The 243793-nt window shown below is 40.0% G+C and overlaps 2 protein-coding genes, 1 long non-coding RNA gene and 1 other non-coding gene across 12 annotated transcripts; 1 reads left to right on the forward strand and 3 right to left on the reverse strand.

The window, feature by feature from the left end:
- Positions 1-38764: 38764 nt before the first annotated feature.
- Positions 38765-132094, reverse strand: CDK15 (cyclin dependent kinase 15). Its single transcript, XM_022567429.3, has 14 exons — positions 131972-132094; positions 131103-131252; positions 130803-130897; positions 124489-124568; positions 108516-108610; positions 107700-107762; positions 99821-99944; positions 98100-98220; positions 84705-84798; positions 78070-78133; positions 63537-63585; positions 56388-56527; positions 45674-45815; positions 38765-43256 (listed from the first exon to the last, which is right to left on the reverse strand). Exons 1-13 carry the CDS (start codon positions 131990-131992, stop codon positions 45706-45708), a joined length of 1206 nt encoding a protein of 401 aa, XP_022423137.2. The 5' UTR covers positions 131993-132094; the 3' UTR covers positions 38765-43256; positions 45674-45705.
- Positions 132095-138086: 5992 nt separating this feature from the next.
- Positions 138087-156812, reverse strand: LOC149748535 (uncharacterized). Its single transcript, XR_016394045.1, has 4 exons — positions 155910-156812; positions 154401-154507; positions 148654-148764; positions 138087-146417 (listed from the first exon to the last, which is right to left on the reverse strand). It is a non-coding gene; the product is annotated as an uncharacterized LOC149748535 (long non-coding RNA).
- ALS2 (alsin Rho guanine nucleotide exchange factor ALS2) lies at positions 156271-243445 on the forward strand. 9 transcript variants are annotated; one of them, XM_022567422.3, is made up of 34 exons: positions 156273-156760; positions 173698-173777; positions 175020-175174; positions 177984-178921; positions 181834-182191; positions 184571-184739; positions 185658-185754; positions 194326-194403; positions 197056-197238; positions 198915-199086; positions 201073-201253; positions 203354-203419; positions 207607-207769; positions 211662-211793; positions 212198-212326; positions 212696-212766; positions 213165-213231; positions 219294-219496; positions 219616-219681; positions 220715-220813; positions 223058-223222; positions 224354-224465; positions 224678-224755; positions 228497-228630; positions 229532-229699; positions 233211-233328; positions 234272-234429; positions 236281-236403; positions 237284-237460; positions 238165-238210; positions 238425-238486; positions 239055-239204; positions 239445-239541; positions 242083-243140. In XM_022567422.3, the coding sequence occupies exons 2-34, from the start codon at positions 173758-173760 to the stop codon at positions 242191-242193; spliced, it is 5046 nt and encodes a 1681-aa protein (XP_022423130.1). In that variant the 5' UTR covers positions 156273-156760; positions 173698-173757; the 3' UTR covers positions 242194-243140. The 9 variants fall into 9 exon arrangements, with proteins under 9 accessions (XP_089772627.1, XP_022423130.1, XP_089772621.1 ...); XM_089916495.1 differs by having other exon boundaries at positions 156273-173777; positions 229535-229699; positions 242083-243445; XM_089916494.1 differs by having other exon boundaries at positions 156273-173777; positions 242083-243139.
- Positions 210372-210477, reverse strand: LOC115802185 (U6 spliceosomal RNA). Its single transcript, XR_004022585.1, has one exon. It is a non-coding gene; the product is annotated as a U6 spliceosomal RNA (small nuclear RNA).
- Positions 243446-243793: the final 348 nt, after the last annotated feature.

Genomic DNA, 243793 nt, shown 5'->3' on the forward strand with positions numbered 1-243793 from the left:
CAGGCCTCATATTGCCTTGTCCTCTTCTGTAGTCACATCTCCCTCTGCCTCCCTCTCATAAGGACACTTGTGATTACATTTAGGTCCCACCCAGATAATCCAGGATGATCTCCCCATCTCAAGAGACTTAATCACATCTGCAAATTCCCTTTTGCCTGTGTAAGGTGATGTTCTCAGGTTCCAAGGATTAAGACCTGGATACCTTTGGGGGCCATTCTTCAGCCTCCCACAGGAACCAAGCCATGGGGAAACCTGGTTGGCCCAGGCCACACTCAGGGGCCTGCTTCTCTCTGCCTTGGTGATGGCCATGTCACTAGGGGAGAAAAAATGCACTTCTTAAAGGGCTCCGTGGCTGCCCTGTGAGTTGTGTTTTCTTTGCTGGTGAGCTCATTCTGCTAGCCATTGTCATTTGTCAAAGGCAGCGGGCAATAAATGTCCCAGGCCACATCCATCTTAGCCCTCCCCTCCCCCAGGATGCCGGTCCATGACCGATGCCCCTGCTGGCCCTGTGGCTCCTCCACTGCCCCACTCGAAGCCTCCGAGTATGTCCAGGTGTTGGCCCGGCTCTGTTTCAGCAGGTCTGAGCTCTCTCCAAGGCCTGCAAAACATTTTTCTACTCGTTGGATGAGACTGGCGGTCTTTTGAGCCTGTGATAGGTGTCCGAACTCCAGGAAAGTCTTTCTGTCACAGGCCTGGGCTGAGCTTCACGGAGGAAGGGCATTTATGTCAGTGAAAACACAGAACCCTGCTTAGTGGGGATTTGTTCTGCGAAGTCCTTCAGGCCACACAGCTCTGCGCCCAGTCCCCTCCTCACGGTGCTGGGACATCCTGACAGACCCAGCAAGAGCAGTGCGGCTGGTTCACAGGCAGAACGAGAAACGGCTTCAGAGGACCATCCTCGCTAGAGGATGGGGGAAAGAGAAAGGGAGAGAAAATTCTCCTCAAACTCTGAAGGAGGGAGATTGGTTCTTGTCAGGACCAGGATTAAATTGAGATGCTGCTCCGGCTGTTATTTCTGAGCGATGATTTGGGCTAAAATATTAATTTTTAATAGCAAGAAGGATGTACATGTTATAACCACCTCTAAAAAAACAGAGCTAGGAAAGAACAACCCCAGGTGCTGGGAAATCTCGTTTTATATGTATTTTTTATGGATGAATACAGGTCTGCATATATTTATCCAATGTCCTCATCTGGACAGAAATGAACACATTTTACTAATTCAGACTAATTGGGTAGGAGGCCTAAGTGAGATGTCTGAGTTACTATTTTTAAAAAGAAATTCAGTTTTATTATTTTTAAGAGCTTTGAGCAATGAAGCTAACAAGATGTTACCTAGGAGACATATTTACAGATTTATTCTTGAGGTAAAAAAGGCTCCAATTGAGACTTCGGCTATTGGGAGGGCAGCAGTGGCAAGCTGAAGGTATGTTCTCACGGCAGGTGGGGATGTGTTGGGTATTTTGATTCAGAGAAAATGTTAACTCATTTTGTGTTAATCTTCCTGGACATAAGTGATGTAGATTTAGACGCCAGCCACCATGCACACACACCTCATACTCTAGTTCTGTACCACAAAACAGCCATGACATCTTAGAGCAGAAAGAGACCTCTGCAGTCATGTGGTCAACTGCCATTTCCCAATCCATGAGGAGTCTGAGGGCCAGAAAGGTGAGGTGATTTATCCAGCAGGAGCCCACGCGTGGGTGGAAGAACCAGGACCAGAATGCGAATTTCCTGCTCCCAGGTCAATTCTCTTTCCTCTTTTACTGCTGCCTCTTAGGCACCCATGGCCACTTTAGAGAAGGGGAGAAGGAGGGGGGGTGAGAGAGAAGAGAAGAGACACACATTCTGAGAAAGAGATGAACCATCTGAATGCAATTTCTAACTGGATTTGGAGCATGTTACTGTTTATGTTCACTCTCCTGGGCTGGGAAGCAGACCCTGGGACTCTGGAGCGAATACAGCAGAACAGCAGCAGATACCATTTATCCAGTGCTTGCTCGGTGCCAGACGCTTTTCTAAGCACTTTACATGGATTAATTTAATCCGTCATTTAATCCTTAGAATAGCCCCGTGAAGTACCTACTATTATTAATCCCTTTACACCTGTGAGGAAACTGAGGCAAGGAGAGATTAAATAAATCACCTAAGGCCATTAGTGACTGAGCCAGGACTCAAATCCAACCCACGTCAGAAAACCAAATATAGAATTACCATATAATCCAAGAATCCCACTCCTGGGCCTATATCCAGACAAAACTATAATTCAAAAAGATACATGCACACTTATGTCCATAGCAGCACTATTCACAATAGCCAAGACATGGAAATGACATAAATGCACATCAACAGATGAATGGATAAAGATGACTTGGTAATATATACAATGGAATACTACTCAGCCATAAAAAAGAACGAAACAATGCCATTTGCAGCAACATGGATGCAACTAGAGATTATCATGCTAAGTGAAGTCAGAAAGAGAAAGACAAATACCATAAAATATCACTTATATGTGGAATCTAAAATATGAAATGAACCTATCTATGAAACAGAAACAGACTCACAGACATAGAGAACAGACTTGTGGTTGCCAAGGGGGAGACGGGTGGGAGAGGGTTGGATTGGGAGTTTGGGGTTAGCAGATGTAAACTGGTATATATAGGATGGATAAACAACAAGGTCCTACTGTACAGCACAGGGAACTATATTCAATATCCTGTGATAAACCATAATGGAAAAGAATATAAAAAAGAATGTATGTATGTATATATATATATATATATATTACAACATTGTAAATCAACTATACTTAAATAAAAAAAAAACACAGCCCATCTAACTGTACAGCCCTCTCCCACCTGGCGCCACTCTGCCCTAACCATTTTGCTCTCTCCAGAGCTTCCCAATAGGTGGCACAAAATACTGGCCCTTCAGCCACTGGGTGTCCAGGCAAGGCCTGAAGTGGCGGGAGCCACCGGGTTGCTTGCAAAGAACCTCGTCTGCTTACTCTGGATTATTATTATTGTGTTATCGTTATGTTGTATTATTGTCACTGTGTGCCTCCTTGTGAGAAAGGTTGGGAAACACTGCTCTATTCTGTGACATAGTTTTGATGGATGGTTCAGTTCGTTTCTGTATTGTTCATGCTGTCTGGTTAACTCAGGATGAAATAAGGCCACAGGTCCAGCCCTGCAGGCTGGTGATTTAGTCCCCCACTCGCTCCTCTGGGAGCCGTCTGACATACACAAGGGAGAGAGGGCAAGGTGCGTCCAGATCTGTGTAAACCCATCACCTCCCAGAAAGGCTGTGGAGCACATGCCCTCTGGGTACAGATAAGCACCCTCAACCTCATATATCAAGGGCAGGAACTTCCAATCCGTGGAGAACAAAGCATGGCATCAGGGTCACAGAGCATCTTTTATCTATTTCTTGGGTGTCATTTCCATTTTGTAAAAACTTCTCTACCTGTCGTGCAGGGGCACCTGAATTTTGTACTGCTGTTGCAATGATATATTCTTTGAAGGAGAACTACCTGTTCTGGAGATGTCAAGGTCATAGAGTCAGCAATTATGAGCTTATGAGATAATGACATGTGTGTTTAGTGTGATGGTAAATTACACCATAGGAAAAAATTTTAAGATTCAGAGTAAACTATTTCCCCATATAAACTTACTGCCTCAGGAAAACTGTGGTTAAAATTATAAATTACCAGGAAACTTCAAATTTCCCCTAGAGAGCCAAAATAGAAAAACAAGAAGCAGCATTGTTGAAATCATCCCAAATTAGAAGCAATGTTTATTCAATTAAAAATAAGTGTATTTGCACTATCTGTTTATATGGTGTCTTCTACCAGTGTTTAGCCATGAGGCTCAAAGGGAAATCTAGTAATCCTAGATTTCAGTTTCCTCATCTCCATGATGGGTATGCTATTCTACCCAGCAGCTAACCGACTTCCTACAAATCTCCAAAGAAGTAGCTTCCTCTCCTCTCTCATATGAATCTGCTTCAGTGGCCTTCATGTTCGGAAAGATCTTTCTAATGTTTACCCTGACTCTTTGTGCCATGATATAAATCCACAACTTCTTGCCTTGTCCGAGGAAAATGACAGACACAGTTAACTCTTCACATTCTTAGAGAGTAGAACGGGGTCAACTCCTAACCTCCCCTTCCAGCTACCAAGACAGCAAGGGCTTACTTCCCATGGCTTCCATTTGGGCTGGGAGTTGTCTGTGCTCTCTCCATAAACACCTCACAGCGGAGTTCCAGGGTCTGTGCCCAGATACGATGCGGTGGTGGATAGGGTGGTCTCCATGGGTTCTGCCCGTCTTCATGATTGTTCCATCTGCAGAGACAAGGGTTGGCCAGTGCCTAGTGTCGTGGAAGGATAAACTTGTGGTTGCTTCACTCCATAAACACCCAGGAAACACAGCGTCTGTAGGAAGGAGTAGAAGAGGCACCCTTCTGAAAAGGCAGGACTGGTCTGGATACCACTGCATGCTGGCCTTGGATCTTGGGCACCTTAGCTAAGCCTTTGGAACCTCTCTGTATCCTTATCTATGTAAAGGAAAATGGCATCTACCTCACACAACCTCACAGGGTGTTGTTAAGATCAGAGATGTGGATGTCATTAAAAAGCTCATGGTTCCTTCAGCTCAGCCCAGAAAGGTTAAACTGGCACTCTTTGGCCAGAGCCCAGTGGCTGGGCCTAGTTGGGTGAGAAGATGGAGTTACGTCTAGGATATAGTGGCCCAATCATCGGGCTATGCTCTACTGAGTTAAAGATTGCTGACAACTTTTTTTTTTTTTTTTGGCTGCACCCCTTGTGGTTCCCCGACCAGGGATTGAACCCAGGAAGCTCTAACCACTGGACCGCCAGGGAATTCCTGCTGACAACTTTACAATTGTGTGCTATCTCCCTTTCATTTCATGTGGTCATAGCCTCAATATGTATGACAAGTCTTGCACACAGAAGGAAAAGGCATAATTCACTGCATAAGATCAGAAAGTAAGTCCTCTGGGTCAAGGCCTAGTCAATAAAAGACCCCCATCCAAATACAAATACTTGACTTGGGAGGGGTAACCTACTGACAGCTGTTTCTGCATTGTTACAGGTAAATTAGTTAATTCCCTAGCAGATAGCCCTGGGGAGATGGTAAGTGTTGTTTGGGGGGAATGAGGGTGTTTGCCTCCTTGCATGGCAAGGTGCTGGGAAACAGGCAGTTTGCAGTGGGAGAAAGAGCACTGAACTTCAGTCTTGGATCTGCCATTTGTACAATGTGTGACCTTGGGCACCTTGCTTAACCCCTCTGAGCCTTTGCTTTCTCTTCTGAAAAAAGTGAGGATGCACAAATACCCCACAAGGCAGTTCCGAGGATTGAGTAGTAGGGTGTGGGTGTTTGTGCTTTATAAACCAGGAAGGGAAATGCAAATGTTGGTTGTTGTCATTACTGTGATCTCCATCTGGTTTGGATACAGGGTCAGCATGGAGAGAAGTATAAATCATAAGCCAGTTACTTTGCTAGGGACACTGGATGTGTCAGGCATGGTGTGTGTGTGTGTGTGTGTGTGTGTGTGTGGAAGGGGGGTGGGGTCTGTGAAAGACAGCACACACCAAGATCAACATAACTATAATGGCTTTCATTATGGAGTGCCTACTGTGTGCCAGGCACTTGCTCACCACCTATCTACATTCCTTTGAGCCCTCGTAACAACCCCAATATTACTAGTATTTGGTTTTTTGATGAAGCAACTAGCTCAGAGAGGGCAAGTAATGGTCCAAGGTCACACAGCTAGTGAGGGCTGAAGCTAAGACTCAGAGCCAGGCTGGGTGAACTCCAAGGCTCATGCCCTTTGCACTCACTCCTTCCTGTGTTTTTTTTCAAATTCTGCACCCCCAAAACCTTCATCAGGGAAGCCTTGGTTTAAACAAGATACAGGCAGATCCCAGCACCATTCCAACCCGCAACAGAGGCAGCAACACGGCCCTGAAATCAAATGGGTTTCCCGGAAGTTCACTGGGAGGGCTGGGAGATCCCAAATGAGAAGTGACCATCCGTGTTTGATGTTACCCCAAAGTGCCTGTTCCTCATTTGGGGAATTAGTGGTTGTAATAGAAGTAGTAGTATTTCACCAACAGTGGTGATTAGTTACAGAAGGAGCCAAGTGGCAGCTCATCTCCATGTAAAAAGTGCTGCGGGCCCTTGGGGCCCCCTGGCCTGTGTGGTCTCATGTCAACAGGGTGCATATTCCCTGCCTGGTGTCCAGCTGGCGGTGCAGAGCTCTGTGACACAAACCCCTTCTAACTCAAGGAGTTTTTAATGAGCCTTCAAGAGAGAAGAAAATGGAAAAAATGCAACAGGAACACAACAGCAAGCAAACCAGTGGGGGTGTAGAATCCCTCCAAGAAGGGATTAACCCTTTCTGCACACAGGGGCTGGTCCCAACCCACTATCTCCCTACAGAGAAGATACCAGCAGGGAAGGAGTGTGGAGATGGAGCCAGAAGGAGACAAACAAACCTCTGGAAGTCCAAACACCTATTTTTAAATTCTGGGGTCTCAGCTCAGCCTTAATTTGATGTCATTTGCGTGTTAACTCAGACGCTGGGCTGGGTGTGTGTCACTTGGGATGATCTGTTTCAATCACATAATCCTTCATCCACAGGAAGTGGAGGGACTGCTGGCTTCCCCTGAAGCCTCTTGGACCAGAAGGCCGACTTTGTAGGTGTGCACTTTCACACCCTGGGCGTCTACCATCAGGGGACCATGGGGCAGACGGAAAGGAAAACAACCCACCATCGGCTGGGATTGCCTCCTGCTCCGTGGGAGGGGTGGGGACCAGCCAGTGGGGAGGCCTGGGCCAGGACAGAGAGGGGTGTTATTGTGTGGCAGTAGCAGGAACAAATGTGGGTGAAGTGGACGTGGTTTAATTTAGCAAAGGAAATGTCATAACTGTCTCTTTAGTAACCACAAGGTACAAACTCTGGGAAAGATGACTGCATGCCTTATTTAAAGATCTATATATATACCCATGAGTATTAATAATGCAAACAGGACTCTTTTTTTTGCTTCGTGTTAAGATTTTTGACCTACAAATCACTGTTCATATTAAAGATTCTCTTGAAGCCACCCAGTTAAACTCAAGATTAAAACAATATTCGGCCTTTATTTTCCCAATTTCAAAGCTCCCTTTCTCTTCTCTTAAACCTCGATCAGGCAGAGTAGAAGACGTGCGCTCACTCCCTCTTGTGAGAGCACCGGAATCACAACTAACTGCTGAACAATCATCCACAGGAAGACACTGGAACTCACCAAAAAAGATACCCCACATCCAAAGACAAAGGAGAAGCCACAGTGAGATGGTAGGAGGGGCGCAATCACAATAAAATCAAATCCCATAACTGCTGGGTGGGTGACTCACAAACTGGAGAACAATTATACCACAGAAGTCCACCCACTGGACTGAGGGTTCTGAGCCCCACGTCAGGCTTCCCAACCTGGGGTTGGGCAAAGGACCTGGGAGGAGGAATTCTAGAGAATCAGACTTTGAAAACTAATGGAATTTGACTGCAGGACTTTGACAGGACTGGGGGAAACAGAGACTCCACTCTTGGAGGGCACACACAAAGTGTGTGCATCAGGACCCAGGGGGAAGGATCAGTGACCCCCTAGGAGACTGAACCAGACCTACCTACTAGTGTTGGAGGGTCTCCTGCAGAGGCGGGGGGTGGCTGTGGCTCACCACAGGGACAAGGACACTGGAAACAGAAGTTCTGGGAAGTACTCCTTGGCGTGAGCCCTCCCAGAGTCTGCCATTAGCCCCACCAAGGAGCTTGTAGCCTCCAGTGCTGGGTTGCCTCAGGCAACAACCAACAGGGAGGGAACCCAGCCCCACGGATCAGCAGACAAGCAGATCAAAGTTTTACTGAGCTCTGCCCACTAGAGCAACACCCAGCTCTACCCATCACCAGTCCCTCCCATCAGGAAGCTTGCACAAGCCTCTTAGATAGCCTCATCCACCAGAGGGCAGACAGCAGAAGCAAGAACTACAATCCTGCAGCCTGTGGAACGAAAACCACATTCACAGAAAGATAGACAAAATGAAAAAGCAGAGGACTATGTACCAGATGAAGGAATAAGATAAAACCCCAGAAAAACAACTAAATGAAGTGGACATAGGCACCTTCTAGGAAAAGAATTCAGAATAATGGTAGTGAAGATGATCCAGGACCTCGGTAAAAGAATGGAGGCAAAGATTGAGAAGATGCAAGAAATGTTTAACAAAGACCTAGAAGAATTAAAAAACAAACACCTAGAATTAAAGAACAAACAAACAGAGGCAAACAATAAAATAACTGAAATGAAAAATACACTAGAAGGAATCAACAGCAGAATAACTGAGGCAGAAGAATGGATAAGTGACCTGGACAGAATGGTGGAATTTACTGCTACAGAACAGAATAAAGAAAAAAGAATGAAAAGAAATGAGGACAGCCTAAGAGACCTCTGGGATAACATTAAATGCACCAACATTCATATTATAGGGGTCCCAGAAGGAGAAGAGAGAGAGGAAGGACCCGAGAAAATATTTGAAGAGATTATAGTTGAAAATTTCCCTAACATGAGAAAGGAAATAGCCACCCAAGTCCAGGAAATGCAGAGAGTCCCAGGCAAGATAAACCCAAGGAGAAATATGCCAAGACACATAGCAATCAAATTGAAAAAAGTTAAAGACATAGAAAAATTATTTAAAAGCCACAAGGGAAAAACAAGTAACATATAACGGAACTCCCATAAGGTTAACAGCTGATTTCTCAGCAGAAACTCTACAAGCCAGAAGGAAGTGGCATGATATATTCAAAGTGCTCAAAGGGACGAACCTACAACCAAGATTATTCTACCTGGCAAGGATCTCATTCAGACTCAATGGAGAAATCAAAAGGTTTACAGACAAGCAAAAGCTAAGAGAATTCAGCACCACCAAACCAGCTCTTCAGCAAATGCTAAAGGAACTTCTCTAAGTGGGAAACACAAGAGAAGAAAAGGACCTGCAAAGACAAACCCAAAACAATTAAGAAAATGGTAATAGGAACATACATATCGTTAATTACCTTAAACGTGAATGGATTAAATGCTCCAACCAAAAGACACAGGCTTGCTGAATGGATACAAAAACAAGACCCATATATATGCTGTCTAGAAGAGACCCATTTTAGACCTGGGGACACATACAGACTGAAGGTGAGAGGATGGAAAAAGATATTCCATGCAAATGGAAATCAAAAGAAAGCTGGAATAGCAATACTCATATCAGATAAAATAGATTTTAAAATAAAGAATGTTACAAGAGACAAGAAAGGACACTACATAATGATCAAGGGATCAATCCAAAAAGAAGATGTAACAATTATAAAAATATATGCACCCAACATAGGAGCACCTCAATACATAAGGCAAATGCTAACAGCTATAAAAGAGGAAATCGACAGTAACACAATAATAGTGGGGGACTTTAACACCTCACTTACACCAATGGACAGTTCATCCAGACAGAAAATTAATAAGGAAACACAAGCTTTAAATGACACAATAGACTTGATAGATTTAATTGATATTTATAGGACATTCCAACCGAAATCAGCAGATTACATGTTCTTCTCAAGTGCACACGGAACATTCTCCAGGATAGATCACATCTTGGGTCACAAATCAAGTCTCGGTAAATTTAAGAAAATTGAAATCATATCAAGCATCTTTTCCGACCACAACACTATGGGCTTAGAAATCAATTACAGTGAAAAAAAGTAAAAAACACAAACACATGGAGGTTAAACCATACGTTACTAAATAACCTAGAGATCACTGAAGAAATCAAAGAGGAAATCAGAAAATACCTAGAGACAAATGACAATGAAAACACAACGATCCAAAACCTATGGGATGCAGCAAAAGCAGTTCTAAGAGGGAAGTTTATAGCAATACAATCCTACCTCAAGAAACAAGAAAAATCTCAAATAAACAATCTAAACTTACACCTAAAGGAACTAGAGAAAGAAGAACAAACAAAACCCAAAGTTAGTAGAAGGAAAGAAATCACAAAGATGAGAGCAGAAATAAATGAAATAGAAACAAAGGAAACAATAGCAAAGGTCAATAAAACTAAAAACTGGTTCTTTGAGAAGATAAACAAAATTGATAAACCTTTAGCCAGACTCATCAAGAGAAAGAGGACTCAAATCAATAAAATTAGAAATGAAAAAGGAGAAGTTACAACAGATACCGCAGAAATACAAAGCATCCTAAGAGACTACTACAAGCAACTCTATGCCAATAAAATGGACAACCTGGAAGAAATGGACAAATTCTTAGAAAGGTTTAACCTTCCAAGACTGAACCAGGAAGAAATAGAAAATATGAACAGAACAATCACAAGTAATGAAATTGAAACTGTGATTAAAAATCTGCCAACCAAAAAAAGTCCATGGACCAGATGGCTTCACAGGTGAATTCTATCAAACATTTAGAGAAGAGCTAACACCCAACCTTCTCAAACTCTTCCAAAAATTTGCGGAGGAAGGAACACTCCCAAACTCATTCTATGAGGCCATCATCACCCCGATACCAAAACCAGACAAAGATACTACAAAAAAAGAAAATTATAGACCAATATCACTGAGGAATATAGATGCAAAAATGCTCAACAAAATACTAGCAAACAGAATCCGACAACACATTAAAAGGATTATACACCATGATCAAGTGGGATTCATTCCAGGGATGCAAGGATTCTTCAGTATATGCAAATCAGTCAGTGTGAAACACCATATTAACAAATTGAAGAATAAAAACCATATGATCATGTCAACAGACGCAGAAAAAGCTTTTCACAAAATTCAAGACTCATTTATGATTAAAAACTCTCCAGAAAGTGGGCATAGACAAAACCTACCTCAACATAATAGAGGCCATATACGACAAACCCACAGCAAACATTATTCTCAATGGTGAAAAACTGCAAGCATTTCCTCTAAGATCAGGAACAAGACAAGATGTCCGCTCTTTTTTTTTTTTTTAATTTATTTTTGGCTGTGTTGGGTCTTCATTGCTGGGCGCAGGCTTTCTCTAGTTGTGGCGAGCAGGGGCTACTCTTTGTTGTGGTGTGCGGGCTTCTCATTGTGGTGGCTTCTATTGTTGTGGAACACAGGCTCTAGGCATGCGGGTTTCAGTAGTTGCAGTATGCAGGCTCAGTAGTTGTGGCTTGCAGGCTTTAGAGTGCAGGCTCAGTAGTTGAGGCGCACAGGCTTAGTTGCTCTGCAGCATGTGGGATCTTCCCGGACCAGGGCTCGAACCCGTGTCCCCTGCATTGGCAGGCATATTCTTAACCACTGCACCACCAGGGAAGTCCAGGATGTCCACTCTTGCCACTATTATTCAACATAGTTTTGGAAGTCCTAGCCAAGGCAATCAGAGAAGAAAAAGAAATAAAAGGAATCCAAGTTGGAAAAGAAGAAGTAAAACTGTCACTGTTTGCAGATGACATGATACTATACACAGGGAATCCTAAAGATGCCACCAGAAAGCTACTAGAGCTAATCAGTGAATTTGGTAAAGTTGCAGGACACAAAATTAATGCACAGAAATCTCTTGCATTCCTATACACTAACAATGAAAGAGCATAAAGAGAAATTAAGGAAAGAAACCCATTCACCTTTGCAAGAAAAAGAATAAAATACCTAGTAATAAACCTACCTAAGGAGATAAAAGACCTGTACTCAGAAAACTATAAGACACTGATGATAGAAATCAAAGATGATACAAACAGATGGAGAGATATACCATGGTCTTGGATTGGAAGAATCAATATTGTGAAAATGACTATACTGCCCAAAGCAATCTACAGATTCAGTGTAATCCCTATCAAATTACCAATGGCATTTTTTACAGAAGCGGAGCAAAAAATCTTAAAATTTGTATGGAGACACAAAAGACCCCGAATAGCCAAAGCAATCTTGAGAAAGAAAAACGGAGCTGGAGGAATCAGGCTCCCCGACTTCAAATTATACTACAAACCTACAGTAATCAAGACAATATGGTACTGGCACAAAAACAGAAATACAGATCAATGGAACAGGATAGAAAGTCCAGACATAAACCCACGCACCGATGGTCAACTAATCTATGACAAAGGAGACAAGGATATACAATGGAGAAAAGACAGTCTCTTCAACATCTCTTCAGTAAGCTGGGAAAACTGGACAGCTACATGTAAAAGAATGAAATTAGAACACTCCCTAACACCATACACAAAAATAAACTCAAGATGGATTAAAGACCTAAATTTAACACCGGACAGTATAAAATTCTTAGAGGAAAACATAGGAAGAACACTCTTTGACATAAATCACAGCAAAATCTTTTTTGACCCACCTCCTAGGGTAATGGAAATAAAAACAAAACAAAAATAAACAAATGGGACTTAATGAAACTTAAAAGATTTTGCACAGCAAAGGAAACTGTAAACAAGATGAAAAGACAACCCTCAGAATGGGAGAAAATACTTGCAAACAAATCAATGGACAAAGGATTAATCTCCAAAATATATAAACAGCTCAAGCAGTTCAATATTAAAAAAAACAAACAATCCAATCAAAAAATGGGCAGAAGTTCTAAATAGACATTTCTCCAAAGACATACAAATGGCCAAGAGGCACATGAAAAGCTGCTCAACATCACTAATTATTAGAGAAATGCAAATCAAAACTACAATGAGGTATCACTTCACACCAGTTAGAATGAGCATCATCAGAAAATCTACAAACAAAAAATGCTGGAGAGGGTGTGGAGAGAAGGGAACCCTCTTGCACTCGTGGTGGGAATGTAAATTGATACAGCCACTATGGAGACCAGTATGGAGGTTCCTTACAAAACTAAAAATAGAATTACCATATGACCCAGCAATCCCACTACTGGCCATATACCTAGAGAAAACCATAATTCAAAAAGCACATGCACCCCAATGTTCACTGCAGCACTATTTACAATAGCCAGGTCATGGAAGCAACCTAAACGCCCATCCACAGAGGATTGGATAAAGAAGATGTGGTACATCTATACAATGGAATATTACTCAGCCATAAAAGGGAACGAAATTGGGTCATTTGTAGAGACGTGTATGGATCTAGAGACTGTAATACAGAGTGAAGTAAGTCGGAAAGAGAGAGACAAATATCGTATATTAAGGCATATATGTGGAATCTAGAAAAATGGTACAGATGAACTGGTTTGCAAGGCAGAAATAGATACACAAATGTAGAGAACAAACGTATGGACACCAAGGGGGGAAAGCGGGGGCGGGGTGGTGGTGGTGTTGGTCTGAATTGGGAGATTGGGATTGACATGTATACACTAATATGTATAAAATGGATAACTAATAAGAACCTGCTGCATTAAAAAAAAAATGAAATAAAACAAAACAAAACAAAACCTCGATCATGGCCAGGCTACAGTTTCTGTAGTTTTTCTCTGTGGAGAAAGGTCTCAAATCAATCAAGTGACTTTATTTATCTAATAGTCACTACCAAGTCTACTGCATATCAAAGCAGAAGTGTGCCTGCATTAAAACCAGGTGGTCCTTGTAGTCCAAGTGAAAAGATAAAAACAAAGTACCAGAGGTCAATGTTGAGTTGTCCAGAAGCCTGGGAAGATCTGAGCTCCCTTCTCTCTTCCCAGTGTGCTTTCTCCCCACATTTCACCTCATTTCTGTTCTTATACTTTATATCATTAACATCATTGAGTGTTTTCCTGTGCTAGACACTGTGACAAATCGATTACTTACATTTCCCCTTTATGTCTTCATGTTAAGCTGGTATTATTCGCCCATTTTTCAGACGAGGAAATAGGGGCTCAGAGGCACCGCCTGGCTTGAAGGTACACAGCTTATAGTTGGTGAGGCCTGTGCTTGAGCCTCCATGGCTCTTGCCTCCAAATCCTATGCACTTTTTACTGCACAAATACTCCTCTACAGCAACCTGTAAAACAGATATTGTTCGTTCTGTTGCCAATAGAGAAACAGGCTGAAAGAGTGCAAGCAATTGATTGCCCAAAGTTTTACCACTAGGAAATGGCGAAGCTGGAGCTGGAACTTGGGTTTTTTGACTCCAAATTCAGTGCTATTCCTCTTACCCCTGCATCAGCCCTGGGTCATTGGCAAATTCAGAAAGGAGAGAGAGCTGAGCTCATGGTTTCTCCAGGGCCCCTTGCCTTGGTCTGTCACTACCTAAGCCCTGAACTCAGGTGCCTGGGCTTTCTTAGGCCTTGGGCTGAGCAAGCCGAGCCAAGCTGCCCTCCAAGGCCCCTTTCATCAAAAACCACTTTCCAGTGCAATTTACCACAAGCATCCTCACCTGGGTTTGGCTAGATAATTTCTCAGGGTCCCTCTTAGGTTCTTTTCCATTAAGATCCCCCTTCAAAGTCCCACTTCTGCAGGAGCCCTTCCTTCTCTCTTTGGCTCAGTTTACTCTATTTAAAACCTTCTCTCTATCAAGCTGACTGTTTTCTCCTTCACTTTTCTGCCCTGGGTCTATGAGAGTCTCTGCTAGATCCCAGATGTGGCCTCCCTAGAATATGGAAACGCCCAGCACACCCTTGGGGACCCCTCACGTCTGTGAGGAGGTAGATCACCTAACAGCGCCCTCCCCTGCACAGGCTCCAGGCCCATACCCCACGCCTGTTGCTCCCACCTTGGGTTTACTGTCCTGGAAAAGGTTCGAGGTGGCGATAGAGTTAATGCAATCCAATCCTAGCCTGTGAGGAAGAGCTTGGCACTAGTTATAAACCTGCTCATTGCCAGGGCGGCCCTGTTCTCCATCATTCTCTGCTCCCTCTCCCCAATAAAATGACTCATTTAAACCAGATTTTTCTTATTAACAAGCTTCCTACTAAATGGCTTCAGCTGTGCTTGTTGATTTATAGGACTTAGAAAGCACTGCTCAGCTGTGCCCCTCCCTGCTAGTCCAAGGGCCTGACTGAAACATCTTGTCCTGGTGACATGGTGGGAGGGCAGAAGCCGCCTTCCAAGTGGCAGCTCCAGAAGGGGCTTCTTCTTTTCTTCTTAATATTTTAATTTTAGAAATGTTCAAACCCACAAACTTAGAGAAAATAATGTAATGGAGCCCTTTGAACTGTCACCTTGCCAATCTTGTTTTATCTGCTTCTGCCTGTTTCCTAAACTAACCCCACCAGCTAGATTATTTTAAATTAAATCCCATTTTATCACTTCACCCATTTCAGTATATTTTCTAAGAGATAAAGGACTGTGTGGCCTTTTCACATAACCACAATATCATGAATATATCTAAAAATATTAACAATAATTCTTTAATATTATCTAATATCCATCCAGTGTTCAGATTTTCTTGACTGTCTCATAACTTTTAAATACTTGATTCATTTAAATCAGCATCTAATCAATGTTCCCAACTGCATTTGATTTAATATGACCCAAGTTTCTTTTCAATCTATAACAGTTCCTCTCCTCTTTTTTTTTTTTTCAGGGACATCTTGATGTAGACAAGTTCCCCAAACATATGTACACTGTGCCATCACCAAGAAGGAAATCCTGAAAGCACCCTTGTCAGCACAGACCCTCCTTATACTGTGGGTTAAGTTATTTATGTCCTTGGGTATGGCCCTAACCCACAGGCCTCTGCCTACTGTCCCTCAGAGCACCTTAAGACGGTTAAATCACACATAAAAATGCTCAACATCGCTAATCATTAGGGAAATGCAAATCAAGACCACAATGAGATATCATCTCACACCTGTCAGAATGGCTATTATCAAAAAGAACACAAATAACAAATGCTGGTGAGCATGTGGAGGAAAGGGAACCCTTGTACACTGTTGGTGGGGATGTAAATTGGTGCAGCCACTGTGGAAAACAGTATGAACGTTTCTCAAAAAGCTGAAAATAGAACTGCCATATAATCCACCAATTCCACTGCTGGGAATATATCCGAAAAAAACAGAAACACTAATTCAAAAGACACGTGCACCCCAATGTTCATAGCAGCATTATTTACAATTGCAACCTAAGTGTCCATCAACAGATGAATGAATAAAGAAGATGTGGTATATACAATGGAAAATTACTCAGTTTATGAAAACTACTCATAAAAAGGAACAACATTTGCAGCAACATGGATGGCCTTGGAGGGCATGATGCTAAGTGAAATGTCAGACAGAGAAAGACAAATACTGTATGATATCACTTATATGTGTAGTCTAAAAAATACAAAAAACTAGTGAATATAACAAAAAAGAAGCAGACTCACAGATATAGAGAACAAACTAGTGGTTACCAGTCGGGAAAGGGAAGGGAGAGGGGCAAAATAGGGGTACGCGTAAAAAAAGCGGTTATGGGATTATATGAAATTACGTGTGTGAAACTTTTGAAAATTGCAAAGCACTATAGAATTTAAAGAATCTTTCATTCAATAAAAAAGGAAGGCTTAATCATCTTAGACCAATACTGATTGCAATAATGGGATCCTAAAGTGCTGAGCAGTCACCAACCCCTTCACTCCAATAACTCATATGTATTAGCACATAAGCATTTACCACTACCCGTCAGGATCGGTCCTCTACCATCTCTATTTTCCCAGATGAGGAAGTAGAAGGATAGAAGAATCTGTTCTACTCTTTCTGATCAGTGGATGTGGGCTTTGAAATCAAGTTGTCTGAAGGATGCACCCATTTCTTAACCACTGAGGGGCCCTGCCTCAGGGTACAAGGTCTTATTTCCCACCAGGGGCTTTGCTGGGTTTCCAGGCTCCTCTCAGGCAGGGCCAGCAGGGAGAAGTGAGAATCTTGATCACTAGGATGTGTTTGCAGTTCTGGGGAAAGGTGAGGGCAAGGAGGTGGCAGAGAGGCACAGCTGGCATGGAGCTCCGGATCTTCTGTGGACTCCCTTTGTCCGAGCTGGGCTTGTGCCCATCCCCACCAACTCCCGGATGGAGGCTGTGAGCAGGCCTCCCCACCTCCTCTCTTTCACAGGTCCACACAAACCATCATTACCACATCTCTCAAGCCCACGCAAATACCACATCCACGTGCCCTTAGACCCACACCACTCAGCTCACAGGCCAGCCCTCACACGGCTCAGGCCTGCAAGCACATACTTGCCTACACACACATCTCACTGTGCAGAATAAACACAGACCCTGGAGGTGCTGGCGGGGGGTGGGGGGGGCGGGTTGGCATTTTCCCGATAGTAGCCAGAACTAAAGGCTACCTGACTTCAGATAGAAAGGTTGTCTATCTATCATCTATCTAACTATCTATCATCTATCTATCTATCTATCTATCTATCTATCTATCATCTATCTGTCTATTATCTATCATCTATCTATGTATCTATCTATCTATCATCTATCATCTATCTATCTATCATCTATCTATCATCTATCTATCTATCTATCTTTAATAGGTCTTTAGTTCTGGAAAAGGCAAAGGCTTTTGAGCTCCTGGTCTCTGTCGGTCCAGAGAGTCTGGAAGGAGCTTGAGGGTTAGTGAGTGAGGCCAAGGTGGAAGGGTCGGAGTCGGGTAAGCAGGCGGCTGGATAAGTAGGACTAAATCAAATTCCCCCCATCTGAAGGAGGGGAGCTCTAACCTGCGGTTTTAAGAGATGGAAAAACACCAACTGCTAGCAAGATAATCCAATTTCCTTTCTCCCTCGCTCTGAAGGGGGCTACCCCAGCCCTCCTGCTCCAACCTCACACTGGGTTTCAGTCTGGCTAGAACTCTTTACCCCTGCAGCAGAGTTCATATCAAAGCCTCAGCCCCCCAGGGTTCATTAGGAGGCATTTATTTCTGCATATTCTTGGAGAGCAGGAGGGAGGATAACTTGATTCGCAATGCAAATTACTTGGCTGTAATTTCAACTCTCCCTCCCTTCTCACAGGGAGATTTTGCAGGTCATTAAAAATATATGATTGCCTCCAAAACAGCAGTGACTGCTGCTCTGCTGGGCAGGACCACGTGCTGGTGCTTGAAGGCCACTGAACGATGTGGGGTGGATGCCAGGCCCTCGCTCCTCTTCCAACCTCTATGCTTCAGATCCCAGGGATGGTGGCCCAGTTGGGAGGCCAATGTGGGGATGCAGACCTACTCTGTCTTCATTTCTGTTTTGCCTTTTACTGCTGTGGGGCATCCAAGCTCTTGGTTTCCTATCTGTGAGCTCTCGGTTTCCTCCTCTATAAAAATGGGGATAAATAAGGAGCTGGACCTAGAATACCTGGCACAGAGTAGGTGAGCAGTCAGCTCTTTGGGTTAGGCCCTTCCCCACCCCAGTCTTGCTGTCTAGCTCAATGACCCCTTTCTTCATCCCATCGTCCACCCCAATTTGGGCTACTGGGACCCAAACAGTCAAGGGAGTGTTGCCCAGATCTTCTGCTAATGATAGGGGTTTCACTTGGTGTTTCCTTTCCTGTATTTTTGTGGGAATTCAGAAATCACAGAACTATCTAGGCCTTTGCCTTCACCCTAATTGATCCCATAGACATTGGTCAATTATAGGTGGAGGGAGGAACTAAGAGATGTGAGCATCGATCAAAGCCAATATCTCTATATAAAACCAAGAAAAGGGCTTCCCTGGTGGCGCAGTGGTTGAGAGTCCGCCTGCTGATGCAGGGGACACGGGTTTGTGCCCCGATCCAGGAGGATCCCACATGCTGCAGAGCGGCTGGGCCCATGAGCCATGGCCGCTGGGCCTGCGTGTATGGAGCCTGTGCTCTGCAGTGGGAGAGGCTGCAGCAGGGAGAGGCCCGCGTACCGCAAAAAACAAACAAACAAACGAAGAAAAACCAAGAAAAGATTTTAGGCCAGGCAGGCAGGAAACTACTCCTCCATGAGTCTGAGGCACTAACCTGGGATTTCCTGGGAGGAAGGAGATCTCTTTAGACATAGCCTCCCTGAGTCTCAGATGCTCTAGTCCTGAACTGCAGGCATAAGAGATGTCCTGCTTATATAATGATAAAGTTAATTCGTAAATCCAGACCCACAAAATTGAGGCTGCCCCAGGGCCCAGCTCAAGTCACACATCTAAACCTAAGTCAGCCTGCACTTACAGGAAACACCTCTCTGTCACGGAAAACTAACACCAACCACAATCCCCCAACTCAGCTTCAGCTAGCTCACCTTACTCTAGAAAATAGGACCTGTAGCCTTGTAAGGAAATCCCTAACCTCCTAGACAATCATGCACTATTTCCAAGTTGCCCCTTGTTGCCTCTACATACTGTAAACATCACTCTTGACCAAAATCCCTTGGAAAGAGCACGATATTCCCACAAGACATGGATTGTTTGCCTTTGAACAAAGGACATCAGACTCATTACTAAACTGTTTTAGTTTTGTCATTTGACAATAATATGCACATAATCCTTGAGGAGCATGTGTTGCTGTGTATAATTGTTAAAGGAAAGTTATATATTTTGAAGGTTTTAAATTACCTTTTAAATTCAGATTTTAAAGATATCCTGGGAAAACAATTTGGCAATTTCTCAAAACGTCAAACAGAGTTCCAAATGGCCCAGCATTTCTACTCCTCCATCTACAGCTTAAGGAAATGAAAACACAGGGCCACATGAAAACTTACACACGAACTTTTCATGTGCAAGTTTATTCATAATAGCCAAAAAGTGAAAACAACCCAAACGTCCATCAAAGAATGAATGAATAAATAAAATGTGGTCTCTCTCTCACACACACATACACACGCACGCACGCACGCACGCACACACACACCCCTGCCTGCATTCAGGATTTGGTTTCAACAGTTTGATGAAAAAACCAGTCTTCTTCTCCACACAAGGGGTTTGGAGCCAGGTTCACCCCAGGAACCTGAGAAGAGAGGTCCCTTTCCCAGCGTCACCTCCTGCGGCACCTCTAAATTCTCTCCTCTACATTGATCTTCTGCTTCAGCATCTTCAGCTTTTTGCATTTCTGGAAGCCTCCCATGCCTTTGTGCATCCTGATCATGGAACGCTTTTCTACTGCTTCTCTGCCCACGGACCACCTACTGGTCTTCCAGAGCCTTTCCCTGGAAGCACTTGGTCTCTGCTTCCTCCTGGGCAGGGAAGAAGCACAGGCCCCATGGGATTGAGCTCCTCAGGTGCAGGGACTGTGGCTCACTCACTTGAATCCTGGTGGAATGCAGGATGTACGGTAGATGCTCAAGTGATGATGGGAAGGAAAAAAAAAAAAAGAGGTAGAGGGACAGAAGGAAAAGGAAGATCATTTTTGTATTATTTCTATTTTTATGTAATAACATTTAAAAAGAAAAGGAATTAGGTACAAAAGTTCTCTGAGTTCTATGAAATTTTTTGTTGGTCTCTAATTTAATTCATTAATACAGTGGAAAAGGAGAAAGGCATATTTTACATTCTAATGAAACAAACAGATTTGAGGATTTAAAAAATGGTTATCTTGGGCTTCCCTGGTTGTGCAGTGGTTGAGAGTCCGCCTGCCGATGCAGGGGACGCGGGTTCGTGCCCCGGTCCGGGAGGATCCCACAAGCCGCGGAGCGGCTGGGCCCGTGAGCCATGGCCGCTGAGCCTGCGCGTCTGGAGCCTGTGCTCCGCAACGGTAGAGGCCAGAACAGTGAGAGGCCCGCGTACCGCAAAAAAAAAAAAAGGTTATCTTTCATAGACAATATTCATTTCTCCCCTATAGAAAAATAATTTTTCTCCCCTAGAATGACCTTGACCCTTACTGTTTCAGGAAAAGGGTTTGATTGACCTAAGGGCCAAATATGGAGCTTCTTTCTCTTTGTTCAAGTGGAAATCACACACACACAGGCATTCCCTTTCAAATCAGAAGAGGCTTAACTTTTTTTTTTTTTTTGGTCGAAACCCATCCCCCTCAACACTCCCTGTGTGCAAATGCATCAAGTTTGTGGACTTCAAAGAGCATTCCACATGAATGCTGGAGATATGGGGGTTCAGGAGGTGGGAATGGCCCCTCTTTATTAGCTAGCATTTACTAAGCCTTTATAATCATTAACTAGTTACCCTGACGGAGTAGTTCTTTTTTTTTAAAATTTTATTGAAGTATAGTTGATTTACAATGTTGTGTTAATTTCTGCTGTACAGCAAAGTGACTCAGTTATATATATATATTTTTCATACTGATGGACTCATTCTTATAGACACTGATGAGAGCTGTCGGAACATAGCAAGATGGAAACTGATCTGCTGACTTGGTAACTGTAGTCCTGTCCCTAAACAGGTCCCTTTATGAGGCACTTTTCAGAACTGAGGGCAGTATAGTGCAGAGGGAAAAAAAAAAGCATTGAACTGATTCTTGCTCCAACTCTGTCATTAACCAGCTGTGTGACCTTGGCTGCAGCCTCAGCTGTGCTGTGGCTGGCTTCAATCAGGGAAAGCGAATAGGTAGCATATGCGCCACCACTGATGCCCTCCTGTCACCAGGGCAGACATTGTTAATCAATCCCAGCCCTTTTCCTGAGCCTGGACAGACTTCCATAATCCCACGTGCCTACAGCTGATCAGACTGCTGCAGCTTATTTACCATGCCTGGACTAAACGGTCTCTTCACTGTCCCTTCCAAGGCTAACATTCAGTGATGTTAAGTATTACAACTATTCCATTCGTTGTGGCAACCACCACCAACAGACTCTGTAAAATCATGCCATTCCATGCCAAGGATCATAAAGAATTTCCCTCCTCAAAATACTCCTGAGAAACAGGAAAATAAGCATTCTATTCCAACCGTCCCAGAGGTTGAGTCTGCCTGAAACCAAGGGGATGGCCTAGATAACTCTAAAATAAGTTCCAAACAGGGCTGAAAGTGAAGGCAGCCACGGCAAATACTTCTTCCTTCAGCACTGAGGGCCGGGAGCCAGTCCTTCTATCCAAAGGGGAATTCCTACAGGAGTTAACAGGAGAGTTTGGCATTAAAGTGAATAGGTTCCTCTCATTCACTGCTGGTGGGAATGTGAAATGGTGCTACTGCTTTGGAAAACAGTCTGGCAGTTCCTCAAAATGTTAAATATAGAGTTACCACATGACCCAGCAATTCTACTCCTAGGTATATACCCAGGAGAAATAAATACAGATGCCCACATAAAAATTTGTACCTGAATGTTCACAGTAGCATTGTTGATAATAGCTAAAAAGTAGAAACAACCAAAATGTCCATCAACTGATGAATGGATAAGTATAAAATGTGCTATATCCATATAATGGAATATTACTCAACCATAAAAAGGAATGAAGTACTGATACATACATGTATGAACCTTGAAAATCTTACACTAAGTGAAAGAAGGCAGTCACAAAAGACCACAAATTGTATGACTTCATTTATATGAAATATCCAGAAAAGACAAATCTACAAAGACAGAAAGATTAGTGGTTGCCTAGGGTTGAGGCAGCTGGAGGGTTCGGGGTGATGACTAAGGGCGGCGAGGTTTTTGGGGTGGTGAAAATGCTCTAAAATTGACTGTGGTGTTGGATGTGCAGCTCTGTGAATGTACCAAAAGCCATTGAATTTTATGTTTTAAATGACTGAATTGTACGGTATGTGAATTATATATCAAGAAAGCTGTTAAAAAGCAAAGCTGTTAGATGAAAAATTTTTTTTTAAATAAAATGTGTAGGTTCCTTCGAAACTGGGTCATGTGTTGAGACGTGGATGGACTTGGAGACTGTCATACAGAGTGAAGTAAGTCAGAAAGAGAAAAACAAATATTGTATATTAATGCATATATGTGGAACCTAGAGAAATGGTACAGATGAACCGGTTTGCAGGGCAGCAATAGAGACACAGATGTAGAGAACAAAGGTGTGGACACCAAGGGGGGGAAAGTGGTGGGGCGGGGCGTGGTGGTGGTGGGATGAATTGGGAGATTGGGATTGACATGTATACACTAATATGTATAAAACGGATAACTAATAAGAACTTGCTGTATAAAAAAATAAATTAATTAAATTAAAAATAAATAAATAAAATGGGTAAGTTCCAGTTTTGAGGAAATCTTCATGTGGCAAGTTAAAGGTTGTGTTTGTGTGTTTATGTGTATGTGTGCCCTAACAGTGATGATAGAATAGCATCCTACAAAATGATCTGGTAATTAACATGACTAAATACTGATCTGATTTTTTAAGGCTTGACTAATGTGTCCCAGTCCATCTCCAATATCTTTAACTTGCTGATGAAAAAAGGGAAAATATATGTTTAATCCTCAATAGTGGACCCCACTGTACCATCATGCCTGTCTCCTCCGTATAAGCCTTCAATCCCACTCCTCTGCTTGTAATATAAAGTCAGAACATATATAACTCTAACAAGCTGCCCTTACTTAATGTACTAGGTCTTCTCCTGACACTTTTCCTAACACCCTCTGTTCTCTTGTCGTTCAGAATGGCACACCCCTGCTAGGCGGTCCTCCTGAGCAATTCCACACCTCTGTGCCTTCAGAGATGAGGTTCCCTCTGTCCTTTACACCTTGCTCCATCCACTCTGCTGTTCCTTATCTGGCAAAATGCAACACACTCCTTAGAAAACTGAAGCCTTCTCTGGATCCCCAGGCAACTGACTTGTGCCCATGACTCTGAACAGAGCTCATCGCTGACACATGCTTTGTGGACTTTTCCATCTCCCCCCATCAAGGGCAGGGGTGATGTCGTGGAGACTTATGAAATCCCAGGGCTTAGCAGCATGCCTGACATGGAGTGGGTCCTCGGAACACAAATGAATAGATAACACTTGGTGGCCCTGAGCTTGTGACAGTAAAGCTGCATTATTTGAGTAGATGATATGCTGTGTTTTTTTGCTTTTGGAATGGAGGTGAGGCAACAAAATTCATGTATAAACAGAACCTTTAAGAATTTGTTTTCACTCCAGTGATGGCTGATAGCTTTTTCTGCAAAAATCCAATTGTGTGGAATTACAGACACACCACCCACCTAATTAAGGATGTCTCCTTTTGACTCAGTTTGTGGAGGGTAGAGAAGACAATGAAAGGTCTAGTTTCTCTGGGTCTCATTCTGACCAATGAGGAGGAAGTGGTTGGAGAAGCGATGGAACCTTGAGAGAAAACCCCCAGGTGGCCATTGACTCACCACCACTGTTGGCAGCGTAAGTCTGTTGCCACGTCTTTGCTGTGTGGTGGCCCCGGCGGATCTCCCCAGCACATGTGTAGCTATAAGTTATGCATGCACTGCTGTGCTAATTGCATACATGTGAGATCACACAAAGGTTTTATACACAGACACGTGCTCATATACATATGTACACACAATAGCTACATAGCCCTTGTGTGATTTTAGATTAATATATTTAATAAATATTTATATTTATTAACATGCATATAATCATATAATAATGTTATATAAATTTAATAACATTCTTGTATATTCTAATTTTTCCCCAGCAGGTTATTGGAGTATAGTTGATTTACAATGTTCTGTTAGTTTCTGCAGTACAGCGAAGTGAATCAGTTATACATGTTTGTTTTTTAAATCTGTGCCTCTATTTCCCCCCAACAGTTTAAAGAGCCTTTCTCTATGTTGCTACTCCCGTCCCACTCTGCCCTCCAATTCAGAGACAACCAACCTAACTCAGTGCAATTCCAGGAAGCAGAGCTCATTCTCCCCACTTGAGGATGAGCAAAAGAAGGCCCAGTGGATTGAAGGAATCGCCCAAGCCCCACAGCTGGAAGATGACAGGCAGGTCCCGAGCCCTCCTAGATAAAGTCTCCTGCTGACTCTGCTCACCCCGGCTGCAGGGCAGGGGGCCAGGGCGTGCATGGGAAGAGCCTGTAAGAAAGCAGAAGGGCAGCTACAAGTTGTGCCGAGCCAGAAATGCTGTGTAAATCATTTAGGAACAAATAGGAACTGATCTTCATCCCACTTTGAAAATATTAGAACATGTGAGAATAAGTGTTTTCATGAAGCATCTCTGCTTCATACAATTCCAGGGCTTGAAACCTTATATGCAATGAGCAAGGTTTGATGGAAAAGCCGCCTTCTGTGGTGTATATACAGAATAAATGATGGCCCCATAAAACATGGATTTCTTTAATCTACTGAGGGAGCAGCGCTGACAAGACACCATGAGGGCACAGCTGTGTTTACTCCAGGGTCACCTAGTGTTATTTATAATAAATCCTTTAGCTTTTGCTCTCTGGTGACCACCTTTCCCTGCCCAGGATATGAAGTATGTTACCGCAGAACCAGACGCTGTTAATGGGCCCACACGGCTATGAACACACCAGCCGGTCCATGATTTTATAGCATCCATCACGGGACACCAGGATCCTTATTAAAGAAGAGAGCTTTTACAGCGTTTTCCAGAGCACTGTATGTATTTTTTAGACCCAACCCACAGGGAGAGTGTTACAGGGAGTGCTATTGCATTATAGGCTGTAAGATGGGGTCTGGGCCAAGGCTGCGAGGGAAGAAAATAATCAAATGGTATTTATGATATGTGGTCCTGTGTTGACGCAGTGCTAGGGGCCATATGAGGAAAGGTAGACTGTCTTGAGGCTTTTCCCTTAGGAGCTTCCATTTGGGAAGTGAACACTGAGGCATACGTAAAAATTATGACCCAATTCACCATGTACAGTGTGGAGCAAAAATGTAGTTAACTTTGATTTATAGCATGTAGTACAGACCTTGATCTACTCAACCTTTTTGGGCCACCAGAAGTCCTTACTTATTTCAATCCTTGTTTAATACCTTATCAATTGGTCTCGGGCCCCTATTCCTATGTAGAAGCAGAGTTTACCGAATATAATCTTATCTTTCTTTGATGGTCAAGAATCTTGTGGTGTCAGATGTTTGTAAACGTTCATTTGCTCCATGAGCTCCATGGCCGACTGGGGATTAAGGGGGCCGGCTTTGATGTCAAAACCTGGCTCCACCACTTAACGAGCTGGGTGGCTTGGGACAAGTTGCGTCACCAGCCTGAGCTTCCGAGCCTTAGTATTCTCATCTGTGAAATGGAACTCATGGTAGTTACTTGGCTAGGATTAGAGATGATGAGTGTAGAGTCCTTAAGCCTAGTATCTGCTACATAAGAAGCACCAGGCAAATAAGAGTTCTTCTTATCTGTTGTATCAAGACAAGATGGAATGTAGATAGAGCTCAGATAGATCTCATATACCCTAGAAATATCGATTGCTGGTGGTGAATACTATTATGCCTGCCCAGATCTCCTCCTCAGGACCCACCCACCTGTCCTCCAGCAGCTCTAATGACTCACAGTTGTGTTCCTAGCTGGGCATGGCCCGTAGCCATCAGGCACTGCCCGGCCCAAGGTTATACTCCTTCCCAGGCTGGATGATGTGGAGACAAAAGTTCAGCCCCATTGCCTCAATTTGGGACAATCTTGAAGGGCTGCCCCAGCTGCAGAGTTGCCTGTTGGGTCAGCTAAACCCTCAGATGCAGCTGCGTTACAGGCCAGTGTCTCCCTCTGCTGGGTCCTCACCCCTTACAGGTGCATCTCCTGAGAGCTCTCCCCAGGAAACATGTGGCCCCCAACTTTCCATGTGAGAGTCTGTCTCAATCTAAGAGCTTGCTTAAAATAGTTGATTTAAACTTTTCTTGAGATTTCTTTCTTTCCTTCCTTCCTTCTTTCTTTCTTTCTTTCTTTCTTTCTTTCTTCCTTTCCTTCCTTCCTTCCTTCCTTCCTTCTCTCTCTCTCTCTCTCTCTCTCTCTTCTTTCTTTTCTTTCTTTTATGTTGGGTCTTCATCGCTGTCCGCGGGCTTTCTCTAGTTATGGCGAGCGGGGGCTACTCTGCGTTGTGGTGCACGGGCTTCTCACTGCAGTGACTTCTCTTGTTGTGGAGCATGGGCTCTAGGTGCGTGGGCTTCAGTAGTTGTGGCATACGGGCTCAGTAGTTGTGGCTTGCAGGCTCTAGAGCGCAGGCTCAGTAGTTGTGGCACACGAGCTTAGTTGCTCCACGGCATGTGGGATCTTCCCAGACCAGCACTCAAACCCGTGTCCCTTGCATTGGCAGGTGGATTCTTAACCACTGCGCCACAAAAGAAGCCCTGTATATTTCTCTTGAAAGCGATAAGCAGAAAAAATATCAGTGAATTGTATTTTCTGGTTATTTAGGTCCCAGGTAACTGTATACGTTTTCTATTGCTACTGTAACAAATCATCTAATCCTAAATTTAGTGGCTTAAGACAACACAAATTTATTATCTTAAATTCTATAGTTCGTAAGCCTGAAATGGGTCTCACTGGGCTAAAATCAAGGTCTCAGCAGGATTATGTTCCCTTTCGGAGGCTCTAGGGGAGAATCTGTCTCCTTGCTCTTTCCAGCTTCTAGAAGCTGCCCAAGCTCCTTGGCGTTTGGCCTTCCTCCTCCATCTTCAGGGCCAGCAATAATGGGTCCAGTTAAATATTACATCACTCTGACCTCCTTACACTTTTAAGGACCTTGGGATAACATTAGTTCTACCTGGTTAATCCAGGATTGTCTCCCTGTTTTAAGGTCAGCTGATTAGCAACCTTAATTCCATCTGCAACTTTAATTCCCCTTTGCCATGTAATGTAACATATTCACAGCTTCCTGGATTAGGATGTGGACTTCTTTAGGGGGCCATTATTCTGCCTACCGCACCAATTAAAGTTTTACTATTTAACTTGATAAGACAAATGGGAACCAGAGCAAAGCAAGTGAAGATGGACTTACTTGGACAATTACAATGTGTATACATTTTGTCATCTGGGATGTTTCAGGGTTGCGAACATCTGGGAAGCACAGTCGGGTGAGAGAGGGAGCTTTGGAAGGAACAGGGAGGCACTGTAGGCAAAACTAAAAGTGACATAGAGCTTGAAGAAACCTAACTTATGCAATGCAAAAAGTAGAAAGGCTGTGTTCTGAGTACATTTGAAAGGAGGGATTTAAGTAGGGTCTGACGTAATGACTAAACCCAGTTAGAATGTCTTTGGGCTGTGTTAGCCACCCTGACTTATCAAGTGCTGGAGACTGAGAAAGGCTGTGGAAGGGTGGTCCCATGTGTCTGACGTGAAACTGATTGTCATATGGCTGGCCACATAAAAATCAGATGAAGAAATTTTGTCTAAATTTAACCAACACTGTCTGGGATCAGAAGCAACACCAGGTTTCCAGCAACTGGGAGGCATTTAAGTTCAGGGTAGTTCCATGAATGAGAGAACTGCTGACTTCCTATCAAAAAAGCTGTACCCAATACTCTCATTTGTCTCTTTAGAGCCCGAAACTCTCTCAAGCTAGTAACTGCCATTTCTGTCTTAGGGCTCAGCATTGCAGGACAGAGAGCTGCTTCAAGGTGCAAGTGTGGGGATGTCCCTTCCCTCAATGAATGCTTTTGCTCATGTTTGTAACCCACTGAATAAGAGTTTAAGAGTCCAGGCAAGACACAATTGAAAAGGACTCTGACCTCATCAGTTTCCCTGCCTCAGCAGAGTTGAGTGTCTGGGGCTTCCAGGCAAGTTACTTGTGAATATATATAAGGAAATTTAAGGTATGGGTTTTTTTTTTTTTTTTTTTTTGCGGTACGCGGGCCTCTCACTGTTGTGGCCTCTCCCGTTGCGGAGCACAGGCTCCGGGCGCGCAGGCTCAGCGGCCATGGCTCACGGGCCTAGCCGCTCCGTGGCATGTGGGATCCTCCCAGACCGGGGCACGAACCCGTGTCCCCTGCATCGGCAGGCGGACTCTCAACCACTGCGCCACCAAGGAAGCCCTTAAGTTATGTTTTAAATAAACATACCAGAGCATATGCATCCCACATGAGTCTCCCCTTTAAAGCAGTCCCGTTGGAAGATGAATCACTGATTCCAAAGATACTATTAAAAACAATCTGGATCGTTTCTTTTTAGACACTTAAGTGCATACTTTGGAGTATCTTGATGGGAGCAAATATTTATCCTCTAAAGGTGGATTTGATTTTTACCAACAGCCAAAATTCATTTGTATCAAAGTCTGGGAAATAAGGTGAATAATCAAATTAAGTGATATTATTTTAGATTAAAAGATGAGTCTGATATAACTGAATGAGACTAGTTTTCTCCTGAGGGTTGTAGATGTTTCTGAGGGCCAAAGAGTAAGAACAATGGACTCATTGATGGGATTAGTTTGCACCTTTCAAAGCGATTTCTTTAAAAGATTATGCACAGCTGAGGGTAGTAACTTCTGGAATTTTTCTTGAGGTTTATTACTTCAGAGAGACATTGTATCTTAGTGATTCAAAGCATAAGCTCTGAAGTCAGTCTTGGAGCCAAAGTTCAGCTCTATATTTTTTCAGCTGTGTGACCTCAAGCAAGTCACTTACCCTCTCTGAGCTTTGTTTTCTTCATCTGAATAGGAGGCTTATCCTATAAACTACCTCAGAGGATGCCTGCAAGGAATAAATAAGGTCATATACATGAACACGAGGTCATATATATAAAACACCCAGTCTACAGCATGACACACAGTAGGTGCTCAGTAAGTAGGGGCTCTTGTTTTTCTTCATCAACACACTGGGTACACACAAACAGGTGGGAGCAAATTCATAACATTGATTGTATTTTGTGATGTGATAGTACTAGTAACTATCATTTATTAAACACCCCTCGTGGGTAAAACCCTTTCAAGCCTCACTATAACCCCTTTAGAGGTAGGTACTATTATTGGACCCATTTTAACAGATACGGAAATTTGAGGCCTAATGAGTTAAGTAACTTGCCCCAAAGCATTCAGCTACAAAGCTGTGGAGTAAGGATTGGAACCCAGCTACTCGGACTTCCAAACTAGGACCTTTAACCCTTTCTCACACAGCTGTTTATGAAGACCTGTTGGTCCTCTTCACAGTGACATGAGGACAGCGTGAGTAGGGGTCCAAGCATGGGCTTTGGAACCACATGGGCTGGATTTAAGCTTGAATCCCAGCTCACTCCCTTATCTGTCATGTGGCCCCTCCCCGTTTTCTCAACTATAACGTGGGGCGAATGAAGAGAGGCTGCAGGAGTAGCGTGTCGCACGGTCGGTGCAGGGAATGAAATGTGAATGAAACCCCCAATTAACAGAACATTCTGCACAGAGTAGCTTTTGGTGCCATACCCCCAACCCTTGAGATCCACACGCCTGCCGGGGGAGAGCAGTATCGCTGCTCTGAAAGCCTGGTGATAGCCTAAGTACGAAGCACAGCCTCACTGATAGTGGGAAATTCTCCTGAAAGTGGGCAGTTTCCATCAGACTGTGGCCGAATTCCAGTGGGGGTGGAGGAGGTGACAGACAAAACCACTTAGTGTTCCTCCTTGGCCCACAAGTTGACACTGTGATCAAGCACTCTTCCTAACACGTGTTCCTAGAGAGCAGCTTGTTATCTGGAGCCGGGGCTGGCTGTCCACCCCAACTCCTGCCTGGGGCTGCCCCCTGCCCGTGTAGTTCCTTCTCACACCGTGACTTAAGAAAAATCCTGAGTGGCCAGAGGAAACATAGCATCAGTTGCAGCTCAGTGTCCAGCTGGTCTAGAGCATTCATTCATTCATTCATTCATTCATCTTCCCCAGGAGAGAAGTCGGCAGCCAGTCTTACAGCTAAGAGGCCAATTATGGACTGAATTGTGTTCCCCCAAATTCATATGTCGTGACTCAGAATGTGACTGTATTTGGAGATAAGACCTTTAAAGAGGTAATTAAGGTAAAATGAAGTCATATAGGTAGGCCCTAATCCAATATGACTGGTGTCCTTATAAGAAAAGGGTATTAGGACACAGATAACAGACTGAGGGACCTTGTGAGGATACAGTGAGAAGGTGTCTTCTGGAAGCCAAGGAGAAGCCTCAGAAGAAACCAACATTGCAGACGCCTTGATCTTGGAACTGTGAGAAAATAAATTTCTTTGTTTATGCCACCCATTCGTCGATATTTTGTTATGGCAACCCAAGCAAACTGATACAAGGCCTGAACTTCATTTTCAGCCTTGCACACAAGGGTCAGGGTGGATGCCTCCCAGGAGAGCCCTGCAGTGAGATGCTTCCTGGAGATCAGGCCACCAAGGCCTAGTGGTGCTGGATGTTTGGCACAAAGAGCCTCCTGGGTTTTCCGTCCGCACACCTGTGGCCAGTGCCCCTGGCTGTCCCCTTTGCACCACCTGAGCAGCCTTCCTGACTTCTGAGCCAGTCACTCGGGGTCACCAGGGAAACTCTACACTAGACTGTCCTGAAAGCGGAAAGTGGCTTTCAGACCTCTTGGGGGTGATTCAGACCAGGAGGACACTCTATTGAAGTGATTGTTTGTTTATTAAAGAGGCTTATTTATGCAGTCCTATCTGCTAACCACTTTTATCTGTTCTTTGTTGTTGCTTGAAGAAGAACTTGTTAAATGACCCAAATTGTGCCTTCTACCTGCCTTTTGAAAGGACAGAGTAACAAATGTAAATGCGTATTGGGTAAATGTGCTTTATTTTCCAAGAGAGGAACTATATGATCTGGAACTGAAAATGCTCAAAGGTGCAACCCATGATTTTTTTTTCCCTGAAATTCTTTTCCACCTGCCAGCTTCTCACCTCATGGTAAGTCAGGTGCTGTCCCAGTTATAGTGCTTACTCAACAAGTCACTGATGGGGCCAACTTTTACAAACATGGACCTGTATTCCTACTTGGTCAGCATTAATTTGTAACTCAGAAAGTCTTTGTTAAATATTGAAATTAAAATGGCTTTCCTGTGGGGTTATTTCCATTTCTTCATCTGTAAATAAGGAGCTTTAAGGTGATATCTAAGATACCTTCCAGCTGCCAAAATTGTGATTCTGTTTTGTAAGATGGGCAAATGTGTGAGTCCTTCTATGCCGCCACACAGCATGCCACCATTCGAACCCAAATGCTAGTTATTTCATTCATTAGCTTAATAAATGCTGTTGAGTGAGGGACTGAATTAATTAATGAATGCCTACTGGGTTCCCAGCCCCAGGGAACACGCAGATAAATAAGACAGTTTCTGCCCGTCAAGAGCTCACGCTCTCAAGGGGGAGACAGATGTGTAAACAGATGTGCTGCTCAGTTCGACTTTCTTTGTTTTCAGTTAGTTTTACCTATTATGATAATAAAAACTTTAACTTATTTCGTGCCTGCTCTGCGTCAAGCACTCTGCTGGGTGTTGTACAATGAGTCCTCATGTTCATTCTACAAAGTCCGTATTATTGACGCTATTTTAAAGATCAGAAAACAAAGGTCAGATACTTAGGTCTGGTTAACTCCTTGTCCACATTTTAATAGGAGCTACGTGAGCTTTACTGTTTCTGGAAAGAAAAGCCAAAGGACACCATGATTCCATCTCAGTGAAAGGCAGCAAGTGTGGTTGATTTTATTTTCAATTTATTCACTTAAACAACGTTTATTGAGCATCTTCTCAGTGTCAGTAAAATTTAAAAGCTAAGTATTCTTCTGACCTGCTCCTGGTGCAGACAGTTTTAGCAAAGGAGAAAAAGAAGTGTCAACTAATGATTATACCAAATGGACCAATACTCTCATGTAAAAGCAACAGAGTGCTCTGATCCCAGAGGAGAGAGCAACTAACTCAGGGCTGGAGCAGTCAGGGAGGGTGACCTTTGAGCTGAGTTTTGAAGGACAGATAGGAATTCATCAGGCAAAAGGAAGAAGGATGCTCCTAGCAGAGGGAACAGAAAGTACAAAAGCCTAGTGATACGAACAGAACACTGCATTTGGGGAATGATGAGCAATTCTGTGTGGCTGAGTGTAGAAAGAGTGAATGAGCCTTGAGGATGGAGGAGCCAGATGGAGAGGTCGAGTGGGGCCATGTTGAAGGGTCCTGTTCAGAATTTATCTTTTGACTGATGAAGTCTTTTCTAGGGGGGATGGCGACATCGTCTGATTTGCTTCAGTGCAGAGCAGTGATTAGCAGTCCTGGCTACACATCAGAATAACATGGGGAACTTTAAAAAATCCTGATGCCTGATGCTGCACACCAGATCAATTAAATAAGAATTCCTGGGAGCAGGACTCAGGCATTTGGTATTTGAAAGAAAACGTTCCAGGTGATTCCGATGTGCCGCCAAGGTTGAGAACAACTGGTGTGGAGAAAACTCCAGAGAAGAAAGAAGTTGGTGACTGGGAGGTCAGTTAGGGGACTACTGGAGGCCTGGAGAACCCCTCCAGGGCAGTGATTCTTGAACTTCAGTGCATCAGGATCACCTGGAAGGCTTGTTAACTTGCTGGATCCCAGCAACCAGCTTCTGATTCGGGAGGTCTGGGGCGGAACTGGAGAATGTGCATTTCTCACCATTTCCCAGGTGGTGCTGATACTACTGGTGAAGGGACCCCACTCTGAGAACCACAGGTCTGTGGCCAGGCAGTGGGATGGAGAGGAGAAAATGGGCTGGGAGGTATTTTGGAGGCGGGGAGAGGGGGATCTGGCAACGGGGTGAATGACAATGCAATTAATGTATTGCAATTGTACATTAATTAATTGTATTTGATGCAATTAATCAAAATGGAAACGGAGAAGACATTTTGCTCTGTTTATGATGTGGGGGGAGAAGATTTCGGACATGTAGGACTAGACGTATTTGTTGGAAAGATCTAAGTGAAGGCACCTAGTCAGCAGCTGGGAATACTTCTCTAGCTATCTGGAAGAAGTGAGGCAAATTCTGGAACAAATCAGGACCTCGGATTTAGCCTAACTCAAGATAGACATGAACTGTTGACTGTATAGAGCTTGAGAATAAATCAATATATTGCTTCTATTGCTGCCATCTTTTTCTGATGTGTTTAATCAATAAAAGATGGTGGTGGTATCTTTGTAGCCACTCTGCAAAAAAAAAAAAAAAAAAGAGAGATCCACATGTTACATAAGCCATTAAACCTGGTCGTTAAGTATACATAGGTCAAAAGTTAAAACTGCCTCCCCCAGTTTTTCCCATTTATATTCACACATGAATTTGAAAATCAAAAATAACCTCTTTCTCTATTATATTGGTAATTATTATGTTTTCCGCTGATTTGTGAGAAGAATCCAAGGCATTTTGCTGAGCCTCAGTTTCCCCAGTGGGTTGGATTTAGTAACTGCCAAGTACCCTTCCAACTCCAGAGTTCCATGCCTTTGACTTGGTGTCAGTTTTGCCAGAAGGATCTCCAGGAGCTGGTAACACTGGAAAAGTTTTTTTTTTTTCCCTATTTGAATTTAGCTTTTTTAGAGTACATTTTTATCAAAAAAATAGTAAGGCCCTATTGTCAGAGCTCTGTCCTTAAAGGTATTTCCAAACTTGTTTCTTATTCCTCATTTGACAAATGCTGTCACAGAGCTCCATCACTCCTGCATGAACAGCTACCAATAAACAGAAAATTATTTCCAACCAGCTAATATGCTGTTTACTTTCCAGAAAAATTGCACTTTCCTATCTGACAGTTGATCAAGGGGTATCCCGCTGCTGTCAGCAGGGAGAAATGTTTAAACACAGAGATGGGAGTTTAAACATTTTCTCATTATCACAGAATAAGGGGAAAAAAACCCACAAATAAATAAATAAGTAAAACTGGCATCCAGACTCTCTAACCCCCTGCTGGGAGCGTAATGAAGCTGTGTCATGTGACCCAAAGGAGTGGGCTTTCATCTCTGGCCCCAGTACTGTTACTCAAGTGACACCTGTCACATGACCCAACTTTGGTCTTTTATCTGCCTTCCTCAGGCACCCTTGTGGGGAATTGTCTTTTCCAGAGATGTGTGGCCTGTGGTGGCCATTGTAGTGGGTTCTGTTAGTGCCATTAGCCTGGCCCTTTGCATTTCCTGCCTCAAATTCCCTGCACCCCTCCTCAAACATTGTTTAAACATAATAAAGTACGAAACACCTGCGAAACTAAAATAAAGACAAAAAAAAAATCTCAGGAAGGACCAAAAAATTCAGTGCCATTATTATATTTCATGGAAGTTTGCAGGAATTGGAATTTGGAAAGAAACAAATTTTAAAGCACTAATATTCATGTCTGAATGTTTATTAGAGCAGGTGGTTGATAAAACCCGAGTACACTTCATTATAAAAATGCCTGCAATTTTAACTAGCCAGGCTCACCAGGGAGAACCACAAACAACCAGCACCAGGTGTTGTGGCTTTTCCTTCCCCAACTTCATTCTAAAACCCAATCTAACCTGGCCTCCTGCCTCCCCTTGCTAGCTAGAACTCCATGGCGCTGAACCTTTCATTTTCCTGGTCTATTTATCTTCTGCTCTCCTACGACGGCTACCGACATCCGTCATGACCACCACCTCCATAAACATCACCCACCACCACAAGTTAGCTGATTTTCATGGTGCTTACTGTCTTCCAGGCACTATTCAAAATACTTTAAATGTAGTAAATCATTTGATCCTCGCAAGCAACTCTGTGACACAGATATTATCACCATCCTCATTTTACAAAGGAGGAAATGAGAGCACAGAGAAGTGAAATAACTTGCCCAAGTTCACACAGCTAGTTAGTGCAGAGCCAGACCCAAAAGCAGTCTGGATCTTGATGCTGCTCGACGCTGAGCAAATCTTCAGAACTTTTCTAAATCTTTACCCGTGTACTTTTCTTTTTTCCGATCACAGAGGATACGTGTCTCTTATCCTCTTCCAGGCAAACGTAAACTCTTAATCTCATTTCCTTCAATGTCTGATTCTTCACTGATTCATTCATTTATGTATTCCACAAATGGTTATTAAACACCGATTATGTGTCATGCACAATTCTAGATGCTTGTGATATATCAGTGAACAGAACATTAAAATTTGCTCCTGTGGGATTTACTTTCTAGGAGGCGGAGAGAGCAAATACACTCGACCCTTGAACAACATGAGTTTGAACATGGGTCCACTTATATGCAGATTTTTTTTCAGTAGTGAATACTACAGTACTACAAGATCTGCGGTTGGTTGAATCCATGGATGTGGAGGAACCACCAACAGAGTACCGACTGTAAGGTATTTTCAAAGTTTTGACTGTGCAGAGGGTCAGTGCCCCTAATCCCTGAATTTTTTAAGGGTCAATTGTAAGCAATAAATATAAGACATCAGTGTGTCATATATGAAAACAACAAAAAAAAACCCAGATCAGGTCAAGGGAGTAAAGGAGTGTGGGGTTGCAATGAAACAAACGGCAGAGGAGTTCATTCACTCAAAAGATATTTATCAAGGTCCTACTATGTACAAGGGACTATTCAAGGTGCTTGAAATACATCAGTGAATAAAACAAAGTTTCCTATCCTCAAGGAGCTTACATTTTAGTAAGGGTGAGAAAAACAATAAACATCGTAAACCATAAATTATACAGCATGAAATCCAGCAACAACAGGCTTTAGAAAAAGCGGCCAGGGTAAGGGGGATTTGTGTGCAGGAGGCTTGGGTGTTGGATAGGGTGGCGGGTGTAGCCTTTGCGGATAGATGGCATTGGAGCAAGTCTTGAAGTTGGCAAGGGAGTTGGCTGCGTGGATATTTGGGGGAAAACGTTCCAGGCAGAGGAAAGAGCCAGGCAGAAGCCCAAGGAGGGAGCATGCCCAGTGTGTTTAGACTGTCCAATGATTCTCCCACCTTCTTTCTTTTTCCTTCACTCCATAAAATGCATAGTTCTCTCCTGTGCTAAAAAAGAAAAAAAAGAAAAAGAAAAGGAACCCTCTTGCTGCTTCCACATTCTAGCTAGTACTCCATCCTTTTCATCCTTTTGTGATAGTTTCTGAAAGATATGTCCTGCTTCTACTTTCTTACCATTCACTGTCCCTTTAATCCGTTGTATCTTTCTATGACCACCATTCCATGGAAGCTGCTCCCTTAGAGGTCACCCATGACCAGTAGCCACCAAAATCCATGGCCTGCCTTGGTTTACACCTCTCTGATATTTTCTCTGTGGGCCCCTAAGTCTTGGAACACTCTTCTTGACTTTTATCACCCAGAATGATTCTAGTTTTCTGCCCCACCCCTCCAATTTCTAGCCATTAATACTTTGTTTCCTTTGCAAATTCTTCTTTCTTCCACCCTTGTGCTTCTTCTCTTTCTATATGTTCTCTTGGGGAATCACATCTTTGGGACTTCAGTGACATGTATGTAGGTGATGCCCACATATAGCCAGTCTTCATTTCCTAGTCCCAGGTCAGCCGTTCCAATTGTCTGATACACACCTCCAACTGAAGATGTCCAGAAATGAGCGCATAGCCTCCTCTCCTGAACTAATTGCTTGACTAAAAATGATATAACAAGTCATCCAGGCCCACAGACTGGAAACCTAACAGCCATTCTTCATCTCCCACCACTCCCTGCACCACTACACCCCACAGACAGTTGCCATGGCAGATTCTTTGGTTGACTCTTCAACAGTCATTCCTCACTTCTTCCCCAGTTAAGAGAAAACTGATTATTCAGGAACTTGCCCCTCAGGAAAGTGATCCCCGCTTCAGATCAGTAGCAAATCCTGACCATTCTAAAGCGTCATCTAATTTCTCTTGCTGGCAGTTCAGGGGTGGATATGTGACCGTCTGTTCAGTAAGATGTGAAGAGAACCATGCTTTCTTTGAAAAATAAGCACACAGGAAGAGGCATCCTCTTCCTCTACCGGACATTGTCATACCTGTATGTGATGCCTGGGGCTGTGGTAGCATCTTGTGACCATGATAGGAACCAGCCTGAGAATTAGGCAATGAAGGACACCGAAGATGCAGTGAAGAAAGGCGAAGGAACCTGGGTTGTTGATGATGTCTTTGACCCATCAGTTAATTAATCCTGGAACCTGGAATTAAATCTAGGTACTTCTAGATTTCTTATGTGACCTAATATCCTCATGGATTAAGCCACTGAATGGGGGTTTTCAATTTCTTACAGCCAAAAACCATCCTGTCCTTTCTTTCCTTCCCACACACAGGGCTATCTTCTTTTCACCCTCCTCCCCACGCCCCCACCAATTGCCTGCCTGGAAAACTCTCACTTGAAGACAAAGATGAATTGTCATCTCCTCTATGACAGGGAGGACTGAAATGTCATTGGATCTTGTATTTATTTCCACCTAATGCCCCAGTTGACTACAGGATCCTTGGGGGAATGTTTTTTATATTTCTACTGCAGATGTTTGTGGACTAAATTAATGAATAGATGGGAAAGATTATTTTATATCTTGGTTCAGTTTTGGGCTCCTGCAAGATTTTTCTTGCAATGTCCAATGACAGTTCTTACAAAAGAAACAATTGTTTACAAGAATGCCAATAAACTTGGATGAATTCATTACCCAGCACCTCAGATCTTATACCAGGTGCCTATTAACCTACTTAGGGATGCAGAGGAGTTAGAAGTAGAAAATGTGAATAGATTCAGAGAGGATGGACTAAAATAAAACTGTTCTGGGAATTCATTTATGAAAGGCATTGAGAGTAACAAAAAGGTGTCAGTCAGTGTAACCTTCAGGAAAGTCTGAGCACTTTGGTTCTAAGAACTGTAACTGCTCAGAGTGATTTATTTTCCTCCAGAAAGTAACTTCCATTGGATGTTCCTAGAGATTTCATTATAAAAAGGCAAAAATTTTTGAGAATAACTCCAAGGTGGTATTGGATGTGCACTTAAAGTATCAAGAAATGTTAGAAGACAACGTTACCAACTCTCATAAAAATCCTACCACTCTATGTCAGCACTGTTCAGCAAAACTTTCTGCAATAATGGAAATGTTCTACATCTGCGTTGTGCACTATGGTAGCCACTAGCCGCATGTGGCTATGGAGGCCTTGAAATGTGGTTAGTGTGACTGAGGAACTAAATTTGATCTTGAGTAAATTTAAATATAAATAGTCACATGTAGGTAGTAACTTCCATGTTGGACGGTGACCAACATGTTTTATGTGACCTAGAATAGTCAGGATAGGCTAGGTTACACTGCAGTAACAAATAATCTCCAAATATTAATGGATTAAAACAAAGTTTTATTTCTCTTTCTCACTATATATTCATTATACATCATCTGGGGACTCCGTTCTACATCCTTTCATTCTGGGACCATCTTGAATGCTGCTGGTCACTGTAACAGAGGGAAAAATGAAGAGAGATCTGGAGGGTGTTGCACTGGCAATCAAATAAATGCTTGATTCAGAAGTGATACATTTCACTTCCACTCACAATTCATTGGCTAGCGCTAATCATACAGCCCTATTCATCCACCAGAGAGCCAGGAAGTGTCATCCAATTATGGAGTCTGGGAGACAGAAATACTAGGTGAGTAGCACTAGTGACTGAAAAAGTAAGCATTATTAAATAACTAATACATCTAATTGAACAAAAATAACTCATGTTTTTTAAAGTCAGGTATATGCCTATAGAAAGGAATCAAAAAAAACATGGGAGGAAAAAAATATGCACAAACAGGAATGCTCCTTTGATAGAATCAAGGAAGAAACGAAGATTAGAATAATGTTTTGGTGTTTCATACATAATTTTTATTAAGCTTTTGAATAGGCAAATCCATTCATTAAAGGAGAAAAAGAAGGAAACACAAGCATGATTTATCTTCCATTATAATTAAAGAGAATAATTTTGTCAATTTTTACTTTTTAAAAAATCCTTTAAAAAAACCCCAAAACGAGCCTACCTGTTCTTACAACAATAGGATCTTACTATAATTCCAAGTATAGTCGCTCCACAGCTCTTCAAAAGCCCTTATTAGACATCTTTGAATTAGATGGGACCTTAGGGGTCAGCTATTCTAATTTCCAATATGGGAATCCCTCCTACAGCTTTCTATCTCTTTTGGGGCAAAAAGGAAGTCCACTACTGCTGTGGGAGCTCATTTCATTGGTGGACAGGTGAAATTTTTGGAGAACTCTTCCACTGTATCAAAAACACCATCTCTGAGCTTTCAATGTACGTATCTGTCCCGGCTCCACAGCCACCCAGCAGAAAGCCAGCCCCTTTGCTCCATGAGAACCCTCAATTCCTTGAAGGGAATTTCTCTGCCCCTGGGTTTTCCCTTTTTGGAGTATTCCTTCTTGTGCCCTGGTCTCTGTACCCTCTGTTCTCCTAGCAGCCCTCCTTGGAGCGTGCAGCCCAGACTTTGGGGACAGAGTCTGAGCATCAAATCCTAGATGCTTAAATTAAGTTCTGTGTTCTTCTCTGCAAGGCGGGGAGTAATTACACCCGCCTCTTACTTGTTAAGAGGATTAAACAGGGTTAAATCTGTAAACTAATAGATGCACAATAAATATTTACTTCAATATGATGTTTCTTTTAAAGTGTGATGGGTAGAGTGAAATTTAACAATAATTTAGATGTGATCTGACTAATTCCCTTCTCTGGGACACCCTCTTATTCCTTCATTTATATCAACCACAAGTATTAGCATTATCTTTTGTGGGCAGCCAGACATACTATTAATTCATATTATAGTTAAAAGTGCCAACTTCCACTAAGCCTTACTTAACTTGTTGACATTTTAAGCCTAAAGTGTAAGAAATTAAACCAGATGAAATTTGATAGGAATGTATTGGCTGTTGCTCATCAGCTTTTTTTATTTTCTGGGTTTTTTTCTTTTGGTTTGGTTTTAATAGACTTTATTTTTCAGAGCATTTTTTTTTTTTTTTTTTTTGTGGTATGCGGGCCTCTCACTGCTGTGGCCTCTCCCGTTGCAGAGCACAGGCTCCGGATGCGCAGGCTCAGCGGCCATGGCTCACGGGCCCAGCCGCTCCACGGCAGGTGGGATCTTCCCGGACCGGGGCACGAACCGGTGTCCCCTACATCGGCAGGCGGACTCTCAACCACTGCGCCACCAGGGAAGCCCTCAGAGCAATTTCAGGTTCACAGCAATATTCAGCAGAAGGTACAGAGAGCTCCCATACACCCCTCCCCCCAACATGCACAGCCTGCCCCATTACCAACGCCCTCCACAGAGCGCTACGTTTGTTACACTGTATGAACACACGTTGACTCATCATTATCATCCAAAGTCCGTTTTACATTAGGATTCATTCTTGGTGTTGTATATTCCATGGGTTTGGACAAATTTTTGATGAATGACGTATATCTGTATCCACCATTATAGTATCATACATAGTTACCCTGTCCTGAAAATCCTCTGTGCACCATCTATTCAACATTCCCTCCCTCCGCTAGCAACCACGATCTTTTTACTGTCCCTATAGTTTTGCCTTTTCCAGAATGTCAAATAGTTGTAACGATGTAGTATATGACTTTCAGATCGGCTTCTTTCACTTAGTAATATTCATTTAGGGTTCCTCCACGTCTTTTCATGGCTTGATCGCTCCATTTCTTTTTACTGTTGAATAATATTCTATTGTCTGGATGTACCACAGTCTATTTATCCACTTATCTACAAAAGGACACCTTGGTTGTTTTAAAGTTTTGGCGATTATGAATAAAGCTGCTATTAACATCTGTGTGCAGGTTTTTGTGTAGACATAACTTTTCAACTCCTTTGGGTAAATACAAAGGAGCATGATTGCTGGATCTATGGTAAGAGTATGCTTAGTTTTGTAAAAGACTGGCAAGCGGTCTTCTAAAGTGGCTGCGCCCTTTTGCACTTCCACCTACAATGAGAGTTCCTGTTGCTCCACATCCCTGGCAGCATTTGGTGCTGTCAGTGTTCTGGAATTTGACCATTCTAATAGGTGTGTAATGCTACACATTAGCCCTTAGCAAGATCTCAGGCTTTTGAATCATGATCCAATGCTAAATGTCAGCTGCCTCTTCAAGAGTTGTGTATTCTACAGATTTGATAGGTATGTGATTACTGGAAAGATCATAGACATTGGAGACTGCCAGACCTCAGGTGTGTACCTTACCTCTGCTGTCCTACCACAAAGGAGTTAGTTAACTTCTCTGAGCCTCAGTTTCCTCTTTTGTAAAATGGAAGTAATAAATGAGTAATAACAGTACTTACTTTAATGAGTTATATGAATAAACTGTGTGCCTTCTCCAGTTTTATTCAAGTGACTAATAATAAAAACATTTGACCAGAATAGGACTTAGGGCTGAAACTTGTACCACACCACTGCTGGCCTTTCTCCAGTAAGGCCACTGTTCTTTGAGCACATATATCTGCCTCATCATCCAGCCCACACAGCTTCATCTTTCAGGTATATCTGGACAGGCTTTGTCAAATGCCTTACTAAAATCAAATACTCAGTAAGGTAGATTTCTTTGGACCATCTGTGTACACTTTTCCTCCTTCCATCTCAGACTCTGAGAGCATAGGTACTATTTTTAAATTCTCTCTTAATTAGTTCCTCCTTGTTCTTCTAAAGGCTATATAGCAGTCTCTGGTTTCTAGGCTACTACATTTCCTGAGTAGATCATCCCCAGATGAAGTAATTTGAGTTTCCCCAGCTTCTTTTAGAAGGACCCATTGTAGAAAATGAAATACATGTTAGCCGAGACAGATCTCTCATTTTATTTGAGGCTTATGTGTGTGCACACAAGCATGTGTATCTCATGGTGCAACAGGACTTGAATTACAACTTTGGAACTCTTTGCTCTTATCTATCTATTCAGTATCTCTGCCATCAAGTCAGAGCTGAGATTACTCATCACTTTTGCTGTCATCACAGACAATTAGGATTCAGTAGAAGGAGACAGCCTGAAATTTAATTCTAACCAGCAGCTCAATCCAAACTCCCAAAATCTGGCTGGGATGGGGTGGTAATGTGTTTTGACAATCCAGTTAGTGAAGGAAGAAGCGCCCCCTAGGAAATCATAACAAAGAGTCTTAAGCAAGACTCCTTTCGTTGACAACTTTATCCAAGAAACCACCTTCCCTGTAGACTTTTCTAAACTTTAGACTAATCCTCTCCTTGCCACAGAAGTCCTTTTGTTGCGGGAAATTGTAAGTGACCACAGGAGTGACAGGCCTCTGCAAGCACCAGCTCTGTCTCCAAAGTCTTTCAATTGTTGTCTCCCGTCTGTCCTGTTCTCCTTCTGGCCCAAGGATCACTCTATCAAATAACGAAATGAATGAAATTATTCAGAAGTTCTCTTCTCAGATGATTTCAATCTATGTCTAATTTTTGAGCCAATCACTGTTAAATTCTAGGCAAATGACAGCATCAATAACCTTTCATTGCTTTTTCCTCAAGTATTATGCACTGTTGCCTTGGACATCATATTTAAAATATTCCACATCACAGGTGGTGGTATAAAACCCTTGGTCCAGTGTGGAGTTAGATTTGAAGCTTCTTAGTAAGTGGAAGCAAATTAAAACGGAAACAGCAATACAGGTAGTCCTGGAAGTGAATGAAGAATAAAAAAAATCAGAATCATGAATAACAGATTGAGTAAGGAAAACTGTTAAATATTATTGCAAAGTTATTGATGGAATTATATATAAATACAGATGGATAGATAGATAGAAAAGGTGATAATAAATTTTACCAGAGGCAGCATCTTACCCCTGGTAATCAAAATCTATCTCCAAATGTACAAATTATCGTTATACCTCACCACACCCTAACTATTCAAAACACACCAAGCTTTGAAATAATATGTGTAAAGTGCCTGGCACATGGTATATATCCAGTAAATTTTAGTTCCATTTCTCTGTTGTAGACATTAGCATACAGTTTTTCCATACCTGAAACTGACATTCTGAGGATCTTTTAAGAGTCTTAATTTTCAGGCATTGCTGCTAGTTATAAGTCCTAATATCCCAATTTACATTTTGAATCTCCTGAAAAGTGAATATTTTAACATAAATTCAATTTAGTGGAAAAGATTTACAGGCCCCAAGTGTCCATGTGATTACCACTTTTAGTCCCTAACTCCAGCACTCCCAGATTTTGCTGATCCCAAGCCGTTTATTAAACAGTTTAATTGCTCCAGCTTCTCCCTGTTGTGGTTCATCTCCTGTGGGTTTTATCTCCTTACATTAGTACCAAGGGCCCAGGGACATCGGGAGATTACTCCAGTGCACATTCCGCCTGCCCCCTCCCTTCCTCAACGGCTGACACAGACGCCAAGTTTGTCACGCTGCTTTTAATTGATTTTCTATTGTGACCAATTTACATCTACAGGTAATGAATGATTCTTTGCGGAAACTGACTGTAGTTCAGAGAGGCGGGGTAAGCTCCCTACCTCCTGGCGGCTTTAGTAAAACAAAATAACAATAGAAATAATTGTTATGTCTTACGGGGCACCACCATCTGAGACCATTTCCATCAATGTCTTTGATAATTTTATGAAGGGCAAATCCTAAAGTATACCCTGTTCTCATAACTGGTGGGTTTAAAATGGCATAATTACACAGTAAAATTTCTGCTCTAGAAAATATTTTACTTGGGAAATACCATGTTATGATTGTATTGCCCATTGTAATACCAATTTTATATCGTCAAAATATAAACTTCAGTATTTCATAAAATGCTCTGACGAAGAGCTATAATTCTAAACTTCCCTGATCTTTCCAAATTTCTAAATACAATGATCTTAGAAGATCCAAAAGGCAGACGTTCTTGATGCGTATATGCCTTTAACAGAGAAACTGGCAAAGAGCTGAATTCTGCCATGTGAATGACGTCGGGGCAGGGGTGGTGCAGGGAGTATGCCAGTCATTACCATCTAGGCCCCAAAAATTCTGTTAGGAAGCACGGCAAGCTGTGGTTGCCAGATGCGTGGCCAAATCATAGGTTAATGACTGTGGACTGGGATATGGCCAGGGTCACTTACAGGGCTGGCTGGCTGGCTGTGTGTATGGGTCTCACCTTGATTCCTCTATCTAGATTGCTGTCCCCTCTACCCACCACGGAAGGCCCAGGATGAGTGCTCTTGTAAGATCTAGGGATGTCTATACTATGGTGGCTTTTGGAGTTGTCCCACCTGGCTTTCTGTGCCTACCAGCAGAACTCTTTAGGATATGGTAGCTTTGCGGAAATCCTCTACAGCGCCCCTTCCTCTTCAAGATTACCTTGGAAGGCTGGGTTGCCCTGGGCTGATGGAGGAGACTGCTGAGGGCAGCTGAGTCTGTGACATTTGTGGATGGGTCCTCCCTCCCTATCAGGTCCTCATGGTTCCCAGAGCCCACCCTGGAGAGGACTCCCTGTAAGCAATGATGCAAAAAGGTGTAGCCTAAGAAGCCTGTAGCAGTGATGACTGGACACTCGTAGGCCTCCGAAACCACCTCCTGGGTGGTGCTGGACTGAGCCAGGTCTGCTCTGGCACCTGCGGGCAGGCTAGGTGGTAATTTGCATTTGCAGTACTATGGTGACCAACCGTCCTGGTTTACCCGGGACTGTGTCACTTTTGGCACTGAACATCCCACATCCCGGGACACCCCTTGGTCTCGAGCAGGTGGGGACAGTTGGTCATCCTGACCTCTGAGTTTGTCCTATCAGCTGACAGCGAGAACTACGTAGTTAAGGGAATTTAACATGTCAGTGGAGTCCTGTATTCCAATGTGTCAGCTCAAGGCCTTACAGTGACGTGTAAGGGTTGTCTCAGGAGTCCTATCAGTCCCCTGGCGGTGGGAGCTGATGCACACCGCCATCCTCCTTTCACAGCCTGTGAGGCCTAGGCCTCTGTGCCCAGAGTGGGAATGAAGAGCCGGGCCCAGGACAGAGGTGCTCTGAGCCCACGAACCAGGTCTTCACTGGACAGTGGTTGATTTTCAGTTCCATCCATAAGGAGCCACACAGTTGTAACCACTTACCTGGAAAATCTTGGTGATCTCGCCCTTTCTTTTCACCAGCATTTGCTAAACCCAGCTAGGTGGTGACCTTTCCGGTAGGAGGCCAAAAGGTCACACATTTCTGGCTTTAGCCTCACTCCTGAAACTGTAAATAAAGACTCCACTGTAGGGAAGAAAAGAGAAAAGCACCAACATATTATTTCCTGGGATCTTTCACGGTGTATTTTTTATGTCTGTTGTAATATTTGTCACCCGAAGAGACATCAAAATGTAAGCCAGACTCATACATCAATAATTTATACTGACTCATGGATAACTCACTTTACTGAATAGCTGTCAAGTGCCTCCTATTCAATTCACTTCAATTCAATTCACTTCAATGCATATTTACCAAATGAACACTTGGGTAAAGGCACCTTGGTGCTGAAGGTGGTCAAAACAGGAGTAGAACTGGAAGCCACACACACACTAACAAGGGCCAAAATCAAGCCAAGGAGTCTGGACACGAGTCCCAGTGGTGACAGGCAGTGAGCATGGTGCTGGGCTAGATAATGTTTTGGAAAGTTTCAAATTTCTGTTACATTAGATACATTTGGCAATCCATTTAAATAGACTCTAAGGTGCAACTTTTGTAGATTAAAACATGTTTTTGAAATATATGTATATTACCTATGCCCTCAGACTCATGTATTTGGTTAGCTCAGAATGCTGACGGTTTGCATTTTTATAAATGCCTGTGTTTGTTAAATGTGTGTTGTCCCTGGGTGCTTTACTATGCTAAACTTATGGGCCACGTCCTCTAAAAGTTAACATTTTAAGGGGCTCATCTGCAAAATGGGGATAAGAAAACTTGCGGGCAGATTGCTCTCAGCTTAGAGAAGATAATGCGTGCCAAACGTCTTGGGTTGCTCTGATACACCATATATCTTTAATAACCAGTAGCCATTGTTACAAGCATTAGCACAGATACCATCTGAGAAAAACATCCGGGGCAACAGCCACATCGTCACCAAAGCACATCCACAAAATCTGCTCAGGACATCCTTCCACTTGGGCACTGCTTTTCCAAGGCTCACAAGCTGCACAAACTGGGTTGCTCTAAATACCACACAGTTTCACAAAAAAGAGAAGCTCCAGCTTTGGTGCACCGAAAGCATAAAATGCCGTAATAATATTGTTTGCTGGAAGCTATTCACACCCAAAGGGAAGAAATAAACCTGCAATGCTGACTCTGTCTTGGCTACCTTGGGTAAGCTGTGGCCCTGACTCCTTCGGTTTGGAGTTACATATTTGCTAGACTGGAAAGGGGAGACCTCAAGTCTTGTTGATATGCATAATGTATTTTCCCAGGTACATCATAACGCACAATTTTGTAGTCTACTTTCTTTTAGCTCAGGTCATAGTGTAAACAGTCAAAAAGTTCAAATGAACCGTGCATATTAAACTTTACAGATTACTCTCAAATCGACTCAAGTCCAAACCATTCTGGGAACGTCTCTCAGGAAGAAGTGTCCTCTTACCTTGGGGACAGTGGCATGAAGATGTCCCTCAAAAGCAATAGTTCCTCAATAGCAATGAGGGAGGCGGGGGGCGGGGGGAGACGGAGAGAGAGAGGGAGAGAGCAAAAAAGAGTGAGAGAGGGAGGGAGAGAAAGAGACAAAGACAGAGAGAGGGAGAGAGGGAGAGAGAGAGAGGAAGAAAAAGAGAGACGGGGGTGGGGGTGGGAGGAGGATGTGTGTGTGTGTGTGTGTGTGTGTGTGTGTGTGTGTGTGAGAGAGAGAGAGAGAGAGAGAGAGAGAGAGAGAGAAACATGTGGCAGAACAGTGCTGGGAAAGCAACCAGTTAATCAAAGGGATTTCAATTTGGCCATGGACTGCCCGACTCTCCTTCCCAACTCACAGAAAAAGAAAAAGAAAACAAGAGGAAAAAAAAGAAAGAAGGAAAAAAGCAGCCGAGCGGTTCTCCTGCAGCATCTCACAAATGCAAAACCCTCCATTTGCTGACTCCTCATTAGCTTTCTGAATCTGACAGCATAATTACTGCAGCTGCTTTGCGCTTAGAATAAATAAATACAAAAGTGGGTGTTTAAAAACTTTTTGAGAAGGGAAATTCAGTCATCTAGACAGTCAGTAGGACAAGTTTATTTAAAACTTTGAGATTCTTATGTATTTAGATCATTTCGGAATGAGATAATGAGATAGTTGTCTTTCAGTCTAATTGAGTTCCTAAGCTCCTGGCTGTTGGCTGTCACCGCTTTCAAACTTTGCTTTAACTTTCCTTCCTTTAGAAATCCGATCCTGGTGTCTCCATTTACTCTTCCTGGGCTGATAACCTGCTGAAGTCTCAGTGCACTGGAGTGCAGAAAGTGACTTAATGGCATTGAGGAGCTAAATAACCTTTCACAGGAAACAAGACAATCAAATCTCTTCTACTTGCCTGTAATGGCTGAAAGAGAAAGCACAAGTTGAAAAGAAAGCTTGGAAATTAAACCATCATTTCAAAATGTCTTGTAATTTTCCTTGTCACGTGGTTTTCGTGCTACTCTTGCACATCATCAATCCATCAGCTGGAGTTGCTTAGTGCATTTAATTATTCATAGTGCACACAGCCTCCGTGACTGAGCGGTAATTTTAGCTCATGTGTGTGTATATAGGCTTCATATCTTCAAAGCCCAAAGGATCGCACAGTACTTTAAATTGAAGTTGCTAACTAACATGGAGTGCACTTAAAACTCCGACCAGGGGCACAGCACACATGCACTTCCGATTAAAGCAGAAGATCTTTCCGTTTAAAATTAATTAGTGCCTATTTATCTCTTCCTCTCCCTCCCTCCTCTCATTCTCCCAGGAGGGCATTTATGTGAACCCTTGAAATCAGTGAGTTAAAAGCTTTATAAAATAAATATTCTGTCAATCTGGGGTGCAGGAAACTAGTGTTAACCCATTGTGCAGATTGAGAAATTGAGGTTTATGAGGGCCAACAATGCATGTGATGCTGGGGGAAAAAAGAAGAAAACTCAAGTTTTTAAACTCTCAATCCAGAGCTTGAACTCCCTGTACCATTTGTCTTACTTTATTCCTTTAAACAATAAAGGCAATATAACATCAACATGAAAGAAAACTTTGAAAAAAGGAAAAAAATTACCCACAATTCCCCTCAACTAGAAGAGCATTTTTATTTTTGTACTCTACTTTCCAGTTTTGTTGATATGCATAATACATTTTCACAGGTGCATTATAATATGGAATTTTGTATCCTTTCTTTTAGCTTGTGTCATAAGGTAAACATTTCCATACTACCCCACACTCCTGTGAATTATCGTTTTAAATGGTTACGTAGTACTGTATGCTGGGTCAATATAACAATATTTATCTAATCAGTTCTCTTGTGTTGAATATTTAGAGTTTCTTTTATCTTTCAGAATTAAAAAAAATTATAGACAACACCACAATGAACATTTCTATGCATCTAGGGTTTGGTTTTTTTTTTTCTTTCTTTTCTGTTCAATTGTTCCTTTGGATAATTTCCAGGAACCAAAGCATAGGGTTGAATGTTGTTAGCATTTTTATGGCTCCTTATAGGCATGGCAAAATGCTTTGCAAAGGTTGCCCCAACTTACACGACCATCTGCAGAGAATCGTTTTACCACAATCTTCCCAGCACTGGGAGTTAGGAGTCATTAAGTTGAGGGAAAAAAATAACTACTTTAACAGTTATTTGTATTTATTTAATCACTAGTTAGACTGCCTATTTATCCCACGTGTTGGTATGTTTTTTTTCATTTCCTTTGTGTAAATTGCTATTTTGTGCCTTTACCCAATTTTCCATTGGATCCTGATATTTTTCTTACAAAACTGAATAAGTAATAGTAAGGGAAAAACAATAACCAGCACTGATTGAGAAACCTTAAAATCCAAGGGTGACTGTGTTACAAACAAAAAACAAAAAAAAAGAAAAAGAAAGAACAAACTAAGACCAGATGACATTAAGGATTAAGGAAGAGGTCAGGGGCTTGAGTCTTTATTAAACATAAAATTGAGCCCTCTTAATTGTGAGATATTGAACATGTTACCTGGGAACATGTGACATATTTCCTGGGAAGGCTTTAAAATAAACATAGAGCACGACGAGAGAGTGCAAAGGTCACAGGGCTGGGAGTCAAGATCTTGGTTCTAATCCTGGTTGTGTTACAGTACTAAATTTCCCTGTGATCTTTAGCAAGCAGTGATGAGAAGTGGAAGACAGTGGCTTGGGAGTCTGATTTACAGTCAGATTTTGCCTCTACCACTTACTAGCTGTATGACTTTGAGCAATTAGCCTCCCTCAGCCCCAGTTTTCTAATATGTAATATGAGGATAATAACTCCAGATTTGAGAGTTAGTATCTAGATTGAATGAGAATTTATGTAAAACACATGGACGCCCAATAAATGGCAGCCGCTATTCCTCTTCTCTGGGTGTTAGGGACTCATCTATATAACGAACACATGGAATAATGAGTCCCAAGATCCTTTTCTTGTCAAAGGGTCTCTAACTCTTTCCTGAAGCATTTGTCTTTATTTGGAGATTCTTTCAGTCCACGATGCTAACACATTTAACCAACTTAAGCAGTTGGTAGAGCTGAGGGACTTGGTTTACCCAGACTTTTCCTACCAATGTTAACTCTATGCAACATCTTAAGCCACGTCTCAACCCAGCATCTTGTACTCTAACGCATGAGAGTGGGTAGAGGGCAACACTGAGCACAGAAGGTAAAGAAGTGTGTTACGGAGGGCACTTCCTGACTTGCTTCTTAAGTACTGATTCATGGAGGATTTCAAAGGTAGACAGACTGAGTAATATTCCATTGTATATATTACTCCGCCATAAAAAGAAACAAAATTGAGCTCTTTGTGGTGAGGTGGATGGACCTAGAGTCTGTCACACAGAGTGAAGTAAGTCAGAAAGAGAACGACAAATACCGTATGCTAACACATATATATGGAATTTAAGAAAAAAAAATGTCATGAGGAACCTAGGGGTAAGACAGGAATAAAGACTCAGACCTACTAGAGAATGGACTTGAGGATATGGGGAGGGGGAAGGGTAAGCTGTGACAAAGTGAGAGCGTGGCATGGACATACATACACTACCAAATGTAAAGTAGATAGCTAGTGGGAAGCAGCCGCATAGCACAGGGAGATCAGCTCGGTGCTTTGTGAACGCCTGTAGGGGTGGGATAGGGAGGGTGGGAGGGAGGGAGACGCAAGAGGGAAGAGATATGGGAACATATGTATATGTATAGCTGATTCACTTTGTTATAAAGCAGAAACTAACACACCATTGTAAAGCAATTATACTCCAAGAAAGATGTAAAAAAAAAAAAAAAGGTAGACAGAGTGGTCTGAGTTAGGTTATAAACTCCTAGAAGCAGAATAGGATTGAGAGACCTGGCTCGGAATCTCCCTTCCCTCTTCCCTACGAAACCCAACCTCCGAAACCTGGCCTGTGGAATGACAAAATATTCTGGTTAAACTTTGAATAGACTAGACAATAAAAGCAATAAACAGAGTAGATTTGAAATCATTAGCACACAAAGAGCTAAACTAAGCTTTGCTGGTACATGTTAAAGAATGTTTAAATTGCTGCAAGAAGGCAAACAATGATGAGGACTAAGACCTAGGATGGAATATGAGTCAGGATTGTACTTATTAAAGAGAAGATACCTTCAGATAATAGCAGATGGCATTCAGAGGAGGATGACATTCCTCTCCCTGGATATCCTTCCTCCCCAACCATCCAGACCCTGTCACCTTTCAAGACCCACTCACAAAGCCATCCTGGACCCCTACAGCTGGAGTTTAATCTCACCTCCTTTGAACTGTCAGAGCACTTCACACTTGGTCTACGGCCGTTTATATACTTGTTTCATTTCCTTAAGGACTGTAAGCTCTTGGAGGACAGAGTCCATAACTAATTCATTTTTGTATCCCTCAATCTCATATCTAATAGACCCTCAGTAAATCGTCCATGAATGAACTGGAAAATAACTCTCCCAGTATGTTAGAAACCTGAGTCTAGTGTGGGTCCATAGTCTCAGAGATAAGCAAAATAATTGGAATCGGTTCAGAATAGAATAATGAAGCAAAATAGTTAAAAGGTAAAATAAACAATCTATATTGGGTATGTTTGGTGGAGGTCAAAGGAAGTCAGCCTAGAGAAGTGAGCTTTAGAAAGTGATATCAAGGGATCTTCAAATATATTAAAGAGATATTATTAAAAGAAGTCCTGAACTTCTTTTATTGGAGCAAAACAAAAAATTACTCAGATTTCGGGCTTCCCTGGTGGCGCAGTGGTTGAGAGTCAGCCTGCCGATGCGGGGCACGCGGGTTCGTGCCCCGGTCTGGGAGGGTCCCGCATGCCGCAGAGCGGCTGGGCCCGTGAGCCATGGCCGCTGAGCCTGCGCGTCCGGAGCCTGTGCTCCGCAACGGGAGGGGCCCCGGCAGTGAGAGGCCCGCGTACCGGAAGGGAAAAAAAAAAAATTACTCAGGTTTTAATGGAGCAATATGAATCAGGCCTGCTGAAGAACTACCAGAGTATAGATACTAGGGTGATGTGATGAAGGGTAGAGGTAAGTGCCATGCCTTCTTCCATCCCTGTAGGTACCAAAGTATATGATGACAAGAAGGACTCTGGTAAATTATTTTTACAAAATTACAAAATCAATTGCAAGCTTTTAAGTTGTAGGGGTTTTTTGTTTTGTTTTGTTTTTTTGTTTTAAGATGCTGAAACCTGTTTTAAAGGAGAAGGGGGATTTAGACCAGGAAGGAATGGGAGAGACTCACGTCTGGGATTTAGAAAGCAAAATGGGACCAACTCACAGAGAGAGACAGCCTTTGATGTCCTGACGATCAAGGACCATGGCTTAAGGACCAGACTCTTAAATCACGTGGCATTTACTGCCCGAGATAAAAAATACTTTTGTGGATCAGTGTCTGTGGTTCAAAATGGCTAGGTTCCAAAATCAGTCTTAACTTTCCAAGGGTAACATTTGGAAGGCTCCTTGCAAGAACGGAGTGGAGCCAGTTTCTAGAAGGGGCAGCTTAATGATTTTCTACTCCCCTCACTCTCAAGTCGTTAAGCAGCCGTTCCTTTCCCAGAGCCCAAGTTCATGCTGAGGGCAAAGGGAATTAAAGGAAGAAGCTGAACCTGCAGCTAAGATTAGAGAGTTGCCAAGGGCCTAATTTTAGGTCCTAGCTGCCCCAGCTGATGTCCTGCACTGCTGGCTCATCCGTGAGGACCACAAGTGTGGCCGTAAGCAGATGACTTGAGTGGGTAGAGTGTCTCCCAGGCCATCTGCAAAAGCAATTAGCTTGCTGTTGGGTGTGTTTTGAGAGAGACTACCAATTATTTCTCCTTCAACTAGTGTTTCTTCAGGTGTTCAAAAGTCAATAAGGGAAAATGTCAGCGCTTGGCAGAAATTCCCACATGCTTGCCATTCTAGTATTCATGCCTCTCCACTTAAGAATGTGCTCCGAAAGGGAACTAAGCCCAGAATTCCTGGATTTTCGTGGCAAGGGACCCCCCGATTTCCTCTGGCCATAAGCTTACTGCCACAAATTAGGGACAGTGTTGTTTGGGACCTCTCGGCTTCGTGAAAACAGACATGGATGGATGAGAGCAACCCTTGCATTTTGTGGGGAATTTCTGTGCCCTGCTTCCGCTGGGATTTAGGCTGTCTTTCCACTCTTCACACGGTTCCCAGCCTCAGGTTTCATGCTTAAATTGTCTTCGTCAGAGGGCAGACAATAAGAGCTGGAATCTCCCAGATCAAAGGGGAAACAGAATATATTTTAAAGTGACAACTTTGTTATCCTGCAACCGGAATAAAACCAGAATAATAAAATAATACAAATATAACCCCGTAAGTGATTCCATACTGCCACCAGAGAGCAAAATTTCTTGCATAATTATGGCAGGGAAACCCTCTTTACACACCACTCACAAGAGCATGTCTTATTTTTGCACAGTTCTTATGCCTGGGGCAGCCCACCCCTTGGATGGAGACTCTGTGTCCCTGAGGGTTGGGAACTGCGATAACCGGCCGGTTCTTCCTGTCTGCAAAGGAGGCTCTTAATAAAGGCTCATTGCCATGGACAATGAAAAAGTAGGCTGGCACTGCCCGGCCAAGGGAGTGCACCCTTAGAAGACGTGCCCTTGGTGAGGGCCAATGTTCTCAAGGTACACAAACTGGCCCCAGTGGCTGCTCTCTCTGACTCTATTTTTCTTTCCAATAATCCTGGTACCTTTGCTTTCCCTGTCTTCTTGTCCACATCCTATCTGTCGATCTGTCTCTAAACCTATTTCTGCACCCCCCCCCCACGCACACACACACACACACACACACACACCCCGATCTGCCCCCCTTCCCCTGTCTGTTGGCGCTGGCCCTTTCATCTTCTCCCTCGGGGATTCGAGATGTCGCTGCAGGAAGTGCTTGTCGGCCGAGGCAACAGCAGCAGAGCCCTGTGGCTTTGACAAACCTCATTTAATTGGGAGGAAGCCAGGAGAATTTGAAAGAACTGAAACATCCACGAAACTCCTTTTATCAGGCATAATTTAAACTCTGCATGGAAAAACCCCTATATGTATAAAGAAAAGTCAACTTCCCTCCTGCTGTGAGCACTCCTTGTCTCCCCGACAGCACAGGCAGGCTCCTGCAAGATTCCATCTTTTCATTTTTCTAAAAGTGTCAAAGTAGATTTGGGCTCTGTGGCTGGGTGAACAGAGAAGGAATACAGATTGGTCCCTCTCCTACACCTGCATGTGCACGCACACACACGCACGCACACACACACACACACACACACACACAGAGTCCCTGTGTTGGTGGCTTTGCTTCAGATGACCAGGATGAATCAAAACCCAGGTTTCTAACAACACATCAGTCTGCACAGTGATTTTCTCCTAATTACTCTTCATCAAGGAAAAGCTGGTGCCCAGAAAACTTTGAAGATCCCCAGTGGTTCTCAGTACACAGAATAATAAATCCTGGAGGAGGGCCCATGGGAGAAGTTTCTTTAAATGGAGAGAGGGAGCGTGAATGTGTGTGTGTGTGTGTACACCCCCAGTGTGTATACTTGCGTGAAGTGGTAGCTGGAAGCCCCAAGCCCAAGAGGAGAAAGCTAAGAAGGGGGGATCTAGGGGTTCAGACTGGGAAGAGGGGATTGAGATGGGAGTGGGAGAGCGGATGGGGCTAAAGCTTGGGGTGAGGTACCAGGAAGGGCGTAAGAATTGTAGGTCTGGTGGAATGTCCTTTATTCTACCCATATGCCAAGCCACGTCCCTCCCCTCCTTCCAAATTCTACTCCAGAGTCACCTCCAGTCTCATCCATCTTACTTGAGTTATTCTAGTTCCTCCAAAGAATTGCCTTTAGCGCACACATATTCTCTGAACATCTGTAGCTGATTATGTGCAGACTTTAGCTGTTTAGATATGATTTGTGCTAATATGTGTATGAGGGTGTCCTGTTTCCTCTTCCTCACCCTCTTTTCCTCCCACTTCATAGGATCCTTGAGGTCAAGGACAAGCCTCTTTTTTCCCTCAAATTTTATAGTACTTAATATGTTCTTGACACTTGATGGCAACTTAATAAATACTGATGACCGACTCTTCTTACAGGGTTAAGCAAGACATTAACCCCAGTTGTATGATTATGGTTATTTTTGGAGATCCTAAATGACTCACTTTAATAATAAAATACCTCAAGAAATCCCAAACTAAGAGCTTTGGGCTGATGCAGGACAATGTCCCAGTTACAGTGGAGCTGCGTTTGCAAACCCTGGAGACTTTGGCCAGACCACATGCCTAAGCCTACTGAACAGTAGCTCCCCACCCCATGCCCATCCTCGCCCCATCACACCCCCAGCCCAGGACCCTCCCCCCAGTCTGAGCCCCTAGACCTTCCTTATTAGCTTTCTTCTCTCTGGCTTAGGACTTCTAAAAACTGTTTTCAGTTGAATGCTGGATGTTTTCAAAGAAACTCCACCTAAGGATAGTGCCCCGCAAACAGCCGGGGCCATGACTGCACTGCCCACAACTTCTGCACAGCCTTTCCTGGCCACGTTCTGAGAAACATGAGGAGCGCTCCAGCCACATGATCTCTCAGAAGTTTTCAGGTTTGGAGGATGACTTCAGGCCCAGGCAGCAAAGCTGATTTCAGGTTAACTTGTGCTTCCCGTGAGCGTCCAGCCTGGGAGGACGCTCCCCTCTCCCCATGCCCCACCCCGTACTTCCTTGGGCTGCATCAGATTACCAATCAAGACAGGCCCAGCTCTCCTCTCCTGATATATCCATGTCACCTATCATCTTACTCTACTGAAAGAGAAAAGGGAGTTGTTAGAAACTTTGGTTTTGCTTCTCCTGGCAAATGCTAGTGAAAGCAAACTCAGAGGCAACTTGCATCTCATCCAATTTCTAAGAGTAAGTGAGTATATGGGAAATGTTTGGATCATTACAAGGAGATCTGTGTCACCTCAACCCTCAACTTTTGAGTTTTAGAAAATCGCAAAAAAAAACCTCAGGCAAGATTTGAACCCATCTCGCTTCTCCCAGCTCTAAGCTCACTTCTGGTTGCAAATTCTATAATTCTCCAGTGCACTGAGAAAATACTTAGACACCGAGACTTATATGTGTACATGAATACACTAAACACACACACACACACACACACACACACACACACTCCCTTGCTTACCATCAGGAAGTTGGTGCAGCTGAGCAGGCAGGGGCCTGAAATAATTGTGAACCAGTGCTTCCTGGGCGGAGACACGGTCTCTTGGAAAGCCTTTCAGCATTTGGGAGGCCAGGTCTTCAGCTTCCGGAGCCCTGTCTAACCTGGAAAAGTGAGAGAGAAAAAGAGTTTCTCCAGAGGGCTCACTTCTGAAAAATCAAGGGGGAAGGAAGAAAAGCAAAGAAAAGGAGATGGCTAGAAGAGTTTCAAATAGAATTTTTCTGAGACTAGTAAAGTTGATGGCAAGTTGAAACTCTTACCTGTCCTGTTACTAAGATTAAGGGAAATTTTCAGCATTGCCACCATTCAGCCCCCACCCCCGCCCCCTCCACCGTGGCTCTCGGTACCAGGTGTACATAAAGGACCTGGAATTGTAATAATAGAAACAGAAATATATAATTAAGGATTCTTCTTTGAGGGACACAGCGGCCTCTAGCAAGCAGAAAAGCCCAGATGGAAATACGTTCCAAGGGCGGCAAGCACAGAATCCTAGGAGGGGAAGAGGGAAAGAGGAGACTCTGGAAGGTGAAACTTGGGTGGAAAAAACCCTTATTTACAGTGTTTCTGAAGCTCAGCTCCCAGGGTTTGTCTCTAAGAAGCTCTATTGGTTTCCCCTGAGATAGAGCATAGGCAAGAAAGATAATTAAGTACCCAAATTACAGTAAGGACAAATCCTCAAGTTGACCTTATGTTGAATTATAAATTTGGAGTTGAGCAAATCCATTAGCTGAGCAACTACTATGTAGGCGGTTGGATCTGGGAGATGCAGGGAAGCTGTCTTCTGGCAGCTTAATCTCGCAGAGGAGTCAGACACTAATCAAATGGTCATACTAATGCATAAGCACAATTGGGAAGAAAAAGGTCCAGACTTGGGAGGTGGTCAGGGAGAACTTTCCTGAGGAAGCAGCATTTGAGCTGAGAGCTGAAGACCTGGGGCAGGGGAGGGGCAGGCGTTGCAGACCCCCAGGGTGGGAGGGAGAAGAGTTATTTTAAAGAAAGGAAGAAAGGCCAGTTTGCTGGCCTGGGACAAAGAGGAGAGGGGCCTGATACGAAGCTGGGGAGGGTGGCAAGGGTCTGACCCTGCAGGCCCTGTGGGTCTTCCATGCTTCCTATTTACTTACAGTGGCTGAAAGTCTTTGCTAATCTAGTGCCAATCATTTAAGTACACCCATCTCTAGAGCCCACAGACAGGTTTACAAGTGGAAAGCACAAGACAGAAAACTGTGCTGATCCCGAGAGACAGTTAACTGCCGAACTGATGCCTGACGTTCAGAATTCAGTTGCATGGCCATGCAACTCCCCAATTAAGCAAAAACAGGTGAGCTTCCTTAAGGTTGAATGTACATACCAACCTGAAGCGAGAAACAGATACCCTTTCCCTCCCCAGGTGCCATGATGCAGTGATGCAGGAAGCCCTGGCCCAGAGTTGGAATTTGCCTAATTTTTGCATAAGATTTGCATAAAAAACTTTCAGGTACCTGACTCCCATGACATAAAACTGTTTCTGCAAACAGATAACTAACTCTACCCTCAAACTCAAGAGTAAATGCTTCACAGACTTAAAATAGAGAAGAAATCTGCATATCCCCGTCCTTGCAAATTTCCAGGCCAGCTGGAAGAGAAGGGAACCAGGGGTGGAGGCCTGCTTAGTAGTTTGTGGCCTGAAGTGCTGGCAGGTCTTTTCTCCACCTAGGGTGCCCTGCCCAGGTGCAGATTTTCAGGGCCAATGAAATAGGAGTCCAGAGTGCAGAAGCTGGTTCAAATCAGCAGGACCCAGGACCCGTCTGGAAGGAGACTCAGGGAAGATCCGTTTTCATTACAGGGTGGTGGAGTGGGATGCGTGCCGAAATTAGGGCCTGAAACCTCTCTGAACTTCCGGGGGTGGGCGGGTTGACAGGTGGTTATGGGGGGGGAGGGCAGCGATGCATCCACCTCCACACTGCACCCCAGTCAGAGATGTGTTTCCTCGGCACACTCCCACCCAGCTTGCTCATAACAACTGAATTGTTACAGAACTGCTCTGGAGAAGGGGCTTAGGAGCTGCGATCTCATTGGGCAAGGAAGGCTAGGGGACTTGTTCCAACCTGTGTTAGCTCGGGCATACATACTGGTTTCATTTAGACTGTATCTAGGTGGGGTGGCTGCCGAAGCCAGGAAAGGCTGATGGAGCTTATGGGGCTTGTGGGGACACATAGAAGCAGAGCAGGCCACTTCCGGCAGACAAATGAAAGAAAGGAGAGTGGGAACCGGTCAGTAATATGGAGACTTCTTCTTGAGGACTTTCCTCTTCAACTAACCAACCTTCCCCCGACCCCACCCCACCCCCCCGGCCCCCGCCCTCCCCACGAGGTTGTGTCAAGGTTTTTAGTGGCGTTGGGACTTATTTCAATCTCACGGCCTCCAAACTGTGACCGCCACCACCTACTTCTGCTCCTCAGCTGGCAGAGGCGGAGTTCACGCATGAAGGCTTTTCCTCGGGTGAGACAATTTCACATTGGTCTTCCCCGTATAAACCAAATATGTGCCCTCCTGACTACCAGCCTTTACTAGTAGCATAGTAAAGGCTTATAGTAGGACCACCTGATCTGGACAAGCATCCTAAGAGTCTCCACCTTGCTATGATCTCTTATTTGGGAGCTGAGAAAAGAGCCCTAGGGATACAGATGTTGCTTCTTTGGGCACAAATGTTAATTTACCTCTATGTTTGTATAATTCTGCTTCTTTCTGCCATCTATAGTCTTGTTCACTATCCATTGCCTTTATTGGCACATTTCTACAATTTTCCACCTCCTCTAACTCCTACCCGAACAATTCTTCACTGGTTACAACCCCTGCTTTGGAAATGAAAGTTGACATGAAAAGCGAACATCGCAAAATTAATTTGCCTACTAGCACACTTCCATATAGGTTAAATGTTAATAGATATTATTTGTTAGGCTTGTGATATTAGCTATGGAACATGCCAGGAGTACCTTGCAAAGTTAAGAGAACCTACCACCCAATTAATGGGAGTCTGTTAATAAAGACAAAGAATCCTCTGGTGAACCTCTCCTACTAGTAACATTTCCAGAAGTGAGAAGCGTTCCATTGCCAGAATAATACGTTTGTTGTAGAACACTTAGAAAATGCAGAGAAAGAAAACTGAAGCTATCTCATCACTCTGAGATGACCCTTTTCACTCAAAGATAATCACCATTGCTTTAGTGTTTATTTATTCTTTAGTCCTTTATTTTTATACAGATATATTTTTTGTTTTACAAAAAAATGGGATCATACTCTACATGCTGTTCAACCTACTTTTTGCACTTGACTGTCTTGATCATCTTCCCAGGACTTTGAATAGCCTTCTGGGACATAGTTTTAATGACTGCAGAGCATTTCACTATGTAGCTATACCATAGTCCACATAGCCAAACGCTTATTGAAGTTGTTTCCTTTCTTGTTGGGGTGTAAGGGGCTACTATTAAAATCATGCTGTGACAAATATCCTCAAAGATAAATCATTGCGTACTTGTGCAATAATTTCCTTAGTATAAATTCTGGAAATTGAAATTCCCAGGTTGAAGGATACTATACAACATGTTAATTTTTTTTTTTTTTTTTTTTTTTTTTCGGTACGCGGGCCTCTCACCGTTGTGGCCTCTCCCGTTGCGGAGCACAGGCTCCGGACGCGCAGGCTCAGCGGCCATGGCTCACGGGCGCAGCTGCTCTGCGGCATGTGGGGTCTTCCCTGACCGGGGTACGAACCCGTGTCCCCTGCATCGGCAGGCGGACTCTCAACCACTGCGCCACCAGGGAAGCCCTCTAAATTTTTTGATTATCAGCTAGTTGTCCCAATTTCCATTTCCACCAGCATTCCGGGAGAGCTCCCGTCTGTGTGTGCAAAGAAAACAAATTCATTCCAGCCAACCTGAATTGCCACGGGCCCCACTGCTCATGATAGTGGTAAAAGGATTACAATTGTAAATCAATCCTGAAAGATGTGCTGGGTGTGAGGACATCCACATTTAATTTTAGAAGTCCAGAATAGAAACATGAACAATAAAAAGTTACTCAACATATCTGGAATCTGGTGGCTCTCAGGGGCCTAGGCAACAGCCTTGATTTCTCTGCACAGCCTGGCTCTGAGTATAAAACTCTCCCACTGCCATTGCTGCCAGCAGGTTGATGGGGGAAGGGCTTTATCTGTTTGCAGCACAAGGCTGGTCACGGTGAGTTCAGCTGGGTTCTTTGTTGTTTTCCCCTAGATCCATAGAAAGAGAAAAAGGGCAGGGATAGAGCGGTCACTTTCTTTTTTCCAATTTTTCAATTTGTTTTTATTTTGAAGTGATTTTAAGTTTACAGAAGAGTTTCAGGAGTAATAGTTGTATGTTTCACTAGCTTCCCCTAATGTTAACATTTCAGATAGTCATAGTAAAATTATCAAAACTAAGTAATTAATAGGCAATGTTATTAACTAAACTGCAGACTTTATTCAAATATCAAATATTGGTTTTTTTCGATGGTGACCTTTTTGTTGTTGTTGTTTCAGGAGAGTGGGTACTTTTTTAGTGCTGTCAGTTTAGGATGTGGTAAAGCAGATATCCCCAATAAGAAATATCTCCAATAGGGCTTCCCTGGTGGCGCAGTGGTTGAGAGTCTGCCTGCCGATGCAGGGGACGCGGGTTCGTGCCCCGGTCCGGGAAGATCCCACATGCCGTGGAGCGGCTAGGCCCGTGAGCCATGGCCGCTGAGCCTGTGCATCCGGAGCCTGTGCTCCGCAACGGGAGAGGCCACAACAGTGAGAGGCCCGCGTACCAAAAAATAAAGAAATATCTCCAACACTAGAAGGAAACAGCATCAGAGAAGCTGTCCTATAATTTCCTAATCAGTCTAACGAGTGAGTGTGCACTTACTAGGCCCCTGTTAATCGCAATCCCATCAAACCCCAGACAAGGCCTCGAGGTGCATTTCCAGTCCGCTCACAGTTCCTCTGCTCCTTGGCAGAAATATTGTAAAAAAGCCAGTGACAACAAGGCTGCTCTTTACTCATCACACTTGCAACTTGACTCAACTGACAAAGCCACAGAGACCTGGGTACCAGATGAAGCCCAGCCCTACCGCTTACTTAGCTTGATGACTTTGGCCAAGTTACTGAACTTCCTTGAGGTTCAGTCTCCTTCTCTTTGAAATGGGAATGAGATTTGTGAGGCATAAGTGAAATAACATGTGCAGCCCCCTACTAGGCACACAGCAAGCATCCCACCTAACCTTAGTCCCCTTTCAATGACAAAGCCCTTCTCAGAGCCAAGAGTTTTCTCACGTGATGACTTAGGCCAGTGCTGTCTAATAGAACTTTCCGTGCTGATGGAAAAATCCTATTTCTGCCCCGTCCCATATGGTAGCCACTACTCACATGTGGCTATTGAGCCCTTCAAGTGTGGCTACTGCAACTGAGCAGCTAAATTTTTTTTAATTGAAGTATAGTTGATTTACAATATTGTGTTTGTTTCAGGTGTACAGCGTAGTGATTCAGTTTTGGGGGTTTTGTTTTGCAGATTATATTCCATTCTAGGTTATTACAAGATATTGGATATAATTCCCTGTGCTATACAGTAAATCCTTGGAGTAACTGAATTTCAAATTTAATTTTAAATAATGTAAATTGAAATAGTCACATGTGGTTAGTGGCTACGGTATGAGACGGCACATCTCTAGACATTACTCCTTGCTTTGAGAATCTGAGCAAAGAGAAGCCAGGAGTCTGAGCTAAGGCAGAGGTATTGCTGGGAACGAGGCAGTGGGCCGAGGTGTTGCCTATGGTCAGAAAAGCCAGCGGGATGTTCAGCGAGTCCACATCCTGCTCAGCCTAGAAGGAAGGGCTGGCTGGGCGGCTACAGGTGCTTTCTCCTGCCGTGCGACAGTGACAACAGCAGCAGTGCAGGGTAGTGAGGTGGCCTGCAGGTTTGGAGTTACCGTTTATTTTGGAAGCCAGTGGTGAAATGGAAGAAAGCCACAGGGCAGCATGAAAATCCAAATCCCTCTAGTTAGGGGTTAGGGAGCCTGACTATGCGGGCAAGAGGAAGTTTGCACGTCTTGCATGAAATGATAAACAGCAGTTCCCTGGAACCTGTCTCCAAAACAACGGGGAGTTTCAGGTGATGCAGCGCGTTTGAAAATAAGAGTGCAGTGCGCGGACGCCCTGGGGAGAATCGTCCCTCCCAAAAAAAGATCCTTTGCTAGTTCATAGTTCTGTCTTCTGACCTATTTCACTCTTTGTGCTCTGATATCCACTCTCCGTGGAGGCTTTTTAAAGCACATGAACAGTAAGTATGGGAAAAAAAATCAAACAAACTTTGGTTGGGTTAAACCCTACCACATTTTCAGGGAAGAACAACGTTCAAACGTTCACTGAGGGTCTCTTTCTCTTCTCCCCACCTGCAGGAGGGTGTTTTTCTTTGACATTTGAGCCCCTTTCCCCTGTCTCTGATGTTTTTCTCACTGCCTTGTTTGTCTCCTCACTGAAGCAAAAAGAACAGAGCCTCGGCTAATTACTCTCAGATCAAATAATACTGGTTATTGTAATTGGTCATTGTCCGAAAACACTGAGTTCTTCTTAGCTCTGAGGTTGCCTGGCACGGCTTAGTTAGCTAACTATTCCGGGAATGTCTCTATTATCTGTTTTACTTTGCAAAAGAAACCGGGGACTTGTTGAAAGCTGGTAATAAAAGTCTGCCCTGGCCGAGCCGAGGCTGCGTAGAGAGGGCCTGGGAAAGCGTGGCCTCCATGAATCACGTTGCCCCCCAACAGCTGCTCAGTGACGTCATTTGGTTTCTGTGTCGGAGAATAATAAACCCACTAGGTCTTCTTACAGGCCAACGCTCCCTCGTTCTCAGGGCCTCGGGCAGGGTTGAGGGGCGCAAAACAATTTTAATGACCAAACTCACGGGAAGTAAAATGGTTCACAGAGAAAAACTAACAGACTCACAGGTGGCTGCCTGTCCAAGAGGCGTCTTCCTGGGGCTGAGGGCCCCCAGATCAAGGTGCTCAGGGGCTGGGTGTTCATCAGGTTGAGGCCCAGGGAAATGTCCCTTCAACCCTGCTGAAAGATAAGCTTTCCAAGGTGGTACTCACCGGTTGCAGACATTCTGAAGGCTCTGAGGCTTAGGCAGTGGGAACCATTCTGGAAAGCATACACAGACATGTTAAAAGACAAAAACAACCCTAAAATCCTGTTGCCAAAAATATTATTAAAATTCTAAATGCTCTTCTTGGCTTGGGGTAACAGGGAATTCAGTTATCAGGTAGGCAAACTAAATGAGTTTAAGTTTAAATGGAAGGTCACTATTCTGGGTTGAGTTGTGTCCTTCTCCCGAATTCATATGTCAAAGTCCTAGGCCCAACTACCTCAGAATTTGACCTTATTTGGACACAGGGTCGTTGCAGATATAATTAGTAAAGATGAGGTCATTAGGGTGGGCCTTAATTTAATATGACCAGGGTCCGAATAAAAAAGGAAATTTTGGACATAGAGACGGCCATGTATAGGGGAAGACAAAGAAGAGACAGAAGGAGAAGACAGCATGTACCAGCCAAGGAGAGAGGCCTGAACAAATCCTTCCCTTAGAGCCCTCAGAAAGAACCAATCCTGCCAACACCTCAAGTTCAGATCTAGCCTCCAGAAGCAAGGGACGATACATTTCCGTGGCTTAAGCCACCCAGTTTGTAGTACTTTGTTACGGCATCCCTAGCAAACTAAAATAATCCAGTCACAATATTTAATGTCTGCTGTGTGCAGAACATGTGCCGGGTGCTGGGAGAATACAAAAGTAATCACAAGAAGCTTCCCCACTCCTACAGAGCTTACAATTCATTTGAGAGAACAAAACGTGCTTGCCCCACCCCCCTCCAAGAAAACTCCTGTGACAAATGAGGGGGCAAAGTCTTAAAAACTCAGAAGTGGTTAAAAAGTTAACGGGACCAATTTTATATGTCACTTACAGTAAAGGTGGAAGTGAATCCTGGCTTGAATAATCCAAAATGGATGATAATAAGATTTGTAATTTTCTTTGGAGCACTCTTTACAACATTACATGTGGATACATGTGTTTCTATTTTTTTTTTGATACTGACACTATTTAACCCAAAATAAAACCACTATAAAAGGAGACAATTTCTTATTCATTCAAGAAATACTAATTAAATGCTTACTCTATGTAAGGGTGCTAAAAGAGGCTACAGGGATGTAAGCTTATGCTGCTTATCAAATGCTTCTATTTCCGACTCCAAATTGAGAAAAGAGTATTTCAACTCTCATGTAAAAGGATGTTTTTGCTTTATATTTTCCTTGGGCCTGAAATGTAATTCTCTTGGTTTTAAAAGCTCTCTTCTTCCAGCTCCTATAGGAATGGAATACAGCAAGACTGTTTATCCAACAAAGAATTTAATCATAGTTGGGCAAAAGATGGTTTTGACAATACTGACCTTTTCATGTCTGTATGTATATAGAAAAAGCCCTGGAAGACCACTCACCTGATCGTGATAATGGTCACTAGGGCTTACCCTTCTCACTTCTATGCTAATTTTCTTAAATTTATTTATTTTTAAATAAAAAGCACATATTACTTGTCTAACTTCAAAAATATGTTCAATTAAAGATGGACATTATGCTGTTAAGAGTTGTAGAATGAAAGCTGTGATCAAAGAACATGATTTAAGCTGAGTTTTCAAGGTCAGATGCAATCAAATGTGAACTACTCTGCTGGCAGTATTTTTTTAAAATAAATTTATTTATTTATTTATTTTTGGCTGTATTGGGTCTTCGTTGCTGCGCGCGGGCTTTCTCTAGTTGCGGCGAGCAGGGGCTACTATTCGTTGCTGAGCCAGGGCTTCTCATTGTGGTGGCTTCTCTTGTTGGGGAGCATGGGCTCTAGGCGCGGGCTTCAGTAGCTGTGGCTCGTGGGCTTTAGAGCGCAGGTTCAGTAGTTGTGGCTCAGGGGCTTATTTGCTCCGCAGCGTGTGGGATCTTCCCGGACTCGGGCTTGAACCCATGTCCCCTGCATTGGCAGGCGGATTCTTAACCACTGCGCCACCAGGAAAGCCCTCTGCTGGTGTTTTATAGTCCCAGGTGGGCACTAAGGGAAGCACTTGCCTATACTGGTTATTTACTCTCTCTTCAGGTGATTGTGCCTAAATTTAAATAACCAGTAAAGATAAGAATACCTGGCATTTGTTCAGAATGTTTATTTCCAAACCACTTTTTGCTGCCTACTGACAGTTTTCCCTGGCTAAACAAAGTTAAAATATTTCCTCATTCAGTCATATCCCAATTTCCAATTGATATAGTGAGATCCATTTCAATGCTCTCCCATGTTTTGTTTTTATGTGCTGGGGGTTTTGGCCTTTAGTATTTTAATACAATTGCTGGCTTTAGTGTTGTTCTTGTGGAACATGGGTTTGGAATTAGCTGAATTAGGGTTTGAACACTGAACCTAGGGTTTGAAACTACTGCTTCAAGTTCACTGTGACCTTAAGCAAGATACTTTCGCCATGGCCAGCCTGTTTCCATAACTCAAGTTGGAGGTCATAGTCGCCTCACAAGGACTAAGTGATTTGTTGAATTTATGGATGCAGTGAGATAACGAATGTAACGTGCTGGCCTCAGAGCATTAAGTAAATCCTATTTCCTTCTCCTTCTTTCTCTTCCTTTGAAAAGTGATGGGCAATGCAAACTATGTGTAGTTGGGACCTGGACTTGGTTTTTTTTTTTTTGTGGTACGCGGGCCTCTCACCGTTGTGGCCTCTCCCGTTGCGGAGCACAGGCTCTGGACACGCAGGCTCAGCGGCCATGGCTCACGGGCCCAGCCGCTCTGCGGCATGTGGGATCTTCCCGGACCGGGGCACGAACCCACGACCCTGCATCGGCAGGCGGACTCTCAACCACTGCGCCACCAGGGAAGCCCGGAGCGAGATAATTATAGCTCCTACTGCACAGGGTTGTGGTGAGAATTAGAGCAGTGAGTGAAGTATAAGTATTTCCTCATCCTTTGCCTTTTTTCCTTCTGCCTCTTTCTCTTGTTTTATGTACCATGTATTTCTCCTCTCAGGTTTCAATAAGGTTTCTGCTTATTGTTCTCCTTGGAAACCCATAATTTGCTGTTTCATTCTACTGAAATTCTAATGTGTTGCAAGCTTGAGTTCTTACAAGCCTAGCTTAATTTCTTTTGAGTTTTCAGTGTGGGCCAGAGGTGTGTGCCTTAGCTCTGTGGTGTAGTAACATGAACACAAGGCCAGGCTTAAATCTCCTTTCTGCCACTTATGAGCTCTGGGCTTTGGGGGAAATCACTTCACCTCTCTGGTTAAGTAACTCAGAAGTTTCTCAATCTGTAAAGTGGGAACACTTTTCCAGTTGCCTGGGAGAATTAGATAAGATTAAGCACTTGGCCTGTAGTAGGGGCTCAATCAATGTTAGTCTTATTCCTTTTTCTTTTTCTTCTTCTTGTTTCTACCTCTCATTTTGGATAAGCAACCTGGTCTCACACAAGTGGTCCTCAAGCCAAGCAGCACACTAGCATCACCTGGGAGAGTTTTTGAACCAAAAGGAGGCGCTGGCTTCACCCCACAGAGTCTGATTCAACGAGCCTGGGGAGGGCCCAGCATTGGTCGGTTGTTGTGTTGTTGTTATGTTTAATGGTCTCCAGATGTTTCTAGAGTGGCACTAAATGAGGCAAAGGACACTGGTCTATCAAGGAGGGCAGGGTCGACCAGCAACTCCCAGCAACTCCCACACACTTCTCTGGGGCTCATTTCCTCAAGTAGGCTTGTGAAAATTCAGTTAATCAATGTACATAAAAATCGCAGAACACCGTGTCTGATGCGTACTTCACATGTTTTTCAAGGATGTGAAAGAGGAAGCATGATGAAGGAAAAAAATCATTCCTCGTAAATTCTACCAGTAGAGGTTGACTTGTAAGAGTTGGCCCCAGGGCTTCCCTGGTGGTGCGTGGTTGAGAGTCCGCCTGCCGATGCAGGGGACACGGGTTCGTGCCCCGGTCCGGGAAGATCCCACATGCCGCGGAGCGGCTGGGCCCGTGAGCCATGGCCGCTGAGCCTGCGCGTCCGGAGCCCGTGCTCCACAACGGGAGAGGCCACAACAGTGAGAGGCCCTCGTACCGCATAAAAAAAAAAAAAAAAAAAAAAAAAAAAAAAAAGAGTTGGCCCCAGGAGGCAACGTGACAACATTGAACTTGAGGTTCCGTGTCTTGCATAGACTGTGCCTGACTCTCTTCCCACACCTATTTTGTAGCTATGTTAGCCCAGATAGAGGATTGAGGTGTCCAGCGTCAGCCAGGTTGCTGGTTATGAAGCAGAGCCAAAGCCCAGCGCCCGTTTGTGGCCAGCCCTCTGCTCTTATGCAGATAACCTGACGCTGGGTGACCTTGCCTCCTTCCCATTGATTTTTCCCAGTAGTTAAACCGCAAGCGGATCAATGAGAGAATGATCCACAAACAGGCATTTTACCCAGCGCCATTTCAAGAGAAGTCTGTTTCTCTGGCTTCAGTAGCCTCTCAAATCGTAGGTCTGTAGGTAGCTTATTTCCCCTCTCCTTCCAAAGATGATGGTTAATCATTAGACCAGATTCCTCTCCATCTCCTCCTTCTGCAGTTCTCTTTAAAGGAGTTCTCGTTTGAGTTCAGTTGGAATTTGAGGCAGGAAGAGCAAAGTAAACTTTGCTTTTGTAAAAGCCAAGTTTAAAAGCTGAACATTTTAATTTCCCAACTGAACAGAGTAAGAGTAAAATGAGGGCCAAACTGTTGCTACCATAGTAAAATAATGCATTTTTTCATAAACCTTTAAGAAAGCTCATTTCACAACTGATTCAAGTCAATAGAGATTTGTTGGTTGGTTGATAAAATATCACCAGGACCATTTTGAGCCTTAGCTCAAAGTGAAACATTTTCCAGTTACTATAGTCTTTACCACAATCCCCCTAAGGTTATCTTATAGTGCGGTCTACTGAACTACACCTCTGGAATTTCCCCGAACACAATGCATTCTTGAGATACCATATATTTAGATAGCTGATAATGCTGTTAGCCTTACTGCGCTATCTCAAGCAGGAACTTTAAAGCGGCTTTGCAAAACTCTGTAGCTCTTCTACCTCACCCTCAGCCTCACCCCAGATATACACACTCAAGCCCTCACAGCTGCTCGCCTCCCTCTTCCTCAGGTAGCTAGCTTAGTCTTTTGCTCAAGGAGTCTGAACTTGGCATTCCTGTTTGAGTGTCATCGGGACACCAAAAGCCAGTGCTCTCACGGAGGGTGCTCCTTGGCATTTGAGCCTGGCACTTCAACTCTCATTGGGGGCTTATCACTTTTCTAACCCTGCATCAAAACTTCTTGTGGATTCTAAGAAAATATCTATCCTTGGAAGACTGTTCCTATGATAATGGTCTCTGGAGAGGAAGGGGAAGCCAGGCCTGGCTCCTGGTGCGTGGATGGAGAAGGTGGAGGTGATGGGCTCAGTCAGGAGTCTCCCCTCTCCCGGGGGTAGTGTTTAATGCCTGTCCACACCCACAGACGATGTTTGAGCTATAGCTTGATCATGCCATTCGGTGTCTATGGTATTTAATGATGCATCATTTGACAACATTTATCACTCCCCTGTAGCCTCTACAAATGTTTAAGGGCCACACGTGCAGGTGTCGTGCTCAGCACTGGAAATGCACAGACGTGGTACTTGGTGCTCCCCCCAAGTTTACAGCCGTATGATTTCCACGGGATGATGATGCCAACAATGATGGTAATTATCATCATCTTTTGGTCTTTTCCAGCCTCTCTGACTCTTCCTTCTCAGCTTCCAAAGAACCCTTTCCCTCTACTGGATCCTTCAGCATTGATCCCCCTGGGGCCATCATAGTCTCCTTTCTCCACACGGTCTCCCTCGCGCGATTGAACTCACACCTGGAGCTTTAAATACCACTTTAAGCAGATGACTTCCAATTTTGTATTTCTAGATTAGACCCCTATAATCACAGGCTTGTATTTCTTTTCTTTTTTTTGCCACACTGCGTGGCTTGTGGGATCTTAGTTCCCTGACCAGGGATTAACCCGGGCCCTTGGCACTGAGCGAGCAGAGTCCTAACCATTGGACTGCCAGGCAATTCCCCACAGGCTTGTATTTCTAATTGCTTTTCAGATATCTCCATTTGGTGGTCTCACAGATATCTTCATCTTGAAACGTTCAAACCTTATACTCATTACAGTCCCCACAAATCTGTTCCTTCCCCCTTTTATTTCCTGTGCCAGTAAATGGTATTATCATTCTCTCACCCACTGGATTTAGATTTCTCCTTCACAAGTCAAATCCAATCAGTTACAACCTCCCCTTGACTCTACCTCCTTCATGCTTTTTAGATTTGCCCCAACATTCTTCATCCATTGCTACTGCTCTAGTTGACACTTCCTATTTATCTTCTAGAATCCAGAGCATTGCCACACTGACTACCACCAATTTAATTCTACATATAGTCTTCCAAGCAATGTTTTCTAAAATTGAAATCCTGCCACATCACTTCCCTGCTAACAATCATCCGATGCCTTCTCTGCTTCTTAGTCGAGTCCAAATCCTTAGGATGATTACAAATCACCTTCCAGTCGGTTCCCCATCTGTCCTTCCAGGTTAATCTCCGACAACGGTCGGCCACAAAGCCGACATTCTAGCTTCCCTGAGCAATTCACCTGCGTGTACATTACCAGGTACACCCGCTTTCCTACTCCTCTGTGTCAAGTTCCTTTGTCTGGAATGTCCTTCCCCCTCTTGCTCACCTGGAGAAAGCCCACTTCATCATGCCTGAAACCCAGCTCATGTCTCTTTCTCCCAAACAGTCCCTAAATTCCCCAGACAAGCCAAGGCCTTTTTCCAAGTGTTCCTAGAGGTCCCTAGCGGATCCTGCTATAATAATACTTTCCACATTGTAGTATTTATTTGTTTCTCCCTCTAGACTGTATGCCTTGAAGGCAGGTATCAATGTATTATTGATTTTTGCATCTTAGTCTTAGCACCTAGCATTCAATAAATATTTGTTGAATGAATGAAAAATTGATGCTTAGGTGAAAAATAAAAAATGAAATTTACTAAACCTTATTCTTAAGAGGTAAAAGTGACTCAAGAGAGCCCACTTGTGATTCCCACTCTGTATCTTACAGAGATCGATGATGCCAGGCACAGGCCATGAAGGTATGGAAGAAGTCTCTGATCTGACCCAGATCCATGATGTTTGCGACCTTAAGGCCTTTTTCCTGAACTGGGAAGAAACGTAGCAGGGTTTACTTGAAAAAAATTTCTTTTAACCTGCTTTCCTTCATTTGTAACTTTTCCTAATCTTAACTACTTTAAGATTATCCAGTCCCCCTCAATAAAAACTAATAATTGCCACCAAATAAAGATGAGAAAACTAAAAATAAATGTAGAAACTATTAATGAAGATCAAAGTGGGCCATGTACCTAAATGAATTTCACTGCTTGATTGGGGGGATGGGTTAATAAAGATGTTAACAGTAACTCCCATGAGCTTTTGCCGTGCTCCAGAAGTGGGACAGCAATGCGCCTGATGGTGGTTCATAGATTCGGTGAACATCGTGGCTTCATTACCTGAAGCAGGCGGGGTTGCCTGCTGGAGTCCCAGGGCAGGAGCTCCACTCACATTACGTTTCAGAAACATGTCACCAAGCTCACAGATTCTAAAAGCAAGTCTGGGTTAAAGGACAGAATTATTTGGGAATGAATTTGGAAAAGTGTTATTGGCTGATGCCAGCCTAGGGCATTGTTTTATTACCAAATTATATTTGCCCTTGGAAGGTACTGTGGAATTACCTATGAGCACCAACTTGGAGTTCAACAGGCTGGATATTCTGGGTCACCCCCTTCCTGGCCAGGTGACCCTGGGCAAGACACATACCTCCCCAAGCCTTAGCTCTCTCGTCTATAAGTAGGAATGATAACGTTGCCCCTGTTGGATAGAGCTGTTGTGAATCCAAGTAGTATGATGTATGAAAAGTGCCTAATTCATAGTTAGTGCTCAATAAACGACCGTTATTTTACCCAGCAACAAGGTGAATAATAACTTACATGTACTTTCTTGGCAAAGCAGGCAGAACAAGGATTATTAGTCCAGAAGGTGCTAGAACCAGGAACTAGAACCCAGGTAGCCGTTGATTTCATCTAACAAATATCTATTTACTATTACGTGCCAGTTATGGGGGCAGGTGTAAAATACTAGAAACACTGGAAGTGGTCAGGTTTGCTTTGTAGAAAACCTCAGCACTCTTTCCACTGTACCATGCTTTGGGTGAAACCAACAATGACAACATGAATACCATCTGTGATTTAGTGGCCCTTACTGGACACCATTATGTAGATAATAAGTGCTCTCCTGGGGAAGAGCCCTGTGGCCACAGCGTGGGCAGGCATCTCACAGCAGTTTAGGATGGGCAGCAGAAAGGAGCCTTCACCAGAAGGGACAGATTTAACAGGCGCTCAGACTGACTCAGGTAGGTGTTTGAAAACTGCAGGTCAGCTCTTAGGGTATGTGAATTCAGGCAGTGTTTGGGCCCAAGCAAGGAAAAACCAAGGTCAGTTCTGGCCTAGGAGGTATGCCTGACATCTATAAGGAAGCCAAGAACTCTAAGGGAGCTAAACAGAAAGAAACAGACATTGCATCAGCTCTCACACAACTACCATTGAGTCTGAACCCTGGTGAGTCACTGAGCAGCTGAATGAACTTCCACCCTGTGTAAAAAAAAAAAGGATGCGAACTAACTTTTATTGGGCATTGCCTAAAAGTTAGGCACTGTGGATGTTAACTATTGTTTTACAATATATACATATATCAAATCATTATGATGTCTGCAAAACGAGACAGAGGGACATAACATGGTTAACAGAAAGAGAACAGGTTTGCTGTAGACTGACCCATCTCCAACCTAGGAAATGCCTCTGTGTGGAACTGGGAGAAAGCCTCTTGTTGCCTCAGGTGTAAAACTGTGCTACTCCAACCAGCATGGACCCTAGCAGACAGTATAAGAATTAGCTATTACGTATGTCCTGTGCCTGGCACACAGGGGACACTTTTTAAATGATAGGATTGCTCCCATTTTGCAGATTAGGGAACTGGGAAAGAAAGAACTTCCTCAAGTACCCCCAGAGAGTACGAGGTGGAGTGTGGATCTGCCACTCCATGAATTGATGCCAATAATTAAAACCTCTCTTATCAGTATCCTTTCCCTTAGTTCAGCCCACTGAGTAACTCACTTGGCTAATAGCTCATTCTATTGAGTGGATGCACAGCTTAGATTGTGTTCACAGCAGGCACACAAAGACACACTCAGAACTCTTTGAGCCCAAAGCGTGGTAGCTCTATGTAATCCCGACATGAACAAGGATCATTTTAGATTTTTAATTATCATCTGTCCCATAATGATGTCAGATGAAGTGAAGCTCTCACACTGGATTTCAGGTCAAAATAAAACGTTCCCAGGGTAAGGCTAGATTGCTGTGTTGTGAGCCTGTCTGATGCCAGTATTCCGCCCCCATTATTTCTTGCTTCCACCTGGTGGTCAAAAGTTGAAAAAGCAGGCGTACTGAAAATAACTAGGTGTCAGCAGGATCCATTTGCCTATCGTTTATAGGACATCTGAATCTGGGTCGCTGCAGGGCTTTTAGTACTGCTTTCCTGCCTTTTGATTTCTACCAAGTTCCTCCAGTGGAAAAATCTTTCCACGTGCAGTGTTCTTTTCTGGGGCTGAAAGGACCAAGATAATCCCGGATGCTTCCCTGCAGCTGAGCTCATGTCACAAATCAGGCATGATTTTCAGCAGATATTTCTTTAAAAGTTTGAAGGCCTCTGTGGACTCTATTCCCTTCTCAACGGGAACAGGCATCAAAGAGACGGGAATAAAATGCTTTGCACTCACATCAGGAACTAATTGGCAATTTGGCAAATGCATTGACTAATGTCATGCACTGTTATTTCTAAATCCTCTCCTGTCCTTGACCCCCAGTATCTAGATGTAAACTTGGGACCATTAGTGGAGAAGGATAAAGTCTTCTGGTGCCTCAAATGGAATTGAGAGGGATTTAAACTAGGCGCTTTTGAGTGTGGTGAAATGAACCCAGCAGTACATTAATGCTAGGATTTGAACTCACACAGCATGAGTGCTTTCAAAAACCGTGTTTAAGGAAGCAAACAGAGCCACGACAGACCCTTTCAGTGGAGCAAAAGGAGTTGGATGAAACAATCAATGACACATTAAAAAACCACAACTGGGCTGCAATCATGTGGGCAGGAAAAAAAGTTTTTCTTTATCACAGGATCTTTGCATCTAATGAGATGGTGCCTGGACAACCTCCAGAGGGGTAAGGCCTCTGTTTACTTTAGCTGAGAAATGTCTAAATATTTAGTTGGTTCCCTTAAAAGCCTTACACCAGTCTGTAGCAAACTGGTCTTTAAGGTATGATCTTATTGGGTCTATATTGCCATTGGGAGAGCTATTTAAAGGGAATTTGGAAAAGTCAGAAGATATTACCACTGAAGGTGCAAATGTTAACTTTTTTATTCCCCCTCTCAAAATTAGCTCTTTTTAATGTCCTCCAAATATTTAATTTAGGACCAATGCCTTGCCAGTCAATACTTTCTCTTAATTCATCCTAAATGGTTCTCTACTTCTTACATACACTTTATTCTTATTGGTTCCAGTTGGGCCCGAAGTGCTTGAGGCTAAAAAGGGGAGGGACTCCTGAGCGCATTTTCTTGGGAGCGGGAGGGGAAGCCAAGAGGGCTGAGAGAGCTTTGTAAAAATGTCTATAGGGGTCCACCCTTTAAATTCACACTACTGTCATGTATCAGCAGATTTCAGTCAAAACCAATATCCAGTTTGCTCTAAGCTTCTGGGATCCTCTGTGTCACAAACACAGTGCACCCCAGATATGGCATCAGTTGGGGCTTTAACCTTTTTAGAATTTCTGATAGTAGAATCCCCTCCAGCATGCCTTCTTTATTATTGCTTCCTGTGCACTCTCACCAAGGATCACCGAGCTGCTCCCCTCCCCCGCTGCAGGAGGCCAGCACAGACCCTGTTCCGCCAGTTTGATGAATGTGTCTTGGCTAATTGTGTGCAAGATGGCAGGCCTTTAGCAAGTGTGACCAGTTTATTGTTCAGCCAATCACAGGCGCCTCAGTTAGCATGTGAAAAGGGGGTGTGTTGCCGGGGAGGGTGAGTGTTCTGGCGGCTGAGTCAAAGGAGGAGCGTTTTGGGGGGTCACAGAGCAACACCCACTTCTTTGAGGGGATGTTACTATGCTCTACTAAACCTGTAAACCTCTTACTCAAAGCACTTTTTTTCTCTTCCCTCTTTTTTCAAGGAGATCTTTTTTTCCCATGGTTCAAGCAAGGCAAGACACTGGCTACTCTACAGATGGAGCTCACGTTCCAGGGTTTTTAATATTTCACTTTTATATTTCTGTTAGAGAATGATCCTGCTGAGAGTCTGGGAGTCCGTGCTCGTCAGAACCCCTCACTGACACTTGGATATATTGCTCTGAAAGCTATCCCAGGAGAAAAGATTAAACAAAAAAAAGCCTACTTTTCAAAGCCTACTTCTCAATCTGCCCACATCAAAATAAGACAACTGGCCCTTTGAAGTGGAAGACACAAGAGTTCTCAGCCAGCTTGCTTAAAGCAGGGGGTGGGGCTGGGGGAGATGAGGAAAGAAGGAAGGAAGGAAGGAAGGAAGGAAAGAAAGAAAGAAAGAAAGAAAGAAAGAAAGAAAGAAAGAAAGAAAGAAAGAAAGAAAGAAAGAAAGAAAGAAAGACCAGACCAGTGTCTAAAATTATATACCTTTCTTCCCTCACCCAGATTTAATCAAGCACAGGAGTCTGAATTTCTGGTGAGAAAACTTACAGCCCTGCTCATCAGTGCCCGAAGAAAACAGGTAACTGGTCAGAGAAACCTGTCCAGCGGGGTCAGCACCAGGTGTTTTTTTAAAACCTGTACAAACAGAAACTGTGTTGTTCATACATAGTTGAGACAAGACCTGGTGAGGGCAGCGTGGGCACAGATGGCCACCGGATGGTTCTCTAAGTTCTGAGCTCTCCAGCTCCCTCAAAGTTGTTGTGCAGCTGAATTCAAAGTTTGGGGGCTCTTAGAGTGAAAAGGGGAGGAATGAAAATCTCATCAAGAATGGCGTTAACAGTTCTCCTCTGTGACATTTTACTGGCTCCCATCCCCTCTTCTGGTCCCTTAATCACTGGAGCTCAAGTCCCTGGAAGCAGCAGCAACAGCTCAGGGATAGGGGTGGGTGGGAGGTGGCCTGAAGGGACTTCTTAATTCATATAAGGGGATGTTCCCGGAACACGGACATGGGTGGCTGTTTTAAAACATAGTCCTTGCGATTGAGTTATCAATAGTACTGACCCCATGCCCAAGATATGCTGAACTTTTAAGATTTACAAGTAAAAGTTGAGACATCTTGGCTGTGACTAAGGTTACAACGCCCTTCCCTTTGTAAGCCTAGCCTGGCCCACAGCTATACACTGCCCAAGCCCGTGGAAGTGGGGCTCACAAATGAGCACACCGCCCCCCATAAGGAGAGCTGGTGAAAGAGTGTGGATGAATGAATACAAACACAACCTCTCAGAGGTCCGTGAATGTGCCGAATTCATCTATGCAGACACAGCACGTTCCACAGTGCCTGGCAGATAGTAGGTGCTCAGAAATTTGTGACTTATTTGAATTAAAGTGAATCCTTACTAGAAAAACAATGCAAAGTATGAAACCTATTGATGTTGGGCCTGGAGAATTCTCTTCATAAATAAAAAATTGTATATTACTTTGAAATGACAGCAAAATAAAAAATGCAACATATTTCTCAATGTTTTATTGGAACCCAGTTATCTTATTTAGTACAGAATCTGGCAGGGAAGCATTTTGGACAAGTTTCTATCATTATTGTTCTCATCAAGGATCACTATTTATTGCCTGAATCAACCTGAAACCCAAACATTTCAAGTTTGGGGGAACAGCATATGCTCACCATGGCAGCTTTGTATTGAGATCATTCAAATTGTTTTCTACAACCCATCTGTGACCCTAAACTTCTGCTTGCGTCCATGTTAGGAAGCTGAGGGGTCCCATTTCACTCAGAGAGTGAAAGGGAAAAGGCGTTATTCCAAGCCCTGTGGCGAGAGGGTGGCATTTTTCTCAAGTAGTAAACTCAAGCAAAATCATTAGAAATGATAAACTATTTGGAAATGATCCGAACAGCATTTAGCAATGCATACAGGTCATTCACAAAGCAGCTGAAATGACTTTACGGCTGGTCTTTAGCTGGTGTAGGTTTTCCACAATCCTGGTCAGTTCAAGATGCCTGAACCCTATGTATAGCTGTTTGAGCAAAACTATTAGATGCTGGAGAAAAAAGTAAAAAATTCCCATCCTCCTGTCTTCTGTTTTCCTTTTTTTTTTTTTTTTTTTTGTGGTACGCGGGCCTCTCACTGCTGTGGCCTCTCCCGTTGCGGAGCACAGGCTCCGGACGCGCAGGCTCAGCGGCCATGGCTCACGGGCCCAGCCGCTCCGCGGCATGTGGGATCTTCCCGGACCAGGGCTCGAGCCCGTGTCCCCTGCATCGGCAGGCGGACCCTCAACCACTGTGCCACCAGGGAAGCCCATGTTTTCCATTTTAATTGTCTTTGAAATCTCCTTACAGTTTCTTGCTCTCAAAAAACACTTCCAGGATAACCTCATACCACAGTTAGTAATGACAACAATTTGGGGAAATTCCATTTTTAGTTATGGGACAATGGAATAATATAGAGACTGGAAAACCAGACTTGGGCCACATTCTCCCTAATTTGTACATATTTACCTCCCCTTTAATCATTACTGCAAGAGTCCAGCTCTGGTATGGCCATTACTTGCTTCTCAACCTCTGATATGGTCCTTCATCCTATAGCTCATTGCTTGCCTCCTCTCTTCTGTCTCAACGTCGTTAAAGTGACAGCTGGGTAATCTGACCTCTCTGGCATGCTCTTGGGACCATTTCTCAAAGACATCCCCCATGGCAACACTTCCACCCCCAGGAGCCAGTATTGGAGGACAAAATGTGTGACAGAAAATAACCAAGTGTTAGGTTTGGAGACAATGGATGAACTCTGATACAATCTAGAGACATGTTACCTGGCCTGTCCTAGGCCCAGTGAGCCTTTACCTCCCCACTATTGTATTAGCTTTCTTTTTATACTTTATGAGATACAATAACCTAGCAAATAAACTCAATGATAGTCACTGGGCTCAAAAATGAGACCATCTTTTGAGTTGTCCTTTTAAGCCATTGGGTATTTGGAAATGGTTGTGGAGTCCACAGTAACAGTCATTCCAGATTGTTATTCAGCTTGGTTACTTGTGTTTTACAGAGTTGGAGAACTGATCTAATCTCAACTACTATTTCAATGACGTCCTCCTCGTAAAAAGATTAGTCAGGGAATATGAGTCTAAAAATCTGTCTAGAGCTATCTACACTGTTAACAATTAAAGAGGGACACTCTGTTTGTGGGGCCAGTGCTCTCACACTGCTAATTCTCAGAGCTTTCGGAGGCTCAAGTCAATATTACCTGGATTGTAGTTAGGTAGCTTGGAAACTCCAGGCCAGTTATCCTCTGTAGGGACTCCCAGCACCTATATAAAGCCAAAGAAAGACAAAGAAAGATGAGGGGGAGATGAGGTGGATGGAGCAGGTATGGAGACATGAAGGACACATCAGGGAGGAAGAGGGAAGAAATGAATGTATGTCACATTATGACAGTTGATGTGCTAAAGAAAGAAACTTCAGTGTTTCCAACATTTGCAGTTTCATGGGCAAAACTGCAGTGTATATCTACGGTCCTATGTGTCAACATGACTGGGCTAAAGGATGCCCAAGATAGCCGGTAAAACATTATGTCTGGGGTGTCTGTGAGGGTGTTTCTGGAAGAGATTAGGAATTGAATCAGTAGACTGAATAAAGAGATTGGCCCTCACCAATGAGGGTGGCATCATCCAATTGGTAGGGGACCTGAATAGAACAAAAAGGTGGAGGAAGGGCAAATTTTCTCTCTTTCTTCTTGAGCTGGGACATCGTCTTCTCTTGCCTTTGGACACTGGAGCCCTAGTTCTCTGGCCTTCAGATTCTGGGACTTAAACCAGTGGTCCCCTTAGACTGAATTATACCACCAGCTTTCCTGGTTCTCCAGCTTGCAGAGGACATATCTCAGCCTCCATGAAATCACATGAGCCAATTCCCATAATGAATCACAAGAGATACACACACGTACGTACACACACACACATACACACAAATACATACATGTCTCCTATTGGCTTTGTTTCTCTGGAGATCTCTGACTAATACAGATCATATAACCTTGCTTAAAGTCATATTCTCATCCCAAAATATCTACAGACCTACCTCAGGATATTATGGGTTTGGTACTACAAATAAAGTTAATATTGTAGTAAAGTGAGTCACACAAATTTTCGGTTTCCTGATGCATATAAAAGTTATGTTTACACTATACTATGGTCTGTTAAGTGCATAACAGAGCAATGCACATACCTTAATTTAAAAAACCAATGTACATGTCTTAATTTAAAAATGTTTCCTCACTAAAAATTGCTAACCATCATCTGACAGCGCAGGGTTGCCACAAACCTTCAATTTGTTAAAAAAAAAAAAAAAAAAAGCAATGTCTGCAAAGTGCTATAAAGTGAAGCACAGTAAAACGAGCTATGTCTGCTGTACTGCATGATCACCATACATTAGGATGCTGCACTGGGAGTTAGGAATAGAAAAAGACAGGAGTGATAAAGTGTCCCTTTGCCTTACATCAGATGACTGTATTTATATATATATATGTCTCAACAGGAGACACTTGACAGTTTAAATTATGCCTCAGCATGGGCATTCAGCTGTTCCCCGATGTGCTCAAATTAAAAAGGATTCAGATTACTGACCTTTAAGCAGTGGAATGTTGGCTAAAAATGATCCCAAACCTAACTCTAGTCTTTTCTACCAAATTCATCTCATCTGCTTGTTTTCTCTGTGGCCCAGCAGCTTGGAATATGGTATTTGGTTTTTAACTGGTGGATAGTAATATTAACAACATCACTTGAAAAAGAGCTCACGTGTGCTTTGGATTACCAAACTGAAGCTTTAGTTTTTAATTACTATGAAAAGTCTTTTGGAGTATAAAGACAAACACTTCAGATTTTAGATGGTGCTGTTACTGCGAGTTCCCTTGTAGGCAAAATCTTGCCATTCTTTTAAGATAGTCATAAAAGCCCAATGTCAGTTATATCTAGGAGCCAGAATAATATTGTTCTTGTGAAATATTAATAAAACACTAGTAGTTTTCATACACCGCTACAATATAACTCTTCTTAGAAGCATATCTCAGTACAAGTCTTTATAGAAGCATCTCTCATAGAAAAAGCCTAGTGAATCCATTTGTAAAATGCTGGATACAGATGCTGGCCCAATTGTTATGGCAGGAAGTCAACTGCCCAACAATGACTAATAATAATCAATGAGGAATCCAGAAGGCTCTTAATATTTACCAGCTTGCTGACCAGGACTCTAGCCGAGAAGTACACTCTTTGGTGTCTGTTAAGCTTGTCCTCAAACAAAAGACACTGAAGCGCCATTTTCCCTCCCATAATAAAAAAATTAAGCCACCCAGTAGAAGCTTCTTTCTTTGATCCATTCCCTAAACAAACTGAAAAGCTACTGAGAGGATTACAGGCTTTTCCTAGCAGCCACCCTGAGCCGGAGGGAACACTAAGAATCCTGGAATCCATTTTGAAAAACCAACTGGACTAATTCTTCTTTTGTGGGAGAGGGCCAGAGGATGGGAAGCTAATTCTTCTTTGTTAACCTACCATCTTATGTATTTGCACAGATGTGCATGTGAACAAGTGGGTGGGATGATTCGCATGTACCCCTACGTCTTCTGTTGCCTGGCAAAGCACAATGAAAGAAAGTAAATATAATGAAGAGAAAGCGCTGAAGGAAATAAATAACGACCATATCCATATTTTCACTAAGGTGAAAGTTACCAGAATTGTTGGTTACTTTGTATTATTGTGTAATTAAAGCCAACAAAATGGGTACCAACAATTCTGGAATATTGTGCTAAAAGCTTTAAGCCTGAGATTTTAAAAGTTTAAACAGAAGTTCAATATCCTTTATTTGGAAATTTGATGCTCAGTTTTTATTTGAAAGTTATTGAATTCATTTTCACTTGTACTCAATCTCCGCTTCACTGACTGGGAAACTGAAAACCAAAAATTGTTGATTTACTCCCTCCCTGAAGGCTCTTAAAAGACAGCTAGTGAGTGCTGTGTTTGAAACCACAGTGGGCTGCAAGGGCTGTTTTCTGCCTTTGTTGGAATGGAAACTGAAGGCATTTTGATTAATGGCTTTAAAGTCTGCATCGTTTATTTTATTCTGATTTTAGAACCACATCTGGTATTATTTGCTAAAAATACTTATTGAAAGAATTAGATTTCTAAAAAATTGATTAAAAATTGATGACAGCCATTCAGATGTAAACACACACACACACACACACATACACACACACACACAGAGGCATTTCAGAAAGATGGTAAAATAAAAATTCAGGACTTATTATTATGTCTTTATTCCTAAGTGTGAGATCTCAGAATAAATGTAAAGAAAAGCTGTGATTAGAGGTTGGGAGATGTAGACTAGACCATTGCTTTCAAAGAAGCAATTCCTACATCAAGTATCATAGAACCCGAAATAGACCACCTTTAGTAAAACACAACTCAGGAGCCATTTGTAATGTTTGAATTTCCAAGCTGCTTGGGATGTAGTAGTGTAAGAGATAACACACTGCTGAATGTGGTTCTCTCTTTGTCCTCAGAGCACGGAACTACAGATGTGTGGTAACAAAACTGTGGCCTTGGGCTTCCCTGGTGGCACAGTGGTTGAGAGTCCGCCTGCCGATGCAGGGGACACGGGTTCGTGCCCCGGTCCGGGAGGATCCCACATGCCGCGGAGCGGCTGGGCCCGTGAGCCATGGCCGCTGAGCCTGCGCGTCCGGAGCCTGTGCTCCGCAACAGGAGAGGCCACAACAGTGAGAGGCCCGCGTACCGCAAAAAAAAAAAAAAAAAAAGATAGAAGCTACAATATTCTCTTAACACTTTGTTCAAAGAGGTCACAAGTTCATGGAGTCAGAAAATCAAATATACTTTAAGATGCTAGAGACCCAGGGAGATAAATTATGAGACTCGTGTTACCACCTAACCTGAAGTTAGGGCTGGGTTCAGAATTCATGTCTACTAACACCAAGCCAGTGTTATTTCTAATGTGTTTACTTGTTTTATATTTGTAATGAGTTGTCATAAATGTCAAAATAAAGTCCTTCTGATTTATTGCAGTGTGATAAGAATAATGGTAGACGTGAACATGGCTTCCTGGGCAGGACCTGTTGGACCCATTTGTTAAGACACATTTGTTTTGGCTGCATCACTCATGTTTTGGTACTTTATGTCCAGATACAAGTCCAAAATTTTCACTTACTGAATTACCTAAAACATCTTCAGATGGCCAGCGTCAGCCACCAAGACCAGTCCCGGAAACTTGAACCAATAACTAGAGAGCCATCAGGTCCTGGGAAACGTCTAACTCATTCTTTCTGTCCCATGATTTCTAAGTGCTATGCTAAATGCAAAGAACTGTAAAATGATTGCTTTTAAGAAAACAATCATTTAAAAATAGGAAGTAATGTAAAAAAATCAGTTTGTATATAACTCTTCAAATATCCTAATAGCATACCTTAGCTATTATTATAATTTATATTTATAAATTTATAAGTTATATATTATTATAATTTAGCTAGTATTATAATTTTTATTAACTATCTATATATACATACATCTTTTTGCATCTATACATAGGTTATGTTTGTTTTACATATATTTACTTATATTCCACCCATCACCCCACCTAGACTGAACAACAGGTGAAAGCATAGATCATGCATTTTTCCTATTCTTTCCATTTTTCCATGCCTTGTAACATAAGACAATGAGTGTCCAATAAATATTGTGTCCTGATTTAATGGCTAGGAAAAACTTTTCAAATGTGTAAAAGATCACTGCAGGGTCTGGTCTAGGCAGTACTAGCTGAGCTTCCTCTAATGTGGACAAGAAGTAATATTAAGCAGGAGAACAGAACAATTAGGTGAAGTATTAGGAAATGCTTGTTAACGGTTTGGTCATTGAAACATCTCTATGAAAATAATTTCTATGAGAGAGAAAGCAAACATTTATCGATCACTTATGGCACATGGGGCTTGTGATGCATTTGATCTTATGAAATTCTCACAGAAAGGTTAGAAAGTCATTATCGCTAGCCCCATTTCACAAGTGAGGAAACTGGAGTTCAGAGGGACTACATAACTTGTACACGTTCGTCTCGCTAAAAAGTGGCTAGAATTCAAATGTTGGTCTTCGACTCTAAAGCCATTAATTACATTAGGCTGCCTCCAGTTTAGATGATGATATCATCCAATGATACTTTTTGAAGGTAGCAGTTCTTGGTCTTGCAGGATAGTTTTGAGAAAAAAAAAACAACTTTTGGCTTGAAAAATGTTTTTTTATTAGTTTGTGAATGCATCCCAATTTTTCCTATGTTCCTCCATAATATCCCCAATGTTTCCAAAAGAAAGCTTAATGGCAGTGATTAATCTCTATAAAATGTCTTAATTTCACAAAGGACATTTTACTTTATTTTGACATTCACAAAGCACAATGTTTTCTGGGTCATGAATCTGTAGCCCTAGACTGGTTTGCACAGACTATCTTCATAAAGGTGAGCCACTGACCCTCCAGACACTAACTAGCAACTAGCTCTTCCCTTTTCCTAAATGTTCCCTGAGGATTTTCCTCACCTTCATGTGTGTATTAAAGATAAACTCAGCTTTTTTTTAAAATAAATGAAGGACTCCACAGTGGAGACACAATTCGAAAATGAAACTTTTATACCATTCCTGGAAAGGCAAAATATTTGGGGCCACTGAATCAAAATCATAAAGAAGTTTGAGAAAAGACAAGTTTCCCCACCTGCACACAAAAATCCTACTCTGCAATATTTCCCAAGATACCCGATTGGGAAGCTGTTAGCAAGTATGCTCTAGATGCTTGCTTGAAGCAAGCAAACTTGAAAGGGAGCAGAATCCAGGATACAAGCGATACCCTCCCCCCACCCCAGTTTAAAGCACTTGACACATGCTACAATATGGATGGATCTTGAAAACGTTACACTAAATGAAATAAGCCAAGCACAAAGGACAAATCCTGTTAAGATTCTACTTATGTGAAAACCTAGAATGGGCAAATTCATGGAGACGGAAGGTTGACGAGAGGTTACCAGGGGCTGGGGGCAGGGAAAATGGGGAGCTGGCTGTGTGGATACAAAGCTTCTGTTTGGGGTGATGAAAAAGTTTGGGAAATGGATGGTGGTGATGGTTCCATGGCAATGTGAATGCATTTAATGCTATGAATTGTATCCTTAAAAATGGTTAGAATGGTAAATTTTATGCTATATATATTTAACCACAATTTAAAAATCATCAAAAAAAAAGACAGCAATATATAAATGACTATAGTACATGGCATATAAGCTACCAGGGACATAAAAATGAAGTACATAATGGTGCAAATGAGGGAGGGATAAATAATGAATAAAGAAATGGAACCACACACACAAAAGCACCCTGTTACCTTAGGAATCTGGTTTTGGAGGAGCATGATACACGGCATACTTCTCTCACACTAACACAGGAAGCCTTTGTTTTATCAGGGTTCTATGAAAATTCAGTGCCTTGTCTTCAGTTGACAAAGATCCAGGGCCAAATATAGTGTAGACTTAGAGCTGGGGGTGGCAGGGCAGGGATGTGTTTAATTAGTAATGGCAGAAACTACCCTGGGAGGTTGAGACAATAATCACCGGAAGCAAGTGGATTCATGGGCTGCCACGGGACAATGGGGTGGGGGTGGGGGTCCTGACCACTCATTCCCAAGGTGCCTATGCCCCTGGCAAATACCACAGTTTCCACAACCCTTAAAATATGGCTTACTCTCTCAAAGCAGATGGACTGCTTCGTTTGTCTCTAAGGAAAATTTGGTTCAAAGCTTGTAATGCATATATTTTTTTTCTTCCTAAGAGGAATTCTTCTCTTACCTCCCAGATCTTCTCCAGCTGTTCAAGGATGTTGGAAACCCCAGGAAACAAGGGTTGACCCTGGAACATTTCAATAAAGATGCAGCCTGCACCCCTAACAAAGAAATAAGAGTCAACCCAATGCTTTCAAGGAACCCATACGTGCAAAACTGAACTACTAGCATTTCACCTCCCAAGAAATACTCTGAGGACAATTAGATAGGGGCCACATAGTATGAAAAGTCTTGGCAGAAAAAGTCCCTATGTTAAACAAAAATAAAAACAGCCTGCAGCTTTTTGTTAAAATGGAACGCAACGGGCATTTAGGAACACAGTATAGAAAGCAAGCATTTGAGTTCATTCAAGCTCATTAACAATCTATTTTCTGAGAGGAGGGGAAAGTACTGAATCTCCAAACTGAATACCCTCTTGCACTGAAACTAAGATGCTATCATTGTAAGAAGCATCATTATTGTATGTACTTTTAAGAAACCCAAAGAAAAACAAACAAAAAACCCCACAAGTTAAACTGTGATGATCAGAATGTTTCCTTCATATTCATTGAAAGGGCTGTTACAAATTTAATTAGACAGATTATTTCACCATATATCGTACTTGTACATGCAAAAAAAATGGAATATTAAGTGGAAGAAATTGGTTTCGGTACTCATCAAACTTTTTGACATTCAGCATTTAACTCAGACTCTTTGATGTCTGTGTTTATCCATGGTATCGTCCTTTGACGGTATCGTCAGGAGTTTGATGATACAGCATTTCTTAGAATAAGCCATAAAACAACCAAGAGTCATTGGTGCTGGGGCTCCTAAGCTGACCTTGCAGTTACGTGTTAGCCAACTTTTGACTCCAGCTTAAAGAATGTTGCTAAACATGTCTGATTCACGCCTTCTCCACAACCATTTGGTTCCTAGGGGTTAACAAGAAAAAAAAAAAAAAGAGGTCTCCTGTCTTCCAAGTTACTGACACCCATTCTGCAACTTTTGATGCTGCCATGTTTGATGTCCACACATGTACAATGGTAACTACAGTCATAACTGAAGCATGGCTGACGGCTACTGTAAGATGCTACTGATTTTAAGATGCATCCTGATTTAACAGAGAATGTGCAACTTAAAATAGATTAAATAGGGAGAAATATAAATTTTCTTTCCTACTTAGTCAAACTGGAGGATAATTCCTCAGGAAGAGTAAGAAGTAAGATTTATTTTGCTAATAATGCACATTTTTATTCTTACAAATCTTTATTTATTTAGTTTTGGCTGCGTTGGGTCTTCGTTGCTGCACGCCGGCTTTCTCTAGTTGCAGCGAGCGGGGGCTACTCTTCGTTGTGGTGCACATGCTTCTCATTGAGGTGGCTTCTTTTGTTTCAGAGCGTGAGCTCTAGGCATGGGGGCTTCAGTAGCTGTGGCACGTGGGCTCAGTAGTTGTGGCTCGTGGGCTCTACAGCACTGGCTCAGTAGTTGTGACGCACGAGCTTAGCTGCTCCGCGGCATGTGGGATCTTCCCGGACCAGGTCTTGAACCCCTGTCCCCTGCATTGGCAGGCAGATTCTTAACCACTGTGCCACCAGGGAAGTCCCAACTCTTACAAATCTTTTGAGAATGGTTCAGGTGACTGATTACAGAGATTATCCCCATGGTCTAATACTTCCCGAGTTTTGATGCCAAATCCCTTTCACCATAACACATAATCTCGCAAACTCCCTTAATCGTCTAGACGTTTTGCTGTGGCATGATAAAGAAGAAAATTTCAGTAAAACATTTTTTTTTGGCTGTGTTGGGTCTTCATTGCTGCGTGGGCTTTCTCTAATTGCGGTGAGCAGGGGCTACTCTTCGTTGCGGTGCGCGGGCTTCTCATTGCGGTGGCTTCTCTTATTGCAGAGCACGGGCTCTAGGCGCGTGGGCTTCAGTAGTTGTGGCACATGGGCTCAGTAGTTGCGGCTCGCGGGCTCTAGAGCGCAGGCTCAGTGGTTGTGGCACACGGGCTTAGTTGCTCCGCGGCATGTGGGATCTTCCTGGACCAGGGCTCGAACCCGTGTGCCCTGCATTGGCAGGCGGATTCTTAACCACTGAGCCACCAGGGAAGCCCTCAGTAAAATATTTTATTATAGATCATCATATTATTAAAGATTTATTATGAAGTTCATTTTAAAATGGTCTTTAATATTATTCATACGTATTTATTACATATGACAAATTTTTACTTTTTCCATCTGACTGTAGACACATGCTATTTAACTTACTTTGTGTAGGAGAAAGCAGATTTCTTGATAAACAAGTTTAAGAATAATTTTTATCTTGTGTCTGGTTTGGGTAGAGAATATATATTAAAAGAAAGACTGACATTTAACTGTATCTTATCACCTCAAAAGACACAAAAACTGGGCTTCCCTGGTGGCGCAGTGGTTGAGAGTCCGCCTACCGATGCAGGGGACAAGGGTTCGTGCCCCGGTCCGGGAAGATCCCACATGCTGCGGAGCGGCTGGGACCGTGAGCCATGGCCGCTGAGCCTGCGCGTCCGGAGCCTGTGCTCCGCAATGGGAGAGGCCGCAACAGTGAGAGGCCCGCGTACCGCAAAAAAAAAAAAAAAAAAAAAAAAAAGACACAAAAACTATTTTCATGACCTAATATTTGGTTTGCATGTAAAAGAATCAATTAGCTAATTCTTAGAATTTTGTATACATATAAATAAGAGGTATCAGACTAAGTTTTGCAGGTAGGTTTTTGGTTTTTTTCCTCAAACAACAGGTTGTCTTTATCCCTAGTTGTTAAAAAGCTAATTTAGATTAAATGGCCACGATATTTTCTTTTTACTGATCTTTCATGTACAAGAGACATCTTGATATGTGACATAAGAATTCTGGGAATTCCCTGGAGGTCCAGTGGTTAGGACTCGGCGCTTCCACTGCTGGGGCCCGGCTTCAATCCCTGGTGGGGGAACTAAGATCCCATAAGCCAGCACGGCCAAAAAAAGAAAAAAGAAAAGAATTTTGATCAGGCAAATATAGCTTAAGAATCTGGTGCACAGTATCTTGAGGTGAATTTTTAGAATTATTATCATTTTAAGACTGCTTACTAGCTTGTTTTTAAATATCCATGGTCTTTTTGCTTCTTGCCTTTAAAGTAACAGATATAAAAGGTAAAAATGAAACAATACATGGAGAATAATAAAAGTAATAGGAAACTGTCAAATGGTTAAAAAACATCCTGGTTGCTAGCAATGGTCAACAGTGAGATAAGCCAGCTGAAAAACTGAGGTGGTGAATACCGTCAAACGGTCTCCATCCACCTCCCCTCATGCCTTGTCTATGCATACTTAAAAGGTCTCAAATCATCTCATTTTGAAGCAAAATACACACACACCCACGCACACACACACATGTTTATGTATCTGTGTGTATGAAACACATGTAATTGTTTATTAACTGACACAAAATAGAAATGGAAATGTAACAGCTTTTGAAGACTTAAACCAACCCTCCATCCAGTACCCTAACACCTTCCAGAAACCCAGGGGCTCACAAATCACCAGAAGGCCTGCGGGCATTTTAAACAAGGTTCAAATCATAGTCATTGCTAGGTTTAAACCTGTAGTTCACTTTTTTCTCTCCCCTCAAAAGGCTTTCATGGCTTAGAAAAAGCTTGTTGCCTTTTTAATGTCCTTTCATACTGGTGGCTGTGGGGAGCCGAGAAGGAAGCCCCTTTCGTTACACAGTTTCTTAGTGCCCTTTACCTTCTGTACCACTAGGACAGTGTACACAACGGTGTAAACATATTGGAGAAAGCTGGACTTTAAGGCCACTGTGCAAGTACTGCAGTCTAACACAAGATATTTGCACTAAGAAATAAAATGCTAATATTTGGTTGAAATTCCCATTTGTATTGCATTTGTATGGTTGGTGCCATATAGGCATTCTCTTGAGTCTTTCTTTTTAAGCTTCACTTAGGGGCAGGTCAAAACCTTTCTCACCTAACAATCTGGAGTCTAAGTTTTTTTTTATATATATATATATATATATATATATATATATATATATATATAGTGTGTGTGTGTGTGTGTGTGCACATGTGCAATGCACTTAGAACACTTACCAGACAAACAAAATTCCTAAATCAATTGTATTTCAGGACCTAGCATATCCGTATCATAAATATCAGTGCACTGGTAAGAAAATAAGGCTGTACACCTTAAGTTTGAGAAGGAAAGATATTTTTCAGGTAAGCACTGTTCTTCAAAAACTATATGGTTCATCTTCCTATTTTTTTCATTTATTCTTCAGAACTGTGTTTTTTCATTTGCTTTGTAAACAAGTAGTGTGGCTTTCATATTTTTTATTTGCTTCTTAAACAAGTTGTGTGGCTATCATCTATTTTGCCCACCCCAGACTAGCCTTAAAGCAAACATTTTAAATAATCTGAACATTCAGGTCTAGATAGGGACCAGCTCCTATTTCCTTTTATTCCTCTGTTTTGTTCTTAAATCTTCATTCCTGTGGCTCTTCTTACCCTACATATCTTTAGGCTTCTCAGAGGATTTCTGCTCTGTGGAGATACCCTTGGGGCAGCTCATGTAGATGAAGCGGAACTTCACGTGCAGGAGAAAAAAAGACCTGGTGATATCAAAGAGTGAACCCTTCCAGAAGGGAGAGATGCAATGGGTCATTTTATTGCTCCAACTGTGGTTCTCCAGTCAAGTTAGACGAGACAGCTTACATATTTTCTGCTTTTTCTGGCTCTCTTCCTAGTCTTTTCTCTATTCTGAGCATGAACAAATTCTTCCATAAGAAAGAAAAAGATTCCTCAAATTCCTTAGGCAATCTCTGGAGAAATAAACCATCTCAGGAGTTTTAGGTTTGGGGAGGTGCAAGGAGTACATAAGAACATTGTTGGGAGAAGTGAATCAGTATTTCATTTTTCACTATTGACATTAATTCAGAACAGCATGATATATGGCAGTGACACGATATTTCCATTTGCTTTCCCTGGGCCACTCTTTATATTTGGAAGTTTGCAGCAAGAAATCTGACCATAAAGAATATCTCAGGCAGTGACAACTTTCCATAGTCCTAAATCCAGCAGCTGCCTGCAGTTAGTTTTGAATAGAGGACTTGTCTACCAAAATAAATCCTTCTTTAAAACCCAGTTTACATGGCTCTGAAGAACCTAGGGGCAGGACAGGAATAAAGACACAGACGTAGAGAATGGACTTGAGGACACGGGGAGGGGGAAGGGTAAACTGGGATGAAGTGAGAGAGTGGCATGGACATATATACACTACCAAATGTAAAATAGATAGCTAGTGGGAAGCAGCCACATAGCACAGGGAGATCAGCTTGGTGCTTTGTGACCACCTAGAGGGGTGGAATGGGGAGGGTGGGAGGGAGATGCAAGAGGGAGGAGATTTGGGGGTATATGTATATGTATAGCTGCTTCACTTTGTTATAAAGCAGAAACTAACACACCATTGTAAAGCAATTATACTCCAATAAAGATGTTAAAAAGAAAATAAATCCCAGTTTACTACAACATGGATGAACCTAGAAAACATTATGCTAAGTGAAATAAGCCAGACATGGAAGGATAAATATTGTATGATTCCACTTATGTGAGGTTCTAGCATGGTCAAATCATAGAGACAGGAAGTAGAATAGTGGTTGCTAGGGACTGAGGGGAGGGAGTAACAGGGAGTGATTGTTTAATGGGTACAGGGATTCATTTGGGGATGATGAAAAGCTCTGGAGATGGATAGTGGTGATGGCTGTACTTGATGCCACTGAAATGTACATTTGAAAATAGTTGAAATGGTAATTTTTATGTTATATATATTTTAACACAATACAAAAAAGTAAAACCAAAACCAAAACCAGTGTAATCACCCTAAAACACTGAGTTTTCTCTTCACTGAAGTGGCTGATGGAATCTTTTAAGGTCTGAAAAAGTAGCAGAAAGAGAAGAAAAGCTGTTGGGAGATTAGAGGATGCTGGTTGTAAGTGTTGGGAATAGCCAATATGTCTTACTTGCATATTTTCCATAACCTAACTGTTTGCTTTGGGCTTCCCACGGACTCTCCTGTTCCCCAGGGTTTACTGTGAATGAGAGGCTCTTGCACTACGTGTTATAATTAGTTTCATTAAGAGAAAGGCTCTAATGCTCACCCACTGTCACCTGCCTCCTACAAAGGCATTCAGTTTGTACCCTACAGGGTTGCATGCCTAGCAAAATAGGACTTTTTTTCCGTTTTCTTCTGTTGTAATCTTTTCCCTGCCCATTTCCCTCTTATCACTCTGAAAAGAAAAAAAAAATGGGGAAGAGGAATCCCAGGGTAAACACCCAATATCTAACAGTTACATAGAGAGTGAACAAATATAGTAAACAGTGGAAAATGCCTATTATTCTATTTCTACATTACTTTTTGAGTTTTACTGGACAAACAACAATAATGAAATCAATAAGGGTAATGACAATAACTTTAACTTACAACTGTATTTTTATTCTGTAAGTGTCATCATTATTCATCAATGGAATAACATACGTTTTTGTATATGTAGTAAAAAGTAAGGGATACATAGTTTAAAAGAGATTTAAAGAAGTAGTACATGAGCTGAAGAAATTATCCAAATGCGGCACAGAAAGTCAAGGAGACTGAAAATATGAAAGAGAGGATAAGAACCATGGATGATAGAAAGACCTAGTCTAATAATCTTTCATTGGAGCTCCAGAAAGAGAGAATGGAATAGAGGCAACACTCAAAAAGAAAATGGCTGATGAAAAACATGAATTCATAATTGGAAGAAGCACAATATGCAACAAGCAGAGTAAGTAAATAAAAAAATCCACGCTAGACACCTTATAGTGAAAACTGCATAGTAACAAAGGCAAAGAAAAAATTCTTCAAAACATCCAGAGAAAATGGGAGATGACCTGAAAAAAGGGAAAGACAATAAGGCTAAAAGTAAACTTCTCTACAATTAGGCTAAGAGCAATCTTCACAAGAGCAGCAACGGAAGACAAAGCTGGGGAAATGGTATCTCCAAAGTTCTGAGAGAAAATAACTGTCAATCTACAATTAAAACCTTAGCATGACTACCTTTCAACAATGAGAGTTTACCTTAAGAAACAAAAGCAGAGTTTGCCACCAACAGGCCCACACTAAAGAAAGTTATAAAAGATTTATATCAAAAGAAAGGAAAATTATTCCAAAAGTAAGATTTAAAGTGCATGAAGGAATGATGAACAGTTTTAAATTTATTTGCACTTAATGAAAATAGCTTCAAAGTATATAAAGCAAAAATGAATAGAATTGTTCATTGTTGACAAATCAACAATATATCAAACAACTTCAATACATCTTTCCCTGATAGCTTAAGCAGACAAAAATTATATAAAGACAATGTGAATAACACAATTAACAACCCTGAAGTTTTGAACATATGTAAAAACCTGTACCCAACAATTCAGGAATACACACCCTTCTCGAACACATGGGAAATAATTGAAAACACTGATCACGTACTGGGCCAGTGCTTCTAACAAAGCCAGTGCTAGTTCGCTATCTTTGGTGAAACACCAGGTTTTTCTCAATTTTTTGCTAACCTTTAATTTTGAAAAAATTTAAAGTTGCAAGAACAGTAGAAAGAACTCTTTTTTTTTTTTTTTTGCGGTACGCGGGCCTCTCACTGCTGTGGCCTCTCCCGTTGCGGAGCACAGGCTCCGGATGTGCAGGCCCAGCGGCCATGGCTCACGGGCCCAGCTGCTCCGCGGCATGTGGGATCTTCCCGGACCAGGGCACAAACCCGTGTCCCCTGCATCGGCAGGCGGACTCTCAACCACTGCGCCACCAGGGAAGCCTGAAAGAACTCCTTTATATCCTTCAAACAGATTCACCAATTGCCAATATTTTGCCTCTTTGGTTTTATCATATTATCTATCTATCTATCTATCATTTATTTTTTCTGAAGCAGTGGAGAGTAAGTTGCAGATACAATGACTCTTCACCCTTAAATACTTCCACATGTATTTTCTAAGTACAAAAGCATTCTCTTACATAACAACAGTGCAATTATCAAAATCAGGAAATTTAACATCAATCCCCATAGTACTATCTAATCTACAGTCCATATTTAAATCCCACTGATTGTCCCAGTAGTGTTCTTTAGCTCCATCTCCCCCAGCATCCAATCTAGGACCATGCATTGTGCTTAGTTGGCATATCTCTTTTTAGTCTGGAACATTTCCTCAGCTTTTCTTTGGCTTTTAAAACCTTGACTCTGTAGGGGAGCGGAAAATGTCACCCCAAAATATGCCACCCTGCCATAAGAACTGTTATGAGCTGAAGGCAACTGAGAAAAAGCAAACACCGGATGAGCTCTTTGCCTTTCCCTAGCTGCCTGAAAGGAGGGCATAACATCCCCTTATGAAGATTCCCCCATTCCCATCCCAGGAGGGGAGAATAACCTTATCAACATATGTAGAGATGGCACCAAGAAGAATCTATGTAAACAAACCTTGCTAAGTAACCCTTATCTACCACCAGGGTGCTCCATATACATATTCACCTTCCACAATTACCACCCCTAAAGAGTCCAGAAACCCCTTTCCGGGACTTCCCTGGTGGTCCAGTGGTTAAGAATCTGCCTTCCAATGCAGAGGACATGGGTTCGTGCCCTGATCAGGAAATTAAGATCCCACATGCCAGGGGGTAACTGAGCCCACACACTCTAGAGCCCACGTGCCACAACTAGAGAGCCCACACACTGCAACTACTGAGCCCATGCTATCTGGAGTCCGTGAGCTGCAACTAGAGAGAAGCCCGTGCACCGCAACGAAGAGCCCTCACGCCACAATGAAGATCCTGTGTGCTGCAACTAAGACCTGACGCAGCCAAATAAATAAAATAATAATAATAAAAGAAACCCCTTTCCTTTGTCTCGTTACTTCTCTACAAGTGTATTGTCCTTTGTAAGAATGGTATAAAAGCCTCCAAGGCTAGCTCTTTCTTTGGGGATTGTCTCTTCTTTCCATGAAGTCACTTCCCCTGTGTCACATAAAACTTTTAACACAAAATAAAATGTGTGTGCTTTTCTCCTGTTAATCTGTCTTTTGTCAGTTTATTTCACAGACCCATCCATTGAACCTCAGAGGACAGAGGAAACTTCTTCCTTCCCTACAACGCTTTTAAAGCGTACAGTCTAGTTACATCGTAGAATGTTCCTTAGACTGAGTTGATCTGATGCTGCCTCATGATGTGACTCAGGTTATGCTCTTTTTCTGCAGGAAAACCACGTATATGATACTGTCTCTCCAGTGTGTCCTATTAGGGGGCACACGATGTCAGTCAGTGCCATTATCAACAATATCAACAATTATCAACTCTAATCACTTGATTAAGGTGATGTCTGCCAAGCCTCTCTACTATAGTTACTATTTTTTTCTTTTGTAATTAACAAGTAATTTGTAGAGAGGTACTTTGAAACTATGTAAATAAATATTTTATTCCTCATCAAATCTTCTCCTCTAGTTTAGCTATGATGTTTCTTGTTTGAACCAATTACTACTATATTGCAAAATAGTGATTTTCTAATTCTGTCATTTCTTTTCCAGTTATTATTTGGCATTCTACTGTATAAAGGAGCTTCCCTTCCTATCTATCTATTGATCCATCCATCCATCCATCCATCCATCTGTTTACCTTCAGTATGGACTTATGTATTCTTATGTTATTCAGTGGTATAATACATTACATTACTCTCACTATTAGGGTGCTCAGGAGGTACCAGCTTTGGCCAGCGGGAGTCTCTTCAAGCTGCTTCCCACATTTTTTTACATATTCCCATCATTTTTTGGTCACTTTGTTAAAAAATGTTCTGGCTTAACAAGATGTTCCCAGCTCATCTTATACTTTCCCTGACCCAGCCTCAGTACTGGCTACTTCTCCAAAAAGGCCTAGTTCTTTTCAGTAGGGAATGGCATTAAGAAAGCAATATCTGGGTAGCAGATCAACACTTATGTAAAATACAATAATATATTTCTTTTTTAAAAAATGTACCTAGAAGAATCAAATGTGAATCCTCTCTGAGAGACCACACTTCATCCGAGCCCTCAAAAAAAAAAAATCCCACAATTAAAATTCCAAGGATAATTAGCATATCATTGTCAAAAACAACAAAACACACATGGAGAAAAGATACCATATGGAAGAAACAAAAGAAACAATAAACAACAGAAACAGACTTACAAGGAAGGACCTTTGCTCTAGATATATAAGAGCTTAGAGAGGAAATTATAAAACTTTACTAAATGGCATTAAAAATGAGCTAAACAGATGGAGAATTATACCGTGTTTAAAAATTGGAAGAGGATATTACAAAGGTGTTAATTATCCTCAAAGTGTTCTATAATTTCAATGCAATTCCAATGAAAATACCACTAGGGTTTTTCATGAAACTTGAAAGACTGAGTGTAAAATTTATATGGAGAATCAAACAGGAAAAATAGGCAAGATACTCCTGAGGAAGAAGATGAAGTAAGTGGTGAGACTTATCCTAGCAGATATCAAGTATTATTATAATGCTATAGAAATTAATACAGTAGGATGTTGGTACAGGGACAGATAAATTGACCCCAGTAGAACAGAGTAGAGAGCTCAAAACAGACCTATGCATTTATAGAAACCTGATATATGAGAGATTCGGCATGCAGATTGCTGAAGAAATTAGGGTGAGACCACTGGGTTAGCATAAAAAAGTCAATTTCCAATGTATTAAGGATTTAAAGCGAAAGGAAAAATTTTACAACTTTTTTTTTTTTTTTTCGGTACGCGGGCCTCTCACTGTTGTGGCCTTTCCCGTTGCGGAGCAGAGGCTCCGCATGCGCAGGATCAGCGGCCATGGCTCACGGGCCTAGCTGCTCTGCGGCATGCGGGATCTTCCCGGACCGGGGCACAAACCCGTGTCCCCTACATCGCCAGGCGGACTCTCAACCACTGCGCCACCAGGGAAGCCCTACAACTTTTAAAAGAATGTACTGGATATCATTTTGACCTCAAGGAGGGAAGGACTGTTTTAAACAAGAAATAAAAGGGCTAACCATAGAGGAAAAGACTGACAAAGTCAGCAGCATTAAAATTAAGAACTTTTGTTTAAAAAGACAACATAAAGATATGAAAACATAAGCCATGAACTGGGGAGCCTGCTTGTAGCACTCATAACTGATAAAAGATTAGTATCCAGAGTATAAGAACTCCTATAAATCAATAAAGAAAGAAAGGGAGGAAGGGAGAGAAAAGGAGAGACACAGAAACATAGAGACCAAAAGAAAATAAACAAAAGACACACAGAAGTATTTCATAGGAGAAAAAACACAAATGGCAAATAATCCATGAAAAGACATCCAGCCTCATTACCAATTAGGGAAATGCAAATTTGATCACAACATGCTACCATTCTACCCACTAACTTAGCAAAAATTAAGAAATCTGATTTTATGAAGTTAGTGCGGATGTGGATAAGGGACTATGATACACTGCTAGTGCATAAATTGTTACAACCACTTGGAGAACAATTTGACACTATTTCATGAAGTTGAACATTCATATACGCTGTGACACAGCAAATCTACTCTTAAGTAAGTACTCTAGACATATCCTTAAATATAAGTACCAAGTATATTCAAAATAGCAAAAAGAAATAAAACAAAAGGCAAACTAAATAACTGAAATGTTCATCAACAGAAAATAAAGTGTAGCCACATAGATCAACATGGATGAATCTCAGAAACACACTGAGTTAAAAAAAAACAAGTCACAGAAGACTAAAAACAATGTAATATCATTTTTATAAAAACTCAAAAGCAAGTAAAATAAAATAATATTTTTAAAATATATAAAAATGTAGAAATATTATTTTTTAAAAGGGTAAGGGGATGATGACGAGGAAAAAAATTCAGGGTAGAAGCCCCTCTGGTGGAGGGGCAGGCTGATGGGAAAGGGACACGAGTGGATGTGACAGTACTGATGATGTTTCTGGTTGTTACATCGGGTAGTGGGCTCATGGAGTTCACTTTACTATGCTTTTAATCTACATCAGTTTTCTCAATCTTGACACAATTGACATTTTGGGCTGGTTACATCTTTGCCATAGGGGGCTGTCCTGTGCATTATAAGATATTTAGTAGCATCCTTGGCCTCTACCCACTAGATGCCAGCAGCACCCCACCACCACCCAGCTGTGACAATAAATGTCTCCAAACACTGCAAGGTCCCTGGGAAGCAAAATTGATCCTGGTTAAGAATCACTGATGTACATATTTATATATTTTGAATGTTTTAAATGTTCTATAATAAAACAAAGTTTAAAAGTGACGAGAAGAAGTTTCACTGTCTGTGAAGCACAACTAGGAAGTGATCATTAAGAGCTGAGAAAGCCAGAGCCTGCTGAAGGCCTTTGAAGTGACAGTGCAGAGCAGTGAGAGCTGACAGTTTCAGGGGGGTTTGACTAGCAGGTGATATTTCAAGAAGTGTGACTGGGTATCAGGAAATCAATGGCTCCAGATACACTGAAGGAAATTCTCTTCAACTTTTCTCAATTCTTTGGGAAATTCAAAAGCTTAGTTTAGCCTTTTAGTGTTGTTTTTTTTTTAAACAGGGCCTTCTATTTATATAAGACCATCTAAGGAGTTGAAGGAAGCCCATACATTTTGTTACCTTTGAGGAGGTGGCTGTGACTGCAAATTTACCACACAAATGACTGGGATATTTCCAGGGATCAGAGCCAGATTACATAACACCACTGCTCCAGGATGATGAGTGGCTGACAGCCCATTCTCACCACTGCACCCACTTAATCCAAGAGCCTCTCCAACAGTGTGGCTCTACTTGATAGCCTCTATCTGGTTCTTACATTTGCACTACAGTCCCCCTTAACCCCTCATGGGGAGAGTTTATTACCCTTATTTTAAAAACAAAGAAGCATAGACACAAAGAGGATACATGGCTTTTTTGAAGATAACGTAATGCAGAGTAACTGATTAGAAATATTGGCATGAAAATCAGGTCTACCGAGTCTCGGTATTTATGGTTTTTTCACCAGGCTCTGAAAGGTGTTTGGGCATGTGCAGACGTGTGTGTGTGTGTGTGTGTGTGTGTGTGTGTGTGTGTGTGTATCTGTGGTTTGGGAGTATATGTATGTTTCCCTGAGGACAAGGGAGAAGACAAAGGATTGAAGAGAAGAGCTAGAAGGAGGGGCATCGTAAAAATCAAATGAGATATATATTTGAAAGTACTTTATATTTCTGTATACAAATGTGATTGTCATTATTAGAATGATTATCTAAAATGTAATACAGGTAATAAAACAACCTTCACGGGTAGGATGACTCACATTTTCTTGGCACTAGCTCTTACCATATGTCCAGTTCAGAGGAATATTCAGTGGCTCCCAGCAAGGCATCAGGAGGGCGGTACCAGAGAGTCACAACTTCTGAAGAGTATGTCTGGCTGGGAATGGACTTGGCCCGAGCAAGACCTGACCGAAGGGGGAAAGCACAGAACTCACTGTCCGGAGACCTTCTGGAGAGCCACAGTGATACAGTCTGCCAAGGAGAGTATAATTGGCAGAGTAAACAACATTTAAAAAATAATACACAAACTTTGGTGCTTTTAATAGAGCTACTCAACTATCTTGATTCTTACGTACCTCTTCATCAAATGAATTTCTCAAAATTTGGCCTACTTTGCAGCTAGATGTGGGCTTCCTGGCAGCTAAGTGTAGCAAGGCAACTAAATTTTTGCCTATTTGATATGAATAGAAGTGATGTGTGAACTTCATGGAGGGGTTAAGTGTTGGTCTCTTTTCTCCTTCCTCCAGGCTGTAGTGGCTGCCATCTTGAAATAGGCCGTGGGGCAATACCTAGGGGTGGTGGGGCCTCATGACAGAAGGAGGGTGGACCAATACACCATGGGGCCACTACAGAGCTCTGACTGCTTAGGTCAGACTGTTACATGAGAGAACGTGAAGCTTCGAGCATGTATACACCTCTGTAATTTGGGCTTTCTGTAACAGCAATGGAAAATCGATTCACTACTACTAGGGCCACCCTCCATTTCTGCAGTCCAGGAATTCCCAGTTTAGTAGATACAGGGTGAGGGCTGTTGATCCACATTACTTATTTGGCAGGACCTTAGCTGGATCATTCTCAAGTGCTCCTCTACAAAGTCAGAGTACTTTCATCAGTTAGCTATTTATCTCACTGGATCACATGATCTATAGCTAGAAAAAACCCTGAATAGATGAGTTCACTGTTGTAGGGAATTTGATAAATGAATGTCTGTTAAAGGCTTACTGCAGCTATAGTAGCATCATTTGACATCTGCCAAACAGAGAAGAGTGGTTCCTCAGCTTATACAGAACCAGTTTTTCAACAAAAATTTATTGAGCACCTGCTATGGTGCCAGGCACTAGGGATATAATGATAAGCAAAAACGGATCCAGGCTGCCCTCATAATGCTTATAGTCTAGTGGAGGAGACAAAATCATCACAGAAGTATATATGTGTGTATATATGTATAATTATAAACTGTGATACGTGCTAAAATGGAAAGACACAGTGATACTCAGGGGAAATCTGCATCACTTTGATGAGAATAAAAGCCTCAGGTACCCATACAGTCCCACTATATAGATACATAGGTGAGCAGGAACAGGCGCCCTGGAGCCTCCATTCCAGAAGGAGTCCATCCTACAATCTGGGCTTAACCTCTTTATCCTGTCATCCTGGGATAACTTTGATCTAGTCTGATGGAATTTGTACATCCACCTAGATTTAGGTAAACCTACCAAGTACGTTCACTCTACAAAAGTCTTTACATCAAAAATGGCAGTGAGGTAGTAGGGGTAACCAAGTTTTAGGATCTGATTAGACTGAGGCTTGATGGAACCCTAAGAAGTTACCAATCTCGTCCTATTTCTTGCCTCAATCTTCCTATATGGTTGTTTGAAATCCTGACAAAGCATCATGTTCCCCGGTTCCCACTTTTCAAAAGCCAGCCCTAGTTGACGCTTTAAACATGTGCACACAAAAGCATCATTGTTCATAGCCCAGGAAGAGACTCGGGAGGCGACTTACCAAAATCAGCCACTTTGAGTTCTCCCAGGTGACTGATGAGTAAGTTCTGAGGTTTCAGGTCCCTGTGGAGGACGTGTTGGTGGTGGATGTACGCCAGGCCCCGCAAAAGTTGAAACATGAAAAGCTGGAAGGAATGAACACCTTATCTAAGCAGATTTGAGCCACTATGTGTTGATTTCTCCTCTAAATCAAAAACAGTCATCTGAAAGAATATAGTAAAAGGGTCTCTTGAGAGACGAAAAAAAATTGAAGATTTTGCATTCGAATGGGAAAAAAAGGACAAGGAAAGTCAAGTAAGTAGACCATGTCCTAAACAAAGGGATCCTGGCTTTTCCTGACATCTCATTTCTTTGACACTGAAGGAATTACCTTTCCTTAAAAATCTAAAGTGAAACTTTGAAGTTTCCGTTGGAACACTAGTTATTGATTTAGATGTGAAAGATTTAATTTTTTTCCCACTGATGAACTTGGCATATAAGATCAAAGTTGACCTGGAAATGATATTCTAACATTTACAACTGCTTAAGTTTTCCAGGCTCTCTGATATAAAACCCTTTTAAAAACAGAACACAGGGAGACCAGACTGGGAAACATATCCTTAGATGGTATTAGGAAATAAAGGAACCATTATCTTTTTAAACGAATTTTTAAAGTATTAAGTTCAAAGTGAAAACAAGGGAAATATACAGTAGAGATTCAGAGGGAAAATATACCAAAATAAATTAGACCAAAAAAAAAATGAAAAGAGAGTAAGGAATAAATAGTATAGAGAAGAAAAAAGGGGGCGGGGGGAACAAAAGGAGAAATACATTCTAGGCCTAAATTTTAAAATGTTGCTTGTGGTTACAAGGCAGAGAAACGAAAGACATTATTAGGTTCCCACCAAAACACAAGCTTAAGGGAAAAAAAAAAAAAGAATGCTAGTATTCCAAGTGTCTTTTGCTATTTTCCAGTGCCACTGGCAACTGAGAATTCAAATACCAACATCAGTGTTTACAAAGACCTATGCCAACTGAGAACATGTTCTGGCAGTTTTGAAAAGACAAGGCCAGCCCCAGCATTCCTGGGACACGGGCAAAATAGTAGATGCAGAGCCATGCGGATAAATCCACTTTTTCCATCACATCTTGGAAACTAGGAACTTCAGAGATGCTCGAACCTGCAATGACCTAACAATGACTTGGACACATAGGAATCAAGTTGATGAGTGCCATGGTCTGACCAAAGCAGGATCCTGGGGAGTTTACCTCCCACTGCACAGCTGTGGCTGCATGGGCTCCATGCAGTTCCCATATCAGGGACCCCAAGCCGTTTAAGAATGTTAACATTTTCTTGAGGCTCCTACTTCAAATGTTCGCTGGTTCTATGAGTCTTCCTCATCCCAATTCTTTCTCTTCCTGGTGCTTCAAACACACACACTGTATTATTCATTTTACCGTTCATCACATCACTCAGCTGCCAAAGCACAAAAGTCCCATAACGACATTTCAACCCTCCGATCGGTTATAAACATAAATGTTCATGGAAAAGACAGTAAAAAGGACCAACTTAAATTCCAGGTAAAAGATAAGATGCCATAGTAGGTGCTTAAAAATATGTTTTTCAATGTGATAGTAGTAAGGAAAGAGGGAGATGAAGACAGGTGAGAGACAGAAGACAGAGAGATGGTGACCAGCAAGGGACAGAGACAGAAGGAAGGGAGGGAAAAGAACATGTACTGAATACCCAGGACCTTTTGTAATCCTCAAAACAACCCTGTGAGGAAGATATGCTTGTCCTTGATTTATATCTAAGAAAAATAAGGCTCAGGGAAACATTAAAAACATGTCTAAAAAGAGTCAGGGCCAGGTCTCAAATTCAGACCTGCCTGACACCATGACACCATCCTGAGAAACCGGAGAAAAGTTAGAAAATTAAAACCTGACAGGGAAGGAGAGAATTGGCTAGCTGAGTCAGAGACAGAGCTTCATAGTGGGCCAGCCTGAAATCCCTTCCACGTCCCAAGCACAGACTGTCTCACTGATTAGTAACACACCCGCCGCTCACCTTCTTGCTCTTTAGCTCCTTTCCTCCCTGGCTCCGCATGTCTACAAGCATTTGTAAATGGCAAAACACTGCAGTCTTAAGGTGTGGGATTTCATAGCCACACTTGTCAAAACTGCAGTGTGTGCTGAGTAACCTCACCACCCACTTACTCTCTAATCCCTTAAAACCTGTATTCCTCCTTTCCCACTGCCAAAACTTCACCAGTAATACGACCCAATCTGATGGTGTTTTCTCAGTCACCATCCACATCGTGACTCTTTCCAGAGGGGTTTCCTATAGCCCAGGGGTTAGTCCTGTTTCCAACACAATGAGGCTCTTGGGAACAAAATAATTCCATTGGGCTAGTACCATCTGGGCTAGGAGTCCCACAAAAACACAATCAGATCAGTCAGCCAACTCTTCCAGGGAAGCCCGAGTCCTTCCACTCACGAGGGAATTCCTGGGATTTGTTCTATTAGAAATCTGACACAGGCTAATCTCACTATGATTCCCATCCTGTCTTCTGTGGTCACTAAAATATAAGCCTCTCTGACTATTCCTTTTTCCTCCCTAAAGCTCATCTTCATACTGCTCTCTGCTTCCTCTCATTTAACCCAGCATCCATCGTCCCTCTCTCCCCCAAACCTTTTCACTGTTCACTCCTCAATACTGGTTTTAAAACTTCCTAAAACCCCCCCTCTGATGAACTTCCTTCTGTCTCCTTTGGCTTAAATTAGACCTTGAGTTCACTGCTTCCCTACAGCATTCTCAAGTGGATGTTAGTTCTTCTACAACTTGCTCATACCTTTGATTACTGCGAGGTGGGGTACTGGGTGACTTCCCAATACCACTTCAAAACCATTGCTTCTCCATCCTCAAGTAAAAACCCTTGTTGTTTGGATTTTCATGCCATTGAGCCACATCTTCTTCTATCCCTCTTCTCACTGTCATCCACATGACTCCCCACCGTTCTCCATCATTCACTCAAGACTTGGGCACCCGGATCCCAGCTGTTGCTTCCCTAACATCAGTGCCCATGTGAACATGTCCAGTCACCCTCCACACTCCGACGATATGCTTCTCCAACACACTTTAGCCCCTCACTCCCCATGGTCACACACTGGGCCTTGCCATCATATGGAATTGTTTTTCCTCTGAAGTGTGAAATTCATCCCCCTACAAAATGGCTTCTGCTACGATCACTTTATTCATAATGTTTTTACTGTGGTCACCAATGTCTTTTGCTACGAAAATCCAATGGATACCTTTCACTTCTTCTCTTTGCAGCATCTGGCTTTGTTGACCGTCTTCCTTCCTGAAGCTCTCTCCCCACTTTGGTGCCACAATCTCTTAATTTTTCTCCTACTTCTCTGACTGTTCTTTTTATAGGTTCCACTTTCTCTACTGATGTCTAATATATTGATATTCCTTAGGGTTCCATCCTTGACCTTCTATTATCACTTTACGTGCTCCCATAGCCATCTTATCCACTAACATTGCTTCAATTAACAACTGTATTCTGATTATTTAAAAGTCTTTAGCTCCACCTCAGATCTCTTTCCTGAACTGTTAGACCCCTATAGTCTGAAGTTCACCTGGACATCCCATAATCACCTCAAGCTCAGTATGCCAAAACTTAACCCACTGTATCCCTCCAAAATCGATTTTCCCATTTCTCTGTTTCAGTGAATGGCACTATCATCCACCTAATTACTTAAAGTTAGAAAAAGGATTTGCTGACTCTTCCACCTCCCATTAATTCTGGCTAAGTAATTAATTGCACATATATCCAGTTTCCTCCACCATCAATTCACATCTGCACCACTGTTGTCCTCATGAGCCTCACTGTCAAGGTCGGAACCCTAATGGACACCAGCATTTAGAGAATGACTGGAGGAAATGACAGTATGGGGTGGGAGTAGAGAAAACACAAGGGAAGAGTGAGGTCAGGGGACTATAATATTTCAAAAAAAACAGTATTGCTCACCTTCCAATCTATTCACCACAGTGTCATCAGAGTGAGCTCTACAAAAAGGAAATCTGAATTTATCACCTCCTATTAAAATGATTGAATGGCTCCTCACATGGAATAGCATGACATAGCTGGGCCCTTCATGCTCTGGCTCCTACTTACCTTTCAAGTCTCAGCTCTAACCACCCTCAACTCTGTTCATTCTAATCCAGGCTTAACTCCTGAGTTATCTTCAGTTCTTGGAATATACCATACCCTCCCTGGCATCCCAGCATTTTCACTGCTGCCTCTACTGTGGGGAACTCATCCCTAGTCCTATCTGCTTTGATTGGATAACTTCTTCCTTTGTGCTTCCATATAGCCCTAATAAATTCCTCTGTTTATTAGTGTACCCCTCACAAACCCACAAAGTCCTTGCTATCAAATATGATTTTCAACTTTGTGACACTCTCAACCATGCCCTCCTTGAAACTGTCTCTTGCCTTGACTTCCATAAAAATGCATTTTTCTGGATCTTCTATATTCGTAAAAGCTGCTTCCCTCTGCCCCTTGCTGTCCTGTTCCTCTTCTCACCCCCAAAAGCAAAAGTTCTACCATCAGTTCTTTTCTCTTTGTGTTTGCTCTTTTGATTATCCACTCTCTCGTCTTTAACTACAAACTCCATGCATCAGTTACCCTCAAATCTACATCTCTAACATACACCTTCCTCCTGAGAACCAATCTCCTCTTCAGTTGCCTACTGCTCATTTCCTCTGGCTATCCCACCTCAACGAGAAGCTCATCATGTCTAAAACAGGATTCTTCTGCCTTCTCTCTAAGTCGACTTCTTTTATTTCTGTTAATAGAGCTGTAATTCTCCAGGTATATCACAGCCCAAATCAGTCATCTTTGACCTCATCTTTTCCCTCCACAAGCCCAGTTAGTCACCATGTCCTGGCTGAACTCTTGTTTTTGTTTTTCACATTCCTTTCTATTTGTACCTTCACTACCATAATTTATCACTTCTTACCTAGAAATTTGCTACTCAAAGTTTGGTCCTCCGCCAGCAGCATCTGTATCACCTTAGAGTATGCTAGAAATGCAAAGCTCAGGCTTCACCCTAGACTAACTGAATCAGATCCCCAGGTCATTCATCTGCTCACTGAAGCTTGAGAGGCACTAGGCTAGCCCACATCAATAAACTCCTAACTGGAATCCCTGACTCCAGTCTCCTCTCTTTAATCCATCCCACAGACCACAATTACATACATTTCCTTCTGATCGTGTCATACTTTTTCAATCAAACCCCTTTAATGACTCTACTGTCTAAGGAATAAAGTCCACATCTTAGAAAGTGAGGCTCTCAGCCACCTACCCAATCTATTTCTCCAGACTAATATACTCCATTTCACTAAGATAGTCTCTATTTCAGGCCAACAGAACCAGAGATGCAGTATGGCACTGGTAGAAAAGAATCTTAACCAAGAATCCTTTTTAGCAATGGCAAAAGCTGGTTCTACAACTTCAGGCAAAACTTTTGTCCTTTCAAACCTTGGATTCTAAATCTTCAGAAAAAGAAAGTTAGACCAACCCAGTGTTTTTAAGGCTTTTTTTTTTTAATTGCATCCCCCACTAAGAAATATATATGTTTCCAGTTTTCACATTCATACATTGAAAGAAACACAGCTTCAAATGGAAAAAAAAGTTGCACAAAATAATCCTTATTCTTACTAAACATAATATACCATAATATTTTCTATTCTTTTCTCATCCATTCCATTTCATTTTTTAAAATGCTGGTTGCTAATCACCAACTGATTTCACAGCCCACTAGTGGGTCAGAACCTGAAGAGTGAAAAACACTCTGGTCCCTTCAACACTAACAGTCTATGGCTCTGGGGTCCTCTTCCTTGAACGCATCCTCTACTTCCCTGCTCTGTACCTTTGCTGAAAACATTCCTTCTTTCTCTAACATCTTCCCCTATTCCAGCCTCTTGAAATGCATTGCAACTTTAAAGGTCTGGCTTATTGAAACCTCTTAAAATGAGAAGATATCTTTTACTTCTTTGCATGTCTACAACGTTAGGTCTTATTTCTTACTTGGTGTTATTCACAAATGTCCTGTAATAGTATTGGTGTGTATGTCTTATCTCCTGTTTTTGGCTCTGTGTCCTTTGAGGAATCATGTTTTCTATGTCTTTCTATTTTGCTAAGCACTTAGCACAGTGTTTGGAATGAGAGTCACTCAAGCCTGAAAATGTTCTATCTTTCTCACAGTTACTCTTTCTCCAATTGTTTTTCTATTTAATCAAACCTCTAGTTCCTTGACTCTTCTGCCCTCCCCTAGCTATCAGCAACCTGCCTATCTTCACTTCCTTCCCTCAGATTGGACTCAGTTTAGAAGTCTCTGACCATCCCTTTAACCTCTCTCTTGACAATCGCCAAATATCTTGCCCACTTGTCTTTTTCTCTCACATGTCTGGCAAAGCCCCAATTATCAATCAATCCAACTATCTACTTTCTCTGCTCCTCTATTTGAACTGCTAAGCACTGCCAGAGAGAGAGAGAGAGAGAAAAAGAAAGAAAGAAAGAAAGAAAGAAAGAAGGAAGGAAGGAAGGAAAGAAAGAAAGAGGGAGGGAGGGAGGGAGAGAGAGAAAGAAGGAAGGAAGGAAGGAAGGAAAGAAAGAAAGAGAAAGAAGGAAGGAAGGAAAGAAAGAAAGAAAGAGGGAGGGAGGGAGGGAGGGAGGGAGAGAGAGAGAAAGAAGGAAGGAAGGAAGGAAGGAAGGAAAAAAAGAAAGAAAGAAAGAAAGAAAGAAAGAAAGAAAGAAAGAAAGAAATCTCATGATCATGTAGATAATTTAATGGATTTCATCCTCACCAGCGTCCTTAACACACTACTAGACATTCCTTCTTGGTTTCCCTAGTTAGTTTTCTATTTCATTTTCCTCTATTTAAAAATGTTTTCACTCTTTTCAAACCCCTGTCTTCAAACCTTCCTTTCCCCCTTGCCTCCACGACTGGATTAGGTCCCCTTACTATGAGTCCTCAGAGTATTCCTAGTTAACATGGCCATAGCCCTTATAACTTTGCTTCTCACTACCTATCTAACTCCATATATCCTACTGGGCTTTAGCTCATTGAAAATAAGAAACACAACTTATTCATTATTGAAACCTCAGGATTTAACATGGCACTAAGTAGTCAATAAATATTTCTTGAATGAATGAATTAATAAACACATAAATATTAGTTAAATGAATGAGTACATCATATACAAATCTCATATGGTTATGTTAAGGGCCAGTCTATTAATTAATGCCAATAAAACCCTAGGGAATGAAAAGTATGAAATACAAATGCTTTCTAAAATTTATAACAGATGTAGAATTACAGCTAGTTAAGAGTTTATTATTATTTCTATTCCAATGACTGGAAAAATGGAAGTTGGTCCCACATATAATCGGATCTGATAGAACAGGCAAAAGGATAACTGATAAAGATCCAACAAGGGTACTTTGTTTGCTAGTTGTAGTGGGGAACTATAGGTACAACACAAACTTTATCACAGACCACAGTAGTCTGCTATGAAGAAAGTATTTATTTTACGATGGCCTAACTTCACATTTTTTCTTGTAATGCAATTCTTTTTCATGGTTTATACTTCTAAAGACACATTTGCATGATGACAATGACTGACAGGGTTAGGCTGCCCAGAAAACAGCCAGACATTGCTCCATATCTTGAGGCAAATCTTTTTTTTTTTTTTTTACTTTCCCCTAGAATATCAATGATATCCATCTTCTTATTAGTATCATGGAACTTCAGTTTGTGATGGCAGTCTGTTTCAAGATTCTTCTGCTGTGGGCAAGCCAGAGGAGAGTCCCGACCCTCAAAGTACTCACCCTGACATTGTGAGGATGAAGCCCTCCTGGATGCTGAGACATATACTGAGCCAGGTCTGTGTGCTACACAAAATGGTGGAGAGAGAGACATTAGCAGTGCTTGGTCAGTGTCACAAAGCAGACCACACACTTGACTCTCAAAGGTATTACAAAGTTCAGAATTTTTGAGAATAAGGTGCAAAAGGTACACAACCAGGTTTTCTGAGACACCACTGTTAAAGTCAAACACAGTGTGCCTTCCTAACTGGCTGCTCTTAGAAGGAAGCCTGTTTCTCGGCACAAGAGAGGCTCATTTTAAATGACTGCCCCTGAACACAATGACATGGGGATTTTGTACTCTTCAGTGTCCTTGGAGGCAAGTCAGGTACACATGCTTTATGATTCCTTTCTGCTAATATTTGAACAGTTTTTTCTTTCAGAAATACAAAATGATGTATTCTTTAGTAAACTTGTATAGAATTTTTTAAAACCTTGTGGTTTATGTCTTTATTGTCAATGAAAAAATGTTGGGTTCTGCTCGGATAGTGATTAAAAATAGATTAAAAAAATAAGTGCAAAAGTTTTATTTAGGAGGCAAACTCAAAGTGTTTATTATTGCTCGTGCGGGGGGGAAAAGGCAGCAAATATAGGGGGTAAAGGAGCAGGACTAAAGAATGAGCATAAGAAAAATAGGCTCCACTAATCACAATAATGAAAAGTTCCATGACACTTTCCACATTGTAATGGAAGTTTTATCATGCCATAAAATATTAACAGATTCATTATACAAGCACCAGGCTTTTCCCTTATGCTTTATAAAATGCTGGGGCAACTCACCATGTATTCAAAAACGAATGTCAGTGTCTCTTTGGTGTGGATAATGTCATGGAGCAGCACAATATTGGCATGTTTCAAACCCTTCAGGAGAGAAGCTAGAAAAATTAAACAAAATTTTAATTCAATCATTGATCATGAAAGTACTGCTTTAAAAATATCAAGCACTATTTATTTTTTAAACATTTCAAATCAACCATTCTGGTTTTTTAATGTTGGAAAAAAATCTCTTGTTGTGAAATAATATTTAAAGCTATAAAACAATCTTCATTATTTATTAAATGGTGAATCATTGCATTTACATAACTTATTTTTCTTACAGGCTAAAGCAGTTGCAAAAAATATGTTTCCATTTACCCAATCAATTTCATCAAAGCACTCAGAGCACTTTGCAAATGCCTTCCTCTGGGAAGCTTATCATCTCTGCTTCAGAGCTACAGGAGAGGGAGCCTGGAGAGATAAAGGCCACTGGAGGAGAAGGAAAAGGAGTGCTGTGCCTTCTAGAGCAGGACTTTGCAACGTGTGACCATTCTCTAATATTCAAAGTCCCACAAGGGGGTCAGCAGGGCCTGTAGATATGACTGATGGAAGGCAGGGATAAGAACATGGGATGGATTGCTGAATCATAATATAGAGAGTGGATGGGATTTCTTAATGGGAGAATTGAAAACCTGTGGAAAGGAGGAAATTCACACTTAAAAAGAGGAGAGGGCCAAACTTGGGGAGCCCGGATGAGTGGGAAGAGCTGAGGACTGTCTCTTGCATCTTCGATAACAGGTTATTATTAGGTCACTAAAGGCAGCTCTAAAGGGGAGAAGTCACCACAAAAGGCCAGTGAGTGGCTGGGAGAGGGTTTGAAAGGATGACTCTGGGGGCTCCAGAGATAGGAAGACCTTCAGGAGGGTGGAGACCAGAAAAGGCACAATAAGGAGATGGTGAGTCGCAGCTCAGGGCATCCCTGCTTGAAGAAATAGTGTCTTTAAGACTTAAAGGAAAGGAAAAGTGAAGTGTAAAAACTCAAATCAGTGTTCTGCAGGGTCTGCCTGCATATCATGAATCTCTTCCACTTACTCTCTCCCAGAATTCCATAAGATTAAAAACAGACTAACTCAAATACTCAAAATTTTACAATTACTTCCTTCAGGAATCTTATCCTGTTGTAATGATCCTGTTGTTTTATGTCCTGGCAGCCACTTTCCTTTCTAGTGGGGACACCTCTATTTTACTCTGGGGAACCAACCCTCTCCCTACCCAGCCCATGCTATTCTGATGGGGCTGATACCACCCCTACCTAAGATTGGGCATGTGACCTAGGTCTGGCCAATCAGAGCACAACATCCCCCAGCCACAGTGATTGGTTCAGAGACAGGCACAAAATCCAAGCCTTAAGAGAGCTCTAACTTTGCTTGTGCCATTAGGAAAGACATGCTTTCTTTTCCAGTAGAAGGGCTGAGTTTGTAGGATTTAACCGGGAGCTGCTGTGGCCAGATTACCAATGCCTGGGACTAAACCTAAGGCAGAGGAAAACAGTGTTGGGTGATGGACAGATTCCTGGTGACGTCCTTTGCACCCTGCAAGCCTGTAGTTATCACATCTGTGAGCCAGTGAATTTCCTTCTTTACCTTGGTTTGAGCTGGGAACCTTACCATCATAGGAGCCCTACTGTACCTGCTAACCCTACTCTGCTTGAATGACTAATGTTCTAACTTATAGTTTTCCCCCCTGAATTCTTATGAACTAAATTTATTATTTCACTTTTACAAGTACATTGCTTTGTAAACGTAGTAAATTATTTCACAGGCATCTGTTTACTGTCCCTAGTCCCAGACCAAAGACTATGTGGAAATGGAGCAACTTTCCCTCTCTTTCAGATGCTGCCACATTACCTAGTACAATGCTCAGCCAAGGGTAAGTACTTAATGTTTTCAAATATATTTACTGGGTGTCTTAACAGAGAACTGACTGTAGAGTCACAGGCCTAATGTGAATCCTGGCCTTGTCACTTTCTACCCAAGCGAGCTCAGGAAAGAATCCCAACCCAAGTCTCCATTCACTCCTTGTGAAAAGGAGATAATGCCTTTCCTGACCTGACTTCACAGGGTTGACAAGTGGATGGAATCAGATCCCATGCATAAATATAAAGCATCACCCCTGTTGCAAATTAAAATATCCCAGCCTTTAGCTTCTAAGCCGCCCTATCAATTTGAACCTCACTAAACCTCCACTCCCAGATTAACATCTTAAAATTTTGTTTATGTCATGTTTCTGCTAGAGTTTTCAACACCATCCATACTTACAACACTGACTTCGGACAATCGGTTGAGAATGCTTGTATTTTATGTATATTTTTATTTACAAATTATGTTCATGAACTTCTCTCTCTCTTTCTTTCTTTCTCTCTCTCTCCCTCCCTCCCTCCCTCTCTCTCATCTTTCTACACACACACACACACACACACACACACACACACACACACTACAAAGCATATACCAAATTAGATTTTTTTTTTTTTTTGCGGTACGTGGGCCTCTCACTGTTGTGGCCTCTCCCGTTGCGGAGCGCAGGCTCCGGATGCGCAGGCTCAGCGGCCATGGCTCACGGGCCCAGCTGCTCCGCGGCATGTGGGATCTTCCCGGTCCGGGGCACGAAACCGCGTCGCCTGCATCGGCAGGCGGACTCTCAACCACTGTGCCACCAGGGAAGCCCCCTGATGCTTATTTTTAACCATGATGGTATGTTTTGTTAATCACAATGGCTTCACACTGTCATTTGGTAAAAAGCTCAAGGAACAATATCTACTTAGGATGAGGCTCACTGCTAATGACAACATTGGGTATAAATCTTTATTTCATATAGTTTTCTTGATAATTTGTTTTATAGGAGTAGGAAAAGTGTCACTTTTGCCATTTCTCTGTTGTTCTCTTACATTTGCATTATTAGTCTTATCGTCACAATTTTTCAGAAATCTTTTGAAGCCGTTAATCAATATGACGAGGATTCCCCACTTGAGTAAGTACTCCTCTCAACTCTTTCTCACACCCTCTTCCAATCCATCAGCAAATCTTCTGGCAATACCTTCAAAACATGTCCAGAGTGCCTCCCTTCTTACCATCTCCTCTGCTCCCATCCAGGGCCAGGCCACCATCATATGGTGCCTGAATTACTGCAAATGTCTCCTAACTAGTCTCCCTGCTTCCTCCCTTCCTTCCGACAGTCTCTTCTCCATAGAACCCAGCCACTGTTACCCTTCTCAAATGGAAGTCAGGACATGTCCTCCTGGCTCCAAACCTGCCCGTGGTGTCTCATCTCACTCAGAGTGAGACGGAAGGGACATACAATGCCTGTCCACCCTTGGTACTGCCCTGCCCTCCTCTCCTCACTGCATCCTCATTCACTTGTCTCTGGCCACTGTGGACATCCAAGGCTGTTCCTTGGATGCTTCCAAACACATTTACACCCCAGGTCTTACACTTGCCCTTGTCCCTGCCAGTAATCTTGTTGTCTCAGCTCAGCATGCTTCTTCCCTCGCTTCCTTCAGGTCTCCGCTCATATTATATATATAAGTCCGAGCCCCTGCCCCTGCCCCACGCTCAGGTATCCTCTATCCCCATGCCCTGCTGTATCCTTCTCCAGAGCACTTATCACCCCTGACATATTATCTGTTTGTTGTCTGCCTCCACCTTTCGGAATATAAACTCCAATGAGAGCAGGCACTTTTGTCTATTTTGCTTATTGCTGTATTGGCAGTGGCTACAACAACGTCTGGGGTATTATAAGCACTCGGTAAATATTTGCTATTGAATTAGTGGTCACTAATTACCTAATATTTCTATACATACTATTGGTTGGCATAGAGTATTTCTGTTGAAGATGCTTTTTTTTTTTTTTTTTTTTGCGGTACGCGGGCCTCTCACCGCCGCGGCCTCTCCCATCGCGGAGCACAGGCTCCGGACGTGCAGGCTCAGCGGCCATGGCTCACGGGCCCAGCCGCTCCGTGGCATGTGGGATCCTCCCAGACCGGGGCACGAACCCGTGTCCCCCGCATCGGTAGGCGGACTCTCAACCACTGCGCCACCAGGGAAGCCCGAAGATGCTTTTATTCCATGTTTATTTTAGTTATAAATGTCGTGTGTGTTATGACATGTCTACTACTGCTTTTTTTTTTTTTAAACACCCCAGAACCACTGAAATACTTATAGGGAAACTGTGACTTTTGACAAGTAATAATAGGGTATTTATGTGAAAGAGTAGATGATGTTTAAAGCAGTTTTCTCATGATATTGGTATGTTGTTTGGTCCATCCACCAGAGATATCTAAGATGCCTACCACCTCAGATGTGTGGGTCTTAAACCCAGGAAGGAAAGGTCTTTTTTTCTAATTTCAAGGCTACCTCGTAAACTTCACAGCAGAATATGGTGTGTTCTACAGGATAATTAGCTGAGGGATGCAAAGCCAACTGAGAAGAGGAAAAATCCTAAAATCAGAGCATTCTGATTCCTGTAAAATTATTGTTTTTATAATTCACATAGTCTAGATATACTTATTTTTGTTCTTCTTCAAAGTCGACGCAAAGATAAACAAGGGAGTCTTTAAAGCTCCAGACAAATGGAATCACAATAGAATTACTCTAAGTGCTTCTAAAATACTTTTATAATGATAATAATGACGATGATGATGGCTAACACTCATTGGGCATTTACTACATGCCAGGCACTGGTCTAAGAATTTTACATATACTAACTTGGTACGATCATGAGAACACCCAGAAAGCCAAAGAGAAAACCTGAAGAAAACAACATAATCCCCAAATCAGAAAAAAATGACCCATGACGAAACGTTAGTCAGCTCATTTAAAAAATGTAAAGTATTTCTTTCTTGAAGTGTCCCCAAAGGTGTTTAATATGACCAACTAAATACCAATGAAATTCCAGCTAATGAAATTTAACCTGATTCTCATATATGTGAGAGTAATAATTTAGGAAAAAATTATCATTTTCACCTTGCAATGATATGAGAATATTTAATTTCTTTGTTTTGTAATTTCATTGGGGTTTGTGGCTTAGTGAAGTTTTAGGAAAATTGAAGCTTTGCAAGTGAAATGGGTCAGGATGTTTGATGTTACTCTCTGTTCTACTTTAGAAGAAAATGTAAAGATGACAATGACAAAGAACAAGGCTGATTCTCAAAGTCCTGGGGCACAGCTATATAGAGTGAGTGCCTGGTAGTCAAAGTCCTCCTAGGCTCTGAACTCCTTGAGCACCTAGCATACGCCTGGCACGTGGTGCTCAGTAAGTGCTTGTGAATTAATGAAGACCAGACAGTTGTCATGAGTTTATGTAGGAGTCAATAATGGAGTCAATTCTCAGGCCCAACCCACATTGGGCATTGAATTGAAAAGAATTTGTAGTTCCTGATGCCATGTTTTCTCTGGCCTGAGTGTCACAAATCAAGTCAATGAGCTGAGTTATACATTCCAAGAAATCACCTACATAAATTTAGAAAAATATGAAGACAAATGTTAGATAATAGTTATCATCTGACTTCTTTGGAATTGTTATCCCAATCACATGGCATTATTTTGTTTTATAAAAATACAACTATACACATATAAATGTGTTATGTCTCTGACGTTATTTGATTGCATTTAACGGAGGACTTCTTGACAACCAGGCCTATCGTAATCTATATGTGGTAACCAGCAACTCAGTGCTTCTAATTGCTATCCTCCACCTCACTGTATGACCTCGCAGAGGTGCCTCTGTCTATTTTTGGCTCAGTTTTCTCATATATGGACTGGGAATAATTACTTTGTAATGTTTTCTACTACAGAATGATATTAAAAGATTCTCAGCTGAAACAGTTTTCTAACTTAAAGACTTGCAATTACAGTGCTGTAGAGTGGATGAAAGAATCAGAATTGACAAATATACAATATTATATATTATTTTCTTTAAAATGTCTCTCCTGCATTTTGCTTAACACTTATACAAAATGTATCATAAAAATAGATTTCTATTTTTATTTTAACTGTTGCAAAAGGAAAAATGCTTGAGTTAAGGATTTCTAAATTTATAATAAAGTAGAAAGGATATTTTGAATATAATAGAATGGATTTGAATAAGTAATGACTCTGATTACTAGCTCTGTGACCTCAGATGTGTTACCTAACCTCTCTGAAGTTCATATTCCTTCATCACTATGACAAAAATAACACTTTACCAACTAGAGTTGATGTAAAGTTTCAAAAAAAAGATTGAGTTGGGGGGAAGATTACATCATGTGCCTAGCCTTCAAAAAAGATTAGTTCTATGATTGCTTCCTCACTAATGCTGCTAACAGGCTGAAAGTCCTGGAAGTTCTTTTTAAACCAAGTTTCTATTTTTATAGAAAGATATTCAAAATAATGCACATTATTAAGACATTTATACATAGGTTAATAAAACTAGGGAACTTGTTCTTATATAAAAACTTTTAACATTTGCCTATTCAAATGAAAGTGTTATCTCCTAGTTGCAAAAATAAACATTTAAAATATAGTTATGGGGGGCAGAGTCAGGATGGCAGCATGGGAAGACACGGAGTTCATGTCTCCCCACAATAGGGAAACTGCCAGATGCTGGTGGGGGACCTCGATGCCCAAGGAGATGGGAGGAACCCCCAAGCAAACTGGTAGGACATGGGGGAACCGAGAAGGAAGGAGAAGTGGAGGCCAGACAGGACCAGCGCCCCTGAGGGGTGGCTGGAAGAGGGGAGGGGTTCCCATGCCTAGAGGGACCCTCAGGGTCTTGGATCGGGGGGAGTGTGACGAGCGTTTCCCCTGCCCAAAAGGCCTGGGAGCCTGCCTGGCTCTCAGGCCAGGTCCTATGCTCTCAGAGGCCCCCTCCAGGCCACAGTGGTCCTGGGGGCATAGGAGGGAGGGCAGGGGAGAACAGGAGGGGCAGGTGGGAGGGGCCCTCCAGGACCGGAGGAGCAGGAGAGGGTGCTTGCCCCACCCACTCGGGCCCAGGAAGCCTGTTGGCCTCCCAGGCCGGGTCCCCCACCCTCTGAGACCAGAGGCATGCCTGGGCCCCTTCTGTTGAGCCTAAGCCTCACCCCTGCCCCCACCCCGCAGGGCCTTTTCCAGCCCTTTGGGTCCTAAGCATAGGCCCTGCCCACTGCCCAAACCCCACCCCTGTGTAGGCATCATCCTCCACAGCCAAGGCCTTTTCCACCTTTTTTTTTTCTTTTTTCCTTCTCCTCTTTTTTACAATTGTGGTTCTGTTTTACCTTAAACTATATTTTTATTTTTATATTCTTTCTAACATATCTGTTAGTTTCCTAGTCTAAGTTTATTCTTTACTCTTTGTTATTGTTCTCCTTTTTTCTGTTTTTTCTTTTCTTGTTTCTTTTTTTTTTGCTACCCCATGCACTTGTGAGATCTTGGTTCACAAGCTTCAGTCAGGCTGAAGCTCCTGTGGTGGGAGCTCCAAGTCCAAACCACTGGACTACAGAGAACCTCAGACCGCAGGGAATATTCATTGGAGTGAGGTCTCCCAGAGGTCCTCATCTCAGCACCAAGATCCAGCTCTACCCAACAGCCTACAGACTCCAGTGTTGGAAGCCTCAGGCCAAACAACCAGTAAGACAGGAACACAATCCCACCCAACAACAAAGAGACAGAAAAAAAATATGTCACAGATGAAGGAGCAAGGTAAAAACCTACAAGACCAAATAAATGAAGAGGAAATAGGCAATCTACCTGAAAAAGAATGCAGAGTAATGATAGTAAAGATGATCCAGAATCTCAGGAATAGAATGGAGGCACAGATTGAGAAAATACAAAAAATGTTTAACAAAGATCTAGAAGAACTAAAGAACAAACAAACAGAGATGAATAATACAATAACTGAAATGAAAAATACACTAGAAGGAATCAATACAGAATAACTGAGGCAGAACGAATAAGTGAGCTGGAAGACAGAATGGTGGAAACAACTGCCGAGGAGCAGAATAAAGAAAAAAGAATGAAAAGAATTGAAGACTATCCCAGAGACCTCTGGGAAAACACTAAATGCACCAACATTCAAATTATAGGGGTCCCAGAGAAAAATAAAGGGTCTGAGAAAATATTTGAAGAGATTATGGAAAACTTCCCTAACATGGGAAAGGAAATAGTCACCCAAGTCCAGGAAGCGCAGAGAGTCCCATACAGGATAAACACTAGGAGAAACACACCAAGACACATATTAATCAAACTATCAAAAATTAAATTCAAAGAAAAAATATTAAAAGAAACAAGGGAAAAGCAACAAATAACATACAAAGGAATCCCCATAAGGTTATCAGCTGATTTTTCAGCAGAAACTCTGCAGGCCAGAAGGGAGTGGCAGGATATACTTAAAGTGATGAAAGAGAAAAACCAACAATCAAGACTACTCTACCCAGCAAGGATCTCATTCAGATTCGAAGGAGAAATCAAAAGCTTTTCAGACAAGCAAAAGCTAAGAGAATTCAGCGCCACCAAACCAGCTCTACAACAAATGCTAAAGGAACTTCTCTAAGTGGGAAACACAAGAGAAGAAAAGGACCTACAAAAACAACCCCAAAACAATTAAGAAAATGGTAATAGGAACACACATATCAATAATGATGTTGAATGTAAATGGATTAAATGCCCCAACCAAAAGACACAGGCTTGCTGAATGGATACAAAAACAAGACCCATATATATGCTGTCTACAAGAGACCCACTTCAGACTGAGGGACACATACAGACTGAAAGTGAAGGGATGGAAAAATATATTACATGCAAATGGAAATCAAAAGAAAGCTGGAGTAGCAATACTCGTATCAGATAAAATAGACTTTAAAATAAAGACTGTTACAAGAGATAAGGAAGGACTCTACATAACGATCAAGGGATCAATCCAAGAAGAAAATATAATAAATATAAATGTTTATGCACCCAACATAGGAGCACCTCAATACATAAGGCAAATGCTAACAACCATTAAGAGGGAAATTGACAGTAACACAATAATAGTAGGGGACTTTAACGCCCCACTTACACCAGTGGACAGATCATCAAACCAGAAAATAAATAAGGAAACACAAGCTTCAAATGACACAATAGACCAGATAGATTTAATTGATATTTAGAGAACATTCCACCTGAAAGTGGCAGAACACACTTTCTTCTCAAGTGCACATGGAATATTCTCCAGGATAGATCACATCTTGGGTCACAAATCAAGCCATGGAAAAGTTAAGAAAATTAAAATCATATCAAGCACCTTTTCTGACCACAATGCTATGAGGTTGGAAATCAATTACAGGAAAAAAACTGTAAAAAACACAAATACATGGAGGCTAAACAGTGAACTACTAAATAACCAGAGATCACTGAGGAAATCAAAGAAGAAATAAAAAAATACATAGAAACAAATGACAATGAAAACACAATGACCAAAAACCTACAGGATGCAGCAAAAGCTGTTCTAAGAGTGAAGTTTATAGCAATTCAATCCTACCTTAGAAACAAGAAAAATGTCAAATAAAGAATCTAACCCTACACCTAAAGCAACTAAAGAAAGAAGAACAAAGAAAACCCAAAGTCAGTAGAAGGAAAGAAATCATAAATATCAGAGCAGAAATAAAAGAAGTAGAAACAAAGAAAACAATAGCAAAGATCAATAAAACTAAAAGTCGGTTGAGAAGACAAACAAAACTGATAAACCCTTAGCCAGACTCATCAAGAAAAAATAGGAGATGATGCAAATCAATAAAATTAGAAATGAAACAGGAGAAATCACAACTGACACCACAGAAATACAAAGGATTAAGAGACTACTACAAACAACTATATGCCAATAAAATGGACAACCACAAAGAAATGGACAAATTCTTGGAAAGGTACAATTTTCCAAGACTGAACCAGGAAGAATCATAAAATATAAACAGACCTATAGCAAATAATGAAATTGAAACTGTAATTAAAAATCCTGCAACAAACAAAAGCCCAGGACCAGATGGCTTCACAGGCAAATTCTATCAAACATTTAGAGAAGAGCTAACACCGATCCTTCTCGAACTCTTCCAAAAAATTGCAGATGGAGGAGCACTCCCAAATTCGTTCTATGAAGCCACCATCACCCTGATACCAAAACCAGAAAAAGATATCACAAAAAAAATTATAGACCAATATCACTGATGAACATAGATGCAAAAATCCTCAACAAAATACTAGCAAACAGAATCCAACAACATATTAAAATGATGATACACCATGATCAAGTGGGATTTATCCCAGGAATGCAAGGATTCTTCAATATACGCAAATCAATGTGATACACCATATTAGCAAATTAAGGAATAAAAACCATATGATCATATCAATATATGCAGAAAAAGCTTCTGACAAAATTCAACACCCATTTATGATAAAAACTCTCCAGAAAGTGGGCATAGAGGGAAACTACCTCAACGTAATAAAGGCCATATATGACAAACCCACAAAAAACATCATTCTCAATGGTGAAAAACTGAAAGCATTTCCCCTAAGATCAGGGACAAGACAAGGATGTCCACTCTCGCCACTATTACTCAACATAGTTTTGGAAGTCCTAGCCATGGCAATCAGAGAAGAAAAAGAAATAAAAGGAATGCAAATTGGAAAAGAAGAAGTAAAACTGTCACTGTTCCCAGATGACATGATACTATACATAGAAAATCCTAAAGATGCCACCAGAAAACTACTAGAACTAATCAGTGAATTTGGTAACATTGCAGGATACAAAATTAATGCACAGAAATCTCTGGCATTCCTATACACTAACAATGAAAAATCAGAAAGAGAAATTAAGGAAACAATCCCATTTACCATCACAACAAAAAGAATAAAATACCTAGGAATAAACCTACCTAAGGAGGCGAAAGACTTGTACTCAGAAAACTATAAAACACTGATGAAAGAAATCAAAGACGATATAAACAGTTGGAGAAATATACAATGTTCTTGGATTGGAAGAATCAATATTGTGAAAATGACTCTACTACCCAAAGCAATCTACAGATTCAATGCAATCCCTATCAAACTACCAATGGCATTCTTCACAGAATTAGAACAAACAATTTTACAATTTGTATGGAAACACAAAAGACCGCGAATAGTAAAAGCAATCTTGAGAAAAAAAAAACAGAGCTGGAGGAATCAGGCTCTCCAACTTCAAATTATACTACAAAGCTACAGTAATCAAGACACTATGGTACTGGCACAAAGACAGAAATATAGATCAATGGTACAGGATAGAAAGCCCAGAGATAAACCCATGCACATATGGTCACTTAATTTAAGACAAAGGAAGCAAGAACAGACAATGGAGAAAAGACAGCCTCTTCAATAAGTGGTGCTGGGAAAACTGGACAGCTACATGTAAAAGAATGAAATTAGAACACTCCCTAACACCATACACAAAAATAAACTCAAAATGGATTAAACACCTAAATGTAAGACTGGACACTATAAAACTCTTAGAGGAAAACATAGGAAAAACACTCTGACATAAATCACAGCAAGATCTTTTTTGACCCACCTCCTAGAGGAATGAAAATAAAACCAAAAGTAAACAAATGGGAACTAACTAAACTTAAAAGCTTTTGCACAGCAAAGGATACCATAAACAAGATGAAAAGGCAACCCTCAGAATGGGAGAAAATATTTGCAAATGAAACAATGGACAAAGGATTAATCTCCAAAATACACAAACAGCTCATGGAGCTCAATGTCAAAAAAACAAACAACCCAATCCAAAAATGGGCAGAAGACCTAAATAGACATTTCACCGAAGAAGACATACAGATGGCCAAGAGGCACATGAAAAGATGCTCAATGTCACTAATTATTAGAGAAATGCAAATCAAAATTGCAATGAGGTATCACCTGACACCGATCAGAATGGCCATCATCAAAAAATCTACAAATAAAAAATGCTGGAGAGGGTTTGATGAAAATGGAACCCTCTTGCACTGTTGACGGGAATGTAAATTTATTCAGTCAGTAGGGAGAACAGTATGGTCGTTCATTAAAAAACTAAACATAGAACTACCATATGACCCAGCAATCCCGCTGCTGGACATATACCCTGAGAAAACCATAATTCAAAAAGAGACATGTACCACAATGTTCATTTACAATAGCCAGGACATGGAAGCAACCTAAACGTCCATTGAAACGTTTAGGTATATGTGATGTGGCACATATATACAATGGAATATTAGCCATAAAAAGAAACAAAAATGAGTTATTTATAGTGAGGTGGGTGGACTAGGGTCTGTCATACAGAGTGAAGTAAGTCAGAAAGAGAAGAACAAATATTGTATGCTAACACACATATATGGAATCTAAAAAAAATGGTACTGATAAACCTAGTGGCAGGGAAGGAATAAAGATGTAAACATAGAGAATGGACTTGAGGACATGAGGGGGGTTGGTGGGAGGTGGAAGCTAGGACAAAATGAGAGAGTGGCATGGACATATATACACTACCAAATGTAAAATAGATAGCTAGTGGGAAGCAGCCTCATAACACAGGGAGATCAGCTCGGTGCTTTGTGACCACCTAGAGGGATGGGATAGGGAGGGTGGGAGGCAGGCTCAAGAGGGAGGGAATATGGGGGTATACGTATGCATATGGCTGATTCACTTTGTTGTACAACAGAAGCTAACACAGCATTGTGAAGCAATTATACTCCAATAAAGATGTATTAAAAAAAAAGAAAACAAAGAAAATGTTTGCAAACTTGAAAAAAAATATATAATTATAGAGCTAGTTATGAAAGATTCTCTAAGTTGCTATGAAGGTGGCTAATCTTTTTAATTAGCAGAGGAATAGGGTAGGGAACATGCCTATTGTGTCTGCTGCTGTGTATCTAGCAGCCATCAGAGTACCTGGCCAAAATAGGTGCTCAGTAAATACTCATGGAATGAATGCTAAGGGATTGTATGGATTTTTGAATCAGAGAGATTTGGTTTGAATCATAGCTCTGTACTGGAATTGTAATAATCTCTATCTCCGAAGGTTATTAAGAAGATTGAAAGAGGTAACACATGAAAAATATCTGGCACATGTATTTTCCTTAGTGCTGTTCATACTTTTGCTAATTTCATAACATTACATGTTACAATCAAATAGTATTCCAAGTGACAAGATTAATAAACTGCTGCATGTTTTCTACCTGTATGTAGAGAGACTGTACATGTAGTAAAATCCTACTCAATAAATCTTTGGCTGATATACCATTAGAACAACCAAAGTGTTCAGGAAAAGTATTTCCTACTTCAAGGATTTTTAGAGAAGTCTGTATTGCTCATTTAGTTTTGCTGCACATGGCTTTCAGTTGTCTTTTTAGCTAGTGACCCTGGATTTTAACTAATGAACTCCAGCTGTTCTTATTTATTTATTTTTTTGCGGTACGTGTGCCTCTCACTGCTGCGGCCTCTCCCGCTGCAGAGCACAGGCTCCGGACGCGCAGGCCCAGCGGCCATGGCTCACGGGCCCAGCCGCTCCGCGGCACGCAGGATCCTCCGGGACCAGGGCACGAACCCGCGTCCCCTGCATCGGCAGGCGGACCCTCAACCACTGCGCCAACAGGGAAGCCCACAGCTGTTCTTATTTTGCCTTTCAGCCCTTCTCATTTAACCTCCTGTCTCCCTGGTCTCACATCCTTAAAGTTCTTACAGGAAAAATGGGACAGTGCCAAAGTTTTCAAATGAGGCCTCATGTCTTCTTGAGGGGAGAGGGCTCCTCTATGAAGGGCTCCCAGCTTTTACACTGGTAGAAAAAGAAACATCCATTGTTGGAAACTGGATGCCTAACAACCTCAAATGTGTCAAAAAAATCCTTTGTGGTTTTTCATATTAAACAAGCAAAGCATTCAGTAAGGTAAGTCCATAAAACAAACCAAGAAAGTCCAAAGTTGAATACTAAATGTAATTGCAAACACCTGTGATGGAGAGGCAATTCCTCGGTAAATATGCAATAAAAGAAACATTTAGCATACAGAGCAATACACATCCAGTTTTTCTGAACCATGCTAAGAACCATCTGTTTGCAAAACTGGCAAAAGTTTTCACTGTTAAAGTCAAATGTCATCCCGAAAAAGTTGGCTGTGGGCAAAATCTGAGCGAGGCAGGCCTGAAGCAACAGACAAGCTCAGCTCACAAAGGAAACACCATGAGAACAGGGTGAACCTGGGCCTAGAGACCCTCCCCTTATGCTGGTGACCTGGGGATGTCTATTATGCTCAGAAATCCTCTTTAGCCTATCCACACATCTCTTTCTAAATCTGATTATCCTTTCAGGGGGACCACAAATACATACATCAGTAAGTACAGCTTCCATTATATTAAACACTTAAGGCCACACTTTCCTCCAGAATGCACCTGATCCTACCAGGCTGAATCCCCGGCTAACCTGATAGCCATTTGGCCCTTCTGCAGAAATTCAAAATGATGTATTTCCCAGGGGCTCTGGAAGACTTTTGAAAACGGCATCAAATTCAGTTACAAACTCATTTTCTGAATTCCTTTTTCCATGCCTGTTTGCATGACCCATCCTCCCAAGCTCAGTTCAAAATCTATTGACTCTATTAGCCACATTGAGGCTGACTTGTTCTCATCTCAGTTTACAAGGTCTTTGTTACCTCCATCATAACACTGGTTGCAACTTGAATCATCTGCTCTGTTACAACTGAAAAGATAGAGAGCAAAGATCAGGCTTTTTCTTCTCATTCTTCACAACACCCAGCAGCATGCTTTGCATATAGGATGTGCTCCATAAAGAAGGGAAGATGAAGTAGTTAAAAGGGAAGAAAGAAAGACCAGGGAGAAGCCATTTCTCTGGGTTTTTGAGGAAATGAATAGCAATCCTGTCATCATTTTATTTCAAATGGCTTATGTAAAAAGGTTAATAAATTGCATTTTAATGATTTATTTTCACTATACTGGCTTCTTGATTTTTAAATTATAAATTGTCAGTTATCTTGATAGTGAACAAGACATCACTAAGGGAAAGTAAAAAAAATGGAATAATAATAACAGCCAACATTTGTTGAACTATGAAGATAAAACTCTGTGATTAGTGTTTTATATGTATATTCTCATTTAAGCCTCATAACAACTCAGTGAAATAGGTATTATTATCCTCTTTCTGCAATAAACTGAGTCTTAAATAGGAAAAGTAATCTACCCATGGTCACACCACTAGTAACTGGTATATCTAAGATTCAAGCTCAAGTCTATCTGATGCCACCAGACTTCTCACCCACTTGCTCTACTGTCCAGGGTTCAGAGAAAATACAGGCATAACACTAAAAATACACGTTTTCCTAAGGAGTTTTTCAAATGCTATCTCAACAACTTTTTTTCAGGCAAACTGCTTACTGAGAATTTGTGTGAGTATATTATTTACTTTCTCTTCTGTATGGCTTTTTCTAGGGTTATATAGAAACAGCCTTAGCACTTAGCATGGGACCAAACTTGCAGAAGATATTTAGTAAATACTCACTGAGTTCATAGTTTGGGTCAACTAATATAATAGTTTTGAATTCTAATTTCCTCAGGAATAAGTAATAAAATGATTTGGAAAACTGGTGTGAAGAATAAAATTGTAATTATAACATTACTTCTATAAATATAAAAAGCTAGGGCTTCCCTGGTGGTGCAGTGGTTGAGAGTCCGCCTGCCGATGCAGGGGACTCAGGTTCGTGCCCCGGTCCGGGAGGATCCCACATACCGCGGAGCGGCTGGGCCTGTAAGCCATGGTCGCTGAGCCTGCACGTCCGGAGCCTGTGCTCTGCAATGGGAGAGGCCACAACAGTGAGAGGCCCATGTACCGCAAAAAAAAAAAAAAAAAGCTAGATGTTGAATGGATAGGTTCAATGCATTTTTATCAAATCAAAAACTTAAAATATCTCTTGGGTCCACTCTACTGTTCTTACCTTCCCGGATGGCTGTAAATGGGACTCCTTCCTCTGCATTCATGCTGATGACTTTTAAAGCCACTAGTTGTCCATTTATCCTAGAAGAGTCGGGATAGCAGCAATTTATACTAAGGATGGTTTAACAAAAGTAGCTTTCCTTCAAAATGTATTCCAGTATATGAAATGTACAATTTTCTCAAAATAAAAAAGTTTAAAAAGTCATATGTATATATCAAGCCATTGTTTTCTCTTTACCAAAGTGATATATATTTATTACAGAAAATATGGAGAATATGGGAAAGCACAGAAAAAAAGAACCCAACAAAGCCAGCTTCATATTTTGATGTATATTGTCTCTTTTACTTCCCTTTGTGCACTTGTTTGAGCCATTCTTATTTTTCATCTGAATTATTGTAATGACCTCCTAGCAGTCTTTCTGCTTATACGTTTGTACCCCTACTGTCTACTTCCAACAGTAGCCCAGGGCATCTTTTTTAAAGTGAAAGTCAAAACAAGTCACTTCTGTGCTCAAAACCCACCGTCATCTCCACATTTCATTCTGAATAAAAGCCAAATTCTTACAATTGCCTCCTAGGTGCTACCTGACCTGCCCAGTCCCACCATTCCCTCTCTCTTCATCTCTTACTCTCCCCTTATTCATTGTTCTGTTTGCTGATGTAAGCTAAATGCCAGAGAACAGAGAAGATTTTAATGTAAGTATAACTATATTGTTTTTAATACAGTGGGATTCACATTGTGTTATTAGGAACCTGTTTTTCCTCCATTTAACTTTTTCTGTTAGTCATTCTTGTATTATTTGACATTTAATAGTAACATTTCATCATATAAATATGTACAATGTATTTTGCCAATTCCAAATATTTTAACATTGTTTCTAACTTTTGGCTATTATAAAAATGCCTGGACGATCATATTTGTTCATATTTGTAGATAAATCTTTTCATACAGCCTCTGTTATTTTCTTAGGGTCGTGGTGGAATTGCTAAATCAAAGAGTATGCAGTGCACAAATTTTTATTGTTTTGAACACATGTTCCCACATTGTGCCGCAAAGTGATCACACCACTAACTGGTCGTGAGCCTGGCCATTCTAGCACCCTCTCGCCAACAGCGGGCAGCACTGTTTGTTTTTTGTTGTTGTTGTTGCTTTAAGATTTCATATTTTAGAACAGTTTTAGATTGACAGAAAAGTTGAGAAGATAGTACAGAAAATTCTCATATACCTCACATCCAGTTTCCTCTGTTGTTAACATCTTATATCAGTATGATACATTTGTTAAAATTAATGAGCCAACATTGATACATTATTATTAACTAAAGCCCTTAGTTTATTAGGAATTATTTAGGTTTTTTTTTTTTTGCAGTAAAATTGTATTGCTTGTTGTGGGTTGCACTGTAAATTGGTAAAATTTGGGGAAATGCAACATGATCATATGTGTGAAAAGCCATAAAACTACCACACACAGGAATTTTTCTCAATAGTTACTTAACAAAGATTTCAATAATTCCAAGTGCATGAAAGATATCATTCACTGTGTTAGTTACAATAGAAAAAAATAGAAATAGCTGAAATGTTCAACATTGAGAAAAAACTGATGGGATACATTTACATATTGCAATATGATTACCAGGATTTCTTTAGTTTTTACCTGATGTCCCTTCTCTATTCCAGGATCTCTTCTAGGACACCACATTGCATTTAGTTGTCATGTCTCTTTAGGCTCCTCTTGGCTGTGACAGTTTCCCAGGCATTCCTTGTTTTTGATGACATTAAAGGCTCTGAGGAGCACTGGTCAAGTATTCTGTGGGATACGCTCTATTGGGATTTTTCTGATGTTTTTCTTATGATTAGACCACAGTTATGGGTTTTGGTTTCATCACATCATATTAAAGGTACATACTGTCATCAAAATTTATGGCTTTTGATGTGGCCTTAATCACCTGGCTCAGGTAATACTTATCAGGTTTCTTCACTGTAAAGTTATTCTCCCCTCACCCCCTTCCATACTGAACTTTGGGAGAATGTCACTATGAGTAGCCCACACTTAAGCACTGGAAAGTTATGCTCCACCACCTTGAGGGTGGGTTATGTGCATAAATTATCTGGAAATGTGTCTCTTCTCTCCCATTTATTAATTAACTGAACCACTTATTTACAGCACTATGGACTCATAGTCACTTTATACTTTGGGTTACAACCCAATAAATACTATTTTATTAATTTTGTTGCTCAAATTTTTCCACCTTTGTTTTTTGGGAGCTCTTTCAGTTGGCTCCTAGGTATCTTTGACATATCCCCATAAATGTGGGGCTTTTTGGGGGGCATGTTTTTATCTTCATTTTTTGGCCTATTTAATAGGTAAAAAGGATTATCACACTTTAATTTCTATTCCTTTAAATAATTGTAGAACTGAGTTTTCATAAGGTTATTGGTCTTTTCTGTTCTTTTGTGGTTTACCTGTTTGCCCATTTTTTATTGAAATATTTTGCATATATTTTTCACCAATTTCTTTTGTTTGCCTTATCGTATCTTTGAAATTTTAAACTTAAAAATTTTTATGATGCTCAGTATTTTCCAAAATGTTTTACCCAGAACATAGCTCTGTGAAATTCTCCCTATCCCCTACCCTAAATTTTTCTGTTCAAATATGTTTAGAAAATGCTTTATACTTTAAAATTTTTCTTCATCTTTTTAATTTTAATTTTTATTTATTTATTTATTTTGCGGTACATGGGCCTCTCACTGCTGTGGCCTCTCCCGTTGTGGAGCACGGGCCCCGGACGCGCAGGCCCAGCAGCCATGGCCCACGGGCCCAGCCGCTCTGCGGCATGAGGGATCCTCCCGGACCGGAACACGAACCCGTGTCCCCTGCATTGGCAGGCGGACTCCCAACCACTGCGCCACCAGGGAAGCCCTCTTCATCTTTTATAGAGAGTCATGGTATACATCAACATTTTAAAGGTGCTGAGAGCACCTACAATAAAGGATCACATTTTATTTTGTTCTAGGGTTACCCGTGTCAATTGCACAATGGTAATGGTTTCAGTGAAACTTCTATTAAGGTGTCTCAGAACTGGGGGGGGTCCCTAGAACGTACTTGGATAGATGGGGCACCATGGACATGTCCAATCTTCCCTTACAGGTTCTGACTTAAGTGTTACATATAGACAGACCTTTCCAGTCCAAAAGTTACGCAGACTTCCCCTGTTTATTCTTCTAGCTCTTGTATGTTTCCTTTTTCATTTAACTCTTTAATCCACTGGGAATTTATATTGTATATTTACCTTTTCCAAATTGCTAACAACTGTCCCAACTCCATTTATTGGACTGTTTATTTATTTATTTATTTTCCCTGCTGATTTGACATGCCACTATGATTGTATATTAGATCTTACTAATACTTGGATTTGGGACTGTTCTGAACTTTTACAAATCATATTTCTTTGATCTGTCTTATACTTGTGCTACACTATTTTAATTATCGTAGCTTTTGAACATATTTAGAATACATTAAAATTCTAAATTACAGAATCATTGACATCTTTGTGCTACTAGATATTCTAATCCAAATATCCTTACAAGGGTCCCTGAAATGATCTACAAGACCCTATATAAGGCCCTACTGCATCTGCAGCTCCTCACTGTCCTCACATCCTTCCATTCTCCCAGCCCAGTGCCAGGCCTGCTCCTGCCTCAGGGATTTGCTACTTGCTGTTCCCTCTGCCTGAAACTCTCTTCCACTACACACTCACACAGCTCATGCCTCACCTTTGTCAGTCTCTGTTCAAGTGTTCCTTTCTCAGTGAGGCCTCCTCTCTCACTATTTAAAATAGTAATTCACCACCCCACTCTGGCACTCCCTATTCCTCTTCCCTGTTTTATTCTTTTCCAAAGCATTTTCACTCTTTGACAAACTCAGTCAAAGAGTTCATTTGTTTATTGCCTCTCTCACCCCCACTAGAACATACACTCCATAAGAGCAGGGATTTTTGTCTCTTTTGTTTTCCAATGAGTCCTTATTGGCTAAAATAGTGCCTGGCACAGAGTAGGTGCTTAATAAATATGAGTAGAATGAATGAATGCCTTTCTGGCTTTTTCTTCAAGTCTTTTATATCCCTTACTAAATCTTTATATAAATCCTGCCTTTTTTTTTTTTTTTAATTTTTGGCCGTGTTAGGTCTTTGCTGCTGCGCGTGGGCTTTCTCCAGTTGCGTTGAGCGGGGACCACTCCTAGCTGCGGTGCACAGGTTTCTCATTGCAATGGCTTCTCTTATTGTGGAACATGGGCTCTAGGCACGTGTGCTTCAGTAGTTGTGGCACACGGGCTCAGTGGCCGTGGTCCGCGGGCTCCAGAGTGCAGGCTCAGCAGCCGTGGCACACAAACTTACTTGCTCCACGGCATGTGGGATCTTCCCGGACCAGGGATTGAACCCATGTCTCCTGCATTGGCAGGTGGATTCCCAACTACTGCGCCACCAGGGAAGTCCCAATCCTGCCCGTTTTTGATTGTAATGATTTTTTTGTTGTTGCTTTTTGAGAATAATTTCCCCTACAATATTTTCTATTAAGTGGCTATTGCTAATACATAAGACAACTTTTGATAAGTATATTTTGATTTTGTAACTGATCACCTTATTGTTCTATCTCACTACTTCTAATAGTTTCTTAAATGACTCTTTTGGGGTTTTTTAGGTAGACAATTCTATAATCCACAAAAATTATATTCAGTCTTTTTTTCCTCGTTGCATTGGCTAGAATGCTTATGATAATCTTTAACAACAGAGAATAGTGGGCAGCCTTGCCCTACCTCTAACTTAATGGTGATGTCTCTAGTATTTAACAAAGAAAAAGTATGTAGACTATTGATTTGAAATTATTCTACAACATAATGAGTAATTATCATTCTAATCCTATTTTGTTCAGAGTTTTAAAAACTAGAAATTGATGTTGAATTTATCAAATGCCTTTTTGACATCTATCTCTATATGTTTTAAAATTATAAATGTAATCCTTTTGTGGTAAGGAATAAAGTGAAAAGTTTGAGTGACCTTTCTCCATTCCAGTTTCAACCACTAGAAGTAGCTACTTTTAATAATCCCTTGTATATTTTTCCAGATTCCTCTAGGCACATACAAATTTGTACATGAACAGTGCTTTTTTTCTAAATGAGATCTTATATTGTTCTGTAACTTGCTTGTTTCTCATAAAATATTGGGCATCTTTTCATATATCTTATACTCTAGATGGTTGTATGCTATTTCATTATATAGTGATAATTTAGCCAGTCCTCCATTAATGGATATTTGTAACCAGGTTTTTAAGTTTTCTATTATAAATCTTGCTGCAGTTAATACACTGTTACATATATCTCTGTGCACTTGGACAGGGTATATATTTGTAATGTATTTTTCATTCTATTACTAGGCTGAATCCCTTGAAGGAAATCTTTTATATTCTTAGTACCTAAGATAGTTTATGGAAGTGAATTAAATCCTGTTTTTACATAATATATTTAAAATGGTATCTCCTCCCAAATCCTCTTTAACAAGTAAAAATTATAACACAAGTCCTAAGATAAATAATAGTCTTGTATTTATATTAAATTTTTAAAATTAACATTTAACTACTTTGAGCCATTATTTTTCTCCATTGGAGTAACATAAATTAAAGAAATCAGACCTTCTGACTATCCCACCTTGACTAAAAGCTGTGGAGTTCGTGAATCTTCCAAATACGTTTAACAAAGTTTTTATTAGCCAAAATGGGCACTTGCTTTCTGGATTAACAATCTTTTTATTCTCCAGCCATTTTGTGTAGAATTGCAAGTGTAGAATACCCAGGATTAATCATTCTTTGCGTACTGTGTCATACTTTGTAGAAACCAACTTCAGTTTCTTCTACAAAGGCGAAGTGGAAGAAGGAAGGAGAAAACCCAAGGCTGCCATTGCAAACCTCTGTCATTGTGTTTTGGGCTGAATGGGGGGGATATGAAAATATCTGTAGAGACACCTTATCAACTGTACTTCCCACCAGGTGAAGAGCAGTAATTGTTCTTTGGGTCAGTAGTTGAGAAAGTTTAATTTGAATTGAATCAAAAAAAGGAAAAGCTGATAAATTAGTGGGCTGATTTTAATTGGGGCAGGAGAAGTTTGTTTTCTTTCAAGGCTACTTCAATAATCATGTCTTTCCCTATTGACTATGGGGTCTTGCATAGGTCCCGAACTTCTGTCCTGTGTCAGCTGGCTTCATAATGTCAAATCCTGGGGGTGAGATCCTCATCTCTAGTCTCTCCCAGCTAATGAGTCACTCACCGGCTAATCCCCTTGTAAACTGTAGCGTAAGAACCTTCACCCAGCTTCTCCAAGTTCAAGTAAGATGAGGCTGCCCCAAAGGGGAGGCTCTTCCTCTGCATAAGGGGAATGAGGAGGAGTGAGGGGGGGGGAAGAAAAGAGCATTTTTTTAGTGTTGCCTTTTTCTCCCCCCCAGAGAAATTAGACAGCATTGCAGAATGTACTTGGGAAGGTCTGCTCAGTAATTGCCCTGGAAATAAGGCCCAGCCTCTCTAGACAAGCACACATTAAATTCCTGATCAACATCAGCTGCTCACTCACCCACTGAAACCCCCGACTCAGATCCTCTTCCTGAAAAGAATCGCTGTTACTCCGTGGCCTTTTACTCTTGAACTTCCGGGCATGGACAGCCTGAAGTCCCCTGGGGTGAAATGAAGTCATGGAACATGATGCTTCTTTTAGGTCTGTTAGCTAGAGAAAAAGGAAAGTGCAGGAATAAAATTTATGCAAAGTCAAGACTCAATGGCTAGCATAAACCACTTTTTCTTTATTTGCCTGATGTTAACTCTTCAAATGTTTTCCAAGCTTCCTACACGCCCAAAAGGCACCTTTCCTGAACATCAGTTCCTTAAAAAAAAAATAAATAAAATAATGATATCAACTGCTGAAACACAACATTTTCTCTTCACCTAAAAATATATCTTTAAACACTTAGGTTAACCTAAATTTCTTTGACGGGTGGTTTCAAATTTTTCTCTGTTAAACCTACATTTTTTTTTCATGTCCCCTTAATTTCTCTTTTTAGGGGAAACATTTTCTAGTATAACATTGCTAATAAACATGAACTAATTACTGAAATTTTTAATCCGTAGGGTACCATTACTGCAGCTTGCTGTTTGAGGTTCAGCTCTCTAATTTAGTACTTCAGAGATTTCAAGAGAATAACTTTCTCGACTTCAAGTCAAGTGAGTTTCATGCAGCCCAAAGCATAGGATTATTTTTCCCTTTTGGCTTAAAAGAAAATCTCCAAATTTGATAACAACAATCACAAATTCTCTGTGACTTTAATAGAATTTTCTTTTTATTGATTTAGACCTAGTGCAGGAAAACCAGACCCTGCTACAGAAAGGGAGCCTCTGAACTCCTCGGTTTATGGATAGAGGAGGATGCTGCTCCTGGAATACAAATACCTTGATCGCAGCCTCCATCATCACCGGAGCACTCCTCTGACGGCTGTGTGCATCTCCTCCCTCCCAACAGCAATGGCAGCTGCATCCAGGCTGCAGAGTCTTTGCTCACAGCTCTTGGCCCATAATCTTCTAGGTTCAAGGAGAAAACCCGGCACTTGAACCTCTCTCCCTCTGCCTCTCTTGTCCTTGTTCACTCCCTTTTTGCCAGAGGTCAGCAATGCTGGAGCTTTCATATGACTCACATGAGGGCTCTGCTTGGAGCAGCCTCATGACTTCAGCAGTTTTTCTTCATCAGTGCAAGAAACTGCACATCAGAAAGGCGGCCGCCTGCATTCATATGTGCGCAGCTGAAACCAGGACAGCTAATATTGGGAAAGAATAAAATTTGGCACAATTAAAGTTCTTATTCCAGTCACAAGTTAGTGCTACTGGTATGCATAGTTTTTATGAATTTACATTGCTTATCCATATTATTGATAATATTTATTAGGCTTTCCTGGTGCTAAAGTGGATATGTTGAGGAGTATTTTCCCCCTGCCCTTCATCTGAAAGTATTTTGTTGTTAAGACTTCAAAAGAAATTTGCAACCTAGCCAACTTTTAGTAGTCAAAGAAACCACAGAACCCTAAAACAGGAAGAAAGCTAGATATCTACTCCATCTCTTTGCCTTTAAGCAATAGTGTAACTAAGAGTCCCAACGGGTACTCATTCATTCACCAATTCAAATACTATCTAGTGAGCACCTGTGTTGTTCTTATTACTAAACAGGTAAAAATGTTACACAATGGTGGAGAGAGAGAAGTTTGCATGAAATAGCTCCTTCTCTCCCTCTCTCCTCCCCTCTCCCTGCCTCCTTCCTTCCACATAAGTGTAATTAACGTTTACTATATTAATACCATGACATGTCAAGGAACTACCTCAAGCTAGTTTGCAGTCTTTGAACAGAACTTTTCTTTCCCATAGACTCCTAAGGTCATTGTCACTATAATGTGCTAATTAGAGTGAGATGGAAAATAAGACACATATAAACACACACACACAATCATTAAGGAAAAAATAAGTCATGTCTATTATCACAACAATATTTATATATATTTGATATCTGAACCTTACAAGAAAAGCCTTTCAGATAATTTAATTATAAGCATGTACGAAGTTTCATTTCAAAATTGCCACAAGAGACCTAAAACAAGTCAATTCAAAGATTCATTCCAATTAGAGACATTTAGTAAACACAACAGCAACAACAGACTAGTTAACACTAATACAAAAAAATATTTTGTTAAACGATTAAACTTTTGCCTGATAATCAACAGAGAGAAGCTAGTTTCTCAAAATGTTTAATTCCATTAGAATTGAACATAATTTGATTATCATACATTTTATCAGAAATGCTGATTTCTTCCTAAAAGATTGTGAATTTTGTTATACAAAAGTTATACCCCAGACCAGGTTTGAGACAGTTATTCTTTATCACCCTCTAATTATTGTAAGTTTCAGAAATTTTAAAAGATTAGCATTTTTATTAGCCTAGGGGTAATTGACCTAAGTCTCAAGTTGCTAAAACAGAATAGTTTGATTTTTTTAAAGTTTAAAACGGTGTGTTTAGATACTAGAATGGGCTACTGAGGGAAATTGTGAAATACCCTTCAGAATTTTCAAAAATAAAAGAATTTATGGTCTTGTTTAAAGTCAAGGAAATGACTTAAGATATTTTCTAGTGATAAAATTGTGACAAACAATTTTTGTTACCAAAGATTTCTGAATAAGGACAGAAGACTTCGATGATTTCATTTTGAATTGTGAATCAGACCCAGTTCATGTGCCACTGCAGGTTGGCTGGACCTGCCTCAGGGCCTGGTTGGCTTCTTAATGGGAGAAACCCACTATGCTGTCTTGAAGCATGGCCACTCTTACTCATAGACCAAAGATCCCTCACACCAGAAGCTGACAAGGAGAGACCCCTGTGTCTTGCCACCAGTCTGAATGGACCAACAGAAGCTCTGGCTTCTCTAGCAACTACCTGCAAGGGCCAGGTGACACAATCGAGGAATGCAGGAAGTCCCACGGAAGAACTTCCACTATGAAACCAGCGATGTTTGTTGTGGAGCTGAAGCCAGCTCAGAAACATGCTCCATTTATGCTCTCCTTTCTTCCCTCCTTTACTTCCCTTTCCCTCTCATTTCTGCTTCCCTGGGATTGCTATGACCCTTCCCCCTCAAAATGAAGTGTTTGCATTTAAGCTTTTTTTTTTTTTTTTAATAAATTTATTTATTTTATTTATTTTTGGCTGCGTTGGGCCTTTGTTGCCGCGTGTGGGCTTTTCTCTAGTTGCGGTGAGCGGGGGCTGCTCTTCATTGTGTGGGCGGGCTTCTCACTGTGGTGGCTTCTCTTGCGGAGCATGGGCTCTAGGCATGCAGGCTCAGTAGTTGTGGCTCACGGGCTCTAGAGCGCAGGCTCAGTAGTAGTGGCGCACGGGCTTAGTTGGTCCGCGGCATGTGGGATCTTCCCGGACCAGGGCTCGAACCCGTGTACCCTGCACTGGCAGGTGGATTCTTAACCACTGTGCCACCAGGGGAGCCCTGCATGTAAGCTTTTGCTTGAGGTTCTGTTTCCAGGGAATCTGTGTTGACAAATGGTAGCCATTTTTTTTAAATTAGCAGTAAAATTATAGGTTATTAATATTTTCAGGCTAGATACTCCCACCCTACAATTTTGGAGTCTTTTTTCCTTTCTCAATTGGTGTGTATTCAAACAGCTAAGTTTAGTTGAGAGTTTGCACTTTTTCTAATCTTGCATTCTGTCTTTATTTGATTTAGCCAGATTATTAGGAATTTTGGTCTAATTATAACCTTTCTAGAATATGTAGATAATCTAAACATTCAACAGATATTAACATGAAAAATAATGTGAAGTCTGTGTCAGAAACATTAAAAATAATCCACCTACATCCAATGGAGTGCAGCTGTAAAAAAAAAAAACACTATATAATGACATGCAGTGATCATCAATATATACTTTTAAGTGAAAAACACAAAGATATTACAAAAAAAGAAAATTACAGACTAATGTCACTGATGAACATAGATGTAAAAATCCTCAACAAAATTCTAGCAAACAGAATGCAACAACACATTAAAAGGATCATACACCATGATCAAGTGGGATTTATGCCAGGGATGCAAGGATTCTTCAATATACACAAATCGATCATTGTGGTACACCATATTAACAAATTGAAGAATAAAACAATATGATCACCTCAATAGATGCAGGAAAAGCTTCTGACAAAATTCAACACCCATTTATGATAAAAAAATCTCTGCAGAAAGTGGGCACAGAGGGAACCTACCTCAACGTAATAAAGGCCATATATGACAAACCCACAAAAAACATCATTCTCAATGGTGAAAAACTGAAAGCATTTCCTCTAAGATCAGGAACAAGACAAGGATGTCCACTCTCACCACTATTATTCAACATAGTTTTGGGAGTCCTAGCCATGGCAATCAGAGAAGAAAAAGAAATAAAAGGAATACAAACTGGAAAAGAAGAAGTAAAACTGTCACTATTTGCAGATGACATGATACTATACATAGAGAATCCTAAAGATGCCACCAGAAAACTACTAGAGCTAATCAATGAATTTGGTAAAGTTGCATGACACAAAATTAATGCACAGAAATCCCTTGCATTCATATACATTAACATTGAAAGATCAGAAAGAGAAATTAAGGAAACAACCTCATTCACCATTGCAAGAAAAAGAATAAAATAGCTAGGAATAAACCTAACTAAGGAGGTAAAAGATCTGTACTCAGAAAACCATAAGACACTGATGATAGGAATCAAAGATGATACAAACAGATGGAGAGATATACCATGGTCTTGGATTGGAAGAATCAATATTGTCAAAATGACTCTACTACCCAAAGCAATCTACAGATTCAATGCAATCCCTGTCAAACTACCAATGGCATTCTTCACAGAATTAGAACAATAATTTTACAGTTTGTATGGAAACAAAAAAGACCGCAAATAGCAAAAGGAATCTTGAGAAAAACAAAACAGAGCTGGAGGAATCAGGCTCCCCAGCTTCAAATTATACTACAAAGCTACAGTAATCAAGACACTATGGTACTGGCACAAAGACAGAAATATAGATCAATGGTACAGGATAGAAAGCCCAGAGATAAACCCACACACATATGGTAACCTAATCTATGATAAAGGAGGCAAGAATATACAATGGGGAAAAGACAGTCTCTTCAATAAGTGGTGCTGGGAAAACTGGGCAACTACATGTAAAAGGATGAAATTAGAACACTCCCTAACACCATACACAAAAATAAACTCAAAATGGATTAAAGACCTAAATGTATGACTGGACACTGTAAAACTCTTAGAGGAAAACATAGGAAAAACACTCTAACACAAATCACAGCAAGATCTTTTTGACCCACTTCCTAGAGTAATGAAAATAAAATAAAAACAAAAATAAACAAATGGGACCTAATGAAACTTAAAAGCTTTTGCACAGCAAAGGAAACCATAAACAAGATGAAAGGGCAACCCTCAGAATGGGAGAAAATATTTGCAAATGAAGCAACTGAAGAAGGATTAATCTCCAAAATATACAAACAGCTCATGGAGCTCAATGTCAAAAAAACAAACAACCCAATCCAAAAATGGGCAGAAGACCTAAATAGACATTTCACCAAAGAAGACATACAGATGGCCAAGAGGCACATGAAAAGATGCTTAATGTCACTAATTATTAGAGAAATGCAAATCAAAACTGCAATGAGGTATTACCTCACACCAGTCAGAATGGCCATCATCAAAAAATCTACAAACAAAAAGTGCTGGAGAGGGTGTGAAGAAAAGGGAAACCTCTTGCTCTGTTGGTGGGAATGTAAATTGATACAGCCACTAGGGAGAACAGTATGGTCGTTCATTAAAAAACTAAACATAGAACTACCATATGACCCAGCAATCCCACTATTGGGCATATACCCTGAGAAAACCATAATTCAAAAAGAGTCATGTACCCCAATGTTCATTGCAGCTCTGTTTACAATAGCCAGGACATGGAAGCAAACTAAATGTCGATAGAGTAATGGATAAAGAAGATGTGGTGTAAATATACTATGGAATATTACTCAGTCATAAAAAGGAATGAAATTAGGTCATTTGTAGAGATGTGGATGGACCTAGAGTCTGTCATACAGAGTGAAATAAGTCAGAAAGAGAAAAACAAATATCGTATATTAACACAGATACATGGAATCTAGAAAAATGGTACAGGTGAACCTATTTGCAGGACAGGAATAGAGACGCAGACATAGAGAACAGATGTGTGGACATGGGGGCAGGAAGGGGAGGGTGGGAGGAATTGGGAGATTAGGACTGACATATATACACTACCATATGTAAACTGGATAGCTAGTGGGAACATGCTGTATAGCACAGGGAGCTCCGCTCAGTGCTCTGTGATTACCTAGATGGGTGGGCTTGGCGGGGGAGGCTTGAGGGAAGGTGGGAGGGAGGTCCAAGACGGAGGGGATATATGTATACATATAGCTGATTCCCTTCTTTGTAGAGAAGAAACTAACACAACATTGTAAAGCAACTATACTCCAATAAAAAATTTTTTTAAAGTCCAAAGTAGTATAAAAAGTTGAAAAAAAACCCTATATAATGACATGCAGTGATCATCAAAATATATTTTTTTGGTTTTTTAAAATTTTTATTTTATTTTATTTTGATTCTTTTCTCTTTTTTAAAATTAATTAATTAAATAATTTTTGGCTGCGCTGGGTCTTTGTTGTTGCACATGGGCTTTCTCTAGTGGCAGAGAGCAGGGGCTCTTCATTGCGGTGTGCAGGCCTCTCATTGTGGTGGTGTCTCTTGTTGCGGAGCACGGGCCCTAGGCACACGGGCTTCAGTAGTTGTGGCTCGCGGGCTCTAGAGCACAGGCTCAGTAGTTTTGGCGCATGGGCCCAGTTGCTTGAACCCCTGTCTCCTGCATTGGCAGGCGGATTCTTAACCACTGCACCACCAGAGAAGCCCCAAAATATACTGTTAAGTGAAAAAAGCAAAATGCTTTTGTGTGTTACATTTTGTGGCAAAGAGATGTGGGAAAATAAAGTGTAGTCATTAGTTTTACTAATAGTAGCAATATTACTACCACTATTTTGAAACTGTTATTGGTGTATTTTAGGATTAGACAAGTAAGTGATTATGCTAATGTCATTAGAAACCAAACTTTTCAGCTTAAGAGAAAATAAACATAAATATCAGACTGAAGAAATCAAGTAAACATTATATGATCTAAAAAAAATTATATGATCTTAAATTTGATTTGGAAATATTGGTATACATATTTGATTTTGATTATGATTTTTTCCCTAAAAACAAACAAACAAACAAACTCTGTCAACCAAAAAGATATATTAGAAACAATGACAACTCAACAGAAATGAGCAATCCTGGTGCTCAATTTGTGATCTCTAAATACCATTTTCCATTAAAAAGAATCAAGGATCCATGGAGAAGTGGTGGCTGAATGTGTGGAGGATGAAATCTAGAAAGTTATCAAGAATTTGTCCAAGGCTCATCTTAAATCAGTGGAGTCACGTCAAAAAGTACACGGGGGCTTCCCTGGTGGTGCAGTGGTTGAGAGTCCACCTGCCGATGCAGGGGACACGGGTTCGTGCCCCGGTCCAGGAAGATCCCACATGCCGCAGAGCGGCTGGGCCCGTGAGCCATGGCCGCTGGGCCTGCGCGTCTGGAGCCTGTGCTCCGCAAGGGGAGAGGCCACAACAGTGAGAGGCCCGCGTACCGAAAAAAAAAAAAAGGACACGGGAACCAACTTGAAAGGATTCCCATTTGCCGTAACATGGGACAATTTGAACACCAAAAAGAATAATGACTGCAATGGATTGAAACACACCAAATACATAAAATCCATAACTTCATAGTGATTCTAAATAAAAATGACCACTTGGAGGTTTCTAGTGCAGCAATTCATTACTCAGAATATTGATAAATAAAAGGGAAAAATCAAGTATTTATTTTGTCTTTTCTATACAAATTATTTTTCCAGGGTTATCAAGTAGTTAATGAGGGGGAAATTCTTCTTCATGGAAGAATTCCAGCTAATAAGTGCAGAAGAAATGACAGAAGTAGAAAATTCACTATTATGCAATCCCTAATGCAATAATAGTTCTAAGCAACAATCATCAATGGATGCTAAAATGACTAGGTGAAAGATAAGGAATTCTGCAATAAAGGGTCAGGTTGACACCATCTGAGTCCTATGATCAATTTTAGCCTCACTAAATTTGGGACATCCAGACAGTATATGCCTCCTGATGTGATACAACAAAAATTGCACAGCATTACCTGTGAAGTTTTTTTTTTAACTTTTTAATTTATATCGGAGTATAGCCGGTTAACAATGTTGTGATAGTTTCAGGTGCACAGCAAAGGGACTCTACCATACATACACATGTATCCATTCTCCCCCAGACTCCCCTCCTATCCAGGCTGCCACATGATATTGAGCAGAGTTCCCTGTGCTATACAGTAGGTCCTTGTTGGTTATCCATTTTAAATATAGCAGTGTGTACATGTCGATCCCAAGCTCCCTGAGTATCCTTTCCCCCGATCCTTCCGCCCGGTAACCATAAGTTCGTTCTCTAAGTCTGCAAGTCTGTTTCTGTTTTGTAAATAGGTTCATTCGTATCATTTCTTTTTAGATTCCACATATAAGGGATATCATGTGATATTTCTCTTTCTCTGTCTGACTTACACCTGAGAAGTATTTTTGACTAAGGAAAAAAGTTTAACCCGAATCTAATTAAATATCTACATCTAAAACCAAATTATGAGAAATACAGAGGACAGAAAAGTTAAATAATACCACAAGGAAGCAAACAGCTAAATCAGAAAGGACAAATAACCTGATTTCTCTTAAAATATTGATGGCAAAAAAAAAAAGAAACAGGAGACATGACAAACAAATGCAATATGTAGACCTTGTCTGGATCCTGATTTGAATAAACTAACTGTAAAACAATGTTTCTTTTTTTCCCCCCAGCTTTACTGAGGTATAATTGACCAAAAAATTTGCATGTAATTAAGATGTACATGGTGATGTTTTGATATATGTATACATTGTGAAATGTCTACCACAAGCAAGCTAATTAACATATCAGTCCCTTCACAGTTAACCTTTGTGTGTGAGAACAATTAAGATCTACTCAGCAAATTTCAAGTATACAATACAATATTGTTAACTATAGTCACCCTGCTGCACATTAGAGCTCCAGAATTTATTCATCCTGCATACCTGAAACTTTGTACCCTCTGACCAACATTTCCCCATTTCCCCCACTCCCTAACACCTGGTAACAACTGTAAAATGACATTTCTTAGACAAGTATGGACATTTAAATATTGTATTAGATGACCTTAAGAATTCATTTTCAATTTTGCACGATGATTATGTTTTGAAAACAATCTTATGGTTAAAGATGAATACTAGGGGGCTTCCCTGGTGGCACAGTGGTTAAGAATCCGCCTGCCAATGCAGAGGACATGGGTTCGAGCCCTGGTCCCTGGAAGACCCCACATGCCACAGAGCAACTAAGCCCATGCACCACAACTACTGAGCCTGCGCTCTAGAGCCCACGAGCCACAACTACTGAAGCCCGTGCGCCTAGAGCCCGTGCTCCATAACAAGAGAAACCACCGCAAAGAAGAGTAGCCCCTGCTCGGCGCAGCAACAAAGACCCAATGCAGCAAAAATAAATAAATAATAAGTGAATGAATTAAAAGAAAATCTACCTTTAAAAAAAAAAGATGAATGCTAAAGTATTTGCAGGTGGAATGATTTAATTTCCTTGCTTTAAAATATTCCAGAAAAATAATGCTGGAGACAAAAAAACCAAAATTGATAAAAATGTTGATAATTGATTAAGCTGAGTGATGGCTATATGGAGGTTCATTTTTGTTTAAGAATTTTCTAAACAAGAAAGTAGAATAAGAATAATAGTTTTGAAAATACATTCACATGAAATCCATGTATTTTGATTATTTATTTCCTTATATCCCTGCCTATTTCCAACAAGGCAGGGCAGGGGAGGCTTTAGATAAAAGTCAAGTAGTAATAGTAACAGCAACAGCTACCATGTCAGTGCCTGCTCTGTGCCAGACTCCATGCTGATCCTCCCAACTCCATGACAATGAGAAGGTACCATTATTATTCCCACTTAATCACGAGGGAACTGAATCTTAGAGAGTTTAAGTAACTTCCCCAAGATTACTAAACTAGCAAATAGTAGAAGATAATAAAGCTGCTCAAAGACTACTAAACTCCCCAGATTTTATTTAATGAGGACACACTGATAATTGTATCTGCATAAAGAGCATAAAATCTGTCTGTTTGGCCTCATTCTTTATTCATTATTAGGCTTACATTTAAATTAGTCATTATATTTAGGATAAATCAGTAATAGATAAGTGACTCTAGTTTGTTAATCACCAGGCATGTGACATCATCTTCGGTCCAATACAAGCTAGAGTACGATTCTGAAATCCCATGCCTTCCTTCTTCTTGGAGTTCTTTAACTTGACACTTCCACATGCTCAGAGTGCTGTCTGCTGACAGTAAGCAGAACTGCAAGCACATGGCATCTGGTCTCCTTTGCACCTTTACATGCATCTGTGGTCTTTATTTACATCATACTATTATTGCCTATTAGTGTGCTATTTGTTTACTTGTACTCAGTTTTCACAATGAAGCTGATGGTGTAAATCCTAGTGTTATATTTTATTTCTATTGCCTTCAAGAAAGAGTAAAATTCAAAACTGATGAGTTAATTAGGAAGTATGTGGAGCAAGATGGTCATACTTCCAAATTTCACAAGTTCTCGTTGATTTAAGACAATTTTGGAGTCCCGGGAATTTCTGCTCAGAAATGCCAAATGCCCCAGTCACAATTTTCTAGACTTAAATTCTGTGCCCCTGACTCTGATACTAGACTCCTCGCATCCTGGCCTTATGTGCTGTGAATCAAAACCGTGAACTACAGATAGAACGCTGAGGAATGTTGAGTGATTCCATATGTATAGGTCCATATCTTAAAACCACTGGAAAGCAATGACAGGTTAAAAGAGACATTTCACAAGCAGGTAAAGAAATCTAATTGCAAGGTGTTCCTGTGACAGAATGGCTTAGCCTATGAAAGTATAAAATTACACTGAACGCTATACCTAAAGAGGATCCTTTGTCTAAAACTGTAGGAATCCTTGGCATATCTGTAGACGCAGGGAAAATGGAAAGACACTATTTCCCGTATAAGCAAAAAATAAAATTATGCTTCTACAGACTAGATGTTTTCTCTGTTGTTATTTGCATTTATATGATTGTTTGTTTGTTTTAATTTCTTGAGTCTGAATGTATTAAGGGAAAATTCCAGAAATGACTTGAAGTGATGATTTGGTGCCCAATAAAATGGGGGACACCAATTTTATCCTTTATTTTTGATTTTTAATATATTATGAAATAATAATATGATTTTCAAAAAGAGTGATTTCACGTTCTCTTTATAAAGAATAGATTTGTATTTATAGCATAAACAGGTTCCATGGTGAGGCAACTAGTCACACATTTAGTCCAAGTCTTCTGGCTAAAGGTAGAAAACAAATGACAATAATACTAAGGCAAACACATGGTTTACCTGTATTTACTCATAACAGTTCTGTAGTCAGAAGCATTAAACAATTTGCCCAAGGCCACACAAGAAAAAAGAGGTGTAACCAGGATTTAAACCAAAGCAGAAAAGCTCTGATGTCTGTACTTTAAACCTACTTGACCATTTTCCTTCTTGATATAAATTAAGAGATGGGAGATAATGTCATACCAAAGACTTACCACGCCCGTTCTTGGTCCTCTGTTCTTTCATTAGGCATTGCCACCTAATACGGCTACCATTTTTTTATCTGTTCTAACCAAGCACTTCATATATATTATCTCATTTAATTCTGTGACATAGATATTTATTCCCCCAATTTTAGATGAGAAAACTGAGGATTGCCCCACATTTTTTAGAGTATAAAGTGTCACAATTAGAATTTAAACCCACTGGTATTGATTCTAGGATCTGTGCTCTTAACCATGTCTCCACACAATGAGCACCCAGGTGCTATGAGCACCCTTTTCCCTGACACACAGTGGGTCCATTAACTCAGCACAGTGTTCTCTTGTACATGGACAGGAATTTTGTTTCTTGGTGCCCAGAATGGTACTCTAAGCCATGTGAAAGAACTTCCTCTCTGACAGGAAACATGCATCCCTGAAAGCAGAGGCTGAAGTGAGTGTCTTCCTCCTGTGGTCTTCAGCACAACCTGCATCTCTTCCCAGTAGCCCCTCACAGTCAGTTTACAATGAGAACAATTAGTCCACTAAAGAAGTGCTCAGGCCGGTGACTAAAAATAATGCTACCGCTGGACAACGTGCCATTGTTAATTTCTGTGAAATGGATTAAAATGCTCCCATAATCTTCTTTAACATTGTCCTAAGGCTTCTTGCTCTGTCAGAGTAAAATGGTCTAGCCCGAAAACCCATCCTTTTTCATGCTGAAGCGTAGCACTCTCCAGAGTACTAAAAGTATTATAGTAGCTTTAGAACTGTTTGAAACCGTCTCCTGCAATTTACTATTACTTTAAAATATGTGTATATTGTGGGTCTGTAAATACAAATAAACACAACTTACAAAAACCTGACTTGTAAATTTCTTATACCCACAAACTGTGTGGCCCACTCTGAGATTCCCTCTCCCCATCTCTGTTCCAGGATACCGGATCCCCACCTAGTCTTTCATTCCAGAAAGCAGCCAGCCTTGTACCGACAGCACCACTAGGTGGCCAGGGTGGAGAACTGGCCAACTCGACTTTTCCTCCCTCCAAACGTCTTTTTTTCCTCAAGAGAATGCCCCAACCTCCTCCACCACACACTCGCCTTAATTTTCTTTGGACGTTGCCACTCAGCCACGGTGATTCCACTTCAGGCGATCTTTCTCCAGTTTACACGTATCCGTTTTAAAAAATCTTTTTTTTTCCTTCTCCTCACCCAGTTACTTCATAAGTTTTTCTTAATCTTCCAACTGCCTTTATCATATACAAAAGCCTAGCAGTTACTAGGGCTGGGCAAACCAAACTTGGCTCCAAGGCTCTGAAATGTAGAGGATTTTAAAAAATTAAGGTTTTTAAACCTGTGCAAATCGATTAGGCCTCTTCCTCTCAGAAATACTGAGCCCTCCCCAGCTCCCAGTCCCCCAGAAGCCAGTTAGCTCCGGGCCAGGGCACAGCCTTCAGTAACAGCTAGGGGAAAGCTGATGGGCTGGAGACCCAGAGTAAGAAAAGAATTTTAAAAAATTAAAAAGAAAGGTAGGGGGCTTCCCTGGTGGCGCAGTGGCTGAGAGTCCGCTTGTCGATGCAGGGGACACGGGTTCGTGCCCCGGTCTGGGAAGATCCCCCATGCCGCGGAGCAGCTGGGCCCGTGAGCCATGGCCGCTGAGCCTGCGCGTCTGGAGCCTGTGCTCCACGACGGGAGAGGCCACAACAGTGAGAGGCCCGCGTACCGCATACAAAACAAAAACAAAAACAACAAAAAAGAAAGGTAGGGAGGGAAAGGTGGGGGTGGGGAGAGAGAGAGAGGGAAGAAGGAAAAAATGTTGGGAGAGGGAGACACAGAGAGAAAAAGAAAAAAAGGAAGAAAAGCTTAACCTGGGGAGACCCTTGTGCAGTTTTCTTTCTCATTGCTTCCCACCAGCCAGTGCCCGATTGGGATGAGGCATAAGTGGGGAAGAAGGGGGGCACCAAAAATGAACAAACAAACCCTCAGTAATCAAAACAAATTAGAATGATAATCTTGATGCAATATTTTTTGATGCAATATTTTTAAATATAATTTTTTAAATTAAAATAAAAATTAATGCAAAAAATCCATGATGAACAGAATACAGTATTAACATTTTAAACAAAGACAAGCTGTTGCTTGTTTATTTACGACCTCTCATCTCTGCACACACAGAGCAGTCATTTCCAATCAACCCCTGGCCCCTACAGCGTGGCTGCTGACCCCCACCCTTCCTCCCACCCCCCAACTGGCTGTGACAGTTTATGAGGGCTGATTGACAGAGTGTGTAAGCAGATTGGCAATGTGGGATTTTTTTCCTATCTATCTATCTATCTATTATCTATTATCTATGTTTTTCCAAATTATAGGGTTTTTATTAACTTTTTCTGATTGATTAAAAAATATGGGAGGATATTTAGATCTATATAGGTATAAGGGCACAGGTTTTTCCTGTTGCTCGGGTTCCAGTATGGGGCGCTGCTTCCCACTCTGGAAATCCAAAACTTTCATCCAACTTTTCTCCTTGACCCTTAAAACCTGCCTTTCTTTAACTACCAGCATTCATGAAAAATTATTCATTCAATACCAAGGGGTTTTCCTTCTTGTTTTTTAAATTGTAAAATATTGCAGAAGTATTGATTTCAGGTATATTTATATATATATGTACATAGGCCCCATGGCATGGCATGTGGGACCTTAGTTCTCCACCAGGGATCCAATCCACACCCCCTACATTGGAAGCACAGAGTTCTAACCACTGGACCACCAGGGAAGTCCCTCAGTTATATATATACATATATATTTTTTTGTTTTAATTAATTAATTAATTAATCTTTGGCTGCGTTGGATCCTCGTTGCTGCGTGTGGGCTTTCTCCAGTTGCAGCGAGCAGGCTTCTCATTGTGGTGGCTTCTCTTGTTGTGGAGCACAGGCTCTAGGTGCGCAGGCTCCAGTAGTTGTGGTGCATGGGCTTCAGTAGCTGTGGCACGTGGCTCTAAAGTGCAGGCTCAGTAGTTGTGACGCACGGGCTTAGTTGCGTCATCCTCCTGGGATCCTCCCTTAGTTGTGGGATCCTCCTGGACCAGGGCTCGAACCTGTGTCCTCTGCATTGGCAGGTGGACTCTTAACCACTGTGCCACCAGGGAAGTCCCACCTCAGTTATATTTTTAATTGTAAATGCACATTATTTGAATGACTTCATAAATCAAATAACATTTGTAGATTAGTCCAGGAACTAATCCATTATTTACCTCATTGTTACTATGGGAAAGCATGTTCTAAGTTTCAAAAAACTCATCTGCAAATACATATTTGAGATGCTATCTTTTGTAGGCTGGGGGCTAAATGCTTTCTTTAAATATTTATAACAATTTACATGTTCTATGTGTAATACACACTAAGGAAGGAGGCCCTTTAGCCCAAACTACTGCTCTTTACTTTTAGGAAAAACAGTGACTTGTAATGCCCAGCTTGAGATCAGAAAGCTAAGCTATGCCAGTAGAATGGGTTTCGTCAAAAAACTAAGGTAAGGAAAGAATAAGAGAGAGAAGTGTGACATTATTAGGCACATATTACATAACAATAACTCAAATCCAGAAGAATTTTTTTAAAAGAAATTCAGGCAAGGTTTTATTTCATTTAAATATAGATATTTACTTTTTTATTAATATATGCTTGCTCTAATGGTTACTTCTATGTCATAATATAGGATTTATTAATATATGCCTCAACATATCTCATACAGCTATGTGCTTCCATTTTAAAAATAACAAGTTAGCACCTGCTTACCTACATCTGGTGGTTAGTCATTTAATCCACTATTTTTTTTGCGGTACGCAGGCCTCTCACTGTTGTGGCCTCTCCCGTTGCTGAGCACAGGCTCCAGACACGCAGGCTCAGTGGCCATAGCTCACGGGCCCAGTCGCTTCGCGGCATGTGGGATCGTCCTGGACCGGGGCACGAACCCGTGTCCCCTGCATCGGCAGGCGGGACCACTGCACCACCAGGGAAGCCCTAATCCACTATTTTTGGTATGAGGTGAGTAAAAGCATTTCTTTTTAAACCATTCCCCCAAATTACAATATGTCGTCAGCAGGTCTTTGCTCCTCATCTTGGTCATTATCTTCTTACATGAAGTTCAGCCACAGAGTAAAATGCTCCCAGATGTCAATGAGATTTGGGTGCCCCTTTTCTAAAATCTGAGCCACTTAGAATCACAGCATCCGTTTTTAAAAACAAAGGTGTAAGTTGTTTTAAACTACCTATTTAACTTGGGAGAGAAATGTAATCTAATTCAGTAAGAATAAAAAATGTAACACACACACACACACACACACAGAGCCTCTGTTTTAATGGTCAAGTAGAATAAAAAACACAGATTACAACTTTACTTTGAAAGCCCAGAAGATGTTTCTGTGGTATACTTTTAAAATTCCTCTTTGATCATTTCTGATACATCCTCACAGACCCTTAGTTACCTATGAAATCAAGTCTAAATCCCTCAGCTTGGCTTCAGACAACCTGACTCTATCCTGCCTCACCCTCCACTATTCCCCACTCATCCCCCTACTCGTCACTGTAGTCACACCAGTAGCTTCACTGTCCAACAGACCTTCCCTGCTGTTCTGACTCAACCTTCATGTGTCTCTCCACTGACACCTTCTTCCCTCCCCTGTACCTATCCATCCTTCAAGTCCTGGCTGAGGTTCTATCTCTGCTCAAAACCTTTCCTTGTTTCTTTGATTCTCCCCACTCCACACCCCCATCTCTTCCAAGGATGAGCTCCTGGATCACTGACTGTCTGAACACTCTAATAACTACTTTTAATGTTTTCCTAACAAGTTGAGAAAAACATTCTTTGAGGGTATGAACTATATCTTATACTCCTTTCAGATTCCTATTAAATGGCTGTTAAATTAAATAACAGGGCTTCCCTGGTGGCGCAGTGGTTGAGAGTCTGCCCGCCGATGCAGGGGACACGTGTTCGTGCCCCGGTCTGGGAAGATCCCACATGCCGCGGAGTGGCTGGGCCCGTGAGCCATGGCTACTGAGCCTGCGCGTCTGGAGCCTGTGCTCCGCAACGGGAGAGGCCACAAACAGTGAGAGGCCCGTGTACCGCAAAAAAAAAAAAATAAAATAAAAATAAAAAAAATTAAATAACAGCATGTACATATGTGTATGAATGCACCCCTACACACATTCACATTCATTCATGTAGAGGATGGGAGCTTAAAATCAGCGTTCACTTATTGTTCATTCTGATCCTACTCTGAGGCATATCCCTGAACCCTGCCCTCCCATGAGTCTTATTCTCAGTTTCCAATACTGGCCTTCACTGACTCTGTTACTTCTTTTCTGTCATCCTCTATCATCCTCTTTTGGAACCCTACTTTTTAATCTTAGTCCTGAACTCTATATTCAACACATTGATCCAGTTGGAGTTGAAGTAGGGGACAAAACAGAGAACTTGGAGTTTGGAGATCCAGATTTGGAGACCTGGGTTTGAATCCCTCTGCCACTTAATAGTAGTTAGTTTAACTTGGACAAGTCAGTGGGCCTCAGTTTCTTCATCTGTATTTTAGGAATAATTACCTATCATGGGGTTGTTTTGAGGATAAAGCACATATATGAAGCATTTTGCAAATTGTACATTATAAAATATATTATATTGCAATATTATTAAAATTAATCCAACTATCATTACCTTCAGAGGGTGCATTACCACTAATCACCCCTCACACACATTCACATACTCACCCATGGATTGCCTCAGGGCAGGTAAACCACCACCTTCAATCCTTTTGCCCTTTGAGCCCAGAAGGATTCTTGTAGGACTTTCGCCAACAGGAACATTAGTCAACAGCCAATCTAAGAAAGAAATAGAAAATTTTATTCAAGCCAATCTGAGGATTATAACCTGGGAGACAGTCTTCCAGAAAGCTCTGAGGACTGTTCCACCCATTAGAGAGCAAAGTACAGTTATACAAGTTTTTGAGACAAAGGGCTATATTATACGTCAAATGACATATGTCAAATGACATATTGTTGACAGTTTACACAATACAGATCTACATGTACAAAGTGAGTAGTGGGTCATGGATCTTCATGGTCCCTTACAAGATTTAGAAGGAAGGTTACCTCCTAAGGAGGTCTGGTTAATATAGATGCAAAATACAGACTAAAGGGAAGTGAGGAGGCCCAAATGGGCAAAGAAAAATTTTATGTTTTAATTTTCCTCATCTTGCCATTAAATATGAATTTTATTTCATCACTTTTAAAGATAGGAAAGTGGGAGAATCATGACTCAATTCCTCCCAGGGGGTAATCAATCAGAGAATAGGAACAAGATCCTATGTCAGTCAGGGTAGCTGGCAGAAGAGGCAAGCACTTAAGTCTATTTCAATGAACTGCATTTCAACAAATTGTTAAATTGCTAGATCTCAATAAACAATTTACTGAATAATTATTAAGTTTAAGGTACTGTTGCTGGTCTCTAGAGAATTAAAAAGTAATTTAAGTACTGTCTGGGACCTTAGAATCTAACAAGAGAGACATATAGGTTTGCAAATTAGTGTAATACATGCCATGCTAAAAGAGCTTATATTTATAACTAAATTCAACTCAGGTTGTGTGCTGACAGTATTGAGTCTATGAAAATATCTAGAAAGACATGTTTGGATATCTTTTCTTTTTTTCCTTGCAAGGTCAGTTTCTTTCCAATGGGAAATCTGGGTTTGCTCTCATATCACTTATCTGTTTTTTTAATGCTTGGGTTTTGGGTATCTATTCTATACCTTGACATTACTTTCCCCTCCAACTACTACCCCAGTTTTCTATTCCACTTCACAGCAAAACTTCTTGAAGGAGATGTCCCTGCTACCTCACTTCCTATTCTTTCTTAAACTCACCCCTAGTAAAGCCTCTTTGTCTGTTGCTCCACTGAACCTGCTCTTGTCAATGTCTACTGAAAGAAAAATACACAACGTAAAAGCTGTGAGTTAAGTTTTATTCAGGGACCTTACTGAGGACAATAGCCTGGGAGACAGCCTCTCAGAGAGCTCTGAGGAACTGCTCTGAAGAGGTAAGGGAGGAGCTAGGATATACATATGAACTTTTTTAACTGGGAAAAATGTGTAGTCAAGCATCAAAAGATTACTGCTAATCACAAAGAACAGATAACTGAAGTTAATGTTTTTAGTGCTTTTCTGTGTATGGGAATAAGCAAGAATCTGGGGTCATTTGAAAATTTTCCTTAGATATGCATCTTAATTATCTAAGGGCCAGTATATCCAAGGCACAGAATGTTTCCCATTTTTCTCCATCCTGAATTCCCCTCTGGGTGCACTGTCAGTGGGCAACTGCAGTGGCTAATGGCTTGATTCCTGTAGAACTGGAACGGCAGGCAACATTTTTTTTCTTCGCACCAAGTCACCAGAGATTCCATCTTATCAAATCACTTCTCATACCTTATCTTACTTTACCATTTAGCAGCATTCAACACCGTTTATCATGCTATCCTTCTTGAGAGTCTCTTTGATTTCTGGAAAGTGGGCACTTTCCTAGTTTTCCCCCTACCTCTCTGGGACTCCTTTGCAATCATCCTTCCTGGTTCCTCCTCCTCTGCTCAACTTCTAAGCTTGGGCAACCCAGTACTTAGTCCCAGCCTTATTCTACACCTTCTTATCAACACTTTCTTCCCAGGTAAGTTCATCTAGTCCCTTTAGCTCTGAATGGCACCTATGTGCAAATGACTCAAATCTCTATCTCCAGACCTGACTTCTCCCTAGAACCCCAACTTCCAACTTGATATTTCCACTTGGATGCCAAAAAGGTATCCCAAAGTCAATATGCCAACAACAGACCTCTTGAACCATGCCAAATGCTTCTCCTTAGTCTTCTCCAGTTTAGAAAACAGAATGCCCATGAATCACTTGCTCAAGAAAAAACCCAGGCAGGATACGAATCAAATTTATGTCTAATCCATCACTAAATCATGACAATTCTACTCTCAAATCTACCTAATTCTCAATTTGTATTGCTATCACCCTAGTCCAAGTCATCATCATCGCTCATTTGGCCTAATGAAATACCTTCTCCTTGGTCTCCCTGCTTCAATTCTTACTCTCCTGTAATCTATTCAGTCAGAATGAAATTTAAAAATATTAATATTACTGGGCTTCCCTGGTGGCGCAGTGGTTGAGAATCTGCCCGCTAATGCAGGGGACACGGGTTCGAGCCCTGGTCTGGGAAGATCCCACATGCCGCGGAGCAACTAGGCCCGTGAGCCACAACTATTGAGCCTGCGCATTTGGAGCCTGTGCTCCGCAAAAAGAGGCCGCGATAGTGAGAAGCCGGCGCACCGTGATGAAGAGTGGCCCCGGCATGCCGCAACTAGAGAAAGCCCTTGCACAGAAACAAAGACCCAACACAGCCAAAAAATAAATAAATTAAAAAAATATTAATATTACTAAATCTCAACCCTTGAGTAAACTTCTTTTTAATATTCTGTGTAATGAAATTGGAGGTATACATAAAGTACTAGGCAGAATGAACTTTCAAAAATATAAATAAAATCAGGTCACTTCCCCACTTAAAACTTTCTGATGATTCCCCTTGCATTTAAAAATAAAAAACAAACTCATATCCTGGCCTACCAACCCTCACATGATCACTACACCTTCACTTTCTACCACTTTTCCCTCTGTGCTAGATACTTTTGCCTTCTTTCTATTTCTCAAACACAAGTAAATTCTCCTCTCAAAGAACCTAGCAGGATTCTGGGCTAGATCCTCCCTATCTTCTTAACCTCTAAATAGAGTTTGGGCCTCAGGCTGCTTATCTTTTCCATGGACAACTTCCTAAATTTTATCTCTAGCCCTGATCTTTCTTCTCAACACAAGACTTGTATATGCAATAGTCTACTTGGCATTTCCATTCAGATGCTTACTAGCAATATAATCTATAACACGTTCAAATATGAATACTTGGTACTTCTTCCCTATATCCCCAGACATACTCTTTTTCCCAGTTTTTTCCATCTCAGTAAATAACAGTGCATTTTTACCAATAACTCAGGCCTTAATTCTTCTTTTTGTCTCAATTGCTCATTTCTAATCCATGAGCGAATACTGTAGGCTCCACTTTCAAAACACATCAGGAGTCCAACTCCATTTCACCTTCTCCTCCACTGCCATCCTAGGCCAAGCCATCGTAACTGTTTGCCATGGCCCTCCTGTGTCTGCGGGTTCTGCATCCACCGATTCAACCAACAACAAATTGAAAATATTTGAAAAAAAAAAATTCCAGAAAGTTTCAAGAAGAAAAACTTGAATTTGCTGTTCCAGGCAACTATTTATATAACGTTTACATTGTATGAGGTATTATAAGTAATCTAGAGGTGATTTAAAGTATACAGGAAGGGAGCTTCCCTGGTGGCACAGTGGTTGAGAATCTGCCTGCCAATGCAGGGGACACGGGTTCGAGCCCTGGTCTGGGAAGATCCCACATGCCGCTGAGCAACTGGGCCCGTGAGCCACAATTACTGAGCCTGTGCGTCTGGAACCTGTGCTCCACAACAACAGAGGCCACGATAGTGAGAGGCCCACGCACCGCGATGAAGAGTGGCCCCCGCTTGCCACAACTAGAGAAAGTCCACACACAGAAATGAAGACCCAACACAGCCATAAATAAATTAAAAAAAAGTATACAGGAGGATGTGCATAGGTTATATGCAAATACTACACCATTTTCTATAAGGGACTTGAGTGTCTGCAGATTTTGGTATCCACAGGAGTCCTGCAACCAATCCCCCATGGGTACTGAGGGACAACTGTACTGCAATAGCCTCTTTCAGCTCTCCCTGCTTCCGCTCTTAAACTCCTACACTAGGATCACTCTTCACAGAGCAGAAGAATCATCCCTTTAAAACAGAAGCCAGATTACAACACCCTCTGCTCAAAGCCCCAATGGTTGCTCTTATCATTCAGATAAACCTAAAGTCCTTTCCATCCTTTGCATGGCCCAGAGGATCTGCTCCTACTACCAGATCATTGTCTACCTGATCTTATCTCTTACCTTTCAACCTCTTCTCTAGCCTCATTTAGCCTCTTTCAAACTCTTCTCTTTCAGCTCTAGCCACACTGCCCTCCTAGCCTTCACAGTTACTTATTCCCTTTGCCTGGAGTGTCAGATATTCACATGGCTTGTGCCCTCACTTCCTTTTAGATCTCTGTTCAGATGTCTTCTTGGAAAAGGGGCTTGCCCTGCACACCTTACATGAAATTGCACTCTTCCTTGTCTATTCCTTTACATTTCTTTATTGTTCATACAAAACAACAACATTTATATAGCACTTATATGCCAGGTAGCATTCTAAGCACTTTATATTTAGTCCTCATATCACCCTATGAAGTAGCTGACTTTGCGATCTCTGCTTTATGGATGAAGAAACAGCAGTACATAGAGGTTAAATAACTTGTGCCAAGGTCATTAAGCTAGTAAGTGCTAGAGCTGAGATTTGAACGCAGGCTGTGCTTTTAGCTGCTATACTATTTTGCTTCTTTGTAGCCCTAGCCACTGCTGTATTTGTTTACCTCTCACTCTTCCCACTTGTCTCAGTTATTGCTGCATAACCAACCATCCCCCAAACTTAGTGGCTCAAAGCAACAAGTTACTATTTCTTGGGAATGTGGGTCAGGAATTCAGGCAGGGCTTAACTAGGCTGTTACACTCACCTTGATGTTGGCTGGTGTCACTCACTCAGCTGCATTCAGCCAGTAACTGGGCTGGCCTGGAAGGTCCCAGAAGACTGGCACCTTAATGCTCTTCCATGTGGCCTATCTCTTCATATTGTCCTTTATCAACCTATAGTATAGTTGGAGCATGGCAGGCAGCTGGCTCCTCAGATGGGGATGTGGAAGCTGCCAGTTCTTTCTAAGGCCTTGATTCAGAAGTATCAGAACTTCATTTCTGTCACGTTTTATTAGTTGGGAAAACAACCATAGGCTAGCCCATATTCAGGGGAAAAGGCTATAGGCTGCATCTCTTGATGTCAAGAGTGGCATTTCTATACATGAAGGGGGAACTGATGGTGGCCATCGCTGGAGACTATCTTCCACATCAACAGAGTGCAAGTTCCATGAGAGGAGGCACTCTTATCTGTTTTGCTAATTGTTGTGTCTCTCTAGTGCTTAGAACAGTGCCTGGCACATAATAAGTGTGCAATAAATATTTATTTAGTCCATGTATATAAGGGACAAGTGAAAGAAAGAGTCTGAAAATGTAAAGGAAAGGTCTGAGGAGTAGGAGAAAACCCAGAAGGAATGCATCCCAAAAAACAAGGAGGAAAAGAGGGAAAGGAAGATAAGAATGAAAATTGTACCTTTTTTTTTAGATTTAAAAGCTTTAAAAATAAGTTTAAAAAAGCATATTCAAACTATATTTGTAAAGTTACAAGTTCAAACAGTGCAATATGGCATAGAGTGAAAAGTGAGTTTTTTTCCTACCTTTGTTCCCAATTTTCCTCCCCAGTGTCAGTCACTTTAATGCACCCTGTCAGAGCCAAGATATGAATATACAAAGACAAGGATATATATCCTCTCTCTTTCTCTTCCTGTGAAAAGACATACATAACATGTAACTGGTAGAATACAATTCACATGATTCAGCATCTAGCATTTTTTCTCTTAACCTAACTTTCAGATCATTCCACATCAATACATACAGAGCACTCTCCTTCTTTTAAATGGTTGCATAGAATGGTTCCATTCTTAGAATGTATCATTAGCTTTCAAAATTAGAAGGTGATTACTGGTTTCAGTAGACCTGAAAAAGCAGAGACTGCAGATGGGGAGGAGGAAGATTGGGAGGTCAGAAAGTAAAAGAAAGGAGGACAAAGGAAAAAGAAATTAAAGATGGATATGCAGGAACAGGCTCATATCCTTAGCAGTAAGAGTAACAAGAGACAGGGAGGTTGAAAATACACAAAAGAGAAGCGATAAGTAATGGAGCAAGCCTCTAAGTGGATTGGAAGGGATTAACCTTGAGAGGCCAGAACACTTCAAAGGAGAAAGAGGGCGAAGGAAAGGAAGGCTGGGGCTGCAGGTAGGCTTTGTGATAGCGGCTGCTGGGAGTTAAGGAAATTCATCCCTGGGGGGGGTCTCATTTTCCTTAGAAATGTAGGAGGCAAAGTTTATTTTTTTAAATTTTTACCAAAGAGGGTGGGTGAGTAGAGTTCAGTTAAAAAGTTAGGAGAGTGTATGGGCTGGGAAGAACAGGGTATAGGGATAGGAGAAATTCTGAATAGCAATGTGTTAAGGACAATTTGGGGCTTAACAAGATTGCCTGGCCACATGGTAGTCCTGACTGAAGTTGGACACCCTTGGTCTGCAGTGGTACCAATCCTCAGGGTTATGTTTTTTCCAGCACTGGTGCAAGAGTGTACAAGGTTGGTTGAACTGTTGTAAACTAACGGTTTTGCAGGTGATGGAGGATCAAGGAGGCAATCGAGTTGAGGATGTTGGTGAACTTAATAGACCATTTATGCACAGGAGTTTCAGACCCTGACTGCACATCTTTCGCTGATGGTCTGAATACAGGTTTACAGGTCCAGCGATGGCACACTGCCCAGCAGTAGAGTTTGCACCCACTGTCATGAGTGGTGTCTCGGGAAAATCTTCACGAGGGGACTTAGGGGGCGCGAGCTGAGTCGTGGTGGGGCTGTGACTGCAACAAGCAGACAGTCGTGAAACTGTGTGCTGAGCAAACTGGCGTTACTCAGATTGTATACGGGAGAGCTCAGTGGGGATCACAGGAGAGGCCAACTCATTCCCTCCTACCACACTCCATCCTTCGGGGTTGCAACGAAGTAGTAAAAAGTGCGGATACTAGCGCCAATCCCACCGCCTGGCGATGACGTCATTCTCCGGGGAGGAAGTGACTACCATTAGGGTACAGTCTATAGAAGCAGTCTGAAGACATTTTAGCCTTTTCACTGTCAAGAGTAGCGAACTTACCCTTCGGACTACAGCAGTCTGAGCTTCGGACTACAGCAGTCTGAGGTAGCAGCAAAATGACTGCAGCTCCCAACCACTCTCCTCACCGTTACCATGGAACCGCTCGTAGTTAGGCCCTGGCGACGCCACGTTACGTCATTGCCCAAGCGCATCTTAGGAGTCGTGGCTCTGCCTGGTCCTAAGGGAAAGGCAGTATCTCGGGAACGTTGCCCGCGATGCCTAACGCCCCTTTAGTAATTTTGATCCCTACCAGACTCCGTTGGCATATAACTCCACCTACGTCGGGAGTGATCTCCGGCCTTCACACTCGCTCGCCGCCCAGCCCCTGCCCAGAAGCCCCGCCCCCCGTGAATCAGCTGATCTCACGGGCCCGCGGGACTGCTAGGCTCGCGCCGGATGCAGACCGGGGTGCTGTAGCGGGAGCGGCAGGTGAGCGAGCGCGGGTCCTGGGTTGGCCCGTGGCTTCGGAAGGCTGATCGGCCGGGGCCTCCAGCGTGCGGGACGCCGGGGTCCGGGAGAAAGGCGGAGGCGCAGGCCGAGGCCCGGGAGCGCGCTGCGGAGACCCACGGAGACGGCGCCCGCGTCTTCCCAAGCCAGCGTCCAACCAACAGACCTGCCGGTCGAGGAGCACCCAACGGCTCCAGGTTCTCCCCGTCGCCCCGGTTCCTCCTCCCCAGACCGGGCGCCACTGCAGAGATCTCAGGGAAGTGAAATTCCTTCGCGCCCCCCTTCCCGCCTCCCCCCCACGCTGCCTTCCACCAATTCATTGAGGAGGATTTATTGAATGCCCACTCTAGGCGGCGACCAGATAAACCGGGGTCCCTGGCGGCGAACCTTGATGAGTGTCCCAGGTTTGTTCATAGATGCAGATCGCGGTGGAGAGTGAACCGAGAGTTTTGCTGGCTTGAAAAGGCGGTTGTGGAAAAAGAAAATGACTTTGATATTAAGCATTAGTAGTTTAGCCTTAGTCCTTTGTCGTGTCAAGTTATCCAGCAGAAGGTGGTTAAGTTCTTTTGAGAAGTGAAGATAGGAACAGAATAACATAGGGGCTGTCGTAAGGAAATGGTCCGGACGGTGGTGTTGGTCCTCTGTGTAATAGGGCTACTTTGGAGACAGACAAGAGTAGGTTCGCCGAAGTGTTGTACTGCTTAGGTCTTTGTTGATGAGGGAAGAGGAAAAGCACACGGGCTGAAGTGGCTTATCCAAGTAGAGTATTCTCTTTTTGGTTTAGAATGGAAAAGGAAATCACTGTTGAACACAAACGCAGATCCTTAGTCTGTTGCCTTTTGGATTTGTTGGCGGCTGTAAATATTCTTTAAAAGGCTTTAAAGAATAAAATTAAGAATTTAAGGAGTGAAAAATTTGCTCTTGCAGTAGATTACAGTATTTTAATCTTGATAATACAAGCATAGTGGTGAAGTGCTTTAGACCTGAGCATACCTGGGGTCACATACACTTACATCTTTGAATTTGGGCAAGTTACTTATCTGCCTCCATTTCCTTATCTCTGAATCGGGTATAAAAGTACCTTCCTCATAATGGTACCTTTACATGTAATGGTTCATGTATCATATTTTTTTTTACAGTGCTTGGCACTGTATGTAGATATTCAATACATATTAGCCATTTTTATAAGTCATTTCCTTTTCCATTACATCATGATCCACTGACTCATTGTTTTCTAAATGATGTGAAAGAGAACTGAATACTTTTTAAGAAAAGAACTATAGTTTACTTTTTAAAATCAAGGGATAGTTTCCAGATAGGTTTATGATATAGGGGTATATTTAGAGAAAATATGATTTCAGGTTGGTCTATAGTAACTTTGGTGTTCCATTAGAACTTTTAATGTGTTCCATTAGAACCTAAAATGCTGATGGAATCTATACCTAGTTTAAATTTATTACTTAGTTTCCAAACAATGACTAGTATTGGCAGACTTAAGATTCATAGCTATAGCAAGAAATGTTAGAAGCTGTTTCACAATATTAAAATTTGATGCAGAACATAAAGAACCAAACACGTAATTTGTGTGTGTGGGGATTTGAGTTGGCATTATGTGAGCCCCTTATTTTTTAAGTTGATTTATGCTATGTGAACTGGAATCCCTTTTCTCCAAATTTCAGCCTTTCAGAACTTAGGTTGTCATTGACTTACTTTGGGCATTTTGACTGTCAAAGAAGCAAAAGGTATGGTAACAACCTCACTGAGAACTGATTTTAGTTTTCATGTGATTAGATGGGAAGAGTACTATCAATCTTACACATTTTCATGAAAAACATGGGTTAAATGCAGTATTGCTGGATCCATTCTAAAGGTATTTCCAAAGAATATGACTGACTTGTAAAAACCTTTTATAATTCTTTATTAATATGAGACTAGGTAAGGTATGAGTTGAAAAACTAGGAAGGAAGGTAGAGAGTGGTGATTTTTGAGCTGGTGTAAAAGAAGGCTTGCTTTGATGTAGTGTGAGGTTGAGCCCTTTTCTCCAGCGCTCAGAGGAATTCTGTGAGTATTTTAATAACTTTGTGGAATTAAACCTACCACATACTCTAACTGTATTAGGGATATAGATATTTCTGGTAGAGTTTTTTTAAAACATATTTTTTCTTTTAACTTTTCATAAATGACCAATTAATTCAGTCATCAGTTATAAGGAAGTAGATTTCTTAAGGATATCAGTCCTTAAGAAAATGCGCGGTAGCCACAAATAAAATAGCAACCGATTATGACGTGGTCCTTTTTAGCATTACATTTATTTTCCTATCCCCATTTCCCGTTCGTCTATAGATATAATGGTGCTGTCTTTACATTCTGTCTTGATGTTTGCCAGCATCACACAAGCGACAGAAGAGCTGAACATAGGTGAATTAATTGATCCACGTGAATAGAGCAGAAATATTCACATCAGAGATGTATTGAGTACTTTTGGGGGCTCTTGTAGACTTACTCTTTTATTGTACAGCTCATAGAGTTTGGTTTTGAAGAAAAATGTACAGTTTTCTCAACTCCTATGAAAAAAAAGACTGGGTCAATGGGATCTGGGTGAATTTACTTTCATTCTAAGGGTTCTTTTCTTCCGCAGCCTAAATTTTTGTTGAGCTGAATTCTTAACTAAAATTGGAGCAATTGCCCAAGCAAACATCTAACAAAGATGATTATAGCAGCTCTTAAAATAGTGATAAAGTAGAACAATCCAGCTGTACTTTAGTAGGGAAATGGATAAACTATGGTTTATTCATGCAGTGGAATACTATCCCTTGGTAAAAATGAATAAACTAGATCTTTGTTTATAACATGGATACATATTTCAAGTACATAATATTGAGTAAAAAAAGCAAGTTCCTGGGCTTCCCTGGTGGCGCAGTGGTTGAGAGTCTGCCTGCCGATTCAGGGGACACGGGTTCGTGCCCCGGTCTGGGAAGATCCCACATGCCGCGGAGCAGCTGGGCCCGTGAGCCATGGCCACTGAGCCTGCGCGTCCAGAGCCTGTGCTCCGCAACGGGAGAGGCCACAACAGTGAGAGGCCCGCGTACCGCAAAAAAAAAAAGCAAGTTGCCAAAGGATATATGAATACTGTATTATGCATTTATGTAGAGTTTTGAAACAATATAGCATATTACTGTTTATTGATATGTATCTAGTGAGAGTACATAAAAGTATAAGAATATACATGGAAATAAGACATTAACTTTAGGAATAGTGGGTAACTCTGGAGAAGGAAGGTTTGGGTAGAGCTCCTTCAAATCTATGTATAACTTTTTTTTTTTAATTTATTTTATTTATTTTTGGCTGCGTTGGGTCTTCGTTGCTGTGCGCAGGACTTCTCTAAGTTGCGGCGAGCGGGAGCTACTCTTCATTGCAGTGCGTGGGCTTCTCATTGCGGTGGCTTCTCTTGTTGCAGAGCACGGGCTCTAGGCACGTGGGCTTCAGTAGTTGTGGCTCGTGGGCTCCAGAGCGCAGGCTCAGTAGTTGTTGCGCACAGGCTTAGTTGCTCCGCGGCATGTGGAATCTTCCCGGACCAGGGCTCAAACCCTTATCCCCTGCCTTGGCAGGCAGATTCTTAACCACTGCACCACCAGGGAAGGCCCAAATCTACGTATAACTTTTTCTTCTATTTTAAAGGGAGCTTAAGCAAATATGAAAATATGTTAATATTTGTTAAAACTTAATGATGGGTACATGGATTTGTACATTATTATTATTAATATTTTTACAGATTTGTGAATGGTTAAGATAGTTTGTGAAACTAGCACCTTAGAATTTTTATATATAATCGGGGCTCTCTCCCGATATGCTTTCTTTTTTTTTTACTTTGTAGCTTCTCTCCCCGCGGTGAAAAGAATGTGCCAATGCAGCTCCACTATGTAAAGCTTTTCTAAAGAGAGGAGACAGACTTTTCTGTTTGACCTGTGCTCCTGGGAAGATGCTTGCCTTAGGATATGAGGAATGATCCTTCTTGAAAGTCTGCAGGGGAATTTAAATTCTAGAGACTCTTGAGAAGTGCAGGCATGTACTGATCACGAACTCTCAAAGTATAGGGGAGTGCATTGTATCATAAAGCCTTGCAAGGAATTTGACGGAGTGACTCACATACAAAATTACCGCGGAGGGACTTCCCTGGTGGTCCAGCGTTAAGACTCCGCACTCCCAATGCAGGGGGCCTGGGTTCGATCTCTGGTCAGAAAACTAGATCCCGCATGCCGCAACTAAGACCCTGCACAGCCAAATAAATAAATAAATATTTAAATATAAAAAAAAAAAAAACAAAATTACTGCAGATATTGTGTAGTCATTAACACTTTTTTAAAGTTTTCATTGGTTAAATTTTATTACATTGTAGTAAACCTGAGTTTTATACTGTGAATGCAAGTGTCCTAGTTATTGCTCAAACAAAATAATGCTCTTTCTACAGGTATTGATAAGTAAACATGACGACAATGCGTTAAATGGTTGAGTAACAAGTAGTGAATTTAATAGCTGATCTCTAATATGACTCACACATTTAAAAACAATATTTTCATTCCTAATCAAGGATACCTGTTATTAGCACTTTCAAAATACTCTAAGTGAAACTTGTATCTCCAGAGCAGTATATTTTGACATGTGTACTCCCTGTTCAGTTATGTGGCCCCTTGTTGACCTTAAGCACTGGATATTATTGATTGGTAAAATAAGCCAACATACTTTGAACTGTGTTTCTGTAATATTGCCTTTTTAAAAAAAGTAGCCATTTTAGTAAAAGAATAGTAGCAAAGTATTAAAGGAATAATTTATATCAGAAATTATATGCTATCAAGTAATAATAGGCATAAATGGTTGCAGTACCTGGGAATTTGAAATTCAGTTGCTGGTATTATAATATTTATCAGAATGTTTCATGGGAATTTAGTATTTACAGAAAATGCATTTTAAAGAGATAGGCAGTGGGTGCAAAAAGGAGCTAAATGGGTATTTGCTGGGTGTTTATTTTACCATGTTTATCCCCCTCTCGCATGAGTAATATCCATTTTAGAAGATTCTCAACAATCAGAAGAGTGTCGTTTTAGTAGGTTTCAGGGTGAAATTAGCAGGCCATAAAAAAAAATAATAAGTAAAAAGAGAAAGAGACTATGAAGCCTTAGTGTCCCTGATTGCCCAGAAACCGTCTCCATGTACTAAGGAGAAAGGGACTGTTCTTTCCTAGGTTGTCTAACATCTGTGAAGTGACATGAAATAAAAGCATCTTCCTTGTTAGGAAGTACCATTAGCAAATTATGTATGAGAGTTTCTATTATGAGAAGACACTTTCCTTTCATGTCAGACATTGACTTTTATAACAGGCATGGAAACCTTCTAATCATTTGGAAGTCCGTGGACTGGTGGAAACCTTCTAATTATTTGGAAGTCTGTGGACTGGAACTTAAGATCGAGGGTTGTCTTCCACTGAGGACTCACTTATGCGTAGCTAGCTTATACCTAGTGGTTACCATGGGTACAAGAATGTACCGATGAATAAGTCATGGTTTCTGACCTCCAGGAGTTTATAATATATTTTGAATCAATGACTTAAGTGCATTATCCCATTAGTAACAATATTATAAATAATAAGTACTCTCTAGGCCAGCCTACTGACTTTATTTAATGCATTAATTTACTGAACTCCTGAACTCTGGGTCAGGATTTAAGGGGTTGGTCAGCTCCCATAGTGGTATTAGTGCCTCCAGTGCAGCATTTCAGGCTGAGAGGGCTAGGATTTGAAGTGGCCTCCCCCTTTGATGGTGGTTGGTTTGTCAAGCCTTAGGTGCAAGGTGAGTGTTCCTCAGCCTTCGGTGGTGGTGGGTAAAGGCTAGAGTGGCAGGATATCCAGGAAGTAGCAGTTGTTGGTGTACAGATTAGTTGTAAATCAGGTGTTTGAGTCAAAAGTTGCCTTAATCCATGTGTAAACATAGACTGAGCCTCTAAAAGCAAATATTTATTAAGCATTTACCATGTGTAAAATTCCATAGGGTCTTCAATTATTGTTTACTGCATTCACAGTATAAACTCTGGTTTACTACATTGTAATAAAACACAGCTAACTCAGACTTTAAAGAGAAAGTGTAAATGACTGCATGAAATCTGTAGTAATTTTATGTCAGATTCACTCTATGTCCAAATTCTTTTCAAGGCATTATGATACAGTTTGCTCCTTTATTATTATTTTTATTGTCTTCCTATCTTAATGTCTTGTCATTCTAAACAGTAATATCATTACTCTTATAACTATAATTATTGCTATTATTTCACTATTTTAATCAATACACTTATTTTAAACCAATAAATGAGACAGGAGACTAAGAGTAGAAGGGCCCAGCTTTGCTAGTGTTAAGTTATCTTTCTTATGCCTCGAGGGCACTGTCTACTTAGAGCCATCATTCTAGTCAGAAAGATAGAACATACTCCTATGTAAACGCCTTAAGGGTAGGAACTTGTTGATTTATATAGGCCTAGTCTGTCTACAGGTATTTACTGAGTACTTGTTGTATGTCAGGACTCTATTAAGCAGCTGGGATATAATAGAGCATAAGATGTTTTTGGCTTCCGTGGAAGTTTTATATTAGTTCCATACCTGGAGTACAGTAGGTAAGAAAACTACATGTGGTTTTAGTTGTTGAAATTTAATTAAAGTTAATATACTAACTTTGACTAAATTATTAAGGCAAAAGGACTTTGTCCAGAGAATAAAGTTTACTAGATGTGAATACATAGAATGCTACATGATTTAATTTTCTTTTTGCATTTGGGATACTAGTCCATTAACACATTTCTGTTTCATATTTTAAAATTTTTATTTATATTCTGCCTTGTTCCTAAAAGGCAGTTTACAGAAATGTGTAAATGTGGCAAAATAAAATAAAGAGACAGAATGAATGGAACCAGGTGTGAGATTAGAAAACATAGCACACATACTGTGAAGTCCTAGTCACTTACAGGTGCCATCATGTGGGACTCTTATCCTCCCACCACAAAATCCATAATCCTGCCTGTATCTGTACCTGTTGTTTTGTTTCTTTTTAAAATGTAGACCCTTTCTCTTGTGAAGACCAGTCCCACTGCATGCGTGTTCCGGACGCTATCCTCTTCCACTTTTGTCCAGGATTTTGGTTCTGCCCTCTGTCCTTGTCTCCCTTGCATCTAGGAACCATGTCATTGTCCTACAAACATGTTCAGCTGTCTCTCGTCTTCCCCCACCCCCCAAAATTACACCCTTGATCTTCATGTTTCTCTCCAGCTGCTTCTCCATTTCTGTTTGCCATTTCAATATTTTTTAAAAGCATCATTTACACCAACTTTATTTTCATGTCCTCACCTGCCATTTATAGTCAGCCTGCTGCAATCTGTTTTTCAGTCCCCAGCTGAGAGCCCAGCCGTGTTGACCCGTCATTCCTGCTGGAAACACTCTCTGCTTTGCTTCGTGTGCCCACATCAGACTCTTGTTTGTTCTACCTCTCAGGCCACTTCTCACCTCAGTCTTTGCTTGTTGCTCATCCTGTCCGAGTAACTTAACAGCTTGATTCTGTGCCTTCCTTTTCTCTTAACATACACTCCAGTGATACTATCCATTGCCTTGATTTCAGATATTATCCATATGCCTTCCCAAGTTTATATCAATAGTTGAGACCTTTCTTCTGAACTCCATACTCACATATTCAGCTGCTCACTTGACATGTATTCTTGGATTTCTTACAGGCATCTTGAACTTATAAAAAAATCTTGTCTTACGAGAATCTTACCTTCCACTTCAGAATCCTCCCCTCTCACTCTTCCTCATTTCAGTAAATGGTACTACTACACAGTTGTTCAAGGGAGAAATTAGAGGTCATTTTTGATACCTCCTTCTCCTTTATCCCCCACTTATGTCTAATACATCACTAAGTCCTAGTTGTTCTAGGACACAGCACCTCTCTCATTATTTACATCTTTCCACCAAATTGGTAGTCTTGTATGAAATTAAAGAGCCCAGGCTTCCTTCCTCCACTAAGATGAGCCAAGTGAGTATTTGCAGGGAGGATATTTCTTACAAAATTCATTTGGGCACTCTGTGTGAGTATGTTCACTATAAAATGGACTTAAAACTTTTAAAACAAGTGATGTAAATCATTGCCATTAAAAAGTTGAGGACCCCTACCGAAAATGATAGTTGTTTTAGAATACAGGTTCCCAGTCCCTTACTTGAAACCCTTGGGGCAAGGCATGTTTTGGAATTCGGAGTTTTTCTGATCTTTAGAATAAGGTGCATAAAGCATATATTATATAACACTTCTCGTGGGACCTTTGGTACCACCCTACAATCATATTAATATTTCTGTGACAAATGAAGATGTACACTAAAGGGGTAAAATCTAAATAGCATCACATTAGTTCATGTTGGTTTTGCTCTTGGATGAGTTCAGGTCAGATTAGATTTTGCCACCAAAAGACTTAAATGAAAAAACTTTTAGTTTTCAGAGTTTTTGGGAGTTTAGATTTCTGGTTACGGTATCATGGACTCATAGTAGTAGCTTTTCTTTCTAGCAATAACTAGAACATCTAGACCAGATTTTTTTTTTTAGGGTACTCCCAGATCATGGAATTAAAACCATATTCTCTGCATGTACAGGATAGCTTATTTCTCTGTTAAATGTAGCAGGAGGGTGTGTATCCACTGGGATCTAAAAGTGGAATCAACTCATTAAGAACCAAGCTTTTTGTTTTAAAGGGTCATCTGAGAGTTTAATTACTTTACATTTCACTGTGAAGGAGATAATTTGAAGTGTAGAGTGGTATACTTTAAAATGAATGCATCTTTGTTCTGTGGCTCATAGTACTTAATAGTTGGAGAGGATGCTACAGTCTAGTTTGCTCCTTTTACAGATGCCATTGATCTCTGGAAAGGCCATGTGAGGTACAAGAGGACCCCACATTTTCTGACTCTGTAAATATCACACAGCTTCTGTATCAGAGCTAGTTAATATAATAAAGGCTATGAGGGAAAGTTACTATAACAGAAGAAAAGAAGCAGAGTACAGGGATCCTGACCCCCAAAGCTCATCTGGGGAGAAATATCTCCAGAAGAAGCCCCATGATTAGGCAATTTTATAACAGTTAAAACTGTTAGCAGTGGAAGAACATAAGCAAGTTTAAATGCTTTTTGAATGGTTGAGGCAAGTCTTATAGATTTCTCAGAGAGGGGATTATAAAAATACTAGGAAAACAAATTTTTTGGTGTAGTTTTTCTGTTTGGATACATAATTGAGGAAGAATGTTAGATTAACTGGATTCGGTAAATGCTGCATATTTTAAGTATGTGAGGTAAAACTTTATAATATAAGCTTCCCACATTTAGGTGCAATATTCCTTTTTAGTTATGCTTCCTTACCAGTCATTTCCTTTTTTCTCATTGCTGTATCTGAATTTCAGGCACACGTGTCTTCTTAGGAGAAGTCAAGTATATTAAACACCATTAAAACAAAATTCGATCTATAAATATCGATAAAGAAAGATGTGTGTGAAATAGTGTACTAGCTTTCTGTTGCTGCTTGTAGCATTGCTGTAAACTCAGTGCCTAAAATAACACAGATTTATTATCTTGGAGTTCTTTAGGTTAAAAATCGGACACAAGTCTCGCTGGGTTAAAATCAAGATGTCAGCAGGGCTGTGTTATTTTCTGGAGGCTCTAGGAGAGAATTCGTTTCCTTGCCTCTTCCAGCTTCTAGAGGCCACCTACATTCTTTGGCTTATGGCTGCCCCCTCCCATCTTCAAAGCCAGCAATTTAGCAGCTCTCTGACACGGCTTGTTATCATCACCTCTCTTTCTCAAGCTCTCCTCTGCCTCTCTCTTCCACTTTATTTATTTATTTATTTTATACAGCAGGTTCTTATTAGTCATCAGTTTTATACACAGCAGTGTATACATGTCAGTCCCAATCTCCCAATTCATCACACCACCACCACCACCACCCCCGACACTTCCCGTCTTGATGTCCATACGTTTGTTTCTCTACATCTGTGTCTCTATTTCTGCCCTGCAAACCAGTTCATCTGTACCATTTTTCTAGGTTCCACATATGTGCATTAATATACAATATTTGTTTTTCTCTTTCTGACTTAACTTCACTCTGTATGACAGTCTCTAGATCCATCCACGTCTCAACAAATGACCCAATTTCATTCCTTTTTATGGCTGAGTAATATTCCATTGTATATATGTACCACATCTTCTTTATCCATTCATCTGTGGATGGACATTTAGGTTGCTTTCATGACCTGCTATTGTAAATAGTGCTGTGATGAACATTGGGGTGCATGTGTCTTTTTGAATTATGGTTTTCTCTGGGTATATGCCCAGTAGTGGGATTGCTGGGTTGTATGGTAATTCTATTTTTAGTTTTCTAAGGAATCTCCATACTGTTCTCCATAGTGGCTGTATCAATTTACATTCCCACCAACATTGCAAGAAGGTTCCCTTTTTTCCACACCCTCTCCAGCATTTGTTGTTTGTAGATTTTCTGATGATGCCCATTCTAGCTGGTGTGAGGTGATACCTCATTGTAGTTTTGATTTGCATTTCTCTAATAATTAGTGATGTTGAGCAGCTTTTCATGTGCTTCTTGGCCATCTGTATGTCTTCTTTAGAGAAATGGCTATTTAGGTCTTCTGCCCATTTTTGGATTGGGTAGTTTGTTTTTTTAATATTGAGCTGCATGAGCTGTGTATATATTTTGGAGATTAATCCTCTGTCTGTTGATTCATTTGCAAATATTTTCTCCCATACTGAGGGTTGTCTTTTCGTCTTCTTTGTAGTTTCCTTTGCTGTACAAAAGCTTTTAAGTTTCATTAGGTCCCATTTGCTTATTTTTGTTTTTATTTCCATTATTCTAGGAGGTGCATCAAAAAAGATCTTGCTGTGATTTATGTCAAAGAGTGTTCTTCCTATGTTTTCCTCTAAGAGTTTTATAGTGTCCGGTCTTACACTTAGGTCTCGAATCCATTTTGAGCTTATTTTTGTGTATGGTGTTAGGGAGTGTTCTAATTTCATTCTTTTATATGTAGCTGTCCAATTTTCCCAGCACCACTTATTGAAGAGACTGTCTTTTCTCCATTGTATATCCTTGCCTCCTTTGTCATAGATTAGTTGACCATAGGTGCGTGGGTTTATCTCTGGGCTTTCTGTCTTGTTCCATTGATCTATGTTTCTGTTTTTGTGCCAGTACCATATTGTCTAGATTATTGTAGCTTTGTAGTATAGTCTGAAGTCAGGGAGTCTGATTCCTCCAGCTCTGTTATTTTCCCTCAAGACTGCTTTGGCTATTCGGGGTCTTTTGTGTCTCCATACAAATTTTAAGAGTTTTTGTCCTAGTTTTGTAAAAAATGCCATTGGTAATTTGATAGGGATTGCATTGAATCTGTAGATTGCTTTGGGCAGTATAGTCATTTTCACAGTATTGATTATTCCAATCCAAGAACGTGGTACATCTCTCCATCTGTTGGTATCACCTTTAATTTCTTTCATCAGTGTCTTATAGTTTTCTGCATACAGGTCTTTTGTCTCCCTAGGTAGGTTTAATCCTAGGTATTTTATTCTTTTTGTTGCAGTGGTAAATGGCAGTGTTTCCTTAATTTCTCCTTCAGATTTTTCATCATTAGTGTATAGGAATGCAAGAGATTTCTGTGCATTAATTTTGTATCCTGCAGCTTTACTGAATTCATTGATTAGCTCTAGTAGTTTTCTGGTGGCATTTTTAGGATTCTCTATGTATAGTATCATGTCATCTGCAAACAGTGACAGTTTTACTTCTTCTTTTCCAATTTGTATCCTTTTATTTCTTTTTCTTCTCTGATTGCTGTGGCTAGGACTTCCAAAACTATGTTGAATAATAGTGGCGAGAGTGGACATCCTTGGCTTGTTCCTGATCTTAGGGGAAATGCTCTCAGTATTTCACCATTGAGAATGATGTTTGCTGTGGGTCTGTCGTGTATGGCCTCTATTATGTTGAGGTAGGTTCCCTCTATGCCCACTTTCTGGAGAGTTTTTTTTCATAAATGGGTGTTGAATTTTGTCAAAAGCTTTTTCTGCATCTATTGAAATGATCATATGATTTTTCTTCTTGAGTTTGTTAATATGCTGTATCACATTGATTTCTTTGCATGTATTGAAGAATCCTTGCATCCCTGGGATAAATCCCACTTGATCGTGGTGTATGATCCTTTTAACGTGTTGTTGGATTCTGTTTGCTAGTATTTTGTTGAGGATTTTTGCATCTATATTCATCAGTGATATTGGTCTGTAATTTTCTTTCTTTTGTAGTATCTTTGTCTGGTTTTGGTATCCGGGTGATGGTGGCCTCATACAATGAGTTTGGGAGTGTTCCTTCCTCTGCAATTTTTTGGAGGAGTTTGAGAAGGATGGGTATTAGCTCTTCTTTAAATGTTTGATAGAATTCACCTGGGAAGCCATCTGGTCCTGGACTTCTGTTTGTTGGAAGATTTTTAATCACAGTTTCAATTTCATTACTTGTGATTGGTGTGTTCATATTTTCTATTTCTTCCTGGTTCAGTCTTGGAAGGTTATACCTTTCTAAGAATTTGTCTGTTTCTTCCAGGTTGTCCATTTTATTGGCATAGAGTTGCTTGTAGTAGTCTCTTAGAATGCTTTGTATTTCTACGGTGTCTGTTGTAACTTCTCTTTTTTCATTTCTAATTTTATTGATTTGAGTCCTCTCCTTTTTCTTGATGAGTCTAGCCAGTGGTTTATCAATTTTGTTTATCTTCTCAAAGAACCAGCTTTTAGTTTTATTGATCTTTGCTATTGTTTTCTTTGTTTCTATTTCATTTATTTCTGCTCTGATCTTTAGGATTTCTTTCCTTCTGCTAACTTTGGGTTTTTGTTTGTTCTTCTTTCTCTGGTTCCTTCAGGTGTAAGGTTAGATTGTTTATTTGAGATTTTTCTTGTTTCTTGAAGTAGGCTTGTATAGCTGTAAACTTCCCTCTTAGAACTGCTTTTGCTGCATCCCATAGGTTTTGGATCATCGTGTTTTCATTGTCATTTGTCTCTAGGTATGTTCTGATTTCCTCTTTGATTTCTTCAGTGACCTCTTGGTTATTTAGTAACGTATTGTTTACGCTCCATGTGTTTGTGTTTTTTACGTTTTTTTCTCTGTAATTTATTTCTAATCTCATAGCATTGTGGTCAGAAAAGATGCTTGCTATGATTTCAGTTTCCTTAAATTTACTGAGGCTTGATTTGTGACCCAAGATGTGATCTATCCTGGAGAATATTCCGTGCGCACTTGAGAATAAAGTGTAATCTGCTGTTTTTGGATGGAATGTCCTATAAATATCAATTAAATCTATCTGGTCTGTTGTGTCATTTAAAGCTTGTGTTTCTTTATTAATTTTCTGTTTGGATGATCTGTCCATTGGTGTAAGTGAGGTGTTAAAGTCCCCATTATTATTGTGTTACTGTCCAGTTCCTCTTTTATAGCTGTTAGCAGTTGCCTTATGTATTGAGGTGCTCCTATGTTGGGTGCATATATATTTATAATTGTTATATTTTCTTCTTGGATTGATCCCTTGATCATTATGTAGTGTCCTTCCTTGTCTTGTAACATTTTTTATTTTAAAGTCCATTTTATCTGATATGAGTATTGCTACTCCAGCTCTCTTTTGATTTGCATTTGCATGGAATATCTTCTTCCATCCCCTCACTTTCAGTCTGAATGTGTCCCTAGGTGTGAAGTGGGTCTCTTGTAGACAGCATATATATGGGTCTTGTTTTTGTATCCATTCAGCAAGCCTGTGTCTTTTGGTTGGAGCATTTAATCCATTCACGTTTAAGGTAATTATCGATATGTATGTTCCTATGACCATTTTCTTAATTGCCCTGGGTTTTTTTTTGTAGATCCTTTTCTTCTCTTGTGTTTGTCACTTAGAGAAGTTCCTTTAGCATTGTTGTAGAGCTAGTTTGGTGGTGCTGAATTCTCTTAACTTTTGCTTGTCTGTAAAGCTTTTGATTTCTCCATTGAATCTGAATGAGATCCTTGCTGGGTAGAGTAATCTTGGTAGTAGTTTCTTCCCTTTCATCACTTTAAGTGTATCATGCCACTTCCTTCTGGCTTGTAGAGTTTCTGCTGAGAAATCAGCTGTTAACCGTATAGGAGTTCCCTTGCATGTTGTTTGTTGTTTTTCCCTGGCTGCTTTCAATAATTTTTCTTTGTCTTTAATTTTTGTCAGTTTGATTACTATGTGTCTCAGTGTGTTTCTCCTGGGTTTTTCCTGTGTGGGACTTTCTGCGCTTCCTGGACTTGGATGGCTATTTCCTTTCCCATGTTAGGGAATTTTTTGACTATAATCTCTTCAGATATTTTCTCTGGTCCTTTCTTTCTCTCTTGTCCTTCTGCGACCCCTATAATGCAAATGTTGTTGTGTTTAATGTTGTCCCAGAGGTCTCTTAGGCTGTCTTCATTTCTTTTCATTCTTTTTTCTTTATTCTGTTCCACAGCAGTGAATTCCACCATTCTGTCTTCCAGGTCACTTATCCGTTCTTCTGCCTCAGTTATTCTGCTATTGATTCCTTCTAGTGTAGTTTTCATTTCAATTATTGTATTGTTCATCTTTGTTTGTTCTTTAATTCTTCTAGGTCTTTGTTAAACATTTCTTGCATCTTCTTTTTTTTTTTTCTGTACGTGGGCCTCTCACTTTTGTGGCCTCTCTCATTGCGGAGCACAGGCTCCGGACACGCAGGCTCAGCAGCCATGGCTCACGGGCCTAGTTGCTCCGCGGCATGTGGGATATTCCCAGATTGGGGCACGATCCTGCGTCCCCTGCATCGGTAGGCGGACTCTCAACCACTGCGCCGCCAGAGAAGCCCCCTTCTTGCATCTTCTTGATCTTTGCCTCCATTCTTTTTCCGGGGTCCTGGATCATCTTCACCATCATTATTCTGAATTCTTTTTCTGGAAGGTTGCCTATCTCCACTTCATTTAGTTGTTTTTCTGGGGTTTTATCTTGTTCCTTCATCTGGTACATAGCCCTCTGCCTTTTCATCTTGTCTGTCTTTCTGTGAATGTGGTTTTTGTTCCACAGGCTGCAGGGTTGTAGTTCTTCTTGCTTCTGCTGTCTGCCCTGTGGTGGATGTGGCTATCTAAGAGGCTTGTTGTCTCTTCCACTTTTAAGGACTCTGTGATTATGCTGAGTCCATCTGGATAACTAGGATAATCTCCCCAACTTAAAACAAGCTGATTAGCAGCTTTACTTCCCCTTTGCCATGTAGCCTGACATACTCACAGGTTCTGGGCATTAGGACATGGGTATCTTGGGAATCATTATCCTTCCTACAGTATACAGTAAGTAACAAAGTTGCAAGACAGTTTGTAGAGTTTTAATTCCATTTGGATTTGAAAAAATGAATGTTGGTTAGAAATCATGTGGCATAAGGAGTAATCCACTTTAAGAAAACACTGTATTCAAGAATATGACACCAAAAGAGAAGAAAGGTCAGCTACTTTATTCACTTTACCGATTCTCAACAGTTTTGATTGACAGGCAGTAGGACACAATTTGGTTTACGAACAGTGAATCAGTTGCATGAAGTGTGCTTGTGCACTCCCACACCCTCCCAGAGCAGTTCGCTGGTTTCCCCCCGGGCATTGTTTAACTTTTATCAAGGGACCAGTTACTCCCTGATCTCTCATAGATGAGCATAGGTTAGACCTGGCCTCAGAACTTTTCTGTATGCTGTGAACTGTACATTTAACTAAAAGTTAATTACTATCACACACAAAGCATAGTACCACTTAGTATCCATATTTATTAAATGAATAGCATTTATTAAATCTGTTCAGATATATCTTTCATTTACATGTACCCTTCATCCAACTTTGAATGAGTCAAAATCTTTCTAAAATAAGCATTAGGTAGAGAGTAATTTCCTCCAGATATACAGATGGGAAACTGTAAGAATTCACAGGCAACCTGGAGTAAACAGATGGTCTTACATCACTCCTGCCGGTGTGGGCTCTTTTCAAAGCACAGTGACGATGCCATACCCTTTTGCAGAAAAATAATGAATTTGGCCCCAGTATTTTTATCATTCACACATCTGAAACCCCGTTGCTCTTATTTTCATGAGTTTTGGTGCCCTTAAAAATGTGAATTTCTTAGTTGAAATGCATTGAGCGTTTCTGTCTGCCTGTCAGTATTTCTAGCTCTTACTTTATTAAACATTGAGTTTCTGAAATGATAGGTCATGATATTTGTACTGTTATTTTCATATAGCTCTTTTTTATTAAATGATAGATTTAAAAAACATATTTTAAATTCGAACTTCTTTCTTCCAGCCCTTTGGATTATGATTTTGAATTGAGGTTGATTTGGGGAAAACACTGCTAGTTCCAATACATGGAAAACTTTGTTTTAATGATGGAATTCTGTGTGTGTGCATTACTGGAAAATGAAATTAGAACTGTTTGAATCTGATACATTACTGGAGAGATTGCAGAAATTCTTTTTTTTAATTTTAATTTATTTGTTTAATTTATTTATTTTTGGCTGCGTTGGATCTTCGCTGCTGCACGCGGGCTTTCTCTAGTTGCGGTGAGAGGGGATTCCTCTTCATTGCGGTGCACACAGGCTTTCCGTTACGGTGGCATCTCTTGTTGCGGAGCACAGGCTCGAGGCACGTGGGCTTCAATAGTTGTGGCTCGTGGGCTCTAGAGCACAGGCTCAGTAGTTGTGGTGCATGGGCTTAGTTGCTCTGTGGCATGTGGGATCTTCCGGGACCAGGGCTTGAACCTGTGTCCCCTGCATTGGCAGGCAGATTCTTAACCACTACGCCACCAGGGAAGCCCCAAGAAATTCTTGTTTACTTAATTGGTATTTAAGTGTTCATGTGTCCCAGCAGCATTTAAAAAGTAGCCTTAATTTGTATGTAATGAATACTTAACACATTGAGTTTTCAGATTGAACTTATTTATAATAAAAAACGAATGAAAAAAATCTGTTGCCTGACAAAGTACAGCTAGGTTGTGGGTAGTCTTTTCTCACTTTGACATTACATTTGACGATCAACAGGCATTTTTATAAGCTCAGTGGGCAGGCTCAGTCTAGAGATTTGACTTTGGCAGGCAGGATATGAAATAGTTTAAATAGTTTTGCTGTATATTTATTGCCCAGTGAATGTGCACTTGTTGGAGAGCTGCCTTTTTTCTTCTTTTTTTAAAATCTGACAGATAAAATAGCAAACTGCTCTTTCACTGCTCTTTGTGCTTACCTGTGTTTTGCCGTTTAGGGTTTTATATACCTTTTGCAAGGAGGGAATGATTTGGTGATGGAGTGCTTCCACTGACCGATGGACTCAAAGAAGAAAAGGTAAAACCGTTTTTTCCTTTTCCCCTACCCTTCTAGGAAAACACAACAGACAGTTCCACTTATGTGTAGCTTCTCTTCAGTTTAATTTTCTTGTTGATGGCTATTAAGTAGGAATAGTGACATTTGTGTTGATTGGTAAAGAGAGAAACATAATTGCAAGAAAGCTTGTTAGTGGTACACTTTGTTGCTACTTCCTTTCTTATGCTTATAAAAGGCACAAAATGTCTTCACCATTTTAAAGCTTTTGAGGCCATTTTTTTTTGTCACATAATTTCAAGTTTTCAAAAGTAGCCTTATTAATTGTAATTCTATCCTTAGAGAACTCAGCGCCATGAATGATATTTTGAAAGGAGGGTTAGGTTTGTGGCTTTCCTTTCATAAAAACATGGTTATGCCTAATTACAGTTCAGAGGAATATTATTTAACAAAAGTAAAGAAAATCCTAGGTATTATAAAATAAAACCAAAAAAAGTTTCTGTGCCTCATTAAAATATTAGCATCACTGTTCTAGAAAAAAGAATATGAAAATAAATGCCCCATTAATGGCGACACAAAGGAAAATATTATATAAAGGGAAACCCAGAGTATGTTAATGTGGCCTTTTCTTGGAAAGGGAGGCAGTTGGGATATGGTCATTGTTATACAGCTGTGTGTTTTATGTTCTTTGAACTAGGGTTATCAGATGGATAGAATTCTTTGGCTAGAACATGAGTAAAGCATGAAGGATTTTACTGGTACCTGTTATAAATTTAGTTCTTAAAAATTTAAATAAGAATTATAGAGCTTAAACTTGGTATAAAGGGAAATGTGGATCCCTATTCCTTCTGTCTTTCTCATCAAATACTTTTTCTTTAAATACCAAATTAAAAACTAAAAATTTAAAATAAGACTCCAACTTGGGACATGTTATAACTTTAACATCTAAACAAGGAGTTAATGTACCGAGAAGTAAGAATCTTGAAATTTTAAATCAGAAAACTTCAAAAAATAGCCCAGGTTTTGTTTGCTTCTTAGATAGAGATAAGTAATTTGTGGGTTTATCCTCAAATCATTTATATAAATAGTAATTTTACCTCTGCTCCTGTGTCATAACCATGCCATAAAATAGGTGCCGAACTGTCTGACTCAGTCACCCATGTACTGGTAAAAGGTATAAATCTCATGACAGTATGAAGGACAAAAGGTACAGTTCTGACCTGGAGGAACAAGCTATTTTTAAGCTATTTTTCTTGATGTTTGTAGCTCAACAGAAGCTGAAGGATCCAAAGAAAGAGGCCTGGTCCATGTGTGGCAGGCAGGCTCCCGTTCTGTAACACCAGAGAGATTGCCAGGCTGGGGAGGAAAGACTGTTCTTCATGCGGCCCTTGGAGTGAAACATGGAGTTCTTCTGACTGAAGGTATTGAAAAGAACGGCTTAGCCAACACTAACTGAGACTCTGACCAGTGTCGGAGCATATAGGAGCCGCTGAGAGTTACTGGGTACGAGGGATTCTGAGTGAACTTTGCTGGAACTTATGCTTTTTTTGTTTTCAAAATATGTTCTTACTCCCTTCATCAGAAATCAGATGAGTTCTTATATTTAAGATGTACCATAACTAGAATAAAAGGGAGAATTACAGTTTAAAAATTTTAGTAGTGATAAGTACATGAAAAATGAGATTTTTTTAAAAGATTACATATTCAGAGACCCTTTTACTATACCTTTGTTCATTAAATGTATCAGAACAATAATGCTAATAATAGCTAATGTTTATTAAACAATTATATGTGCCAGGCACCGCACTAAGCACTTTGTATGTATTATCTCACTGAGTCCTCACAACCACCTTATGCGGTAGCTGCTGTTATTATCCCCACTTCACAGATGAGGAAGCTGAAGGTCAGGGAGGTTAAATTGTTTTCCCAAGCACACACGACTATTTAAAGGGTCAGAGTTAGGATGGGAACCCAGAGAGTCTAATTTCAAAATTTGCTTTTTAAATCTCTTGGCTGTACTGTCTCAGTACCATTGTTCGCAGGCATAAATAGCAGCTCATAAGAACATATTATAAAATCTACAAATCTATATCAGAAACATAGGCTATAATTTATATAGAGAGCTGCCTTTAATTTTGATGGCACTTTACCGACTAAGTCATGGCAAATTTGATTTGGGTCAGGACTGCCATCAGCTTCACTAATTTATAAATTTCTACTCTGTAAGTATTAAGTATTTAACAATGCTTTGGTATTTTCCTTGTAGGAACTAAGGGAAGACAGATTCTGGGAAACAAAGCTTAAATCTGACCATGGTGGTTTTTTGGGGCAAACATGGATTTCTTTCTAATTTCTTTATTATTATGTCACTTTTATTATAATAATACATAATACTATTATTATTATTGTATTAGGCCACAATTTGGAGAAAGCCTTTTTTTTCAAATGTGAACTATATCCAGTACCTGTGGGCTTCCAAATCTATAGTTCTCAAACATATATAAATAGAATTCTGTTACTGTCATTTTATTAGCCCCTCAGTAAGATATTTAGGAATCCTTCATGAGCATATCTTTAAACATATAGAATCAAACCTAAAAGCCTGGGAAAACTGAGGGAAAACTTAAAAAAAAAATGTAAATAACCTATGTTCACATTTAAGCAGTGTTCTGGTTTAAGTGTCAAAGTAACAAAAAATCTCAGGTCACACAAATGTGTAGCTTGAAATGGCACAAAGATCTCTGGTACTTTCTTTTCTAAGTGAGGAAATGATACTGATTGAATACTAGAAATTTTCAAGCTTTGTCTCTATTCAATTTAACCATTAGCTCATAATTCAATGAGGACACCTCATTGACTCACTATTTTTGAGGTATTCCAGGTTAAAAAAATGATGTCTAAATATTCACTTCTCTGCAATTTGCTCTGGAGAGACTGTTATTCTAATGGAATATAATACCAATTGAAAGTGTTGGTGAACTGTTGCAAGTGTGTTATGTCACTTGGGAAGAAAAGTTTAAAAGATCTTAACCAGTGAGCTTATTTTCTCACTACTCTATCCAAATTAGAAATTGCCTAATAAAAACTGATCTTCCCTCTAGCCACTATCGTGTTTTTCCTTACATAGATGTTGTAGTGAGTCTGAGTGTATAAATCTATCTGCCATGTGTAATAGGCCAAAGATAAAGTATGCCTTTTTTTCATCAGCAACTCAATTGCTGCTGGAGGAAAAATAGTACCTATTTTCATTAATTAAAAAAAAAATGGGTGACCCTCTGGTCACATAGGAAAGAAAGGATGGTGGGCTTTGTTTAATATTTTTCAAAACCCATGGCCAAGTCTTTGTTCCAGTTGAGTTTTTTAGCTAGCATAAATCATTTGCACATACCCCCAAATTTCCCCAATACCTGCAGTAAAACTATGACTTGGTAGCACACGTGAACACAAATAGGTTATCATCATTCATGTACCCAACTCACTGGTGCCTTCCCTTTTAATTCTAAAGCTAACCAGTCATGGCTTCATTTGTTTTTTTCTTTGTTTTGTTGTGATTTGCTTTTTAAACAAATGCCACCTCAGGAAGGCTATCTAGTACACAATATATATTATAAATAACATTTAAAAATTATACATAGTATGGTACACAACGTCATGTTAACATTGGTGCTCTCAGTCCAACCTGGAGGTATAAAGCTAATTTCATAGTTTTGGCCAAAGTGAATCTCTAATATTTTTATGTCATTGCATAATTTTTTGCTGCTCTGACTTATTCAGTAGTAGTGAATGTTGTAGTTATTAGCAAATGTGTCTGTTTTATCTTCTGCTTATTTTATCTGATCATGTCATGGTCATTATTTTGTCTTTGAACTCTTGGAATCTGCTTCTGTAATAGCCTGCAATGATAGCCATTAGTAACGGATCGATGCTAGAAGTTTGTAGGATAAGGCTGAAGGAGAGGAGCAATACCCTTCATTTGAAGTAGTCTCCTTTAATTTGTAGAAATTGTCACTATATTTCAGAATGTTAAAACATGTTATTTGTTAAAAGATTCCTAAGTGTGGAATGCTATCTGCTTCAACCAAATTTCTACAACTGTGCTTTTGAAAATTAAAAAAAGAAAAAAAAATTCTATTTTGTTAAACCTAGAGGGGACTAAAAGTTAGCTGATAAAGTTTCTAGTGAATTCACTAACTCCCTCCCTTTTTTTTTTTTTTTTTTTCAAACCTTCAGATGGTGAGGTCTACAGCTTTGGGACTCTCCCCTGGAGAAGTGAACCAGCAGAGATTTGTCCGAGTAGCCCCATTCTAGAAGAGGTGCTGGTTGGGCAGTATGTTGTTACTGTGGCAACAGGGAGTTTCCACAACGGAGCAGTGACAGAAAGTGGCGTAGTGTACATGTGGGGGGAGAACTCTGCTGGCCAGTGTGCGGTAGCTAACCAGCAGTATGTTCCGGAACCAAATCCTGTCAGCATTTCTGATTCCGAGACCAGTCCTTTGTTAGCGGTCAGGGTCTTGCAGCTGGCATGTGGCGAGGAGCACACTCTGGCATTGTCCCTAAGCAGGGAGATTTGGGCATGGGGTACCGGTTGTCAGTTGGGTCTCATTACCACTACCTTCCCAGTGACAAAGCCACAAAAGGTGGAACATCTTGCTGGGCGAGTAGTGCTACAAGTTGCCTGTGGTGCGTTCCACAGCTTAGCCCTGGTGCAGTGCCTCCCTTCCCAGGATCTGAAGCCAGTGCCAGAAAGATGTAACCAGTGCAGCCAGCTGTTAATTACAATGACTGACAAAGAAGACCATGTGATTATATCAGACAGCCATTGCTGTCCATTAGGCGTGACACTGTCAGAATCCCAGTCAGAAAACCAGGCCAGCACTGCCATCAGCCCCTCCACTGAAACCCTTGATGGCAAGGGAGAAGTGTTTGAGAACACCTTCGTACAAAATGAGCTGCCTGCTGCTACCGAACTGAATGTTGGAAATGTTCAGACCACAAGTGTTGAGACCATTTCCTCCCCACAAGATGTCATGGGAACACCTGAAATTTCTTCTGCAAGAGGTATACCATCGTACCCTGACACTCAGGCAGTAAATGAATACGTGCAGAAACTGTCAGATCATTCAGTAAGAGAGAACTCAGAGAATGGTGAAAAGCCAGTGCCATCTCAGGTACCTGCTACATTTTATAATATAAAGTTGAACCATATGAGTTTTCTTGAGAAACTTTAAAATACCTAAGGGTTGGTACCATTTTTTTATTTTTTGAGTTTGACTATTAATCTGTCTTATCATGCAAGCCTAGATAAGGAAAACCCTGGATTAATTCAAAATTACTCTTCATGTTCAAATTCTGGACCTTTATTTATGATGTTGAAAGATGTTATTCTGGGATTCTTTTGTAAGTAGAAAAATCCCATTTTTTTTCCCCAAGTACTTTTTCCCCCATGGCTAAGGTGGGCCCCTGAAGTGTTTAATCTAACATGACTACATATTCACAAAGAATTCTCTTATCTGTATTTGTAGCACTCTTGAGATACTGTTGAGAAAAATCCTTTCCTTCTTTATCAGAGAAGTTTGCTGTGTGGCGGATCCCTCCCTCGCTTATAGGCAGACTTGAAACTGACTGGCATTACATACTGTTCGAATTCTTTTCAGTTATACCAGTGGTCCTCACTGGGCATCACTGGGTGGAGGGTTTTATATTCTTTTCATCTGGTTTAAACTACTTTCACTTTGAAAACTTGTAGTAAGTGGAGAAAAGCTATTTACCAGGGGCATGTAGTAAGCTGTGTCTCCCTACTTAAAACAAATTGTTCTAAAGGATACTTGTTTTTTTACTCTTAGTGGAAGCCTTTTGCTTTTGCTTTTCCAGAACTCTAAGAAAACAAATCTAAACAAAAACATATAATCCTAGGGACTTCCTTGGTGGTCCAGTGGTTAAGACTCAAAAAAAAAAAAAAAACTAATCATAAAAGAGCTGCCTTGTGGCGTTGCTTTCAGGTTTTTGAAACCACATAGCCTCTGGATTCTTCATCACTGTTGTTTACTGGTTCAGAATGGGAACGTGGCTTAGAGGTGTTTTTAGAAACAGTTTTTATTTCACAGTCTACTCACCGAACCTTGTAGATGTTTGATTTTTTTTTTTTAATTTTTTATTAAGAAGCTGTTTGGAGAAAGAAAAATCTAAACAAAGCAAAAGTAATAATTGAACAGGACTCGTACATGCTTATAAAAAAGTTAGACTTTGACTTTCCAAAAGTCATTTCTCTGATTTATTAAAGTTGTAGTTAAAAGTTTATTTACTGTTTATTTGAATAATAGATTATCATCATTGAAATTGCACTTTCCTTTGGACCTGTTTGGTTAAACATTTAAAGTTTTGGTTACCTATGCTAGTTTTGGCAGTGTGTGTTTAACTAAGTGTAATTCCATCTTTGTAAATAGTGTCTCAATCATACAGCTAACCATTAGGAATTTATGTGGCTTAGGACAAGTTTTCTTCTTCTGGCCAGATGTAATTGAAAGAATATCTCACGTTTGTGAAATAAACTAAAGTATTTGGCAATGAAGCATATATTTCATTATTGCATTTTGCTGTTGGTTGATTGGAACCCCTGAAATTATGTCTTCCATCAAAATTGCTGGGCATGTGTTTTTGTTTTATTTACTTATTTTATGAATTGTTAAATATAATTAAGTAGAGGAGCCGGTTAGAACAATAGTTTAAAGTTTATATAAGGTAGAGTTTTTTTGACTTTCCTTCACCTAATGGTAAGAACTCTCTAAATTAGTCACCCCTAAATACCATCACTGCTTCTGTTATAAGCTTTTGTAAATAGATGGTGGAAATAGTGACACCAGTTTTTCTGAACAAGTTATCATGAGAACTGTGTCACCAAGGAAGCAATAGGCTTTGTATTTATCTTTTTTTATATGGTATATTTGTTTATTTTGTTGGATATTTTAATTAAAGACTCACATTTTGTTGAATTTAGTATTGAACAGAATGTATTGAGTGCCTACTACATGTCAGGCACTGTGCAGGGAACAGGAATTATTTCCTTTAAGAAAAATCAGAAGTCAGTGTTAAAAAATATTTTTGGTTTGGTTTGCAGTTCAGGACAAATTAAGATATACACACACCCCCTTCCACCCCTTGGGATCTTTGGGTAGCATAGGAAACAAAATTTTCATTGTGACCTATGCTCATGAGCCGAAAGCTTTTTCGTGTGTTAAGTAGGTATATCTAGTGACTTTCTTTTTTAGTAAACAGTGGTGCTTGACAGCTCAGAGTAAGTTTTAACTGATTTTTCACTAAGATATCAGAAAACTTTAGTTGGCTTTCTAATACAGCTGTGAATAACACTAAGAACCTTGGATCCAAATGTTTAATGATTAACCTACCACATTGCTCGATGGTAGTGAGAGCAAAGGTAATCTTTCAGTTTACCTTGCCCCTGGGTCATGGAAAATAACTCTTGATGAGACAGTAGAAGGACAGAAATTTCAGAACATAGTTTGGGGGCGGATAGTTTAGAGGTGTAACTTATTTTCTGCCTGTGTATGCCATATATAAATTTGTGTTCATAAAACATTTTAGGAAAAGCCTTTTCTTCTTAAAATGTAATTTTTTCTCATTATTTCTTGTGTATTTTCTTGTGTACTTGTGTAATTTTTCCTAGTAGTGATCAATAATAAAACTTGCATTTTTTCAACCTTCTATCCAGGGCTATTACCTCATATTGAAGGCGATGTTTTCCATACCTTCCCTCCCCTCTCCCTTCTGCTGTGTTTATTTTATAAAAGCAGCTGGGACCTATTTTTAAATACCGTGATAAAACACCACTCAAACAAAAGGAAGTACTTTTGATAAGGAAGTGTATTTTAAGTACTCATTTCCATCTAATGTGTTAAATCTGTGATCAAGAAGGGATACCTTTAGGTTGGAGATGAAGAGACCTCTTGTTGTTTTAGATTCTTGTATTTGCAAATAGTGATAGATGTTACACTTTCTTTTTATTGATTGCTTGTTGTATGTGGGATTGTATTTTTATATACTTTTTTACGTGTGTATATTTTAGCCTCTTGTAGCAGAAGCGATTCCTAATCTTCACAGCCCAGCAACCACAAGCACTTCAGCCCTGAACAGCCTAGTGGCCTCTTGTGCATCTGCTGTTGGTGTGAGAGTGGCTGCTACATATGAAGCTGGGACCTTGTCTCTTAAGAAAGTTATGAACTTTTATAGTACAGCCCCTTGTGAACCTGGAGCTCAGGCAGGCAGTAGTCCCATAGGCCCAGAAGGTCTGAAAGATAGCAGAGAAGAACAGGTTAAACAGGAGTCAATGCAAGGAAAGAAGAGTTCAAGTCTTGTGGATATCAGAGAAGAAGAATCAGAGGGAGGCAGCCGAAGACTCTCTCTCCCTGGATTGTTGTCACAAGGTAAGGAAATAACCAGCTTTTGTGAGTTGACTTTTGGTGAATCCAAGATGCTCCTGACATCACATGCCATGTTATAATATTTCCTAACATATGTCAAAATGTATTTAATTAAATAGCTTTTTAAAAGCTACATGTTTCTCTGCTTTAGAAATAACTTTAGACCCTCACTTTTTCATAATACCTGCTTCTGCTTATGAACCTTGTTTTGAGTCTTATTTGATTGTTCTGGAATGTAGCAGTAGCCTCCTAATTTCCTGGGTGGGCCTGGACTCCAGATCGATGAAGTTGCAGATGTGATCATTGGGTAAATGAGGAGTTAATGTACTTACGCCCTGAAAGTGAGGATGATTTTAAGCTTCAATAAGAGAAAGCTTCATTTTCTGAAACCATTAGCAATCAACTTCTTAGAATATTGAGAATATTGCACAGTTGTTTCTTCTACATTTCTCACTCAGTTCGGGAGTCTCAGTCATCTAGACTTTTGCTTCTCAAGGTGGCCTGCAGACCAGCCACATCAGCATCATCTGGGAGTTTGTTAGAAATGCAGGATTTCAGGCTGCATACCAAACTTAGTGAATCAGAATATACATTATAACAAGATCCCAAGGTGATTAACATGCACATTAAAGTTCAAGAAGTATTGGATTAGATCAACCAGGGGTTGGCAAAGTTTCTCTCTCTTTTTTTTTTTTTTTGCCCTGACCAGCGATTGAACCTGTGCCCTTGGCAGTGAAAGCGCGGAGTCCTAACTACTGAACCAGGGAGTTCCTGGCAAACTTTCTCTATAAAGAGCTAAAGAGAAATATTTTGTGATTTGTAGGCCATACAGTCTCTGTTACAACTACTTGACTTTGCTTAAAAGCAGTCATAGATAATACATTAATAAATGAGCTATATTCCAATAAATCTTATTTACAAAAGCAGGCAGTGGACTCTATTTGACCCATGGGCTATAGTTTAGAGCTTTGCACAAAATGGTATAAACCAGTGGTTAGGAAGTTAGGAATACTAGACTAGACTAAAACTTACCTTTTCTGCTATGCCCCTATTCCCTACCTGTGTTCTACTTATTGCTCTCTCTTGTGCCACTGAGCACTTTTGCTATCCTGCCTCCTGATTCTCATTGCCACTAGATTCATCTGTGCAAATAAAACCCTAGTCCTGATTTTATATGTGTGTCTGTGTGTATCCCATGAATTCTGCTAAGTCTGAAGAATAATCTTGGGCCAAAATGTTCTTATTCTGAAATGTCCTTTAGCATTTTCAGAATAATATAATATTTGAGATCTCCTTGAACCACAAATGTGGGATATTGATTTTTGTCATGCCATTAGACCATGTGAAATATGCAATTCTACTAACAGACTTATTTCCTTAGGTTAAATTTTACTTAGTAAACTTAAAGTATCTTTAGAAAAACTTTTCCATGTACTCTTTTTCTCTCTCTTTTAAAATGATCTAGAATACATCTTTGAGGAAACCTCAAGTAGGTGTATTTGAGTCTTTGTATGTACAAGTGGGTGATACATTCACCAGAAAAGATTGTGATCTTAGCCGGGGATGATCACTTTCTTTGTGGCCCACAACTTAATGACCAAGTGACTTAAGTCTATACCTAGTGACATTTGATGATTTTCTTCAAAACATATCCTGTCACCAGATTGGTGTACAAGATTTACACAGTGTTGTACGCCTTTGTTACAATTTTGAACACTCTAAAAGATGTCAGCATTCTTTTTTTAAAATATTAACTTCTCTATAAAATAATTTAAAGTAGGCAGCAAAATACAAAATCTTTTTAGTACTTCCCATTCATAACCATTTCCTCACTGTAGAAACTTTTAAGTTTTATGTCTAAAATAAATCTTTTGTTACAATATTTATAGTATGCTTGACCTTAGACCTTAATTTGGAAAGGCTTAACTTTTAACTCTGCTTTGAAATGGGAAAAATATTTGTTAGCCTTAGTGTAGTATTTTGTTAAGCTTATTCTTTAGAATACCAGTTCCATAGGATGTCACGTAGACATTCTGTATAACAAATGTTATACAAAAAAGGATTTTGTGGCTAAATGTTTGGAAGTGGGGCAGGGTTAAACAGATTTAAACAGGGCTTTTAATTGCAGGACTTTTCAGTACCTTTAGCATGCTAATGCGTGTGTGAGAATCTCTACAGGGCAGGTAGGGGGGAGGAAAGAATGCAGTAGGCAGTGTTTACCAAACTCATTTGACTTCTTAATCCCCAGTTTTGCAGAGAACCTGTAGAATATGCTTCACAAATACCATGTTAGTGTATTTCTTTGAAAATCAACAGTTCATTAAAGTGGTACTTTTTATCTCACCCATCTACTCCCTCATGATATCTCTGGTTTGTTTTCAGTCTCCCCCAGGCTCTTGAGAAAAGCTGCAAGGGTGAAAACGCGGACAGTGGTTCTGACCCCTACATACAGTGGAGAAGCGGATGCTCTCCTGCCTTCTCTGAGAACAGAGGTGTGGACCTGGGGGAAAGGGAAGGAAGGACAGCTGGGGCATGGTGATGTTCTGCCTAGGTGAGTGCTGCCAGTGTTTACTGTTAGAAATTAGCTTAAACAAATAACCTCTCTCCTGGTGAAGGTCTCCAAATCTCATTTCCTCATAGAGGAAATCTGGTTTCTTCTAGCTCTAGATTATTATACACCATTAACTCTGATAAAAAACAAAACAAATACCTCCCACCCCCAATCAGTCTTAGTCTTGAATTTGTTTCTAGTAATAAAGGACTTAAGTATCTATGGTATATCCTTCCATCTCTTCTTTGATGTATATTCATCTTAGAATACAGAAAGGGGTGTTTGGGATAAGATTGTATTTCATTGGAACACATGAATGGTTCAAATTTTTAACTTACAAAACACAACCAACAATTTTTTTTTTACCTGAAAGAGGTCTATCTGCTGCTGCCAGAATAACTATAACCACAGTAATAAACCATGTCTATTCATGTACATCACGGAAAAACTGTTTTAAGAGAAACTCTTATGATATTAACAATAGATATTTGTGAAAGTGTGTAAATAGAATGATTATCTAAAATAGCCAGTTAATATAAATGTCTCTTTTATTCCTAGCAGAGTGAAAGCAACTAATGTGTTAAAAAAATGACAAGTCCCCTCTTTGGTTGTATTTCATTGTCCTAAGTATATTCTCTGCCATATGAATCATTCAGTGGTTTTATGATTCTTAACAGATTCTGAACTATGGTGGTTAATTAGTGATTAATAGACAAAGATTAGGTTGAAACCATTCAAAATTATCTATATTTAGGAGTAGATTGAACATACATCCAGTATTTTTATTTTAATGTTTTCTTTTGAAATATTTACTTTTACTTGAAAGCACTTACTCCGTAATTTGAGAAAGGCCATGATTCTTGCTGAGAATACTTCTTACTTTGAATTTGTATGTGTCTGTGTATGTTTTTCTTTAAGGCTTCAACCATTGTGTGTAAAATGTCTGGATGGTAAAGAAGTAATCCATCTGGAGGCAGGTGGTTACCATTCTCTTGCACTTACTGCGAAATCCCAGGTAGGAGACAAACTATTAAAAGCTGATCTTAATTTCATGGAAGGCCAACCTGATGAGATTGGACCATCATTTATTGAGTATATGCTGTGTGTCAGGCAACAATCCTGTATCTCATTTGATCTTTTCAGTGTTTTACATTGCATTGTATTATTTCCATTTTACAGGTGAGGAAAGGGAGGTTTAGAGAAATTACGTAACTTGGCTAAAGTCACACATGTGACTGTAGACTTTGTTGTTTTTTTTTTAAACATCTTTATTGGGGTATAATTGCTTTACAATGGTGTGTTAGTTTCTGCTTTATAACAAAGTGAATCAGTTATACATATACATATGTTCCCATATGTCTTCCCTCTTGCGTCTCCCTCCCTCCCATTCTCCCTATCCCGACGCTACAGGCTGTCACAAAGCACCGAGCTAATATCCCTGTGCCTTGCGGCCGCTTCCCCCTAGCTATCTACCTTACTACGTTTGTTAGTGTGTATATGTCCATGACTCTCTCTCGCCCTGTGACTGTAGACTTTGGATTCAACATTGGCCTACTTGACAAGGAAGCTTTCTATAACGTGCTCTTATGGAAAAATAGAACTGGGTTTTCTAGGGTATTGGTGAATTTCTGTTTTCTGATGAAGAAAATCCATAAGTAAGACACTAAGAAACCAAAACGTATTTCTCTCTTAAAATTGTGGGACCTGAAAGTGACCTCCAGAATCATTTAAAACCATGCCCATATGCATAAACCCTCCTAAGGAAAGTAGTTTTTCAAACTTATTCTTAAATATATTCATATAATGATTCTTCATCAGTCCCTTTATCTTTTTAAGAAAAGTCAATAAAAGATTCTAAAACCTTTAAGTGCTTTATTTTAACTATCACATAGTAGGATAGCCAAAAAGCTATTATAGCTCATATAAATAAATATAAATATTAGGAAAGAAAAGGATAATTTTATTATTATTAACATATGAATCATCAAAAGACTTAAAAATAAAAAATTAGGAAGGTGGCAAGTTACAAAATAAGCATAAAAATTGCTAGCTTTCTTTTATACATAAGGTGAAGCAGAAAGCATACTTGGGGAAAAAGAAGCTGTTCACAATTACAACAAAAATATTAAGGAAATAGGAACATCGTTAACAGGAAAAGTGTAAAGCCCACTCTTTTAAGTTATAAAAGAAAATAGGAGTAAAGAGAGAAATTTTTATTATTATTATTTTCTGAATTTTATTTAATTTATTATACAGCAGGTTCTTATTAGTCATCCATTTTATACATATCAGTGTATACATGTCAATCCCAATCGCCCAATTCAGCACACCACCATACCCACCCCACCACGGTTTTCCCCCGCTTGGTGTCCGTATGTTTGTTCATCTGAGTCTCAACTTCTGCCCTGCAAACCGGTTCATCTGTATCATTTTTCTAGGTTCCACATACATGCGTTAATATACGATATTTGTTTTTCTTTTTCTGACTTACTTCACTCTGTATGACAGTCTCTAGATCCATCCACGTCTCAACAAATGACTCAGTTTTGTCCCTTTTTATGGCTAATATTCCACTGTATATATGTACCACAACTTCTTTATCCATTCGTCTGTCGATGGGCATTTAGGTTGTTTCCATGACCTGGCTATTGTAAACAGTGCTGCAATGAACATTGGGGTGCATGTGTCTTTTTGAATTCTGGTTTTCTCTGGGTATATGCCCAGTAGTGGGATTGCTGGGTCACATGGTAATTCTATTTTTAGTTTTCTAAGGAACCTCCATACTGTTCTCCATAGTGGCTGTATCAATTTACATTCCCACCAACAGTGCAAGAGGGTTACCATTTCTCCACACTGCCTCCAGCATTTGTTGTTTGTAGATTTTCTGATGATGCCCATTCTAACTGGTGTGAGGTGATACCTCATTGTAGTTTTGATTTGCATTTCTCTAATAATTAGTGATGTTGAGCAGCTTTTCATGTGCTTCTTGGCCATCTGTATGTCTTCTTTGGAGAAATATCTATTTAGGTCTTCTGCCATTTTTGGATTGGCTTGTTTGTTTCTTTAGTATTGAGCTGCATGAGCTGTTTATATATTTGGAGATTAATCCTTTGTCTGTTGATTCGTTTGCGAATATTTTCTCCCATTCTGAGGGTTGTCTTTTCGTCTTGTTTATGGTTTCTTTTGCTGTGCAAAACCTTTGAAGTTTCATTAGGTCCCATTTGTTTATTTTTCTTTTTATTTCCATTACTCTAGAAGGTGGGTCAAAAAAGATCTTGCTGTGATTTATGTCAAAGAGTGTTCTTCGGGGCTTCCCTGGTGACGCAGTGGTTGAGAGTCCGCCTGCTGATGCAGGGGACACGGGTTCGTGCCCCAGTCTGGGAAGATCCCACATGGCGCAGAACGGCTAGACCCGTGAGCCATGGCTGCTGAGCCTGCACGTCCAGAGCCTGTGTTCCGCAACGGGAGAGGCCACAACAGTGAGAGGCCCGCGTACCGCAAAAAAAAAAAAAAAAAAGAGTGTTCTTCCTATGTTTTCCTCTAAGAGTTTTATAGTGTCCGGTCTTACATTTAGGTCTCGAATCCATTTTGAGTTTATTTTTGTGTATGGTATTAGGGAGTGTTCTAATGTCATTCTTTTACATGTAGCTGTCTAGTTTTCCCAGCACCACTTATTGAAGAGACTGTCCTTTCTGCATTGTATATCTTTGCCTCCTTTGTCATAGATTAGTTGACCATAGGTTCGTGGGCTTATCTCTGGGTTTTCTATCTTGTTCCATTGATCTATGTTTCTGTTTTTGTGCTAGTACCATATTGTCTTGATTACTGTTGCTTTGTATAGTATAGTCTGAAGTCAGGGAGTCTGATTCCTCCAGCTCCATTTTTTTCCCTCAAGACTGCTTTGGCTATTCGGGGTCTTTTGTGTCTCCATACAAATTTTGAGATGATTTGTTCTAGTTCCGTAAAAAATGCCATTGGTAATTTGATAGCGATTGCATTGAATCTGTAGATTGCTTTGGGTAGTATAGTCATTTTCACAGTATTGATTATTCCAATCCAAGAACGTGGTATATCTCTCCATCTGTTGGTATCATCTTTAATTTCTTTCATCAGTGTCTTATAGTTTTCTGCATACAGGTCTTTTGTCTCCCTAGGTAGGTTTATTCCTAGGTATTTTATTCTATTTGTTGCAATGGTAAATGGGAATGTTTCCTAAATTTCTCTTTCAGATTTTTCATCATTAGTATATAGGAATGCAAGAGATTTCTGTGCATTAATTTTGTATCCTGCAACTTTACCGAATTCATTGATAGACTCTAGTAGTTTTCTGGTGGCATCTTTAGGATTCTCTTATGTATAGTATCATGTCATCTGTAAACAGTGACAGTTTTACTTCTTCTTTTCCAATTTGTATCCTTTTATTTCTTTTTCTTCTCTGACTGCCATGGCTAGGACTTCCAAAACTAGGTTGAATAATAATGTTGAGAGTGGACATCCTTTTCTTGTTCTTGATCTTAGGGGAAATGCTCTCAGTTTTTCACCATTGAGAATGATGTTTGCTGTGGGTTTGTCGTACATGGCCTTTATTATGTTGAGGTAGGTTCCCTCTATGCCCACTTTCTGGAGAGTTTTTTTCATAAATGGGTGTTGAATTTTGTCAAAGGCTTTTTCTGCATCTATTGAGATGATCATATGGTTTTTATTCTTCAACTTGTTAATATGGTGTATCACATTGATTTCTTTGCATGTATTGAAGAATCCTTGCATCCCTGGGATAAATCCCACTTGATCATGGTGTAGGATCCTTTTAACGTGTTGTTGGATTCTGTTTGCTAGTATTTTGTTGAGGATTTTTGCATCTATATTCATCAGTGATATTGGTCTGTAATTTTCTTGTTTTGTAGTATCTTTGTCTGGTTTTGGTATCGGGGTGATAGTGGCCTCATACAATTAGTTTGGAAGTGTTCCTTCCTCTGCAATTTTTTGGAGAGTTTGAGAAGGATGGGTGTTAGCTCTTCTCTAAATGTTTGATAGAATTCACCTGGGAAGCCATCTGGTCGTGGACTTCTGTTTGTTAGAAGATTTTTAATCACAGTTTCAATTTCATTACTTGTGATTGGTCTGTTCATATTTTCTATTTCTTCCTGGTTCAGCCTTGGAAGGTTATACCTTTCTAAGATTTTGTCCATTTCTTCCAGGTTGTCCATTTTATTGGCATAGAGTTGCTTGTAGTAGTCTCTTAGAATGCTTTGTATTTCTGCAGTGTCTGTTGTAACTTCTCCTTTTTCATTTCTAATTTTATTGATTTGAGTCCTCTCCCTCTTTTTCTTGACGAGTCTGGCTAACGGTTTATCAATTTTGTTTATCTTCTCAAAGAAACAGCTTTTAGTTTTATTGATCTTTGCTATTGTTTTCTTTGTTTCTATTTCATTTATTTCTGCTCTGACCTTTATGATTTCTTTCCTTCTGCTAACTTTGGGTTTTGTTTGTTCTTGTTTCTCTAGTTCCTTTAGGTGTAAGTTTAGATTGTTTATTTGAGATTTTTCTTGTTTCTTAAGGTAGGCTTGTATAGCTATAAACTTCCCTCTTAGAACTGCTTTTGCTGCGTCCCATAGGTTTTGAATCGCCATGTTTTCATTGTCATGTGTCTCTAGGTATGTTCTGATTTCCTCTTTCATATCTTCAGTGACCTCTTAGTTATTTAGTAATGTATTGTTTAGCCTCCATGTGTTTGTGTTTTTTACGTTTTTTCCCCTGTAATTCATTTCTAATCTCATAGCATTGTGGTCAGAAAAGATGCTTGCTGTGATTTCAGTTTTCTTAAATTTACTGAGGCTTGATTTGTGACCCAAGATGTGATCTATCCTGGAGAATGTTCCATGTGCACTTGAGAAGAAAGTGTAATCTGCAGTTTTTGGATGGAATGTCCTACAAATATCAGTTAAATCTATCTGGTCTATTGTGTCATTTAAAGCTTGTGTTTCCTTATTAATTTTATGTTTGGATGATCTGTGCATTAGGTTAAGTGAGGTGTTAAAGTCCCCCACTATTTTTGTGTTACTGTCGATTTTTCTCTTTTATAGCTGTTAGCAGTTGCGTTATGTATTGAGGTGCTCCTATGTTGGGTGCATATATATTTATAATTGTTATATCTTCTTCTTGGATTGATCCCTTTATCATTATGTAGTGTCCTTCCTTGTCTCTTGTAACATTCTTTATTTTAAAGTCTATTTTATCTGATATGAGTATTGCTACTCCAGCTTTCTTTGGATTTCCATTTGTATGGAATATCTTCTTCCATCCCCTCACTTTCAGTCTGAATGTGTCCCTAGGTCTGAAGTGGGTCTCTTGTAGACAGCATATATATGGGTCTTGTTTTTGTATCCATTCAGCAAGCCTGTGTCTTTTGGTTGGAGCATTTAATCCATTCACGTTTAGGGTAATTATCCCTATGTATGATCCTATGCCCATTTTCTTAATTGCTTTGGGTTTGTTTTTGTAGGTCCTTTTCTTCTCTTGTGTTTCCCACTTAGAGAAGTTCCTTTAGCATTGTTGTAGAGCTGGTGTGGTGGTGCTGAATTCTCTTAGCTTTTGCTTGTCTGTAAAGTTTTTGATTTCTCCATCGAATCTGAATGAGATCGTTGCCAGGTAGAGTCATCTTGGTTGTAGCTTCTTCCCTTTCATCACTTTCAGTATATCATGCCACTCCCTTCTAGCTTGTAGAGTTTCTGCTGAGAAATCAGCTGTTAATCTTTTTGGAGTTCCCTTGTATGTTATTTGTCGTTTTTCCCTTGCTGCTTTTAATAATTTTTCTTTGTCTTTAATTTTTGCCAATTTGATTACTATGTGTCTCGGCGTGTTTCTCCTTGGGTTTATCCTGTATGGGACTCTCTGCACTTCCTGGACTTGGGTGGCTATTTCCTTTCCCATGATAGGGAAGTTTTCAGCTATAATTTCTTCAGATATTTTCTCTGGTCCTTTCTCTCTCTCTTCGCCTTTTGGGACCCCTATGATGCGAATGTTGTTGCATTTTATGTTGTCCCAGAGGTCTCTTAGGCTGTCTTCATTTCTTTTCATTCTTTTTTCTTTATTCTGTTTGCAGCAGTGAATTCCACCAGTCTGTCTTCCAGGTCACTTATCTGTTCTTCTGCCTCAGTTGTTCTGCTATTGATTCCTTCTAGTGTAGTTTTCATTTCAGTTATTGTATTTTTCATCTCTGTTTGTTTGTTGTTGAGTCTTCTAGGTCTTTGTTAAATATTTCTTGCATCTTCTCGATCTTTGCCTCCATTCTTTTTCCGAGGTCCTGAATCATCTTCACTATCATTATTCTGAATTCTTTTTCTGGAAGGTTGCCTATCTCCACTTCATTTAGTTGTTTTTCTGGGCATTTATCTTGTTCCTTCATCTGGTACATAGCCCTCTGCCTTTTCAACTTGTCTATCTTTCTGTGAATGTGGTTTTTGTTCCACAGGCTGCAGGATTGTTGTCAAGAAATTTTATTTTTAGATGAGAAGAATCAACATTGCAAAAATGCCATTTCTCCTAGATTATTAAATCAGTAGAGTGTAAATTCTGTACAATCCCCAAATATTCCAATAGAATATTTACAACTTAATAAAGTGATTCCCAAAATTATTCTAGGAGAATAAACATAGGACTTGCCACATAAATTCTGAAAAAGAACAGAAAGGAAGAGTAAGAATTAGCCTTATAAAATATATTATAAAACTACAAACAGATTATTATAACAGAAATATACCTGTAGAATTGAAATAGACCCAAGTGTGTATGAGAATTTAGTCTATGATAAAAAGTGGGCATTTCAAATCAGTTGGAAAAACAAGACTGAGTGTTCAGTAAGTACTGTTAGAACCACTGGCTTCTTTTTTGCAGAAGAAAATTAAGATAACTTTACATATTCTAATTCCAGATGGAGTAAAGATGTAGATTTTAAGAAATAAAACCTTACAGGTGTAAGAACACAGGTGATTTTTTTTTCAGTAATCTTAGGAGTAGAAAAAGACATGACATCAAAACCAGAAATTAGAAAGTGAAGGTGATATGTTTGTCTCCGTAATAATTCAGCAGTCCCATACAGCATAAACCAAAACACAAACCAAAAAAACCCCATAAACTAAATTAAGATACATAACATACGGGAAAAAAAATTTGTAACATATATGACTGTGTTATTACCTGGTCCATAAAGAAAAATTGTGAAAGGACATTTGTATGTCATTCATAGAAGAAAAAATAGAAATGGCCAGCAAGAAATGAAAAGGTGGTCAACTACTCAGTAAGCAGATTTAAATTAAAACAAAATTTTCTCACCTATCATGTTAGCAAGGATTGCATTTAGTACTAAGTGTTGGTGAGAGTGTGGGGAAAAGGTACACACAGTGCTGGTGGGAATGGAATGTACACTGGACTTTGCTGGAAGACAGTTTGTCAGTATGTATCAAAAATCAGAATGTGTGTTCATTGACCCAGAGTTCTTTGCCTAGGAACTTATCCTAAGGAAATATATACACTAATATATATATCCAAGGATTTTAAATGTAATTTTTATATTAAGTAATTGGAAAGAAATTATTAATAAATGTACTTACTTCATTAGGTAATTGATTAAACTATACCCACAGTGGAGTTTTATGTAGTTATTATAAATGATATTGTAGCTCTGTACTTGTTGACCTAGAAAAATGTCAGTGCAGAGCATTACATAAAAAACATCAGGTCACAAAACAGCATTGATAGTAGAGTCCCATTTTGTATATTCATTATATCTAGTAGATATTAAAATTTCTGAAATTTTACTGATATATGTGTATGTTCCTAAAACAAGGTAGTATCAGTAGTTATCTCTAAGTGGTTGATTCATCAATGGTTTTCACTTCCTTTTTATTTCTTCGTACTGTCACAGTCTTGTACAGTGATCATGAATTGCTTTTATAATCAGAATAAACAAAACCATTTTCATTAAACATAGCCATTGCAATCTGGTTGTTTTTTGTCTGTAGTGGAGCATAGGTATTTGTGTGTCTCCTACAGCAACTCTTCATGTATAAAAAGGCTCTCCAGTCATTCCATAGTACTCCTATCCACAGAGTAAAAAATCATGATTACTTTTTCTTCATGGTACTTACCTTTTTTTTAAAAAATTGCTTTCTTTGTAAGAGGCAGTATAGGATAGTTCCTGGGATTAAATCCTGGCCTGCTTACAAATTTGTGACCTCCCTGGGCCAATTTCCTTATTAAAAAAAGGGTTCTTGTGATAATGAAACATTAATTAATACACAGAAAGTATATTCAGAACAACGCCTGGCAGGTAATAACCCCCCCCAAAATATTAGTTACTGTTATTATTAATCCTTGGACTGTGTCTTAACTGTGTACTCTATCTCCCCATTATCTCAGTCTTGTTTTAAAATGAATTTCCTTAATATTAGTTATTCTAAAGAGTGGAAAGCTAGTATAAGTAACCTGTGTGTAACTGTTGGTATATATATGTTATTATAAAAGTTCAGAATTGACATGGAAACTCAGAGTCACATCTCTTACCTACTTTCCTGTTGTTTTCTAATAGGTTTACTCATGGGGTAGCAATACCTTTGGTCAACTTGGGCATTCCGATTTTCCAACAACAGTTCCTCGTCTTGTAAAGGTACTTTAGTGAATTTGATAACTTTTATAGCAACTTATTCCAGAATTCTAAGTTAGAACACTTTATATTTCTCCATTTCTTGTTTTATAAAATTAGGAGAATTGTATACTTGTAACCTAAGTTTGTTATGATGTACATTAAAAAAAAAAAAGTGAAGCCACTTGTTTTCAGGCTAAACGTTTCCTTTTTTTGATGTGTTAGTGTATATTTCTTTTCTTCTTGGCTTCATTGAGCATTCATAGTTTTTTTTTAAGTAAAAATGAACAAGCTCATTCTTTTAAATCAAATGTTTCTAGCACTGTGATATTGACTTTTGAGCTTTATACTACCAAATAATGCCTACTCTGACTTCTCACCTAAGTTTGACTTTTAAGTGTGACTTTTGTATAACATTATTTGATGGTTTGTTTTGTTTTTACATACATAGTAGTAAAACCTTTTTTAACCCTTTTAATTTTCTATAGGGAAGCTAAAAGCATAGATAATTTCTTCACTGCTGTGTGAATTGGTTTTAGTTTATGTAATGCTATTCAGAGATTGGTAACTTCTAGTCTCTGTGATGCAGTTTTATAGGACTGTTTCTCAACCTTTTTTTCTGCCACAACGTCCTGCAGAAATACAAAATTCATCAATAGTATTGACTCCTTATATAAGATTTGTTTGTTTTGGGGGGTGTTGTTGGCAGGGAGTAGGCATGCTGATAGCCTGGTAGGCTAACAGAATGGAATGTGGAGCTCATGTATTCATAGTTTGATTCTGATATCTCCCCTATCCCAACACATGCTCTCTCCACTGAGAGTAATAGAGACTAAAAAAGTATAGTTACTTCAGTTTCAGGAACATCATTCACATATAAGCTATAGTGAATACATATTCTGCTGATTCATGTATTCAGTGTACACTGTGCGTCCATCACTATATAAGACCTTTACATGCTGCCTTTCCTTCCAGTGAACTTAATTTTACTGGGAAGAAAAGACTTAAATAAAACATTAGGGAACAGTTGTTAATTCTAGCTCCAATCTTAAATATTTTCAGCATAAAACATTTTAGTGGTAAGCTGTTCAATTTCTGATATTTTATCACAAATAAAAATATGGTAACTCACTGTTCCTTGTTTTCTGTTATTTGAATAAAGTAGAATATGCATCTATTCATACTAAGGAAACTTTTGTAATATAGCATGGAGACGCTGGAAATACAATTTTTATTTAAAATTTTAGAGTCAGACAAGAGAGAATAGAATTTGTTATAAGGTTTTAGTTTTGTTACCCTTTAACTGTGTGTATGAAAATACAACATCATTATTTTGGGGTTTTTTTGCGGGGAGGGGTGAGAAAAACATTTTGAAGTCATTTTAATTAATATGTGAATTAAAGTCAAGGCAGAGTGAGATCTGAATTAGTTTTGATTAGAGACTAAGAAGACGACTCTTTCCTTCTCCAAAAATTTTAATTCATTCTTTGCAAAACCAACAGGAAGTCAGTTATTTGGGTAGCCTGAATTTGAGAAAATAATGTCATGCTGGAAGAGGATAACTATAAAGTAGTGGAGACGTGTGTGTGCACGCTCACACACACACACACACATTCACCTAATCACCTAGGATTTGAACCCTATCTAGACACAGAGAATCTAACAGATTAGAAGTTTTTTGCTTATTCTTATACGAGTCATGGCTGAAGCTGGGTCTGCAGGCTGGGACAGTAGTTTTCATTAGCAGAACACTTCCTTCAAATGAAACCTTATGCAGAATCCCCTACATAAAACAGATAACTGTGGAACTATTTTAGTTGAAGGATGGAGGTGGGTTGGGGGCAAAACCCTGGCACCTGCCTTTCCATGGTGGCTCCTGAGTCTCACTGTGTGGAATCCTAAGGTTTGAAAACCATTGATTTAAGGCAGTGGTTCTCAAACTTTGGCATACATCAGAATCACCTGGAGAGCTTGTCAAAGCAGGTTGCCCGGTCGGACCCCCCAGCAGCAATGTGGCCTGAGTGTGCATTTCTCACATGTTCCTAGATGATTGCTGCTGCTGCTGCTGCTGCTGCTGCAAAGACTACTCGTTGAGCACCACTGGTCTAGGGGATCCATGTAGATGGGCTTCTAAGGGGTCCTGCCTTTTTCAACATCCTGGGACACAGTGAAGTCACATCAGAGAGGTAGTGGGTTCCAAGTGGGAAAACAGCTTTAGCACCCATGGGTTTAGTTGTCCAGGATGGAATTTAGCCTTGTTAGATTTTCTTTTCACCTTGATTTTTGTGCACATAGCAGAATGTGTATGGACAAAGGTGTGTCCTAGCTGTCAGAATAGGGCTCTAGAAGTTTCTGGGCCTTTGTAGTACAAGCTGAGTCTGTGGCAACTTCCAAAAATAACAGTGAAAAAATCAAATCTATGGTTTTATCTTTTTAAATTTCAGTTTTTTATAAAACAATCCAGTTCTAAATTTACAGGCTGAACAAGGGTTCCTTCTCACTCCTGCATCTGTTCTGCAGTTAATCGGGTACATTGCTGGGTGAGTTTTGCCATCTAGAGATGTGACTGACTTTGTACTCCACCTGTTCAAGTAACTTAACATTCCATTTCCCGTGGACTTGGAGTTCCATCAGATTCCTTCATCTTGGACAGACAATGTCCTCCTGTCGTTGCAGGTGAACAGTGAAAATGGAGTCTGGAGTGTAGCTGCAGGCCAGGATTATTCCCTGTTTTTAGTGGATACCGAAGACTTCCAGCCTGGATTATGTTACAGTGGCCGGCAGGACCCGACAGAAGGTGACAACCTTCCAGAGAATCACAGTGGTACTAAGACTCCAATACTTCTCTCCTGTAGTAAGGTGAACAGGAATTGGATCCTAAGGCCCACATTCTATAACACATGAGAAGTCTTGTTGCTTTTGTATGGTATGCCTGTTATTAAGTGTCTCTGACTAATGTATTTAAAATTGCAAACCAACTTGCCATCCCCCTTCTCTCCTTATCTCCTTTTCCTGCCTTATTTCTTTCCACAGTGCATATCATCATACCACACACTATATAGTTTACTTATTTTGTCTATTGTCTGTCCTCCCTTTTACTGTAAGATTCATAAGAGTAGGGGTTTTAGGCTCTCTCGTTTACTGTTGGATCCTCGTAGTAAATATTCTATATTTGTTGAATTAACACCCTCACATAGGGATATTAAAATACATATTTCACAGCGAAGTCTTCTGACTGTGTTCATGGAGTCCTCAGAGATGTATCAGAATAGAAATTGAATAGATGAATTTTTAACTGTAAGTGGGAAGTAAAAATTGCAGGGGCCTGAGGTGGGCTCGTGGCAGACCTGACAGGCCACAAACAGTGCTTTGTTTCCCATCACTTCCCCTCTTTTCTTAGCTTTTCATTTTGTTTACTACTGTTTCCTCATTTTTCCTTCATTGACCTGAATTTCTTTGCTTTCCTACTTCTTACCTCTTTTTCATAAACATAAAACCATTGATCTGTTTCTGGTTTTCTTTTTCCCCACTTCAGTAACTCACACCCTCAAAGTGATACACTGCAAGGAAATTAACCCTCAAAGCTAGTACATTCTGGATTTTTTATTCTTACTGACTAATATATCCTATGGATTGTTTTTTATCCTTTGTGTTTGTTTTTATGGCTAAATATGTAAGCTCTGAATGTATATAGGGGTGAGATCTTTCTTGCTAAAGGTAACACTGGCCAAGATTTGGTTCTTGACCTATATTAGACTGTATATTAGACTGTTATTCCAGACATACTAATTGACTCTCTGTAGTTCTTGACCCTGACTCCACATTCCTCATTAAAGATTCCACAGTCCAGATAAAGGATGAAATAGGCTGATGAAAGAGATGAGACTCAATATGTGTCTTTAGTTACCATGGGCTGTTAATAGTCTATTGGCCTGCAGCTTGGTTGCCTACTTTAATAGGGATATGTGACAAAAGGCATCAAAAGTTTTTATTCAGTGGTGTCATGAATAAATGACAAAATCCCCTTTTAAAGAAAACCCCTTTCTGTTGTACTTTTAAAAGATAGCTCCTAGATCATTGATATTTTGACATACAGCATAGAGATCCTCTCTGCTCTCATCTATTTCATGCAAAAAGGGGTCCTGAGGCATGTGTCTGTATCATTTGGATCTCTGTATATTTAGAGGGTCTGTGGTTCTAACCACATGTAAAATGAAACAAAAGGTATTGTGGCAATAAATAATAGTATAGATGTATATAGTTATATATAGATCATGCTATAGGTATATAACAACAATGTACTGGTAAACCAGCCCTAAAAATCAAAATAAAACCAAAAGCTCTGATTTATAATGTTTTCCAATTTTTTCTGGTAATTTCCCTATTGCCACTTTCAAACTACTAACGATTTAATAAGCAACTTGCTGCAAAATTCCTGCATTGGCTCTCACCAGCTGATATCAGCCAACTTCAGTGCCCAAATTGCTACTAATAAATTATATTTTATCTTTAATCTTTTTCTTTTCCTGTTTTAGCTTGGATATATAAGCAGAGTGACAGCAGGAAAAGACAGCTATCTAGCCTTGGTGGACAAAAACATTATGGGATATATTGCCAGTCTCCATGAGTTGGCTACTACAGAAAGACAGTTCTATTCAAAACTAAGTGATATCAAGTCTCAGATTCTGAGGCCTCTTCTCAGTTTAGGTAAGTAGAACCTCCCCCCTCCCCTCTTTCCACCCACTCAATTATCAGGACTCTTGTTTTATCTGTTTTTTCTATATCACAAATAAAGAAAACTTTTTGTTTGACTTGTACTCTTCTCCTTTCTTTCCAGTCTCTTCTTTTGTGCACAGGTAGTCAACAACTTACAAACTATTTCCACTTCGCCAATAGCCCAGCTGCCCCTATCCTTCCACCCCCAGAACTCCTTTCACTTGTGGAAGTAGAAAAATGGAGCTTTCAGAAGATTCATGGCAGAGAGGCAGAACAACTTTGGGAAAGTTGATCCTAGGAGTCAGACTTCTAAACAACACTTCTAGCCCCACTAGTCCTAAGATACCTTACGTTATATGCTACCCAAATTTTTCATTTTCTTTGTTCTGGTTCTTAGAATTTTATCAAGTAGAACTTCATTTGGATTTATAAGCAGTCTCTAAAAATGTGGATAACTGTACGAGTGTTAAGGGTCTTACCCAACATTAGCAGGAATGGATTAAATCTGATCCCTTTTCTTAGCTGTAATCAGTTACAAGAGAGATTGAAGGTAAGGAGACAGTATGGAGAAAATAGATTACAGTAGTCCTAGATGGGATGCTACTGTCCAGATATACTAGGGTATAGCATATAGACCCCTCTTGGGGTGTCGAGGAGGTTAGAAAGGAATGCAAAATGGAGATGGGGGTGGGCTGTTAAAGGTTAACTTCCTGTAGTTCAAAAATTTTTCAGGGTTTGGCCCTACACTCAGAAGATGGACAGGATGTTTTTTTTTTCTCTTTCTTTCTCCTGAACTCCTTGACCCCCTGTGTGGACACAGAATTCAGACCAATACTGTAGTACTTAAATTCTTCCTTGTTCGTACGTCATTTTTCCACTTTAAGGTGACGTTGGCTTGTGTAGGTCAGCCCATTATTTTTAATGGGAAAACGTCTACTTTTCTTTTTTTTAATTTTTTATTGGAGTACAGTTGATTTTACTTATTTATTTATTTTTTAATTGGAGTATAGTTGCTTTTCTATTTTTCAAACACCTAACTTATAGTCTTTCCAAATTCAATCCCTTTGTAAGTTGGGGACTATCTGCATTTGTTTTTGTTTTTAATATGTTTTGCTTTTTGAAATGTTGTAGAGTTCCTGTTCTATAAATTCCCCTCCAGTGGGTGGGCTCAACACCTCAGGACTTTGGCAAGGGATATGGAAGCAATCCAAGCTGGAAGCTTCCTGGATTGCTCTGAAAGGAAAGTGAAACTTGCCCTTTTCGTGTTCTGATTCCTGATTTCTTTGTTGGTTTTAGCTGGTCTGCTCATCAGCCTCACTGCTTGGAGAAAAGTCCTCCAAATTGGGAGCTTTGGACTGGGAAAAAGCAATAATCTCCTGATGCCCTCTGTAAAGTTAAGAGTGACCAAGGCAGTCTGATTTTTGGATTGCTCTGTCTGCAGTGAAGGGTTGGGCTTGTCCAAGGGACAGGTAGAGCAGAAGTCAGTACAAAAGTTGAAAATGTTAACCAAGCTATAGCTATAGAAGTGAGTTTAATTCCTGGCTGTCACTAACCAGTTTTGTGAAATTAGATAATTCACTTCCTTTCTCTTGGCCTTAGATGACTTATCTTCAAAATGAGAGGAGAATTGGATTAGCACAGTGGTTCTCAAATTTGGCTGGTCTTCAGAATTTATTGGAAGGCACTTTTTTAAAAAAAATATATCCATCGGGGGATCCTAACTCTGGCCTACTGAGTCAGAATCTGTAGGGTCCTGTGAATGTTTTTAACAGGTTCCTCAAATGACTGGCTACCGTGATCTCTGAATTTGCCTTTTTTTTTTTTTAAACATTGATTATTTAGGCTCCATAGTTGAGAGTACATCTCAACATGTTAAGTATTTTTAGAAGAGGGAAATTCGTAATCTTGGTCATAAAAAAGTATTCAGATAATGAATCTTTCGGTTATGTTATCATCATCATCATCATTTTGTTCCAGAAAACTTGGGCACTGCAAGTACAGTCCAGCTATTGCAGGAGGTGGCAAGCCGGTTCAGCAAGCTGTGTTACCTAATTGGTCAACATGGAACCTCACTGAGCAGCTTCCTTCAGGGGATAAAGGAAGCCAGGAGTTTGGTCATCCTGAAGCATGCAAGTCTCTTCTTGGATAGTTATACAGAGTAAGTATCCAGTCCTGTGTCATGTTGAGTCTCTGCAGGGTTATTCTGCCAAGGAGAACAGTTCCTTAATCAAAAGAGACTAGATTAGGGAGAGTGCTATAATATAAGCTAATAGAAATTGCAAAGCAGCGTTTTAATCTTAAGACAACTATAGTTCTGCATTGCTAAAATTTTAGTTTGCTCTAAGAGGGGAAAAAAGATTTCAATATAATGCATTCTCAAATTTCCTTCTGTATTCTAGCAGAATGATTGACAGTGTACTTAGTTTACAAAAAAGTATTATAATAAATATGGTTCTTTGGAGAACAACTTTGTTTCCTGAAGTAAATTATACTAAAATTTGAGGAAATAGGTAACTAAGCAATTATTTTAAGACCAACTGTTGTTTGTAAATATGGAGCTCTTCCAGTGCCTGCTTTTCACTGTTGTGTACATGGAGAGTTTAAAGACCAAACTACCTTTAAAATAACGATATTTTTGTAATAAAACCTAAGATAGTGATCCAAGGTTCTTTTCATGTTTTTCAAGTAAAATATCCCAACTGTATTTGAAATTTTAAGTATTTCTCACTTTTTCTTATGTGAGGCATAATTTAAGTGTTATTTTAATGTTTATTAGGTCCTGCTGTTGATCTGAAGTGTAGATTTTAAAGTCACCCATAATCCTACCACCAGAAATAACCATTGTTAATAATCTTAGTGTATCTCCTTTCAGACTTAAGGCATATATGTGCAGATAGATGTATGTGATTTTAGGTCTAAGCAAAATTAAATATATTTGAAGCTATGGTCTGGGAGGAAATACCCTGATTAGAGTCTTTTAAGTCATCATATTTCAGATATAAAAAAAGTAGCATAATATGATACGAATTTACTTTTTTAAACTAGATTTTTTTGTGTGTGAAAGTTTCAGCTTTTACTAGTATTAATTTTTCTTTTTTGACTTGTACAGATCTCATAATGTATTTCTTCTTTTTCTGCTCTGATACATCAGGACTTATGCTTGGAAATGCTTTTATTTTGATACCTTGGGCTTTTTTTTTTAGTGTAATAATGTGTTCATATAGACCAGGCAAGTAAAAAAATCTTGATTTGTTTATGAATTTTTAAAATTATTATTTTTTTTAGAAGATGTTGGGGGTAGGAGTTTATTAATTAATTAATTTTTGCTGTATTGGGTCTTTGTTTCTGTGCGAGGGCTTTCTCTAGTTGTGGCAAGCGGGGGCCACTCTTCATCGTGGTGCACGGGCCTCTCACTATCGCGGCCTCTCTTGTTGCGGAGCACAGGCTCCAGACGCGCAGGCTCAGTAGTTGTGGCTCACGGGCCTAGTTGCTCCGCGGCATGTGGGATCCTCCCAGACCAGGGCTCGAACCCGTGTCCCCTGCATTAGCAGGCAGATTCTCAACCACTGCGCCACCAGGGAAGCGCACATTATTTTTAATCGTGGTAAAATAACACATAACATAAAATTTACCACTGTAACCATTTTTAAGTGTTCAGTACCTTGGGCTGGTTTTAGTAGGAATTTGCCTTCTCTCTCAAAATCAGTTGATTCCATTTGCCGGCCCAGGAGTGTGAAAGAAATGTACATGGTGCAAAGCAGTATTTCAAGAGTTATTCTTTAACTGTACATCAATACTTAACCAACATTTTCTAACCCTTTTTCACTTAAGCTCTTTTAACATATTTTCTTACCTTCTCTATTGTTTATTTCTGAAGACTTAATTGGGAAACCTAAAGAGAAGATTAGAGAAAATTTTTATTAAAAATCCAACAATTTTAGTCATCTTTTCTCATGTTTGTTAAGTTACCAAAGTAAAATCTACCAAGTAAATTCTCGCATCTTCTGCATAACTTTAGTCGTTTTAAAAAAATTCTTATTAACATCTTTACTGAAATGGCTTTTTTCTCCTGACTGTTGTGATCATGTAACCTGCCCTTCTCTTCACTCCTTTACAGTTCATGAATGTTAGCATCACAAAAGTTCTGAAACTTGCTGATGAGATTCCGAGAAGTATCTATTCCAGATGCATGTTCAAAAACTGAAGAGCAAATTTACTTTTTAATACTAATATACATGTGTTTTCTTTTTTGCTCAAGGTATTGCACATCTATTACAAATTTCCTGGTTATGGGAGGATTCCAGCTTCTTGCTAAGCCTGCCATGTAAGCAAATACATACTTTACAGTTATTATTCTAACAACCAAAGATCATGTTTTATAGCATTCTGTGTTTTTGAGTGCCCAGGAAAAGCTTTGACTTGGTCCTTGTGCCAAACAAATCAAAATGTAGACTTTCACTAAATCTTATAAAAGATAGGTGTTATTAGCTCCTTATTATCATTGGAAGTAGCATGGTATTGAAAAAGCCACAAGATCTGGGTCCTTCTTTACTGCTACCACTGATTATCCCCAAGACTTTGGACAGCTCTCCTCACCAAATTGAGCCTAACTTTTTTTCTCTGAAAAATGGGAATGTTCTCTCCCCAGTTGTGAGGAACAAATATTTATGTGATGGTACAGAGAAAAGTGCAAAGTGTTGCACAAATGGAAAGTTTTCGCATTTAGTCTCTGGATAAGTAATAAATATAAAAGCCCCTTGCATGAGCCAGTCATTCTGAACTGTGTAGTTTCTCAACAAGTGTTGACCTAGCAAGAAAGACAGGTTTAAAAAATCAGTTATATTTTAATAGTAAACATTTCAAATATATACTCACAACCAAGATTGAAGTTTAAACCCAGATGTCAGTGTTTTGCCATGTTTGCTTTTGATCTTATATCCTAATAGAATAGTAATGACTGTGTCTCATTTCTGGTTTTAAAGGGAATGCTTTTAATATTTCACCATTCAACATGATTGCCTTAGGGTTTTGGTAAATATTATTTATAGGGTTAAACAGCTCCCTTCTAAACCTTGAAGAGCAATTGATTTTTAAAAAATGTTAAATATCCTTGAGTTCCCAAGGTAAATTCAGTGCTCTTTATGTATTAGTCTTTTAATACATTTCTGGATTCAATTCGCTAATATTTAAGATGTTTGCATTTATGTGAATATGATGTTTTCTTTCTCTTCTGAACTTGCCCAGTTTTGGTAAGAGGATTGTACTAGTAGTTATAAAATGAGTTAGCGAGCTTCCTCTCTTTTTCTATCAAAGTACAGATGAGGATTATCTGTACTTTGAAGATTTGGTAGAAATCATCTGTTAAAAAGCATGGTCTTCAAGGGAGCATTTACTGTAGGGAGTTTTTAAGCTACTATTTGGTTTTTTTAATGAATAGGTCTGTTCAAGTCTTTATTCTTTCAGCTTCAATTGTTTATACTTTTCTGGAAAATTGTTTCAAATTTATTGGCATAATATTTTTGTCATTGTCTTAAGATGTGTTCACGTCTATAATTTGTTGTAACTCCTATTTTTCATCCCTATTATTATTTGAGCCTTTTATCTTTTTATCTTGGTCAGTCTTGTCAGCAGTTTACCCTTTTTTGTTACTCTTTTCAAAGATTAATCTGTAATTAATCCTTTCCTTTCTTTGTTTTCTGTTTCACTAATTTCTGTTTTTTATTTCCTTCTACTTCATGTTCACCTGTTCATGTCTTCATGTTCAACTTCATGAGTTTAGCATTTAGTTCATTAATTTTTCAATCTTTTAATTTTTCTAAAGTGCTCACCTAAGGCTATAAATTTCCCTCTAAGTGTTGCTTTAGCTGTATGTAAAAAGTTTTGATCCATTTTGTTTTTGTAGTCATTCAGTTCTAAATATTTCTCTGCTTTCCATCATGATTTGACTCATGTCACGTGCTCATTCATTTCCAAAATATAGGGGTTTGGCCTTATTTTTTTAATGACAGGTTAAAGAGTGTTATATTTTAAACTTATGTAGTAATTTTTAAATCCTTGATCTTGCTATTTTGTTTAATATTAATATTATGACACCGCTTTCTATTCTTTTACTTTTTAGCCCTTCTGTAATGTAACCTTCCTCTAGTATTTCAGAGTCGAGTTCTCAAGGGTTGACCTGATTCCTTGTTAGAGCAGCTAAAGCAAATGACATAAGTGAAAGCCTCTTGCGAGAGCCTAGACAGGTGGAAAGCAATTAATGAACTTTGGTTGATTCTGAGCTATGGAAGCAGATATTAAGTTTGGATTTGGGCAGCATTTCCTAAACAGTGGTTCGTGAACCCCAGGGTTTTACATAGTTAAAGGCAGTAATGACATTTTTTTAACTTCTATTTACAAAATCAGTAATTTAAGTTACTTTAAGGTATTCATTTAAAAAGAGAACACTTTGAGAATCTCTAGAGTATAGCTATTGAGCCCATGGGCAGTTAGTGAATCTGCCTAAGCTTTCATCACTTAGCTGGTTTATCACTTAGCCATTCACCTCAGGCTATCATCAGATATATATATTTTTAATATTGTGGTAAAATATACATAGCATTTATCATTTTAACCATTCCTAAGTGTATGGTTCTGTGGCATCAAGCACTTTCAGATGTTGTGTAAGCCACTGTCTCTACACAAAACTTATCATCCCCAATAAAAATTCTGTACCCATTAAACAGAGACTCCCCCCATCCCAGCCCCTGGTAACCTCTACTCCCTGTCTCTATGAATTTGCCTGCTCTAGGTACCATATAAGTGGAATCATAGTAGTTGTCCTATCTGGCTTACTTCCCTAAGTATAATGTTTTCAAGGTCCATCCATGTGGTAGCATATACCAAAATTTCATTTCATTATATGTCTGAATAATATTCGATTGTATGTATATACCACATTTTGATTATCCATTCATCTGTCAATGGACACTTGGGTGGTTTTTACCTTTAATATATTTATTTTTTGAGTAACAAGTGCAAACCTAGCCATATAAGGAAAGAGCAATATTGCCACTATTGGATTCAAAGCTCCCAAGAGAAGATAAGCTAAACAGAGTAGTTCAGGTTTTCTGAGAGCATACTAGGGCCCCTTTTGGGAAAGGCCTACAGGCAAGAACTTGAGTGAGTCCAGAAAGGTAATAGGGATTTACAAGTGTTGGAACATTTCTGGTCTAGTACTGGGCATCCAGAAGAAATGTGGTCAGAGGGAGTATGTGTTCACCATGTACCACCTCCATCTCTCAGGAGCAGGTCAAAGCAGAATACTTCTGGAGGGTTAAATAAGTTTCCCCAGCTGATCTCAGCAATAGGATGTGGTGGAGGAAGTAGGAACATCCAACAGGCCAATATAAACAAAAATCTGGGCCATGTTCCTCGGGGCACGCTCTCTTAATTGCATTATAAAACAGTCCACTTTGTGCCATTGAACTTATGGGTTCCTGGAAATTATTACACATTTTTCCATCTTTCTAAGATAATATTTTATAATTTCTGAGTTAAACATCTCTTTATTCCATAGTTCTCTAAGGGATTATAAAATTATTCACTTTTGCTTTATACTCTTGTGTGACATTGTTTCGTCTGAAGCCTTGTAGCTGAGAACTGTAGTGCTTGTAAAGCAGTCAGCGTGGTACCTGGCACAGAATTATTGTTCATTAAGTGGCAGATAATGAGTATTACTCTGTTCCACCAACTCTTACTACTTTACAGATCTTTTAAGTGTTTTAGTCTGTTGAGCATAGTCTCAATGGGTCACTAATCAGCCTTAAAATTTGCAGTAAAATTTTAATTATGAACTTATATATAATTGAATATAAAAACTAAATGTTGGCTTCAGTCTGAATGCTTTTGACAATGTCAACATTAAAATCTGCACATGTAATTTGCTTTACTGTTTCCTGTTAATTGTAGTACTGGTATCTACAGCTTTTTGTTACTGTCCTGTAATAAACTCTTATTATATGATAAACAATTTAAAAAAAAAGAAGAAATTAGAAGTATTTTAATATTCCACGCCAATTCTGTTAGAGCAAAGAGCGTTTTTTCCTCCAGTATTTCTGTGTAGCACAACTAATTAGAGCAGTTAGTCTTGCCATTTATTGCTGAAACTTCTGGCTTGGAAATTAACAGGTAAATGTGTCAGCTGGTCTCCAATTATTCCCTGAAACTGTGGGATGTATGATTCATTTCCTAGAACTTCAGGCACAAGCCTGTGATTAACCATCTCTATTACAGAGTTACTATTGCTACCATTTGCTACTTTTTATACCCCCAAATCCCATTTTATAGGCAGGGAAATTCTTTTAATTACGTCTGGTTTATTTCATTGTATTAATCTTCTGGTGCTTTCTTTCATAGCACCTAAAAATGTACATTTTGAAAAAAGTAGTATCAAGTGAAATATTTCTACTCAATATCATGCATGTCGTCAGTACCAAAATGATTAACTGAATCCCTGTTTTTCTCTACCTTCAGTGATTTCCTAAATAAAAACCAGGAACTATTGCAAGATTTATCAGAAGTGAATGATGAAAACACCCAATTGATGGAAATATTGAATACCCTGTTTTTCTTGCCAATCAGACGACTTCATAATTATGCCAAAGTTTTGCTAAAGCTTGCTACTTGTTTTGAAGTGGTAAGCTCTCATGTATACCTCCTTTGGACACTTGGGAAGTCAAGGATCATAGTTTGTTTGTTTGTTTGTTTGAATTATGCTACCCCAAGATCTGGAACTACACTAATTTAGTATTTATAATGTGTCTAAATTTATTTTTCTTCAGGGAAATGAAAGAAGAAAGTATGACTGTAGGTATATCTAGTGTTTGCTGTAGATTCAGTTTCCTCTCAGGACCTTAACAAGATTAATTTTATTCATTTTATGAAAGTCTAAAGTTGAGACCCAGTTGTGCTACTCATTCAATAGTTGTCCAAGTTTGAGTACACACTGAGTACAATTACACAGAGCTGTTTAAAACCCTGGCTTCCTATATAATGACTCACAGTTGTACGGCAGTGTCGTCAGCACCCAGCCTGGACTCATGATAGACTTATGCCAGGTATTTGGGTCACCTTGGCATATGCTATGAGAAATCACAGTGTTACAGGATTTTCTCAAATGTTAATGAGTTCACTTTCTGTATTAAATTAGTTAGGTGGAGTCCTAGAAAATTAGCACTGCTCTAGGATATGGGTGTATGTTAAAGCTGGTCCTAAGGCAGTCACCTTTGAAATTGTACTGAAATGTGTTGTTTTATTTTGTTTCCATTCTGAAGGGCTCTAGAGAAACCATAATGATTCTAGTGTTTCTTATAGTTCAGGATTTTTCAAATCTTGGAATCTATCTCCTTCTCTGGACAGATATTGTCTCCAGAGTGATCTAGGAATTGATGTGGCCTTTCTACGTTTGATCCTACTGTGGTCTTGTGGGTCTGTTCTTTTGTCTGGTTTCAGTGTTACCCCAAACTGATCTAATTTCAGCTATGAAGGTTTGAGCTACACAAATATCCCAATGAGATACAGATTTCACTCAGTATGTCCTTAATTAATCAAAAATCAGCTAGATCAGCTTGGAATTGTTCAGAGTCTGATACTGTACTATTTCCAGTCTGAAGAGTCCTAATTCTGTGTAAAAAATCCACACTCTTTTAGTTTGGAATTAAAGGCCCTTCACAGTCTGATACTCTCTTTTGTTTCTAGCCTTATAGTCTACCCTGTGTCCTACATGTTAGTTCAGATTCCCTGGATATAGTTCTCATATGCTTTATATTTCCTCTATCCTCATTATGGGAAACCTTCAAGGCTTAAGTCAGAAATCTTTTTCTCATGAAAATGAAGCCCTCTCTGACCATACTCCACTCCTTTCCCTGCCCATCTCTTATTCCCTTCTCTGTGTTTTGCTAGTACTTTATGTCCCCATTATTTTCTTATCACATTATGTCGGTGATCCTCAGCCAGGGTTGGGGATCAAAATCGTCTGTGTTTTTCAAAACACGTGGCTATGTTCCATCACTGCGAATTGTTATTTAGTAAGTGTAAGGTATAGCTGAGGCATTATATGTGTATAAAATTCTTTAAATAAAAATAATACCTAATATTTATTAAATGCACTCCATGTGCCATGTACTGTTCTAAGCATGTTATATATATTCATTTAATCCCCACATCGACTCTGTGAAATAGATATTATTACTATCATCCCCCTTTTTCAGATGAGAGAATTGAGGCATAGCTGAGAATTGGTAGAGCTAGAATTCATATCAGAGCATTCTGGCTCCAGAGTCTCTTCCTCTGACTATTTTACTATATTGTCTCTTCCAATAACCTATTAACAAAACCAATGTATTATTCTGGTATGTTATATGTTTTTCTGTCTTCTCTGCCTAGTTATAAGCTCCCAGAAGACAAAGATTGTGCCTTACTTATTTTTTTATCCCTAGCATTCAACAGAATATTCCATATGTAGTAGGTACCATTAAATGTTCCTTAAATGAATGGAAAAACATGGATATGGATGACTGAGAACTGTGGAATGTAAAGTAATTACGAATGTGAGGAATCATCTTTTCATCTTACCTCGTCCTCACTCTCCACAGGACACTGCAATTATACCCTATCCCGTGGTTGGTTCTCAAAGCTGGGTCACAGACACCTGGGGGCTCTAGAGACCCTTGCAGGAGATGGCAGGGTCAAACTGTCTTCAGGACAGCACTAAGACATTTGCTGATTACGCTGTGTTGTCCTTTGCACTGATGGCGCAGAGATAAAGATGGGCCAAACTGCTGGCCCCTTAGCATGAATCAAGGCAGGGGCACCAAACTATACTCAGTCATTGTGTTCTTTGCTGGCATGTACTTGCAGTTAAAAAACAAAATAAACAAACGAAAAATTGCCAGTTTCACTTAAAAAACATTCTTGGTAAAGCAGTAAAAATTATCCTTTTTAACATCAACCACTGAGTATACATCTTTAAAAAAAAGAGAGAGAGATAATTGACATATAACATTTTATTAGTTTCAGGTATACAACATAGTGATTCAATATATGTACATATTATGAAATGACCACAGTAAGTCTAGTTAAATTTATCACCACACACAGAAATACAACATCTTTTTAATATTCTGCATGATGAAATGGGGAGTACACAGAAAGCAGCTCTGCTGCATCCCAAAGTATGAATGTTTTTCAAGGAAAAGCACACGATTGAGATCGTTTGAGTTGAAAGCTGCCTTTTTCTTTTAAATGTGGAACGCTTCACGAATTTGCACGTCATCCTTGCTCAGGGGCCATGCTAATCTTCTGCTTATAGTTCCAATTTTAGTATATGTGCTGCTGAAGCAGCACTTTTTTTTTTTTTTTAACTTGAAAGAACAATTGACAGATAAACTGTGGTTATTCAGACTTGGGTATTTGACAGATACTTTCTCAAAAAAGGGGATTAAATGAGCCTGTCACTTCAAGGAGAACAACTGACAGTATTTGTTGCCAATGATAAAATCTGAATTTTTAAGCAAAAATTAAAATGTGGAAAACGTGTGTATCACTGCAAGCTTGGCATTTTTCCAATATTTAAAGACTTTCTGATGAGATTGGTGATGATTTAATGTGCTTTTTGATACAATAAAATGTATCAACATTTGGAAGATCTGCATAATTCACTGAACCAGTATTTTTCAAATGTCCAATTCACACGTTATAAAATCATGCATAGGTTTTAAAAAAAAATCTATTCAAAATGTAGGATAGACCAGTGAATTTTAATGTAACAGGATACAAAGAGTTTGATGTAGTTTCAGATTCCACATTTTAGCTACTCTTTAAGAAACTACCACTTAACAAGTTTTGGTATAGTTTCAAAGGAGAATATCCACAATTATATGAAATGGCTATTAAAATCCTCCTCCCTTTTCCGACTAAATATCTTTAAAAGGAAGATTTTCTTCATTTATTTCAAATAAAGAATCTTAACAGATTAAATGCGGTGGCAGATATGAAAATGCAGCTGTCATCTTTTAAGTCAGATAATAAAGAGATTGGAAAAGATGTAGAACAATGCCACTTTTCTCATGAAACATTTTTTTGTTTTGGAAATTTTAGTTATTTTTTCATTAAAAATGTTATTGTATTGGAAGTGAGTTATTAAAGATATAAAGTTTTTTAAACTTTATTCTCTGATATGGTAAATATCAGGAGATAATAACCCACAGAAGCAAAACAGAGAGATCCTGAGACCAAAACCCCTGAGAATTCCTGGCCTATCCTGAGTTCTCTGCTGCTCTCGTCACTGATAACTGTCAGTGTATATTTCTTTTCCCCTTGAGTTCTTCCCCTATTTCATATGTACCTGTATGTGGTAGGATTTTCTGGAACCAGTCTTCTTTTTCCTCAGCTCCCTTTAGTGTACCATATCTGTTCTTAGGCTGGCTTCCCTCCCTAAATTATTACTACATATCTAAACCACACTGAGTCTACAAATTCTGGACAATTGTTTTATATTCTTTTTTCCCTCCTTAATTATTGGCCTCTAGACATCTCCAGAATACCAGAAACTGCAGGATTCCAGTTCTTGTTATGAGTCTCTTGCTCTCCATCTCGGCAGGAAAAGGAAGGAAGCAGAATACACACTGGGTTTCTGGAAGACCTTTCCTGGAAAAATGACGGTAAACTGTGCCAATTGTTGATATCCCAGCAAACAGCAGGCTTATCCATAACAGCTGCCATAATTTTCTCGGTTTCTCACTTATTTATGGTAATTAATGCTTTAATGACCCCTTTTCTAAGGGCAGCTAAGGACCACAGCAGTGGGGGCTTTAAATATCAAAACCTTCCCTCATGGCTAGGAATCCTTTCTGAATATGTCTCTCCCTCTTTTGTTTGTTCCTATCTTTTTATTTTCCTTTGAGCACTGATTTTGTGAAATGTTTGGATCCCGTCTGAATTTAGGTTTAACACCAAGCTAAGCTGTGACCAACAAATTCTCCTTAATGTCATTTGTATCTTTTTCATCTTCTCTTTGCAGAAAATAATTTTGATACTTCAATTTTGTATTTGTTTTTAATACCAGGATTCCTTGAGGAAGCCAGAGCGTCGACTGCTGTGTGAGAGCAGTAACCGGGCCCTGTCTCTGCAGCATGCTGGGAGGTTTTCTGTGAATTGGTTCATTCTCTTTAATGATGCCCTAGTCCATGCCCAGGTATGCTGGATTCCTAACCTTAAAAGAGGCCCTGGAAGGTGCAGTGCTATGAGTATTTAATTAATCGTAGTATCAGTTTATTTTACAAACTATTGTGATTTTACTGAAACTCTTGAGTAAAAGAGACTGTTTAGCTTACTTTTGTGGTACCGGCCAGATTTCAGGGAGCTTTTTTAGTTTCCAACTTGAAAATGAGTGTCAGCCATCTGAAGGGGTCCTTGCAGCAGACATGGCGAGACCATTGGGGTTAGTTATGTTATGGCGACTATGTGGCTGAGGTGGACTTAACCATTTGAAAGGGGTTCTGCAGCAGCGACCCCAGGGCCCACATGGGCTTTCTCAGATGTGTCTCCATGTTCTTTATTTCAGTTCTCCACACACCATGTTTTCCCTTTGGCCACACTGTGGGCAGAGCCACTTTCTGAAGAAGCTGGTGGTGTGTAAGTGTCCCCCCAACCTCATTCCCTTCCTCTGTTACTTAGCCAGTTTGTTTCCTTAGACATGAATAAAATGGGAAGGCTCAGGAGGCCTCCCCATTCTGCACAAGAAGGCTTACCCTCCCAGTACGTAGGTAGTAAGTGCCCTGCTGTGAAGAGCATGACAAATCATGACAAGTGGTGGAAGGGCTTCTCCATTGTTCTCATCCCCATAGTTTAACCCAGAGAAATAACTGTGTCCTTTTCCCACCGTGGAAACCACACCCAGAGCATTGAATATATTTAAATTTAATTGACTTCTGATCCCTTTGAAATAAACAAGTTGCTTTTCATATTTGAGGATTGATGTTGTAATGACAGGTTGTCATACTTACTGATCTTTATCCTTGTGAACGTTTTAGGAATGGCCTAAAGATAACTACACCCGAGGAGCAGTTCACTCTCATTTCATCAACACCCCAGGAAAAGGTTAGTCCATCATGGTGTTTTCTTTCCATCTTTGGCCTGGCTCTTTCTGTCTCTTATGGTGGTAAGAAAGAAATAAAAATTGTTCTTGCTTGTCTAATGATCCATAATTATGTCTGATAAATCTTCATTAAACCAAGACTGTAGAATTTTGTTGTTGCTGTTCTTTATTTTATTTTATTTTTTTATACAGCAGGTTCTTATTAGTTATCTATTTTATACATATTGGTGTATACATATCAGTCCGAGCCTCCCAATTCATCACACCACCACCACCACTTTCCCCCCTTGGTGTCCATACGTTTGTTCTCTACATCTGTGTCTCTATTTCTGCCTTGCAAACCAGTTCATCTGTACCATTTTTCTAGATTCCACATATACGCATTTATATATGATATTTGTTTTTCTCTTTCTGACTTACTTCACTCTGTATGATGGTCTCTGAGTCCATCCGCATCTCTACAAATGACCCAATTGCCTTCCTTTTTATGGCTGAGTAATATTCCATTGTATATATTACCACATCTTCTTTATCCATTCGTCTGTCGATGGGCATTTACGTTGCTTCCAAGTACTGGCTATTGTAAATAGTGCTGCAATGAACATTGGGGTGCATGTGTCTTTTTTTTTTTTTTTTTTTGCGGTACGTGGGCCCCTCACAGCCGCGGCCTCTCCCATTGTGGACCACAGGCTCCGGACGCACAGGCCCAGCGGCCACGGCCCACGGGCCCAGCCCCTCTGCGGCATGCGGGATCCTCCCTGACCGGGGCACAAACCCCCGTCCCCTGCATTGGCAGGCAGACTCCCAACCGCTGCGCCACCAGGGAAGCCCCCCATGTGTCTTTTTGAATTATGGTTTTCTCTGGGTATATGCCCAGTAGTGTGATTGCTGGATCATACAGTAATTCTATTTTTAGTTTTGTAAGCAACCTCCATACTGTTCTCCATAGTGGCTGTATCAATTTACATTCCCAGCAACAGTGCAAGAGGGTTCCCTCTCCAGCATTTGTTTGTAGATTTTCTGATGATGCCCATTCTAACTGGTGTGAGGTGATACCTCATTGTAGTTTTGATTTGCTTTCTATTTTGGAGATGAATCCTTTGTCCATTGATTCATTTGCAAATATTTTCTCCCATTCTGAGGGTTGTCTTTTCGTCTTGTTTATAGTTTCCTTTGCTTTGCAAAAGCTTTTAAGTTTCATTACGTCCCATTTGTTTATTTTTGTTTTTATTTCCATTACTCTAGGAGGTGGGTCAAAAAAGATCTTGCTGTGATTTACCTTAAAGAGTGTTCTTCCTATGTTTTCCTCTAAGAGTTTTATAGTGTCTGGTCTTACGCTTAGGTCTTTAATCCATTTAGAGTTTAGTTTTGTGTATGGTGTTAGGGAGTGTTCTAAGTTCATTCCTTTGCATGTAGCTGTCCAGTTTTCCCAGCACCACTTATTGAAGAGACTGTCTTTTCCCCATTGTATGTCCTTGCCTCCTTTGTCATAGATTAGTTGACCATAGTTGTGTGGGTTTATCTCTGGGCTTTCTATCCTGTTCCATTGATCTATATTTCTGTTTTTGTGCAAGTACCATTTTGTCTTGATTACTGTAGCTCTGTAGCATAATTTGAAGTCGGGGAGCCTGATTCCTCCAGCTCCATTTCTCTTTCTCAAGATTGCTTTGGCCATTCCAGGTCTTTTGGGTCTCCATACAAATTTAAAAATTTTTTGTTCTAATTCTGTAAAAAATGCCATTGGTAATTTGATCGGGATTGCATTGAATCTGTAGATTGCTTTGGGTAGTACAGTCATTTTCACAATATTGATTCTTCCAATCCAAGACCATGGTATATCTCTCCATCTGTTTGTGTCATCTTTGATTTCTTTCATCAGTGTCTTATAGTTTTCTGAGTACAGGTCTTTTACCTCCTTAGGTAGGTTTATTCCTAGGTATTTCATTCTTTTTGTTGCAGTGGTGAATGGGATTGTTGCCTTAATTTCTCTTTCTGATCTTTTGTTGTTAGTGTATAGGAATACAAAAGATTTCTGTGCTTTAATTTTGTATCCTGCCACTTTACCAGATTCATTGATTAGCTCTAGTAGTTTTCTGGTGACATCTTCAGGATTCTCTATGTATGGTATCATGTCATCTGTAAACAGTGACAGTTTTACTTCTTCTTTTTCCAATTTGTATTCCTTTTATTTCTTTTTCTTCTCTGATTGCTGTGGCTAGGACTTCCAAAACTATGCTGAATAAGAGTGGTGAGAGTGGACATCCTTGTCTTCTTCCTGATCTTAGAGGAAATACTTTCAGGTTTTCAGCATTGAGAATGATGTTTGCTGTGGGTTTGTCTTATATGGCCTTTATTATGTTGAGGTAGGTTCCCTCTTTGCCCACTTTCTGGATAGTTTTTATCATAAATACGTGTTGAGTTTTGTCAAAAGCTTTTTCTGAATCTATTGAGATGATCATATGGTTTTTATTCTTCAATATGTTAATATGGTGTATCACATTGATTGGTTTGCATACATTGAAGAATCCTTGCACCCTGGGATAAATCCCACTTGATCATGGTGTGTGGTCCTTTTAACGTGTTGTTGGATTCTGTCTGCTAGCATTTTGTTGAGGATTTTTGCATCTATATTCATCAGTGATATTCGTCTGTAATTTTCTTTTTTTGTAGTATCTTTGTCTGGTTTTGGTATCGGGGTGATGGTGGCCTCGTACAATGAGTTTGGGAGTGTTCCTTCCTCTGCAATTTTTTGGAGGAGTTTGAGAAGGATGGGTGTTAGCTCTTCTCTAAATGTTTGATAGAATTCACCTGGGAAGCCATCTGGTCGTGGACTTCTGTTTGTTAGAAGATTTTTAATCACAGTTTCAATTTCATTACTTGTGATTGGTGTGTTCATATTTTCTATTTCTTCCTGGTTCAGCCTTGGAAGGTTATACCTTTCTAAGAATTTGTCCATTTCTTCCATGTTGTCCATTTTACAGGCATAAAGTTGCTTGTAGTAGTATCTTATGATGCTTTGTACTTCTGCGGTGTCTGTTGTAACTTCTCCTTTTTCATTTCTAATTTTATTGATTTGAGTGCTCTCCCTCTTTTTCTTGCTGAGTCTGGCTAATGGTTTATCAATTTTGTTTATCTTCTTGGTGAGTCTGGCTAATGGTTTATCAATTTTGTTTATCTTCTCAAAGACCCAGCTTTTAGTTTTATTGATCTTTGCTATTGTTTTCTTTGTTTCTGTTTCATTTATTTGTGCTCTGATCTTTATGATTTCTTTCCTTCTACCTAACTTTGGGTTTTGTTTGTTCTTGTTTCTCTAGTTCCTTTAGGTGTAAGGTTAGATTTTTTTTTTGGCAATTCAAATTTTTTTACTTAAAGTTATTATAAAATATTGGTTATATTCCCTGTGCTATACAACATATACTTGTAGTTTATTTATTTTATATGTAGTAGCTTGTACCTCTTAATCCCCTACCCTTACCTTGCCACTTCCCCCTTCCCTCTCCCCTCTCCCCACTGGTAACCACTAGTTTGTTTGGTTAGATTGTTTATTTGAGATTTTTCTTGTTTCTTGAGGTAGAATTGTAATGCTATAAACTTCTCTCTTAGAACTGCTTTTGCTGCATCGCGTAGGTTTTTGATTGTCGTGTTTTCATTGTCATTTGTCTCTAGGTATTTTTTGATTTCCTCTTTGATTTCTTCAGTGATCTCTTGGTTATTTAGTGATGTATTGTTTAGCTTCCATGTGTTTGTGTTTTTTATGTTCTTTTCCCTGTAATTTATTTCTAATCTCGTAGCGTTGTGGTCGGAAAAGATGCTGGCTATGATTTAAATTTAGCAAGACTTGATTTGTGACCCAAGATGTGATCTATCCTGGAGAACGTTCTGTGTGCACTTGAGAAGAAAGTGTAATCTGCTGTTTGTGGATGGAATCCCCTATAAATATGAATTAAGTCCATCTGGTCTATTTTGTCATTTAAAGCTTCTGTTTCCTTAGTAATTTTCTGTCTGGATGATCTGTCCATTGGGGTAAGTGAGGTGTTAAAGTCCCCCACTATTATTGTGTTACTGTCGATTTCCTGTTTTATAGCTGTTTGCATTTGCCTTATGTACTGAGGTGCTCCTATGTTGGGTGCATATATATTTATAATTGTCATATCTTCCTCTTGGGTTGATCCCTTGACCATTATGTAGTGTCTTTCCTTGTCTCTTGTAACATTCTTTGTTTTAAAGTCTATTTTATCTGATATGAGTATTGCTACTCCAGCTTTCTTTTGATTTCCATTTGCATGGAGTATCTTTTTCCATCCCCTCACTTTCACTCTATATGTGTCCCTAGATCTGAAGTGGGTCTCTTGTAGACAGCATATACATGAGCCTTGTTTTTGTATCCATTCAGTGAGCCTGTGTCTTTTTGTTGGAGCATTTAATCCATTCACATTTAAGGTATTTATGGATATGTAGGTTCCTATTACCATTTTCTTAATTGTTTTGGGTTTGTTTTTGTAGGTCCTTTTTTTAAAAAAATTAATTTATTTAATTTATTTATTTTTGGCTGCACTGGGTCTTTGTTGCTGCGCACAGGCTTTCTGTAGTTGTGGCGAGCGGGGGCTACTCTTCCTTGCGGTGCACGGGCTTCTCATTGCAGTGGCTTCTCTTGTTGCAAAGCATGGGCTCTAGGTGCCTGGGCTTCAGTAGTTGTGGCATGTGGGCTCAGTAGTTGTGGTTCATGGACCCCAGAACACAGGCTCAGTAGTTGTAGCGCAAGGGCTTAGTTGCTCCGCGACATGTGGCCTCTTTCCAGACCAGGGCTTGAACCTGTGTCCCCTGCATTGGCAGGTGGATTCTTAATCACTGCATTGGCAGGTGGATTCTTAATCACATACATAGTGTATGTTAGAGAAGTTCCTTTAGCATTTGTTGTAGAGCTGGTTTGGTGGTGCTGAATTCTCTTAGCTTTTGTTTGTCTGTAAAGCTTTTGATTTCTCCATCGAATCTGAATGAGATCCTTGCCGGGTAGAGTAATCTTGGTTGTAGCTTCTTCCCTTTCACCACTTTAAATATATCATGCCACTCCCTTCTGGCTTGCAGGGTTTCTGCTGAGAAATCAGCTGTCAACCTTATGGGAGTTCCCTTGTATGTTATTTGTCATTTTTCCCTTACGGCTCTTAATTATTTTTCTTTAATTTTTGTCAGTTTGATTACTATATGTCTCAGTGTGTTTCTTCTTGGGTTTATCCTGCCTGGGACTCTCTGTGCTTCCTGGACTTGGGTGGCTATTTCCTTTCCCATGTTAGGGAAATTTTTGACTATAATCTCTTCAAATATTTTCTTGGGTACTTTCTCTCTCCCCCTTCTGGGACCCCTATAATGCAAATGTTCGTGTGTTTAATGTTGTCCCAGAGGTCTCTTAGGTTGTCTCCATTTCTTTTCATTCTTTTTTCTTTATTCTGTTCTGTGGCAGTGAATTCCACCATTCTGTCTTCCAGGTCACTTATCCATTCTTCTGCCTCAGTTATTCTGCTATTGATTCCTTCTAGTGTATGTTTCATTTCAGTTATTGTGTTGTTCATCTCTGTTTGTTTGTTCTTTAATTCTTCTAGGTGTTTGTTCTTTAATTCTTCTAGGTCTTTGTTAAACATTTCTTGCAGTCTTCTCGATCTTTGCCTCCATTCTTTTTCCAAGGTCCTGGATCATCCTCACCATCATTATTCTGAATTCTTTTTCTTGAAGGTTGCCTATCTCCACTTTATTTAGTTGTTTTTCTGGGCTTTTATCTTGTTCCTTCATCTGGTACATAGTCCTCTGCCTTTTCATTTTGCCTATCTTTCTGTGAATGTGGTTTTTTTCCACAGGCTGCAAGATTCTAGTTCTTCTTGCTTCTCTGTTGTTGTTTTAGTGTAGCAATTTCAAACATAAAGCAGTTTATTTCAAGAGCCAATCAGTATTGCTCAATAAGGAGAGTATTAGGAGTCAGAAGTTTTTTCACACAAGGAAAGCTAGCAGGATTTAAAGCAGTGCTTGATGAGTTGTTGCCTTAAGCTTACTGAAATTTACTTTTTGCTCCTAGACAAAGTGGCTCCGGGCTATAAGCCAAGCTGTAGATCAGGCTTTGAGGGGGATGTCTGATTTTCCACCTTATGGAAGTGGCAGCAGCATTCAGAGGCAGGAACCACCCATTTCACGCAGTGCCAAATATACTTTCTACAAGGATCCTCGCCTAAAGGATGCAACCTATGATGGACGCTGGCTTTCAGGGAAGCCTCATGGCAGGTGAGAATGTTTACAGTTGGATTTATGCCTGGAGTCAGGATGGTAGTCTAAGTACTGCAAAAGTACTGATTATCAGAAACATTAATTGACATGTATTATTCTTTACTTATGCCTTCCAGAGGGGTTTTGAAGTGGCCAGATGGAAAGATCTATTCTGGCATGTTCAGGAATGGCTTGGAAGATGGGTAAGAACTTCGTGAACATGAGTGTAAATTCAACTACAGACTTAAATTATGTTATTTTGTGTTTAGAGTTATCTTCAAGACAGTTGGTAGAATTTTGTTTTGTGCTTTTGGAAGTGGATTAGGGCTTATAATGGACATGTATGAACATGAAGAGAGCTAGGAATCCAGGGTGCAGCCTTGATTTGTCTAGAATGAATCACTTACCTTGACAGCTGTGTTATCTCAGGTTACACAGCTTCCATCTGTTGACGTGGTACTGTGTTTTCTATCCATTTCTTAGTTGTAAAGACTGAGGACCTTGGGTAATGTTGATGTTGAGATTGTTGATATAGAAGTGCCCCCTTTACACAAAGGACATAGAGAAATTTTCCTTTCAGTAGTTTTAATTCATCTTTAATTTCTGTGATCTGTTGAAGGGGAAATCTTCTAAATGATATGGTATCCTAGTGGTACTCAAATGACACTATTTTTATATAAACTTATGTTTTCTAACACTGTAAATATATGGCAGTGAAGTATTTTGTATCATGTTAGAGAACTGATATATTTTACTATATCAAAAGATTATAATATAAATTGTGTAGGTGATTTTTTGTGTGTGTGATAATATAAATTTTTATGATGTCTTTTAATCTCCATTTAATAGAATTTCAGAATGAGAAGAGACTTGAGCTAATCTGATATACCCCCCTTATTACACAGTTGAGGGAGCTGGGTACCTGGATTTACCCAAGGTGATGCAGCTAATTAGTGGTGGAAATAGGCCTAAACCACAGGTTTTCTGTTTTTCATTGGACTTGGGATAAAACACCTAATTGATCTGTGTAGTGGTGTTGATGTCCCACTCGTCTAAGACTTGCCACATAGCTTAGGTAATAGATAACAGCTTAAATAAACCAAGACCCCGTTTACCCCTTTCCTCCTCTAGGTATCAACAGATCTTTTCTCTGTTCTTGTTATATTTGCCAGTGTATACACATAAAAGGTGAATATGGCATAATGCATCTTAAGATGTTTTTATTCCCCTTGGCAGGTATGGAGAATACAGAATCCCAAACAAAGCACTGAACAAAGAAGACCATTATGTGGGCCACTGGAAAGAAGGAAAAATGTGTGGTCAAGGAGTCTATAGGTAATAGCATTAGAAATGTTGCTGGACTGGTTGGTGTTGCTTTTTCAAAGAATCATTTAAACCTAAATGTTTGTGTAGCCAAAGTTTCCAAGCAGTAAGTTTTATTTATTCTTCTTATGACTGAAGCTATATAGAGTCTTCTTTAAAAGGTCAACCTCTCATCTATCACAAGATGAAAATATTAGGTTATTATTTAGTTCTTCACAAGACTGTGTAAACCTTGTAAACCATAACTTTCTCATAGAATCTCCTAAATATCTTGCTTGTAAATTTATCTTATATTTACTGCATGACTCTGATATGGACAAAGCCTGTCATTCTTTCAGAGATGACTCATTATTTCATTTTCCTGTAAGGGACTAAATACACATTTTTCCCCATGTTAACACAAAATACCGCCCACAACATCTTCAACTTCTTAGACTCGGCCATTCAAAACTGAGATTTTTATCTCAAGCCAAAACAATCTTGAGAAAGGAAAACGGAGCTGGAGGAATCAGGCTCCTGGACTTCAGACTATACTACAAAGCTGCAGTAGTCAAGACAGTATGGTACTGGCACAAAAACAGAAATATAGATCAATGGTACAGGATAGAAAGCCCAGAGATAAACCCACGCACATATGGTCGCCTAATCTATGATAAAGGAGGCAAGAACATACAATGGAGAAAAGACAGCCTCTTCAATAAGTGGTGCTGGGAAAACTGGACAGCTACATGTAAAAGAATGAAATTAGCACACTCCCTACCACCATACACAAACATAAACTCAAAATGGATTAAAGACCTAAATGTAAGGCCAGACACTATAAAACTCTTAGAGGAAAACATAGGCAGAACACTCTATGACATAAATCACAGCAAGATCCTTTTTGACCCACCTCCTAGAGAAATAGAAATAAAAACAAAAATAAACAAATGGGACCTAATGATACTTAAAAGCTTTTGCACAGCAAAGGAAACTATAAATAAGACGAAAAGACAACCCTCAGAATGGGAGAAAATATTTGCAAATGAAGCAACTGACAAAGGATTAATCTACAAAATCTACAAGCAGCTCATGCAGCTCAATATCAAAAAAACAAACAACCCAATCCAAAAATGGGCAGAAGACCTAAACAGATATTCCTCCAAAGAAGATATACAGATTGCCAACAAACACATGAAAGGATGCTCAAGATCACTAATCATTAGAGAAATGCAGATCAAAACTACAATGAGTTATCACCTCACACCGGTCAGAATGGCCAACATCAAAAAATCTACAAACAATAAATGCTGGAGAGGGTGTGGAGAAAAGGGAACCCTCTTGCACTGTTGGTGGGAATGTAAACTGATAACAGCCACTGTAGAGAACAGTATGGAGGTTCCTCAAAAAACTAAAAATAGAACTACCCTTTGACCCAGCAATCCCACTACTGGGCATATACCCTGAGAAAACCATAATTCAAAAAGAGTCATGTACCAAAATGTTCATTGCAGCTCTATTTACAATAGCCAGGACATGGAAGCAACCTAATCGTCCATCAACACATGAATGGGTAAAGAAGATGTGGCACATATATACAGTGGAATATTACTCAGCCATAAAAGAAACGAAATTGAGTTATTTGTAGTGAGGTAGATGGACCTAGAGTCTGTCATACAGAGTGAACTATGTCAGAAAGAGAAAAACAAATACCAAATTCTGACACATACATATGGAATCTAAAAAAAAGCTTCTGAAAAACCTAGGGGCAGGATAAGAGTAAAGACACAGACATAGAGGATGGACTTGAGGACACAGGGAGGGGGAAGGGTAAGCTGGGACGAAGTGAGAGGGTGGCATGGATATATATACACTACCAAATGTAAAATAGATAGCTAGTGGGAAGCAGCTGCATAGCACAGGGAGATCAGCTCAGTGCTTTGTGACCACCTAGAGGGGTGGGATAGGGAGGGTGGGAGGGAGACGCAAGAGGGAGGAGATATGGGGATAGATGTATATGTATAGCTGATTCACTTTGTTGCAAAGCAGAAACTAACATACCATTGTAAAGCAATTATACTCCAATAAAGATGTTTTAAAAAAGAAAAGCCATGAGAAAAAAAAAATGAGATTTTTTGATTGGTGAAAAAGTCGTATAAACAAATAATTACAGCTACCAGTGAGACATGAGTATAATTTTGAATTTCCTAAACTTTGTAAAAATGAGCATCAGAACTCAATGTGCTTGTGATCTTTATTCATTCTTTCTAACCACAGTTACGCCTCTGGTGAAGTTTTTGAAGGCTGTTTTCAAGATAACATGCGTCATGGTCATGGTCTCCTGCGAAGTGGAAAGTTGACTTCATCTTCTCCCAGTATGTTCATTGGCCAGTGGGTAATGGATAAGAAAGCCGGATACGGTGTCTTTGATGATATCACTAGGTACAGTATCCTGCTTCTAATCTCACAATTTAGCGTGAGAGGATAAGGTTCCTCTACTTCTCCAAAAACATGATTTTATGAAGGCTGAGCACCTTAATTTGACAATACTTCGAACATTTTTAATAAGACAGAGTTGTCAGGTGTCATTTTATGCATTTGTTTGTGAACAAAACAACAGGTTACTTCCTTACAAGATCAAGATCATTCAAAATTAACATTGGTACCATTTTCCTTAAAGCTTCACACATAAATAGCTTTTAGTGTCTCAAAGAAGCTACCAAATCTTTGACTGTTATACAGAGAGAAACCTTTAATGCAGTCAGCAGGTAACAGGAGTAAAAGGTTAGGAGGGTCAGTGGAAATTCCCTTTTGGGGTCATAGAATAGTATCTCAACACCTTTCTGCCTAGGTCTTCCTATCAGGTTAGACACTTGTAACCATGCCAGCAACCCAGGAATCAAGCTTTCAATTAACTAAACCTTGGGGAGAAATATAGTTCTTTTGCCTCTGTATTTGGTTTGGCCTGATTTGCTTTTGGACTAAATATATACTCTTCCTCTCATATTATTGTCATAATGTGTGATTTAAAAATTTTTGCTGTTATCACTAAAACCCATGATTATTTAATAGGCAGTTTGTACTAATTTTAATTTTTTTAGTGGAGATTAGTAAGATTTCTCGACATTTGAGTAGGTGAAGAATGAACCTTCTTTTATGATAAATCCCATTTCTTTTAAGTTAGTAAACTTTTGGGTGAGAAAATGTTGTGCATAGGTTTGAGCCTACCTTTTGAGTGACTCATTTTGGTGACATTATTTAGAGTTGAATTCTTGGCATTAAATATTTTAAAGTTATCAAGGAAGTACTGGAAGTATATACAGATCTATGTCTGGTAGACTATAATGTTAAATTCCTGAGAGAACATTGCTCTGAGTAGGATATATTTTACAATCACATTGTCCCATGTTTGAGGAGACAGAGTTGACCACTTTGACTAGAGAAATGGAACAGATACCAACCTAGGGGTGATGCTTGGTACCTCCCATGTGATAATTGTTTTTTCCCCCACCTCATCTTTATCATCACTGATTTTTTATTTCATTTCTTTTTTTTTCTCCTATTTCTTTGCAGAGGGGAGAAGTACATGGGAATGTGGCAAGATGATGTATGTCAAGGGAATGGTGTGGTAGTTACCCAGTTTGGATTATACTATGAAGGCAACTTCCACCTTAATAAAATGATGGTGAGTGGAATATTTTACATATAGTTACTGTTGACTTTTTGAAACTCCTATGTCCTTAACTTTTTAACTCATCTTTTTATTAGTGTTCTACCTTTCCTAGTACTATTTTTCTTGTCTTAAGATTATGTAAGGCTCTGGGGGATGTGACTGTGGGTATCCTAAGTTACTGTGTGTTTTATGTGTTGTGATTTTTGTTTTGTTTCTTCACATAGGGAAATGGAGTTTTACTTTCTGAAGATGATACTATCTATGAGGGAGAATTTTCAGATGATTGGACCCTGAGTGGAAAGGTTGGAAACTTCTTTCTTTCTCTGATAATCTTATACTAATTTTTTCCTGACCTTTAAGAAAGCTAACCTATAATAAAATTCACCTGTTTTAAGCGTACATTTCAATGATTTTTAGTAAATACGCAAAGTTGTGCAACCATTACCACCATCCAGTTTGAGATCATTTCCATCACCCAAAAAGATTTCCTTCACCATCTCCTGCCCATTTGCAGTCACTCCCTGGTTCCACCTCCAGTCCCAGACAACCTCTGATGGACTTTATAACTATAGATTTGCCCTTTCAGGTCCTTTCATATAATTGGAATCATACAACAAGTATTCTCTTCCCTGTGGCTTCTCACATTTAGTATGTTTTTGAGGTTTTTCTATATTGTGGCATGTGCAGTACTTTATTCCTTTTTATTACTGAATAAAAACCACATTTTGTTTATCCCTTCACTAGTTGATGGGCGTTGGATTATTTCCAACTTTAGACTGTTTCCAACTTTGGGCTACTGTGTATACTGAAGTTGACTGCAACTTTTTCTTCTTTTTTTAGTTGAAATATGGTTGATTTACAATATTGTGTTAGTTTCAGGTGTATAGCATAATGACTCAGTATTTTTGCAGATTATACTACATTATAGGTTATTACAAGGTAATGGGTATAATTTCTTGTGCTATCCAGTATATCCTTATTGCTTATCTATTTCATATATAGTTGTTTGTATCTGTTAATCCCATACCCCTAATTTGTCCTTATACCATCCACTCCTCTTTGGTAACCACAAGTTTGTTTTCTGTATGTGTGAGTCTGTTTCTGTTCCATTTACCTTTAAAACTTCTTGTGCGAACATGTGTTTTCATTCTCTTGGGTGGATACCTAGGAGTGCAATTGCTGGGTTGTATGGAAAATTGATGTTTAACGTATTAAGAAACTGCCAAACTGTTTTCCAAAGTGGCTGCATCACTTTACATTCCCATCGTCAGTGTATGAGGATTCTAATTTATTCACATCTTTGGCAGTATTTTTTATTTTCTTTTTTTCCTCTTTGTCATTCTAGTGGGTGTAAAGTGATATGGTTTTATTTGACTTTCCCTAAATGAGTAATAGACTCATTATAGAGCATATCTTCATGTACTTACTAGCCATTCATCTGTCTTCTTTGGTGAAATATATATTCAGATATTTTGATATTTTAAGAATTTGCTTGTTTATAGTCTTATTGAATTTTAAGGATTTCTTTATATAGGCTGGATATAAGTTCTTTAACAGATACAGGGTTCACAAATATTTTCTTGTAGTCTGTGTCTTGTCTTTTTGCTTTCTTTTTTTTTTTTTTTTTGGAATTGTCTTTTTGTTTTCTTAATAGTGCCTTTTGAAGTACTAAAGTTTTTAATTTTAATGAAGTCCAGTTTATCAAAAAAACGTTATGATGAATTATGCTTTTGATTTCATATCTAAGAAATCTTTTCCTAACTCAAGGTTACTAAGATTTTCTTCTGTGTTTTCTTTGAAAAGTTTTATAGTTTTAGCTCTTACGTTTAGGTCTATGATTCATTTTGAGATAATTTGTGTATGATGTGAATTAAAAGTCTAAATTGATCTTTTTGCATGTGGGTATCCAATTGCGTCAGCAAGTTTTCCCATTGTATTTTCTTGACACCTTTGTTGAAGTTAATTCACTATAAAATGTGTTTATTTTTGGACTCTGAATTATGTTCCATTGATCTACATGTCTCTCCTTATGCCAGTACCATGCTGTCTTGACTACTATAGGTTCCTAGTAAGTTGTGAAATCAGGAAGTGTAAGTTTTCCAACTTTGTTCTTTTTAATAATAATTGTGGCTATTCTGGATCCTTTGCTTTTCCATATAAATTTTAGGACTGGCTTGTTAAAATCTGCAGAAAGCCTGCTGCGATTTTTATAGGGATTATTTTTACTCTACAGATCAATTTGGGAAGAATTACTATCTTAATAATATTGAATCTTCCAATCCATGAATGTGGAATGTCTCTCCATTTATTTAGATCTTCTTTAATTTCTATCAGCAATGTTTTGTAGTTTTCAATGTGCATCTCTTGCATATCTTTGGTTAAATTTATTCCTAAGCATCCTTTTTGATGCTATTATAGAGAGAATTGTTTGCTTAATTTTATTTTTGGATTGTTCATTGCTATTATATAAAAATACAATTGATTTTTGTATTTTGTTCTTATATCCTGAAACCTTGCTGAATTTATGTATTAGTTCTAGTAGGATTTTTTAAAATGGATTTCTTAGGATTTCTTGCATACAGGATCATGTTGTCTGCAAATAAAGACAGTTTTACTTCTTCTTTTGCCATCTGGAAGGATTCTTTTTTCTTGTCTGACTGCACTGGCTAGACTCTCCAGTAGATGTTGAATAGAAGTGGTAAGAGTGGGGAAAAGCATTAAATCTTCCACCATCAAGTATAATGTAGCTGAAGATTTTTCATAGATTCATCAGATAGAGATAGTTCCTTTCTATTCCTAGTTTGTTGAGAGTTTTTATTATGAACAGGTTTTAGATTATGTCAAAGGGCTTTTTCTGTGTCTATTGAGATGATTATGTGGTTTTTGTTCTTTATGCTATTAATACAGCATATTATATTGGCTGCTTTTCTGATGTTAAAGCAACCTTGTTTTCCTGGGATAAATCATACTTGGTCATGGCATATAATCCTTTTTATATATATTGCTAGAATTAATGCTAATATTTTGGTGAAGATTTTTATATTTATGAGGTATTTATTATATTTATGTTTATAGTTTTCTTTTTTCATGATGTTTGTCTTTGGTACTGAGGTAATACTGGCCTCATAGAATGAGTTGGGAAGGGTTCCCTCCTTCTCCATTTTCGGAAAGAATTTGTAAAGCCTTAGTGTTATTATTGCTTCTTCAAATGTTTTAGAGAATTCACCAGTGAAATCATCTTGGCCTGAGCATTACTTGGTGAGAAGGTTTTTAATTTCTAATTTAATTTCCTTACTTCTAATTAGTCTATTCAGACTTTTCATTTCTTCTTGAGGCACTTTTGGTAATTTGTTCCTCTTAAGGAATTTTTCTATTTCATCTAAGTTACCTAATTTATTGGCATAAAGTTGTTCTCTTGGTATTCCCTTCTAACCTTTTTAATTTTTGTAAGGTTGGTGTAATGTCCCATTTCTTGATTTTGTAATTTTATGTCTTCTCTCTTTTTTTTTTCTTGATCTAGTTAAGTGTCTTTTTTTCTTGATCAGTCTTATTGTTTGTCAAGTTTGTATATCTTTTCAAAGAAGCAACTTTTGGCTTCATTCATTTTTCTCTGTTTTCTATCTCATTGATTTTTGCTCTAATTTTTATTATCTCCTTCTTGATTTGGGTTTAGTTTGCTTTTTCTAACTTTATGAGGTGGAGTTTTAGATTACTGATTTGAGATCTTCCGTATTTTATAATATAAATGTTTACAGCTTTAAATTTGCCTCTAAGTACTGCTTTAGTAGCGTCGCATCAATTTAGATAAGTTGTGTATTCATTTCATTCAGGTAAAACTATTTTACCAATTTTTCCTGTGATTTTTCTTTAATCCACGGATTGTTTTCATACACTCTTTTTGCACATGCATGTACGTACAACTTTTTTAAAAGAATTAGGGACTAGTTAAAAATGAAAATGTTAACCATTTAGTGCTTTTTTTTCTTGATTTTTAAGATTGAAAATATTTCCTCTAATTCCACATTTTTTCTGACTTTACCTAGGGAACATTGACTATGCCAAATGGAGACTACATTGAAGGTTATTTTAGTGGAGAATGGGGATCTGGGATAAAAATCACTGGAACGTACTTTAAGCCTAGTCTGTATGAGAGTGATAAAGACAGACCTAAAGTTTTGTGAGTAACTAGTGTTAATTATGGATTAATTATTGAATGTTTTGAGTTGTCTTGCTTTTATCAAAGCTGGTTAATATTTCAAATGCAGGACAAGTTTTTTAATTCTTTTTGTCTTTAAACAATGTATAACCTTGAATTGTAAACTGAAACTGCTATAGATAGCTAAATCTGTATTGTTGGCTTAGTTTATAGCTGTAGAGCTTAAATGTTTAAAATGATGAAAGTTCTGTGTGCAGGAATAATCTTACTGTTAATGGTGCAGGTATCCAAGTTGATTGAAAGAGAGATTTTTAAATGGAAGCCCTGCACAACTTGATTTTGAAAAGTAAAGGTCAATCCTATATATACACTGATACGCTGCATATATTGGGAAAAGTCAAAGTCTTGAAGTGTATGATGTTTTTCCTCCAAGTTTTTGGCACATGTTTATTTCCCTTTATTGTTTCTAGCTTTAGCTTTGTTTTTGTATTTTGACAGCAACTCAGATTCTTTGTTTTCATGGGAGCTTGGTATACTTTCTGTACCATGTTTATTCTTAGTATTTTTAGAACCCAGTATGTAATGCATTTCACAGTTCTCAGTATGAGATGTGCAAGGCACAGGAAGTCCTCATTTTAGCAAGGATCAATTTTGCAACATCAATTCTATGGAAATGTAGAAAGCAAAGGAGTCAGTTCTGACGTGCTTCCTACTTAATTCATATACTTTAGTATCTAATACACCCTAAGTAGCTAAAAACCATCCATTTAAATTTTTATTCAGTTTTTAAACAATGGAACCACCATCAGTTTAGGCAGTTTTTGTCACAGAAGTATTTGCAGTTGTATATTATAAAGTTTCTGCTCTTCAGGATTTTTGCACAAAATAAGTGATTAATGAGAGGCTGACGTGACCTTATTAGCAGGAAGCTTGGAAACCTGGCAGTGCCGGCTGATGAGAAGTGGAAAGCAGTGTTTGATGAATGTTGGCATCAGCTTGGCTGTGAGAACCCAGGCCAAGGGGAAGTTTGGAAAGCGTGGGACAATATTGCTGTGGCCCTGACTACCAGTCGACGCCAACACAGAGACAGGTGAGTGAATGCCTGCCCAGCATAGGGCAGAGCCTGGTAGGAAGACGAAACTTAAAACCAGTAAGTTGTCAAGGCTTCCCACATTTAGTTTTTAAAGATAACTTAAAAGTCAATTATGTACTTCTGGGTAAGGATGGATAAAACACACCTCCTTGTATTTGCTACTGAACTTAACTATAAAACCTAGGCAGAATGCATGGACATTTATTTGAAACTCTGAAAAGTAAATATCAGCAGGTGTTTTGGGGAAGAGCAGCTGAATTTAGAGTACCACCCAACCAGTGGTGAGTTTACTGGGTTTCTTAACTTCAATATTCCTCATCCTAAACCCAGTATAACCTGAAACTAGAAGCAAGCACTGTGGTGCAGACAGACAGAGATCCAGAAAAACCCCTCTCTTTCTGGCTCAAGATGCAGAAAAGAGACTTCCTAAAGCTCAGAAAGAGTGGAGGAGGTACACTGGGTTTTCTCCCTCTCCTCTTTCTCCACTTTCTCATGCCTCAGCCTGCAGGCACTCCTGTGGCAGGGGCAGTGATGGCTGTGGCTGGAGCAGCCATGAAACTGGATGCGTGCAGGAGCCAGCACTCTTGCAGGAGTGGACCCTTCTTCTCCCTTGATAAATCATCAGGTCCAGGAGTCCTGGCCAAACCTCATTGCTCTTTGGCCTCTCTCTCTATCCTCCTACCACTTCATGGAAGTGGGCAGTTTCTGGCTGGAGGACCTACAAGGGGAATCAGAAAATGCTGGGGAGGTCATGGAAAGAGAGGAGCTCTGGAAAACAACCCTGTAAAGTTGTTTATGAACTCCTGGATTCACCCCAGACCTGCATGCGTGGATTTGATCAGAATCAGCCAAACACTTTGAGAACTCAGCTACTAAGTTGACTTCTACCTAGGTCCCAGACTAACACCTCAGTGGTACTCACAGAAAGACCCAGATAGGACTGCAAAGCCCTTGAGAAGTGAACTGACATTGGAACCACAGCCCACAGATGGCTGAAACAAAAGTATCAGCTGTTTCAGAGATTCCCAAGATCACCTACACGTTCAGTGATTCACTAGACAGACTCATAAGACTCAACATATAGTCATACTCACAGCTAAGTTATTACAGCAACACAGTAAGGCTCCACAGCCCAATCGTAAGGGAAGAAGACACAGGCAGAGTCTGGAGGAACCCATGTGCAAGCTTCCCATGCTCTGTCCTTTCTGTGAGGGGTCACACAGAGCACACTCTCTGCCAGAGCAGTAAAATGCAGCCACACATATACAATGTTTCTGCTCAGGGAAGCCCATCAGAGATGCAGTGCCCCAGATTTTTACTGGGGACTAGTCACATAGGCATCCTGTGCTTAGCAACTACCAAAATTCCATAGTCCCAGAAGGAAGCAGATCACCACAAATCACTTTAGTACAGTCTATGGACAGCAAAATACCCTTATCAGTTAGGAAATGTTTCATATTAGTATAGGGAACTTTTAGAAAGCTTAGTTCCCAGGTACCAGCCAAGGGCCAACTTTATAAGCAGGTCCTTGTAAAGGTAGCAGTTTCAGTTCTACTATGTTTACTATGTTATGGATGGCAACATTCTCCATTAGGATATAAACAAGACCCAAAATCTCGTAACATAATACTCAAAATGTCCAGGAAATAAACCAAAATTACGTGGCAATGAAAGAACCATGAAAACCTGAACTCATTTGGGGAAAGACAATCCATAGACATCAACAACCCCCTACCATAGGTTTTGGAATTATCTGACAAGAACTTTAAAGCAGCTATTATAAAAATGCTCAAATGAGCAATTGCAAACATCCTTGAAACAAATATTAAAATTGAAAGTATCAGCAAAGAAATAGAAGATACAAAGATGAACCGAATCAAAATTTTTGATTTGAAAAATACAGTAACCAAAATTTTAAAAATCACTGGGTGGGGTCAGTAGCAGATTAGAGATTACAGCAGAAGAGTCAGTAAATGTGAAAATAGATTGGTAGAAATTATTTAAAATGAACAACAGAACGTGAAAAAAAAGTGAATAGAGACTCTAAGGACCTGAGAGTCTAATATTTGTGTCCTTGGAATACCAGAAGGAAAGGAGAAAAATTGTGGGGCTGAAAAAATATTTGAATAAATAGTGGTTGAAAGGTTCCCAAGTTTGGTGAAAGACATAAACCTACACATTCAAGAAGCTGAACACACTGCATCCTAGAAAAAAACAAATGTCCATGTACAGACGTGTTACATTCAAATTGGAAGGAAAAAAATCTTGAAAGCAGATAGAGAAAACTTTTGCATTACGTATATGAAAACAGCAATTCAAATAGCTGCATACTTGTTGTCAGAAACCTTGGTGGTCAAAAGGAAGTCACACAACAATTTTGAAGTGCTGAAAGAAAAATTACAGATGTACTTTTCATTTCTCTTTTTCTATTTTTTTCTTATTTTCTTCCCTTTTCTCCTTTTCCTTTTTCCTGCTTTTGTTTTTCTCCATCTGCCATTCTTCATATTTCCTTATTTAACTTGGCCGGTCACTTCTGCAGGCATTGACTAGCATTCATATCTAAAGAACTTGCTAATCCCTACAGTATAGGAGGAAAGTTTTGTTTTGTTTTTTCCTGTGTTTGGGATAAATGGCAATTGATTATAGTGTTTCATTCATGAAGTTTATAATTTTTACCTCCTACTCTTTCTATCAGTAGAAAAAATGGAAACTCCCAGGATTGATTAAAGCTGTGGACCTGCCCTTGTGTGGGATGCAGTTGGTCACCCTTCTCTGATAGAGCCCATGTGCATAGACACTGAGACTTGAGCCCTACAGTTAACCTTGGTTAACTCTTGTTGGGTGTTTCCAAGAAGTAAGAATGAAAGAACTTTTGTATAAAACCATATTGCTGCCACAAAGGTCTTATTTGTTTATCTAAATCAGTATTATAATGATAATTGTGCACTGTTTCTAATTTCTCATTGATTGTAATCTAATAGAGTGCCATTACCAAAAATTTCAGTTGATGACTAGTATGTGTTTTATCTTAGCCTCTTCATCCGGAGCTTCCCTTTTACCCATTGTGTGCTTACCGCACCACTGTTGTGGCATCCACATTATCTCCTTACTTCTTGAGCTCATTTCCATTTCAGCCTTTGCCATTTGATTTATTTTCCTTAACCCTTAGCTCTCCCTCTCCCCTTTATGCCATTTTTATTATCACTAACGAGTCTATCGCCAGTTTTCTCTTCAGGCTAACGTAATAGTATTTTCCAACACCATGGTTTCTATTGGTGCAACATCTTCATTAATTTATTGTGGTTGGTGTGGAGTAACATTAAATGCTACTTTGAATGACTGTTACATAAACCTAACAGCAGGTCAGTTACCAGTTATGCACACATTTGGGCTGAACACTGTGCTGGATGCTCCATTCCATCCTTAGTTGGTGACTGTGCTTCACGTGCACTTACAATTATCTTGCTTTCTTGAAATATATGATAGGCTTTCTTTTCTCTTTTTATAGTCCAGAGATATTAAGTCGTTCACAGACTCAGACACTAGAGAGTTTGGAATTCATTCCTCAGCATGTTGGTGCCTTCTCTGTGGAGAAATACGATGACATCAAGAAATATTTAATAAAGGTAAACAAGAGTCAAAACCATACCAGCCTTGTGAATTAATGATACAACTGACATGATATATCATTCAAATGTACTCACAGCGTATTGTTACTCATATCCTGTTTTTGCTGTCGAGGTATGTCTTTTGTTAGTTCTCTGACTACTAAAAGCACATTTCTCCCTAAAGATTGACGTATTATGATAGAACTTTATAAGTTTTGTAAAGTGTTCAAGGGGGTTCTGGACATCTAGGGTCAGAGTTTATAATGGCTTTTTGTTTGTAACATTAGCAAACTAGAGATTGTATAAATAAAGCATGCTGCCTTCACCCCATGGTTATGCTGTCTTTGCTTCCTTCTCAAACCCTGTGAGATCAGCCCATAATTTAAAGAATGACATGTATTGACATGGGGGTACAGGAAGGAGTATTAGAAGAAATCAAGGGAACTGAACAGTGATTGTTTCAGAGCATAATCAACTGTCATTATTCAGTTTTCTGGAAAGTAACATTTCATATATTTTTCATGATGTTTATGGTATATTAGAACCTTTCTTTTCTTTTCTTTTCTTTTTTTCCCTTCAGCCGTGCCATGTAGCATTTGGGATCCTAGTTCCCTGACCAGGGATCAAACCTGTGCCCCCTGCAGTGGAAGAGTGGAGTCCTAACCACTAGACCTCCAGGGAATTCCCTTAGAACCTTTCTTTTAATATTCTTTATCAGTATATCCAAAGCTATCTTCCCAAAATGTTAAAAGGATTAAGAATAGGAACTCCTACTCCATATAATTTGGGTAGACTCGACACTTTCAGAAAAGTTGAAGTATTTAAATTTTCCTGGTCCAAAAGTAGACTCTTGACAGTTTGAAAATTGCTCATCATTTATGAAAGTGTTTCTTTTTGGTCGATCAATTGTTTCTGCTGTTAGTGCGCACTGACTGGCTGCATTGGTTCTCTTGCTGCTCAGGCCTGCGACACTCCTCTGCACCCACTGGGCAGGCTCGTGGAGACACTGGTTGCAGTGTATAGAATGACATATGTGGGTGTGGGAGCCAACCGCCGGCTGCTGCAGGAGGCTGTGAAGGAGATTATGTCCTACCTGAAGCGAATTTTCCAGCTGGTGAGGTGAGAGATCTTTTCACTGAAGTCATCAAGAAAATGGTTTTATGCCACAGATCCTTCAATAGATTAAATAATGAAAACATGTTTTTACTTTGTGTTTATGCTATAACTATAAAAAAGATGGACATTAGCCATTGTAACTTATTTCCTTTATGTCTTTCTTACTCATTGGGTATGATAGAAGGCTAAAATAAAATTTTTTAATACCAATTTTGGTATGAAATATAGTAGTCTTATTTGGATTTAATCTCTAGGCAAAATCACGTCTCTAAAACCTAACCACAGAGAAGATGAAGTCTAATACGAAGCTTTAGCCCTGAGTATTTATGTCCTATTCCTTGAAAATAGCCTGTTTGTTCACTTATTCAACAAATGTTTGAGTGCATCTACATGTTAGCCACCATTCTGGCCCTTGGAGGAATTTATCAGTAAACCAACCCCCCAAAAGAAAGAGAGAGAGAAAATCTGTACTCTCATGGGGCTTCCGTTCTACTGGGGACAGAGTAAACAGAATATGTAATATGTGAGATGATGATTCATGTGATGGAGGGGAAGAGAATGGAGCTGGAGGTGAGATGCTGCTATTTTAAACGGAAGGTCAAGGAGACATGACTAATAAGGTAATATCTGAGCGGAGACTTTGAAGAAGGTGAGAAAGCAAGCAAGCATCTTTTCGAAGGGGAGGTTCAGGCAGCAAGTAAGTTTGGAACTTATAAAATTCAAGATATTTTACTGGGTTTAAGCCAACAAGTAAATGCTGTATTGAGATAGTTATACAAAAGTTTATGAACTTGTCCCAGAAAAACCTCCTTATATTATTTAGCCTCAAAACTGATAAATGCATTTGGAAATGTTTCAGTTTGGAGGGGGCAGTGTTAATGTACTAAAAAGATCGCTGGGCTAGGATTGTTTCAGCTCTGACATTAGCTAGATGGGTGAAGTGAAGATAAGTTCCCTGAACTTTTTAATTTTCTCCACTATAAAATTGGGGTAGGGGCATGGTATAAATCTACAAAAATACAGAAGATTGCAAACTGCCTGTAAGAGTTAAGGTTTAAGTCTGTAAAAATAAAGAGGACAATAAACTTGTTTATGGTTAGAATCCACCATTTGCATACAAGAGGTGGGAAATAAAATCCAGGGAGAATTCAGTGCCTAGGGAAAAATCCTCAACAATTTAGCAGCTCAATCATTTGGAAAAGTTTTTCAACAGCTTGGCTTTTTAAAAAAAATTTAAAATTTTTGCATGAATTGAGTTTTCATTTTTTCTTAATGTTGGACATTTAATTGTTTATATTCTGAAAGCAGTGATCTCTGCTTGAAGAGTCAATACACATTGACCTCAGATGAGATTTGCCAGTAAGAAAAACATATATAATATAGATCAGAATTGTTCATTCTTTAGTAACTAGACAGAAAAAAACAGAACAAATAGATTTTTTACTGGTGTTATTCATTAGCTACATTCTTTTTTTGCGGTACGCGGGCCTCTCACTGTTGTGGCCTCTCCCGTTGCGGAGCACAGGCTCCAGACGCGCAGGCTCAGCGGCCATGGCTCATGGGCCCAGCCGCTCCACGGCATGTGGGATCTTCCCAGACCGGGGCACGAACCCGTGTCCTGTGCATCGGCAGGCAGACTCAACCACTGCGCCACCAGGGAAGCCCCATTAGCTACATTCTTAATTTTATCCTGTAAGAAGCATCAGTTAAGACTCTAAGGAAACTGACTTATTTAGTTGATAGAAAGTTTGGTTTTATTGGTCCTTAAAAGATTAAATAATGGAAATGTGTTTTTACTCTTTTTATCCACTCTGGAGGTGTAATTGTGTAATAATATTCTTTATTCTTCCTTAGGTTCTTATTTCCTGAGCTTCCTGAAGAGGGCACCACAATTCCTCTCTCTGCTCCTCTGCCAACTGAAAGAAAATCCTTTTGCACTGGGAAGTCAGATTCCAGATCTGAATCACCAGAGCCAGGGTGAGTGGAGCTGGGTGGAAATGGTGAGAAAGGGGGTGGGGACCAAGTGATCTTATGCAAAGAATCCCAGGAAAAGTTGTTTTCTCTGGATCTGTTTCCTTCTTTTTAAAATGATACGGTTGGGGGCTTCCCTGGTGGCACAGTGGTTAAGAATCCGCCTGCCAATGCAGGGGACACAGGTTCGAGCCCTGGTCCGGGAAGATCCCACATGCCGCAAAGCACTTAAGTCCGTGCTCCACAACTACTGAGCCTGTGCTCTAGAGCCCGCGAGCCACAACTACTGAAGCCCACGCACCTAGAGCCTGTGCTCCACAACAAGAGAAGCCACCGCAATGAGAAGCCCATGCACCGCAACAAAGAGTAGCTCCCGCTCGCTGCAACTAGAGAAAGCCTGCATGCAGCAACGAAGACCCAACGCGGCCAAAAATAAATAAATTTATTTAAAATATAAAAAAATTTTAAAAATAAATAAAATGATATGGCTGGACTTCGTGATCTCTGAGGTTCCTTTTAGGCCTCAAGTTATGTTAGCCAAACCCCATGAAACTGTAACTACAAATGACTGGGCGCAAAGGCTGCTGAGCAAAGTAAATCATTCTGCCCTAGGACAACAGAGAAATCAGCCTTAAAATGGAAACAGAGTGGGCTTTCAATTAGATTTTGAGTTTATGATAAGAATTCACAGTTGGCCCAAGACAAAACTCTGGGGCCATAGGTAGACTTCTCATGTTAACTTCTTACATAAAAGAAGGAATATAACTGCTTCCTTACTCAAAAATTCCCATCTTTACTTTCAAGTTCTAGAAAATAAAGCTCCATGTTTGATTCTGTTTTCAAGTTTAAGATTAATGCTCCTCCCTCTCTCTCCAATATTTTGTAGTTACGTGGTAACAGGTTCTGGGTTACTGCTTCCTGTGCTCCTACCTCGGCTCTACCCACCGCTGTTCATGCTTTATGCCCTGGATAATGATCGTGAGGAGGATATTTACTGGGAATGTGTTCTCCGACTAAATAAGCAGCCAGATGTTGCTCTTTTGGGCTTCCTCGGGGTGCAGAGGTCAGTACAGTAATTATGAATGGAACCTAATTGTTTTAACTCAACATGCAAACAGCATTATCGGGAATTTGGTACTTTGATATCTAATTGTATATATGATTTGCAGCTTACCTATCGCATATCTGTCTTCAGCAAAATAGTGATGTTTTAAAATCTTTATTTCTGAGAGTTTTTAGACATGAGTTTGAAATGTAATTATTCTTCTGAATATAAGTAAATAATTTGAGTTATCCTGCCTGATATTTTGCAGTTCTTCAAAGCAAAATACATATATTCACATTTTCAGAAAATTAATTGTATTCAGTCTTTGGCGTTCTTCTTTCCCTTCTTTTCTCTTCTCTTCCCTCCCTCCCCATCTACAATTTCTCATGTAAAAGTTTAGAAGTGCCCTTTTTTGTTGTAGGGCATTGTTTCTTGTTAGTCCAAGGAAATACTAAGTGATTGTACTTTCTAGAAGTGTTAGGATAAAACTCATCACCCCAACACCCAATAGTTATATATTTGTGCTATCAGAAAAAAATGAATGAGCCTTAATTGGAAAGTAGATTTTTTCAGTGGAATGGTTTAATAGTAAAAATGAAGGAACTGTGGAATAGTTACTTTAAATGAGGACAGGAAAGTCAATCTAGTCATTAACTGTTTTTATGGGGACTAATTTACCATAAGGAACAACTTGTATTAACAATGTATGGATTCCGTTTTAGGAAATTTTGGCCAGTGACCTTGTCAATCCTTGGAGAGAGTAAAAAGGTATAGTGGATTTTAGTTTCCTCAGCAAATATGTTTTTATTTGGTGTGGGGGGATTCGAGATAGCAAAACAGTTTCTGTTTTACTTCGGTAATATAATACCCAAGCATGAGTTATTCACTGAAGATCTGTATTCTGCCATTGGTATCATTTATGTTTCTTGTTGCTGCATAAGACAGCTTTCCTCTTTGACCTTTATAAATTCTTTTTTTGCAGGTTTTGCCAACCACAAAAGATGCTTGTTTTGCCTCAGCTGTAGAATGTCTACAGCAGATCAGGTAATCTCTAATTTGTTGAAAATTACATAAATCAAAGGAGCGGTTAGTCTATTAAGATACTGATGAGATCTTATCTTTACCTAAGCTCTAACCCCACCCCTCAACCCCCCAAGATGGTGTCAAACTCAGCCTGAAGATCAGAAAGACTCTGAGACATTTATCTTTTGTTCTACAAGCCCCTTGCATTTTCGAAAGTGGTGGAGAACCTACCCAGCAATTTATCTACATAATCGTATCTTTAGCCAAATGGAAATTAACCAAACTTCTTACTCAGAGAAGAGCATGTATTAGGAAAATAAGGTTCCACATGGGTAAAAGGAGATGATCTATGACTTAGTGAATTCTTTCATGTGAACCATTGATAGTTGGAGGCTTCTTTGCTCAAAGGACCATAGAATTACAGAGATCATCTCTTCCAGTGACTCCTTTTGCCTGATGTATCCAACTTAAGGCACGTGAGCCCTAAGAGGGTATATTTGTATCAAACAATTAGTATCAAATGGCTCTATTAAGAAAACCATAAGATATCTTTTCGTCATTTATTTTTTAATTTTCTTTTTAACAACAGCACAACATTTACCCCATCAGACAAACTTAAAGTCATCCAGCAGACTTTTGAAGAGATCTCTCAGAGTGTCCTGGCATCACTTCAGGAAGACTTCTTGTGGTCCATGGATGATTTGTTTCCTGTTTTCTTATATGTGGTGCTACGGGCCAGGTGACCAATCTCTTCTGACTTTAATATCAGTGACATTATTTTAACAAGTCTGCCCCTTGCTTTTCTGAGCTGATGACAGGAACATGCTCCCCCACTGGAAAAACAGTCCATTTCTGTTAACCCTTTTCACGACGGTGTTACCTTTTTCTTGAGCTGTTCTTTCTTTTCCTTTCAAATAGATTCAGAAGTAGGATGTACATATAAATGGAAATAACTCAATATCTTTTTCTTGTTGGGCAGGATTAGGAATTTAGGCTCTGAAGTACACCTCATCGAGGATCTCATGGACCCATATCTTCAGCATGGGGAACAGGGTATAATGTTCACCACTTTGAAGGTAAAGTATAGATATTATTTAATATTTTTTTATGTTAAAATCTCTCCTTCATTTACCATATTATGAATCTATCATTAACCTTTTATATAAAACCTTAATGCAAACATTAAGTGCCTTTAGAGCACATACTGTTAATATTTTAAAATATGATAACATATTAAAGTAGAATCATTCTCAAAATACTAAAGCAAATTATTCATTAACCAATCTTCCCTGTAAATTGATCATTCAGATCGTTACAAATCCTTATAAATGTAGACCATCTATATAAATGTAACTTTAAAAAGGAAACAGAAAGAATTCTGAGTGTCCAAAAAAACATTGAACAGTAGACCTATTTAATAGAATTAAGGTAAAACACAGAAGGCAGTAGATATGTAATGAATATGAATCGTATCTTCTTTCTTTCCCATTTATTGTAACCAGTAGGTTACAAATGAGATTCTCTGATCTGGGTGCTCTGTAGGGATTGTTGGAAGTCATTTCAGTTCCCCTGCCTTGATTTTTCTTGGAATTTGATACAATCATTGTGAAGTTTATTGGAAGAATAACAAATAGAAAATGGCAAAAACACTTCTGAAAAAAAGAAAGGCAGAACAGACCCACTGTGTCAGTTAATCAAATGTTATGAAATTATAATAATTAAGATAGTATGTTACTGTCATAGGAATAGACAAATACCTTAGTGGAAGGGATAGCTCCTATATAGGCAGTATTATAATAAAAATTTGACATATGAAAATGGAAACATCAAACAAAAATGGAAAAGAGAATTATATAATAAATGGTCAAAGTATTGGAAGAGCTTATTAGCAGTTTTGGAGGGAGGGTGGCATCAGGGTGGAATCACTCACGTAGCGAATTACAGATGCCTTAGTAAGGTTTAAATATATGAAAAGGGAGACAGAAGAAAAGACAGGCAAATTAAAATGAGAAAAACTAGAATTTAACGTCAGGTTTCTGGCTTGGGCTAATTGTTTAAACTTTTCAACTTAAATATCATTAACATTTATAGCAAATAAACTGAAAAGGGAGGGGACAACTGGGGAAAATATTGGCTACCAATGACTTACATTATTAGTATTTATGTTATATGAAGATCATCTCTAAACATATCACCAAGGAAGAAATGAATTAATATATTTATATAAAAGAAAACGCTCAACCTCACTGCAGATTTAAAGAAAGTGCCATTTTGTCCCTGCTAAATTAGCAAAAGTGTTATAAAATTATACCCAGGGCTGGTGGGGTTATAGTGAAATCAGAATTAGTCCCACATTGCTGATAAAGAGTAAATCACCCTTTTGGAAAACAGTTGTTATTAACATTTATATCAACAACATCAAAAATGTTTCTAGCGTTTGAGTAGTCCTACTCCTAGTGATTTATCCCAAGGAATTAAAGAATGGAATACACTGTATATTATTTGGATGAGGTGTTCTTTGTAGTGGAACTCTCAAACCTGGATACTTTCAGAATCACTTGGAGATGCTTCTTAAAGATGCATTCCAGGAAATTCTGACGCACTAGGTCTGGAATGATGCTTAGTCTGAACCTGTATGTTTATCAGACATGCTAGGTGATTCTGATTATAGTTGTTTGTGTACCTTACGTCGGCCATCAGCATCTTCTACATGTCCAGTCAATAGTGGCTTCACAAATTCCGGTATTTCTGCTTAATGAAGAATATTATACAGCTTGTTAAAATTTTTTTGTCTGTTTTAGAATCAGAGGGAATTTTACAAAATTTTATTTCTACTCATTATAACTTGGCAAAATAGACATGGGATAGGGTAGGGGGACTGGAAGAAAACAGGGAAAAATGGAAGCAACTGGTTTAGTTGAGCTATCAGCGTTAATAAAGGATTTCCTTTCTTAGTCCCATGTGCATTGTTATATTTATGTAATTTCTTTTAAAGTAAAATTTAAATGGTTTTGAACTTTTTTTCAGGCATGTTACTACCAGATCCAGCGTGAGAAGCTTAACTAGGCTGCATAACAGCTTGACAACTGGATTATCTATTCAAAGTGTTTTAGCACCATCTGGCATCTTCCTGTAGTGGCAAAAAAGAACAGTGTTGAAATTAGGACGTTGTATTATTTTGGTTGTTATCTCTGAGCCTTGCTAATGATCGGAGCTCTGAGCCCAGAATAAAAGACTGTATAGTTTAAAGGGAGGATTGAAAAGGAGGTAGAAATCAGATTAGACCAGTCCCTGGCCTGTGTTAAGTTCCCCAAATGTCATACATCTGCTGTTGGAAAAAAGAGGATCCTTCCTACAGTAAAGAGTATGCCAGCTCATGAAGTTGTGAGAAAAAATTCTCAGTATAGCTTCTTACATTAAAGAGGTTGATGAATATTTTTGAGTTTCTGGTTTGCCTGCAGTTACCCCAGACCCCTTTGCAAGAAGCAGATTGTACTTGAAACTATAGTAGCCACACTATGCCTTCCAAAATTCCTCGCAGTCATGTGTGCACCATGCTTCTTTGCTGAGGGAGGGAAAAGAGGAACTTTTAAACTGAAATTTTAACTTTTTCTAAGCTTTCCCACCAGGGTATTCATGATGGGAGAGGTTCTATGCAGTTACTTCTACCATACCCTGACCCCAGACCTGGAGCACATCCAAATAGGAGTCTTCTGCCTCCCGACTAGAAAGAACATAGGAATTTTGTTCTTGGATTCCTTACAATGCTACAGAGTGAATACACTGGAATTCAGACACTGACTCCGAGCTGCTGCAGAACCTCATTCATCCGTGTGCAAACGCTGTATTCCGGGGCCTGTGAATGAGAGCCTGAAGAGCTTTTGCATGCAGGCTGTGTTTTGAAGCAGAACTAGAGACTGGAAAATACAGAAGCAAAGAACTGCATCCATCCTTGACCTAGTGTTGTGGTTCTTCCCTGTACCTTGCACTGAACTCACAGAGGAGAAGGAAGAGGAAACTCGCTTTGGCTTCTCCCATCTCAAAAGTGTTGTGACACCTCAACCCTTTAGCGTTTTGCTTTTCTTTTTTTTTAATGTCCTATTGTAAGTGTTTGGTTTACACTGTACAAGTAACACTAGTAGCTGTTTTGGATTACGTAGGTGCTCTTCGCCATCTCATCTCCTACACATCAGGGTGAGCGTACGGAGTGTCCTCCTCCTGCTTTGTGTTAATATCTACAGATGTTAATCGATTTTGGAAAAGGATCATGGTTTCTGCTCTACTTTATAATCAAGACAAGTGTTTAGTAAAATAATGTTTTGGAATGTTGGCTGTAATGTAACAGCAATTTTCATAATAAAAGACATTCATGTTTATGAGGTTGTTTATGATTGCGAAAGAAATGACACAGGGCAAACTAAAAATTTAAAAGACGTCCAGGTTTAGTTTTTGGGGGGAGGGGAGTTGCCTGCATTGTAATCTGTGCCTCTTTGTACGGCCTCAGAGATCCCACTGGGGTTTTAGAGATCTCTCTCTTTAAAATAAACACAAACTTACAGCACCTTTGCTGACAAAAAACAAATTAACTTTCTGACCCTAATAAACTGAGGTCAAGGGACTTAAAAGAAATGGTACTATTATTTCTTTGAATAAAAGACATATTTTGATAGTTACAGGTTAAATTTTTTCTCCTCCTAGACAGATTCAAGGAAGGGAAAATGGAGGATTTAAAATTTTGGCTAGAAATGGTAGGCATTAGTTAATTGTATACCAGTTGTAATGTCTTCTCAAGGAGCGTTTACCAGAATGTGCCTGCCCATTATTGGAAAGGGACCGACTCTTAAAGATTAGTTTATGTTGGGGCTTCCCTGGTGGCGCAGTGGTTGAGAGTCCACCTGCCGATGCAGGGGACACGGGTTCGTGCCCCGGTCCGGGAAGATCCCACATGCCACGGAGCAGCTGAGCCCGTGAGCCATGGCCGCTAAGCCTGCGCGTCTGAAGCCTGTGCTCCGCAATGGGAGAGGCCACAACAGTCAGAGGACCGCGTACAGCAAAAATAATAATTTTTTAAAAAGTTTAGTTTATGTTAAACACTTTACATTTCCATTAGGAATTGTTCTGATTTTGGAATAAGCACACAAGTTCCACATTTGGCTTCTAAAGGCAAATTTACTGAATGTCTTTGATCCCTTTAGAGGAAGAGACACGGGTAATTGTGGAAATTGACAGAGAAAAATGTGAAATCCACTGAAAAGTTCTCAAATGATAGTAAGCTATCTCAATTCTAAGAGAAACATATTATAATTCATCCTTTTATTGGAGTCTTGA

Source organism: Delphinapterus leucas, chromosome 8 (genome assembly GCF_059928025.1).
Source record: "Delphinapterus leucas isolate spDelLeu-1000000601 "Yukka" chromosome 8, BTC_Dleu_Yukka2, whole genome shotgun sequence".
NCBI lineage: Eukaryota > Metazoa > Chordata > Mammalia > Artiodactyla > Monodontidae > Delphinapterus > Delphinapterus leucas.

Bases quoted from the DNA above. Each gene is read 5' to 3' on its own strand.
- CDK15 (XM_022567429.3), bottom strand. From the start codon at position 131,992: ATGATGGAGGCTGCGATCAAG. The intron at 78,134-84,704 runs GTAAGAGAAGAA...GGCTTTATATAG, and splicing joins AGCTGGAGAAGATCTGGGAG to GTGCTGGGAGTCCCTACAGA. The intron at 56,528-63,536 runs GTGAGTACCACC...TCACTTTTCCAG, and splicing joins CTTCAGAATGTCTGCAACCG to GTTAGACAGGGCTCCGGAAG.
- ALS2 (XM_022567422.3), top strand. From the start codon at position 173,758: ATGGACTCAAAGAAGAAAAG. The intron at 182,192-184,570 runs GTAAGGAAATAA...GTTTGTTTTCAG, and splicing joins CCCTGGATTGTTGTCACAAG to TCTCCCCCAGGCTCTTGAGA. The intron at 184,740-185,657 runs GTGAGTGCTGCC...TTTTTCTTTAAG, and splicing joins CATGGTGATGTTCTGCCTAG to GCTTCAACCATTGTGTGTAA.